This window comes from Musca autumnalis, unplaced genomic scaffold (genome assembly GCF_047663935.1).
Source record: "Musca autumnalis isolate F117 unplaced genomic scaffold, ASM4766393v1 scaffold_4, whole genome shotgun sequence".
NCBI classification, from domain to species: domain Eukaryota; kingdom Metazoa; phylum Arthropoda; class Insecta; order Diptera; family Muscidae; genus Musca; species Musca autumnalis.
Genome location: NW_027411977.1, coordinates 226,600,502 through 226,855,501, shown reverse-complemented (window position 1 = coordinate 226,855,501; position 255,000 = coordinate 226,600,502). Strand labels below are relative to the sequence as shown.

Below are 255,000 nucleotides of genomic sequence, written 5' to 3'. Positions count from 1 at the left end.
CTTCGTAGAGAAGAATTAGCGAAAAAGAAATACTGAAAATTAAAAAATAATGAAGCTGTTAGAAAACTAAGGCGTACATCATGCTCGGCAAGCAGTGTGAAATATGGGGAGTTCAGTTGGACTTCAAGGAAATTTTAAAGAACACGAAACGTGAATTTTGTAACTAAATTTTCTGAGTTGAACTGAGGCCACAAAACGTCGATATTTTTAAATAAATTTTCTGTGCTGACCTGAGGCCACAAAATGTGGACTTTTTAAATAATTTTTCTGGGCTGACAGCAGGCCACAAAACGTGGATTTTTAAATAATTTTTCTGAGCAAAATCAAAGCTCACGAAACGTGAATTTCTAAATAAATTTTCTCAACTGACCTACGGCCACAAATTTCACAAATTTTCTGAGCCTACCTGAGGACGAAAAAGGTGGCCTTTTTAAATAAATTTTCCGAGCTGAACTGAGGCCACGAAATGTGCATTTTCTAAATATACTTCTTCAGGCCACAAAACGTGGATTTTTTAAATTTATTTCTTGAGGTGACCTCAGGCCACAAAACGTGGTTTTTTATTTAGTTTCTGAGTTTTTTTTATATATGGAGTTCAATAGTAAACCTAAGGACACCGAAATTAGATCAACATATTTAAAATTTGGATTTCTAAATAATAAAAAAAAAATAAATTAAAGGAGTGCTGTACAGATGAATTTAGATTTACTAAAGTGATTTCGCAGGTCAAAAAATGGTTATTTCTTAAAAAAATTGTTAATGATTGGTCAATTGAAAAAAATGAGGATTTTTAGCTGCACATGCCTTTGTGTAGGCAAACGACCTAATGAAGCCTTCTCTACTTGACAGAAGACTTCATGCAGACTTTACTACTACGAGTACTACTTTACTTCTGAAGCCTTTTTCTTTTTGTCTCCTTCCAGAGATATTTCCCTATTGCATAGGAGACTCTTGAAGCCTTATTTGCTACACTTAAGTCTAGTGAAGCCCTCTCTACAATACAGAAGACCTACTATGGCGTTCAGAAGTTTCATACGGAGGACTTCTGGAGCCTTTTTACTACAGAGATGACCCCTGCAGCCTTCAGAGATTTCCATCGAGAGGTCTTCTTTACAAAACAAACAAATCATGAAGTACTTTTTTACTAAACAGAAGACTCCTGAATCCTTTGTACTAAACAGGAGACCTTATTCGGCCTTCAGAGTTCTTCTTTGAAGGATTTTCTTTAGTAAACAGAAAACTTCTGAAGCCTTCTTTACCAGACATTGGACTCCTGACACCGTTTTACTAGACAGAAGACCTCATGTGACCTTCAGATCTTCTAAAAAAGACCGCCAAGTCATCTACCTCATAAAATTTCAGGTCAGCTCATAATATTTATTTTAAAAAAATCTTCATTTTTGGTCATGTCACGAAATTTAAAAAAAAAATCGATTTTTTCAGATCAGAAAATTTATTTAAAAAATCAAGTATCGTGGCCCCAGGTCAACTCAAAAAATTTATTTAAAAAATTCACTTCTTGTGGCCTTAGGTCAGCTTATTTATAAAATCCACGTTTTGTGGCCTAAGGTTAACACAGAAAATTTATTTATAAAATCCACGTTTTGTGGCCTAAGGTTAACACAGAAAATTTATTTAAAAAATCCACGTTTTGTGGCTTTAGGTCAACTCAGAAAATTTATTTAAAAAATCCACGTTTTGTGGCTTTAGGTCAGCTCAAAAAATTTATTTAAAAAAACCACGTTTTGTGGCTTTAGGTCAGCTCAGAAAATTTATTTAAAAAATCCACGTTTTGTGGCCTAAGGTTAGCACAGAAAATTTATTTAAAAAATCCACGTTTTGTGGCCTAAGGTTAGCACAGAAAATTTATTTAAAAAATCAACGTTTTGTGGCCTCAGGTCAGCTCAGAAAATCTATTTAAAAATCTACGTTTAGTGGCCTCAGGTCAGCTCAGAAAATCTATTTAAAAATCCACGTTTAGTGGCCTCAGGTCAGCTCAGAAAATTTATTTAAAAAATCGACGTTTTGTGGCCTAAGGTTAGCACAGAAAATTTATTTAAAAAATCGACGTTTAGTGGCCTCAGGTCAGCTCAGAAAATCTATTTAAAAATCTACGTTTAGTGGCCTCAGGTCAGCTCAGAAAATCTATTTAAAAATCCACGTTTAGTGGCCTCAGGTCAGCACAGAAAATTTATTTAAAAAATCGACGTTTAGTGGCCTCAGGTCAGCTCAGAAAATCTATTTAAAAATCTACGTTTAGTGGCCTCAGGTCAGCTCAGAAAATCTATTTAAAAATCCACGTTTAGTGGCCTCAGGTCAGCTCAGAAAATCTATTTTAAAATCCACGTTTTGTGGCCTCAAAGTTCCTCAGAAAAATTATTTAAAAATCCACGTTTTGTGACCTCAAAGTTCCTCAGAAAAATTATTTAAAAATCCACGTTTTATGGCCTCAAAGTTCCTCAGAAAATTTGTTTAAAAATCCACGTTTTGTGGCCTCAAAGTTCCTCAGAAAAATTATTTAAAAATCCACGTTTTGTGGCTTTAGGTCATCTCAAGAAATTTGTTTAAAAATCCACGTTTTGTGGCTTTAGGTCATCTCAAGAAATTTGTTTAAAAATCCACGTTTTGTGGCTTTAGGTCATCTCAAGAAATTTGTTTAAAAAATCCACGCTTTGTGGCTTTAGGTCATCTCAAGAAATTTGTTTAAAAATCCACGTTTTGTGGCTTTAGGTCATCTCAAGAAATTTGTTTAAAAAATCCACGCTTTGTGGCTTTAGGTCATCTCAAGAAATTTGTTTAAAAAATCCACGCTTTGTGGCTTTAGGTCATCTCAAGAAATTTGTTTAAACAATCCACGCTTTGTGGCTTTAGGTCATCTCAAGAAATTTGTTTAAAAAATCCACGCTTTGTGGCTTTAGGTCATCTCAAGAAATTTGTTTAAACAATCCACGCTTTGTGGCTTTAGGTCATCTCAAGAAATTTGTTTAAAAAATCCACGCTTTGTGGCTTTAGGTCATCTCAAGAAATTTGTTTAAACAATCCACGCTTTGTGGCTTTAGGTCATCTCAAGAAATTTGTTTAAAAAATCCACGCTTTGTGGCTTTAGGTCATCTCAAGAAATTTGTTTAAACAATCCACGCTTTGTGGCTTTAGGTCATCTCAAGAAATTTGTTTAAAAAATCCACGCTTTGTGGCTTTAGGTCATCTCAAGAAATTTGTTTAAAAAATCCACGCTTTGTGGCTTTAGGTCATCTCAAGAAATTTGTTTAAAAAATCCACGCTTTGTGGCTTTAGGTCATCTCAAGAAATTTGTTTAAACAATCCACGCTTTGTGGCTTTAGGTCATCTCAAGAAATTTGTTTAAAAAATCCACGCTTTGTGGCTTTAGGTCATCTCAAGAAATTTGTTTAAAAAATCCACGCTTTGAGGCTTTAGGTCAGCTCAGAAAATTTATTTAAAAAATCCACGCTTTGAGGCTTTAGGTCAGCTCAAGAAATTTGTTTAAAAAATCCACGCTTTGTGGCTTTAGGTCATCTCAAGAAATTTGTTTAAAAAATCCACGCTTTGTGGCATTAGTTAAGCTCAGAAAATTTATTTAAAAAATCCATGGTTTGTGCCCTCAAAGTTCCTCAGAATAATTTATTCAAAAAGTCCACGTTGTGTGACCCCAAAGTTCTTCAGAAAATTTATTTAAAAAATCCACATTTTGTAGCCTCAAAGTTCTTCAGAAAATTTGTTTATAAAATACACGTTTTGTTGCCTCAGTATTTCTCAGAAAATTTATTTAAAAAATCCACGTTTTGTGGTCTCAAAGTTCCTTCGACTTTTCTGTGACCTCAAAATTCCTCAAAAAATGTTTTAAAAATTTAGATTTTGAAAAATTCTTTAAGTTAATTCAATTTAATTCTCCCTCTTTACTCTTAAAAGTCCATTGACCTCGTTTAGCCAAATTGTGTTATTTTTTTGTTCTATTTCAGAAAATCCAATTTCAATGCTGATTTAAAAATTATCATAAATTGATTGATTTCACATTTTATGGCGTTTAGCAACGACAGGTAAATGGATACCCAGACTCCCATTAATCATCACACCTCTGAATGAATTGATTTTATTGTTTTTGTTTTCGATTTGGGGAAAGAAAATACTCAAATTTATGAATAGCCTGACAGCTGGAGACAGAGTTAAAGAAGTTTTCAAATAACAATAACATTTGAATATCTGGTGTTGTTGTAGGTGGGTGGGTCTTTTCCAAATACAAATTTAGAACAATAACATTTATTGTATTGACAAAAATCATAAATTTTGTGCTTTAATTTGAATACCAATAATATTAAATATCAATTAAGGAATATTAATTAGGAATCAATGATAGCAAATGCGGATTTAAATTTTAATTTTAAGAGGAATCGAAATTGTTATTTTTTTCTTGGAGGTAATAGAGGCCAGTGAAATTATGACGAAATTATCTCATTTGCAGCAACTATTTTAATGCCGTTTTAGTACCAATAAACTAATCAATTTTATGTTTAAAAAATTTCCTCACAGCTCAGATTTACAACACCGAGGTAATTATGGCCAATGAAGTTATTTGTTTTCTAACACTTGCGCATCATTTAACGAAATTACACCGCGAAAAATAAATAGAAATAATAAATCTTTATTTTCTACTCATCAACTAACCGACCTGCAAATACTCGAGAAGATAATAAAAAAAGCCACACAACAACACAAATCATTCAAAAGCCATAACTTTTAAATTGGATTTCTATACAACCCGCCAACCAACCAATCCATCCATTCAGCCATTCATTCATCCATTGATCCATCAATGCAGGCGTTTCAATTTAAGTGGTGATGAAGTTAATTTTCCCCCCATTAGCTGCCAACATTCTGACATTAGAGACCCACACACACACACACGCGGAGAGATGTAGAGTTTGCCACTCATGAGACTCTCGAACTTGATAATGAAGCGATAATTGTAAAATCAATAAACTTTGATGGCATGAAATAATCGTCAGCATTTGGAAACGAGGGAAAAGTACATTTTCACTCCCACCACAGTTTTGGATTTTTTTGCCATATTTATTTTTGTTGCCTACAATTGACGCAACTTGTTTGCCTAAGCAATTAACGAGGGGAGTTCGTTATTTTTCTGTGTTTTTCTCTGATCATTTGTAAAATTACAAAAGCGCTCAAAAAGAAGAAGAAGAGTGTTACAATTTCCCACAATGAAAAAATTTCGAAAAACAAAGTACAACTAGAAATTACCAAATATCAAGTGTTTGGCTGATTGAAATTGAAAATCGAACCGGAAAGGGAAATGATTATGATAATTGTAATGGTAATGAGAGATATTATTGTGTGTTGTTGGTCCAAGGCTACAACACATTACAACAACAACATCACGAGCAATGTGACTATCATGGAAATTGAAAGTAAGTGGCGTAATGGCTTAAAACAGGAGGAGGAATAATTGACTCTAAGATGCCAGGGATGGAAAATTCAAAATTTTGGGGGTTCAAAGTTCAATATTCATACATTGTATAATATTATTTTTGCCAATCATTTATTCATCCCCAAACAAGCCACAATTGCAAATAGTAAACACACATTTTTGTTCTGTTATCATATAAAAGCAAAAAAAACAATATTTTCTTGCTTGACAATTTTTACACAAACACACAAAATTGGAAAATAAACGTGAGGTGTGTTCGCCCGATTACAAAAATAAATAAAGGTATTTATTTATTAATCTTTTACCGTCTCCTTTTGGGGACAAATAAATATTGTTTTAAAATAAATGGGTAATATTTCGATGTATGATATAGGTATTTTGAAAAGTCTTCACGAAAAATAAGGAAACGTAGAGGAAATATTTTTCCAAATAAACAATCAAACAATTTTTTTCATGGTCTGATTTTTTTAAATATTTTTTTTAATGGATTTTGATTTTTAAATTTTTTCAATAATTATGGATTTTTTAAAAAATATTTTTTCAATAATCATTATTTTTTTAATATTTTTCAATAATCATGGATTTTAAAAATTTTTTTTTTTCAATAATCATGGATTTTTTAAAAAATATTTTTTCAATAATTCGTGGATTTTTTATATGTATTTTTTTTTGCAGTTAACGTGGCTTTTTGCAACAATATTTTTTCCAATTATCCTGGATTTTTTAAAAATATTTTTTTCAACGTGGATTTAAAAAAAATCCAATTAACCTGCATTTTTTAAAAATATTTTTTCCAGTTAACGTGGATTTTTTAAAAATTAATTTTTCAATTGTCGTGGGTATTTTAAACATATTTCTCCCAATTAATTTGAATTTTTTTAAAACTATTTTTCCAATTAAAGTGGATTTTTTTCAAAATATTTTTTTCAATTAACGTGGATTTTCAAAAAAAAAAAAAATCCTATTAACGTGAATTTTTTAAAAAAATATTTGTTCCAATTAACATAGATCTAAAACAAAATTAATTAACGTGGATTGTTTTTAAAAATGTTTTTTTTTTTCAATTAGGATGTATTTTTTTAAATATTTTTTTTTTAATTTTTTTAATAAATTTCTTGAAGTGACGTGAGAGGGGATTTTTAAATAAATTTCCTTAGCAACTTCGAAGCCAATAAAAATGTAAATGTCCATATCTTGTATAAAATTATATTTTATAATATTTTGTGCCAATAATTTAACCATCCCCAAACAAGCTATAATTGCGAATTGTAAACACAAATGCTTGTTTTATTATCATTTAAAAACAAAAAAAAATATTTACTGGGACCAAATTCTTTTATACAAACAAATACACAAAATTGGAAAATAAACGTGAGGTGTCTTCGACCGATTACAAAAATAAATAAAGCTATTTTTTACCGTCTTTTTTTGGGGACAACTAAATATTGTTTTTTAATTAATGCGTAATATTTTGAAGTATGTGAAAAGTATTCGTAAAAGCCTTCACGAAAAATAGGGAAATGTTCATGGAATTTATTTTTTTTTTTCATGGAGATTGATTTTTTAAATTTTTTTAACAGTCGCATATTTGTTAATTTTTTTTTTTTTTTTCAATAATCATGGATTTTTTAAATCTTGATTTTTCCAATAATCGTGGACTTTTTAAATAATATTTTTTTTTCAATAATCTTTGATTTTTTTAATGTTTTTCAAAAACTGTGGATTTTTTAAAAGTATTTCTTCAATAATCGTGGGTTCTTTAAAAAAATATTTTTTCAATAATCAGAACCCACGATCTCAATAATCGTAGATTTTTTAAAAAATATTTTTCAATAATAGCGAATTTGTTTTAAAAATTATTTTTTTTAAATAATTTTGAATTTTTTAAAAATAATTTTTTAATAGTCGTATATTTTTTAAAAATTATTTTTTCAATAACCGCGTATATTTTAAAAATTATTTTTTATCGCGAATTTTTTAAAAATAATTTTTTCAATAAACGTGGATTTTACACAAAAAAATATTTTTCAATTATCGTGGGTTTTTCAAAAAATATTTTTTAAAAAATCAACGATTTTTTAAAAAATCCAAGACTATTGCAAAAATATTTTTTCAATAATCCTAGATTTTTTATAAAATACTTTGTTTATAAACGTGGATTTTTTTAAAAAATATTTGTTCAGTAATAGTGGATTTTTAAAAATTATTTTTTCAATATTCGCGGATTTTTTAAAAATTATTTTTTTTTAAATCGCGGATTTTTAAAAATTATTTTTTTTAATAATCGTAAATTGATTAAAAATTATTTTTCCAATAATCGTGGGTTTTTAAAAATAAGTTTTTCTATAATCGCAGAATTTTTAAAAATTATTTTTTCAATAATCGCGGATTTTTTAAATATTTTTTTTTTAATAATCGTAGATTTTTTAAAAAATATTTTTTTCAATAACCGTGGAATTATTTAAAAAAATATTTTTTGCGGTTTTTTTAAAACTTATTTTTTTAAAAATCGCGGATTTCTTAAAAATTATTTTTTAATAATCGTAGATGTTTTAAGAAAATTTTTTTTTCAATAATCGTGGATTTTTTTAAAATTATTTTTTTAATAATCACGGATTTTTTTTAAATTATTTTTTCAATAATAGTGTATGTTTTAAAAATTATTTTTTTTAAATATCGCGGATTTTTCAAAATTATTTTTTTAATAATTTTTAAACAAAAAATATCTTTTCAATAATCGTGGATTTTTTAAAAATTATTTTTTCAATATTTATGCTTTTTTTTAAGTTATTTTCCAATAATCATGGATTTTTTAAAAATTATTTTTTCCAATAATCGTGGGTTTTTTAGAAATAAGTTTTTCAATATTTTTTCAATAATTACGGATTTTTTAATAATATTTTTTCTATAATCGCGGATTTTTTAAACTTTATTTTTTTCAATAATCTTGGATTTTTTAAAATGACTTTTTTCAATTATTGTGGTTTTTAAAAATTATTTTTTGAAAAATTAATAGTAATCGTGTATTTTATTTTTTTAAATAATGGTGGATTTTTTAGAAAATATTTTTATAATAATCGTGGATTTGTTAAAAAATTGTTTTATAATAATCGTGGAATTTAAAAAAAAATATTTTATAATAATCGTGGATATTTTAAAACATTATTTTATTATAATCGTGAATTTTTTAAACATTATTTTATAATAATCATGAATTTTTTTTAAACATTTTTTTATAACAATTATGAATTTTTTTAAATATTATTTGATATAATCGTGTTTTTTGTAAATATATTTTTTCAATATTTAAATATAAATGAAATATTTTTTAAAAAGTCGAGGATTTTTTAAAAAACATTTTCAATAATCGTTGATTTTTTAAAGAATATTTATTCAATTATCGTAAATTTTTTAAAGAATATTATTGCAATAACCATGTAATTTTTAAAAATATTTTTTCAATAAACTTGACATTTTTGAAATATTTTTAGGGTTCAACTGATGAACGTGGATTTTTTATAAAATATATTTAGGGTTTAGCATACCAGTGTGGACTTTTTAAAAATATTTTTAGTGTCTACCAGACCAAATTCGATTTTTTTTAATTTTTTAGGGTCTACAAGACCAACGGGGATTTTTAAAAAAATATTTTTAAGTTCTAACAGACCAGCGTGGACTTTTTAAAAATATTTTTCAGCTGTATTAGATGGACGTGGGCTTTTTTAAAAATATTTTTAGGCTCTATCAGATGCACGTGTATTTTTTAAAAAATATTTTTAGGATCTCACAGATGCACGTGGACTTTTTAAAAATATTTTTAGGTTCTAACAGACCAGTGTGGACTTTTTAAAAATGTTTTTAACTTCTAAGTGATGGACGTAGATTTTTTAAAAATATTTTTAGCCTCTAAGTGATGGAAGAGGATTTTTATACCCTCCAAAAGCGTGAATTTTTAAAACATATTTTTCAAAAGTCCTTCCAAAAGCGTGGATTTTTAAAACATATTTTTCAAAAGTCCTTCCAAAAGCGCGGATTTTTAAAACATATTTTTTCAAAAGCACATCCAAGGAGGGAGTTTTTAAAAATTATTTTTATACCCACAGCATTTATGCTAACGAGGGTATATACACTTTCATACGGGCAAAATGTGCCTCATCGAAATAATGGTTTTAGACCCCAAGTATGTTTGGACGAAATGTGTTTCAGACAATTTGGAGTCGATTGAGCAATGTCCATCCGTCTGTCTGTCTGTCCGTCTGGCTGGCTGGTGTGCACCATAACTCTCGAAAATTTGGCTTTCGCAATATTTTGTCCAAACTTAGTTTAATTTCGAAGATGGGTTATATCGGTCCACTCCTTCCAGTACCTCCCCCACAAAAGTTCGGAAATGTTGGGAAAATTTGTGCGCACGATAACTTTTGAAGGAAATAACCGATTTGGTCCATACTTTGCACATCGTAAAATTTTTACTAGACTTAGATGATGTTCCAATATGGACTCAATCGGTCCACTCCACACAAAAATTTCGGATAAGTTCAGTTTAGGACCTGCTCTCTAATCGCTTTGATTTTTGTTGTAGCAACTTGTATTCACTGCCCCCATACGACGGTACAACTTTCATCCGGGGCAAGTCCATACTTCCTGAGAAAATAGCCTGAAAGTTGCAAAAAACCCTAATGACACCGTATGTAACGATTCTGCCGATTCGGTCCAAAATTTGGCCTTAGTAATATTTGGTCCAAATACAGTTTAAGTTCGAAGATTAGCCATATCGGTCCACTCCTTCAGGTTCCTCCACCACAAAAGTTCAAAAATGATCGGAAAAATTGTTCGTAAGTAACTCTGGAAGGGAGTGGCCGATTTGGTCCATACTTTACACATCCTTATATATCTAGCAGATATAGATCAGGTTCAAATATGGACTATATTTGTACCACTCCATCCGGTACCTCCCACACAAAATTTCGGATAACTTCACTTGAAGACCTGCGATTGAATCACTTTGATTTTTGTTGAAGCAACTTGCTTTCGCTGCCTCAATTACGATGGTAAAAGTTTTTTCAGGGGCAAGTCCATACTTCTTGAGAAAACAGCCGAAGGGTGTGGCACCATATGTAGTGGCTGGAGATCCACTTTCATAATGGTCTATGTCTATTCATTCCTTTAAGTATATCCTCCGCAAAACTTCTGATCTTTAATCCTAATCAACATTTTTGTCGCTTCATACGCCCAATATTTTTTACAACCCCCTAAATACATACGTTTTTTTGGGAAAAAAATGTTTCAATATACCCAGGCTGAGGGTATATCTCTGTCGGCAAAGCCGACTGATACTTTTTTACTTGTTTTCTAGCAGACCAAAGTAAATTTTTGAGAAATATTTTTTTAACGACCAATGAATGTTTCTTTCCTATCTACCCCTCCTTTTTCATATTTTTTTTTTCTTGTTTGAAATTGGCGTGTGCCTAGCTTGTTAGGTGAGATGAAAAATTACGCATTTCCCTGTGTGATATGGACAGTTATCTGTCCATAAAATTTCAGCACGCCAAGATTTAGCTCCTAAGCTGGTAATTTTTCACGCATGACCCAGAAAGTTATATGGGCAAAAAAAAAAAAATTGCAAACTAAAGTAACGAATGCAAACCAAAAGTGAGACATCAGCTATTTATAAAAAGATGACAGCTGTAATAAGCGTGCTCATTATGAAACCAAACCAACCAACCCCTCAATTAACTCAAAACTGGAAGGCACGCGATTTTAAGAAAATAAATAATTTTTATTGCTTTGTTTAAAAAGTGGGTTATTATTTTAATTATTACTTTTATTTTTGCAAAAAAAAAAAAAAAAACATTTTGGGAATTTTTGTTTACAAATAAAGTTGTCAAGGCTTGTCACTTGTCGTGTTTTTGGCCACGAATTATCATTATTTTCTAATCTGACAGTTCTGAGAATTTAGCATGGTGTTACCATAACTTTTTTTTTGTTTTGTTTGGAGGGTGGGTGAAATGATTTGACAAAAGATTGTTTTTTTCGCTTTGCATGATTTTTTTTTCTTTCATTTCAATCAAAACATTGTTGAAAAGGGCTGGCTGGCTATCTTTACGGAATCTATGGCAGAAAACAACAAACAAAACAAAATTGAAATGAAATACCTGGCTGCCTACCACACACTTCAAGCAGACCAATTATCAAAATGTCCAAACTATTGACAAAGCAAAAACAAAAACACAACTTAAAAGCAATGGCAATAATAATGAAGAGGTAAGTACCTACAACAACAACCGACAAAATTGTTGTTAACCACAAAATTAGAGGAGGTAAAAAATTTTAATTGTTGTTATGTCCCGATAACGAAAAAGTGAAATAGTCAAACTGGCAACAACAAGAAAAACAACAACACCATGCAGTACAGCAATAATTACAACATAGAGCTCAATTTCAAAACAAAGTTGGATGGCAGAGCAAAAAATAAAAAAAACAGCAACTACGACAGGTAACCCCCAAACTCAAACAAACACACACCTTTCAGCCCTGCGTCCAGGCATACGCCAGACAAGAATAAAAAACTAACAGCAACAACAACCTCAAATTGTGTGTTCTTATCAAAATGCCAGTTTTGTTTGTTGTGGAAAAAAGCAGTAAGTAAAAAAGGAAAGAATGGAGAAAAAGAGGCAAAAGAGGCAAAAGAAGGGGAAGAAGAAGAGGAATAGCACGCATATATCAAATGAAACCAATAAACCTACGTTACTATTATTATGAAATACTCCAGAAAAAAAACATTTATTGAATGAAGGGCATTCGAGAAAGGGGGCCACAACATAATGCACCAACAGCAACGAAGTAGAGGGAGGAGAATTAAAATTCATTCAAACCTGTCTATTTCAAGTGGAAACCATTTTTCCTTTCAGCTTACAAACAAATGTCATTCAAACACGAACACCATCAAGTCATAAATCGGAAACTCAGACCCTCCCACGCATACTTTCGTTTTTTTTCCTTTTTTTGGAAGGGAAAATTTATGTTGAAGGTCATAAAACCACAGAAAGTGTGGCATTCAAAGGAGTAGATTGGCCTAGAAAACAGAAGAAATGCAGTGGAGGCATAAGGAGGTTAAGGAAGGGCACTACACCTTATATTTTAAAACAAAAAAATATTTTAAAAAATCCACGTTTATTGTAAAAAATATTTTTTATAATAAACGTGGATTTTTTAAAGTTTTAAAGTTTTTTATAAGTGTGGATTTAAAAATCATTTTTTCTAATAAATGTGGATTTTTTAAAAATATTTTTCTAATAAACGTGGACAACAAAGTGGATTTTTTCAAGGTCAATTTTTTCCAAAAAATTTAAAAAAAAATTAACAAATAATTTGTTATCCAAAAAAAACTTTGGTTTTTAACAAATATCTTTTCCTATAAATGCGGACCAAATATTCATTAAAAAAGTGATTTTTTTAACAGATATTAAAAAGAACGTTAATGTTTAACAATTTTTTTTAACAAAAACGTGGATTTTTTAAAAATTTTTTTTTCCGCAAAACGTGGATTTTTAAAAATTTTTTTTTCCGCAAAACGTGGATTTTTTAAAAAATATTTTTCAGCAAAACGAGGATTTTTTTAAAAAATTTTATTCCGCAAAACGTGGATTTTTTAAAAAATATTTTTCCGCAAAACGTGGATTTTTTAAAAAATAATTTTCCGCAAAACGTGGATTTATTTAAAAAATATTTTTCCGCAAAACGTGGATTTTTATTTAAAAAATATTTTTCCGCAAAACGTGGATTTTTTAAAAAATATTTTTCCGCAAAACGTTGATTTTTTAAAAAATATTTTTCCGCAAAACGTGGATTTTTAAAAAATATTTTTCCGCAAAACGTGGATTTTTTAAAAAATATTTTTCCGCAAAACGTGGATTTTTTAAAAAATATTTTTCCGCAAAACGTGGATTTTTTAAAAAATATTTTTCCGCAAAACGTGGATTTTTTAAAAAATATTTTTCCGCAAAACGTGGATTTTTTAAAAAATATTTTTCCGCAAAACGTGGATTTTTTAAAAAATATTTTTCCGCAAAACGTGGATTTTTTAAAAAATATTTGTCCGCAAAACGTGGATTTTTTAAAAAATATTTTTCCGCAAAACGTGGATTTTTTAAAAAATATTTTTCCGCAAAACGTGGATTGTTTAAAAAATATTTTTCCGCAAAACGTGGATTTTTTAAAAAATATTTTTCCGCAAAACGTGGATTTTTTAAAAAATATTTTTCCGCAAAACGTGGATTTTTTAAAAAATATTTTTCCGCAAAACGTGGATTTTTTAAAAAATATTTTTCCGCAAAACGTGGATTTTTTAAAAAATATTTTTCCGCAAAACGTGGATTTTTTAAAAAATATTTTTCCGCAAAACGTGGATTTTTTAAAAAATATTTTTCCGCAAAACGTGGATTTTTTAAAAAATATTTTTCCGCAAAACGTGGATTTTTTAAAAAATATTTTTCCGCAAAACGTGGATTTTTTAAAAAATATTTTTCCGCAAAACAAGGATTTTTTAAAAAATATTTTTCCGCAAAACAAGGATTTTTTAAAAAATATTTTTCCGCAAAACAAGGATTTTTTAAAAAATATTTTTCCGCAAAACAAGGATTTTTTAAAAAATATTTTTCCGCAAAACAAGGATTTTTTAAAAAATATTTTTCCGCAAAACAAGGATTTTTTAAAAAATATTTTTCCGCAAAACAAGGATTTTTTAAAAAATATTTTTCCGCAAAACGTGGATTTTTATTTAAAAAATATTTTTCCGCAAAACGTGGATTTTTTAAAAAATATTTTTCCGCAAAACGTGGATTTTTATTTAAAAAATATTTTTCCGCAAAACGTGGATTTTTTAAAAAATATTTTTCCGCAAAACGTGGATTTTTATTTAAAAAATATTTTTCCGCAAAACGTGGATTTTTATTTAAAAAATATTGTTCCGCAAAACGTGGATTTTTTAAAAAATATTGTTCCGCAAAACGTGGATTTTTTAAAAAATATTTTTCCGCAAAACGTGGATTTTTATTTAAAAAATATTTTTCCGCAAAACGTGGATTTTTTAAAAAATATTTTTCCGCAAAACGTGGATTTTTTAAAAAATATTTTTCCGCAAAACGTGGATTTTTTTAAAAAATATTTTTCCGCAAAACGTGGATTTTTTTAAAAAATATTTTTCCGCAAAACGTGGATTTTTTAAAAAATATTTTTCCGCAAAACGTAAACTTTTTAAATAAAATTTTCTGAGTTGACCTGAAGCCACAAAATGTGGATTCTGAATAAATTTTTTGAGGTGACCTGAGGCCAATTAAATAAATTCTTGAGACCTCTTCTGAAAGAAATGGTGCTGCTATAGACCCATTCTGAAGCAAAGGGTGCTTCTGTAGACACTTTCTGAAGCAAATGGTGCTCCTATAGACACTTTGTGAAAGAAATGATGCTTCTGAAGACCCTTTCTGAAAGAAAGCGTGCTTTTCTAGACCCGTTCTGAAAGTAAGGGTGCTTCTATAGATCATTTTTGAATGTATGGAAACTTCCATATACCCTTTCTGAATGGAAGATTGCCCTCAAATACACTTTTTCAAAGATACTTTCTGAAAGTAATAGTGCTTCTATAGAACCTTCCTGAAAGAAAGAGCGTTCCTTAAAAGGTTTATTACCGTTTATAGCTTAGTATAACAGTTTAAAACCCCAATATTCCTTTAAGGGTGCTTCTTATGACCCTTTCTGAAGGTATGGGTGCTTCAAAAAAATTTATTACCGTTAATAGCTTAGTAAAACAGTATGAAAACCCAATGTATCTTTAATAGTACTTCGATTAGGGTCATTAAAGATAGCTCCTAAATTTTAAATATATTTTCCAGTTGTATAACAGTTTTATATAACTGGTATACTAATAAATTTTCATTGTATGACAGTTAAAATAACAAAAGTGCTTATAAGTTAGTCATACGAAAGCTATATTCTCCCTTCGTATAACAGTTTTAGAACTGTTTTCTCTCTAAAATGGTTTATTACCGTTTATAGTTTAGTATAACAGTTTAAATATCCAATATTTGATTAATAGAACCAAAAATTTCTTTAATACTACTTCGGTTAGGGTCATGAATTACAGCACCTACATTTTAAATATTTTGCCCAATTGTATAACAGTTTTATATAACTGTTATACTAATAAATATTTATTGTATGACAGTTAAGGGTGCTTCTATAGACCCTTTCTGAAAGTAAGGGTGCTTCTAAAAAATGTATTACCGTTTATAGGTTAGTAAAACAGCATAAAAAGCCAATATTTCTTTAATAGTACTTCGGTTAGGGTCATTAATGACAGCTCCTAAATTTTAAATATATTTTCCAGCTGTATAACAGTTTTATATAACTGTTATACTAATAAATATTCATTGTATGACAGTTAAAATAACAAACGTGCTTATAAGTTAGTCACACGTAAGCTATATTCTCACTTCGTATAACAGTTTTAGAACTATTTTCTCTCTAAAATGGTTTATTACTGTTTATAGCTCAGTATAACAGTTTAAATATCGAATATTTGATTAATAGAACTTCAGTTAGGGGCCATTTAAGACAGTTCAAAAATTTGAAATGTTTTATCCAGTTGTATAACAGTTTTATATAACTGTTATACAGAAAAATATACATTGTACAACAGTTAAAATAACAGAAAGGTGTAGGAAATCTACATAGGAATACTATATTATCACCTTGTATAACAGTTTTACTAAAATACGCCCTGTAAAATGATTTCTAATAGATTTTAGCTTAGTATAACAGTTTAAATACCCATTGTTCCACTAATAGAACTTCTTTAGTGGTAATTTAAAAGTGTGTTGATATTTTAAATATTTGACCATGTTGTATAACAGTTTACAATAACTGTTATACTAATAAATTAACACTATCTGACAAGTAAAACTAGGTCTATCTATACCTATCTTATCTAAATGATCTGCTAAGGAATTTTTACTTGGATTCTCAGGTCGGAATATTTCCGATTTTGAAATTTTTTCTTCCAAATCATAAATTATCTTTTTTTATCGCAAAAAGCATAGTTTAGGTGAAGCTATCAACCCCTTTATATACGTCAAGCGGCACATCAACGGGTATCTGTGGTACCAGTAGCCCATAAATCCGCTCTTCATAGCCCATTTTAACTTTATAGCCTATATTAAATTTTCTACCCATAGTTGGGAATTTACCATTCAACATTCCTCCTCTCTTTTTCATGTTACTTTGAAGGGTGTCATATGATCTATGTTGACCTATGCTAAATGTTGTAAAAACACGAATTGTTTACCATGCTTCTGTTGTCATGGGTTGCTACGATGGTCGTATGTATGTTTATTTGTTCTGTAATGGAGACACACACGTGACTTACAAATTGCCACCGGCACAAATAATATGTTGTCTAAACATGCTCGTCACCCAGTGGGCTATTTAAAAACAAGCAGGGAAGCAGGCAGGCTGTCCACCCACAAGGTGGCATGCTAGACGGTAGTAGTGGGTGGTATTGGCAATTTGGTGTTAGAACACGGAACAACGCTCCATACTTGGACAGGGAACACACTTTATTTTGGACAGCACCCTCCCAGAAATAGTCGATTAATATCTTCCGAAAACAATTAAAATCAATTACAAAAAATAGTTTTTACTTTTTTGGGGCTCTTCGATAGCGGTGGATGGGGGAGTAATTAATTAAAATTAAATGTTGTAATTGTTTGTGTAATATGAAAAATAAAATATTATACTTACATTCAATTGCGACACTACTGGGGTGCAGGAAAATTTATTTGTTTAAAAATTGAAAGTTTTTAATCTTTTATAAACACTTTTTGTAATTTATCATTTATAAATTTAAACATTTAAATTAATTTGTAGTTTTTAATTATTTGTACAATTTGTTTGTTATTCTTATTAATTTGGTAGTAAAATTTTTTTAATAAGCACTTTTGCAAGATTTTCTTTTTAATAATATTCTAAAAAAAAAATAATTTGTTTTTACATTTTCAAAATTTATTAATAATATGTGTTAAAAATGTTTTGAAATATTTTTATATAAAAATATTTTAATATATTTTTATAAAAAAAAATATTTTAATATTTTTAATAATTTTTATAAAAAAATATTTTTAATAATTTTTATAAAAAAATATTTTTAATAATTTTTATAAAAAAATATTTTTAATAATTTTTATAAAAAAATATTTTTAATAATTTTTTCTAAATTTTTTTTCAAAAAAAAATAATATATTTGTTCATTTAAAACAATATTTTTATAATGCTTGTATTAAACAAATGTTATATAATACATACTTCATAAAATTAATACTTTTAACGGTCTAGAAAATGTTTAGAAAATAATTATAATACATTTTTATAAAAAATATGTACTGTATTATGTATTATATTACAATTATTTATTACATGTTAAAAATTAAAATATATTTATTTTTTTATTAATTTATTTTATTATTTATTATTTTCATATAAAATGTATATATAAAAATATGTTTTGAAACATTTTCTAAAATGTTAAAAATAATTGAAAATATTTATGTTATGAAGTATGTATTATATAATACTTGTTTTATAACAAGTAATTTTAAATATATTTGTAAAATGTACAAAAATATTAAAAGTATTTTTTATAAAAAATATTAAAAAATATTTTTATGAAAAATATATTAAAATATTTGTAAGTATAATTAAAATGCGAAAATAATATGTTTTATTATTATGGTATGATACCCTACACCACTGACCAAGCTGAGTTTGACAACCCTTTGACAATACCAATGTGAATTATTGGTAGATCTTGTCTGGTTGGCAGTTCCCAATGTCCTTTGGGATATAACCAAAAATTTTTTTTAAAATTATTTTTAAAAAATACCACGAGCTTTCTGGACCCTTAAAAATTATTTTTTAAAAAATTCACAAGCTTCCTAAATCCTCAAAATTATTTTTAAAATAAACTACGAGCTTCGTAGACACTCAAAATTAATTTTTAAAAATATCCACGAGCTTTGTAGACACTCAAAATTAATTTTTAAAAATATCCACGAGCTTTGTAGACACTCAAAATTAATTTTTAAAAATATCTACGAGCTTTGTAGACGCTCAAAATTATTCTTTATTTTCAAAATTATTTTTTAAAAAAATCCACAAGCCTCTTAGACCCTCAAAATTATTTCTAAAAAATCCACAAGCTTCTTAGACCCTCAAAATTATTTTTAAAAAAGCCACGAGCTTCGTAGACCCTCAAAATTGTTTTTTAAAAATCCACGAGCTTGGTAGACGCTAGAAATTGATTTTTAAAAAAATCCAAGAGCTTTGTGCACCTTCAAAATCAATTTTAAAAAAATCTAAGAGCTTTGTAGACCCCAAAAATTAATTTTTAAAAAATACAAGAAATTAAATTAACCCTCGAAATTTATTTCTAAAAAAACCGCGAGTTTTGTAGGCCCGCAAAATCAATTTTTAAAAAATCCACGACCCTCAAAATTAATTTAAAAAAAAATCCGCGTGTGTTGCAGACTCTCAAAATTACTTTTTAAAAAATCCACAAGCTTTGCAGACCCTCAAATTTAATTTTTAAAAAGTCCACGAGATTTGTGGACCCACGAAATTAATTTTTAAAAAATCCACGAGCTCTGTAGACCCTCGAAATTAATTTTTAAAAAAATCCGCAAGTGCTGTAGACTCTCAAAATTACTTTTTAAAAAATCCACGAGATTTGTAGTGCCTCAAAGATATTTTTTTAAAAGTCCACGAGCACCTCAAACCCTCAAAAATATTTTTGAAAATGTTCACCAGCTCCGGAAACCCTCAAAAACATTTTTAAAAAGTCCGCGAGCTCTGGAGATCCCCAAAATTATTTTTTAAAAAATCATCGAGTTTCGCAGACCCTCAAAATTAAATGCTAAAAAATCCACGAGCTTGGTAGGTGATCAAAATAGTTTTCTAAAAAATCCAGCAGCTTGGTAGGTGCTCCAAATAATTTTTTAAAAAATCCCGAGCTTCGTAGTTGCTCAAAATATTTTTTTTTTAAAAATGCACGAGCTTCGTAGTTGCTCAAAATATTTTTTTTAAAAAATGCACGAGCTTCGTAGTTGCTCAAAATATTTTTTTTAAAAAATCCACGAGCTTCATAGGTTCTGAAAATATTTTTTTTTAAAAATCCACGAGCTTCGTAGTTGCTCAAAATATTTTTTTTAAAAAATCCACGAGCTTCATAGGTTCTGAAAATATTTTTTTTTAAAAATCCACGAGCTTTGTAGGTGCTCAAAATAATTTTTTAAAAAAATCCACGAGCTTTGTAGGTGCTCAAAATAATTTTTTAAAAAATCCACGAGCTTTGTTGGTGCTCAAAATAATTTTTTAAAAAATCTATGAGCTTTGTAGGTGCTCCAAATAATTTTTTAAAAAATCCACGAGCTTTGTGGGTGCTCAAAATAATTTAAAAAAATATCCAGGAGCTTTGTAGGTGCTCAAAATAATTTTTTAAAAAATCCACAAGTTTTGTAAGTGCTCAAAATAAATTTAAAAAATGCACGAGATTTGTAGATGGTAAACATTTAATTTTAAAAAATCCACAAGCTTCGTATATGTTAAAAATAAATTTTTAAAAAATCCACGAGCTTCGCAAACCCTAAAAATTAAATGTTAAAAATTCCATGAGCTTTATATACACTCAATTAATTATTTTAAATATCCACGATCTTAGGTGCTCAAAATTTAATATCCACGAGCTGTCTAGAACCTCAAACTGAAATTTTAGAAAATCCACGAGCTTTGCAGGTGCTCAAAATAATTTTTTGAAAAATCCACGAGCTTTGTAGGTGCTCAAAATAATTTTTTGAAAAATCCACGAGCTTTGTAGGTGCTCAAAATAATTTTTTGAAAAATCCACGAGCTTTGTAGGTGCTCAAAATAATTTTTTGAAAAATCCACGAGCTTTGTAGGTGCTCAAAATAATTTTTTTTAAAAATCCACGAGCTTTGTAGGTGCTCAAAATAATTTTTTAAAAAATTCAAGAGCTTTGTAGGTGCTCAAAATAGTTTTTTTTAAAAAATCCACGAGCTTTGTAGGTTTTCAAAATTATTTTTTAAAAAATCCACGAGCTTTGTAGGTTTTCAAAATTATTTTTTAAAAAAATCCACGAGCTTGGTAGGTGCTCAAAATATTTTTTTAAAAAATCCACGAGCTTGGTAGGTGCTCAAAGTAATTTTTTAAAAAACCACGAGCTTGGTAGGTGCTCAAAGTAATTTTTTAAAAAATCCACGAGCTTGGTAGGTGCTCAAAGTAATTTTTTAAAAAATCCACGAGCTTGGTAGGTGCTCAAAGTAATTTTTTAAAAAATCCACAAGCTTTGTAGGTGCTCAAAATAATTTTTTAAAAAATCCACGAGCTTTGTAGGTGCTCAAAATAATTTTTTAAAAAATCCACGAGCTTGGTAGGTGCTCAAAATAATTTTTAAAAAATCCACGAGCTTTGTCGATTATAAAAAATAATTTTTATAAAATCCACTAGCTTTGTAGATTGTAAAAAATAATTTTTAAAAAATCCACGAGCTTTGTAGATTGTAAAAAATAATTTTTAAAAAATCCACGAGCTTGGTAGGTGCTCAAAATAATTTTTAAAAAATCCACGAGCTTGGTAGGTGCTCAAAATAATTTTTAAAAAATCCACGAACTTCGTAGTTACTCAAAATAATTTTTTAAAAAAATCCACGAGCTTCGTGTGTGCTCAAAATATTTTTTTTAAAAAGTCCAAGGGCTTCGTAGTTGCTTAAGATAATTATTTAAAAAAATCCACGAGCTTCGTGTGTGCTCAAAATATTTTTTTTAAAAAGTCCAAGGGCTTCGTAGTTGGTTAAGATAATTATTTAAAGAATCCACGGGCATCGTAGGTGCTCAAAATAATTTTTAAAGAATCCACCGGCTTCGTAGGTGCTCAAGATAATTTTTTATAAAATCCACGAGCTTGGTAGGTGTTCAAAATAATTTTTTAAAAAGTCCAAGAGCTTCGTAGTGTCTTAAAATAATTATTTAAAAAGTCCACGAGCTTCGTAGCTTCTCAAAATACATTTTTTAAAAATCCACGAGCTTCGTAGGTGGTAAAAATTAATTTTTAAAAAATCCCCGATCAGCGTAAATTGTAAAAATTAATTTTTAAGAAATCCACGACCTTTGCAGACGGTACAAAATAATTTTTAAAAATTCTCGAGCTCCGTAGACCTTCAAAGTATTTTTTTAAAAAATCCCTGAGGTTCGTAGACCATCAAAATTAATTTTTAAAAAACCCACGAGGTTCGTAAATAACAAAAGTTTAAAGTATAAAAGTCCTTGAGCTTCATAGAACCTCAAAATTTATTTAAAAAATATCCACGAGGTCGTGGATCCTCAAAATATTTTGTATACCCTCAGCATTTATCCTAACGAGGGTATATACAATTTCATACGGGCAAAATGTGCCTCATCGAAATAATGGTTTTAGACCGCAAGTATGTTTGGACGAAATGTGTTTCAGACAATTTGGATTCGATTTACCAATGTCCGTCCGTCTGTCTGGCTGGTGCGCACGATAACTCTCGAACAGATGAACCGATTTGGTCCAAAATTAGGCTTTCGCAACATTTTGTCCAAACTTACTTTAAGTTCGAAGATGGGTTATATCGGTCCACTCCTTCCGGTACCTCCCCCACAAAAAATCGAAAATGTTCGGAAAATTGTGCGCACGCTAACTCTTGAAGGGAGTAACCGATTTGGTCCATACTTTGCACATCGTGAAATTTTTACCAGACTTAGATGAGGTTTCAATATGGACTCAATCGGTCCACTCCTTCGGGTACATTCCGCACAAAATTTCTGATGTGTTCAGATTAGGACCTGCTCTCGAATCGCTTCGACTTTTGTTGCAACAACTTGCATTACCTGCCCTCCATACGACGGTACAAATTTCATCAGGGGCAAGTCCATACTTCCTGGGAAAATAGCCTGAAAGATGCAAAAAGCCCCTATGACACCGTGTGTTGTTGTTGGAGCGCAAGATAACACTTGAATGGATATGCCGATTCGGTCCAAAATTTGGCCTTCGTAATACTTTATCCAAACATAGTTTAAATTTGAAGATAAGCCATATCGGTCCACTCCTTCAGGTACCTCCCCCACAAAAGTTCAAAAATGTTCGGAAAAGTTGTGCGCACGATAACTCTTGAAGGGAGTGACCGATGTAATCCATACCTTGCACATCTTAATATATCTACCAGATATAGATCAGGTTCGAATATGGACTATATTTGTCTACTCCTTCTGGTACATCTTACACAAAATTTCGGATAAGTTCACTTTAAGACCTGCTCTCAAATCACTTTGATTTTTGTTGAAGAGATTTGCATTCGCTACCTGCATTACGACGGTAAAAGTTTTTTCAGGGGCAAGTCCATATTTCTTGGGAAAACAGACCGAAAGGTGTAAAAAAACCCCTATGTCACTATATGTGGCGGTCGGAGAGCACGATTAGGTCTTCGTCATATTATATCCAAACTTAGCATCTTGGGGCAATACCGGTCCACAACTTCCGGTACTTCTCCCCAATATGTAAAAAATGCCACTAGAATGCTATGAAGATATCACTTAAATTTGGTCCAAGCTTTGGATCTCCTTATATTTTGTCAAAATTTAGTTTATCTTCTAAAATGGCCCATATCGGTCCTCTCTAAGGGTACCTCACCCACAAAAGTTCAACATTTGTGTCTTAGTGCAGTTAGTTCCTAATCCAGATTTTTGTCGGCAAGTTCAAATGCCCAAAAAGGGCCACAAGACCTTAAATACATTCGATCCGTCCATAGGTGAAAGTTTCACTTCGCATTGGATGAGGGTATGTATCTGTCGGCAAAGCCGACTGACACTTTTTTACTTGTTTAAAAAAAGTCACTAAATTTGTAGACCCTCATAAATATTTTCCAAAATTTCTACGAGCCCAAAAATATTTTTTAAATAATCCATAAGCTTCGTAGACCCTCAAAATTATTTTTTAATGTTTTTTAGAATTTTTTGCATAACTTACGGGTGTGGTGGTGTAGGGTATCACATAGACGGCGCTGTAGTCTAATGTTTTAGGTTTTTATTATTTTATATTATTTTTTGTTTGTTTTTTATTTAATTTTATTTCATTAATTTTTTATTTATATATATTTTTTATTTTTTTATTTATTTTTTGTTAATTCACACAAAATTTCGTTTTTATAATTATAAAAACTAACTTTACTTTTTTCAATATATTTTCCAAATTTTTAGTATTTCACCACTTGTTGTTTTTTTTCCAAAATTTTGCACGATTTTTCGGTATTTTTAAAATATTACTTTTTAAATAATAGTAATGGTAATTTTTATCGATTTTATTCCACACCAACATTCATTACTATTTTTTTATTCTTTTTTTGGGAATATTATTTTCACAATATATTTTTTGGTTGGTTTGTTTGTTTTCACACAAAAACAACAATTCCGATAACAAGACAATAACACATTTATCGTGTGTTTGTGTGTTCACCGAACGGAACGAAGAAAACACAAATGCGGGAATTTTCACAACGAAAAAAAGGAAAAAATTTGAATGAAAATGCCGGTCTTATTATGTTCGCGTTTCATTACTGACTGACTGATGATGGCTGGCTGGTCGATTTGCAAGCAAGTGGCAGCCAGCGCAATGATATTCACCGACAGCCCCAACAAAGTGAATTTGTTTTTGTTGTTGGTTGTTGTAGTTTTTGTTGCGTTTATTATGCGAGTGAACACACTATTATATGAAGAACCCAACTATTTTGCTGGTGCTCCTCAAATTGATAGTCAACAGCACACACACACAATAACGGATGAGCATAAGAGAGTGAGCGAGAGAATGTGGAGCATTATACATTATCAAAATTGGGGAGCCCCACTACCACACGAAAAACCTATTGGGGAGAATCTCAAGAAAAAGAGTATGGGAGAATGAAAACACCTTTAAGAGCTTCTTGCCAAGAGTGGGCAAGTTTTATTCATGTTTTTATTTTGGCAAGAAACTCACTATGAAAATAAGAGCCGTCTATGTTGTGGAGAGGAAGAGTGTTATAATGTGTGCAATAATTGATAATATATGGATTTTGGTGGAAATAGGCATTTGTTTGATTTGTTTTACCAAGGTTTTGTTTTGGACATGATTTTCGTTGGTTGGCATTTCTAACTTCATTTGCCAAACAACAAATCAAATTTCGAAGAATTTCAAACATTTCATTACTGCATTATCTTCGTTGTTGGCAGGGGAAAGGGGTATTATGGATGGCTCATTTTAAGAGATATGAATCATATTTTTTTTATTTGGTTTCTTTTCTTTATTCATTTTGGACGTGTTTGTGTGAGGTGTTAAGTAAATAATTGTTTAAGACAGAAAAGATAATTGGATCATGGGTTACCCACATGAATGAAGAAAAGTAAATGATTTTTTTGGAGTATTTGGTAAACATGTTGGTTTATTTGGTTTTTGTTTGAGGGGGGTTTTTAAGAGAAACGAGAGAGAACACGAGCGTTTGATCTCTGTTTTATTTACCGGTAAATTCATACACATTCCTTAAATTCTATTGTATACGAAGGCTGCAATGGAAGTTCAAGGAAAAAACTATGAATGAGGTTGACATATTTTTAGGGTATTTCAGAGGCTGAAATTAATTGAAAGAATCTTTTTCTAAGTAAAATTTAAGCTACGAAAAACTATGAAAACAATCCGATTTTTTAAATAATATATATGTAGATGCATTATTCAAATTACATTTTTTTCAGTGCTTGGATTTTTTAAGTAATATTTTTCTTATATGGGAGCTCTTAATGAATATTTTCTTTCAATTGGTTTTTTTTAAAAAATAATATTTCTAAACATTTTGTTAGAACATAATTAAAAAAAATATTTTGCTAACATGCACGAGCTTCGTAGACCATCAAAATTAATTTTTAAAAAATCCAGGGGCTTTGTATTTGCTCATAATATTTTTTTAAAAAATTCACGAGCTTCGTAGACCCTAAAAATTTATTTTTAAGAAACTGCACGACCTTCGTAGACCCTCAAACTTAATTTTTAAAAAATATTGACCTTCGTAGACTCTCAAAATTAAGTTTTATAAAAATCCAGGGGCTTCGTATTTGCTCATAATATTTTTTTAAAAAATCTTCGAAGCTCGGTGCTCAAAATAATTTGTGAAAATGTGAACGAGCTTCGAAGGCCAAAATTATTTTTTAAGAAAACTAGCGAGCTTCTTAGACCCAAAAATTAATTTTCAAAATAATTTAAGAAAAAATTCACGAGTTTCATAGACCCTGAAAAATAATTTTTAAAAAATCCACGAGTTTGCAGATCCTCGAAATTAATTTTCAAAAAATCCACGAGTTTGCAGATCCTCAAAATTAATTTTGAAAAATTAATTTTCAAAAAATCAACGAGTTTGCAGATCCTCAAAATTAATTTTTAAAAAATCCACAATCTTGGCAGACCTTCAAAATTGATTTTTAAGAAATCCACGACCTTCAAAATTATTTTTTTTAAATCCACGAGCTTTGTAGACCCTAAAAATTAATTTTTAAAAAATCCACGCTCTCCGTAAAAACTCAGAAATATTTTGTAAACAATCCACGCGCTCCGTAAACCCTCAGAAATATTTTGTAAAAAATTCACGCGTCCGTAAACCCTCAGAAACATTTTGTAAAAAATGCACGCGCTCCATTAACCCTCAGAATTTTTTTTAAAAATCCACGAGCTTTGCAGACTCTAAAAAATAACTTTTAAAAAATCCCCGCGAGACGTAGTCCCTAAAAATTATTTTTTTTAAAAATATAAGAGCTTCGTATACCTTAAAAATATATTTTTTTTAAATCCACGAGCTTCGTAGAGACTCAAAATTAATTTTTAAAAAAATCACCAGCTTCGAAGACTCTAAAAATTTATTTTTAAAAAAAATCCACGACCCCAGGTTACCCTCAACATTTTTTTTTTTTAAATCCACGAGTTTCGTAGGCCCTAAAAATTAATTTTTAAATAAATCCACTACCTTCTTAGACTCTCAAAATCAATTTGTAAATATACCCGCTCTCCGTAAACCCTATAAAATATTTTGTATACCCTAAAAATTAATGTTTAAAAGTCCACGAGCTTCATAGACCCTCAAAATTAATTTGTAAATATCCACGCTCTCCGTAAACACTCAGAATTATTTTGTGAAAAATTCAAGCGTTCTGTAAACCCACGGAAATATTTTGCAAAAAATCCACGCTCTCCGTAAACCCTCAGAAATATTTCCGTAAACCCTCAGAAATATTTTGTAAAAAATTCACGAGCTCCGTAAACCCTCAGAAATATTTCCGTAAACCCTCAGAAATTTCAGAAAATTCACGAGCTTCGTATGCCAAAAAAATTATTTTTTAAAAAATCCAAGAGCTTCGTAGACCCTAAAAATTATTTTTTAAAAAATCCAAGAGCTTCGTATATCCTAACAATTATTTTTTTAAAAAAATCCACGAGTTTTGTAGACCTTAAAAATTAATTTTAAAAAAATCCGCGAGCTTCGTAGGGCCTAAAAATTAATTTTTAAAAATCCAAGAGATTTGTAGACCTTCATAATTGATTTTTAAAAAATCCACGAGCTTCTTAGATCCTTAAAAATTTATTTGTAAATATCCACTCGCTCCGCAGACCCTCAGAAATATTTTGTAAAAAATCCATGCACTTCGCAGCTCTTAGAAATAATTTGTAAAAACTCCAGCGCTGTGTAAACCCTCAGAAATATTTTGTAAAAATTCAAAATTAATTAAAGGGAAGACTATAGTTTCAGATCTCGCCAGTGAAGTTGCTCGAGTTTATTTGAGCGGGCAATAGACACTTGGGTATAAAAAGTTTCTTGTTGAAAAACAAGGAAACTGATGAAGATCTTTGGCGAGATCTGAAACTATAGTCTTCCCTGCCTTACCCCTTGGTAAACATCGCCAATTTTACCCACTAATAAATTAAAGTTGTTTTAATAAAATATTAAAACAACGACTATAGGATTAAGCCTGACTATTTTGAAAAACCAAATAATAATTTTTTTAAAATATTTTTAGAAAGTAATAAAAAAATATTTCTTTTGCAAACATTTTCAGAGCCTGGAATTTACGAATATTTATTATTTAATTTTCGGAGTGTGGATTTAAATTTTTTTTTTCAAAAATGTTCCAACCTTGGGTTAAAGAAAGACTAAACAATATTTTCAAAACGTAGAAATTAAGAAAAAATATTTTTATTTAAATTTTCTTAGAATGGAGTTAGATAGAAATTTTTTCTAAAATTTTTAGAGCATAGATTTTCTAAAAAATGTTTGCCCAAAAAGCTTTTGGGAATTAAAAAAAAAACATTTTTTTAGCGATTTTCAAAGCGAAGATTTTTTTAATTTGTTATCAAAGTTTTTCATAGCATGAAGTTTTTTAAATATTTTGTCATAGATTTTCAGAGCATGGAATTTTTTAAATGAGTTTTCAAGAATTTTCAGTGTGTGTTTAAAAAAATATATTTTTTCAAAATTTTTCAGAATGTGGATTTAAAAGAAACAAAATCTAAGATTTCAGATAGTAAATATTTAAAAAAAAATCAAAAATTTTTAGGATAAATTAAAAAAAACGACCCTGAAGTGGCCTTAAACTGGGTTATTGACCAAAAGTGATAAACTTGGGCGAAGGAGGTACCTGATGGCAATGAATCTAATTTTGGGAGTATTTTCTTTTGATAGTTATCGTGTCCATCAGAAATTTTAGTTGGGCACGGTTGGGTATTAGATTAGAGCTTTTGAACCATTATGTCAAAAAACATGGACATGGACTCGAAAATATGATTTTATTCGTTTTTTTGTTATGATCAGTATCAACTTACTTACTTACTTAGCTGGCCATTACAGAACATTTGTTCCATAGACCGAACTAAGAAAAGATCTCCAATTCTCTCGGTTTAGTGCTTCGCTTTGCGGAATACCGCGCCTTGTCATCTCTTCATCCACTTGCTTACGGAGGTGCCGAGGTAGACGAAGTCTTTTACTACCTCAAAATTATAGGAACCAACTTCAACAGTTGGTCCGATCTCAATGGGCGCATTGCGCGTCGACACCATCAACTTGTCTTCTCGCCATTTACCGCCAGACCCACTTTAGCAGATTCTCCTTCGACTTTCATAAAGGTATCGGTTACTTCTTTTACTGATCGTTCAATGATGTCTATATCATCAGCATAAGCAAGTAACATGTGGCTATTGGTGTAGATTGTGCCCCTTCTTTTGACGTTTGCCTCTCGTATAACCTTTTCTAGCATGATGTTAAAAAGATCACTCGAAAGGTTGTCTCCTTGTCTAAAACCTTGTTTGGTACAAAACTCTTCGGAGAGGTTCTTTCCTGTTTTAACTGAAGATCTTGTGTCAGTTAGAGTCATTTTACAAAGCCGAATGATCTTTGCGGGGATACCAAGTTCAGACATTGCTTGGAATACCTTTGAACGTAGCGCGCTGTCGAAAGCTACTTTATAATCGGCAAAAGGTTGGATGGTGTCGATCTGCATCTCTTGGGTCCTCTCCGGGATTTGCCACAGGGTAAATATCTGGTCAATCGTGGACTTGCCAGGTCTAAAGCCGCTTTGGTATGGTCCAATTATTTCGTTGACCATGGGTTTTTGTCGTTCGCACAATATCCCTGACACTATCCTGTAGGCGATAATAAGAAGACTTATGCCTCTATAGTTGGAGCATAAAGTCTTATCTCCTTTCTTATGGACGGGACACAGGATGCTCAGGTTCCAATCGTCGGGTACTCGTTCTTCCTGCCAGATGGTGCAAACTAGCTTATGAATACACCTTATCAGCGTGTCGCCTCCGGTTTTGAACAGCTCGTCTGGTAAGCTATCGGCTCCTGCTGCCTTATTATTCTTCAGCCGATTTATTGCTGTCTTTACCTTATCTTGGCTGGGCGGTATACATTCAATACCATTTTCTGGGATTGAGTCTGTGGTATCTTCGTCGTCTTCACTGCTATTGGATACCAATAGTTTAGACAAATGTTCTGTCCATATCCTGAGACACTATCTGTATCAGTTACCAAATTACCTTGCTGGTCTCTACAGAAGGATTTGCCTGTACCAAAGCCATCTGTTTGATGCTTGACTCTTTGGTAGAATTTTCGGACTTCATTCTGGTTTCTGTACAACCCTTTTTTCTATCTCCCTCTTTTTCCTGCGGAAAAGACGTTTCCCCTCTCTTCTTTTCTCCCGATATCTCTCTCGTGCGCTACGCGTTGCTACGGATTGTAAAGTACCCCTATATGCCGCATTTTTATCTTCGGTAGCAGCACGACACTGTTGGCCATATCATGGATTCCTTGGTGGAAGTCTCTGGTATCCAAGTACTGATTTTGCGGCTGTTTGCATGGAGTGGGCAATGTTTGCCATTGTCCTGATATATTATCGGGACGAGGAGTGCTTTGATTAAGCAGTTGGGCTAGTTGAGTGGAATATGCTGTGGCTATCTTTTGTGATTGCAGATTACCGATATCCAACATCCGTGTTGTGTCTGTTCGCACTTTGTTTGCTACGTTTAATCTGGTACGTACCTTTGCTGCAACAAGGTAGTGGTCCGAGACTATGTTTGCACCTCAGAACGATCTTACATCCAACACGCTTGATGCATGTCTTCCATCTATCACAACGTGATTAATTTGATTTCTTGTTCTTTGATCTGGCAATAGCCAGGTGCCCTTATGAATATCGAGATGCTTAAATTTGGTACTGCTAACTACCATGTTTCTTGCAGCTGCACAGTCTATCAGTCTCATACCATTGTCAGATGTTTCACTGTGGAGACTGAATTTCCCGACTGTTGGGCCAAAGATATTCTCTTTTCCAATTTTGACATTAAAATCGCCTAGTATAATTTTAATGTCATGGGCATGGCAACGGTCATAAGTCTCTTCTAAGCGCTCGTAAAATATATCTTTGGTCTGTTCGCCCTTGTCTTCAGTGGGAGCATGAAGGCAAATAAAGCTGATGTTGAAGAATTTTGCTTTTAATCGAATTGCAGTGAGTCTTTCATTCACTGGGGTGAAGCTGGAGACCAGATGTTTTATCCTCCGACCAACTACAAATCCTCAACCAAACTCATGCTTTGTGTCATGGCGGCTATAATACAGAGCGTCACCTTTAGGTGTTGTTGTGACGCCATCCCGTTCCATCGTATTTCCTGTATGGCAGTAATGTCGGCCTTGTACTTTTCAAGTACATCTGCCAATGCGTAAACTCCACATTCTCTATAAAGAGTGCGAACATTCCAGGTGCAGATTCGCAGATCATGGTCGTTAAAACGTTTGCGGGGTTCGTCAACTTTAGAAGGGTTTGTTTTTCTTTTCTTTTGTTTTTTCATAGTAGACTGTTTTTTTCTATTTTCGTATCTTCCATCCCCTACGTCGTTAAAAAATCGACGTTCTGAAAATCTTTAAAAAATATTCGTTAAAAAATCTACGTTCTGAAAATCTTTAAAAAATACTTGTTAAAAAATCCACTTTCTGGATTTTTTAAATCCACGCTCTGAAAATCTTTGCAAAAATATTCTTTAAAAAATCCACGTTCTGAAAATCTTTAAAAAATACTTGTTAAAAAATCCACTTTCTGGATTTTTTAAATCCACGCTCTGAAAATCTTTGCAAAAATATTCTTTAAAAAATCCACGCTCTGAAAATCTTTGCAAAAATATTCTTTAAAAAACCCACGTTCTGAAAATCTTTAAAAAATCCATGTTCTGAATATCTTAAAAATGTTCTTTAAAAAATCTTCGTTCTGAAATCTTTAAAAAAAAATTCTTTAAAAAATCCACGTTTTGAAAATCTTTGCAAAAATGTTCATAAAAAATCCACGTTCTGAAAATTGTTAAAAAATATTCTTTAAAAAATCAACGTTCTGGAAATCTTTAAAAAATCCACGTTCTGAAAATTGTGAAAAAATGTTCTTTAAAAAATCCGCGTTCTGAAAATCTTTAAAATATTCTTAAAAAAATCCACGCTCTGAAAATCTTTAAAAAATATTCTTAAAAAAATCGACGCTCTGAAAATCTTTAAAAAATATTCTTAAAAAAATCCACGCTCTGAAAATATTTGCAAAAATATTCTTTAAAAAACCCACGTTCTGAATATCTTAAAAATGTTCTTTAAAAAAATCTACGTTCTGAATATCTTCAAAATGTTCTTTAAAAAATCGTCGTTCTGAAAATCTTTAAAAAATCCACTCTCTGAAAATCTTTGCAAAAATATTCTTTAAAAAATCCACGCTCTGAAAATCTTTGCAAAAATATTCTTTAAAAAATCCACGCTCTGAAAATCTTTAGAAAATATTCTTTAAAAAATCCACGCTCTGAAAATCTACGCTCTGAAAATCTTTAGAAAATATTCTTTAAAATATCCACGCTCTGAAAATCTTTAGAAAATATTCTTTAAAAAGTCCACACTCTGAAAATCCTTAGAAAATATTCTTTAAAAAATCCACGCTCTGAAAATCTTTAGAAAATAATCTTTAAAAAATCCACGCTCTGAAAATCTTTGCAAAAATATTCTTTAAAAAATCCACGCTCTGAAAATCTTTGCAAAAATATTCTTTAAAAAATCCACGCTCTGAAAATCTTTGCAAAAATATTCTTTAAAAAATCCACGCTCTGAAAATCTTTGCAAAAATATTCTTTAAAAAATCCACGCTCTGAAAATCTTTGCAAAAATATTCTTTAAAAAATCCACGCTCTGAAAATCTTTGCAAAAATATTCTTTAAAAAATCCACGCTCTGAAAATCTTTGCAAAAATATTCTTTAAAAAATCCACGCTCTGAAAATCTTTGCAAAAATATTCTTTAAAAAATCCACGTTCTGAAAATTGTTAAAAAATATTCTTTAAAAAATCCACGATCCGAAAATCTTTAGAAAGTATTCTTTAAAAATCCACGCTCTGAAAATCTTTAGAAAATATTCTTTAAAAAGTCCACGCTCTGAAAATCTTTAGAAAATATTCTTTAAAAAATCCACGCTCTAAAAATCTTTGCAAAAATATTCTTTAAAAAATCCACGTTCTGGAATTCTTTAGAAAATATCCTTTAAAAAAATCCACGCTCTAAAAATCTTTGCAAAAATATTCTTTAAAAAATCCACATTCTGAAAATCTTTGTAAAAATATCAACTCCACTTGCTCCCTGAATGTCTTTAAAAATCAACGTTCTAAGAATCGTTAAAAAACATTTTTCAAAATTCTTTGAAAAAATCCACGCTCTGAAAATCTTTGCAAAAATATTCTTTAAAAAATCCACATTCTGAAAACCTTTGTAAAAATATCAACTCCACTTGCTCCCTGAATGTCTTTAAAAATCAACGTTCTAAGAATCGTTAAAAACATTTTTCAAAATTCTTTGAAAAAATCCACGCTCTGAAAATCTTTGCAAAAATATTCTTTAAAAAATCCACGCTCTGAAAATCTTTGCAAAAATATTCTTTAAAAAATCCACGCTCTGAAAATCTTTGCAAAAATATTCTTTAAAAAATCCACGCTCTGAAAATCTTTGCAAAAATATTCTTTAAAAAATCCACGTTCTGAAAATTGTTAAAAAATATTCTTTAAAAAATCCACGCTCTGAAAATCTTTGCAAAAATATTCTTTAAAAAATCCACGCTCTGAAAATCTTTGCAAAAATATTCTTTAAAAAATCCACGCTCTGAAAATCTTTGCAAAAATATTCTTTAAAAAATCCACGCTCTGAAAATCTTTGCAAAAATATTCTTTAAAAAATCCACGCTCTGAAAATCTTTGCAAAAATATTCTTTAAAAAATCCACATTCTGAAAACCTTTGTAAAAATATCAACTCCACTTGCTCCCTGAATGTCTTTAAAAATCAACGTTCTAAGAATCGTTAAAAACATTTTTCAAAATTCTTTGAAAAAATCCACGCTCTGAAAATCTTTGCAAAAATATTCTTTAAAAAATCCACATTCTGAAAACCTTTGTAAAAATATCAACTCCACTTGCTCCCTGAATGTCTTTAAAAATCAACGTTCTAAGAATCGTTAAAAACATTTTTCAAAATTCTTTGAAAAAATCCACGCTCTGAAAATCTTTGCAAAAATATTCTTTAAAAAATCCACGCTCTGAAAATCTTTGCAAAAATATTCTTTAAAAAATCCACGCTCTGAAAATCTTTGCAAAAATATTCTTTAAAAAATCCACGCTCCGAAAATCTTTGCAAAAATATTCTTTAAAAAATCCACGTTCTGAAAATTGTTAAAAAATATTCTTTAAAAAATCCACGCTCTGAAAATCTTTGCAAAAATATTCTTTAAAAAATCCACGCTCTGAAAATCTTTGCAAAAATATTCTTTAAAAAATCCACGCTCTGAAAATCTTTGCAAAAATATTCTTTAAAAAATCCACGCTCTGAAAATCTTTGCAAAAATATTCTTTAAAAAATCCACGCTCTGAAAATCTTTGCAAAAATATTCTTTAAAAAATCCACGCTCTGAAAATCTTTGCAAAAATATTCTTTAAAAAATCCACATTCTGAAAACCTTTGTAAAAATATCAACTCCACTTGCTCCCTGAATGTCTTTAAAAATCAACGTTCTAAGAATCGTTAAAAACATTTTTCAAAATTCTTTGAAAAAATCCACGCTCTGAAAATCTTTGCAAAAATATTCTTTAAAAAATCCACGCTCTGAAAATCTTTGCAAAAATATTCTTTAAAAAATCCACGCTCTGAAAATCTTTGCAAAAATATTCTTTAAAAAATCCACGCTCTGAAAATCTTTGCAAAAATATTCTTTAAAAAATCCACGCTCTGAAAATCTTTGCAAAAATATTCTTTAAAAAATCCACGCTCTGAAAATCTTTGCAAAAATATTCTTTAAAAAATCCACGTTCTGAAAATTGTTAAAAAATATTCTTTAAAAAATCCACGCTCTGAAAATCTTTGCAAAAATATTCTTTAAAAAATCCACGCTCTGAAAATCTTTGCAAAAATATTCTTTAAAAAATCCACGCTCTGAAAATCTTTGCAAAAATATTCTTTAAAAAATCCACGCTCTGAAAATCTTTGCAAAAATATTCTTTAAAAAATCCACGCTCTGAAAATCTTTGCAAAAATATTCTTTAAAAAATCCACGCTCTGAAAATCTTTGCAAAAATATTCTTTAAAAAATCCACGCTCTGAAAATCTTTGCAAAAATATTCTTTAAAAAATCCACGCTCTGAAAATCTTTGCAAAAATATTCTTTAAAAAATCCACGCTCTGAAAATCTTTGCAAAAATATTCTTAAAAAATCCACGCTCTGAAAATTTTTGCAAAAATATTCTTTAAAAAATCCATGCTCTGAAAATCTTTGCAAAAATATTCTTAAAAAAATCCACGTTCTGAAAATCTTTAATAAATATTCTTAAAAAAAATACACGCACTGAAAATTTTTGCAAAAATATTCTTAAAAAAAATACACGCACTGAAAATTTTTGCAAAAATATTCTTAAAAAAATCCACGCTCTGAAAATCTTTAGAAAACATTCTTTAAAAAATCCACGCTCTGAAAATCTTTGCAAAATATTCTTTAAAAAATCCACGCTCTGAAAATCTTTAGAAAATATTCTTTGAAAAATCCACACTCTGAAAATTTTTAGAAAATATTCTTTAAAAAATCCACGCTCTGAAAATCTTTAGAAAATATTCTTTAAAAAATTCACGCTCTGAAAATCTTTAAAAAATCCACGCTCTGAAAATCTTTAGAAAATATTCTTTAAAAAATTCACGCTCTGAAAATCTTTAAAAAATCCACGCTCTGAAAATCTTTAGAAAATATTCTTTAAAAAATTCACGCTCTGAAAATCTTTAAAAAATCCACGCTCTGAAAATCTTTAGAAAATATTCTTTAAAAAATCCACGCTCTGAAAATCTTTAGAAAATATTCTTTAAAAAATCCACGCTCTGAAAATCTTTAGAAAATATTCTTTAAAAAATCCACGTTCTGAAAAATTTTGCAAAAATATTCATAAAAAAATCCACGTTCTGAAAATCTATGCAAAAAAACCTTTAAAAAATCCACGTTCTTAAAATTGTTAAAAAATATATTTTTAAAAATTTCACATTCTGAAATTCTTTAAAAAAATATTTTTTAAAAATTTCACATTCTGAAAATCTTTCAAAAAAATATTCTTTAAAAACCTAGTTTCTGAAAATCTTTAAAAATATCTTTAAAAAATCCAGTTCCTGGAAATCTTAAAAAAAATTTTGTAAAAAAATCCAGTTCGTGGAAATCTTTAAATAATATTCTTAAAAAAATCCATGTTCTGAAAATCTTTGAAGAAAATATTCTTTAAAAATCCACGTTTTGTTATTTTTTTTTTTTTAAATGTCATTTACCGCATTGTGGTAAACATTTTTATTTAAAAAATTAATTTTTTGTGAATAAATATTCCAAAAAATCCAAGTTTTGTAAAAAAATATTTAAAAAAAAATTAAAAAGTATTTTTCAAAAATTCACGTTGTTGAGGAAAATATTCTTTAAATTTCTGTTCACACCCCTCGTAATTTTTTCTTTTCATAGGTGACGCACTGTCTGAAAAATATTGTTAATATTATGTTTTGTTTCAAAAAATAAATTCCTTTGTACTTAACTCTTGCTTTCATTCAATTTTATTGTTTGCATTGTCTGCTCTCTCAAAGTCTAAAGAGTATAAAAATAAAGAGTGTATGAGAGAGAGAAAATAATTTTTTTTTTTTTTCTTGAATAAACTCAGGACACGAGCAATGGTTATAACAGAAATTTTCATACATCCGTTGTGTTATTGTTGTTGCTTTGCCGTGTAGAACAAACCAAGACACGAAGAATTTTGTTTACTGAGCATCGGTATTTTTTTGTATGGAACAATTACAACAAGAGATAAATAGTGTCCCGTTGTACAGGAGTAATGGCTATGACTTCGTTTATTACTGTTGTTGTCACTGTTGTGTAAACAACATGCGAAGAGCATCGTTTATTGAATATCGGTAAAGAGTGTTAGTGGATCTCTCTGTGCTTTAATTAGAAATATGTTGTTGCCTCTGTAATCAATCAAAACTAAACAGGCAATAGTTGCGAATTTTTCATTGCATGATAAATGAGGGAATATTTTCTCTTACTCTTTGCCTCTCTTATTTCACATATTGATCTCTGTAAAATTAATCAAAACAAACACCTTTTGTTAGGGGAATTTGTTTGTTTGTTTGGCCACTTTGTAATCAGCTGTTAAACTGAGTAAATTAAAAAAAACATAACATAATGCGGAAAATAATGTGAATTTATGTCATTGATAATAATGGGGAAAAATAAAAAAAGAACATAAAAAGAAAAACATGAATATTTCCTCTATTAGTCATACGCCACAGAGGTGGAAACTCATTTTTGTGTTTTATGATAATTTTTTTTTTTTTTTTGCAAAAGAATTTCTCGTGTTTTTTTTTTCATTTCCAATAAACGCAGTAACGAAGAAGCCATGGCATTTCAAAGATGACCTAATAATTGCCCTTGAAATAGAATGCTTGTTGGCATTTGCACTGAAAAGGGGGAAAGGCTGGCGGGTTGAATTATCTCCCTGGTATCTTGGTAAGGCGGTAAATTGGTAAGTAGGGGAAAAACTATCTTCTTTGGTATGGCAGATAAAAATCATCGTGCAGCGGAAAAATTCAAGTAACACAAAAAGCGCCTGGAGGTCATCGCATGTCTCCCCCAAAAAACGAACTATGACTCTATTTCAAATAGAAAAAATATTAGCAAAGGTCACTTTGTTTTTGGCCCACCTTTTTCTTAGTTTTTTTTTCTTTATTTTATTGGCAGGCATTTGTCGTTTTCTTTTTGCTTTTTCATTTAAAAGATTTATGCACTATCATGCAAATTAGGGTTAAATCATCAACCGGAATAAGTTTTGATTTCCGTTATAGATTTCGAACACGAAATTTAAATATAAAAATAAATTATAAAAAAATTGGAAATAAAATGTAGGCCATAGAAATGTTTTAAAGAAACGAGAAGTAGATGCAGGAGTCACCTCTATTATGGCCAATTATGAAATGGAAAAATATTATTTAGTGTCCTCCACTAAGCAAGGAATTTTGGTATGGGCATAATGAAGAAGGAAGAAAGATGTAAGGGTTTTTATCCTGCTGTAAACATTGGTACTCAAAATTATTTTGTTATTGGTGGGGGTAAGGGAACACAGATAAAACTTAAGAGAGAATGTGAGTAGTTTGTTGTCTATTTAGCGCAGCCATGTACGCGTCTTTACGAAAAAGTTAACTACAACTCCCTTTCCCATACAAAAACCCAAAATAGCATTCTCTTCTTGTGCACCATTGATTTAGCGGATAAAGTAGAGCGTTAGGTAGTGAGCACGCTGTAAATAACTTTTGAGATTAATAAGAGTTTCTAATATTTTCGAGTCTTAGGAGGAAAAAACAAAATTTTAAAGAGAGTTCGAATTTTTAAGTGCTGTAAGAGCATTGAAATTTTATAACTGAATCGTAAAAAATAATGAATTTTTAAGAGATTTTATAAACATTAAGAGAATAAATAATACGTGATCAACTTGAGAGAAGAAAAGCTTTTTATGCTCGGTTTAGTTGGTAAGAGAACTCCCAATCTCCGTTAAAGTTTAAATAGGCTTTTTAATAAAAAAAACTTTTACACCATTTCGGGTGGAAATGAAACAAAACTGAAAAATTTGGTAAGGAATTAACCACCAAGTAAAGCATGCTATGGGGCGTCACCAAAAAATTAAAAAAAATACGAATATTTTTCCAATAGATGTGGATTTTTTTAAACAATATTTTTTACAACAACGTGGATTTTTTAAATACATTTTCTCAACTGACCTGAGGCCACAAAACGTGGATTTTTTAAATAAATTTTCTCATCCGACCTGAGGCCACAAAACGTGGATTTTTTAAATAAATTTTCTCATCCGACCTGAGGCCACAAAACGTGGATTTTTTAAATAAATTTTCTCAGCTGACCTAAGGCCACAAAACGTGGATTTTTTAAATAAATTTTCTCAGCTGAACTAAGGCCACAAAACATGAATTTTTTAAATAAATTTTCTCAGCTGACCTAAGGCCACAAAACGTGGATTTTTTAAATAAATTTTCTCAGCTGACCTAAGGCCACAAAACGTGGATTTTTTAAATAAATTTTCTCAGCTGACCTAAGGCCACAAAACGTGGATTTTTTAAATAAATTTTCTCAGCTGACCTAAGGCCACAAAACGTGGATTTTTTAAATAAATTTTCTCATCCGACCTGAGGCCACAAAACGTGGATTTTTTAAATAAATTTTTTCAGCTGACCTAAGGCCACAAAACGTGGATTTTTTAAATAAATTTTCTCAGCTGACCTAAGGCCACAAAACGTGGATTTTTTAAATAAATTTTCTCAGCTGACCTAAGGCCACAAAACGTGGATTTTTTAAATAAATTTTCTCATCCGACCTGAGGCCACAAAACGTGGATTTTTTAAATAAATTTTCTCAGCTGACCTAAGGCCACAAAACGTGGATTTTTTAAATAAATTTTCTCAGCTGACCTAAGGCCACAAAACGTGGATTTTTTAAATAAATTTTCTCAGCTGACCTAAGGCCACAAAACGTGGATTTTTTAAATAAATTTTCTCAGCTGACCTAAGGCCACAAAACGTGGATTTTTTAAATAAATTTTTTGAGCTGACCTAAGGCCACAAAACGTGGATTTTTTAAATAAATTTTTTGAGCTGACCTAAGGCCACAAAACGTGGATTTTTTAAATTAATTTTCTCAACTGACCTGAGGCCACAAAACGTGGATTTTTTAAATAAATTTTCTCAACTGACCTGAGGCCACAAAACGTGGATTTTTTAAATAATTTTTCTCAACTGACCTGAGGCCACAAAACGTGGATTTTTTAAATAAATTTTCTCAACTGACCTGAGGCCACAAAACTTGGATTTTTTAAATAAATTTTCTCAGCTGATCTAAGGCCACAAAACGTGGATTTTTTAAATAAATTTTCTCAGCTGATCTAAGGCCACAAAACGTGGATTTTTTAAATAAGTTTTCTGAGCTGGTCTGAGGCCACAAAACGTGGATTTTTTAAATAAATTTTCTCAACTGACCTTCAGCCACAAAACGTGGATTTTTTTAAATAAATTTTCTCAACTGACCTTCAGCCACAAAACGTGGATTTTTTAAATAAATTTTCTCAACTGACCTGAGGCCACAAAACGTGGATTTTTTAAATAATTTTTCTCAACTGACCTGAGGCCACAAAACGTGGATTTTTTAAATAAATTTTCTCAACTGACCTGAGGCCACAAAACGTGGATTTTTTAAATAAATTTTCTCAACTGACCTGAGGCCACAAAACGTGGATTTTTTAAATAAATTTTCTCAACTGACCTGAGGCCACAAAACGTGGATTTTTAAATAAATTTTCTCAACTGACCTGAGGCCACAAAACGTGGATTTTTTAAATAAATTTTCTCAACTGACCTGAGGCCACAAAACGTGGATTTTTTAAATAAATTTTCTCAGCTGACCTAAGGCCACAAAACGTGGATTTTTTAAATAAATTTTCTCAACTGATCTAAGGCGACAAAACGTGGATTTCTTAAAATAACTTTCACAGTGCTGGACAAACTTAATCGATATTCTGTGCAACGTTTGGAACCCCTACAGTCCTCTGACGAGATGATGATCACGTGTTACCACACACCATCACCGACAGCTATTTAGTAGAAAGCTGATGTCAATTAGAAACACCATCAAGAGTGTGGTCTACTGCAGCAAGCAGAAAACTATCCCAAGTCTCCTACGGTGTAATCCGGAAAATCATAATATTCGGAATGCAAACACTAATGTTACATAAGAATATTTTAAAGAACATTTTCCCTATCTCAAAGTTTAGCGTGGATTTTTTGCGAATTGCCATGTTTTTAAGTATTTTTAATACTGTACTATAGCGCGTATGACTGTTGTCAACACTTATACGTCACCTGACCCACCGTGGATTTTTAAAAATGTTTCTTAGGGCACCTGGAAAATCTTGTGAATTTTTAAAAATATTTTTAAGGGCACCTGTAAAGGGTCGTGGATTTCTCAACATATTATTAGGGCACCTAGAAAGGCTCGTGGATTTTATAAAATTATTTTAGGGCACCTAGAAAGGCTCGTGGATTTTATAAAATTATTTTAGGGCACCTACAAAGGCTCGTGGATTTTATAAAATTATTTTAGGGCACCTAGAAAGGCTCGTGGATTTTATAAAATTATTTTAGGGCACCTAGAAAGGCTCGTGGATTTTATAAAATTATTTTAGGGCACCTAGAAAGGCTCGTGGATTTTATAAAATTATTTTAGGGCACCTAGAAAGGCTCGTGGATTTTATAAAATTATTTTAGGGCACCTAGAAAGGCTCGTGGATTTTATAAAATTATTTTAGGGCACCTAGAAAGGCTCGTGGATTTTATAAAATTATTTTAGGGCACCTAGAAAGGCTCGTGGATTTTATAAAATTATTTTAGGGCACCTAGAAAGGCTCGTGGATTTTATAAAATTATTTTAGGGCACCTAGAAAGGCTCGTGGATTTTATAAAATTATTTTAGGGCACCTAGAAAGGCTCGTGGATTTTATAAAATTATTTTAGGGCACCTAGAAAGGCTCGTGGATTTTATAAAATTATTTTAGGGCACCTAGAAAGGCTCGTGGATTTTATAAAATTATTTTAGGGCACCTACAAAGGCTCGTGGATTTTATAAAATTATTTTAGGGCACCTAGAAAGGCTCGTGGATTTTATAAAATTATTTTAGGGCACCTAGAAAGGCTCGTGGATTTTATAAAATTATTTTAGGGCACCTAGAAAGGCTCGTGGATTTTATAAAATTATTTTAGGGCACCTAGAAAGGCTCGTGGATTTTATAAAATTATTTTAGGGCACCTAGAAAGGCTCGTGGATTTTATAAAATTATTTTAGGGCACCTAGAAAGGCTCGTGGATTTTATAAAATTATTTTAGGGCACCTAGAAAGGCTCGTGGATTTTATAAAATTATTTTAGGGCACCTACAAAGGCTCGTGGATTTTATAAAATTATTTTAGGGCACCTAGAAAGGCTCGTGGATTTTATAAAATTATTTTAGGGCACCTAGAAAGGCTCGTGGATTTTATAAAATTATTTTAGGGCACCTAGAAAGGCTCGTGGATTTTATAAAATTATTTTAGGGCACCTAGAAAGGCTCGTGGATTTTATAAAATTATTTTAGGGCACCTAGAAAGGCTCGTGGATTTTATAAAATTATTTTAGGGCACCTAGCAAGTCTCGTGGATTTTATAAAATTATTTTAGGGCACCTAGAAAGGCACGTGGATTTTATAAAATTATTTTAGGGCACCTAGAAAGGCTCGTGGATTTTATAAAATTATTTTAGGGCACCTAGAAAGGCTCGTGGATTTTATAAAATTATTTTAGGGCACCTAGAAAGGCTCGTGGATTTTATAAAATTATTTTAGGGCACCTAGAAAGGCTCGTGGATTTTATAAAATTATTTTAGGGCACCTAGAAAGGCTCGTGGATTTTATAAAATTATTTTAGGGCACCTAGAAAGGCTCGTGGATTTTATAAAATTATTTTAGGGCACCTAGAAAGGCTCGTGGATTTTATAAAATTATTTTAGGGCACCTAGAAAGGCTCGTGGATTTTATAAAATTATTTTAGGGCACCTAGAAAGGCTCGTGGATTTTATAAAATTATTTTAGGGCACCTAGAAAGGCTCGTGGATTTTATAAAATTATTTTAGGGCACCTAGAAAGGCTCGTGGATTTTATAAAATTATTTCAGGGCACCTAGAAAGGCTCGTGGATTTTTAAAGCACCTAGAAAGACTCGTGGATTTTTAAAGCACCTAGAAAGACTCGTGGATTTTTAAAGCACCTAGAAAGACTCGTGGATTTTTAAAGCACCTAGAAAGACTCGTGGATTTTTAAAGCACCTAGAAAGACTCGTGGATTTTTAAAGCACCTAGAAAGACTCGTGGATTTTTAAAGCACCTAGAAAGACTCGTGGATTTTTAAAAATATTTTTAAGGCCCATCGAAAGGCTAGTGTATTTTTAAAATATTTTTAGGCCATCCAGAAAGGCCCGTGGATTTTTTAAAATTATTTTAAGCGCACTTGGAAGTCTGGTGGATTTTTAAAAATTATTTTAAGGGCACTTGGGAAGTCTGGTAGATTTTTAAAAATTATTTTAATGTGTTACACAATGAGATTTATAAAACATGTCCCCATAACGAAAATAAGCGTGGATTTAGGATGAATTTCAAGGTTTTTAAGTACTTTTTATATTGTTCTACGGTGTGTATGACTGTTGTCAACACTTATACGTCACCTGGCCCAACGTGCTGGACAAACCTAGAGTACTTTAAAAAATTTTTAATATTATCATAATTTTTACCGAATTTTTTTTAATCATAACTTCTAGTTGGAAGTTTTTAAACCAATTACTTACCAATGGTAATGCTTTATAGGCTTTGACCACATCTTGGGCATAATTGCTTGAAACAGAAAATACGTGAAAGTCCTTACGGCGGATGCCAGAACAATTCATTCAGCCCAATCTTTCTGATTTTTTATTATTTGAAATTTCGAATTCAAAATTGATTTTACAGCCCACAATATTGTTCAATACAACAGCGATATCTGTTTTTAAATTAATTTTTGGTATAAATCGAGCTATTCTGATATTGCTGAATGAGGAATTTCATAATAATATGCAGTATTCTGCGAAAGATGCACGAAACGAAAAGCATGCAAAAAGAAATTGATAAATTTACGGAAAACAACATTTTAACATAACAAATATTTACCTTTTTCATTGGACACTGCTGAGGAAGGCGAGGGTTTTGTTTCCTTAATTCTTCCATAAAAAGATCTACTATGTAAATTGGTCGACGTCGGCCATTACGTAAGAATAAACAACCATCCATGCTGACATTTAGCTTTGGCCATTGTTTGGATTTTTTTACCGCACTTGTCGTGATAATCAAATGATATGTTTCAATATCTTCGATAAATTCAAAGCCACCAGATAATGTTTGATTGATAATATCAACGGTTGACCATTTAAAAATCTTTGGGTTGATATCTGAACGGTGAGAGATAACATTTATGCCTTGACTTTGCTGCAACAAGAGAAACTGATGTAAGAAATAATGTCCTAAACTTTGAAAACAACCTACCACAAATTGGCGAAGCCACAAAAATTGTATTAATAATAAAAATAAATTCATTACGTGAATACTAAACTTCATTGTTACAAGTCACTTTGAACACTGATTTGAAATTTTGGTATTTTAATGCCAAACATTCTAATTAGCTGCGCATTATAAAGTCATTATGGATTTGAAAATAATTAGGTTTTGTTTTGGAAAATAATTATGTATAAATAAGTTTCTGACAATAAATGCAATATAGTTTTATAATTGCTTGGGCTAAACATCCATGCAATCACTTCCAATTAATCTCAAACAATACTTCAATTTTTTTCCATGTTATATGAGGCGTATGAATGTTGTCACCATTCATACGACCCGGAAGGACTAAAATAGGCTTATTCAGTAGGCATAACACTTTTGATTATGGTTACTTGAGGAATATTTGGATATAAAATTATTTAATTTATTAAACAGAAGGTTGACAAAATATTTTTGGAAAAAATATTTTTTTTAAGCGTGGATTTAATAAAAATATTTTTTCAAGCGTGGATTTAATAAAAATATTTTTTTCAAGCGTGGATTTCATAAAAATGTTTTTTTCAAGCGTGGATTTAATAAAAATATTTTTTCAAGCGTGGATTTAACAAAAATATTTTTTCAAGCGTGGATTTAATAAAAATATTTTTTTCAAGCGTGGATTTAATAAAAATATTTTTTTCAAGCGTGGATTTAATAAAAATATTTTTTTCAAGCGTGGATTTAATAAAAATATTTTTTTCAAGCGTGGATTTAATAAAAATATTTTTTTCAAGCGTGGATTTAATAAAAATATTTTTTTCAAGCGTGGATTTAATAAAAATATTTTTTTCAAGCGTGGATTAAATAAAAATATTTTTTCAAGCGTGGATTTAATAAAAATATTTTTTTCAAGCGTGGATTTAATAAAAATATTTTTTGCAAGCATGGATTTAATAAAAATATTTTTTTCAAGCGTGGATTTAATAAAAATATTTTTTGCCAGCATGGATTTAATAAAAATATTTTTTTCAAGCGTGGATTTAATAAAAATATTTTTTTCAAGCGTGGATTTAATAAAAATATTTTTTTCAAGCGTGGATTTAATAAAAATATTTTTTTCAAGCGTGGATTTAATAAAAATATTTTTTTCAAGCGTGGATTTAATAAAAATATTTAATAAAAATATTTTTTTCAAGCGTGGATTTAATAAAAATATTTTTTCAAGCGTGGATTTAATAAAATTATTTTTTTCAAGCGTGGATTTAATAAAAATATTTTTTTCAAGCGTGGATTTAATAAAAATATTATTTTCAAGCGTGGATTTAATAAACATATTTTTTTCAAGCGTGGATTTAATTAAAATATTTTTTTCAAGCGTGGATTTAATAAACATATTTTTTTCAAGCGTGGATTTAATAAAAATATTTTTTTCAAGCGTGGATTTAATAAAAATATTTTTTTCAAGCGTGGATTTAATAAAAATATTTTTTTCAAGCGTGGATTTAATAAAAATATTTTTTTCAAGCGTGGATTTAATAAAAATATTTTTTTTCAAGCGTGGATTTAATAAAAATATTTTTTTCAAGCGTGGATTTAATAAAAATATTTTTTTCAAGCATGGATTTAATAAAAATATTTTTTTCAAGCGTGGATTTAATAAAAATATTTTTTTCAAGCGTGGATTTAATAAAAATATTTTTTCAAGCGTGGATTTAATAAAAATATTTTTTCCAAGCGTGGATTTAATAAAAATATTTTTTTCAAGCGTGGATTTAATAAAAATATTTTTTTCAAGCGTGGATTTAATAAAAATATTTTTTTTCAAGCGTGGATTTAATAAAAATATTTTTTCAAGCGTGGATTTAATAAAAATATTTTTTTCAAGCGTGGATTTAATAAAAATATTTTTTTCAAGCGTGGATTTAATAAAAATATTTTTTTCAAGCGTGGATTTAATAAAAATATTTTTTTCAAGCGTGGATTTAATAAAAATATTTTTTTCAAGCGTGGATTTAATAAAAATATTTTTTTCAAGCGTGGATTTAATAAAAATATTTTTTTCAAGCGTGGATTTAATAAAAATATTTTTTTCAAGCGTGGATTTAATAAAAATATTTTTTTCAAGCGTGGATTTAATAAAAATATTTTTTTCAAGCGTGGATTTAATAAAAATATTTTTTTCAAGCGTGGATTTAATAAAAATATTTTTTTCAAGCGTGGATTTAATAAAAATATTTTTTTCAAGCGTGGATTTAATAAAAATATTTTTTTCAAGCGTGGATTTAATAAAAATATTTTTTTCAAGCGTGGATTTAATAAAAATATTTTTTTCAAGCGTGGATTTAATAAAAATATTTTTTTTCAGGCGTGTATTTAATAAAAATATTTTTTTCAAGCGTGGATATAATAAAAATATTTTTTTTTCAGGCGTGTATTTAATAAAAACATTTTTTTCAAGCGTGAATTAAATAGAAATATTTTTTTAAGCGTGGATTTAATAAAAATATTTTTTTAAGCGTAGGTCTGAAGCTATGTAGATCTCTTTTGGAATAGAAATGTAAATTATGAGAGCAAATTAAATGCTCACTCACTGTCCATCCGGGCGTATGCATTATGACAACATTCATACGCACCATATAACATGAAAAATATTTAAATATTTGCTTAGATGGATTTCAGGGGAGTGCTTAGAAACAACATACCCAAAATTGCTCTTCTTAATAATTAAAAAACTCTATTGCATAAATTGCCGGAAACCTAATTATACCTATTTATTTTCCAAATCGAACTTAATTGTTTTAAAATTATTAATGGATTTATAATGCCCTGTATTTCACAATGCTTGGCATCAAAAATTCGAATCAGTAGTCAAAGCGATTTGTAACCATGAATTTTAGTAATCATCAAGTGAATTTCTTGTTTGCATTAATCCATTTTTTGTGGCTCCGCCATGTTGTGGTTGGTTAGTTTCAACAATTTTTGAAAAAAATTTCTCACGTCATTCTCTGTCTATTTGCAGCAAAGCCAAGGGATAAAGGTAATCTCTTTTCATGACGAAGTCAACTATAAGATTTTCAAATGGTCAACCACCAATGTTATCAATCAAACAGTAACTGGTGGCTTTGAATATAAAGTAGATGTTGAAAAATTTGATATGATTGTTACGTCCATTTTGGTAAAAAAATCCAAACAAGAGAAATTGTTAAATATAACCGTGAATGGCTGCTTATTATTAGGTAATGAGGGACATCCACAGAATTATATAGTGGATTTTTTTATGAGTGAAGTAACGAAACTAAATCCTCGCTTACCAAAAAGGTGTCCAATAAAAAAGGTAAATATGTATTTGCGATTTTATTAATTACCTTTTTACACTTTTTCTTTTTCTTTTCCTTTTCGTTTATCTTTTTTGGAACAAGAAATATTATTATGCAAATTTCTCATTTAACAGTATTAAAATCACTCGATTTATACCAAAAATGCATTTAAAAAATATGATCACTTTGGTATTAAACAATATTGTCAGCTATAAAGCTTATCTTGAAATAGAAATTGCAAATAATGTCAAATCGTAACGACGAATCATCTATTCCAACCAAACTTCCTTATATAAAACCAATAAAACATTTCAATTAGTAAGAACCGATGATGAAAATATATTTTACGAAATTCGGCTTTGTTATATTGGCTTTAAAATGGGTCAAAGTATTCTCTTAAAACCTATAAAAAGTTATAATTAGAAATAATTAAATTAATGATGGAATAAAATACTTTATAAAAAATTCCGCACTTAAAGCTTTCTCAATGGGATCCAAAATAAGTTTGTCAAGCATTGTGGGTTAGGTGACGTATAAGTATCGCCAATAATTATACGCTCCATGGAACATATGGGGAAAATCTTTAAAAATATGGCAAGTATTTAAAAATCACGAATATTTTTAGGCCACCTACAAAGGCTCGTGGATTTTTAAAAATATTTTTAGGCCACCTACAAAGGCTCGTGGATTTTTAAAAATATTTTTAGGCCACCTACAAAGGCTCGTGGATTTTTAAAAATATTTTTAGGCCACCTACAAAGGCTCGTGGATTTTTAAAAATATTTTTAGGCCACCTACAAAGGCTCGTGGATTTTTAAAAATATTTTTAGGCCACCTACAAAGGCTCGTGGATTTTTAAAAATATTTTTAGGCCACCTACAAAGGCTCGTGGATTTTTAAAAATATTTTTAGGCCACCTACAAAGGCTCGTGGATTTTTAAAAATATTTTTAGGCCACCTACAAAGGCTCGTGGATTTTTAAAAATATTTTTAGGCCACCTACAAAGGCTCGTGGATTTTTAAAAATATTTTTAGGCCACCTACAAAGGCTCGTGGATTTTTAAAAATATTTTTAGGCCACCTACAAAGGCTCGTGGATTTTTAAAAATATTTTTAGGCCACCTACAAAGGCTCGTGGATTTTTAAAAATATTTTTAGGCCACCTACAAAGGCTCGTGGATTTTTAAAAATATTTTTAGGCCACCTACAAAGGCTCGTGGATTTTTAAAAATATTTTTAGGCCACCTACAAAGGCTCGTGGATTTTTAAAAATATTTTTAGGCCACCTACAAAGGCTCGTGGATTTTTAAAAATATTTTTAGGCCACCTACAAAGGCTCGTGGATTTTTAAAAATATTTTTAGGCCACCTACAAAGGCTCGTGGATTTTTAAAAATATTTTTAGGCCACCTACAAAGGCTCGTGGATTTTTAAAAATATTTTTAGGCCACCTACAAAGGCTCGTGGATTTTTAAAAATATTTTTAGGCCACCTACAAAGGCTCGTGGATTTTTAAAAATATTTTTAGGCCACCTACAAAGGCTCGTGGATTTTTAAAAAATTTTTTAGGCCATTTGGAAATGCTCGTGGATTTTTAAAAATATTTTTAGGCCACCTACAAAGGCTTGTGGATTTTTAAAAATATTTTTAGGTCACCTACAAAGGCTCGTGGATTTTTAAAAATATTTTTAGGCCACCTACAAAGGCTCGTGGATTTTTAAAAATATTTTTAGGCCACCTACAAAGGCTCGTGGACTTTTAAAAATATTTCTAGGCCACCAACAAAGGCTTGTGGATTTTTAAAAATATTTTTAGGCCACCTACAAAGGCTCGTGGATTTTTAAAAATATTTTTAGGCCACCTACAAAGGCTCGTGGATTTTTAAAAATATTTTTAGGCCACCTACAAAGGCTCGTGGATTTTTAAAAATATTTTTAGGCCACCTACAAAGGCTCGTGGATTTTTAAAAATATTTTTAGGCCACCTACAAAGGCCCGATGGGTTTTTAAACATTTTTTTAGGCCACCTACAAAGGCCCGATGGGTTTTTAAACATTTTTTTAGGCCACCTACAAAGGCTCGTGGATTTTTAAAAATTTTTTTAGACCACCTAAAAAGGCTCGTGAATTTTTAAAAATATTTTTAGGCCACCTACAAAGGCTCGTGGATTTTTAAAAATATTTTTAGGCCACCTACAAAGGCCCGATGGGTTTTTAAAAATATTTTTAGGCCACCTACAAAGTCCCGATGGATTTTTAAAAATATTTTTAGGCCACCTACAAAGGCTCGTGGATTTTTAAAAATATTTTTAGGCCACATACAAAGGCTCGTGGATTTTTAAAAATATTTTTAGGCCAACTACAAAGGCTCGTGGATTTTTAAAAATATTTTTAGGCCAACTACAAAGGCTCGTGGATTTTTAAAAATATTTTTAGGCCACATACAAAGGCTCGTGGATTTTTAAAAATATTTTTAGGCCAACTACAAAGGCTCGTGGATTTTTAAAAATATTTTTAGGCCAACTACAAAGGCTCGTGGATTTTTAAAAATATTTTTAGGCCACATACAAAGGCTCGTGGATTTTTAAAAATATTTTTAGGCCAACTACAAAGGCTCGTGGATTTTTAAAAATATTTTTAGGCCAACTACAAAGGCTCGTGGATTTTTAAAAATATTTTTAGGCCACATACAAAGGCTTGCGGATTTTTAAAAATATTTTTAGGCCGCCTACAAAGGCTTGTGGATTTTTAAAAATATTTTTAGGCCACCTACAAAAGCTCGTGGATTTTTAAAAATATATAAAGGCACCTAGAAAGGCTCGTGGATTTTTAAAAATATTTTTAGGGCACCTACAAAGGCTTGCGGATTTTTAAAAATATTTTTAGGCCACCTACAAAGGCTCGTGGATTTTTAAAAATATTTTTAGGCCACATACAAAGGCTCGTGGATTTTTAAAAATATTTTTAGGCCACCTACAAAGGCTCGTGGATTTTTAAAAATATTTTTAGGCCACCTACAAAGGCTCGTGGATTTTTAAAAATATTTTTGGGCCAACTACAAGGGCTCGTAGATTTTTAAAAATATTTTTAGGCCACCTACAAAGGCTCGTGGATTTTTAAAAATATTTTTGGGCCACCTACAAAAGCTCGTGGATTTTTAAAAATATATAAAGGCACCTAGAAAGGCTCGTGGATTTTTAAAAATATTTTTAGGCCACCTACAAAGGCTTGCGGATTTTTAAAAATATTTTTAGGCCACCTACAAAGGCTCGTGGATTTTTAAAAATATTTTTAGGCCACATACAAAGGCTTGCGGATTTTTAAAAATATTTTTAGGCCACCTACAAAGGCTCGTGGATTTTTAAAACTATTTTTAGGCCAACTACAAAGGCTCGTGGATTTTTAAAAATATTTTTAGGCCACCTACAAAGGCTCGTGGATTTTTAAAACTATTTTTAGGCCAACTACAAGGGCTCGTGGATTTTTAAAAATATTTTTAGGCCACCTACAAAGGCTCGTGGATTTTTAAAAATATTTTTGGGCCAACTACAAGGGCTCGTGGATTTTTAAAAATATTTTTAGGCCACCTACAAAGGCTCGTGGATTTTTAAAAATATTTTTAGGCCACCTATGAAGGCTCGTGGATTTTTAAAAATATTTTTGGGCCACATACAAAGGCTCGTGGATTTTTAAAAATATTTTTATGCAAAGCACCTAGAAAGGTTCGTGGATTTGCATCATCGGTTCCTACAACTTTTTTGTTTAATAGGCTTTGGTCACTCCTTTCGCTTATATGTGTCCTTATAGTGAAAGTTAAAAAAAGTTCAGCCCAATTTTTTATGATTTTTTATTATTTGAAATTTCTAATTCCAAATACGCTTTATAGCTAACAATATTGTTGAATACAAAAGTGAGAATATTTTTTAAAGTCATTTTCGGTATAAATCGCGCTACTTTAATATTGCTGCATGGAAAATTCTCAAAATAATATTCAATATTCTACAAAAGGAAAAAAAAACGAAGAAGAATACAAAAATCAAATTGATAAATTTGCAAATGATTACCTTTTTCAAGAAATCAAATATTTACCTTTTTCATTGGACACCGTTGTGGTAACCTGGGATTTTGTTTTTTTATGGCATCAATAAAAATATCCACTATATAAAGTGGTCGACGTCGGCCACTGCCTAGGAATATGCAACCATCCATGGTGACATTAAACATTGGCCATTGTTTGGAATTTTTCACCGTACTTGATGTGACTATCAAGTGATATTTTTCAACATCTTCTGTAAATTCAAAGCCACCCAATAATGTTTGATTGACAATGTCCACCGTTGTCCATTTGACAAACTCTGATTTGACTTCTCCACGATAAGAGATAACGTTTATCCCTTGACTTTGCTGCAAATACAGACAATGGAGTTAGAAAACCTGTCTCTAAATGTTCCAACCAACCAACCACAAATTTGCGAAGCCACAAAAATTGCATCAAAAATAAAAAGAAATTCATTTTGTTGGATACTAAACTTCACGCTTACACGCCACTTTAAATATTGTTGCCAAAAATTTGGTAGTTAGATGCAAAGCATAACGAAACGCTTCGAATTATAAATCCATTGATTATTTAAAGATGATTAGGTTCGGTTTTGGAAAGTAAGCAGATATAATTAGGTTTCTATACAGTTCAATAATTACTTGGGAAATATAATTGCCGGTATATTGTTTTTTAAGCAGTGATGAAAATATTTTTTAAAAAATCCAAGTTATGACAAATTATTTATTGTTTGTTTTGTTTATTGTTGAAAATTCAATCTCATTTGATTGCTTGAGTGGAGTATTCCCCCATTGGCTCAACTTCATTTATTACCCTCTATTACAGAGAGTAATGTTTTTCAAAACGAACTGACAGTGTTGCAAAATTTTGATGATCGCAACATGTCAGCACGTATCAACTAAGAATTCGTTGAATTCTGTGAGTTGAAAATAGCATTCGACGAATTCTTAGTTGATACGTTCTGACATGTTGCAGAATATTTTGATTTTGGTGTTTCTTTGGAAAAGCCGAAAAGTGAGTGTGATTCTCATTCATATGGGAATACTAGACACTTAAAGAGTTCGGTTTTTCGCTAAAAAGACATCATTTCAAAAACTGAGAAGCCAATTGATAATTCCCTTCGCCGGGATGAAATCATGATATTGGTAGCGGTCAGTAAAATTTTGCAACACTGTCAGAAAAAATATTTTTTAAAAAATCCAAGTCTTGAAATAATATTTTTTAAAAAATCCACGTCTTGAAAGAATATTTTTTTAAAAATCCACGTCTTGAAAAAATGTTTTTTAAAAAATCCACGTCTTGAAAAAATATTTTTTAAAAAATCCACGTCTTGAAAAAATATTTTTTAAAAAATCCACGTCTTGAAAAAATATTTTTTAAAAAATCCACGTCTTGAAAAAATATTTTTTAAAAAATCCGCGTCTTGAAAAAATATTTTTTAAAAAATCCACGTCTTGAAAAAATATTTTTTAAAAAATCCACGTCTTGAAAAAATATTTTTTAAAAAATCCACGTCTTGAAAAAATATTTTTTAAAAAATCCACATCTTGAAAAAAATATTTTTTAAAAATCTACGTCTTGAAAAATTACTTTTTAAAAAATCTATGTCTTAAAAAAATTGTTTTTAAAAAATCCACATCTTGAAAAAGTATTTCTTAAAATATCGACCATTTGAAAACACATTTTTTTTAAAAAAATCCCCGTTTGGAAAAAATATTTTCTTAAAAATCCACGTCTTGAAAAAAGTTTTAAAAATCCACGTCTTGAAGAATAATTGTTTCTTTGTCTTTTTTAAAGAAAACATGCTTTGAAAAAATAGTTTTTAAAAAATCCACGTCTTGAAAAAATAGTTTTTAAAAAATCCACGTCTTGAAAAAATAGTTTTTAAAAAATCCACGTCTTGAAAAAATAGTTTTTAAAAAATCCACGTCTTGAAAAATATTTTTTAAAAAATCCACGTCTTGAAAAAATATTTTTTAAAAAATCCACGTCTTGAAAAAATATTTTTTAAAAAATCCACGTCTTGAAAAAATATTTTTTAAAAAATCCACGTCTTGAAAAAATATTTTTTAAAAAATCCACGTCTTGAAAAAATCCACGTCTTGAAAAAATATTTTTTAAAAAATCCACGTCTTGAAAAAATATTTTTTAAAAAATCCACGTCTTGAAAAAATATTTTTTAAAAAATCCACGTCTTGAAAAAATATTTTTTAAAAAATCCACGTCTTGAAAAAAATATTTTTTAAAAAATCCACGTCTTGAAAAAATATTTTTTAAAAAATCCACGTCTTGAACAAATATTTTTTAAAAAATCCACGTCTTGAAAAAATCCACGTCTTGAAAAAATATTTTTTAAAAAATCCACGTCTTGAAAAAATATTTTTTAAAAAATCCACGTCTTGAAAAAATATTTTTTAAAAAATCCACGTCTTGAAAAAATATTTTTTAAAAAATCCACGTCTTGAAAAAAATATTTTTTAAAAAATCCACGTCTTGAAAAAATATTTTTTAAAAAATCCACGTCTTGAACAAATATTTTTTAAAAAATCCACGTCTTGAACAAATATTTTTCAAAAAATCCACGTCTTGAACAAATATTTTTTAAAAAATCCACGTCTTGAACAAATATTTTTTTAAAAAATCCACGTCTTGAAAAAATATTTTTTAAAAAATTCACGTCTTGAAAAAATATTATTTAAAAAATTCAAGTCTTGAAAAAATATTTTTTAAAAAATCCACGTCTTGAAAAAATATTTTTTTAAAAAATCCACGCTTCAAAAAATATTTTTTAAAAAAATCCACGCTTCAAGAAATATTTTTTAAAAATTCATGCTTCAAAAGATATCTTTTAAAAATTCACACATCAAAAATATTTGTTAAAAATCCACGCCTTAAAAATAATTTTTAAAAATCCACGCTTCAAATTTTTTTCAAAATCCACGCTTCAAAAAATATTTTTTCAGAATCCACGCTTCAAAAAATATTTTTTCAGAATCCACGCTTCAAGAAATATTTTTTAAAAATCTACGCTTCATAAAATATTTTTTTAAAAATCCACGCTTCAATTTTTTTAATCCACGCTTCAAAAGATATAAGATAACCGTATTAAAAAAAATATATTTACAAATCTACACACCAAAAAACATTTTTTAAATCAACTCTTCAGAAATATTTTTGTATCTAATCAATCCACGCTTATAAAAATATAAAAACATATTTTAAAGTCTACACATTAAAATGTTTTTTACGGTAATCTCTGCAAAAATCGACGCATTGTAAATTGTATTAAAAAATATTTCTACAAACCCCTCTTTGAACAAAATTTTTTAAATCAACCCTTTAAAAATATTTCTTTAATCCAATAAATCCACCCTTCAAAAAATATTAAAACAATATTTAAAAACTGACACACCAAAAAATGTTTTTAAGGCAAAATCTTTAAAAGTCAATAAATTTAAAAAAATTATTTTTACAACCGCTCTTCGAAAAATAATTTCTAAATCAACTCTTTAAATATTTTTTTTGAATCCCAAGAATATTTTTTTATTTTCTTTTTATTCTTCCCCGTGTTGTTCCCTTTTGTGAAATAAAACTCTTTATTTTTTATTTTCATATTTAGCATTTTTATTGAATTTTATTGTTTTGTTTTAATTTTTTTCTTCTTTCTTATACGCTTACAGTAATATTATTTACCAACTTATATTAAATATATATTCCTTGTATTTAATAATAGATATAATATTATATATGAGTTTTCTTTTGTATAGATATTGTTTGGATTTGATGTTTTTGTCTAACATAAAACACGCCCTGCTAAAGAGAAACTTTACCATGTTCTTAAAAGAAACGAATACGTTAGGCCCTTGGAGATTCACACAAGGCTCTCCTTGTGTGAATAGATGTATGCCAACGTCTCTCTAGCAAAATGTGTTTTAAAATTACCCATCAGTTCTATTGCAAAAAGTTTTCTTTACTCTAACCATGGGGAATTTTTACTTTTCTGGATAATATTTACATTATTTCGTTTTCTTTTTATCAGCAACATTTAAATGAGTTTCAATTGTGTTCATTTCCTATATATGGCAATGTTTGTCTATATTATTTTTTGTATATATATTTTATGTTAGAAGAAATGTCCAATATATATGTATATAAATAGTTTCATATATGTATATAAATATTTAGATTTTTTGGAAATTATATACTAATTATTTTCTTATACATAGACAATGTATATATGGCTTGTTGTCAAGTAGCTGCTTAAATTATTACCAAAAATTGGATATTATTGTTTAAATTATAATAAATACAGGGTGTCCCAAAAATCAGGTGATAATTCTCATTTCATTTCAGAGAGCCGAATATTCTCGCCACATTCCAGGTAGTAGAAAAACAGAACTGCAAGAAAACTTCATTGAACCCGTGATATATCACAGGTTTCTATAGATTAAAAATCCTTTAGAGGATTTCTAAAGACAATAGACCTTCAAAATGTCTTCTAAAAAGACTTAGATAAATTTAAAACATTAAACAGCATTGTAGAATTTTGAATAGCTGGTCACCGGTTTAACAGGCTTACTTTAGATAAAATACCCACCGCATGCCTTATATAAGTTGTCGTAAGATATATAGGACTTCCTTATATGCAGGAAGACCTGTCACCGATCTTCTATAGAGGAAAACTTTCACACACACTTTCTATAGATAGAAATTTTACATGAATGATATGTCGCTATATATGATCTATACTATATGATCTGGGAACGAGGTGTGCATTCCTTTGTACCATGGCACGGCACAGAATCCGGACATTCTATGTGCAGATAGTTATCTTTCCTCATGTTTTATCTCTCTCCCCATTGGCCGCGTATAACTATTGTCGTTAATCATACGCCTCTCATGCTCATACGTATAATTGTTGCCGTTACTTCTACTTTACATAACCTAATTGTCCAATCGACGTACAAAAATCTACGAGCTTCGTAGAGCCTAAAAATATTTTTTAGAAATCTTCGAGGACCGTGGACCCTAAAAAATATTTTTAAATAAAATCTACAAGGTGCATAGACCCAAAAACCATCTTTTTAAAAATCTGCAAGGTTTGTAGACCCTAAAAACTGTTTTTTCTATAATTTTACGAGGTTCGTAGACCATAAACATTGTTTTTTAAAAAATTTACTATCATCGTAGAAACTTATTTTTTTAATTCACGAGTTTCGCAGACCCAAATAATTATTTTTAAAAAAAAATTTGAGAGCTTCGTAGTCGCTAAACATATTTTTTTACGAATTCGCGAGCTTTTTAGACCCTCAAAATAATTTTTGAGAAAATCTACGAGCTACGAAGGCTCCTCGAGCCTCGTAGACCTTCAAAATAATTTTGGAATATATATGTATACGAGCACCGAAGGCTCCACTAGCTTCGTAGACCTTCAAAATAATTTTTGGGAAAATCTACGAGCATCGAAGGCTCCACGAGCTTCATAGACCTTCAAAATAAATTTTTAAAAAATCAACGAGACTTGCAGACGATCAAAGTTACTTTTTAAAAATCCACGACCTTCGTAGAGCCTCTAAAATATTTTCTAAAAAATAAACGAGCTTCGCAGATGATCAAAATTATTTTTTAAAAAATCCACGAGCTTCGCAGATGATCAAAATTATTTTTTAAAAAATCCACGAGCTTGGCAGACGATCAAAATTATTTTTTAAAATATCCACGAGCTTTGTAGAGCCTCAAAAATATTTTTTAAAAAATCCACGAGCTTTGTAGAGCCTCAAAAATATTTTTTAAAAAATCCACGAGCTTTGTAGAGCCTCAAAAATATTTTTTAAAAAATCCACGAGCTTTGTAGAGCCTCAAAAATATTTTTTAAAAAATCCACGAGCTTTGTAGAGCCTCAAAAATATTTTTTAAAAAATCCACGAGCTTTGTAGAGCCTCAAAAGTATTTTTTAAAAAATCACGAGCTTTGTAGAGCCTCAAAAATATTTTTTTAAAAAATCCACGAGCTTCGTAGACCTTCAAAATTATTTTTTAAAAATCCACGAGCTACGTAGACCTTCAAAATTATTTTTTAAAAAATCCACGAGCTTCGTAGACCTTCAAAATTATTTTTAAAAAATCCACGAGCTTCGTAGACCTTCAAAATTATTTTTTAAAAAATCCACGAGCTTCGTAGACCTTCAAAATTATTTTTTAAAAAATCCACGAGCTTCGCAGATGATCAAAATTATTTTTAAAAAAATCCACGAGCTTCGCAGATGATCAAAATTACTTTTTAAAAAATCCACGAGCTTCGCAGACTATCAAAATTATTTTTTAAAAAATCCACGAGCTTCGCAGATGATCAAAATTATTTTTTAAAAAATCCACGAGCTTCGCAGACGATAAAAATTATTTTTTAAAAAATCCACGAGCTTCGCAGACTATCAAAATTATTTTTAAAAAAATGCACGAGCTTTGTAAACGGTCAAAATTAATTTTTAAAAAATCCACGAGATCAAAATTATTTTTTAAAAAATCCACGAGCTTCGCAGGCGATCAAAATTATTTTTTAAAAAATCCACGAGCTTCGCAGACGATCAAACTTATTTTTTAAAAAATCCACGAGATTCCTAGACCTTCAAAATTACTTTTTAAAAAATCCACGAGCTTCCTAGACCTTCAAAATTACTTTTTAAAAAATCCACGAGCTTCCTAGACCTTCAAAATTATTTTTTTAAAAATCCACGAGCTTCCTAGACCTTAAAAATTACTTTTTAAAAAATCCACGAGCTTCCTACACGTTCAAAATTACTTTCTAAAAAATCCACGAGCTTCCTAGACCTTCAAAATTACTTTTTAAAAAATCCACGATCTTCCTAGACCTTCAAAATTACTTTTTAAAAAATCCACGAGCTTCCTAAACCTTCAGAAGTACTTTTTAAAAAATCCACGAGCTTCATAGACCTTCAAAATTACATTTGAAAAAAATCCAAGGCTTCCTAGACCTTCAAAATTACTTTTTAAAAAATCCACGATCTTCCTAGACCTTCAAAATTACTTTTTAAAAAATCCACGAGCTTCCTAAACCTTCAGAAGTACTTTTTAAAAAATCCACGAGCTTCATAGACCTTCAAAATTACATTTGAAAAAAATCCAAGGCTTCCTAGACCTTCAAAATTACTTTTTAAAAAATCCACGAGCTTCGCAGACGATCAAAATTATTTTTTAAAAAATCCACGAGCTTCGCAGACGATCAAAATTACTTTTTAAAAAATCCACGAGCTTCCTAGACCTTCAAAATTACTTTTTAAAAAATCCACGTGCAACCTAGACCTTCAAAATTACTTTTTAAAAAATCCACGAGCTTCCTAGACCTTCAAAATTACTTTTTAAAAAATCCACGAGCTTCCTAGACCTTCAAAATTAATTTTTAAAAAATCCACGTGCATCCTAGACCTTCAAAATTACTTTTTAAAAAATCCACGAGCTTCCTAGACCTTCAAAATTACTTTTTAAAAAATCCACGAGCTTCGCAGACTTTATTATTTTTTAAAAAAGCCTTGAGTTTATCAGACGATCAAAATTATTTTTTAAAAATCCACAAAGTTCGAAGAGCCTTAAAAATATTTTCTTAAAAATCCACTGGCTTCGTAGAGGCTCAAAAATATTTTTTAAAAAATCCACGAGCTTTGTAGTAGTTCAAAAATATGTTTTAAAAAGTCCATGTGCTTCGTAGAGCCACAAGAATATTTTTTAAAAAATCCACTAGCTTTGTAGTAGTTCAAAAATATTTTTTTTTAAATTCCACGGGCTTCGAACAGCCTCAAGAATATTTTTTAAAAAATCCAAGAGCCTCGTAGAGCCTCAAAAAAAATTGTTAAATAATCCCTTAGCTTCGTAGGCCCTCAAAATTATTTTTAAAAAATCCTCGAGCTTCGTAGAGGCTTTTTTAAAAAGTCCATGAGCTTCGCAGAGCCTTAAACATATTTTTTATAAAATACACAAGCTTCGTAGAGCCTCAAAAATATTTTTTAAAAAAATCCACGAGCTTCGTAGAGCATCAAAAATATTTTTTAAAAAATCCACGAGCTTCGTAGAGCCTCAAAAATATTTTTTAAAAAATCCACGAGCTTTGTAGAGCCTCAAAAATATTTTTTAAAAAATCCACGAGCTTTGTAGAGCTCAAAAATATTTTTTAAAAAATCCACGAGCTTTGTAGAGCTCAAAAAAAAATTTAAAAAATCCCCGAGCTTTGTAGAGCTCAAAAATATTTTTTAAAAAATCCACGAGCTTTGTAGAGCTCAAAAATATTTTTTAAAAAATCCACGAGCTTTGTAGAGCTCAAAAATATTTTTTTAAAAAATCCACGAGCTTTGTAGAGCTCAAAAATATTTTTTTAAAAAATCCACGAGCTTTGTAGAGCTCAAAAATATTTTTTAAAAAATCCACGAGCTTTGTAGAGCTCAAAAATATTTTTTAAAGAATCCACGAGCTTCGCAGACGATCAAAATTATTTTTTAAAAAATCCACGAGCTTCGCAGACGATCAAAATAATTTTTTAAAAAATCCGCGAGCTTCGCAGACGATCAAAATAATTTTTTAAAAAATCCACAAGCTTCGCAGACGATCAAAATAATTTTTTAAAAAATCCACAAGCTTCGCAGACGATCAAAATTATTTTTTAAAAAATCCGCGAGCTTCGCAGACGATCAAAATTATTTTTTAAAAAATCCACGAGCTTCGCAGACGATCAAAATTATTTTTTAAAAAATCCACGAGCTTCGCAGACGATCAAAATAATTTTTTAAAAAATCCGCGAGCTTCGCAGACGATCAAAATAATTTTTTAAAAAATCCACAAGCTTCGCAGACGATCAAAATTATTTTTTAAAAAATCCGCGAGCTTCGCAGACGATCAAAATTATTTTTTAAAAAATCCACGAGCTTCGCAGACGATCAAAATTATTTTTTAAAAAATCCACGAACTTTGAAGACCTTAAAACTTATTTTTTAAAAAGCTTAGATTTTATCAGACAATCAAAATTATTTTTTAAAAAATCCACGAGCTTCGCAGACGATCAAAATTATTTTTTAAAAAATCCACGAGCTTCGCAGACGATCAAAATTATTTTTTAAAAAATCCACGAGCTTCGCAGACGATCAAAATTATTTTTTAAAAAATCCACGAGCTTCGCAGACGATCAAATGTTGATCGAAGAAAAAATATAAAATAAATATATCTCTATCCAATCAACGTAAACTATTTTCGTCAGTCATACGCATCCATACTATGACTGCATTTGGTAGCGTATAACTGTTGCCGTTACTTATACGTCCAAGTAAACTTTGAATGAAATTTGCGTTTTCTGTAGCAGTAAGGTGATACTTATAATTTTATATATAATACTGAGATTAATGAGAACTTTATTTCACATACTCTGAGACAAATTGAACGCTTGAAGGTCTAAGAGCTTTATTTATTAAAAAAATACCAACGATTATTGCAAGGCGAGTCATATTAACCACTGGTCCTGATTGGCGACCATATATCATCTTATTGCCTACTTAATTTCGGAAGCCCATCACAGACTACCTTTCTAAAACACTTAGACGGACATATTTTTTAACTGAAATTATTGAGACACTCTGTACAGCTTAAGGTTTATTATTTAAAAATATTGAAAATCAACAAGTATAGTATTAACTTAAAAAAACACTTGGGTATGCAAGCAGATTTTTTTTTGAGTTTTGAATTCGCGGGAAAGCCAAGAGCTTTTTGTTTTTTTGTTGTTGTTGATTTAATTAGGTGGCTTAGCTTTAAAGCTTTCCACATAATTCGCACATGTCATGTTTATTGCAAAAACTATTATTGGTTCTATTAATTTGCTATTTGTATATGTTTTTGGGCGTTTTTTTTTTTTTATTAAACAGCTTATTACTATTGTCTCGAATTTTTCATCTTCTTTTTTCAGTTATACATGTCTTTAAATACAGTTCCATGGTTTGGGTTATTGACTTTTTTATTTCTTTTTCTAACTTTCAATAAAAATACAAAAAACAATCAAAACATAGCCTGTCAAACAACACAAGCTTTTTATGGCATAAATATTTAACATATTTTGATATTTGTCATTTTTTTAATTTTATTTGTAAATATATTACTAATTTTTTATATATAAATTAAATATATATAAATAATTGTATACATGTTATTTATTTGATTTTAGTTTTAATATTTTTTTCAACATTTATATCTTTACAATATTATTTCTCGTTTTAATAATAATTTATTTCAACTTTTTTATAAAAAGCTTTATAGGTTTTTTTCTGTTTCGAAGTTTTTCCTCAGGGGATATTTTTTGTGTGTTTTTAAGCTTTTTTCAAAACACTTTATCCTTTATTATTTTAACACTAATACATCAATATTTGGTTTGTTATTTACTAAGCTTTTTTATATTTCCTTTTTTAAGTTTCTTTTTTTATACAATACATTTATACAAAATGGAAAAGTTGTTATTGGTTGTTGTTGCTATTGTAGTTTAAAGTTCCTATTTTGCTAACCTTTGTTTAAATACATTCATGTTTCATTGTAGGAGTTTTTTTCTGTTGTTGTTCTTGTTGCTATATATTTTTGTAAGGGTGGTCATTTATTGTTGCTTATTTGTTGGTTTCATTGGGTGAGAGCTTTTGAGCAAAAGCTTTGAAGAAACTTCAAGCATTAGTCTAAGTCATTATCGCTGAAAAGAAAAAGAAAAAAAAGATAGCATGATAAGTAAGTAAGTGTGATATAATTAGAGAATTAAATAATAAAAAAAATATTTTATTGTTTCAAAGATTTTATAAGAATATTTTTTTCCAACACAGCGGATTTTTTAAGAATATTTTTAACAAAAACGTCGATTTTAATATTTGGGTATTTTTTAAAGAATTTTTTATCCAAACAACGTGGATTTTTTAAAAAATATTTTTTTAATAAAACGGGGATTTTTTAAAAACCATTTTTTAATAAAACGTGGATTTTTTTAAAAATATTTTTTTAATAAAACGTAGATTTTTTTAAAAATATTTTTTAATAAAACGTGGTTTTTTTAAAAAATATTTTTTAATAAAACGTGGATTTTTTTAAAAATATTTTTTAATAAAACGTGGATTTTTTAAAAAAATATTTTTTAATAAAACGTGGATTTTTTAAAAAAATATTTTTTAATAAAACGTGGATTTTTTAAAAAAATATGTTTTTAATAAAACGTGGATTTTTTAAAAAATATTTTTTAATAAAACGTGGATTTTTTAAAAAATATTTTTTAATAAAACGTGGATTTTTTAAAAAATATTTTTTAATAAAACGTGGATTTTTTAAAAAATATTTTTTAATAAAACGTGGATTTTTTAAAAAATATTTTTTAATAAAACGTGGATTTTTTAAAAAATATTTTTAATAAAACGTGGATTTTTTAAAAAATATTTTTTAATAAAACGTGGATTTTTTTAAAAATATTTTTAATAAAACGTGGATTTTTTAAAAAATATTTTTTATTAAAACGTGGATTTTTTAAAAAATATTTTTTATTAAAACGTGGATTTTTTAACAAATATTTTTTAATAAAACGTGGATTTTTTAAAAACCATTTTTTTAGTAAAACGTGAATTTTTTAAAAAATATTTTTTAATAAAACGCGGATTTTTTAAAAAATATTTTTTAATAAAACGTGGATTTTTTAAAATTTTTTTTTTAATAATACGTGGATTTTTTAAAAAATATTTTTTAATAAAACGTGGATTTTTTAAAAAATATTTTTAATAAAACGTGGATTTTTTAAAAAATATTTTTTAATAAAACGTGGATTTTTTAAAAACCATTTTTTTAGTAAAACGTGAATTTTTTAAAAAAACATTTTTTTAATAAAACGTGGATTTTTTAAAAAATAATTTTTAATAAAACGTGGATTTTTTAAAAAATATTTTTTAATAAAATGTGGATTTTTAAAAATATTTTTTAAAAAAACGTGGATTATTTAAAAAATATTTTTTAAAAAAACGTGGATTATTTAAAAAATATTTTTTAATAAAACGTGGATTTTTTAAAAAATATTTTTTAATAAAACGTGGATTTTTTAAAAAATATTTTTTAATAAAACGTGGATTTTTTAAAAAATATTTTTTAATAAAACGTGGATTTTTTAAAAAATATTTTTTAATAAAACGGGATTTTTTAAAAAATATTTTTTAATAAAACGTGGATTTTTTAAAAATTTTTTTTTAATAAAACGTGGATTTTTTAAAAAATATTTTTTTATAAAACGTGGATTTTTTAAAAAATATTTTTTAATAAAACGTGGATTTTTTAAAAAATATTTTTTAATAAAACGTGGATTTTTTTGAAGAATATTTTTTAATAAAACGGGGATTTTTTTTGAAGAATATTTTTTAATAAAACGTGGATTTATTAAAGAATATTTTTTTAATAAAACGTGGATTTTTTAAAGAATATTTTTTAATAAAACGTGGATTTTTTAAAGAATATTTTTTAATAAAACGTGAATTTTTTAAAAAATATTTTTTTATAAAACTTGAATTTTTTAAAAAATGGTTTTTAATAAAACGTGGATTTTTTAAAAAATATTTTTTAATAAAACGTGAATTTTTAAAAAAATATGTTTTAATAAAAAGTGGATTTTTTAAAAAATATTTTTTAATAAAAATGGATTTTTAAAAAATATTTTTTTAAAAAGGTGGATTTTTTAAAAAATATTTTTTAATAAAACGTGGATTTTTTAAAAATATTTTTTAATAAAACTTGGATTTTTTAAAAAATATTTTTTAATAAATCGTGGATTTTTTAAAAAATATTTTTTTAATAAAACGTGGATTTTTTAAAAAATATTTTTTAATAAAACGTGGATTTTTTAAAAAATATTTTTTAATAAAACGTGGATTTTTTAAAAAATATTTTTAAATTAAACGGGGATTTTTTAAAAAAATATTCTTTAATAAAACGTGGATTTTTTAAAAAATATTTTTAAATAAAACGTGGATTTTTAAACAAAAATATTTTTTAATAAAACGTGGATTTTTTAAAAAATATTATTTAATAAAACGTGGATTTTTTAAAAAATATTTTTTAATAAAACGTGGATTTGTTAAAAAATATTTTTTAATAAAACGTGGATTTTTTAAAAAATATTTTTTAATAAAACGTGAATTTTTTAAAAAATATTTCTTAATAAAACGTGGATTTTTTAAAAAATATTTTTTAATAAAACGTGGATTTTTTTAAAAAATATTTTTTAATAAAGCGTGGATTTTTTAAAAAATATTTTTTAATAAAACGTGGATTTTTTAAAAAATATTTTTAAATAAAACGTGGATTTAAAAAATATTTTTTAATAAAACGTGGATTTAAAAAATATTTTTTAATAAAACGTGAATTTTTTAAAATATATTTCTTAATAAAACGTGGATTTTTTAAAAAATATTTTTTAATAAAACGTGGATTTTTTTAAAAAATATTTTTTAATAAAGCGTGGATTTTTTAAAAAATATTTTTTAATAAAACGTGGATTTTTTAAAAAATATTTTTTAATAAAACTTGGATTTAAAAAATATTTTTTAATAAAACGTGGATTTAAAAAATATTTTTTAATAAAACGTGGATTTAAAAAAAAAATTAATACAACGTGGATTTTTTAAATATTTTTTAATAAAGCGGAGATTTTAAAAAAAAAATATTTTTTTATTAAAACGTTAATTTTTTAAAAAATATTTTTTAATTAAACAAAATTAATATATTTTTTTAATATTTATAAAATTTGTTTTTTTTTTTAATTTTAATAAAATTTGGTAAAAAAAATAATAAAATTTGGATTTTTTTTAAATTTTTTTTTAAATCTGGATTTTGTGAAATGTTTTTAAAAAAATTGGATTTTTAAAATATTTATCAAAAAACGTGGATTTTTAATAAAACGTAAATTTTGAACAAAACGAGTATTTTTTAATGTATTTTTTCAAAGAGACCTTAGACCACAAAACGTGGATTTTTAAAGGAGTTTTCCTAGGAGACATTAGTCCATAAAACGTGGATTTTTTAAAGAATTTTTCCTAGGAGACTTTAGACCACAAAACGTGGATTTTTTTAGAATTTTTCCTAGGAGACCTTAGACCACAAAACGTGGATTTTTTAAAGAATTTTTCCTAGGAGACCTTAGACCACAAAACGTGGATTTTTTAAAGAATTTTTCCTAGGAGACCTTAGACCACAAAACGTGGATTTTTTAAAGAATTTTTCCTAGGAGACCTTAGACCACAAAAGGTGCATTTTTGAAATAATATTTTTTAATTAATTATTTTTTTTTCCAAGAAAATATTCCAAGAATTTCAAAATTTGTTGTTTAATCCGCTCCAATGATTTCATAATCGATTGGATGAAATCATTTTTGGAATTTTATTGAGGTCATTAATTAGGAATTCACACGTCAATTTACAAACACACACACACACAGCAACACAATCTCGAAAATTAAGAAAATATGTGCAATCAAATTTCAGGGCAATTTTAATTAATCACCATCAACCGAATCATTTGTCCTCGTGGCTTTTGGATGGTTTCTGGAATATGGCCAAAAATGAATTTTAGTTTGCCTATGGCGACGTAGGGGAGGAAGTGGCAAACATGGCAAATTTCTTAAGAAAATTAATTAAAATTATAACCTTGGGTTTTTTCTTGATATTTGCAGCCATTTAGGGCTTTAAGCCTTTTACATATTAATGGCCAAATAAGCATAAGAAGATGGATGAAGAAGGCAAAAAAGAAAACGTGTGCATAAGAAGCAATGGGCCTTCAGGGCTCGAGGAAAAGGAGTGCAGTATATTTCTAATTAGATGAATCTTTTTCAAATTTACAACCATTAATGGGACTCAGGAGAAAATGGAACTTGGGGAAAAGAAACAAAAAAAAAAAAAAAATAAATAAAGAAGCTAAGAAAACATTCACTAAATGGCATTATGTAAAATAAATATTTGTTTATTTCATCATTACGAAAGGATATTGGGCCAGGCTATTTAATGCTCGTGATATTTATGGGGCCATAAAATAGTCCTTTGACAAATAACAAGAAAAACGAATGAAAAAAAAACCTACGCACACAAAGGGGCAATTAAATTACATTTAACGTAAGGAACTCTATGGCTCTCCACCATAGAAAAAATATAAACCATAAAGGGAAACCATAGTCCTTAGTTGCACAATACATCTGGTCTGGCATATCTTCTACTCATCTTGACCTTCTCCCTCTTTCTCTCTCTCTGTCTGCAATGATTAATTTGATTGCCACTAAATGTTAAGTTAAGAAAGTCCTAGAAATAAATGTAAGGCAAAAAAAAATCAGAAAGAAACGAAGAAAATAAATTCAAATCAAGAGGTTGCTTTTGCCTTTGCTTTCATTTCAATTCTCTTGTTTCTGCTGGCGTTCTGCATAATTAATTTGTTGGAAAATTATTACTTGACGAGACCATAAAGAATATCATGTTAAATGGACATTAGATAGAGGAGAAGGACTGCACATAAAAAGTGGTAATTAAATGTTGTGTAATCGTCATGATTTGCATAGTTAGAGACTTAAGTTTATCAGGTTTAAGGCAAGGGAAATTAACAGGAGAGGTTTTCAATGAAAACTATACTATGGTATTAAAAAAACTTAGTAAAAGCGTGGAATGCAAAGCCCTAGAAGCGTGGAATGCAAAGCCCTATAAGCGTGGAATTCAGAAGACTTGACTCGTGGCGTTTTTAAAGAATATTTTTTAATGAACTGAAAGACCGTGAAAGTGGTCTTTAAAGGCCTTAAATGGTGATTTTTTTGAAAAAATATATTTTAGGAAACAGAAGACCTAATACTTTACGTTAATCGGATTTCTCACATATATGCTTCATACACTTTGATGTTAATAAAACCGGTATACGATGTATATTGGTCCATAAAGATACTGTTTTTTATTGCAATTATGTAAAAGAAACTCACTAAAGCGCGACAGTCCTGTCTGAGCACAGCTCCAGCTTTACATAGCCCATATTTTTCACAGCTATGATGCTAGTAAAACTGTTATATGAGTTGTTTTGGTGCAGAAACATATAGAGGACGAAGCCCAACGTAACTATTCGGTGACCAAACAGGAATGCTTAGCAGCAATGCCAAGTGTTAAAAAATTCTTAGAATACACGTTGACCAAAAAATATTAAAAAAACAATGCCCAAACAAATATATAAAAAAATGTACGATGCCCAAAAATATTTAAACAATTCACGTTGCCTAAAAATATTTAAAAAAATTCACTTTACCCAAACAATATTAAAAAAAATAATAAATGTTTTCTAAAAAAATATTTAAAAAATCCACGTTGCTAACAAATATTAAAAAATCACTTTAGAAAAAAGATTTTTAAATACAAAAATCCAGGTTGTCTCAAAAATATTTGTTAAAAAATCCATGTTGCCTAAAAATATTTAAAGAATCCACTTTGCTCAAAAATATTAAAGAAGATCACTTAGCCAAAAACATTTTATTTAAAAAATATGCCTAAAAATATCAAATAGAGAATCCACGTTGTCTAAAAAATATTTAAAAAAATTCTGGTTGTCTAAAATTATTTTTAAAAAAATCCACGTTGTCTAAAAAATATTTTTAAAAAAACCACGTTGTTTAAAAAATATTTAAAAAAAATTCTGGTTGTCTAAAAGTATTTTTTTAAAAAATCAACGTTGGCTAAAAAATATCTTTAAAAAATCCACGTTACCTACAAATATCTTAAAAATATCCACGCTGCCTACAAATAAAAAAATCACGTTGTGTAAAAATATTTAAAAAATCCACGTTGGTACAAAATATTAAAAAAGATAACTAAGACACAAAAATATTTTTTAAAAAATATGCCTAAAAATATCAAATAAAAAATCAACGTTGTCTTAAAAATATTTTTAAAAATGCCTACAAATATCCAATAAAAAATCCACGTTTTCTGAAAAATATTAACAAAAATACGTTGCCTAACAAATATTTTTTTAAGAAAAATCGAAGTTGTGTAAAAAAATAATTTTTAAAAAATCCACGTTTTCTAAACAATATCTTTAAAAAATCCACGTTGTCTAACAACTATCCTTAAAAAGTGCACGTTACATACAAAGATCTTTAAAAAATCCACGTTGCCAAAAAACAATTTTTAACAAAATCCACGTTGCCTAGAAAATATTAAAAAAATAAAAAATCCACGTTACATTGATAAAATATATTGTTCTAAATCAAAGTTTCATTGAATTTGTTTTTAAAATCAAATTTTTATTGCAAGCAAAATTTTATTGCAAAAAAGCCAGAAAATATTTAAAAAAAAAACAAATTAAAGAATTTTTTTCTCCAAATCCTTGTTACCCAAAAAAAAAAAATAAATAAATAAATAAAAAATCTAATTTGCCAAGTTGCATAATTTTTTTTAAATCCGCGTTGCCTAAAAATATTTTTAAAAAATACACGTTGTCTAAAAAATATTAAAAAAGCCCGGTTGTCTAAAAACTATTTTTTTAAGAAAACCCACGTTGCCTAAAAATATTTAAAAAATCCACGTTGCTACAAAATATTAAAAATATTTTTAAAAAATATGCCTAAAAATATCAAATAAAAAATCCACGTTGTCTAAAAAATATTTAAAACAAAACTACGTTGTCTAAAAAATATTTAAAAAATATCCTGGTTGTCTACAAATATTTTTTAAAAAATCAACGTTGGCTAAAAAATATCTTTAAAAAATCCACGTTATGTTCAAATATCTTTAAAAAATACACGTTATGTACAAATATCTTCCAAATATCCACGCTGCCTACAAATAAATTAAATATTTAAAAATATTTAAAAAATCCACGTTGCTACAAAATGTTAAGAAAGGATCACTTAGACAAAAAAAAATATTTTTAAAAAATATTCCTAAAAATGCCAAATAAAAAATCAACGTTGTCTAAAAAATCCACGTTATCTGAAAAATATTAAATAAACACGTTGTCTAACAAATATTTTTTAAGAAAAATCCAAGTTGTAAAAAAAAATTACTTTTTTAACAAATTCACGTTTTCTAAAAAATATCTTAAAAAATCAAAGTTGTCTAACAAATATCCTTAAAAAGTCCACGTTACCTACTTATATCTTTAAAAATCCACGTTGCCAAAAAACAATTTTTAACAATAATCCACGTTGTCAAAAAAATCCAAGTTGCCTAGATAATAATAAAAAAATTAAATCGACGTTTTATTGAATTTGTTTCTAACATCACATTTTTATTGGAAACAAATCCAACAAAATTTTTAAAGAAAAACACGTTAAAAAAAATCAAAAATCTACATTGGCTAAAAATATTTTTTAAAAAATTCCAAGTTGCTAAAAGTATTAAAAAATCCACTTTGCCTTAAAATATTTTTAAAAATCCATGTTACTTAAAAATGTTTTTAAAAAATCCACGTTGCCTAAAAATATTAAAAAAAATATATTTTTTGAAAAATCAAAAAAATTTTGCAAAATCCTCATTGCATAGAAATATTAAAAAAATTAACGTTAGAAGTATTAGAAAAAATGCACGTTGCCTGGAAATATTAAAAAATTCAGGTTGTCCAAAACAGTTTTCAAAAAACCAACGTTCCCCAAAATTATTATTAAAAAAATAGACGTTGCCTAAAAATATTTTTTTTAAGAAATCCAGGTTGCCAAAAATTTTTTCAAAACAAATTTACGTTGCCTAAATTTATTTAAAAAATCCAATAAAACTTAGTCAACGTGGATTTTTAAATGTTTATAAGCAGCGTGGATTTTTTTTAATATTTTTAGGCAACGTGGATTTTTTAAAAATATTTATAGGCAACGTGGATTTCTTTAAAAATATGTTTTAGGCAACGTGAATTTTGTTAAAAATATTTTTAGGCAACGTGGATTTTTTTAAAAAAGTTTTTTTGGGCAACGTGGATTTTTTGAAAAATATATTGAAGACAACGTGGATTTTTTGAAAAATATATTCAAGACAATATGGATTTTTTGAAAAATATATTCAAGACAACGTGGATTTTTTAAAAAATATATTCAAGACAACGTGGATTTTTTGAAAAATATATTCAAGACAACGTGGATTTTTTGAAAAATATATTCAAGACAACGTGGATTTTTTATTTGATATATGTAGGCAATTTTTTTAAATATTTTTTAGGCAACGGAGATTTTTTTTAAATATATCTTAGGCAACGTGGATTTTTTAATATTTTTAGGCAGCTTGGTTTTTTTAATATTTTTAGGCAGCATGGATTTCTTTAATATTTTTAGGCAGCATAGATTTTTTTAATATTTCTAGGAAACGTGAATTTGTTAAAAAAAAATTGTTAAAAAAAATTTAAGAAACGTGGATTTTTTACAAAAAATTTAAGCAAAATGGATTAAAAAAATGTATATAAGCAACATGGTAAATTGTATTTTTTTTTTGTAACGTGGATTTCAAATAAATTGTGTAAGGTGGACTTATTCTAAGTATTTTCTGGCTTTTTTCAAATATGTTTTTAATAAAAAATTTGTTTAAAAAATTCAATAAAACGTTGATCCATGTTGCCTAGAAAATATTTAAAAAAAATCTGCATTGCCTAGAAAATATCTTTAAAAATCGACGTTGCCTAGCAAATATTTTTAAAATATCCACGTAGTCTAAAAAACGTCGATTTTTTAAAAATAGTTTCTAGACAACGTGGATTTTATTTAATAATAGTTTCTAGGCTACATCAATTTGTTTAAAAATATTTTCGACGTGTTTTTTTTTTAATATTTTCTAGGAAACGTCGATTTTTTAAAAATATTTTTTAGACAACGTGGATTTTTTAAAAATATTTTCTAGACAACGTGGATTTTTTAAAAATATTTTCTAGACAACGTGGATTTTTTAAAAATATTTTCTAGACAACGTGGATTTTTTAAAAATATTTTCTAGACAACGTGGATTTTTTAAAAATATTTTCTAGACAACGTGGATTTTTTTTTGTTAAATATTTTCGAGGTAGCGTGGAATTTTTAAAAATATATATATATATTTTTTTTTTGTTAAATAAATTCTAAGCACCTTGGATTTTTTAAAAATATTTTTATTTTTTAAAAATAGTTTTTAAACAACGTAGATTTTTTTTTTAAATATTTTCTAGGCAACATGGATTTTTTTAAAAATATTTAGTAGGCATTTTTTTGTTAAATATATTCTAACCATCTTGGATTTTTTAAAAATATTTTTTAGACAACGTGGATTTGTTTAAAAATATTTTTATGGAACGTGGATTTTTTAAAAATATTTTTAGGGAACGTGGATTTTTTAAAAATATTTTTAGGGAACGTCGTCGTAGATTTTTTAAAAATAATTTTTATGCAACCGGGATTTTTTAAAAAATATTTTCTAGGCAACGTCGATTTTCTAGACAGCGTCGATTTTTTTTTTCAATTATTTTCTAGGCAACTTGGATTTTTTTAAATATTTTCTAGGTAATGTCGATTTTTTAAAAATAATTTTTGGGCAACATGGATTTTTAAAAATACTTTCTAGGCAAAGTAGATAGTTAAAAAATATTTTCTAGTCAACGTGGGTTTTTTAAAAATATTTTCTAGGCAACGTGATTTTTTTTAAATATTTTCTAGGCAACGTGAATGTTTTTAAAAATATTTTCTACAAAAATATAGCAAACCCACGTTACCTAAAAATATTTTAGAAAACTACACTGCCTAAAAATATCTTTAAACCCCCTAGTTTTCTAGAAAATAGTTTTAAGAATCCAAGTTGCCTAAAAATACTTTAAAAAATATTCTTAATAATGTTTTAATGATGCTTAATAATGTTTTTAAAAACATACACAATGCCTAAATATATTTTAAAAATCCACGTTGCCTTAAAAATATGCATGTGTAATTGAAAAAAAAAATAAATCGCAACGTTTTACTGATTTTTTAATTAACGTTGCATTGAATTTTTTTCAAATCAACGATTCATTGAAAACAGTTTCAAAAAACAGGTTTTGTTGAAAAATGTTCCACGTTTGTTAAAAAAATTTAAAAAATAAATCCTTTTTTTTAATCCTTGTTAACAATATTTTTAAAAAATGCACGTTGACTAAATAAGTTTGTATTAAATTTTCGTTACCAATTTATTTATTTTTTTTTAAATCCAAGTTGCTAAAGTATAAACAAAAAATTCTCAACGTTGCACAAAACATTTTTAAAAATCCAAGTGGCCGTTTTGTTGAAAACAAATTTCCAAAAAACCACGTTGCCTTAAAAAAATTAGAAAATCCCAGTTGCCTACATTTTTTAATAGTCCTCGTTGCCTAAAAAAACACGTTGCCTGAACAATATTTTGAAAAATCCGCATTGCTTGAAATTTTTTTCAAAAAAACAACCTTCCCTAAAAAATATTTTTGAAAAATCCACACTGCCTAGAAAATACTTAAATTTAAAAAAAATCAACGCTTCATAAAATTTTTGAATCAAATTTTTATTCAAAACATATTTATAAAATATCCACGTTGCCTTATGAATTTTTTTAAGAAAATCCACGTTGCCTTATGAAATTAAAAAAAAAAATCCACGTTAGCTAAGCATTCTTTAAATCCACGTTCCTAAAAAATATGTAAAAACATATCCGCGTCGCCTTTTGTAAATCTACGTTGCCTGTAAAATTAAGATCCATTCGAGAGTTATCGTACCCTCCAACCAGTCTGATAGACAGACAGGGCTTAATCGAACCAAAATTTCCTGAAACAGATGAACAAGGTGAACATACATAATATACATATTTTATTAAAGATCATTTCATATTAATTAAAGATATCTAGTTCTAGGAGCATTTAGAAGGCTTCTTTAAAGAGAGTTCTTTTCGTCTTCCTTCAATCACTACTTTAATAATATTTTGCAGCATTTTGTATGTATTATTTCGCAAAATGTGCCAAATATGACACTTTTCGGGTTTTAATAGTTCATATTAGCTTTCAGCTTCCACAGAACTTCGTTACTTTTTATTCGATCTGTCCATCGTGTTTATAATACTCATATCTGAAGTGATTCGAGTCTTTTATGGAATCCTGTTTGTAAAGTCCAAGTTTCATCATCATACAGAAGAACAGAATATAAAAAAATACGTTTCAAGGTTTCTGTACTACAAGTTATTATTTGTTTCATGGTCATAACAATATTCCTAATAGGTTTTTAAAAAACCATAGATTATCCTTCCAAAATGAAATTCTTCAAATGAATCCACATTTGCTCATCATTTACCACTAACTTTTATACTGTTAAATATTTCCCGGTAAAAAATTTATTTAGCAAGTAACACCACCACACCCTGTGGACATTTGGCGAACAAATTTCTGCAACATTTGCACAATTTATTCTTGGCCACGTGACATATTTATATAACAGCAATACAATTTAGCCCACTAGCCCCTAAACTGCTAGCTTTTTGGCATGTACTCGCATGTCCTCTTGAAACAAGGATATACGCTGGCATTACAACACTTTTGCCATTGCAAAGCTAATAAATAAAACTTGTAAAGTCATTGTAGAAAGTATAGTCAGCCCGCTTAGTCGTAGTCGCTGCTGAATAAGTGACTCAGCTGGCATCCTAATGTGTTGCTAATACATATTGCAACACTTGTTGGTGTCATGGCTGTCATGTCAAGTAACAAATCTAGCGAATAACAAGAAAAGGAATACCTGAAATTTTTGGTACTCCATTGAGTTCTAGGAAGTGGAAGCGGAGTTGAGAAATTTCGCTTTTTTGGGTGTTGAATAAAATATTAAAAAATATTTTGCTGCAGTTTTTCTTGTTTTTTTTTTTTTTTTTTTTTTTTTTTTGTGAAAAAGTCGCGTCCCGAATTTTGGTGTTCAGCTTTTTTGCAATATGTGTTCCAAAAACAAAATAATTGAAAGAAATTTGCCAAAAAGCAACGGTTGGAGAATTTTGGCCGAATAGTGGGAAAATAATATAAGTTAACAAAGTATCCATATGGACAAGGAACTAAGAAAAGAAGTAGAGAACGGGTTCTAAAAAATCGTGTAGCCTTTGTTGGGTCCCCTGTAAAAATATTCCTTAAAATTCAAAGGCCTTTGTTCGGGCCTTTGCGAAAATATTTTTAAAAATTCAGGGGTCTTTGTAGGGTCCTCTGTGAAAATATACTTAAATATTCAGGAGCCCTTGTAGGAGCAAAAAATATTTTTAAAAATCCACGAGCCTTTGTTGGTGCTCAAAAATATTTTTAAAAATCACGAGCCTTTGTTGGTTGCCAAAAAATATTTTTAAAAATCCACGAGCCTTTGTTGGTGGCCAAATAATATTTTTAAAAATCCACGAGCCTTTGTTGGTGGCCAAAAAATATTTTTAAAAATCCACGAGCCTTTGTTGGTGGCCAAAAAATATTTTTAAAAATCCACGAGCCTTTGTTGGTGGCCAAAAAATATTTTTAAAAATCCACGAGCCTTTGTTGGTGGCCAAAAAATATTTTTAAAAATCCACGAGACTTTGTTGGTGGCCAAAAAATATTTTTAAAAATCCACGAGACTTTGTTGGTGGCCAAAAAATATTTTTAAAAATCCACGAGCCTTTGTTGGTCCCCAAAAAATATTTTTAAAAATTCACGAGCCTTTGTTGGTGCCCAAAAAATATTTTTAAAAATCAACAATCCTTTGTTGGTGCCCAAAAAATATTTTTAAAAATCAACAATCCTTTGTTGGTGCCCAAAAAATATTTTTAAAAATCCACGAGCCTTTGTTGGTGGCCAAAAAATATTTTTAAAAATCCACGAGCCTTTGTTGGTGGCCAAAAAATATTTTTAAAAATCCACGAGCCTTTGTTGGTGGCCAAAAAATATTTTTAAAAATCCACGAGCCTTTGTTGGTGGCCAAACAATATTTTTAAAAATCCACGAGCCTTTGTTGTTGGCCAAAAAATATTTTTAAAAATCCACGAGCCTTTGTTGGTGCCCAAAAAATATTTTTAAAAGTCCACGAGCCTTTGTTGGTGCCCAAAAAATATTTTTAAAAATCCACGAGCCTTTGTTGGTGGCCAAAAAATATTTTTAAAAATCCACGAGCCTTTGTTGGTGGCCAAAAAATATTTTTAAAAATCCACGAGCCTTTGTTGGTGGCCAAAAAATATTTTTAAAAATCCACGAGCCTTTGTTGGTGGCCAAAAAATATTTTTAAAAATCCACGAGCCTTTGTTGGTGGCCAAAAAATATTTTTAAAAATCCACGAGCCTTTGTTGGTGGCCAAAAAATATTTTTAAAAATCCACGAGCCTTTGTTGGTGGCCAAACAATATTTTTAAAAATCCACGAGCCTTTGTTGGTGGCCAAAAAATATTTGTTAAAAATCCAAGAGCCTTTGTTGGTCGCCAAAAATATTTTTAAAAATCCACGAGCCTTTGTTGGTGGCCAAAAATATTTTTAAAAATCCACGAGCCTTTGTTGGTGGCCAAAAAATATTTTTAAAAATCCACGAGCCTTTGTTGGTGGCCAAAAAATATTTTTAAAAATCCACGAGCCTTTGTTGGTGGCCAAAAAATATTTTTAAAAATCCACGAGCCTTTGTTGGTGTCCAAAAAATATTTTTAAAAATCCACGAGCCTTTGTTGGTGGCCAAAAAATATTTTTAAAAATCCACGAGCCTTTGTTGGTGGCCAACAAATATTTTTAAAAATCCACGAGCCTTTGTTGGTGGCCAAAAAATATTTTTAAAAATCCACGAGCCTTTGTTGGTGGCCAACAAATATTTTTAAAAATCCACGAGCCTTTGTTGGTGGCCAACAAATATTTTTAAAAATCCACGAGCCTTTGTTGGAGCCAAAAAAAATATTTTTAAAAATCCACAAGCCTCTGTTGGTGCCCAAAAAGTATTTGTTAAAAATCCACGAGCCTTTGTTGGTGCCCAAAAAATATTTGTTAAAAATCCAAGAGCCTTTGTTGGTGCCCAAAAAAAATTTGTTAAAAATCCACGAGCCTTTGTCGGTGCCCAAAAAATATTTGTTAAAAATCCACGAGCCTTTGTTGGTGCCCAAAAAATAGTTTTAAAAATCCACGAGCCTTTGTTGGTGCCCAAAAAATAATTTTAAAAATCCATGAGCCTTTGTAGTTGGCCCAAAAAATATTTTTAAAAATCCACGAGCCTTTGTTGGTGGCCAAAAAATATTTTTAAAAATCCACGAGCCTTTGTTGGTGGCCAAAAAATATTTGTTAAAAATCCACGAGCCTTTGTTGGTGCCCAAAAAAATAGTTTTAAAAATCCACGAGCCTTTGTTTGTGCCCAAAAAATATTTTTAAAAATCCATGAGCCTTTGTTGGTGCCCAAAAAATATTTTTAAAAATCCACGAGCCTTTGTTGGTGCCCAAAAAATATTTTTAAAAATCCAAGAGCCTTTGTTGGTGCCCAAAAAATAATTTTAAAAATCCATGAGCCTTTGTTGGTGCCCAAAAAATATTTTTAAAAATCCATGAGCCTTTGTTGGTGCCCAAAAAATATTTTTAAAAATCCACGAGCCTTTGTTGGTGCCCAAAAAATATTTTTAAAAATCCACGAGCCTTTGTTGGTGCCCAAAAAATATTTTTAAAAATCCACGAGCCTTTTTGGTGCCCAAAAATATTTTTAAAAATCCACGAGCCTTTGTTGGTGCCCAAAAAATATTTTTAAAAATCCACGAGCCTTTGTTGGTGGCCAAAAAATATTTTTAAAAATCCACGAGCCTTTGTTGGTGGCCAACAAATATTTTTAAAAATCCACGAGCCTTTGTTGGTGGCCAACAAATATTTTTAAAAATCCACGAGCCTTTGTTGGAGCCAAAAAAAATATTTTTAAAAATCCACAAGCCTCTGTTGGTGCCCAAAAAGTATTTGTTAAAAATCCACGAGCCTTTGTTGGTGCCCAAAAAATATTTGTTAAAAATCCAAGAGCCTTTGTTGGTGCCCAAAAAAAATTTGTTAAAAATCCACGAGCCTTTGTCGGTGCCCAAAAAATATTTGTTAAAAATCCACGAGCCTTTGTTGGTGCCCAAAAAATAGTTTTAAAAATCCACGAGCCTTTGTTGGTGCCCAAAAAATAATTTTAAAAATCCATGAGCCTTTGTAGTTGGCCCAAAAAATATTTTTAAAAATCCACGAGCCTTTGTTGATGCCCAAAAAATATTTTTAAAAATCCACGAGCCTTTGTCGGTGCCCAAAAAATATTTGTTAAAAATCCACGAGCCTTGTAAGGTGCCCAAAAATTAGTTTTAAAAATCCACGAGCCTTGTAAGGTGCCCAAAAATTAATTTTAAAAATCCACGAGCCTTGTAAGGTGCCCAAAAATTAATTTTAAAAATCCACGAGCCTTGTAAGGTGCCCAAAAATTAATTTTAAAAATCCACGAGCCTTGTAAGGTGCCCAAAAATTAATTTTAAAAATCCACGAGCCTTGTAAGGTGCCCAAAAATTAATTTTAAAAATCCACGAGCCTTGTAAGGTGCCCAAAAATTAGTTTTAAAAATCCACGAGCCTTGTAAGGTGCCCAAAAATTAATTTTAAAAATCCACGAGCCTTTGTTGGTGCCCAAAAAATATTTTTAAAAATCCACGAGCCTTGTAAGGTGCCCAAAAAATAATTTTAAAAATCCACGAGCCTTTGTTGGTGCCCAAAAAATAATTTTAAAAATCCACGAGCCTTTGTTGGTGTCCAAAAAATATTTTTAAAAATCCACGAGCCTTTGTTGGTGCCCAAAAAATATTTTTAAAAATCCACGAGCCTTTGTTGGTGCCCAAAAAATATTTTTAAAAATCCACGAGCCTTTGTTGGTGCCCAAAAAATATTTTTAAAAATCCACGAGCCTTTGTTGGTGCCCAAAAAATATTTTTAAAAATCCACGAGCCTTTGTTGGTGCCCAAAAAATATTTTTAAAAATCCACGAGCCTTTGTTGGTGTCCAAAAAATATTTTTAAAAATCCACGAGCCTTTGTTGGTGCCCAAAAAATATTTTTAAAAATCCACGAGCCTTTGTAGTTTGCCAAAAAATATTTTTAAAAATCCACGAGCCTTTGTAGTTTGCCTAAAAATATTTTTAAAAATCCACGAGCCTTTGTAGTTTGCCTAAAAATATTTTTCAAAATCCACGAGCCTTTGTTGGTAGCCAAAAAATATTTTTAAAAATCCACGAGCCTTTGTTGGTGGCCAAAAAATATTTTTAAAAATCCACGAGCCTTTGTTGGTGCCCAAGAAATATTTTTAAAAATCTACGAGCCTTTGTTGGTGCCCAAAAATTAGTTTTAAAAATCCACGAGCCTTTGTTGGTGCCCAAAGATTAGTTTTAAAAATCCACGAGCCTATGTTGGTGCCCAAAAATTAGTTTTAAAAATCCACGAGCCTTTGTTTGTGCCCAAAAAATATTTTTAAAAATCCATGAGAATTTGTTGGTGCCCAAAAAATATTTTTAAAAATCCAAGAGCCTTTGTTGGTGCCCAAAAAATAATTTTAAAAATCCATGAGAATTTGTTGGTGCCCAAAAAATATTTTTAAAAATCCAAGAGCCTTTGTTGGTGCCCAAAAAATAATTTTAAAAATCCATGAGCCTTTGTTGGTGCCCAAAAAATATTTTTAAAAATCCATGAGCCTTTGTTGGTGCCCAAAAAATATTTTTAAAAATCCACGAGCCTTTGTTGGTGCCCAAAAAATATTTTTAAAAATCCACGAGCCTTTGTTGGTGCCCAAAAAATATTTTTAAAAATCCACGAGCCTTTGTTGGTGCCCAAAAATATTTTTAAAAATCCACGAGCCTTTGTTGGTGCCCAAAAAATATTTTTAAAAATCCACGAGCCTTTGTTGGTGGCCAAAAAATATTTTTAAAAATCCACGAGCCTTTGTTGGTGGCCAAAAAATATTTTTAAAAATCCACGAGCCTTTGTTGGTGCCCATAAAATATTTTTAAAAATCCACGAGCCTTTGTTGGTGCCCAAAAAATATTTTTAAAAATCCACGAGCCTTGTAAGGTGCCCAAAAATTAGTTTTAAAAATCCACGAGCCTTGTAAGGTGCCCAAAAATTAGTTTTAAAAATCCACGAGCCTTTGTTGGTGCCCAAAAAATATTTTTAAAAATCCACGAGCCTTTGTTGGTGCCCAAAAAATATTTTTAAAAATCCACGAGCCTTGTAAGGTGCCCAAAAAATAATTTTAAAAATCCACGAGCCTTTGTTGGTGCCCAAAAAATAATTTTAAAAATCCACGAGCCTTTGTTGGTGCCCAAAAAATAATTTTAAAAATCCACGAGCCTTTGTTGGTGCCCAAAAAATATTTTTAAAAATCCACGAGCCTTTGTTCGTGCCCAAAAAAATATTTTTAAAAATCCACGAGCCTTTGTTGGTGGCCAAAAAATATTTTTAAAAATCCACGAGCCTTTGTTGGTGCCCAAAAAATATTTTTAAAAATCTACGAGCGTGGATTTTTTAAATAATATTTATTTAGGAAACAGAGAGGCTTCTTCAAAAAAATACATTTTTAGTAGCACAGCTAGTAACCTGTTCTCAGTGGCCACTTTTCCACTTTATTGTAAGCATTTTATAATCTAAATATTTCTGTATGTAGAACTACAACATATGTACGTATATGTAAAACATTTGTGTAATTGCATTTTATGTACCTGGTGTGATGTCTAATGGATTTTAGACGAGCTACTACATTTCTACCTATGTAATATTTTCATGTTCCAGTAAATTTTGCTGTACAATAAAAACCAAATTATGTAGGTCATAAGAGGTTGGCTTAATAATTTTCAACATTTACAAATTCATGGGAATTCTTAAGAGTGGGGAAAATTCATTTTCAATTTAGTTTATTAATTTTAATAATATTTTAATCGCACAATTTATTGGAGAGTCTAGTAATTAAAACTTGAAAAAATCAGTGCCGCATGAATAAATGTTTGCCCAATTTGCCTTAATAAGGTCCTGCATTAGACTTATCTTCCGAATGAGAAGCCTTTTTGTTACGACTGGCTTATCTACATTGCGGTTGTTTTAAGAAGGATTTTTTTAAATGAATAGAATGTTTGGAATACAAGGCCTTTTGTGACGATCTCCCTATTTTTTTTCCTCAGTAATTTCTTTAATAAATCAGCTTGATAAAATTGTTTTAGCCTTGTAAATATATTTTCTTGGAATTTTATAATTTGTTTTTTTTTTGCAATCATAACAAAAATATCAATCACCAGCACTTGAGTGCATTTCAATTTGCCAAAACAGAAAAAAAAACTCGAACAAAACAAGGGCATTTAAAGTGCGCCCACATTTTCAAATTAAAAACGACATGCCGGAAGAATGGCAACAGCCACCCACCCACCGAACAGATGTTCGGACGTCACCGAAATGCAAAACTACTGTTTTGCTGGCATTCGTTTTGAAGGTAAAATTATTGAAATGCATCTGCATGAGGTCATGTGGGAGGTGAATAGAATTAATGTGTAAAATAAAAAAAAATAAAAATAATAACAAATAATAATTAAAAAATAAATGGAGGAGGCCCAAGGATTTTTAGAATACAATTAACTGTATATTTTCTGGTAACACTTTCCGAAGGGCTATCAGAGCTATAAGCGACATGACTCGAGATAATTTTTGGAAAGATTTTGCGAACCAGATTTGCGGACAAATATTTCCAGATTGTGTTAGTAACCTTTTTTAGAACTTTCACTATGAGGATTTATTTGTTATTAGAAGGTATAACTTTCACTATGAGGATTTATTTCATTTTAGAAGCTATATTTTAGAATTAATTCAAACATATGGTTCTTTTGCCCTTGTATTTAACATTCTTTTATCCATTTCAATACACCCAAAAATAATTGTCCACATTACACACATTTTTCTCTTCGCCCACATTAAGTGGTTTTAAAAAAATTAAATAACTTACGGGCAAGGACATCGCAAACCACAACGAAATGTGTATCGACAACGACGCTGCAATTTTGGTATTTTAAAATGGGAAGGACATTTAGATTTGGTTTCTGTTTTGCTGCCATGTGATATGGGCCATTATCATCAACCATTAATGCTTCAATTAAGAGTGGTGGTAAACAAAATGAGTAAACCAAAAAAAAAAAAAAAAAATTTAAAAAAAACTGTAAATGATTTTAGAAGAGAAAGGGGGATATGCAAGTAGGTTGTTAAACAGCGAGGAAGAAACGGGTTAAATTTAAAAAGGGAATAAAATTTAAGTGTTTTACACAGGCTCTATCTAGGATTCTAAGGAATATTTTCACAGAGGATTTTAGAGAGGCTTCTGGATTGTTAAGAATATTTTCGGAGAGGCTCCTGGCGTAGGGGATGAATGATACCAAGGAACGGTCTTGACCGACTTTAACATGGCAAAGCCCAGGACATATCTTGGTCCCTCATTCATCTCAAGTGGACACTGACCTCCCCGTGGTGTCACCTGGGGAGCTGCCTTTAACGCCCGCTAAAGGTAGTGAGCCAACATGTGCCACGCGTTCACCCATAAGAACGATAAAAACTTGGGTTGGGCGTTGGGCTAGTAACTCACCCCGTCAAAACAGCTTACTATGAAAAAAAAAACAAAGAAAAAGAAGAAAAACAAACCCCTCTAAAGTTGACGACCCCCGTAACCGTATTAAGGACCATGATCTGCGAATCTGCACCTGGAATGTCAGGACTCTTTACAGATTAGGTGCAGTTTACGCATTGGCGGATGTACTTGACAAGTACAATGCTGATATTATCGCCTTACAGGAAGTGCGATGGAATCGGGCAGACGTAAAGGTCATAAACGATTACGCAATGTATTATAGCTGCCATGAAACGAAGCATGAGCTAGGTGTTGGATTTATGGTAAACCGGAGGCTTAAAAATCTTGTATCCAGTTTTACTCCGGTTGATGAGAGAATTGCCACAATCCGAATACAAGCAAAGTTTTTTAACACCAGTCTCATCTGCGCCCATGCTCCGACCGAAGAGAAAGACGAACAGACCAAGTATATATTCTACGAGCGCCTAGGGAGAGTATATGACCGCTGCCTTGGCCACGACATTAAGATTGTTCTAGGAGATTTTAATGCTAAAATTAGAAGGGAAAATATATTCGGTCCCACGGTCGGCAAATTCAGTTTTCATGAGGTAACATCCGACAACGGAATGAGGCTGATTGATTTTGCAGCGGCAAAGAACATGGTAATGAGCAGCACCAGATTCCCACACCTCGACATACACAAGGCTACGTGGATATCCCCGGATGGGAAAACAAAAAATCAGATTGGTCATGTTGTGATAGATGGAAGACACTCGTCCAGTGTGTTAGATGTCCGATCGATTCGAGGTGCGAACATCGATTCGGACCATTTCCTTGTAGCAGCCAAGGTACGCACTCGTCTTAATGTTGCGGCAAAACTGCGATCTAACACAGGACGGAAGTTGGATGTCGAGAAGCTGCAAACACAACAGACAGCACAAGCCTACTCCGCTCAACTGACTCGCATGCTGGAAAACAGCACTCCTTGTCCCGATAATGTAGAAGCACGTTGGCAAAGAATAGCCCACTCCCTTCAGACTGCCGCAAAAACCATACTTGGGTACCAAAAAGCTCCACCTAAAAATCAGGAGTGTCGTAAAGCTACAGAAGAAAAGAACGCGGCATATAGAGCAACACTGCATTCAGTGAAAGAACTTATCGGGAGAAGAGGAGAGAGGAAAAGCGTATTTTCAGGAGAAAAAAGAAGGAGCAAGAAAAACGTGAGCGTGAGAAACTCGAGATATTCAGGAGTCAGAATAAAGTCCGGAGTGTAAAACACTAGACTGAAGAATATGGTGCAGGCACATTCTCCTGCAAAATGACCAAGGGAATCTGGTAACTGATACAGATAGCGTACTGAGGATCTGGAAGTAGCATTTTATGAAGCTTTTGGTATCGAATATGGATGGCGATGAAGATACCCCAGAACCAATTGTAAATGACAATGTTGAATGTCTACCACCTAGCCAAAGTGAGGTTACGACAGCCATTAATCGGCTGAAAAACAATAAGGCAGCAGGAGCTGATGGACTTCCCGCCGAATTGTTTAAGACCGGTGGCGAAATGCTGGTAAGGAGTATGAATCAGCTAATTTGCGAAATTTGGCAGGAAGAAAGCATACCCAACGATTGGAACCTCAGCCTACTATGTCCCGTACATAAGAAAGGAGACAAAACGGTTTGTGCAAATTACCAAGGGAGAAGTCTCCTTCCCATAGCATATAAAGTGTTGTCGAGCATACTGTGTGATCGGTTAAAACCCATGGTCAATGAAATAATCGGGTCATACCAATGCGGTTTTAGACCTGGTAAGTCGACAATTGACAAAATCTTCACACTGCGCCAAATATTGGAGAAGACCCACAAAAGACAGATCGACACATACCACCTATTCGTCGACTATAAGGCCGCGTTCGACAGCCCAATTAGAGCAAAGGTGTTTCAAGCCATGTCTGAGTTTGGCATCCCTGCAAAACTAATTCGACTATGCAGGATGACATTGGCTGACACAAGATCAACGGTTAAAATAGGAAAGAACCTCTCCGAGCCTTTCAACACAAAACGAGGTTTCAGACAAGGTGACAGTCTATCGTGTGACCTATTTAGTATCCTACTGGAACAGGTCACGATATACAATAAAGATGTAATATTGCTTGCATACGCTGATGACATAGACATAATAGGTAGATCAGCGCGAGCCGTAACAGCCACCTTTGCAAAAATTTAAAAAGAGTCTGCTAAAGTGGGTCTGGCAGTCAACGGCGATCAGACGAAGTTTATGCTATCAACACGCAAGTCGTCCAGTAGACTCGGACCAACTGTGGATGTTGATAATTATAAATTTGAGATAGTAAATGACTTTATCTACCTCGGCACCGCCATACATAAAACCAACAATATAAGCCTTGAAATAAAGAGAAGAATAATATTGCCAACAGATGCTACTTTGGTCTAAATAAACAGTTTAAAAGCAAAACCACCTCTCGTCAAACAAAACTTACACTTTACCGGACACTGATACTACCCGTTCTTTTGTATGGATCTGAAGCATGGGTACTTGCGAAAATTCTTCGAAAGATTTATGGACCAATATGCGTTGAAGGTGAATACCGACGTCGCACAGTGTTGCCTCGTGGACAAAAATAAAAAATTGTGATGTTTACTTTTACATATGTTCATGATTTTTTCTTACAGTACAGTATACCAGCCGACCGACATCGATATAGTAAAACGTATCGAACTACAACGATTGCGTTGGTTTGGCCATGTCAGCAGAATGGATAAAGATGCCCCCGCCATAAAGGCATTTGAATACGAGCCACTCGACAGTATACGCCCCAAGGGAAGGTCAAAACTCCGATGGAAAGACCAAGTTGAAGAAGATATCACAAAACATGGCGTCCAAAATTGGAGAAGTAAGGCAAAAGATCGGTGCGTTTGTAAATCTATTCTTAGTTCGGCTTATGGAACAAGACGTTCTATTTAGTATAAAAGCCATCTAAGTAAGTAAGTCCTGGATTTTTAAGAATATTTTCACAGAGCGTCCTACAATGGCTACTGTATCTTTCAAAGAGGCTCCTGAAGTTGCAAGAATATTTCAAAGAGACTCTTGGTATTTAAGGAATATTTTCACAGAGTCTGCTACAAAGTCTTCTTAATTTTTGAGAATATTTAACAGAGGCTCCTTTGAAGGCTTCTGGATTTTTAAGAATTTTTTCACAGAGGTTCCTTTAAAGGCTCTAAGGTTTCTGAGAATATTTTCACAGAGACTTCTAGAAGGCTCCTGGGTTTTTAGAATATTTTCACAGAGGCTCCTACAAAGGCTACTGAATTTTTAGAAATAATTTAAGACATGCTACTGAATTTTTAAGCATATTTTAACAGATGCTACTGGATTTTTAAGAATGTTTTCCCAGAGACTCCTGCAAAAGCTACTGGATTTTTAAGAATATTTTAACAGAGCTTACTGGATTTTTAAGAAAGTTTTCACAAAGGGTCCTGCAAAGGCTCCTGGATTTTTAAGAATATTTTCACAGAGGCTAGTATAAAGGCACTTGGATTTTTAAGAATATTTTCAGAGAGGCTCCTACAAAGACTACTAGATTTTTAAGAATATTTTAACAGAGGCTACTGGATTTTTTAAGAATATTTTCAAGAAGGCTCCTGGATTTTTAAAAATATTTTCGTAGACGCTTTAACAAAGGCACCTGGATTTTTAGGAATAATTTCACAGAGGCTACTGGATTTTTTCAAATATTTTTATAGAGGCTTCTACAAAGGCACCTGGATTTTTAGGAATAATTTCAAAGAGGCTCCTGGATTTTTAAGAATATTTTCACAGAGGCTCCTGGATTTTTTAAAATATTTTTGTAGAGGCTTCTACAAAAGCACAGTGATTTTTAAGAATAATTTCACAGAGGCTCCTGGATTTTTAAAAATATTTTTATAGAGGCTTCTACAAAGGAACCTGGATTTTTAAGAATATTTTCAAGAAGGCTCCTGCCTTTTTAAAAATATTTTTATAGAGGCTTCTACAAAGGCATCTGGATTTTTATGAATATTTTCAAAGAGGCCCCTTGATTTTTTAAAAATATTTTCATAGAGGCTTCTACAAAGGCACCTGGATTTTTAAGACAATTTTCAAGAAGACTCCTCGATTTTTGAAATTATTTCCGTAGAGGCTTCTACAAAGGCACATGGATTTTTAGGAATAATTTCACAGAGGCTCCTGGATTTTTAAAAATATTTTTATAGAGGCTTCTACAAACGAACTTGGATTTTTAAGAATATTTTCAAGAAGGCTCCTGCCTTTTTAAAAATATTTTTATAGAGGCATCTACAAAGGCACCTGGAATATCTTTAAAGAGGCTTCTGGATTTTTAAAAATATTGTCATAGAGGCTTCTACAAATGCACCTGGATTTTTAAGAAAATTTTCACAGAGGCTTCTGGATTTTTAAAAATATTTCCGTAGAGGCTTCTACAAAGGCACATGGATTTTTACGAATATTTTCACAGAGGCTCCTGGATTTTTTAAAATATTTTTGTTGAGGCTTCGTCAAAGGCACCTGGATTTTTAAGAATATTTTCACAGAAGCTCCTGGATTTTTCTAAAATATTTTTAAAGAGGCTTCTACAAAGGCACCTGGATTTTTATGAACATTTTCAAAGAGGCCCCTTCATTTTTTAAAAATATTTTCATAGAGGCTTCTACAAAGGCTCCTGGGTTTTTAAGAATATTTTCAAGAAGGCTCCTGAATTTTTAAAAATGTCTTCGTAGAGGCTTCTACAAAGGCACATGGATTTTAGGAATAATTTCACAGAGGCTCCTGGATTTTTTAAAATATTTTAATAGAGGCTTCGTCAAAGGCACCTGGATTTTAAAGAATATTTTCAAAGAGGCTCCTTGATTTTAAAAATATTTTTATTTTTATATTCAAGAATATTTTCACAGGGTCCCCTACAAAGGCTCCTGGATTTTTAAGGCCAATTAGACAGGTGCTCCTACGAAGGCTACAGGATTATTAAGAATAATTTCACAGAGGCTCGGAACATTTTAAGAATATTCTTATAGAGGCTCCGATACTTTGTAAAAATACTCACGGTGCTCTTGAGCCAACTTTAAATAAAAGGAGCTTACACTTTGTTGTAGCAGGGAAATTCTCTATGATATTTTTTAAGGTTTTACCATTTTTTATATATAGAAGTTGAAATTAGGACAATTCACTGACTGTATTGTCTCCTAATAAAACAATGTCATGAAAGCAATTTCCCAACTTAGCTTATAAAACTAAAAAAATTGTACAACCTAGGCAAAATGACGTCAGCCAGTCTTGTATAGAGTTTTCACAGCCATAAGATTTTCTCAGGTCCCATATTGATAAGACTTGCATTTTTCAAGCAAAATCGAGACACCGTAAAAACAAAACCTAAAAATGTAACCCGAGCTTCTTTATCCCAAAAAATGGTACAACCTGGCAACAAATCATAAAGGTCATTCCTCTAGAGAATTTTTTCAGCTACAACATTTTCTTTAGCTCCATTTCGATAGGACTTGCGGTTTCCAAGCAAAATCGATAAAACCTAAAATAAACCTAAAGATGTGAACTTTGACCGCGATTTATTTAAAAATCCCCATATCGATTTTTTTTTTGTTTTTGGATTTTTTTCATCAATGAACATTGCTGTTTCAGAATCCGCACGAACTTCTCAGGTATAAACGGTTTTTATTTAAAGTTAGTTAAGACGCACCGTACATGACATTGTTGTATAAGGGGGCGATACAGTCAGTGCATTGTCCCAACGTTTTCTATATCGCAAAAATGGTAAAACCTACGAAAATATCATAAAGGTCAATCTTGTAGAGAATTTTCAAAGCTAAAATATTTTTCCAAATCGCATTTCGATAGGACTTGCGGTTTCCGAGTAAAATCGTGAGAACGTAAAAAATCCTAAAATAGGGAAGTTTGACCGCGATTTATTTAAAAAGCGCTGCGGCGATTTTTTGTTTTTGTGATTTTTCTCATCTATGAACATTCTAGTTTCAAAATCCGCAAAAACTTCCCAGGTGTAAGCTCCTTTCATTTAAAGTTGTTTCAAGAGCACCGTGAGAATTTTTACAAAATATCGGAGTCTCTGTGAGAATATTCTTAAAATTTTCCTAGCTTCTGCGAAATTATTCTTAAAAATCCTGTAGCCTTCGTAGGAGCACCTGTCTAATTAGCCTTAAAATCCTGAAGCCTTTGTGGGGGGCCCTGTGAAAATATTCTTTGAAAACGAGGAGCCTCTTTGAAAATATTCTTGAAATTTCAGAAGCCTCTTTGAAAGATCCATTAGCTCCTTTCATTTAAAGTTGGTTCAAGAGCACCGTGTACATTCATAGAGACAGCAAAGGTTGCTAAAGCTTTAAGAATACTTGCCCAGAGTAATTTTAAAAATCCTTGGGAATTTTTAGGAATGTTTTCCAGAATATTTCCGCAGACAATCCTCGGTTTTCTGGAATATATTGTAAAAAGTTAGTATTTGAAGAATATTAAAAAATCGACTGCGATTTGTTCGAGCCTCTTTGAAAATCTTTATTAAAATCTAGAGGCCTTCGTAGTAGTTTCATAGTATTTGTTCGAGCCTCTGTGAAAAAATGCGTCGAACCCCACAATCCCTTGATAAAGTTTTACGGAGCATTTTACTTCTCATCGCTGATGCTAAAACCCTTTTTCTAAAAAAACATTTGACTCAATTTCATTTTATTAAAAAATCAAAAAGCGCATTAACCCTTAAAAGGACAAAGTATTCAATTATAAAACATTTTCTTTTTGCTGCCAGACATAAACAAAAATAGTCGCCGTTCAATATCAAGACTCAAGAGGTCAATGAAATGCATTTGGGACTTATCTTTTCAATAACCTTGAAAATTATATTGAAAAAAAAAAATGAATAAAAAAGGATTCCTTAAAGAGCAACAAACAAAAATTAAATTATATCCCATGTCAATATGCTACAACATTTTCATTGTAGCCTAAAAGTATGCCTTTGCTTTGCTTTTCACACAGCAAGAGACCTTCTTAATAATGCATTTCAATTTTGTACAATTTTAATTGATTTAGACAGAGGAAAAAAGCAAATGTTTAACAATATCATCATGTCTCGTTCATGTGTATAAATATTTAATAAAACGAAGAAAAGAACGAAGACAATTTTCACAACATTTTAGACAGAAATGAATTAATTATTAAAGCAAAAAGGAAAAGTGCTAGCAAAGCAAGTAAACACCTGCAAAATAGTTGAGCAAGTCAGTAATCAGGTCAATCAATGAACGTAAATGGTTCTGGAATTATTATTTTATTTCTTTCATTTTTGTTTTAATTCATTTTAATTTTTCAAATTACAAAGCGCACTTAGTGATGACACATGGGAATCAAAATTTAAAAATAAATATTATTTCAATTGCATAGTTTAGGGCTTTACGGTTGGCATACACATATGTAAATGGCAATAACATATGTGTGTGTATGTTTAGTTTTTTTTTCTTTTTTGGAAAATTCCAAATTTATATGGCTTAGAGGAGATTAAAATTTTATATTTAACTCTCCAAATGGCATGACGTGAACACATACACACACACGTAGTTAGACATATGCCTGTACGTGTTTTAAATACACATATTGCATTAAATAAAAGTCCATTGCATACTTTTGGGAATGAGGCTTTTGTAACAATACAAACATTAGTATTCAGTGATTTGAAATAAATTGAAGCTTAGTGGGATTATTAACATTTGTTTTATTGAAGTTGTAGTTGTTGCTGTTACTCTTTTTGAATTTCCATTGTAATGCAAGGGATTATGTTTGAAAATTGTAATGCATGATTTTAGGCATATGTTGGAATACGTGGCTATTTATAGGAGATGAAATGATTTTTTTTTTCATTGGTATGAAAAAAATTGGTAATTTTTTAGAACTTGAAAAAATTCAAGAAACTTTGAAAATTCTCCTAAAACTCCAGGAGCCTTTGAAGGAAATATTTAAAAATATATTTTCAAAATCCATAAAAATTTTTTTAAGAATTCCCAAGGATTTGTGAAAGTATTCTTAAATATCCAGGAGCCTCTTTGAAAATATTCTTAAAAATCCAGTAGCGTTTGTAGGAACCCCTGTGAAACTATTCTTAAAAATCTTTTAGCCTTTGTAGGAGCCTCTGTGAAAATATTCTTAGAAATCCAGTAGCCTTTGTAAGAACCTCTTTGAAAATATTCCTAAAAATCAAGGAGTCACTTTGAAAATATTCTTAGAAATCCAGTAGCCTTTGTAGAAGCCTCTGTGAAAATATCTTAAAAATCCAGTAGCCTCTGTTAAAATATTCTTAAAAATCTAGTAGCTTTTGTAGGAGCCTCTATGAAAATATTCTTAAAAATCTAGGAGCCCCTGTTAAAATATTCTTAAAAATCCAGTAGCCTTGTAGGAGACTCTATGAAAATATTCTTAAAAATCCAGTAACTTTTGTGAAAATATTCTTAAAAATCCTTTGGCCTTTGTAGGAGCCTTTGTGAAAATAGTCTTAAAAATCCAGGAGCCTCTGTAAAAATATTCTTAAAAATCCTTTGGCCTTTGTAGGAGCCTCTGTGAAAATATTCTTAAAAATCCAGGAGCCGCTGTAAAAATATTCCTAAAAATCATTTGGCCTTTGTAGGAGCCTCTGTGAAAATATTCTTAAAAATCCGGGAGCCTCTGTGAAAATATTCTTAAAAATCATTTGGCCTTTGTAGGAGCCTCTGTGAAAATATTCTTAAAAATCATTTGGCCTTTGTAGGAGCCTATGTGAAAATATTCTTAAAAATCCAGGAGCCTCTGTAAAAATATTCTTAAAAATCATTTGGCCTTTGTAGGAGCCTCTGTGAAAATATTCTTAAAAATCCAGGAGCCTCTGTTAAAATATTCTTAAAAATCATTTGGCCTTTGTAGGAGCCTCTGTGAAAATATTCTTAAAAATCCAGGAGCCTCTGTAAAAATATACTTAAAAATCCTTTGGCCTTTGTAGGAGCCTCTGTGAAAATATTCTTAAAAAATCCGGGAGCCTCTGTGAAAATATTCTTAAAAATCATTTGGCCTTTGTAGGAGCCTCTGTGAAAATATTCTTAAAAATCCGGGAGCCTCTGTGAACATATTCTTAAAAATCATTTGGCCTTTGTAGGAGCCTCTGTGAAAATATTCTTAAAAATCATTTGGCCTTTGTAGGAGCCTCTGTGAAAATATTCTTAAAAATCAAGGAGCCTCTGTGAAAATATTCTTAAAAATCTTTTGGCCTTTGTTCGAGCCTCTGTGAAAATATTCTTAAAAATCAAGGAGCCTCTGTGAAAATATTCTTAAAAATCCAGGAGCCTCTGTAAAAATATTCTTAAAAATCATTTGGCCTTTGCAGGAGCCTCTGTGAAAATATTCTTAAAAATCCGGGAGCCTCTGTGAAAATATTCTTAAAAATCATTTGGCCTTTGTAGGAGCCTCTGTGAAAATATTCTTAAAAATCCAGGAGCCTCTGTAAAAATATTCTTAAAAATCCTTTGGCCTTTGTAGGAGCCTCTGTGAAAATATTCTTAAAAATCCGGGAGCCTCTGTGAAAATATTCTTAAAAATCATTTGGCCTTTGTAGGAGCCTCTGTGAAAATATTCTTAAAAATCCAGGAGCCTCTGTAAAAATATACTTAAAAATCCTTTGGCCTTTGTAGGAGCCTCTGTGAAAATATTCTTAAAGATCATTTGGTCTGTGTAGGAGCCTCTGTGAAAATATTCTTAAAAATCCGGGAGCCTCTGTGAAAATATTCTTAAAAATCATTTGGCCTTTGTAGGAGCCTCTGTTAAAATATTCTTAAAAATCCAGGAGCCTCTGTAAAAATATTCTTAAAAATCCAGTAGCCTTTGTAGGAGCCTCTGTAGAAATATTCTTAAAAATCCAGTAGCCTTTGTAGGAGCCTCTGTGAAAATATTCTTAAAAATCCAGTAGCCTTTGTAGGAGCCTCTGTAAAAATATTCTTAAAAATCCTTTGGCCTTTGTAGGAGCCTCTGTGAAAATATTCTTAAAAATCCAGGAGCCTCTTTAAAAATATTCTTAAAAATCCTTTGGCCTTTGTAGGAGCCTCTGTGAAATTATTCTTAAAAATCCGGGAGCCTCTGTGAAAATATTCTTAAAAATCATTTGGCGTTTGTAGGAGCCTCTGTGAAAATATTCTTAAAAATCCAGTAGCCTTTGTAGGAGACTCTATAAAAATATGCTTAAAAATCTAGTAGCCTTTGTAAGGACCTCTGTGAAATTATTCTTCAAAATCCAGGAGTCTTTTTAGCAGCCTCTGTAAAAATATTCTTACAAAATCCAGGAGCCTCTGTGGAAATATTCTTAAAATTCCAGTAGCCTTTGTAGGAGCCTCTGTAGAAATATTCTTAAAAATCCTTTGGCCTTTGTAGGAGCCTCTGTGAAAATATTATTAAAAATCAAGGAGCCTCTGTGAAAATATTCTTAAAAATCCTTTGGCCTTTGTAGGAGCCTCTGTGAAATTATTCTTAAAAATCCGGGAGCCTCTGTGAAAATATTTTTAAAAATACAGGATCCTCTGTGGAAATATCCTTAAAATTCCAGTAGCTTTTGTAGGAGCCTCTGTGAAAATATTCTTAAAAATCTAGGAGCTTCTGAGAAAATATTCCCAAAAATCCAGTAGCCTCTGCGAAGATATTCTTAAAAATCTAGAAGCCTTTGCAAGGACCTCTGTGAAATTATTCTTCAAAACCCAGGAGTCTTTTAAGCAGCCTCTGTGAAAATATTCTTAAAAATCCTTTGGCCTTTGTAGGAGCCTCTGTGAAAATATTCTTAAAAATCCTTTGGCCTTTGTAGGAGCCTCTGAGAAAATATTCTTAAAAGTCCAGTAGCCTCTGTAAAAATATTCTTAAAAATCTAGTAGCCTTTGTAAGGACCTCTGTGAAATTATTCTTCAAAATCCAGGAGTCTTTTAAGAAGCCTCCGTAAAAATATTCTTAAAAAACAAGGAGTCCATGTAAAAATATTCTTACAAAATCCAGGAGCCTCTGTGAAAATATTCGTAAAAATGCTTTGGCCGTTGTAGGAGCCTCTGTGAAAATATTCTTAAAAATCCTTTGGCCTTTGTAGGAGCCTCTGTGAAAATATTCTTAAAAATCCTTTGGCCTTTGTAGGAGCCTCTGTGAAAATATTCGTAAAAATCCTTTGGCATTTGTAGGAGCCTCTGTGAAAATATTCTTAAAAATCATTTGGCCTTTGTAGGAGCCTCTGTGAAAATATTCTTAAAAATCCAGGAGCCTCTGTAAAAATATACTTAAAAATCCTTTGGCCTTTGTAGGAGCCTCTGTGAAAATATTCTTAAAGATCATTTGGTCTGTGTAGGAGCCTCTGTGAAAATATTCTTAAAAATCCGGGAGCCTCTGTGAAAATATTCTTAAAAATCATTTGGCCTTTGTAGGAGCCTCTGTGAAAATATTCTTAAAAATCCAGGAGCCTCTGTAAAAATATTCTTAAAAATCCAGTAGCCTTTGTAGGAGCCTCTGTAGAAATATTCTTAAAAATCCAGTAGCCTTTGTAGGAGCCTCTGTGAAAATATTCTTAAAAATCCAGTAGCCTTTGTAGGAGCCTCTGTAAAAATATTCTTAAAAATCCTTTGGCCTTTGTAGGAGCCTCTGTGAAAATATTCTTAAAAATCATTTGGCCTTTGTAGGAGCCTCTGTGAAAATATTCTTAAAAATCCAGGAGCCTCTTTAAAAATATTCTTAAAAATCCTTTGGCCTTTGTAGGAGCCTTTGTGAAAATATTCTTAAAAATCCGGGAGCCTCTGTGAAAATATTCTTAAAAATCCTTTGGCCTTTGTAGGAGCCTCTGTGAAAATATTCTTAAAAATCCTTTGGCCTTTGTAGGAGCCTCTGTGAAAATATTCTTAAAAATCCAGGAGCCTCTGTAAAAATATTCTTAAAAATCCTTTGGCCTTTGTAGGAGCCTCTGTGAAAATATTCTTAAAAATCATTTGGCCTTTGTAGGAGCCTCTGTGAAAATATTCTTAAAAATCCAGGAGCCTCTGTAAAAATATTCTTAAAAATCCTTTGGCCTTCGTAGGAGCCTCTGTGAAAATATTCTTATAAATCATTTGGCCTTTGTAGGAGCCTCTGTGAAAATATTCTTAAAAATCCAGGAGCCTCCGTAAAAATATTCTTAAAAATCCTTTGGCCTTTGTAGGAGCCTCTGTGAAAATATTCTTAAAAATCCGGGAGCCTCTGTGAAAATATTCTTAAAAATCATTTGGCCTTTGTAGGAGCCTCTGTAAAAATATTCTTAAAAATCCTTTGGCCTTTGTAGGAGCCTCTGTGAAAACATTCTTAAAAATCCGAGAGCCTCTGTGAAAATATTCTTAAAAATCATTTGGCCTTTGTAGGAGCCTCTGTGAAAATATTCTTAAAAATCCAGGAGCCTCTGTAAAAATATTCTTAAAAATCCTTTGGCCTTCGTAGGAGCCTCTGTGAAAATATTCTTAAAAATCATTTGGCCTTTGTAGGAGCCTCTGTGAAAATATTCTTAAAAATCCAGGAGCCTCCGTAAAAATATGCTTAAAAATCCTTTGGCCTTTGTAGGAGCCTCTGTGAAAATATTCTTAAAAATCATTTGGCCTTTGTAGGAGCCTCTGTGAAAATATTCTTAAAAATCCAGGAGCCTCTGTAAAAATATTCTTAAAAATCCTTTGGCCTTTGTAGGAGCCTCTGTGAAAATATTCTTAAAAATCATTTGGCCTTTGTAGGAGCCTCTGTGAAAATATTCTTAAAAATCCAGGAGCCTCTGTAAAAATATTCTTAAAAATCCTTTGGCCTTTGTAGGAGCCTCTGTGAAAATATTCTTAAAAATCATTTGGCCTTTGTAGGAGCCTCTGTGAAAATATTCTTAAAAATCCAGGAGCCTCTGTAAAAATATTCTTAAAAATCCTTTGGCCTTCGTAGGAGCCTCTGTGAAAATATTCTTAAAAATCATTTGGCCTTTGTAGGAGCCTCTGTGAAAATATTCTTAAAAATCCAGGAGCCTCTGTAAAAATATTCTTAAAAATCCTTTGGCCTTTGTAGGAGCCTCTGTGAAAATATTCTTAAAAATCCGGGAGCCTCTGTGAAAATATTCTTAAAAATCATTTGGCCTTTGTAGGAGCCTCTGTGAAAACATTCTTAAAAATCCGAGAGCCTCTGTGAAAATATTCTTAAAAATCATTTGGCCTTTGTAGGAGCCTCTGTGAAAATATTCTTAAAAATCCAGGAGCCTCTGTAAAAATATTCTTAAAAATCATTTGGCCTTTGTAGGAGCCTCTGTGAAAACATTCTTAAAAACCCGAGAGCCTCTGTGAAAATATTCTTAAAAATCATTTGGCCTTTGTAGGAGCCTCTGTGAAAATATTCTTAAAAATCATTTGGCCCTTGTAGGAGCCTCTGTGAAAATATTCTTAAAAATCCAGGAGCTTCTGTAAAAATATTCTTAAAAATCCTTTGGCCTTTGTAGGAGCCTCTGTGAAAATATTCTTAAAAATCCGGGAGCCTCTGTGAAAATATTCTTAAAAATCATTTGGCCTTTGTAGGAGCCTCTGTGAAAATATTCTTAAAAATCCAGGAGCCTCTGTAAAAATATTCTTAAAAATCCTTTGGCCTTTGTAGGAGCCTCTGTGAAAATATTCTTAAAAATCCGGGAGCCTCTGTGAAAATATTCTTAAAAATCATTTCGCCTTTGTAGGAGCCTCTGTGAAAATATTCTTTAAAATCATTTGGACTTTGTAGGAGCCTCTGTGAAAATATTCTTAAAAATCCAGGAGCCTCTGTAAAAATATTCTTAAAAATCCTTTGGCCTTTGTAGGAGCCTCTGTGAAAATATTCTTAAAAATCCGGGAGCCTCTGTGAAAATATTCTTAAAAATCATTTGGCCTTTGTAGGAGCCTCTGTAAAAATATTCTTAAAAATCCAGGAGCCTCTGTAAAAATATTCTTAAAAATTCTTTGGCCTTTGTAGGAGCCTCTGTGAAAATAATCTTAAAAATCATTTGGCCTTTGTAGGAGCCTCTGTGAAAATATTCTTAAAAATCCAGGAGCCTCTGTAAAAATATTCTTAAAAATCCTTTGGCCTTTGTAGGAGCCTCTGTGAAAATATTCTTAAAAATCCGGTAGCCTCTGTGAAAATATTCTTAAAAATCCAGGAGCCTCTGTAAAAATATTCTTAAAAATCCTTTGGCCTTTGTAGGAGCCTCTGTGAAAATATTCTTAAAAATCCGGGAGCCTCTGTGAAAATATTCTTAAAAATCATTTGGCCTTTGTAGGAGCCTCTGTAAAAATATTCTTAAAAATCCAGGAGCCTCTGTAAAAATATTCTTAAAAATCCTTTGGCCTTTGTAGGAGCCTCTGTGAAAATATTCTTAAAAATCCGGTAGCCTCTGTGAAAATATTCTTAAAAATCCAGGAGCCTCTGTAAAAATATTCTTAAAAATCCTTTGGCCTTTGTAGGAGCCTCTGTGAAAATATTCTTAAAAATCCGGTAGCCTCTGTGAAAATATTCTTAAAAATCCAGGAGCCTCTGTAAAAATATTCTTAAAAATCCTTTGGCCTTTGTAGGAGCCTCTGTGAAAATATTCTTAAAAATCCGGGAGCCTCTGTGAAAATATTCTTAAAAATCATTTGGCCTTTGTAGGAGCCTCTGTAAAAATATTCTTAAAAATCCAGGAGCCTCTGTAAAAATATTCTTAAAAATCCTTTGGCCTTTGTAGGAGCCTCTGTGAAAATATTCTGAAAAATCCGGTAGCCTCTGTGAAAATATTCTTAAAAATCCAGGAGCCTCTGTAAAAATATTCTTAAAAATCCTTTGGCCTTTGTAGGAGCCTCTGTGAAAATATTCTTAAAAATCCGGGAGCCTCTGTGAAAATATTCTTAAAAATCATTTGGCCTTTGTAGGAGCCTCTGTAAAAATATTCTTAAAAATCCAGGAGCCTCTGTAAAAATATTCTTAAAAATTCTTTGGCCTTTGTAGGAGCCTCTGTGAAAATATTCTTGAAAATACGATAGCCTCTGTGAAAATATTCTTAAAAATCATTTGGCCTTTGTAGGAGCCTCTGTGAAAATATTCTTAAAAATCCAGGAACCTCTGTAAAAATATTCTTAAAAATCCTTTGGCCTTTGTAGGAGCCTCTGTGAAAATATTCTTAAAAATCCGGGAGCCTCTGTGAAAATATTCTTAAAAATCATTTGGCCTTTGTAGGAGCCTCTGTAAAAATATTCTTAAAAATCCAGGAGCCTCTGTAAAAATATTCTTAAAAATTCTTTGGCCTTTGTAGGAGCCTCTGTGAAAATATTCTTAAAAATACGAGAGCCTCTGTGAAAATATTCTTAAAAATCATTTGGCCTTTGTAGGAGCCTCTGTGAAAATATTATTAAAAATCCAGGAGCCTCTGTAAAAATATTCTTAAAAATCCTTTGGCCTTTGTAGGAGCCTCTGTGAAAATATTCTTAAAAATCCGGTAGCCTCTGTGAAAATATTCTTAAAAATCCAGGAGCCTCTGTAAAAATATTCTTAAAAATCCTTTGGCCTTTGTAGGAGCCTCTGTGAAAATATTCTTAAAAATCAATTCGCCTTTGTAGGAGCCTCTGTGAAAATATTCTTAAAAATCATTTGGCCTTTGTAGGAGCCTCTGTGAAAATATTCTTAAAAATCCAGGAGCCTCTGTAAAAATATTCTTAAAAATCCTTTGGCCTTTGTAGGAGCCTCTGTGAAAATATTCTTAAAAATCCGGTAGCCTCTGTGAAAATATTCTTAAAAATCCAGGAGCCTCTGTAAAAATATTCTTAAAAATCCTTTGGCCTTTGTAGGAGCCTCTGTGAAAATATTCTTAAAAATCCGGGAGCCTCTGTGAAAATATTCTTAAAAATCATTTCGCCTTTGTAGGAGCCTCTGTGAAAATATTCCTAAAAATCATTTGGACTTTGTAGGAGCCTCTGTGAAAATATTCTTAAAAATCCAGGAGCCTCTGTAAAAATATTCTTAAAAATCCTTTGGCCTTTGTAGGAGCCTCTGTGAAAATATTCTTAAAAATCCGGGAGCCTCTGTGAAAATATTCTTAAAAATCATTTGGCCTTTGTAGGAGCCTCTGCGAAAATATTCTTAAAAATCATTTGGCCTTTGTAGGAGCCTCTGTGAAAATATTCTTAAAAATCCTTTGGCCTTTGTAGTGTAACGCCCAAAAGTCCCTACACTTGTTTTTGGGGTTCATTACAACTATTATTTGTTTATTCAATATTGTACTTATGTATCCATGAATATTAATGTGTTTATTTTATGCTTTGTAATTAATTTTCATATATTTACCTTTAATGGATGAAGTAAACTTTATTTTCTTTATATTTGAAATAATAAATTATTTAAATTATCATTTAAATATTAACGGTCAAACAGGCCACCTAGTGAGGATATTAAACATCAACACATATATGCACCCCTGGCGGCTAAGAATGAGACTAAAGCGACAATTAATAGTACCACTGACAGAACAACGTACTGTAAACATTGCCTGTGGGAAAGCAGTGAGTGGATGGAGTGAGCGGCCGTTCTGCTATAAAAGGAGCTGTTGTTCACACATTCTGGGCAGTCGTCTGTTGATGGCTGATGAGTGAGGTTGATTGGGAAGAAGAAAAGGTGCGCAACTTTGGTTGGTCTGAGCCTTAGTAAGCTGAACAATAAGCCGTAACTCGTTGTGGTGACTGGACCGTGCGCAGGGCCAAGTGGGGGCTGTAGCAATACACCCTATTCTTCGGGCTGCGTTGACGCCTGACTGACCGCAGGGCCAAGTGGGGGCTGTAGTAATACACCCTATTCTTCGGGCTGCGCTGACGCCGACTGAACGCAGGGCCAAGTGGGGGCTGTAGCAATACACCCTATTCTTCGGGCTGCGTTGACGCCTGACTGACCGCAGGGCCAAGTGGGGGCTGTAGCAATACACCCTATTCTTCGGGCTGCGTTGACGCCTGACTGACCGCAGGGCCAAGTGGGGGTTGTAGCAATACACCCTATTCTTCGGGCTGCGCTGACGCCGACTGAACGCAGGGCCAAGTGGGGCTGTAGCAATACACCCTATTCTTCGGGCTGCGTTAACGCCTGACTGACCGCAGGGCCAAGTGGGGGCTGTAGCAATACACCCTATTCTTCGGGCTGCGTTGACGCCTGACTGACCGCAGGGCCAAGTGGGGGCTGTAGCAATACACCCTATTCTTCGGGCTGCGCCGACGCCGACTGACCGCAGGGCCAAGTGGGGGCTGTAGCAATACACCCTATTCTTCGGGCTGCGCCGACGCCGACTGACCGCAGGGCCAAGTGGGGGCTGTAGCAATACACCCTATTCTTCGGGCTGCGCCGACGCCGACTGACCGCAGGGCCAAGTGGGGGCTGTAGCAATACACCCTATTCTTAGGGCTGCGCCGACGTCGACTTATCGTACATTGACCGGGTCAGCATAGCGTCACCACGTGTCATCGTTGTGAGCTTCGGGCAGCTGCTGTGTCGAAGCTGCCGTCATCATAGCGTATCATCAGCGGGCAGTTGTTGTGCCAAATCTGCCACCATCATAGCGCTTCACCATCGGGCAGTTGGTCAAAGCTGCCGCCATCATCTTTATCGTGCCGCTACTGTCCAAGTGGCCAATATCACCATTAGTCGTCATCCGCATCGGGCCGCCGCGGTACCAAAGCCGCCGCCAGTAACAATCTACGCCATCCACATCGGGTCGCCGCTGTGGCCAAGCCGCTGCCAATACAACTCGCCGTCATCCAACCTAACTCATCGTGCCGCTGTTGCTGCATCTCGTTACTAACTTCAACAACAGATCCGCTGCTGAATTTGCAATGCTCCCGTATTAACGATAAGCTGTTTTTTGTGTTATTGTTGCCGTGCAGTCAAAGTGTTCAGTGTAGTGTAGTGATAGTGTTTAAGTAAATAAAGACATTTATAACGATTTATTAAACAAAATATATCAGTGTGAGTTTCTCTCCCTTACGTCCAATATCTGAAATAAATTCTTGTGACGACCCTGGCCCCGCTGAACCTACCCCAGCTTCAAAGTGAGATAACACGTCGTCACAGTAGGAGCCTCTGTGAAGATATTCTTAAAAATCCTTTGGCCTTTGTAGGAGCCTCTGTGAAAATATTCTTAAAAATCCTTGGGCCTTTGTAGGAGCCTCTGTGAAAATATTCTTAAAAATCCTTTGGCCTTTGTAGGAGCCTCTGTGAAAATATTCTTAAAAATCCTTTGGCCTTTGTAGGAGCCTCTGTGAAAATATTCTTAAAAATCCTTTGGCCTTTGTAGGAGCCTCTGTGAAAATATTCTTAAAAATCCTTGGGCCTTTGTAGGAGCCTCTGTGCAAATATTCTTGAAAATCCTTTGGCCTTTGTTGGAGCCTCTGTGAAAATATTCTTAAAAATCCTTTGGCCTTTGTAGGAGCCTCTGTGAAAATATTCTTAAAAATCCAGGAGCCTCTGTGAAAATATTTTTAAAAATGTAGGAGCCTCTGTGAAAATATTCTTAAAAATCCAGAAGCTTCTATAAAAATATTCTTAAAACTCCAGGAGCCTCTGTGAAAATATTCTTAAAAAGCCAGCGGTCTTTGTAGAAGCCTCTATGAAAATATTCTCAAAATTCAAGTAGCCTCTTTGAAAATATTCTTAAAAATCCTTTGGCCTTTGTAGGAGCCTCTGTGAAAGTATTCTTAAAAATCCGGGAGCCTCTGTGAAAATATTCTTAAAAATCATTTGGCCTTTGTAGGAGCCTCTGTGAAAATATTCTTAAAAATCCAGGAGCCTCTGTAAAAATATTCTTAAAAATTCTTTGTCCTTTGTAGGAGCCTCTGTGAAAATATTCTTAAAAATCCGGGAGCCTCTGTGAAAATATTCTTAAAAATCATTTGGCCTTTGTAGGAGCCTCTGTGAAAATATTCTTAAAAATCATTTGGCCTTTGTAGGAACCTCTGTGAAAATATTCTTAAAAATCCAGGAGCCTCTGTGAAAATATTTTTAAAAATGTAGGAGCCTCGGAGAAAATATTATTAAAAATCCAGAAGCTTCTATAAAAATATTCTTAAAACTCCAGGAGCCTCTGTGAAAATATTCTTAAAAAGCCAGCAGTCTTTGTAGAAGCCTCTATGAAAATATTCTCAAAATTCAAGTAGCCTCTTTGAAAATATTCTTAAAAATCCCGTAGCCTTTGTAGGAGCGTCTGTGAAAATATTCCTGAAAATCCAGTAGTCTGTGTAGGTTGTAGAAGCCTCTGTGAAAATATTCTTTAAAATCCAGGAGCCTGTGAAAATATTTTCAAAAATCCAGGAGCCTTTGTAGGAGCCTCTGTAAAAATATTTTTAAAAACCCATAAGCCTTTGTAGAAGCCTCTGCAAAAATATTCTTAAACATTAAAGAATATTCTTAAGAATCTAAAAGCTTTTGTAGGAGCTTCTGTAAAAATATTTTTTTAAAATCCAGGAGCCTCTGTGAAATTTTTCTTAAAAATCCAGAAGCCTTTGTAGAAGCATCTAACAAAACATACCCACAAATCCAGTAGCCTTTGTAGGAGGCTATGCGAAAATATTCTTAAAAATCTAGAAGCCTTTGAAAGGACCTCTGTGAAATTATTCTTCACAATCCAGGAGTTTTTAGCAGTCTCTGTGAAAATTTTATTAAATAACCAGGAGTATCTGGGAAAATAGTCTTAAAAATCCAAAATTTTTTAAGACTAGCCATAACCTTCAACTTTCCTTCTCTTAATTCGTTTCCCTAACTAATTCCTTAAGAAATTATTCCTTTTTTAAATTATGTGTGAATAATCGATCTCGCCTGTAAATATGCAATAAAATGTAATAGGCCTCATTTCTTCATCCAATAAATATGCCATAATTTCCTTCCCGCAAAACTTAATTTCAATCTAGGCAAACAAAAAATTATTTCAAAAATATTTTAATTTAATTTATTTTGCAGGTCAACACAAAATGCTCTGCGTGACTGAGAGCAATTTCCACAAAGTGAGTTAAAGTTTTGTTAAATAATTTGGTCAAAAGCCCAAAGTATTTGTTGAAAATTTTGTCCATGAACAAAATTCTGGTAGTAATGACATTTGGGGGGGAGACGTTTAAACGGAAGTCTGAGAAAGTGTTAAGTGTGTTTTGTGAAAGTATGAAAAACTTAGATTATATTAAGAAAGTTTTTTTTTGGTTGCTGGTGCTTTTTGTGAGCTAAAATGTATTTTGCCTTTACTTGGGAATGCTAAAACTAATCTGGAAGTTTTCAGCAGGGTATTTGCCACCTTCAAGTAAAGCAATTTCTGAGACTTTTGAGAGGACAGAATGTGTGCATTTAAATAAATACAAAAGGCAAATGGATTTAAAGGAACTCTTGGAGATTTTATTTATTAAAATTGTAGGAGACTTTGTGAAAATATTCCAGGATCCTTTGTAAGAACTTCTGCGAAAATAATCTTAAAAATTTTGAAAAAAAATATTCTTAAAAATTTATGAGCCTTCATCGGACACTCTGTGTAAATTTTCTGCAAACATTGTCAAACTAAATTTACGACATTTTGCTCCTAAATTTTGCCTCAGTGGAATAAGTTCAATTATAAGTTCATCGATAGATTTTTGTACGAATTTTTTTAAAAAATATTTATAAACGAATAAAAATAATTCTCCATAGTATTCTCCACGAGCTTTTGTAGCAGTCTCAATTCTTCAAAATTCACGATCCTTAAGGCAACTATTCTTCAACATACGTGAGACTCTGTAAAATTATTTTTTTAACATCCACGAGCCTCAGCGAAAATATTTTTCAAAATCCCCGAGCCTTTGTAGAAGGCCTTGAGAAAATATTTCTTAACAAGTGTTTCTTACAAATTACGAGACATCTGGCAAAATATTTCAAGAACTCACTAAGTATCTTAATTATCTTTAATAAATAATCTTAAAAATTATTGAGTTCATGAGTGCGTATAACTAATGACAATCATTATACGCACCAAAATGCACTAATGTGAATTTGCCTACTATTTTATGGAAGGTCGAGAGATAATCTTCTGTCTTCTCTAGATGACCAATGATATAATATCCAGGTTGCTTCGATGGAGCCTCGGTGCCAAAATTCTTAAAAATCCAGAAGCCTTTGTGAGAGACTTTGTGATAATATTCTTAAAAATACAGTAACCTTTGTAGAGGTCTCTGTTAAAATATTCTTAAAAATTTAGGAGCCTGGAGTCGTTTGTAGAGGCTTCCATGAAAATATTCCTCAAAATCCAGAAGCCTTTGTAAAAATATTCTTTAAAATCCAGAAGTCTTTGCAGGTTGTACTTTGCAAAAATTGTAAAAAAAATCCAGGAGCACGCTCAGGGGCCTCTGTAAAAATATTCTTAAAAAATCCAGGAGCCTATGTGAAAATATTCTTAAAAAATTCAGGAGCTTTGTGGGAATATCTGTTAACATATTCCTGAAAATCCAGATTCTTTATAGGAGCCTGTGCGAAGATATTCATAAAAATCTAGGAGCCTTTGTTGGAGCCTCTGGGAAAATATTTTTAAAAATCCAGGAGCCTTTGTTAGAACCTATGCGAAATATTTTCAAAAATCCAGGAAACTATGTGGGACCCTCAGAGAAAATATTCCTTAGACTCCAGGAACCTTTATAGGATCCTTTATGAAAATATTCTTAAAAATGCAGAAGACTTTGTATGGGCCTCTGTGAAAAAATTCTTAAAAATCCAGGAGCCTCATTGAAAATATTTTTAAAAATCCAGGAACCTTTGTAGGAGCCTCTGTAAAAATATTCTTAAAAATCCAGGAACCTTTGTAGGAGCCTCTGTGAAAATATTCTTAAAAATCCAGGGGCCTTTGTTGGATGCTCTGTGAAAATATTTTAACAAATCCAGGAACCTTTGTAGGAGCCTCTGTGAAAACATTCTTAAAATCCAAAAAATATTTTCAAAGATGCTGAAAATATTTTTAAAAATCCAGGAACCTATGCGAAAATATTTTTAAAAATCCAGGAGCCTTTATTGGAGCCTCTGTGAAAGTGTTCTTTAAAATCCAGGAGCCTCTGCGAAAATATCCTCAAAAATCAAGGAGCCTTTGTTGGTGACTCTGTGGAAATATTCCTAAGAATCCAGGAACCTTTGTAGGAGCCTCTGTGAAAATATTCTTAAAAATCTAGGAAACTATGTGGGACCCTCAGAAAAAATATTTTTAAAAATCCAGGAGCCTCTATTGGAGCCTCTTTGAAAATATTCTTTAAAATCCAGGAGCCTCTGTGAAAATATTCTTAAAAATCCAGGAACCTTTGTAGAGGCCTCTGTGAAAACATTCTTAAAATCCAAGAGCCTCTTTGAAAATATTTTTAAAAATCTAGGAAATTTTGCGAAAGTATTCTCAAAAATCCAGGAGCCTTTGTTGGAGAGTCTGTGAAAATATTCTTTGTAGGAGCCTCTTTGAAAGTACTTTTAAAATGCAAGAAACTATGTGGGACCCTCTGCGAAAATATTCTTAAAAATCAAGAAGCCAATTCGAAAATATTCTTAAAAATCCAAGAGCCTTTGTAGCCTCTGTGAAAATTCTCCTGAAAATCTAGGACCCTTTGTAGGAGCCTATGCGAAAATATTCATGAAAATCAAGGAGCCTCATTGAAAATATTTTTAAAAATGCAGGAACTTTTGCGAAAATATTCTCAAAAATCCAGGAGTCTCTGTTGGAGACACTGTGTAAATATTTTTAAAAATCCAGAAGCCTTTGTTGAAGCCGCTGTGAAAATATTCTTAAAATTCCAGGAACCTTTGTAGGAGCCTCTGTGGAAATAGTTTTAAAAATCAAGGAAACTATGTGAAACCCTCAGAGAAAATATGTTTAAAAATCCAGGAGCCTTTTTAGGATCCCATGTCAAAATATTCTTATAGATCCAGGAGCCTCTGCGAAAATATTCTTAGAAATTCTGAAGCCTTTGCGGGAGCCTCTGTGAAAATATTCTTGAAAATCCAGAAGCCTTTATAGAAACCTCTGGGAAAGTATTCTTAAAAATTCAGGAGCATTTTTGGCAGCCCCTGGGAGCCTCTGTAAAAATATTTTTAAAAATCCAGAAGACTTTGTAAAAATATTCTTAAAAATCCAGAAGCCTTTGTAGGAGTCACTGACAAAATATTCTTAAAAATTCAAGAGCATCTGTGAAAATATTTTTAGAAATCCAGGAGCCTTTGTAAAAATATTCTTTAAGATCCAGAAGCCTTTGTAGGAGCCTCTGTCAAAATATTTCTAAAAATCAACGAAACTCTGTAGAAATATTATTCAACACAGGTGAGACCTTCAGAAAATATTTCTTATAATCCATGTGCTTCTTAAAACTTACGAAACATCTGGGAAAATATCAAAAAAAAAAAAAAAAAAAAAAAAAATCAGCGAGTCTCTTAATAATATTCGATCTTCTGTAAAAATATTCTTAAACATTCACGAGTGCGTATAACTACTGACAATCATTATACGCTCCAAAATTCACTAATGTAAGTTTTTCACCGTGGTGCAATGGTATACACACCCGCCTTGCACGCTGAAGGTAGTGGGTTCGATTCCCAGGACAGGCAACATCAACAATTTCAACGGTGGCAAAATACCGCTCAGTAATGTTGGCGACATTTTCTGAGTATTTCAGCCATGTAAGACTTCTCTACAAGTGGTTTCTTAAGACACGCCGTTCGGACTCGGCAAAAAAAACAGTAGGTCCCATATCATTGAGCTAATATGAATCAGGGTGCACTCATTGATATAAGAGAAGTCTCCCTTATCCCGTATGGGATGTTTGTGGAACAATTATATATCCATAAGTTTGTCTATCATTGTATGGGAGGTCGATAGATAATCTTCTGTCTAGAATGACGCACATGAGTAGATGACTAATAAGAAATAGGAAGCTTTTTTTAAGCCCCTGCGAAAATAATTTTTAAAAATCCAGGAGCCTTTGTAATACCTCCGTCAAAATATTCTTAAAAATTTCGAAGACTTTGTAAGAGCCTCTGCGAAAAAAATTCTTAGAAATACAGAAGCCTCCGAGGGAGCGTCTGTGAAAATATCTTTAAAATCCAGGAGCCTGTGTAGGAACTTATGCGATAATATTATTAAAAATGCAGATGCCTTTGTAGAAGCTTCTGAGAAAATATTCTTAAAAATCCAGTAGCCTGTGTAGGATCCTCTGTGCAAAATATTCTTAAAAATCCAGCGCCTGATTAGGAGCCTTCGGCAAAATATAAAAAATAAATATAAATAAAAAAAAATTAAAATATAAAAACTTTAAGGCTTTGATAGATTACCTACCTGGTAGAATATCTACCAGATATAACGAGTCCTCAAGATATTTAACTACATTTATATATAGAGGTCCATCTAAGGATCTTCTATAATTAGGGAAATTTCCTCAAGACTTTGGAGAAAAGCGTACATAAGATTTCGGATTTTTAGGTATATGGCCAATTTAATATAGTTGTGCTTCTTGGCGTATAACTACCGACAGCATTTATACGCACCTAAAACACATTTTTGTACTTTTGAAGGATCATTTGATCATTAAATAGCATTTTTTAAAATATTCAAGCCTTATGGTCCATTAAAAAGAGTATAATTAAATATCCAAAACTTGTGCTATAAAAGATCTATTAAAAATTTTAGCTCTAGAAAGACGCCCATGAGTAGAATATTATAACGAAATATTCCACGTGATTTAACTACAAACAATTCTACATATTTACGGACTCTTAAAGACTATACATGGAAGTTCGTCTAAAGATATTATTTTATTAGACAATTTTCCTCCAGACTTCGAAATTTTGAGAAAAATGCTTATAAGGCTTCTAATTTTAATTCACAAGATGTATTTAATATAGTTGTGCTTTAGGGCGTATAACTGCCGACAACACTTATACGCACCATAATAATACAATAGTGAGGCCTTTTTCTAGGTATATTGGACCATTAAAAATATTTTTTTAAGTTTTCAGGCCATGTGGTACATTAAACATTTGTGGCTAGACAGAAATTATTCATCAAAATTTCCGGGCATAGCGCCATTAAAAACAAGTAAAAAAGTGTCAGTCGGCTTTGCCGACAGATATATACCCTCAGCCAATGTGAAGCGAAACTTTCACCTCCGGACAGATCGAATTTAAGGTCTTTTCAGAATTTTGTGGCCCTTTTCGGACATCTGAACTTGCCGACAAAAGTGTGGTAATCCTTGGTACCTTGGGCGGTACCGTTCCATGGGGGTTATATCGAAACGTGAACCAATACCGACAATTCTCTGTAAAAATATTTCGCAAGACCTGGCAAGACTAAATACCAAATATCAGCTACATTGGTTGTTTAATGTGGCTAAAACCTTGAAAATACCGAAAATCGCGCGATACCGTTCTATTGGACCTATGTACATAATTTTTATCAGAAAAGTTTTTTGGTCCATTTGGAACCCTCAATGCAAAATTTCGGCGTATTTGCGCGTGAAACATTTGTAAAATTTTCAAAATTCCGAAAATCGGGAGGTACCGTAATATGGGGCCTATATCAAAACGTGGACCTATGTCCACAATTTTTATCCGAAAAGTTTTTTGTAAAGTGAAAACCCCGCATCTCGAAATTCAACCAATTTGGTTGATAAGTTTAGCTAAAATATTCAAAATACCGAAACATTAAGAAGTACCTTTACATGGGGACTATCCCAAAACGTGGACCGACCTTTCCAATTTTTTGCTCCCGACATTGTCAGTGAACTATAAGTATTTATACCAAAATGCATCTGCCAACTCCAACTCCTTTTATATTTGGCCACCGTTTATTTGAACTCGCGACATAGTGTAGCGTTTTTTTTTTTTTGAGATTATACGCCATTATCTCGGGAACTATGGACTTGCCCTCGAAAAAAATTACAATGACGTAACGGGGGCCGCACGAACGTCCTGTTACAAGAAATTTCATAACGATTCGTGGGGTGTCACTAAACTGCACTTATCTCAAATTTTGTGTGGGAGGTACCTGAAGGAGTGGACCGATATAATCCCTATTCGAACTTGATGTATGTCTAGAGGTAGTATTACCATATGCAAAGTTTGGTTGGATTCGGTTACTCCCTTCCAGAGTTATCGTGCGCACAAGTTTTGCGACAATTTTTGAACATTTGTGGGGGAGGTACCTGAAGGAGTGGACCTATATGGCCCATCTTCGAACTTAAATCAAATATGGACAAAATATTTCGATACCCAAAATTTGAACCGAATCGATTGATCCGTTCGAGAGTTATCGTGCGCACCAGCCAGCCAGACAGACAGACGGACAGACAGACAGACGGACGGACATTGCTAGATCGACTCAAAATTGTCTGAAACGGATATCGTACAAACATACTTGGGTTCTTAAACCATTATTTCGATGAGGCACATTTTTGGACGTATCAAAGTGTATGTACCCTTCTAGCCTAAAGGCTGAGGGTATAAATATTCGTTGTAATTAAAAAATATTAATTTATTTGAAAACAAGTAAAAAAGTATCAGTCGGCTTTGCCGACAGAGATATACCCTCAGCCTGTGTATATTGAAACAATTTTTTCCAAAAAACGCATGTATTTAGGGAGTTTTAAAAATTTTGGGCGTTTGAACTGACAAAAATGTTGATTAGGATTTAATATCAAAAGTTTTGCGGAGGAGATACTAAAAAGAATGGATCTCCAGCCACTATATATGGTACCATAGGGGTTTTTTAGAACTTCAGGGATGTTTGCTCAAGAAGTATGAACTTGCCCCTGAAACAACTTTTACCATCGCAATTGAGGCAGCGAATGCAAGTTGCTTCAACAAAAATCAAAGTGATTCGAAAGCAGGTCTTAAAGTGAACATGTATCCGAAATTTTGAGTGGGAGGTACCGGATGGAGTGGACAAATATAATCCATATTTGAACCTGATCTATATCTGGTAGATATATTAGGATGTGTAAAGTATGGACCAATTCGGCCACTCTCTTCAAGAGTTATCGTACGCACAATTTTTCCGAACATTTTTGAACTTTTGTGGGGGAGGTACCTGAAGGAGTGGACCGATATGGTTTATCTTCGAACTTAAACTATGTTTGGACAAAATATTACTAAGGCCAAACTTAGGACCGAATCGGCAGACCTGTTCGAGAGTTATTTTGCCCTCCAACCTCCTCACACGGTGTCATAGGGGTTTTTTGCAACTTTCAGGCTATTTTCTCAGGAAGTATGGACTTGCCCCTGATGAAACTTATACCGTCGTATGGAGGGCAGTGAATACAAGTTGCTAAAGCAAAAATCAAAGCGATTCGAGAGATGTTCCTAAACTGAACTTTTCCAAAATTTTGTGTGGGAGGTACCCGACGGTACCTGATCTAAGTCTGGTACACGCTCCACAATGGGCAAAGTATGGACCAAATCGGTTACACCCTTCAAGAGTTATAGTGCGTACAAATTTTCCGAACATTTTCGAACTTTTGTGGGGGAGGTACCGGAAGGAGTGGACCGATATAGCTCATCTTCGAACTTAAACTAAGTCTGGACAAAATATTACGAAAGCCAAAATTTGAACCGAATCGGTTCATCCCTTCGAGAGTTATCGTGCGCTCCAGCCAGACAGACAGACAGACAGACAGACGGACGGACATTGCTCAATCCTCTCCAAATTGTCTGAAACACATTTCGTCCAAACATACTTGGGGTCTAAAACCATTATTTCGATGAGGCACATTTTGCCCGTATGAAAGTGTATATACCCTTCATAGCCTAAAGGCTGAGGGTATAATGATGTCTATTAGGGCGAAGATCATTTTTAAATACTAATTTTTAATTAATTTCTCGAATTTGCGGCTTTCCTTTTTCACTTGCATCATTGGTCATTAAGCTCGATTACAACGAGAAATTAATTAAAAATTAATATTAAAAATGATCTTAATTTATTTGAAAATTTTGCCTTTTGGGGCGAAAATAATTTGTAATACTAATTTATATTTAATTTCACGAATCTTCGGATTTCCCTTTTCACATGCATCATTGGTAATTAAGCTAGATTCCAACGAGAAATTAATTAAAACATATTAATATTAACAAGTAAAGAAGTATCAGTCGGCTTTGCCGACAGAGATATACCCTCAGCCTGTGTAAATTGGAACTCTTTTTTCACAAAAAACAAAAATGTTGATTAGGATTAAAGTTCAAAAATTTTGCGGAAAAGGTACTTAAAATAAGGGACCAACATAGACCATGGAGGTGCCATAGGGGGTTTTCACACCCTACGGGCTGTTTTCTCAAGAAGTATGGACTCGTAATTGAGGCAGCGAATGTAGGTTGATTCAACAAAAATCAAAGTGATTCAATAGCAGGTCTTAAAGTGAACTTATCCAAAATTTTGTGTGGGAGGTACGGGATGGAGTGGACCAATATAGTCCATATTCGAACCTGATCTATATCTGGTAGACATTATGAGAATGTGTAAAGTATGGACCAAATCGGTCACTCCCATCAAGAGTTATCGTGCGCACAATTTTTCCGAATATTTTTGAACTTTTGTGGGGTAGGTACCTGAAGGAGTGGACCGATATGGCTTATTCTACGAACTTAAACTAAGTTTGGAAACAATATTACGAAGGCCAAATTTTGGCCGGAAATGGCATTCCCGTTCGAAAATTATCTTGCGCTTCCACCCATACACATGGTGTCATAGGGTTTGTTTTTCAACTTTCAGGCTATTTTTTCAGGAAGTATGGACTTGCCCCTGAGGAAACTTGTACCTTCGTATAGGGGACAGTGAATACAAGATGTTACAACAAAAACCATGGCGATTCGAGAGCAGGTCCTAAACTGAACTTTTCCGAAATTTTGTGTGGGAGGTACTCGAAGGAGTTTACCGATTGAGTCCATATTGGAACCTAATCTAAGGCTGGTAGAAATTTCACGATGTGCAAAATATGGATCACATCGGTTACTCCCTTCAAGAGTTATCGTGCCCACAAATTTTCCGAACATTTTGGAACTTTTGTGGGGGAGGTACCGGAAGGAGTGGACCGATATAGCTCATCTTCGAACTTAAACTAAGTTTGGACAAAATATTACGAAAGCCAAAATTTTAACCGAATCGGTTCAACCGTTCGAGAGTTATCGTGCGCACCAGCCAGCCAGACAGACAGACGGACGGACGGACATTGCTAAATCAACTCCAAATTGTCTGAAACACATTTCGTCCAAACATACTTGGGGTCTAAAACCATTATTTCGATGAGGCACATTTTGTCCGTATGAAAGTGTATATACCCTTTCTAGCCTAAAGGCTGAGGGTATACAAATTCGGGAGGCTTAGTGAAAATATTCTTAAAAATCCAGGAGCTTTGTGGGAGCCTCTCTGTGAACATATTCCTGAAAATCCAGGACCCTATGCAAAAATATTCACGAAAATATTCTTAAAAATCCATGAACCTTCGTAGGAGCCTCTGTAAAAATATTCTTAAAAATCAAGGAAACTATGTAAAGCTTTCAGAGAAAATATTTTTAAAAATCCAGGGGCCTTTGTTGGAGAATCTGTGAATATAATTTAAAAAATCCAGGAACCTGTGTAGGAGCCTCTGTGAAAATATTCTTAAAAATCCAGGAAACTATATGGGACCCTTGGCAAAAATATTCTTAAAAATCAAGGAGCATATTCGAAGATATTCTTAAAAATCTGAGAGCCTTTGTTGTAGCCTCTGTGAAAATATTCTTAAAAATTCAGGAGACTTTGCGGGGGCCTCTGTGCAAATATTCTTAAAAAATAGAGGACCCTCTGTGAAAATATTCTTAAAACTACAGAAGCTATGTGGGAGCCTCTGTAAACATATTCCTGAAATATAGGACCACTTGTAGGAGCCTATGTGAAAATATTTTTAAAAATCCAGGAGCCTTTGTAAGAATATTCTTCAAAATCCAGGAACCTATGTGAAAATATTCTTTAAGATCCAGAAGACTGTGTGAAAATATTCTTAGAAATCCAGAAGCCTTTGTTGGTGCCACTGTGGAAATATTCTTAAAATTCCAGGAACCTTTGAAGGAGCCTCTGTGAAAATAGTTTTAACCATCAAGGAAACTATGTGAAACCCTCAGAGAAAATATTTTTAAAAATCCAGGAGCCTTTCTACGATCCTATATGAAAATATTCTTTAAAATCCATCTGTGAAAATATTCTTAAAAATCCAGGAGCCTTTGCGAGAGCCTCTGTGAAAATATTCTTGAAAATCCACAAGCCTTTATAGAAACCTATGGGAAAATATTCTTAAAAATTCAGGAGCATCTGTGAAAATATTCTTTAAAAGCCTTTGTAAAAATATTCTTAAGAGTCTAGAAGCCTTTTTATGAACCTCTGTGAAAATATTTCTAAAAATCATCGAAACTCTGTAGAAATATTCTCCAACATACTTGAGACTCTGTTAAAATATATTCTAACAAACACGGGCTTTAGTGAAAATCCTTTTTAAAATCCACGAGCATTTGTAAAGAGCCTTGAGAAAATATTTTTTAAAATCAATGTGCTTCCTAACACTTACGAAACATCTAGGGAAATATTCCAAAAAAATCAACGAGTCTCTTAACCATCTTCGAGCCCTGTTAAAAAAATCTTAAACACTCACGAGTGCGTATAACTACTGACAATCATTATACGCTCCAAAATTGACTAGCGTAAGTTGGTCTATCATTGTATGGAAGGTCGATAGATAATCTGCTGTCTAGAATGACACCCATGAGTAGATGACTAATGAGAATTAGCAACCTGTGGGAAAATACTCTATAAAATCCACGAACCTTTGTTGGAGCATCTGTTAAAAACTTCTTAAAAATCCAATAGCCTCTGTGAAAATAATTTTTAAAAATCCAGGAGCCTTTGTATTTTTCAAAATCTCGAAGTCTTTGTAAGAGCCTCTGCGAAAAAATTCTTAGAAATACAGAAGGCTCCGAGGGAGCGAATGTGAAAATATCTCAGAAATCCAGGAGCCTTTGTAGAAACTTATGCGAAACTATTCTTTAAAATCCAGTTGCCTTTGTAGAAGCCTCGGAGAAAAAAATCGTAAAAATCTAAAAGCGTTTATAGGAACCTCTGAGAAAATATTCTTAAAAAATCCAGGAGGCTTTGTGGGAGCCTCTGTGAAAATATTCTTAAAAATCCAGTGGCGTTTGTAGAAGCCTCTGTGAAAATATTCTTAAGACTTCTGGATTATCTTTGAAAATCCTTAAAATCGCGTAGCCTTTGTAGGAGCCTATGTAAAAATATTCTTAAAAATCCAGTAACCTCGGTTAAATTATTCTTAAAAACCCAGTAGCCTTTATAGAAAGCTTCGTGAAAATATTTTTAAAAATCCTGTAGCCTCTGTTAAAATATTCTTAAAAACACAGTAGCCAGTAGACTTTGTAGGACAGTCTGCTAAAATATTCTTAAAAATCCAGTAGCCTCTTTAAAAATATTTTTAAAAATCCAGTAGTCTTTTTAGGAGCCTCTGTGAAAATATTCTTAAAAGTCCAGGAGTTTGTGTAGGATCCTCTGTGAAAAATGTTCTTTAAAATTCAGCGCCTGTTTAGGATCCTCATTCAAAATATAAATAAAAAATTGAAATATAAAAACTTTAAGGCTTTGGTAGAATACCTACCAGATATAAAGAGCCCTCAAGATATATAACTACACTTATTTAAAGATCTTCTATAATTAGAGAAATTATCTCAATACTTTGGAGAAAAATGCACATAAGATTTCGGATTTTTAGGTATATTACCCATTTCGTATAGTTGTGCTTCATGGCGTATAACTACCGACAGCATTTATACGCACCTAAAACAAATTTGTGTACTTTTGAAGGATCATTTTATCATTAAATAGCATTCTTTAAAATACTCAACCCTTGTGGCCTAATCAAAAGTGTATAATTAAATATTCAAACATTGTGCTATAGAAGACCTATACAAAATTTTAGCTCTAGAAAGAAGCCCATGAGTAGAATACTATACATAAATATTCCACGTGATTTAACTATAAACAATTCTATAGCTTTACGGACTCTTAAAGATTTTACATGTCTAAAGATATTAATTTATTAGACAACTTTTCTCCAGACTTCTAAATTTTGAGAAAAATGTTCATGAGGCTTCTAATTTTAATTCACAGGATGTATTTAATATAGTTGTGCTTTAGGGCGTATAACTGCCGACAATACTTATACGCACCATAAGAACACAATATTGAGGCTTTTTTGAAGGCCTATTGGGCCATGCGGTACATCAAACAAATGTGGCTCAACAGAAATTATTCATCAAAATTCCCGGGCATATCGCCATTAAAAAGTATTCGTTGTAATAAAAAAACAATATTAACAAATATTAATTTATTTGAAAAGTTTGCCTTTTAGGGCGAAGATCATTTTTATATATTAATTTTTAATTTCTCGAATCTTCGGCTTTCCTTTTCCACTTGCATCATTGGTAATTAAGCTAGATTCCAACGAGAAGTTAATTAAAAAGTAATATTAAATATGAATGTTCAAATAAATAAAAATCAGATGAACCAGGCTGAGGTTTGGACCCACGAAAAAAGATGTTGTCACGGCGTGTTAGCGTTCCGAGCCAAACTCATTACTTTCAAACGGAGGGCGAAGCGGGCAAATATCCATTGTTGTTGTAAAAAACAAAAGGTGCGTTTGAAAGAAGAAAAATTCGATGACCGAGAAGCCGCTCCACAGCCGATATGTCTGAAGAGCCTCTGCCAAAGGCGAAATGTGCATATCACATAGTGGTGGTTGTGTGGGTTCGAATCTTCGGTTTTCCTTTTTCGCTTGCATCATTTTTCATTAAGCTCGATTTCAATTCAATTCAATTTTATTCAACGAGAAATTAATTAAAAAATATTAAAATTAAGTTTACAAAATATTTTTGAAATTACCAGGTTTTGTGGCCCTAAGAAAATATTTTTTCTTTGAAATATCCAAGTTAATAAAAAATATTCTTTGACATTTTAGAATCTTGTGAACCATCAAAAAATATTCTTTGAAATGAAATATCGAGGCCTTATGGCCCATGAAAAAATTTTCTTCGAGATAGCCATGCCTGTGGCCCACTAAACATATTCCATGAAAAAAATATTCTTTGAAATGTCAGAACGATTAAAAAATTATTCGTTGAAATTTCCAAGTCTCGTGACTTGTAAAAAAATATTCTTTGAGATATCCAGGCCTTTGGCCCACTGAACATATTCCATAAAAAATATTCTTTAAAATTTCAGAACCATTAAAAAATTATTCGTTGAAATTTCCAAGTCTCGTGGCTTGTAAAAAAATATTCTTTGAAATTTCCAGGACGTGTGGCCCATAAAAAATATTATTTTCAAAAATTCCCAAGCCTGTGGCCTATAAGAAATATTGGTAGAAATTTCCAGGTCCTGTGCCCCATTAAAAAATATTCTTTGAAAATTCCATGCATTGTTGCCCATAAAAAATATTGTTTTACATTTCTTGGTCCTTTGGCCTATTAAACAAGTTTTATTTGAAATTTCTACACCTTGGGAGAATCCCAAAAGAATATTCATTAAATTTCCTTTACCCTCTAAGAAAACATATTATCGTGTATTGTAGCGTATGATTACTGACGTTAGTTATACGCGCTCATGTACACCCATATTATATAAGAAATTGCGTTATTTTCTAATTAAAAATTTAATGAAGTGAGCTTTGAAATTAATTTGGGAGGGAATGTTCCCCCGCACCAATCAACTGTCATTGAAGTACAAATAAAATGCCCTAATTTATTCAATTTCCTTTTTCCGTACAAATTCCTTTCAAGTCAAATTTCTTGGGCTAGGAAAAATGCGCAACATTTTTCAATAAAAACCGATTCAACCAAAAAGTGTAAGTAAATTAATTCATGACCTTTAGAATTTGCCAACGAGTCTATTATTTTGAACGTAGTAGTCATTGCCTGTTTCCCACAGATTTTCTTGTTATTATTTGAACTCAACAACAGTCCTTGAGATAAAGCAAATTTATGCACTACTTTTGTTTCATTGCGTTTGCTTCAACTTGGTTTTAAGAGTTCGCACTTCAAGGTCTAGTAGAAGAACTGGAAGAATGAAAGTAGAACAAGAACGAAACACCGGTTTCTAAGTCCACTTGTATTACAAATAACTTACACTTTCTTCTTGTACTACGTTTTGATCTTCTGTTTCTTCTACTTCTTTAGTTTTCTGCGTGTGTTTTTCATTTTTGTATGGTCTTCAATTTGCATAACAAATGAAAGAAATAAGTATTTTGACCTTGTCACAATAGCCGTGAATGGAATGAAGAAGACGTACATGCACACACACTCGAACATGTTCCTCATGAGAGTGTGTGCAGACTCTCTACTTGCCATCCATCCATCCGTTTGGGGTTTTCTTTTTTCAAATGGTCAAGAAACTGAAGCGAGCGAGTCATACAACCCACCAGGCAAGGCAGACAGAACGCGCCAACCTACAACACATAATCAAATAGTCTAAAGGGATATACTCGGCACAGCCAGCGCATATTATAAAAATGCCTTTGGGGTGTAAATGTCTGCTAGCTGCCGGCAGGGGGATTGCCGTAATTTAAGTTACCAGGTTTTCGTATTTTTTCTTTTTTTCTCCCGTTGTTGCAAAAGAGTAAAACCACATCAGTTTATATATGGCCTGTGGCTTTTTTCTCGGCATTATCTACTTGTTCGCCTTATTTGCCACACATTTGCCATAGACAAATTGAGATTATGTAAATAGATCTTAAAGCTAAATCACACAAAAACTTGAAACTTGGAGTGTTTACACGTACAAGTGTGAATAGCTGAAAAAGAAGAAGAAAAACAACAGCATTTGTATGAAAGAGTTTGTTTTTCCATCTATTTCTTTAACCTTGGCCACAGAGGTGAACTATTTCTTGACATCTTTAGAGAAAATAACAAGAGTTCACAAGTTTTTTTCTTCTAAACAATAGAGGCAATATAGGTTAAGTAGTAAGTGACACCTTGAGGAATGCTTTAGTACATTAAGACAGATAATGGGAGAGAGAGAGAGATTTTGACGTAAGCAAAGAAGAAATCTGTCCAAAAAAATAACTAAAAATAAAAAACTTAAGGTTGACTGGACTATTTTCAATGCTGTATTTAATGAAAGTCAAACAGGTTGCGTATAACTACTGACAATAATCATACGCACCAATACTCTGATATAATTCTTGGAAATGTTGTCACCTTGGTCCAATAAAAAATATAAAATGTTTATATCCGCTTCTTATGACCCTTTAAAAAATATTGTTTAAAATTTACACTCATTGTGGCTCTTTGGAAAAAATATTTTTTAACATTTACACAGCTTGCGACCCTTTAAAAATATATTTTTTTAATTTACACTCCTTGCCTTCGAAAAAATATTTTTTTTAATTAACACGACTTGTGGCCCTTCGAAAAAAATATATAAAATTTTTCTTTGAAATATCCAAGTTCCTAAAAACATTCTATAAAGATTTAGAATATTGTGGACCATCAAAAAATATTCTTTGAAATGAAATACCGAGGACTTGTGGCCCATTAAAAAATATTTTTTGAGATATCCAGGCTTGTGGCCCACTAAACATATTCTGTAAAATTCCAAAGCCATGAGGCCCTGAAAAAATATACTTTGAAATCTCAAAACCATAAAAAATTATTCTTTGAAATTTCCAAGTCGTGGCTTGTTAAAAAATATTCTTTGAAATTTCCAGGCCGTGTGGCCCATTAAAAATATTATTTTAAAAAATTCCAGAACCTGTGGCCTGTTAGAAATATTTGTAGAAATTTCCAAGTCGTGTGCCCATTAAAAAACTATTCATTGAAATTTCCATGTTTTGTTGCCCATAAAAAATATATTTTTTTATATTTCTAGGTCAAACAGGGTGCGTATAACTACTGACAATAATCATACGCACCAATACAATGTTCTTATTCATTTTAATGTCGTCATCTTTGTCTAATAAAAAATATAAAATGTTTATATCCGCTTCTTATGACCCTTTAAAAAAATATTGTTTAAAATTTACACTCATTGTGGGTCTTTGAAAAAAATATTTTTTAAAATTTACACAGCTTGCGACCCTTTAAAAATATATTTTTTTAATTTACACTCCTTGCAGCCCTTCGAAAAAATATTTTTTTTTTTAAATTAACACGACTTGTGGCCATTCGAAAAAAAAAAATATATTTTTTTTAAATTTACACTCCTTGTGGCTATTTGAAAAAATAGTATTTGTAATTTACACCTTGTGGCCCTTTGGCAAAATATTTTTTAAAATTTACACCCCATGTGGCCCTCAGAAGAAATATTTTTTAAAATATACACTCGTTGTTATCCGTTGAAGAAAAAAATATTTTTTTAAAATTCAGACACCGTGCGGCTCTTTGAAAAAAATATTTTTTTTAAATTTACACTCCTTGTGACTCTTTGAAAAGAATATTTTTTTTAATTACACTCCTGTTGCCCTAAGAAAAAATATTTTTTAAAATTTACACTCCTTGTGACCCTTTGAAAAAATATTTTTCAAAATTTACACTCCTTGTTACCCTTTGAAAAAATATTTTTATAACATCCTCGCTTTGAGGTCCTTGGAAAAAATATTCTTCAAACTATCCACACCTTGTGGCCAATGAATAAAAAATATTCTTTAAAATATTCACGCCTTGTGGCCTATGAATAAAAAATATTCTTTAAAATATCCACGCCTTGTGGCCTATGAATAAAAAATATTCTTTAAAATATCCACGCCTTGTGGCCTATGAATAAAAAATATTCCTTAAAATATCCACGCCTTGTGGCCTATGAATAAAAAATATTCTTTAAAATATCCACGCCTTGTGGCCTATGAATAAAAAATATTCTTTAAAATATCCACGCCTTGTGGCCTATGAATAAAAAATATTCTTTAAAATATCCACGCCTTGTGGCCTATGAATAAAAAATATTCTTTAAAATATCCACGCCTTGTGGCCTATGAATAAAAAATATTCTTTAAAATATCCACGCCTTGTGGCCTATGAATAAAAAATATTCTTTAAAATATCCACGCCTTGTGGCCTATGAATAAAAAATATTCTTTAAAATATCCACGCCTTGTGGCCTATGAATAAAAAATATTCTTTAAAATATCCACGCCTTGTGGCCTATGAATAAAAAATATTCTTTAAAATATCCACGCCTTGTGGCCTATGAATAAAAAATATTCTTTAAAATATCCACGCCTTGTGGCCTATGAATAAAAAATATTCTTTAAAATATTCACGCCTTGTGGCCTATGAATAAAAAATATTCTTTAAAATATCCACGCCTTGTGGCCTATGAATAAAAAATATTCTTTAAAATATCCACGCCTTGTGGCCTATGAATAAAAAATATTCTTTAAAATATCCACGCCTTGTGGCCTATGAATAAAAAATATTCTTTAAAATATCCACGCCTTGTGGCCTATGAATAAAAAATATTCTTTAAAATATCCACGCCTTGTGGCCTATGAATAAAAAATATTCTTTAAAATATCCACGCCTTGTGGCCTATGAATAAAAAATATTCTTTAAAATATCCACGCCTTGTGGCCTATGAATAAAAAATATTCTTTAAAATATCCACGCCTTGTGGCCTATGAATAAAAAATATTCTTTAAAATATCCACGCCTTGTGGCCTATGAATAAAAAATATTCTTTAAAATATCCACGCCTTGTGGCCTATGAATAAAAAATATTCTTTAAAATATCCACGCCTTGTGGCCTATGAATAAAAAATATTCTTTAAAATATCCACGCCTTGTGGCCTATGAATAAAAAATATTCTTTAAAATATCCACGCCTTGTGGCCTATGAATAAAAAAATATTGTTTAAAATATCCACGCCTTGTGGCCTATGAATAAAAAATATTGTTTAAAATATCCACGCCTTGTGGCCTATGAATAAAAAATATTGTTTAAAATATCCACGCCTTGTGGCCTATGAATAAAAAATATTGTTTAAAATATCCACGCCTTGTGGCCTATGAATAAAAAATATTGTTTAAAATATCCACGCCTTGTGGCCTATGAATAAAAAATATTGTTTAAAATATCCACGCCTTGTGGCCTATGAATAAAAAAATATTGTTTAAAATATCCACGCCTTGTGGCCTATGAATAAAAAATATTGTTTAAAATATCCACGCCTTGTGGCCTATGAATAAAAAATATTGTTTAAAATATCCACGCCTTGTGGCCTATGAATAAAAAATATTGTTTTAGATATCCACGCCTTGTGGCCTATGAATAAAAAATATTGTTTAAAATATCCACGCCTTGTGGCCTATGAATAAAAAATATTCTTTAAAATATCCACGCCTTGTGGCCTATGAATAAAAAATATTCTTTAAAATATCCACGCCTTGTGGCCTATGAATAAAAAATATTCTTTAAAATATCCACGCCTTGTGGCCTATGAATAAAAAATATTCTTTAAAATATCCACGCCTTGTGGCCTATGAATAAAAAATATTCTTTAAAATATCCACGCCTTGTGGCCTATGAATAAAAAATATTCTTTAAAATATCCACGCCTTGTGGCCTATGAATAAAAAATATTCTTTAAAATATCCACGCTTTGTGGTCCTTTGAAAAAATATTTTTTATAACAACCACGCTTTGTGGTCCTTGGAAAAATATTATTTATAATATCCGGGCTGTGTGTCTTTTGAAAAAATATTTTTCATAATATCCACAATTTGTCGGCCACTGAAAAAATATTCTTTAATATATCCACGCTTTGTGGTCCTATCAAAAAAAATATTTTTTATAATATCCACGCTTTGAGGTCCTTGGACTTATGACTGCGCATAAGTATTGTCATATCCTATACGCCTACTACCGCCAACAATTAATTTCTAGCTTTGATTGATACTCATACGAGCATATCTTCGGCTTTGGTTTATTTTTTATGTATGTTTGTATGTATGTATGTGTGTATATATGCAAATATACCTTTTTTCTATCCACTTGAATTATTTCATTCCATTTTCTTAAATATTTTATAAAATTGAGAAATTTAAGAAAATCCCAAATAAATTTCTTTTGATCTCCTGTCATCGTTTAACATCACTTTATCTACAAAATTTGATTATAAATTTATAAAATGTCATGTTGTGATTACGGAGCCTCAGCCTTAAGCTTTGAGAAAAATTGTTATTTTAATACACCTACCTAGTTAGACAGAAGCATGCAGACAGGATAATAATGACTACATCAATCTTACAAAAAGGAAAGTTAAAAGTAAAGATTGTTTTTTCTTCTGAATGATATAACCTTTAAAGCGCCCACACACACACAGAATGACGAGACAAAGATTTAAAGAGGAAAGGCCCTTAGTGTGGCTTGGGAAAAAAGTGTGAGATAATTTTTATGGAGTGTTACTTAACAAGCAATAAAAAAAAAAATAAAATAATTGAAGAAAACTACGTTAGAAAATAGATGCTTTAAATGAGATAAAACTTTAAATTTAAAGACATCTCATCTCATTCTATAAAGATAAAAAGAATTAAATTTATTTTGTTATATAAAGGTCACATGGGTGTATAAGTAACGACAATTATTATACGCTCCTGCATTAGGTCATATAGAAAGGAGTGAAGCTTGATCTTCTCGTAGCTCTTAAGGCGAATACTTTGGATTTGGCTGCATATACGTACTGCCATAAATCAAACGTCACCCATTCCCAGAATGGTATTGGTTGCGTATAATTGTTGTTGTTACTTATACGCCCAAGCACACTGTGAATTAAATCCCAGGTTTCCTTATCAATTTGATTACCATGCTCTTACCAAATTATCTTCATAATTATAGTTATTAACACTGACAATAATAATAACTTTATTTCAATATATTCAAATATTATTTAACATACCACACATGCCATATAATTTGTTATTTATATAACATAAAATATTTACTCAGTACATTTAGTACTTATGATATGAGAATTCATAACAATTATCACAGTTATTAGATAATCCTTTTGCCAACTTAATATCCTATCATTTATAATTTAATAATATAGATATTTCATTTATTCATAGCATAATGTGTGTATATGGCCTAGATATTTTTGGGCGTAATTTCTGTCATTTCTCTTTAGCCCACATTTAGGTGTCATGGCAAAAATGAAATTTCTCATTAGGCCATAATGATGTGTTATTTCGGAATGTAATAAAAATTCCAATACAATTTTCGTAACTAATTTGTTAAATAACTGTCACTTGGCACAAAACATGCTTGGAGCAAATAAATAAAATCTAACACATAAATCTATACAGTGACATAATGACTAACACACACAGACAGACGGACATACAATCTCTATATTTGTCTTAGAGCAAAGACAAGTTGAGTTAAGGCAGGTTCTTTCTAGGATATGTGACATTAAATAAATATACGAAATCTATTTGTAAATATGTGTATATTTCGGGTGTGTGTGTGAGTGTTGTAGCCTTGTCACCGGATATCTGATAATCACACAAAATCTAATGTCTAACAAGGAAATTCGTAAACAACCTAACATGGTGAAGACGCAACGAAGCATCATGGCAAAGTAGATATTGAACACCAAAAGAAATATAAATATTTTAAGGATGCCATGTATGTCTTTTCTTTCAACTTCCATTCTGTTTCGCATTTTTCTTCTTCTATTGCCAACGACAATTAAATAAAAATCCATCCAACAGGAAACGGAAATAAGTCGTGAGAAAACAGACGTAAACAACAACTACAATAACAAAAATAATAACAAAAAGTAGAAGACTCTATAAACAATTGTAACATCAGTAAGTTACAATCCACTTACAAAGAGGATATATGTAGTTAATGGTAATAAAATAACAAGGAAAACAACTTTATCATGAAGAAAGACAAAAGAAAGTTCTTTAATTTTCAAAGAAAAATTTAATGAGGTGGGGGAAATTTTTTCCAAATCAATTTACACAGGAATATTTATTGTTTCCAGTGATTAAATAAATAATGAAGAACTGTTAGGAGGCTGAGAGGGGAATCATGAACTACAACATTATTCAGGTTTATATCCAAGCATCTGGGAGCGTATGACTAGTGTCACAACTTATACGCCTTATACGAAATAAGGGAACTCAGTTCTGCGTTTTTCTAGAGACAAAAAATCCGGGTCTTCTCTAAAATAGAATACCATTGTTGGGGACTTTTTTAGAATAGAAGACCATTGTAGGTGTCTTTTATACAATAGAAGACCACCGTGCTTTTAAGAGACTCAAAAATATTTTTTGAAAAACCCACGAGCTTTTAAGAGACTCAAAAATATTTTTTGAAAAACCCACGAGCTTTTAAGAGACTCAAAAATATTTTTTGAAAAACCCACGAGCTTTTAAGAGACTCAAAAATATTTTTTGAAAAACCCACGAGCTTTTAAGAGACTCAAAAATATTTTTTGAAAAACCCACGAGCTTTTAAGAGACTCAAAAATATTTTTTGAAAAACCCACGAGCTTTTAAGAGACTCAAAAATATTTTTTGAAAAACCCACGAGCTTTTAAGAGACTCAATAATATTTTTTTGAAAAACCCACGAGCTTTTAAGAGACTTAAAAATATTTTTTGAAAAACCCACGAGCTTTTAAGAGACTCAAAAATATTTTTTGAAAAACCCACGAGCTTTTAAGAGACTCAAAAATATTTTTTGAAAAACCCACGAGCTTTTAAGAGACTCAAAAATATTTTTTGAAAAACCCACGAGCTTTTAAGAGACTCAAAAATATTTTTTGAAAAACCCACGAGCTTTTAAGGGACTCAAAAATATTTTTTGAAAAACCCACGAGCTTTCAAGAGACTCAAAAATATTTTTTGAAAAACCCACGAGCTTTTAAGAGACTCAAAAAAATTTTTTGAAAAACCCACGAGCTTTTAAGAGACTCAAAAATATTTTTTGAAAAACCCACGAGCTTTTAAGAGACTCAAACATATTTTTTGAAAAACTCACGAGCTTTTAAGAGCATCAACGTAAATTTTTAAAAAATCCACGAGCTTTAAGATCTTCATAATAAATTTTTAAAAAATACACGAGCTTTAAGATCTTCAAAATAAATTTTTAAAAAATACACGAGCTTTAAGATCTTCAAAATAAATTTTTAAAAAATCCACGAGCCTTTAAGAGCTTCAAAATAAATTTTTAAAAAATCCACGAGCTTTAAGAGCTTCAAGATAAATTTTTAAAAAATCCACGAGCTTGGTAGGTTCTCAAAAATATTTTTTAAAAAATCCACGAGCTTGGTAGGTTCTCAAAAATATTTTTTAAAAAATCCACGAGCTTGGTAAGTTCTCAAAAATATTTTTTAAAAAATCCACGAGCTTGGTAGGTTCTCAAAAATATTTTTTAAAAAATCCACGAGCTTGGTAGGTTCTCAAAAATATTTTTTAAAAAATCCACGTGCTTGGTAGGTTCTCAAAAATATTTTTTAAAAAATCCACGAGCTTGGTAGGTTCTCAAAAATATTTTTTAAAAAATCCACGTGCTTCGTAGGTTCTCAAAAATATTTTTTTAAAAAATCCACGAGCTTGGTAGGTTCTCAAAAATATTTTTTAAAAAATCCACGAGCTTGGTAGGTTCTCAAAAATATTTTTTAAAAAATCCACGAGCTTGGTAGGTTCTCAAAAATATTTTTTAAAAAATCCACGTGCTTGGTAGGTTCTCAAAAATATTTTTTTAAAAAATCCACGAGCTTGGTAGTCTCTCAAAAATAATTTTTAAAAAATCCACGAGCTTGGTAGTCTCTCAAAAATAATTTTTAAAAAATCCACGAGCTTGGTAGTCTCTCAAAAATAATTTTTAAAAAATCTACGAGCTTGGTAGTCTCTCAAAAATATTTTTTAAAAAATCCACGAGCTTGGTAGTCTCTCAAAAATAATTTTTAAAAAATCCACGAGCTTGGTAGTCTCTCAAAAATAATTTTTAAAAAATCCACGAGCTTGGTAGTTTCTCAAAAATAATTTTTAAAAAATCCACGAGCTTGGTAGTCTCTCAAAAATAAATTTTAAAAAATCAATGAGCTTGGTAGGTTCTCAAAAATATTTTTTAAAAAATCCACGAGCTTGGTAGGTTCTCAAAAATATTTTTTAAAAAATCCACGAGCTTGGTAGTTTCTCAAAAATATTTTTTAAAAAATCCACGAGCTTGTTAGGTTCTCAAAAATATTTTTTAAAAAATCCAAGAGCTTGTGAGGTTCTCAAAATAATTTTTAAAAAATTCACGAGCTTGTTAGGTTCTCAAAAATAATTTTTAAAAAATTCACGAGCTTGTTAGGTTCTCAAAAATATTTTTTTAAAAAATCCACGAGCTTGCTAGATTCTCAAAAATATTTTTTAAAAAATCCACGAGCTTGCTAGATTCTCAAAAATATTTTTTAAAAAATCCACGAGCTTGTTAGGTTCTCAAAAATATTTTTTAAAAAATCCACGTGCTTGGTAGATTCTCAAAAATATTTTTTAAAAAATCCACGAGCTTGGTAGGTTCTCAAAAATATTTTTTAAAAAATCCACGAGCTTGGTAGGTTCTCAAAAATATTTTTTAAAAAATCCACGTGCTTGGTAGGTTCTCAAAAATATTTTTTTAAAAAATCCACGAGCTTGGTAGGTTCTCAAAAATATTTTTTAAAAAATCCACGAGCTTGGTAGGTTCTCAAAAATATTTTTTAAAAAATCCACGAGCTTGGTAGGTTCTCAAAAATATTTTTTAAAAAATCCACGAGCTTGGTAGGTTCTCAAAAATATTTTTTAAAAAATCCACTAGCTTGGTAGGTTCTCAAAAATATTTTTTAAAAAATCCACGAGCTTTGTAGTCCCTCAAGAATAACTTTTAAAACATCTACGAGCTTGGTAGACATTCAAAAATAGTTATTAAAATTCCACAAGCTTGGTAGGCCCACAAAAATATTTTTTAAAAAATCCACGAGCTTATTAGACCCTTAAAAATAATTTTTAAAAAATCCACGAGCGTGGTAGACCCTTAAAAATAATTTTTAAAAAATCCACGAGCTTGGTAGACCCTTAAATTAATTTTTAAAACATCCACGAGCTTGGTAGACCCTTAAAAATAATTTTTAAAACATCCACGAGCTTGGTAGACCCTTATAAATAATTTTTAAAAAATCCACGAGCTTGGTAGACCCTTAAAAATAATTTTTAAAAAAGCCACGAGCTTGGTAGACCCTCAAAAATATTTTTTAAAAAATCCATGAGCTTGGTAGACCCTCATAAACATTTTATTTTAAATTCCACGGTTCTAAAAATGAGGTTTTAAAATGCAGGAATACAAATTATGAGAAATTGAACAATTCTTAAGTGACTTGGAAATAAATATTTCTAAAAACAAATGTACTTTGTGATAACATTAAATCTAAGAGAGGTCGCCTTCGAAATTAAAATCCTAAAAATTAGATTCTTTTACTTTTTTCTCTTCTTCGGATTCATAAACCCCAAACCCTCCTCAATTTCTTAGGTTTCCATTAACTTTCGCACATTCCCCCCAATGGACGTAAATTGGCCATATATGTCTAGTTTCCAATGCTCTTTACAGAGTTGAAATAAGTTAAGAAATCTCGAAGTTATTGCTGTTAAAGTAAAACAACTCTTTTATTAAAAATACTCATACGCACTAATGGCCGGAACTGAAATATTCAATTTATCGCCAATGGGGCAACAATTTGAAGGGTGTTAATCTTTGAAATGAAAATAAAATAAATTTGATATACCATTTTACAAATTTTTAACTGGAAAGTAGGTTATTAGAGCATTACAAAAGGGTTTTTTATGTTTCCTGATAAAGTACCTTAAGAAAATATTTTATATAACCGGTACACATGGCGTATACCTTATGACACCACTAATGCCCTCCATTGTACCACAGCTACTACTCAACTTTTATTTTTTTCTTATAAATAATAGAATATCTTTTGTTTATACTCACTCTTTTGTTCGAAATTTCTTCCTTCTTCTTGTCTTTTTGTGTGAAAACAAATTCGGTGCTATTGTATAATCCTCATCGAAATCCAATTCCGTTTTTATGAGACTCACTAAATTAACTTGGCAGTCCTGGAAAGAAAACCAAAAGAAAAGTGGATTTAATTTTAAATTTCAAATTACAACTCAAATTATCTTCTAATTAAAGAACAAAAGGAAGGTATTGATTTTAAAATACCAGGAAGGAACGCAAAACTCACAGCTGCTTATAGAAATCCTCTTTAGAGAATTGGCCAGATATGTCTTCCTACAAATTGCTTGAACTTCTCTACTTTCGAATGGTAAACGCATGCTGAAGACATTGATTAAATGTTTGAAGTTAACTTTGGTGATGTCTGGTGACGAAGGTAACCAAGTCAATGGTTAGTTTGTTGGTATGGTTTCTGACGACTAGAGGGGAGATAGACGGAAATCTCTTTTTTGTGTGCACTCAATGCAACAAAGATCAATGACGTCCATTTAACAAATGTAATGCGGTACAAATAAATGAAATGAATTGCATGATGACACTACACAAATGACATTGAGCAGTTAGTTCTGAAAAGCGAGAGGAAATACGACGTTAGGAGAATGTAAGTTAAGATGAGCTGACAAAGATATTTCTCAAGGATATTTACCCAAACACATAAAATAGTGTTGGTGATAAATGTCACCATAGCAACACGTAACCGAAATACCAGAGGAGAAAACTGCTCTGTAATTTTCAGACATACACAACCACATTCACAACACAACACATTAAGAAACCACATACATGTCGCTTTAGGTGCATCTTGTATCTATATATTTAAATGTCCTGACATACCACAATGGATTTCCTTTCAAAATGAATGTGTACGTTACTTGTACATGAAGATTTGAATTTTCCATAGGATATTTTGCTTGCTCAGCAGTTTGTAAATTTAAGGATAAGGATAATGAGAGTTGCAATTAATTGCAAGGAAGTGTGTGTGAAAGGATGAAGGTCTGCACAATGTGTGTATGCAATTTTATTAGTGCTCAACTTCTCAGGCTCGTATCTGCCAAACCATTGAATGTAAAGTATTTTTTTTAAATAAAGTTTGGTGTAAAAAATTGTATGCCTGAAAAATGATATCTTCTTAAAAATGTCGACATAAAGAGATTAGTTTACTTATTGCCGGAAATCTTGGCTTTAATTTCCAATAAATAAATTGTTCATATCTTTTAAATTACAAAAGTTATGAGGAATTTTCTGAAAATACCCATAATTATTAACAATCATACGCATGGCTGTACCAAAAATAGAAAATGCATTTCAGGAAAACTATGCAGAATTTCTCATTTTAAAGGTAGTAGAAGGTCAGCTGAGGGGCAAAATGTTACAAAAATACAGGCTTCTAGGAAACTTGGACCTTCTAAGGAATATTTTTAAGGCTTCTAGAAAACGTGGACCTTCTAAGGAATATTGTTTCGAATCCTCTGGAAAACGTGCATTTTTTGAAGAATATTTTTTTCGAATCTTAGACAAAGCGTAGATTGTTCAAAGAATATTTTTTTGAACCATAGACAAAACAAGGATTTTTTAAAGAATATTTTTCGAGCCTTAAAGAAAACGTGGATTTTTTTAAGAATATTTTTCCAAGCCTCAGAGAAAACGTGAATTCTTTTGAAGAATATTTTTCCAAGCCTCAGAAAAAACGTGGATTTTTTAAAGAATATTTTTCCAAGCCTCAGAAAAAACGTGGATTTTTTAAAGAATATTTTTCCAAGCCCCAGAAAAAACGTGGATTTTTTAAAGAATATTTTTCGAGCCTTAAACAAAACGTGGATTTTTTAAAGAATATTTTTCGAGCCTTAAACAAAACGTGGATTTTTTAAAAAATATTTTTCGAGCCTTACACAAAACGTGGATTTTTTTAAAAAATATTTTTTCGAGCCTTACACGAAACGCGGATTTTTTAAAAAATATTTTTTCGAGCCTTACATAAAACATGGATTTTTTAAAAAAATATTTTTTCGAGCCTTACACAAAACGTGGATTTTTTAAAGAATATTTTTCCAAGCCTCAAAGAAAACGTGGATTTTTTAAAGAATATTTTTCCAAGCCTCAAAGAAAACGTGGATTTTTTAATGAATATTTTTCCAAGCCTTAGAGAAAACGTGGATTTTTTAAAGAATATTTTTCCAAGCCTTAGAGAAAACGTGGATTTTTTAAAGAATATTTTTCCAAGCCTTAGAGAAAACGTGGATTTTTTAAAGAATATTTTTCCAATCCTTAGAGAAAACGTGGATTTTTTAAAGAATATTTTTCCAAGCCTTAGAGAAAACGTGGATTTTTTAAAAAATATTTTTTCCAGCCTTAGACAAAACGTGGATTTTTTAAAAAAATATTTTTCTCCAGCCTTAGACAAAAAGTGGATTTTTTAAAGAATATTTTTCCAAGCCTTAGAGAAAACGTGGATTTTTTAAAGAATATTTTTCCAAGCCTTAGAGAAAACGTGGATTTTTTAAAGAATATTTTTCCAAGCCTTAGAGAAAACGTGGATTTTTTAAAGAATATTTTTCCAAGCCTTAGAGAAAACGTGGATTTTTTAAAGAATATTTTTCCAAGCCTTAGAGAAAACGTGGATTTTTTAAAGAATATTTTTCCAAGCCTTAGAGAAAACGTGGATTTTTTAAAGAATATTTTTCCAAGCCTTAGAGAAAACGTGGATTTTTTAAAGAATATTTTTCCAAGCCTTAGAGAAAACGTGGATTTTTTAAAGAATATTTTTCCAAGCCTTAGAGAAAACGTGGATTTTTTAAAGAATATTTTTCCAAGCCTTAGAGAAAACGTGGATTTTTTAAAGAATATTTTTCCAAGCCTTAGAGAAAACGTGGATTTTTTAAAGAATATTTTTCCAAGCCTTAGAGAAAACGTGGATTTTTTAAAGAATATTTTTCCAAGCCTTAGAGAAAACGTGGATTTTTTAAAGAATATTTTTCCAAGCCTTAGAGAAAACGTGGATTTTTTAAAGAATATTTTTCCAAGCCTTAGAGAAAACGTGGATTTTTTAAAGAATATTTTTCCAAGCCTTAGAGAAAACGTGGATTTTTTAAAGAATATTTTTCCAAGCCTTAGAGAAAACGTGGATTTTTTAAAGAATATTTTTCCAAGCCTTAGAGAAAACGTGGATTTTTTAAAGAATATTTTTCCAAGCCTTAGAGAAAACGTGGATTTTTTATACCCTCAGCCTTTAGGCTAAAGAGGGTATTTACACTTTGATACGACCAAAAATGTGCCTCATCGAAATAATGGTTTTAGACCCCAAGTATGTTTGTACGATATCCGTTTCAGACAATTTTGAGTAGATCTAGCAATGTCCGTCCGTCTGTCTGTCTGTCCGTCTGTCTGTCTGGCTGGCTGGTGCGCACGATAACTCTCGAACGGATCAATCGATTCGGTTCAAATTTTGGGTATCGAAATATTTTGTCCAGATTCTATTTAAGTTCGAAGATGGGACATATAGGTCCACTCCTTCAGGTACCTCCCCCACAAATGTTCAAAAATTGTGCGCACGATAACTCTTGTAGGAAATAACCGATTTGGTCCATACTTTGATCATCGTGTAATTTCTACCAATCTTAGGTGAGGTTCCAATATGGACTCAATCGGTCCACACCTTCGGGTACCTCCCACATTAAATTTCGGAAAAGTTCAGTTTAGGACCTGGTCTCGAATCGCTTTGATTTTTGTTTACGCAAGTTGTATTCGCTGTCCTCTTTACGACGCTGTAAGTTTCATTAGGGGCAAATCCACACTTCCTGAGAAAATAGCCTGAAAGTTACAAAAAAAACCCTATGACACCGTGTGTAGTGGTTGGAGTGCAAGATAACTCTAGAACGGATCTGCTAATTCGTTCCAAAATTTGGCTTTCGTAATATTTTGTCCAAACTTAGTTCAAGTTCAAAGATGAATTATATCGGTCCACTCCTTCCGGTACCTCACCCACAAAAGTTCGAAAATGTTCGGAAAATTTGTGCGTACGATAATTCTTGAAGGGAGTAACCGATTTGGTCCATACTTTGCACATTATGAAATTTCTACCAGACTTAGATGAGGTTACAATATGGACTCAATCGGTAAACTCCTTCGAGTACCTCCCACACAAAATTTCGGAAAAGTTCAGTTTAGGACCTGCTCTCGAATCGCCTTGGTTTTTGTTGTAACATCTTGTATTCACTGTCCCTTATACGACGGTACAAGTTTCATCAGGGGCAACTCCATACTTCCTGAGAAAATAGCCTGAAAGTTGAAAAAGGCCCCTATGACCGTATGTAGAGGTTGGAGCGCAAGATAACTCTCGAACGGATCTGCCGATTCAGTCCAAAATTTTGCCTTTTGTCCAAACATAGTTTAAATTCGAAGATAAGCCATATCGGTCCACTCCTTCAGGTACCTCCCCCACAAAAGTTCAAAAATGTTCGGAAAAATTGTGCGCACGATAACTCTTAAAGGGAGTGACCGATGTAATCCATACTTTGCACATCCTAATATATCTACCAGACATAGATCAGGTTCGAATATGGACTATATTTGTCTACTCCTTCTAGTACCTCTCACACAAAATTTCGGATAAGTTCACTTTAAGACCTGCTCTCGAATCACTTTGATTTTTGTTGAAGCGATTTGCATTCGCTACCTCCATTACGACGGTAAAGTTTTTTTCAGGGCAAAACCATATTTCTTGCGAAAACAGCCCGAAAGGTTTAAAAAACCCCTATGTCACCATATATGGCGGTCGGAGAGCACGATAACTCTCGAACTGTTCAACCGGTTTGGTCCAACATTTGGCCTTCGTCATATTATATCCAAACTTAGTTTCATGGGGCAATACCGGTCCACAACTTCCGGTACTTCTCCCCAATATTTAAAATGATAGGACGATAACACTTGAATGGGCAACCAATTTGGTCTAAACTTTGGATCTCCAAATATTTTGTCAAAATTTAGTTTAACTACTAAAATGGCCCATATCGTGCCTCCATAAGGGTACCTCCCCGACAAAGGTTCAAGATTTGTGTCTTAGTGCAGTTAATTCCAAATCCACATTTTTGTCGGCAAATTCAAATGTCCAAAAAGGGCCACAAAATTTTGAAGAGACCTTAAATACATTCGATCTGTCCGAAGGTGAAAATTTCACTTCACATTGGCTGAGGGTATATATCGGTCGACAAAGCCGACTGACACTTTTTTACTTGTTAAAGAATATTTTTCCAAGCCTTAGAGAAAACGTGGATTTTTTAAAGAATATTTTTCCAAGCCTTAGAGAAAACGTGGATTTTTTAAAGAATATTTTTCCAAGCCTTAGAGAAAACGTGGATTTTTTAAAGAATATTTTTCCAAGCCTTAGAGAAAACGTGGATTTTTTAAAGAATATTTTTCCAAGCCTTAGAGAAAACGTGGATTTTTTAAAGAATATTTTTCCAAGCCTTAGAGAAAACGTGGATTTTTTAAAGAATATTTTTCCAAGCCTTAGAGAAAACGTGGATTTTTTAAAGAATATTTTTCCAAGCCTTAGAGAAAACGTGGATTTTTTAAAGAATATTTTTCCAAGCCTTAGAGAAAACGTGGATTTTTTAAAGAATATTTTTCCAAGCCTTAGAGAAAACGTGGATTTTTTAAAGAATATTTTTCCAAGCCTTAGAGAAAACGTGGATTTTTTAAAGAATATTTTTCCAAGCCTTAGAGAAAACGTGGATTTTTTAAAGAATATTTTTCCAAGCCTTAGAGAAAACGTGGATTTTTTAAAGAATATTTTTCCAAGCCTTAGAGAAAACGTGGATTTTTTAAAGAATATTTTTCCAAGCCTTAGAGAAAACGTGGATTTTTTAAAGAATATTTTTCCAAGCCTTAGAGAAAACGTGGATTTTTTAAAGAATATTTTTCCAAGCCTTAGAGAAAACGTGGATTTTTTAAAGAATATTTTTCCAAGCCTTAGAGAAAACGTGGATTTTTTAAAGAATATTTTTCCAAGCCTTAGAGAAAACGTGGATTTTTTAAAGAATATTTTTCCAAGCCTTAGAGAAAACGTGGATTTTTTAAAGAATATTTTTCCAAGCCTTAGAGAAAACGTGGATTTGTTAAAGAATATTTTTACAAGCCTTAGAGAAAACGTGGATTTCTTAAAGAATATTTTTCCAAGCCTTAGAGAAAACGTGGATTTTTTAAAGAATATTTTTCCAAGCCTTAGAGAAAACGTGGATTTTTTAAAGAATATTTTTTTCGAGTCTTAGACAAAACCTGAATTTTTTAAAGAATATTTTTTTCAAGCCTTAGAGAAAACGTGGATTTTTTATAGAATATTTTTTTCGAGTCTTAGACAAAACCTGAATTTTTTTAAAGAATATTTTTTCGAGCTTTAGACAAAACGTGGATTTTTAAAGAATATTTTTTTCGAGAGTATTTGTTTTACTCACCTCCAGCGTTTTGAAATGCCATCGTATAATTCTTGACCCCGAACCGGTGTTGACTTGATTTCGACACACCTTCAGCGTTGGCCAACAATGACAGCGCTTGTCGATGATTTCACATCCTTTCTTAATTCGTATCCTCTCTGATTTTGTACAATTTTGATGATGCAGATGGTTGTGATATGATGTTATTGTTGAGGTGCTGGAAAATGCTAAATCTGTAAAGAAAGGAAGAAAAACATATTTGCATTAAACATTTCGAACATTAAGGAAATTATTCTAAATTTTCTAAAAAGAGATGTGGCGTATACGTGGCGACATAAATTATACGCACCCGGAGATCAAATATGGAATATTTACATAGAAAGCATGAACTTTTAAAGAAAATTTGTTCGAGGCTTCTAGGAAGCGTGGATATTTAAAAAATTTATTTTCGTGGCTTGTAGGAAGCGTGGACTTTTAAGGAATTTTTTTCGAGAATTCTAGGAAGCGTGGATATTTAAAGATTTTTTTCTAAGCTTCTTAGTAGCGTTGATTTTTAAAGACAAAATTTTCGAGGCTTCTTGAACTTTTAAAGGCATTTTTCGAAGCTTTTAGGTAGCGTGGACTTTTAAAGAATTTTGTCTAGGCTTCTAGGAATCGTGGACTTTCAAAGAACATTTTTAGAAGCTTCTAGGAAGCGTTGATTTTTAAAAGTTTTTTTCTTAGGCTACTAGGAAGCTTGGACTTTTGATGAAACATTTTTGGAGGCTTCTAGGAAGCCTGGACTTTTAAAGAAAATATTTGCGAGGATCCAAGAAAGTGTGATTTTTTAAAGAAAAATTGTTTGAAGCATTTTAATAAAATTTTTTCTAGGCTTCTAGGAAGCGTGAAATCTCAAAGAAAAAATTTCTAGGCTTCTAGGAAGCGTGAACTTTCAAAGCAAATGTTTTCCCGGCTGCTTAGTGTGTCGTATAAGTGGTGTCCTCACGTATACGCTCTGTTGTACTTAATGACGAATAGTTAAATATTGTTTTAGTCAAGGATGAATAACACTGTGAACACAAATTTTGGGGCAGAGATAACACCTTTTGGAGATGAAAGCCCTTGGTGAGTATATTAAGAATCCCAAAATCGATTAATTGTCAATGAGAGCCGTACATAAAATGTTCTGAGCGACATTTTTGCAAAACATTTCGAAACTGAAAAACGTCAACTTGTGATACTTTTATAGCGGTTCTTAAAATAAAGGACGAAAATGACATTGAAGGAAGCGAGTTAAAAGGTCGAAGTGCTCTACGAAATTAATCCTCGTTCGATTCGACTGAAGACATGTCACCTCAAAAATAAGCTAAAGCAACAGTGAACAAAGATATAACGCTAAATCCTGACGGCTTACAGGGTCTCTTGCAAAAACTTAATTACGCCATAACGCAAAGTTCAACTGTTTGATCTGTCCTTCGGGGTTCTTAATATACTCATCAAGGCCTTTCTTTCCCAAGAGGAATTTTCCGAGCCCCAGACTTCACCTCCATTTTATTGCACAGAGTACCTAAACATTATTTCATAATTTTGAAAAACGAACCTTCAAATATGGAACTTTCAACAACGGTAAGTGTTTTTGTAACTCCCTAAATAATGTCCTGCAGACATTATTCATTTATTTCATTACACACAAAAACTATTGAAATTCATTGTTTTGTATTTTTACTGCACATAATTATTTATTTTCTTATGATTATTACTTCAAACACATATACAAAGTAAATATGCGTCAACAATAAGGACGCCAACAAAAACGCCACAAAAACCCAACAAATAGAAAATTGCTTACATAGTTTAATTAGTGCAGACAACAAGAAAAACAGAGAACAAATTATATTTGTGTCAGCATTATTAAATAATGGTGACGGTATGATTATAATAAGACATTAATTAAATATGCGGAACGTGACAAATTAGAGTTATGGCAAAAACCACAAAAGACAACAATATTATTACTTGTGGTGGATATAAATAATTGGAATCAAAAGTTGCTAAAATTTAAGGGAGGAATGAAAGCCGGCGGAAAATATTAACGTACAATTAAATTCATGGGAATAACTAGAATTTTCTCAGGTTTCCAATAATTTCTGAATTTTTTTGTCAAAGGATAACAATTGGCCCCATATCTCTAGTTTCATATGCACTTTACAGATCTGAATTTGGTTGAGAACTTTTGAAGTTATAACCGCTTAAGTAAAACAACTCTTCTATTAAAAATAATCATACGCACTAATGGTCGGAATTTAAAAATTTTATCGGCAATGGAGCTACAATTTGGATAAGGATAAAAATTTAAAATTAAAATAAATCTAATAATCAAATATAATAATTATCAAATTTGATGCCGAGATGGAATTTAAAGGTGTTATTAAGAGCTTTACAAAAGTGGAGGTTACTTTAAAACAGTTGGGAAGAGAACAGAACATTTTTCGAAGTTTTTAAAAACAAAGAGTTTTTAAGGGACATATTTTGAGGCTTGTAATAAACGTGGATTTTTATAGAACATCTTTCAATTCATCCACAAAATCGTGTATTTTAAAAATAAATATATTTTTTTAGACCTTTAGAAAATGTGTACATTTAAAGAGATTTTTAAGTAATTTTATGTTAATTATTGCAACTTGTGGACATATAAAATCTAAAAAAAGAAACAAAAAAAAACATTTTCGAAGTAGAAATTGATTTCAACAATTATCTCCAGTACGGGTCCATAAGTACTAAGCCACTCAAAATTCAAGGAAATGGCATTCAATTTTATGTTTTCATTAATTTTCAAATTTTCCTTACAATCTGTTATATTTGGCTAGTTTCAATTACTTAAATTTAAAGGGGTTTCCTTTAACTCAAGTATTTCTCTTACAAAATGTACCAATTGGCCAAATATGTCTAGTTTCCGGTGCAGTTTACAGATCTTAAATCGGTTGAGAACTCTTAAAGTTATAGCCGTTTAAGTAAAATAACTATTCTATTAAAAATTCTTATACGCACTAATGTACTAAATTTAAAAATTTGATTTACCGTCAATAGAGCAACAATTCGGAATAATTAAGGTTTTAAAATGAAGAAACATTAAATTTAATATACAATTTTAACAATGGCGGTACTGTGAAGGTTTTTAAAGGGGGTTATTAAGAGTTTTGCTACAGTTTTGGAACCAATTTTGATGAGGGTCTAAAAGTTCTTAAGAAATGATGCCGCTGTTATCATAAAGAACGAGCACATACTAACAAAAACTTGCCGTCATCATGAGGTCTTCTGTATTTCATATATTTCCTCAGAAAGTCTTCTGTCATCTATCACAAGACTTCATGAGGTCTAATGTAGTCTGTAGATCACCTAAAGTGGTATTTTGTCGTTCACAGAAAACTTCAATAGCGGTTGTGAAGTTCTTAGGAGGCCCCAACAGGTCATAGAAGTTTTCGAGAGACCCTCTGAGGGCCAAAAAACGTAGTCAATGGACTTTATTTTGTCCACTGAAGGCACCAATTGCTGTTCAGGTGTCCATTGAACACGGCAAGACCTCATGGTATCTACTGATGTCCACAAATGAAGAGCTCGAGATGTCTTCGATTCTCCAAAGAATACCTCAATAAGCTTTCTGTTGCTCAGAGAAGACTTTAAGAAGCCATATGTTGCCCATAGAAGAACGCGACTGAACTCAAGAAGCTTCTGCCGTTCATAGAAGTCCTCTAGAGGTATTCTACCGTCTAAAGAGGACTTCAAAATATCTTCATCAAGTTGTTCTGGATCCCATGGAATACCACAAGGCCTCATAATATCTTCTGATGTCCACAGAAGAAGACCTCGAGAGGTCTTCGGTTGTTAATAGAAGACTTCAAGTGTTTTCCTGGTGCCAAGACAAGAACCTAAGAGGCTTTCTGTTGCAAATAAAAGACATCGAGTGATCTCCTGTTGCTTAGAGAAATTCCGAAGAGGCCTTCTGTTGTCCATAGAAGACCTGGAGTGATATTATTTTGCACGGAGAAGACAGAGGTTCTCTGTCCCCAATGAAGACCACTCGAGGTTTTTTGTTGTCCATTGAAGATCTCAGGAGGTCTTTCTTTGTCCTTCTTGCGGCCATAGAAGACCCCGAGTGGCCTTCTGTTGCCTATAGAAGACACTGAGTGGCCTTCTGTTGTCCATAGAAGACCTCGAGTGATGTCCTGTTGCACAGAGCAGACTTCCGTTGTGTATTGAAAACCTCAAGAAACTTCTGTTGTTCATAGAAATACTCAAGAGGTAATCTGTCGTCTATATAAGACCTCGAAAGATCTTCTGTCGTCCATAGTAGACTTTAAGAAGTCTTCTGCTGTCCAGAAAAGTTTTACAGAGATCCTCTGTCAACAATGACGACCACACTTTTTTTTGTTGTCCATTGAAGGCTTCGAGAGGTCTTCGGTTGTCCAAACTAAATTGCAAGAGGCTCCCTGTTGCCCAGAGAAGATTTTAAGAGGCCATATGTTGTCCACAATAGACCTCGAGTCGTCTTCTGTTGCCTAGAGAAGACCGTAAGTGACCTCTTGTTGTCAATATAAGACCTCGACTGATTTTCTGTTGCACAGAGATTACTTCTGGTGTGCATTGATATCCTCAAGAAGCTCCTGTTGTTCATATATAAGTCCTTAAGATGTCTTCTGTCATTTAAAGAAGATCTCAAAAGGTCTTCTGTTGTCCATAGAAGACTCGAGTGATATTCTGTTGAACGAAGAAAACTTGTGTTATGCACTAAAAACTCAAGAAGCTTCTCTTGCTCATAGAAGTCCTCAAGAAGTCATCTGTACTACATAGACGACTTTAAAAGGTTTTGCTACCTCCATAGTAAACTTCACACAGGCTTCTTTTCTCTAGAAAAGTTTTACAGAGGCCATCTGTCACCAACGAAGACCACACGAGGTCTTTTGTTGTCCATTGAAGACCTCAGGAGGCTCTTCATTGTCCATTGAAGATCCAAGGAGGTACTCCATTGTCCATAGAAGACCTAGCGGTCTTCTGTTGTCCAGATCAGACCTCAGCAAGAGTACTGTTGTCCGTTGTGGACGTCATCTGTCGACTTTAGAAGAACTCATGAGGTCTTCCGTGGTCAAGAAGTCTTCTGTTGTCTAGAAAAGTTTTACTGAGGTTCCCTTTCGCCAACGAAGACCACACGAGATCTTTTGATGTAAATTGAAGACCTCTAGAGGACTTCTGTTGTCCATAGAAGCCTTCAAGAACACTCACGGTGCTCTTGAAACAATTTTAAATGGAAGGTGCTTACACCTTGGAAGTTTTTACGGATTCTGAAACTACAATGTTCATAGATGAGAAAAATCAAAAAGCAAAAAAAATCGCCGGAGCGCTTTTTAAATAAATCGTGATTTAAGTTGAAATTTTTAGGGGTTGTTCAGGTTTTCACGATTTTTCTTAGAAACCGCAAGTCGTATCAAAATGGCGCTAAAGAAAATGTTGTAGCTATGAAAATTCTCTACAAGATTGAGCTTTATGGTATTCTCGTCGTTTTTACCCTTTTTGAGGTATAGAAGTTCAAATTGGGACAATTCAAATTCAATTCAATTCTGTATCGCCCCCTTATAAAACAATGTCACGACTGCAAATTCACAACTTAAACTTATATATCTAAAACATGGTACAACTTAGGATAAATTATTAAAGCCAGTCTTGTACAGAATTTTCACAGCTTTAAGATTTTCTAAGGTCCCATATCGATAAGACTTACGGTATTCAAGCAAAATCGCGAAACCCTAACAAAAAAACCTAAAAATGTAAACTGAGCTTCTTTATCTCAAAAATGGTACAGGCTTGGAACAAATAATACACGTCAATCCTCTAGAGAATTTTCACAGCTACAACATTTTCTTTAGCTCCATTTCGATTGGACTTGCGGTTTCCAAGCAAAATCGTGAAACCCTAAAAAACACCTAAAAATTTGAATTTTGACCGCGATTTATTTAAAAATCCCTACAGCGATTTTTTCTTGTTTTTGGATTTTTCTCATCTATGAACATTGCTGTTTAAGAATTCACAAAAACTTCCCCTGTGTAAGCGGTTTTCATCAAAAGTTAGTTAAGGCGCACCCTTTATGACATTGTTTTATAAGGGGGCGATACAGTCAGTGCATTGTCCCAATTTGAACTTCTATATCTCAAAAATGGTAAAAACTACGAAAATATCATAAAGGTCGATCTTGTAGAGAATTTTCATAGCTACAACATTTTCTTTAGTCTCATTTCGATAGGACTTGCGGTTTTTAACCAAAATCGTGAAAACCTAAACAACCCATAAAAATGTCAACTTAAATCGCGATTTATTTAAAAAGCGCTCCGGCGATTTTTTTAGTTTTTTGATTTTTCTCATCTATAAACATTGTAGTATCAGAATCCCCAAAAACTTCCGAGGTGTAAGCACCTTCCATTTAAAATTGTTTCAAGAGCACCGTGCACTTCTGTCTTCCATGGAAGACGACAAGATATCATATGTTGCTAGGGTATATCTCTAAAAGCTTTCTCTTGTCCATAGAAGGCCACGAGAGTTTTACTGTTGTCCATAAAAGATGTTTGGAGGTCTTCCGTTATCCAGAGAAGACCTCAAGAGTTTTTCTGGTGTCCAGAGATTTTCCGTTATCTCTTGAGGACCTCAAGAGACTTTATGTCCAGATAAAACCTTAACAAGCTTTCTGTTGAGCAATGGAGACTTCCAGAGGTCTTCTGTTAACCAGAGGAAACCTTAAAAGTTTTTCCGTTGTCAAAAAAAAAAAAAAAAATAGAAGAAGTATACCAATTGGCGAAAAATGTCTAGTTTCCGATGCACTTTACATATCTTAAATCGGTTGAGAACTCTTGAAGTTATAGACGTTTAAGTAAAATAACTATTCGATTAAAAATACTTATACGCACCAATGCACTAAATCGAAAAATTTTATTTATCGTCAATGGAGCAACAATTCGGAATATTTTAGATTTTAAAATGAAAAAACAGTAAATTTTATATAAAATTTTAATTAAAGGCCGTACTGTGAAGGAGTTTAAAGTGGGTTTTTAAGAGTTTTGCTGAACTAGAGGCTACTATATGATGGTTGGAACCAATTTTGATGGCGGTCTAAAAGTTCTTAAGAAATGATGTTGCTGTTATCATAAAGAACGATCACATACAATGAAAAACTTTCCGAGGTCTTCTGTGTTTCATATAATTCTTCAGAAACTGCTCTGTAATCCATCAGAAGGCCTAATGAGGTCTAATGTAGTCTGTTGATCACCTAAAGTGGTAGTTTGTCGCTCTCAAAAATCTTCAATAGCACTTGTGGTGTTCATAGAAGGCCCCAACAGATCATAGAAGTTTTCGGAGGTCGTCTGTGTGATAAAAACGTAGCCAAGGGACTTTGTTTTGTCCACTGAAGGAAACAATTGCTGTTCTGGTGTCCATTGAACACGGCAAGTCCTAATGGTATCTTCTGATGTCCAGAAAAGGAGAATTCGTCAGTTATTCGGTTGTCCAAACAATACCTCAAGAAGCTTTCTGTTGCCCATGAAAGATTTTAAAAGGCCACATGTTGCCCATAGAAGACCGCGAGTAAATTTCTGTAGCCCCAAAAAATATTTCTGTTGTGCATTTTAAACTTCAAGACGCTTCTGTCAATCATAGAAGTCCTCTAGAAGTCTTCTGCAGTCTATAAAAGACTTCAAAATATCTTCTCCATGGAATACCGCAAGGCCTCATGACATCTTCTGATGGCCACATAAGAAGACCACGAGAGGTCTTCGGTTGTCCATAGAAGACTTCAAGTGGTTTCCTGGTGCCTAGACAAGAACCAGAGGCTTTCTGTTGTACATGAAAGACATCGAGTGATCTTCTGTTGCTTAGGGAAGACTCTAAGAGGCCTTCTGTTGTCCATAGATCTTCTGTTGCATGGAAACTACACAGGTCTTCTGTCACCAATGAAGACCACACGAGATCTTTTGTTGTCCATTGAAGATCTCAGGAGGTCCATTGAAGATATCAACAGGTCTTCTGGTGTCCAGGGAAGGCTTCTAGAGGCCATAGAAGGCCACGAGTGGCTATCTGTTGCCTATAGGACACCTTCTATTGTCCATAAAAGGCTTTGAATGATCTTTTGTGCACATAGAAAACTTCTGTTGTGCATTGAAAACCTCAAGAAGCTTATTTTGTTCATAAAAGTCCTCAAGAGGTATTCTGTCGTCTACAGAAGACCTCAAAAAGTCTTCTGTCGTCCGTAGTAAACTTTAAGAAGTCTTCTGCTGAAAAGTTTTACATTGAAGACTTTGACATGTCTTCAGTTGTCCAAAGAAGACCTCAAGAGGCTCCCCCTTGCCCAGAGAAGATTTTAAGAGGCCATATCTTGTCCATTGTAGACCTCGAGTGGTCTTCTGTTCCCGAGAGAAGACTTTAAGAGGCCTCTTGTTGTCAATAGAAGACCTCCACTGATTTTCTGTTGCACAGAATGGTGTGCATAGAAATCCTCAAGAAGCTCCTGTTGTTCATGTAAGCCCTCAAGATGTCTTCTGTCGTTTAAAGAAGATCTCACAAGGTCTTCTGTAGTCCATAGCAGACTCGAGTGATATTCTGTTGAACGAAGAAAACTAGTGTTATGCACTAAAAACTCAAGAAGCTTCTATTGCTCATAGAAGTCCTCAAGAAGTCATCTGTACTACATAGAAGACTTTAAAAGGTTTTTCTACCTCCATAGTAAACTTCACACAGGCTTCTTTTCTCTAGAAAAGTTTTACAGAGGCCATCTGTCACCAACGAAGACCACACGAGGTCTTTTGTTGTCCATTGAAGACCTCAGGAGGTCTTTCATTGATCATTGAAGATCTCATTGTCCATAGAAGGCCTAGCGGTCTTCCGTTGTCCAGATAAGTCCTCAGCAAGAGTACCGTTGTAAGTTGCGGACGTCATCTATCGACTTTAGAAGATTTCATGTTGTCTAGAAAAGTTTACCTGTCACCAATGAAGATCCTTTGTGGTCCATTGAAGACCTCTACAGGTCTTCTGTTGTCCATAGAAGCCTTCAAGAGCAGTTCTGTGGTCCATGAAAGACGACAAGATATCATCTGTTGCTATATATGTTGGGTATATCTCTAAAAGCTTTCTCTTGTCCATAGAAGGTCCAGAGAGGTCTACTGTTGTCCACAAAAGATTTCTGAAGGCCTTCCGTTATCCATAGAAGACCTCAAGAGTTTTTCTGTTGTCCACAGATCTTTCGTCGTCTATAGAGGACCTTAAGAGACTTTATGTCCAGATAACACCTTAACAAGCTTTCTGTTGAGCACTGAAGACTTCCAGAGGTCTTCTGTTAACCAGAGGAAACCTTAAAGTTTTTCCGTTGTCAAGAAGAACCATAAGACACCCTCCTTTTCCAGGAAAGATTTCAAGAAGCTCTATGTCGTCCGGGGAAGATTTCAAGAAACCTACTGTTGCCCACAGAAAACCTTAAGAGGCTTAAGTTTGACCAAAGAATATCAGCAGAGGTTTTCTTCTGTCCATAAGAGATCCCAAAATGTCTTCCGTTGTCCACCTTACCTTAAATGGTCTCATATTCTTCATAGAAGACTTCAAGGGATCTTATGTTGTCCGGCGAAGAATTCAAGTGGTTTTATGTCGACTACAGCAAACATCTATGACTTGAATGGTTCTCTATAGTCTAGAGAAGACTTCAAGAGGTTTCATGTTGTCCAGAGAAACCCCTAACAGGCCTTCTGTTGAGCATTCTAGACTTAAAGATGTCTTCTGTAACCTAGAGGAGACTTCGAAAGTTTTTCTGTTCTTAAAAAAACTTCAAGTCGTCTCCGGAAATATAATAGAATAGAAGACTTTTTTTCTGCTGTCCACGGGAGACCTCAATATTTCCTCTGATGTCCAGAGAGGACCTCATGGGATTTTATAGTGTTCATAGAAGACCTCAAGAAGTCTTCTGTTGTCTGGAGAAGAACACAAGAGGCTCCTATCATCTGAAGGGTCTTCTGTCGTCTGTAGAGGACCTCAAACAACTTCATGTTGTCCAGAGAAAACTTTAAGAGCCCTTCCGTTGTGCATTGAAGACTTCAACAGTCCTTCTTGTGTCCAAAGATGTGCTGAGGGGTCTTCTGTAATCTATAGCAGACCTTAAGAGACTTCGTATTCTCCAGAGATATCTTTAAGAGGTCTTCCGTTGGACATTAAAGACTTCAGGAAATTTTCTGTTGCCCAGAGTAAATCGGGATATTTTTTCTATTGTCAATAAAACCACCAAGACGCCTTATGTCCCCCAAGAGGTCTTCCGTTACCTAGGAAAGACTCCACGAGGCTTTATGTCGTAGGGAGAAGGCATCAAGAGGTCTAGTGTTGTCCATGGAAAACCTCACGATGCTTTCGGTTGTCCAAAGAAGACTTTAAGATGTGTTCTGTAGTCCGGAGAGGAATTCAAGACGTTTTATGTCGACTACAGCAGATTGCTAAGATCGGAAGGGTCTTCTGTCATCTATAGAAGACCTCAGGAGACTTTATTTTGTCCAAAGAAAACGGTAAGACATTTTTCGTTGAGCCTTGAAGACTTCAAGCGGTCTTCTGTTACCCAGAGTAGACCTGCACAATTTTTCTCTTGTCAATAAAAACATCAAGACCCGTTATGTTTTCTCTTCAAGACCTCAAGAGGTTTTCTGTTACGTAGGGAAGACTTCACGATCATTGATGTTATCCTGAGAAGACCTCTAGTGGACTAATATTGTCCAACGAAAACCTCAAGAGGCTTAAAGTTGTGCAAAGAAGATCTCAAGAGGTTTTCTGCTGTCCATAGGAGACCTCAAGAGGTCTTCTGTTGTCCAGACAAAAGCTCATGTGGTCTCATGTTTTCCATACAGCAGCTGTTTTATTGTCCATTGAAGACCTCAAGAGTCTTCATACAATACCGCAAGAGGTCTTCGGCTGTCTAGAAAAGACAAGAGGCTTTCTCTTGTTCATTGAAAACCTCAAGAAGTCTTCTGTTGCCCAAAGAAGATCTCAAGAGTTATCTGTTCTCCATAGAACATCTTAAGAGTATTCTGTTGTCCAAAGAATAAATCAAGAGGTCTTCGGTTGTCCAGAGAAGATCTTAAAAGTCCTTCTTATGTCCATTGAGGACCTCAAGAGGACTTCTGTTTTGGACGGAAGACCTGAAGATGGTTTATGTCGCTGCCTGCTCTTTTCCATTAAAAATTTCAATAGGTCTAATGTTGTTCATAAAGGCCTCGACACATAAGAAGCATGGCATTCTTGCTTAAGTCACATCTGGTAAATTACTAAAGTCCATGTTCGACCTAATTCAAATGTGATTCTGAAATCTTTTTATTAGGTCGAACTTGGTTTTTAGTCTTTTATCAGATATGACTTCAGCAAGAATGCCATGCTTTTTATGTGCCGAGGCCTTAAGAGACTTCATGAGGGTTTCTGGACTTCATAGAAGACCTCTAGTGGTCTTATTTCGCCTTAAGGCGACTTCAAGAAGCCCTTTATTGTTCCGAGAAGACCCCTTTAGTATTTCTGTTGCCTAGAAAAGAACTCAAGAGGTTACTCAAGAGGTATTTTCATCTTAGGATCTATAGAAAACCTCGAGAGGTCTCCCCTTGTTCACAGAAGCCACCAGGAGGTCTTCTGTTGTCCACAGGAGTCATTATGAGGTCTCATGTTTCCTCTGCATGACCTAGAAATGTAATATGATGCCCATAGAAGATCTCGAGAAGTTTTATGTCGCCCACAGATGGCTTCGATAGGTCTTCTATTATCCGCAAATTCATCAAAAGGGATTTTTTTCATCCAAGGAAGACCTCGCTAGGCCTGCGTTGGCTATTGAAGGCCTTGCAGGCAGCCTCAAGAGGTATTTATTGGCCAAATCAGACATCAGAGAAGACCTTCTGTTTTTCCATTGAGGTCTTCAAAAGGTCTTTCATTTTTATTTCTTTAATTCAGGTATCTGCATTCCCTTGATCTCGAATAAGCAAATAGAGTGTCTCTCTTCACTCACACAATTCAACCCATTGAAAAACCATGCACTCACACTATGACATGCCTAAAATAGGCAATAGAAAAATATGGTGCCGGTACAGGATGTAATTCCTTTATCAAAATAATTAAAATAAATCATACGCCCCTAAAGAACATTCAGCGTACATATGGCATAATTACAGCCTAAAAGTATACACCATTTATAAAACAAAAATTCCATTAACTATTTCTAATTACATTTCAAAGCCAATAATTATAAAGCAATTATGTGCAACTTTTGCTTAACGAAAATGCCTGAAAATAGGCACCCTTAAATTATGCCTCCCCCGCCAAATATGCCTCAAAGCCAAATGCAGCCAAGCATTTAATTTGTGCTTTGTTAATTTCCTAATGCCTCCCTTCGAATTTTTACAACAAATTAGTTAATTCCGTTTTGCATTTCCCGTTTGCAATCATTTATAATTTTACCATGATATTTTAGTTAATTACTTGTTTAGCCTTGGGTTCCATTTGCTTGAGGTGCAAAGAAGTTTTTTTTGGCAGAACTAAAAAAGCGAAGCTAATTTTCCTTGTTTCCAAATTAATTGTTATATTTTTTGGTTAGCCAAAGGTTTCCCTACTGCGTATTATTTTTGGTTCTCTTGTGTTGAAAAAAAAACTTTGGGGGAAAATCGTTCGTTTGTGGTGCCATGCTTTTACAACTTCCATACTCGTAAGAGGTTCCCCTAGGGTGTATACGTGTTATGAATTAATTAATAACACTTATACACCATGGTGATGAGGAGGCTGTCAGAAAAGTGTTTTGTTCCACCTAAATAAAAAAGGGTTAGATGCTGCCTTATCTTGTTTAATTCCACTTTTTGCCAGCTCAGGCTCATTAAATTCTACTCAGGTTTATATGTTACACCTTTAACCTGTCCGATTCTTTAAGCCAATACGAAATTTTCCAAAGAAGTTTGAGGAATGGTAAAGAACATACTTCACACTTTTCCCTAAAATAAGCCATGGCATGCATGGAAAACTCACATTTTTCCATGGCCTAAGGGCCCTCAACACAAGAAACCGTACAACCAATCTCGTTGTGTTTCCTTTTAATTCTCACTCCCGTATATTTGTTGGCACTTTAGCCAGGCGTGAGGGTTTCCATGGCAAGAATAAAAGAAAAAATTTTATTATCTGGTAGTTCTCCCTCACTACCCCTTCCAAACGCCTTTTCAAACTGTGTTTGAGCATCCTGTTATCTGACAGCTATAACAATTTGTTTGGTATTGTTTGAATGGATGATCATGCTCGGAGTAGAACGGTGTTGGAATATGGCATAAAAATAAGCATAAATTAGTATTCAGGATATGACAGGAAAACAAAGCGAATAATAGACATAGAAGAATCAAATTAACTAAATATAGTTAGGGTTATTGACATGAACAAACATGGAATGTAATATTCATGATAATATAAAGAAGGTAGGTGTGAGAGGGCGGCTTCTCTCAATTTCCTATTTTTCTATTTTCTTGTTGAGTCAGGATGATAATAAGGTTAGATTATTGCTTATATTTATTGTATGGTTGTTCACTTGAATGAAACAATGAAATGAAATTTTTGGTTGCTTAAAGATTAAGAGGTTCTCGCATCAATGTGTTGAAAGCGATAACAAGAAACACATAAGGGAAATTATTTTTTAATTCGAATACCTTAACGTCGTAATATACTCTTTAGGATATTGTGTGCTTTAAAATATTTAAAAAATTGTCCTGATTGTCCAATATTGACACCTTAATACGATGTTCTAAAAATTTATCTCAGCATAAAGCATTTGGAAAATGCATTAATTCTGATCTGAAATAACTTAAAAACTGCTTTTCTGTGACAATGGTGCGTATACATAGCGGCAATACTAATACGCCCCACTTATACAAGAGAAAATTTATTATTTAAATATAACTTTTGACTGTTCTTTAGTACACAAAAATTTTTAAAACCTCTTAAGGGCTTCAAGGGACAACAGAAGACCCCCTGAAAGCTTCTACAGATGACACCAGATTTTTCTGAGGCCTTCTAAAGACAACAAGGGCCTCCAGAGAGCTTCTACAAATGAAACTAAAATTGTCTAAGGCCTTATGCAGAAGATAAAAGTTATTTGTCTTCCTTAAAGCTTTAACTAACCCGAAAATATAACAGTTAAGAAAAATAAGCTTCAAAGGGATCTCCTGAGAGCTTCTACAGATGACACTAAAATTTTCGGAGGCTTTTTGCAGAAGAAAAAATACTTATTAGCCTTCCTAAAAGCTTTAACTAACCCGAAAATAAAACAATTAATTTGGAAACAAAGAAAAATAAGCTTCCCTTTTTAGTTATGCCAAACGAAATTTCCGCGGCCCGGCACCAAATGGGATCCTTAGGCTAAGCAAGTAGTTAACTAAAATATCATGGACAAATTATAAATGATTGTAAACGGAAAAAACAAAACGAAATTAACTACTTTCTTGTAAAAGTCTGCGGGGGAGAGTGGTGTTGGAAATTAACAAAGCATAAATTAAATGCATGGCTGCTTTTGGCTTTGAGGTATTTTGGGTAGGAAGGAGTTGAGGCTATTTTAGGTATTATCATTATCATTAGTATTAGGCATGACTTCCACATAATTGCTTTATAATTATTGGCTTTGAAATGTAATTAGAAATATGTAATGGAAGTACATATTGTTTTAGAAATGGTGCGTATTTTTAGGCTGTCATTATGTATCATGTGAGTGGAATGTTCCTGATTGGTGTATGATTTATTTTTATTATTTGGAAGCAGAATTTAAAGAAATCAAAATTAGATCGTGGTATTTTATGAACAATTGAATACATAAGGCCTCTTAAGGTCTGCTCTGCACATCATAAAGCTTCCCGATGTCTTGTCTGGACAATAAAGTATCTCTTTAGGTTGTTTATAGAAAACAGAAAGCATCGAGAGGTCTTTAATAGACAACCGGGGTCTATTGAGGTCTTTATTGATAACAAAAGCCCTCCTGAAGACTTTTGTGGGTAATGCAAGGCATTCTATGAGCCCTTCTATGGAAAACAGATGACTTTTGGAAGGCTTCTATGAACAACAGGAAATCTCTCGAGGTTTTCTATAGACAAGAGACGATCCTAAGATAACAAATACCTCTCGAATATTTCAATCGACAACAGAAGACTTCTTGAGGTCTTGTTTTGGCAACAGAAAGATTTTAGAGGTCTTTCCCGAACACAGAAGACCTCTTGAGGTCTTTTACAGGCCAGAAGACATCTCGAGGTCTTTTCTGAATAACATAAAACCGCTTAATGTATTCTGTGGACAGCACATATCTTCTTAAAATCTTCTGTGGATAACATTACGCCTCTTTAGGTGTGCTGTAGACAATAGAAGACCTCTCGAGATCTTCAATGGGAAAGATAGGACATCTTAGAGTATTTTCTGGACAACAGAGCACTCTTGAAGTCTTCTATGAATAACGAAAGATTCTTGAGGTCTTCTCTGTTCACCACAACAGTTCCTGAGGTTGTCGCTGGACAACATAAGGCCACTGAAGACCTCTCGAGGTCTTCTGTTAATAACATTAAACCTCTTATGGTCTTCTTTGGACAACATAAAGCTTCTTAAGGTCTTCTGTAGACAACGTAACCCCTCCTGAATTCTTCTGTGGACAACCAAAAGCCACTAAAGTTCTTCTATGGAAGCGTCTTGAAGTCTTCAGTGGGAAAGAGAGTGCCTCTTGTTGTCTTTTCTGGACAAGAGAAGACACTTGAGGGTTTTTATGAACAACGGTAGACTCTTGAGGACTTCTATGGACACCACAACAGTTACTGAGGTCGTCGATGGACAACATAAGGCCACTAGAGACCTCTCGAGGTCTTCTGTGAATAACATTAAACCTCTTATGGTGTTCGGTGGACAACATAAAGTTTCTTAAGGTCTTCTGTGAACAACGTAAAGCCTCCTGAGTTCTTCTGTGGACAACAGAAAGCCAATTGAGGTCTAATATGGACAACATAAAGCCTCTTGAAGTCTTCCGGCAAATGAACACCTTTTGAGATCTTTTTAAGGCGAAAGAATACCTCTAGATGTCTTCTATGGAAGCCACAAAACCTTTCGCGGTCTTCTATAAACAGCATAAGACCTCCTGAGGTCTTTCGAGAGCCTCAATGGACAAAGGGAGGTCGCTCAAGCTCTTCCATGGACAACAGAAGACATATTGAGGTCATCTGTTGTCAGTAGCAGACCTTTTGAGATCTCGTATGCAGAATAAAAGAGATCTTAATGTCGTCTATATAATCACAGAAGATATCTTTGGGTCTGTTTTGGCCAACTGAAAATATCCTGTGTACAATAAAAGATTCTTGAGGTCTTCTGAGATCTTCAGACCTCTCGAGGTCTTCTGTGGACAATGTAAAGCCTCCTGAGTTCTTCTGTGGACAACTGCAAGACACTGTGGACAACATAATGCCTCTTGAAGTCTTCAGTGGGAAAAAGAGAGCCTCTTTAAGTCTTATCTGGACAACAGAATACTCTTGAGGTTTTCTATGAAGAACGGTATACTCGTGACGTCTTCTCTGTACACCACAACAGTTCTCGATGTCGTCGCTGTTGGCGAGTTGAAGTCATCTATAGACAACAAAAGACTCTTGAAGTCTACCGTGGTGAACATAAGGTCTCCAGAGATCTTTAGACATCAGAGGACAATGTGACGTCTTCTATTGAAGAGAACTCTTGGAATCTTCTGTGGACACCAAAAGACTATAAGATTTTTTCTGTACAACAGAGGACAGCTTGATGACTTCTATGGGCAGCATAAGACCTCTTGGGATCTTCTATGGACAACAGAAGACCTCTCTGGATTTTCTATGGACAACAGAAGGCTCTTGAGGTCTTCGATAGGAATCGGAAGACTTATGGAAGTTCCCTAAAGGCATCGGAAGACTTACTGACGTCTTTTAGAGCCGACTGAAGAGCTCTTGATATCTTCTCTTGACAACAGACGACTTCTATGGACGAGAGAAGACCTCTGGTGATTTTCCAGGGACAACAGAAGGTTTGGATTTTCTATGGACAACAGAAGTCTCTTGAGGTCTTCGATAGGAAACAGAAGAAATAGGAAGACTGATTAAAGTCTTCTAGAGACGACAGAAGAGCTCTTGAGATCTTCTATTGACAACAGACGACTTGACGACTTCTGTGGACGAAAGAAGACATCTCGTGATTTTCCACGGACAACAGAAGACCTCTCGAGGTCATCTATGGAAAACAGAAGACTCTTGAGGTCTTCCGTTGTGAACATAAGGTCTCCTGAAGTCTTCTCTAGACATCAGAGGACAATGTGACGTCTTCTGTTGTTGTCTGGAGAACCCTTGGGATCTTCTTTGAACAACAAAATACCATTCGAGGTCTTCTATGAACAAGAAAAGAGAGAACCACAGAAGACAGTTTGATGACTTCTATGGCGGCAGAAGACCTCTTGGGATCTTCTATGGACAACAGAAGAACACTCGGGATTTTCTATGGGCAAAAGAAGACGTTAGAGGTCTTTCCTGAACACAGAAGACCTCTCGAGGTCTTTTGCAGGCAAGAAGACATATCGAGGTCTTTTTTGAATAACATAAAACCTCCTATGGTCTTCTGAGGACAACATACATCTTCTTACGATCGTCTGCGGACAACGCAAAGCCTCCTTAGGTCTTCTGTAGGCAATAGAAGACCTCTTGAAATCTTCAGTGGGAAAGACAGGGCATCTTGAACAACAGAAAACTCTTGAGGTCTTTCGTGGTGAACATAAAGTCTCGTGAGATATATTGAAGACAGGAGAACTCATGGGATCTTCTGTGTACAACAAAAGACCTTTCGAGATCTTCTATTGACAAGAAAAGACTATGTGATCTTTTCTGAACACAGGGGACAGCTTGATGACTTCTATGGGCTGCAGAAGACCCCTTGCGATCTACTATGGACAATAGAAGAACTCTCGAGGTCTTCTTTGGATTTTATATGGACAACAGAAGGCTCTTGGGATCTTCTATAGGAAACAGAAGACTTCTGGGTGCCCTCTAAAGGCATCGGAAGTCTTGTTAAGACAACAGAAGAGCTCTTGAGGTGTTCTCTGCAAAGCAGACAACAATGGACAACTGAATTCATCTTATATTTTCTCGGGACATCAAAAGACCTCCTTAGGATTCTATCTTCAACATAAGAAGTTTCGAGTTTTCTATGGACCTCTGAAGACCTCGTCTATGAACACCAGAACGCCTCTTGGGATCAATAGCCTACCAGAACGACACGAGACCTGTTTATAACAATAATATTTTTTTATTCTACACCGTGTGACAATGTGCGTATACATGTTGACAACACTAACACGCCCCATTTCCAATGCTAAAAAATCGTCATGTTAACGAAATTGTTTTTATTATTCTATTCTTTAATTTAATTTTCTATTCCATATTTTTAACATCATTTCTTGAACTTGATATAAATCTCTGTTTGTGGCTCCTCGCATTCCATCTTCATTTGAAAGATGCATAAAATATTCAAACTTTCCTCCTTCAAGGCCATATTTAAGAAATGATGATTGCCATTTTTCCTTTTAGATGCTTTTAGAAGCATCATAAATTCCGTTTAATAACATTTAACATAACGAAGTCATTCACAGAGCATTTCTTATGAATAAATTCGGCAAAACATATATTCAGCATGGCTGATATGCAATGCGCATAGCAGAATTAAATTAAATGCAAATCTGTATTTTTATTTCATGGGAATTTGAAAAGTTGGTGAAATGCTTTTTTTTCGTTTTTCAATTAAACTTGAGATCGAATGGTGATGGTGGTGAAGGAGCTTGTTGTCTTGTAGGAGAAAAAGGAAGCTATATTTGAGGTCTGCAATTATTCGAGAACATTCCATAACATTTAATTAATTCAAATGCATTGTGGGAGATAATTGAAAAAATTTTGAATTTAAATATTTAATGTGAATAGAACAATTATGAAAACACGATTTAACAAAATTCTTAGAACTTTTTAAGAAAATAATTCAAAAAATAGTAATTCCTCCCCAAAAAGTTTAAATCAAACCCTTAATGCTCCTCTGCCTATCTTCTAAGAACAAATTCTTCTAAATCAATTGCTCTTTTAAATTTCTTCAATGTTGAAAATTAAAAACAAATTCTTATCTCTTCTTTCGAAATGGTCTTCTAAACGTTCTTTTATATCTGCACTTTATACTTTCTATTAAAAAATACTCAATTTGTTTTCTTTCTTTTTTATTCCATGTAATCTAAGTCCATTTTATCTGCTTCTTTATTTTATGACCAGGATCATAAACAAAATGTTTTTCTTTTGCTTTTCTTTCATTGGAAAAAACAAGGAAGAAACAAATAATGGCAAATAGTTGAATACTTAAATCTAGGAAAAGCTGCCTGAGAAAACAATGAAGCCTTTTTTTGTATGGAGAACTCACTTGCGAGAAGTGAGCAATTTGCAAACAATACAATTGCAGGATAAAAAAGCGAATAGACAATAATAACGAACAAGGCTGATAAGTGGAAACAATAATGAAGGGCTGAAGAATGGATTAAAATTAAGTTTTGTTTACGAGATTCGTTTCCATTTTTTTTTTATTTTTTCTCTGAATTATTCTTACAGAAAAGATAAAATAACAATGAAGAATATGTGACGTATAATTCATGGCAGTATTCATACGGACCCATGGCCGCATGAATATTTTTTTTTAGTTTATAAGGTCTTCTGTCTGAAGAATATTTTTTCCAACAACGTGGATTTTTTAACGAATATTTTTCCAGCAATGGAATTTTAAAGGAATATATTTTTCTAAAACGTGGATTTTTTAAAGATTTTTTTTTCATAAGCATGGATTTTTTAAAGAATTTTTTTAAAATCGTGTATATTTTAAAGTTTTTTTTTTTCAAGCGCAGATATTTTTAAAGAATTTTTTCATAAGCGTAGATATTTTTAAAGATTTTTTCTGAGCGTGGATATTTTTAAAGAATTTTTGTGGCCGTTAGTGGACAACAGAAGAGCTTTTCAGGTCAATCCGGGACGACAGGAAACTTCTGGAGTTCTCCTATAAACTAGAGAAAAACTCTTGAACACATATGACCTCTTGCACAATAGAAGCCCTCGTTAGGTCTCCTATATACTACAGATGACCATTTGAGGTCTTCTATGTACAACAATAGACTTCGTATGGTCTTCTCTAAATACGAGAACACCTCTTGAATTCTTTCCTGAACAGCAGAAGACACTCAAGACCTCTAAGGGTCATCAAAACACCTCTTGAGGTCCAAAATAGGACCTCTTGATAACGCCTATTGACCTCTTGAAGACTTCTATGAACAACTGAAGACATCTTGATGTCTCCTATGAACAACAGAGTCGACTGAAGTCTTCAATTTACACCAGACTCTCTCCTAGAGAAACATATTGAGATCTTCTACTCATGTCAGAAGACCTCTTGAAAACTTCTTGAGATCTACTATATATAACAGAAAGCCTCTTCAAATCTTGAGAGGCTTGAGGCCTTTCATGGATATCAGAAGACCTCTTATGGACAATAGAACACTTCTAGGGGTCTTTTATAGACAGAAGAAGGCGCTGGAGTCCTTCCATGAGCTACAGAATACCTCTAGACACCAGAACACCTATTGACCACAGACCATAGGTGACCTCTTGATGTCTTTTGTCTATAACAGAAGAAATCATGTAATCTCTTATGGACAGCAGAGAATTCTCGCGACTTTTTTTCGGACACCAAAACAACTTTTGATTTCTTCTCTCGACAACAGAAAACCTCTTTATGCCTTTCTTTAGACAAAAGAAGACTTCTGGAGAAGACTTTTGCATGTCTTCCATAAACAATATAAACCTCTTGATGTCCACCACATACAATAAATGATCTCTGGAGTTGTTCTATGGACAACAGAAGATCTCTTGACGTCATTCTTTAGACAAGAGAAGACTTCTGGAGGTCTTTTTCCAACAACAGAAAATGGGCCATGGACACTTCAAGTTGTTTATTGGACAAGGGAAGACCTCATGAGATCTACTATGAACTACAGAAGCCCTCTTGAGGTCTTTTTTTAGACAACAGAAAAATTCTTGAGGCTGTTTTTTGGATGACAGAAAATTTCGTGATGTATTCCACAGACAATAGAAGACCTGTGGACAACAGGAATCCTCTTGAAGTCGTCTATGGACACAGAAGATCTCTTGAGGTCTTCTTCGGACAACCGAAGACTTTTGGAGGTCTTTTTGCAACAACAGAAATTCTGCCATAGACAACTCAAGTTGTTTATTGGACATCAGGAGACCTCTTGAGATCTACTATGGACTACAGAAGCCCTCTTGAGGTTTTTTAGGCAAACAAAAAAACTTCTTGAGGTTTTTTAGACAAAAAAAACTTCTTGAGGCTTTTTTAGATAACAGAAAATTTCGTGCAGTATTCCACAGACAATAGAAGACCTTTGGACAACAGGAGACCTCTTGAAGTATTCTATGGACAACAGAAGACATCTTGAGGTCTTCTTTAGACAACAGAAAGTTGTTGAGGTCTTCCATAGACAATAGAAACCACTTGTTTCATTCTATGGGAAAAAGAAGACCTCTTGAGGTCTTCTTTAGACAACAGAAAGCTTCTTGAGGTCCTTTGAGGACCTTGAGGCTTTTTTAGATAACAGAAAATTTCGTGCAGTATTCCACAGACAATAGAAGACCTTTGGACAACAGGAGACTTCTTGAAGTATTCTATGGACAACAGAAGACATCTTGAGGTCTTCTTTAGACAACAGAAAGTTGTTGAGGTCTTCCATAGACAATAGAAACCACTTGTTTCATTCTATGGGAAAAAGAAGACCTCTTGAGGTCTTCTTTAGACAACAGAAAGCTTCTTGAGGTCCTTTGAGACACCAGAAGACTTCTTGAGGACTTCCACTGACAACGAAAGCCTTCTTGAGGTCTTCCATAGGCAATAAAAGACCTCTTGAGGTGTTCTATGGACAACAGAAGACTAACAACTTTCTTCTGGGGACAACGTTACAACAGAAGACATCTTGAGGTTTTCTTTAGACAACAGAAGGTTCTTCAGGTCTTCCATAGACAAAAGAAACTACTTGTTTCGTTCTATGTAAAACAGAAGACCTCTTGAGGTCTTCTTTAGACAACAGAAAGCTTCTTGAGGTCTTTTTAGACAACAGAAAACTTCTTGAGGTCATTTTAGACAACAGAAGACTTCTAGAGGACTTTCACAGACAACGAAAGGCTTCTTGAGGTCTTCCATAAGCAATAGAAAACCCTTTGAGGTGTTCTATGGACAACAGAAGACTTACTACTTTCTTCAGGGGACAACGTTACAACAGAAGGCATCTTGAGGCCTTCTTTAGACAACAGAAAGTTGTTCAGGTCTTCCATAGGCAATAGAAACCACTAGTTTTGTTCTATGGAAAACAGAAGACCTATTGAGGTCTTCTTTAGACAACAGAAGGCTTCTTGAGGTCATTTTAGACAACAGAAGACTTCTAGATGACTTCCACAGACAACAAAAGGCTTCTTGAGGTCTTCCATAGCAATAAAAGACCTTTTGAGGTGTTTTATGGACAACAGAAGACTTACTACTTTCTTCGGGGGACAACGTTACAGCAGAAGACATCTTGAGGTCTTCTTTAGACAACAGAAGGTTATTCAGGTATTCCATAGACAAAAGAAACCACATGTTTCGTTCTATGGAAAACAGAAGACATCTTGAGGTCTTCTTTAGACAACAGAAAGCTTCTTGAGGTTTTTTTTGACAACAGAAAACTTCTTCAGGTTCTTTTGGACAACATAAGGCTTCTTAAGGTCTTCCACAGACAACGAAAGGCTTCTTGAGGTCTTCCATAGGCAATAAAAGACCTCTTAAGGTGTTATATGGACAACACAAGACTTCTTAATTTCTTCGTGGGACAACGTTACAACAGAAGACATCTTGAGGTCTTCTTTAGACAACAGAAAGTTGTTCAGGTCTTCCATATACAATAGAAACCACTTGTTTCGTTCTATGGAAAACAGAAGACCGCTTGGGGTCTTCTTTAGACAACAGAAAGCTTCTTGAGGTCCTTTTAGACAACAGAAGACTTTTTGAGGTCTTTTTTAGACAACAGAAAACTGCTTGAGGTTCTTTTAGACAATAGAAGACTTCTTGAGGTCTTCCACAGACAACGAAAGGCTTCTTGGGGTCTTTCATAGGCAATAAAAAGTCTCTTGAGGAGTTCTATGGACAACAGAAGACTTCTTAATTTCTTCAACGTTAGACCTTGAGTTTTCCTTTAAACGACAGAGTCATATTTGTGACAGCAGATCCCTTGAGACATTCAGTAGACCACAGATGACCTCTTGAGTTCTTCTATGAGGTCCTTTTGACAACGGAAAAACTTCTTGAGGTCTTCCACAGACAACGAAAGGCCTCTTGATGTCTTCCATAGGCAATAAAAGACCTCTTGCAGTCTTCTATGGACAACAGAAAACCTCTTGAGACTTTCTTTAGACAAAAGAAGGTTCTTCAGGTCTTCCTTAGACAATAGAAACCACTTGTTTTGTTCTATGGAAAACAGAAGACCTCTGGAGATCTTTTTAGGCAACAGAAGACCTCTTGAGGTCTTCTTTAGACAACAGAAAGCTTCTTGAGGTCGTTTTAGACAACAGTAGACTTCTTGAGGGCTTCCACAGACAACAAAATGCCTCCTTAGATCTTCCATAGGCAATAAAAGTCCTCTTGAGGTGTTCTATGGATATCAGACCCTGAGTTTTGCTATAGACGACAACGGAAATCTTGAAGTCATTTTTGTGACAGCAGACCTCTTGAGATATTCAGTAGACCACAGATAAGCTCTTGAGTTCTTCTATGTGCACAATTAGGCCTCTTTAAGTCTTTTCCGGAGAACGGATTGCCTCTTAAGGTCTTCTATGGTCAACAGAAGACCTCTAGACGGTAGAAGACATCTTGTGATTTTCTGTGGTCAAGTAAGGCCTCACGAGGTTTTGTATTGACATCAGGAGTCCCCTTGGCGTTGGACCACAGGATGTCTGCTGGAAATAGAAAACTTTCTGTAAACTATAGAAGCCTTTTTATACTGCCGGTGGCCTTGGGAATTCTGCAGAACTCCTAAAAAATTGTTTCCCAACATTTTTCCAAAAGAGTTTTTCTAGACTTCTTGCGGTCTTCCACAGACAACGAAAGGCTTCTTGAGATCTTCCACAGGGAATAAAAGACCTCTTGAGGTGTTCTATGGCAACAGAAGGCTTCTCAATTTCTTCGGGGACAAAGTTAGACCTTTTCCTGTAGACGACAGAGGAAATCTTGAAGTCAAATTTGTGACAGCAGACCTCTTGAAATATTCAGTAGACCACAGATGATCTCTTGAGTTCTTCTATGAGCACGATCATGCCTCTTTAAGTCTTTGCCGGAGAACGGATTGCCTCTTAAGACCTTCTATGGCCAACAGAAGACCTCTAGACGGTAGAAGACATCTTGTGAATTTCTGTAGTCAAGTAAGGCCTCAGGAGGTTTTCTATGGACAACAGGAGTCGGCTTGAAGTTGGACAACAGGATGTCTGTTGGCAACAGAAGACTTTCTGTAAACTATATAAACCTTTTTTACTATCGGTGGCCTTGGAAATTCTGCAGAACTTCTAAACTTTTTTTCCTAACATCTTTCTAAAAGATTTTATGTAGACTTGAACTTTTTTAAATTTTTCCAAGATTATTTAGGTTGTTCTTTTTTGTCCAATCGTAGATTTTGTTTTATTCTCATCGGACCTCATTTGGATCTCAAGAATGTTTTGACGAAATCGTTTCCGACAACTTGGAGCTCTGTCTGCCAGTCACACTGATGCGAAGATTTTCCATAGAAAATATGTCGATTACAGGTCTAGATTTTTTATGGAACATTTTACACCGGATCCCCCAGATCATGGTTTTCTATAGAAAACTTGTTACTCACTTCTCATAGGACCAGACTTTTATTCCCGATTTTTATACCAGATGTTTTGTTTTCAGTTTTCCAAGACCAGCTTTTCTGTAGAACAGCGACCAAACCACTGTTGTTGTAAAGTTCTGCGATAGAAAGAGCGTAGTCAACCTGTTATTTAAAATTTTCATTCTTCATTTTGCTTTTTAGTTTTATAGATTTTTGTCGGTTACTGAAAACGTGATAGAGAATCGCACTATTGAGGACCAAGAAACTTTTCTTCCTCAGTTCTTAAATTTTAAATTTAGGATCAATAAAAATAATGAAAAATGTGGCGTATACGTTCTGACAACAGTAATACGCAACCTCTTTTCCTTTGAAATTATCTATTTTATTTAATTTTCTAGTTCGGCATATTTTTGAATTTTTATTTTAAATTTGTTTGGGAAAAACTGATTTAATAGGCTAAAATATAAATTCTACAATATATACATGCCGAATGAAAAAGACTTTGTGAAGAAAAAAATTAAAGAAAATGTGGCGCATACTTTCTGACAGCACTAATATGCACCCTTATTTCATTTAAAGGCAAAAAAATAAATTATTGCGTGTGCGTTATTGAATAAAATTTAGGTTTAGCTTTAATGACATATTTTATCTAATTTTCAAAAATTCCCATATACCTCTTAAAATTTTTTGTTTTTTATATTTAATGTAAAAATTTGTCCTCAGTTTTTTGAGAGTAGATTTTCTAGAGAGTATGTTTGTCCTCAGTTTTCTGGGGTATCAGATTTACTATTGAAAATTTTGATCTATTTTCTTTGAGGACGATGGGTTTCTTTAAACAAATATAGGATCCTTAGTGCCAAAAGGAACCAATTTTTTTATCGAAAATAGTTTGTTTTCCAATTGAGGGAGAAGAACATAGTTGAGTTAAGGTGGCGTATACTATCTGACAAAACTAACACGCAACCTATGTTCCTTAAAATCGTTTATTTATTTTTTTTTTTTATTTTCAGTTTCAGCATATTGCTGCCATTTTCTACTTTTATTTATTTTTTAATTTATAGTGCCTAGGCCATTATTTGTTCTATTGTCTTCTTTACAAAACTATTGAATTGCAGAAATAAAAAAGGATTTCCTTCAAATTACGGTCACAAAATACATTTTCTGTCGAACGTTCTTTACATTGAAAATTGCTCACATAAAAATAAAGCACCATTACTTTTGCAAGGCCACCTAAATTTTATATTCGTCAATAAATCCGAAAGGTGTTCCTACTTTTTTATTTACTTAGGGTCCCTATTATCCCCATAAAGCAGTTAAATTCATTTCAATTCAATTGCATTGCCCATTAACCCTTTTTTAACAACTAATTAAAGTTTCAAGTTAAGAGCATTACGGCCCTTACCCCAAACGGTGTCGACAACTACGCTGTGAATATCCCTGGCGGACAACAAAAAGGTTGGCTGTCATTATACCAATTTGATGACAGCAACATTTGACAGCCCTAGTAACACGAAAACTTAATTTTTCTCTATTCAAATAACATTTGAAAAGCCCATTATAGGGAGCAGAGGAAATTAATCTCAGTAAAGTTGGGAGTGTGTAAAGTCAGCAAAGGATTTGTCTACTTCGCACTTATGTTTTTAAATAATTGACAATTTTTTCCCAAAACAATTTCCCAGCTAAAACTCTGCTACCAATGAGCAGGACATATTCAATCCAAAAAAAGGATATTTGCTAATGCCGATTTGTAGATAACCATTACACATATGGTAATGGAAGGGTAATCGTTAAGGGATTCAAGCAGTTTAAGGTTTTTGTGTTTTACATCTCCTCCTCCTCCCCTCCCCATAAATAGATTACGTTTTGCCATTTAATCCATTCTATATTTGTTGTCAATGGTGATATGTATGTCTTTCAAGGGATCATTTCAATATTTGTCCTTATAAAAAATATGTCCTAGGGCATAGTTTAACTTAAAACCTTTTCAAAAATCCCATTGCCTTTAATAGGTCTATCGTAACAGGTTTTTTGCTAACAAAATGTATGTGTGTCTTTATTTTTATATGTAAATAATTTTAAAGGAGTAATTTAATAAAGCTTAAGGGAATCGGAATTGCACATTTTCTACACAACCCAAAAAATATGCTTGAATAAACAAAATTTAAGTCAAATACGAGGGAGGTAATAAAAAGGCGGTATCAGTGGCGTATAACTAATGACAACAATTATACGACATAAAGTACGTTTGGCATATTCAAGTAAAGAAATGTCTCCTCAGTAGCCTGAGGAAATTTTTTCCATAGAGAACTGAGTGCACATTCGAGTGAGGAATAGCAAAATGTGTCCTCAGTAGCCTAAGGAATATTTTTCTATAGAAAACTGTGTCCTTAGCAGCCTGAGGAATATTTTTTTGTAGAAAAATGTGTCCTCAGTAGCCTGAGGAATATTTTTCTGTAGAAAAATGTGTCCTCAGTAGCCTGAGGAATATTTTTATATAGAAAAAGTGTCCTCAGTAGCCTGAGGAATATTTTCTATAGGAAAATTTGTCCTCTGTAACCTGAGGAATATTTTTCTATAGAAATATATGCCCTCAGTAGACTGAGGAATATTTTTCTATAGAAAAATGTGTCCTCAGTAGCCTGAGGAATATTTTTCTATAGAAAAATGTGTCCTCAGTAGCCTGAGGAATATTTTTCTATAGAAAAATGTGTCCTCAGTAGCCTGAGGAATATTTTTCTATAAAAAAATGTGTCCTCAGTAGCCTGAGGAATATTTTTCTATAGAAAAATGTGTCCTCAGTAGCCTGAGGAATATTTTTATATAGAAAAAGTGTCCTCAGTAGCCTGAGGAATATTTTTCTATAGAAAAATGTGTCCTCAGTAGCCTGAGGAAAATTTTTTTCTAGCCTGAGGAATATTCAGTAGCCTGAGGAATATTTTTCTATAGAAAAATGTGTCCTCATTAGCCTGAGAAATATTTTTTTTTGAAAAATGTCTCCTCAGTAGCCTGAGGAATATTTTACTATAGAAAAATGTGTCCTCAGTAGCCTGAGGAATATTTTTCTATAGAAAAATGTGTCCTCAGTAGCCTGAAGAATATTTTTCTATAGAAAAATGTGTCCTCACTAGCCTGAAGAATATTTTTCTATAGAAAAATGTGTCCTCACTAGCCTGAAGAATATTTTTCTATAGAAAAATGTGTCCTCACTAGCCTGAGGAAAATTTTTTTCTAGCCTGAGGAATATTCAGTAGCCTGAGGAATATTTTTCTATAGAAAAATGTGTCCTCATTAGCCTGAGAAATATTTTTTTTTGAAAAATGTCTCCTCAGTAGCCTGAGGAATATTTTACTATAGAAAAATGTGTCCTCAGTAGCCTGAGGAATATTTTTCTATAGAAAAATGTGTCCTCAGTAGCCTGAAGAATATTTTTCTATAGAAAAATGTGTCCTCACTAGCCTGAAGAATATTTTTCTATAGAAAAATGTGTCCTCACTAGCCTGAAGAATATTTTTCTATAGAAAAATGTGTCCTCACTAGCCTGAAGAATATTTTTCTATAGAAAAATGTGTCCTCAGTAGCCTGAGGAATATTTGGAAAAATGTCTCCTCAGTAGCCTGAGGAATATTTTTCTATAGAAAAATATGTCCTCAGTAGCTTGAGGAATATTCTTTCAAAGAATAATGTGTCATCAGTTGTCTAAGGAATATTTTTCTATAGAAAAATATGTCCTCAGTAGCTTGAGGAATATTCTTTCAAAGAAAAATATGTCCTCAGCAGCCTGAAGAATATTTTTCTATAGAAAAATGTGTCCTCAATAGCCTGAGGAATATTTTTCTATAGAAAAATGTCTCCTCAGTAGCTTGAGGAATATTTTTCTATAGAAAAATGCCTTCTCAGTAACCTGAGGAATATTTTTCTATAGAAAAATGTCTCCTCAGTAGCCTGAGGAATATTTTTCTATAGAAAAATGTCTTCTCAGTAGCCTGAGGAATATTTTTCTATATAAAAATGTCTCCTCAGTAGCCTGAGAAATATTTTTCTATAGAAAAATGTCTCCTCCGTAGCCTGAGGAATATTTTTCTATAGAAAAATGTCTCCTCCGTAGCCTGAGAAATATTTTTCTATAGAAAAATGTCTCCTCAGGAGCTTGAGGAATATTTTTCTATAGAAAAATGTCTCCTCAGGAGCCGGAGGAATATTTTTCTATAGAAAAATGTCTCCTCAGGAGCCTGAGGAATATTTTTCTATAGAAAAATGTCTCCTCAGGAGCCTGAGGAATATTTTTCTATAGAAAAATGTCTCCTCAGGAGCCTGAGGAATATTTTTCTATAGAAAAATGTCTCCTCAGGAGCCTGAGGAATATTTTTCTATAGAAAAGTGTATCCTCAGTGGCCTGAGGAATATTTTTCTATAGAAAAATGTGGTCTGACGAATATTTATCTATAGAAAAATGTGTCCTCATTAACCTGAGGAATATTTTTTTATAGATAAATGTCTCCTCAGTAGTCTAAGGAATATTTTTCTATAGAAAATTTTCTCCTCAGTAGCCTGAGGAATATTTTTCTATAGAAAAATGTCTCCTCAGTAGCCTGAGAAATATTTTTCTATTGAAAAATGTCTCCTCAGGAGCCCCAGGAATATTTTTCTTTAGAAAAAGGTCTCCTCAGTAGAATGAAGAATATTTTTCTATAGAAAAATTTCTCCTCAGTAGCCTGAGGAATATTTTTCTATAGAAAAATTTCTCCTCAGTAGCCTGAGGAATATTTTTTCTATAGAAAAATTTGTCCTCAGTAGCCTCAGGAAAAATAGAAAAATTTCTCCTCAGTAGCCTGAGGAATATTTTTCTATAGAAAAATTTCTCCTCAGTAGCCTAGAGAATATTTTTCTATAGAAAAATTTCTCCTCAGTAGCCTGAGGAATATTTTTCTATAGAAAAATTTCTCCTCAGTAGCCTGAGGAATATTTTTTTCTTCAGAAAAATGTCTCCTCAGTAGCCTGAGGAATTTTTTTCTATAGAAAAATGTCTCCTCAGTAGCCTGAGGAATATTTTTCTATAGAAAAATGTCTCCTCATTAGCCTGAGGAATATTTTTCTATAGAAAAATGTCTCCTCAGTAGCCTGAGGAATATTTTTCTATAGAAAAATTTCTCCTCAGTAACCCGAGGGATAATTTTTATAGAAAAATGTCTCCTCAGTCACGTGAGGAATATTTTTCTATAGAAAAATGTCTCCTCAGTAGCCTGAGGAATATTTTTCTATTGAAAAATGTCTCCTCAGTAGCCTGAGAAATATTTTTCTATAGAAGAATGTCTCCTCAGTAGCCTGAGGAATATTTTTCTATAGAAAAATGTCTCCTCATTAGCCTGAGGAATATTTTTCTATAGAAAAATGTCTCCTCAGTAGCCTAAGGAATATTTTTCTATAGAAAAATGTCTCCTCAGTAGCCTGAGGAATGTTTTTCTATAGAAAAATGTCTTCTCAGTAGCCTGAGGAATGTTTTTCTATAGAAAAATGTCTTCTCAGTAGCCTGAGGAATGTTTTTCTATAGAAAAATGTCTTCTCAGTAGCCTGAGGAATAGTTTTCTATAGAAAAATGTCTCCTCAATTAGCCTGATGTGGAATTTTCTATAGAAAATTTTCCATCAGGTCCCATGAGGTGGAATTTTCTATAGAAAATTTTCCATCAGGTCCCATGAGGTGGAATTTTCTATATAAAAAAATTTTCCATCAGGTCCCCTGAGGTGGAATTTTCTATAGAAAATGTTCCATCAGGTCCCCTGAGGTGGAATTTTCTATAGAAAATTTTCCATCAGGTCCCCTGAGGTGGAATTTTCTATAGAAAATGTTCCGCCAGTTGTCCTGAGGTGGAATTTTCTATAGAAAATTTTCCGTCAGTTGCCCTGAGGTGGAATTTTCTATAGAAAATTTTCCGTCAGTTGCCCTGAGGTGGAATTTTCTATCCCTTGAGGTGGAATTTTCTATTTAAAAGTTTTCCTCAGCTCCCCTGAGTTGGAATTTTCTATAGAAAATTTTTCCTCAGCTCCCCTGAGGTGGAATTTTCTATAGGAAAAAATTTGTCCTCAGGGGACCTGATGTTTTTCCATTCGCCTTTAAACATTTTTATTTCGACCCCTCGTCATTAGCCATTGACCCTTTCCTTTATTGAGAAAAAAATTTGTTTTACCCAACAAAACATCTGCTGACTTGTTGTGTTTTTTATGTCTATTGCCTGTTGTTGGTGGTTGCTTCCACCCTCTTCTCCAATTCCAATTGGTTTAACAAAACAAAGTTACTGTTGCCTTAGATTGCCCTTATGAAAGTTAGAAAAAAAAATGCTAACCAAAGCGGAAAAGGAAACAAAATTCAAAAGCCTACATATGTTTGATGTATGGACCCTTTACAAAAACCACACACACACCCTCTGCAGATAGACCCTTAAACAAAGATGCTAGTTGTAGTTCGGTTTTGGAAGCATAGAAAAACAGCCAAAGTATTTACATTTGGGTTCAATGTAGGAACAGGTTTTGTAAGGCTGTATGGAAGAAGTTTGTTTGCTGGCAGATGCATGTGTGTGGTTAAAATATATCAAGGAGGTATAAACAGTATTGGGATTGAATAAGTTGGTTAAGGATTTTAAAGAATTTTGACAAGAAACTTCAGTGTGTAATGCATACTGTTATTTATTTATTTATTTATATAATTTATCTTATATAAATATAAGATAAATTTTGGAGAATAGCATTAGCAGCTTAGGCCATCAGCTAGCATACTGTTAGGCACGAAAGGTTTGCATATGTTCAGCGAAGTTTTTTTTTAATTTAATGAGGAAGTTTTGCAAACGGGTTTAGGTATGGTATAGATGCTAGTGTCTCAAGGATTTAGATCCTCTCCTTAATAAAGCCTATAGTTCCGAGGTGGCTTAAGGCCTTCTGTAATATTTTTTGAATATTATCACCATTAAAATTATTTTAAAATTATGTATTGTTGGGTTAAGCCTGCGGCTTGGCCCCTGTGATAAGATGGAGGTCCCTTTCCCTGTTTAGTGTGAGCGAGGTTCCCCTAGCCCTTCCCCCTAGAATATACATCTGTCTTTGATATTGTTGTTGTGGTCTGCAATTGATTACCATGATTATTAGCTTAAAGACTTCCTTAGGTCTTATGTGTGGTGCATACTTTTAGGCACTCAGCTGTCATAATATCCACAACCTTTTACTGTTCACCACTTTGGAGATACCAATGTGTTAACTTAAGGCCTATTGAAATAAAAAAGAAATGAAAAACCTGGAAAAAAGCACACAACATCTATGCGTTTATGTATTTTATTATTAAATATATACACATATACATACATACATATGTATATATTTATGTGTTTTTTGCCAAGTTAGCACTAACGAACCGGCCCAGCCTGGCCTGGCATGCCTATAACTAAGGTGTTGTTTTTTGTTTGAAAATCAGTTTTTGTGTTTCTGTTATGTTGTAACTTTCTCCATTTCCTCGTTGTCGAATTGAAAAGAGACCTTTAAAAATTTGTTGTTGTTGTTTTTGTTGTTATAGCCACCACAATTTGTTGTGGCTACGAAAGGGATTTTTTGTTGAACATATGTTTTTGTGTGTGTCTCTCTCTCCCCGGGTTATGTTTTGTTGTCCGCCTGTAGATGCGTGTTTTTGGGTGAGTAGGTCTGTTGAAAAGTTTTGCTAACCTCAGTAGCCACATGAGGGTATTTAATTTTATATGTTTTTTTCGGAAAGTATTATTAAATCAGAATTTTGTAAGGATTTGTTTCCTGCTGCTTTAGGTGAAGTGTAGGATTTAGGCTGAAGGCTAGAATTTTATTTATAAAATTTAATAAAGACGAATTTATGATGAGTTTGTGAGAAGAAAAAGATCGCTCTTCAGAGGCAACAAGGAGGAATTACAGCAAATCGCATAATAAGAAAGATATTTCACACAACGATGTCCAAAACATCAGGTTATTTTGTAACATAAACCAACATTGAGAATAAAGTCATGCGTGGAGCATACTTTTAGGCAAATCATAATATATAACATTATGAAGGTTTAAATTTCACAGATTTGGGAATATTTTTTATTTAAAAAAATTTTAAAAATCGTTCCAGCACCAGTTTATGGTGAAGTTATCTTATCACTTACCAAGAAGTGAGGATTAACTGAAGTTTGATGCATACTTTTAGGAAAATCATAATATGTAACATTATTAAGGATTTACTATTCAAAATTTGGAACACTATGCTTTGAAAACCCTTTAGGAAAAATTAACAAAACATCCATTCTAACACCATCAAATCTCTTTTCATTATTTTTTGTTTCATTATTTGCGATAATTTTCTTTCTCTCCACCACCCAACAATATAATTCAAAACAAATTTATTTTTCATTATCATTTTATGCAAAACTTGTTTTCCAACTATTTACCCTATAGGGGTCATTGTCATAAATATCACCCAGTCAATGGCAAGAGGTCATACCAATTCCAGCGATTTGTTTTTCTTTGTTCGCCTTTGTTTATCCTTTATGGTTCGACATGGCTGTCTTTAGTGCAAAAAAAAAAACAAACAAACAACTTTTAAAACAAACTACAATTTTATGCAAAAGTTAAATGAATCATAATATTTAAATTGAATTTTTGGGTGTCAGGACTTGACGCAACATTTTCTATAAAAAATTGTGCCTCAGGGGACCTGACGCAACATTTTCTATAGAAAATTGTGCCTCAGGGGACCTGACGCAACATTTTCTATAGAAAATTGTGCCTCAGGGGACCAGCCACAAGATTTTCTATAGAAAATCCTGCCTCAGGGGACCTGACGCAAGATTTTCTATAGAAAATTCTGCCTCAGGGGACCTGACACAAGATTTTCTATAGAAAATTGTGCCTCAGGGGACCTGACGCAAAAATTTTCTATAGAAAATTGTGCCTCAGGGGACCTGACGCAAAAATTTTCTATAGAAAATTGTGCCTCAGGGGACCTGACGCAAAAATTTTCTATAGAAAATTGTGCCTCAGGGGACCTGACGCAAAAATTTTCTATAGAAAATTGTGCCTCAGGGGACCTGACGCAAAAATTTTCTATAGAAAATCCTGCCTCAGGGGACCTGACACAAGATTTTCTATAGAAAATCCTGCCTCAGGGGACCTGACACAAGATTTTCTATAGAAAATCCTGCCTCAGGGGACCTGACACAAGATTTTCTATAGAAAATCCTGCCTCAGGGGACCTGACACAAGATTTTCTATAGAAAATCCTGCCTCAGGGGACCTGACACAAGATTTTCTATAGAAAATCCTGCCTCAGGGGACCTGACACAAGATTTTCTATAGAAAATCCTGCCTCAGGGGACCTGACACAAGATTTTCTATAGAAAATCCTGCCTCAGGGGACCTGACACAAGATTTTCTATAGAAAATCCTGCATCAGGGGACCTGACGCAACATTTTCTATAAAAAATTGTGCCTCAGGGGACCTGATGCAACATTTTCTATAGAAAATTGTGCTTCAGGGGAGCTGACGCAACATTTTCTATAGAAAATTGTGCCTCAGGGGACCTGACACAAGATTTTCTATAGAAAATCCTGCCTCAGGGGACCTGACACAAGATTTTCTATAGAAAATCTTGCCTCAGGGGACCTGACGCAACATTTTCTATAGGAAATCTTGCCTCAGGGGACCTGACGCAACATTTTCTATAGAAAATCCTGCCTCAGGGGACCTGATACAAGATTTTCTATAGAAAATCCTGCCTCAGGGGACCTGACACAAGATTTTCTATAGAAAATCCTGCCTCAGGGGACCTGACACAAGATTTTCTATAGAAACTCCTGCCTCAGGGGACCTGACACAAGATTTTCTATAGAAAATCCTGCCTCAGGGGACCTGACACAAAATTTTCTATAGAAAATCCTGCCTCAGGGGACATGACACAAGATTTTCTATAGAAAATCCTGCCTCAAGGGACCTGACACAAGATTTTCTATAGAAAATCCTGCCTCAAGGGACCTGACACAAGATTTTCTATAGAAAATCCTGCCTCAAGGGACCTGACACAAGATTTTCTATAGAAAATCCTGCCTCAGGGGACCTGACGCTAGATTTTCTATAGAAAATCCTGCCTCAGGGGACCTGACACAAGATTTTCTATAGAAAATCCTGCCTCAGGGGACCTGACACAAGATAGAAAATTTTTTCCTCAGGTTCTCTGAGGACAAGATTTTCTATAGAAAATTTTTTCCTCAGGTTCTCTGAGGACAAGATTTTCTATAGAAAATTTTTTCCTCAGGTTCTCTGAGGACAAGATTTTCTATAGAAAATTTTTTCCTCAGGTTCTCTGAGGACAAGATTTTCTATAGAAAATTTTTTCCTTAGGTTCTCTGAGGACAAGATTTTCTATAGAAAATTTTTTCCTCAGGTTCTCTGAGGACAAGATTTTCTATAGAAAATTTTTTCTTCAGGTTCTCTGAGGACAAGATTTTCTATAGAAAATTTTTTCCTCAGGTTCTCTGAGAACAAGATTTTGTATAGAAAATTTTTTCCTCAGGTTCTTTGAGGACAAGATTTTTTATAGAAAATTTTTTCCTCAGGTTCTCTGAGGACAAGATTTTCTATAGAAAATTTTTTCCTTAGGTTCTCTGAGGACAAGATTTTCTATAGAAAATTTTTTCCTCAGGTTCTCTGAGGACAAGATTTTCTATAGAAAAATTTTCCTCAGGTTCTCTGAGGACAAGATTTTCATAGGAAATTTTTCCTCAGGTCCCCTGAGGCAAGATTTTCTATAGAAAAATTTTCCTCAGGTTCTCTGAGGACAAGATTTTCTTTACAAAATTTTTTCCTCAGGTTCTCTGAGGACAAGATTTTCTATAGAAAATTGTTTCCTCAGGTTCTTTGAGGACAAGATTTTTTATAGAAAATTGTTCCTCAGGTTCTCTGAGGACAAGATTTTCTTTACAACATTTTTTCCTAAGGTTCTCTGAGGACAAGATTTTCTTTACAAAATTTTTTCCTCAGGTTCTCTGAGGACAAGATTTTCTATAGAAAATTTTTCCTCAGGTCCCCCGAGGTATGATTTTCTATAGAAAATTTTTCCTCAGGTCCCCCGAGGTATGATTTTCTATAGAAAATTTTTCCTCAGGTCCCCCGAGGTATGATTTTCTACAGAAAATTTTTCCTCAGGTCCCCCGAGGTATGATTTTCTATAGAAAATTTTTCCTCAGGTCGCCTGAGGTATGATTTTCTATAGAAATTTTTTCCTCAGCTTCCCTGAGGTATGATTTTCTATAGAAAATTTTTCCTCAGGTCCCCTGAGGTATGATTTTCTATAGAAAATTTTTCCTCAGATCCACTGAGGCAAGATTTTCTATAGAAAATTTTTCCTCATGTCCACTGAGGCAAGATATTCTATAGAAAATTTTTCCTCAGCTCCCCTGTGGCAAGATGTTTTTTAGAAAATTTTTCCTCAGCTCCCCTGAGGCAAGATCTTCTATAGAAAATTTTTCCTCAGCTCCTCTGAGGTATGATTTTCTATAGAAAATTTTTCCTCAGCTCCCCTGAGGTATGATTTTCTATAGAAAATTTTTCCTCAGCTCCCCTGAGGTATGATTTTCTATAGAAAATTTTTCCTCAGCTCCCCTGAGGTATGATTTTCTATAGAAAATTTTTCCTCAGCTCCCCTGAGGTATGATTTTCTATAGAAAATTTTTCCTCAGATCCCCTGAGGTATGATTTTCTATAGAAAAATTTTCCTCAGGTCCCCTGAGGTATGATTTTCTATAGAAAATTTTTCCTCAGGTCCCCTGAGGTATGATTTTCTATAGAAAAATTTTCCTCAGGTCCCCTGAGGTATGATTTTCTATAGGATTTTTTTTTTCTATTGAAAATTGTCACCTTAGGTCTGCTGCGAAATCTCTCTCCTTTTACCTAATATTCAGTCATCTTTAAGCAGCATTGACACACATTCATACCCTTAACTTTGAATATTTTTCTAAACATAACATTATCCACTCACACATTCACACACACACGTACGAATCATAAAATCTCTATGTATTAGGATTTATTAGCTTATTCATTTGGCTGTTTGTTGTTGTTTTTGTTTTAGCAGCTTATTTGCTATGATGATATTTACTAAGTATGTACTTTGTCGTCGTCGCTGTTTATTGTTGTTGCTGCTGCTTAACTAGCGAAGAAAAGTGCTGAAAGCAAAATTATAGGATTAACATTGTGTTGAGTAAATGTTGAGCTGTGCTGTGACTAAATGTCCTTCAATATGGTAAAACTTTTCTGTTGTTGTTGTTATTGTTTGCATGGCTTATTGCCTTGAACTCGTTGATGTAGTTCAAATTACAAAAGTTGGGGTAATTTGAAGTGAAGAGGAAAAAAATATGTTGCAAAACTTCTGATAATAAAACAAAAACAAATACATGTGATAAATGAGTTTGTTTAGATGGTCGGTCTAGCCATTATAACCACAAACTGTTGTCCTTTATGGCATTGAAAGAGCTGTTAATTTTTTGTAAGTAATATTGACACTTTTCTAATGAGCTGGACTTCACTCAATCCCTCGGCCTTATTTCTAACCACAGTTAGATGTCATTGAAACCACCAGTATGTGAATAAAGAGAGGTCATTGTGTGCCATGTTTATGCAACATGGCTTCGTAGCCTGAAAGTAATGCTTGTATTAACTTGAACCCTTTTTGTTTACCAGCCTTTGGCATTTGACATAACAATTTCCATTTTCAAAAGTTTCTTTCTTTTCCACTTTACTTTGTCTGTAGCAGTTGTAAATCATTCGGATTCTTTTATGGCAATCTCATGTTTTTGTGCTTTGTTTGCAGTTGTGTTTCCTATTCTATTGTACTTTTCTGCTTAGTCAAACGGAAATCACAAAGTTCTTTTGCTTCTGCAGATAATAGAAATTGTATACTTTTTAAATGCAGTTTGAGTTGTTTGAGGAAATGGAAAGGGTGAATCGAAGGAAACAGAAAACTATCTTATTCATGGAAAATTCTCCCAACTATCCTTAAGCAAAATCATTTATAAAAAATATTATTAAGAAAATAATTACTCTAAAAAATGTCTAAAGAAACCCAGTTCCATAATCTCAAAAATTACCTGAAGATAATACGAGTGGATTTTTAAAGATTTTTTACTACGACCCAAAGAGGACAATAAGCGTGGATTTTAAAGATTTTTTACTACGTCCCAAAGAGGACAATAGACGTGGATTTTTAAAGATTTTTTACTACGACCCAAAGAGGACAATAGACGTGGATTTTTAAAGATTTTTTACTACGACCCAAAGAGGACAATAGACGTGGATTTTTAAAGATTTTTTACTACGACCCAAAGAGGACAATAGACGTGGATTTTTAAAGATTTTTTACTACGACCCAAAGAGGACAATAGACGTGGATTTTTAAAGATTTTTTACTACGACCCAAAGAGGACAATAGGCGTGGATTTTTAAAGATTTTTTACTACGACCCAAAGAGGACAATAGGCGTGGATTTTTAAAGATTTTTTACTACGACCCAAAGAGGACAATAGGCGTGGATTTTTAAAGATTTTTTACCACGACCCAAAGGGAACAATACGCGTGGATTTTTAACGATTTTTTACTACGACTGAAAGAGGACAATAGGCGTGGATTTTTAAAGATTTTTTACTACGACCCAAAGAGGACAATAGGCGTGGATTTTTAAAGATTTTTTACTACGACCCAAAGAGGACAATAGGCGTGGATTTTTAAAGATTTTTTACTACGACCCAAAGAGGACAATAGGCGTGGATTTTTAAAGATTTGTTACTACGACTCAAAGAGGACAATAGGCGTGGATTTTTAAAGATTTGTTACTACGACCCAAAGAGGACAATAGGCGTGGATTTTTAAAGATTTTTTACTACGACCCAAAGAGGACAATAGGCGTGGATTTTTAAAGATTTTTTACTACGACCCAAAGAGGACAATAGGCGTGGATTTTTAAAGATTTTTTACTACGACCCAAAGAGGACAATAGGCGTGGATTTTTAAAGATTTTTTACTACGACCCAAAGAGGACAATAGGCGTGGATTTTTAAAGATTTTTACTACAACCCAAAGAGGACAATAGGCGTGGATTTTTAAAGATTTTTTACTACGACCCAAAGAGGACAATAGGCGTGGATTTTTATAGATTTTTTCTACGACCCAAAGAGGACAATAGGCGTGGATTTTTAAAGATTTTTTACTACGACCCAAAGAGGACAATAGGCGTGGATTTTTATAGATTTTTTCTACGACCCAAAGAGGACAATAGGCGTGGATTTTTTAAGATTTTTTACTACGACCCAAAGAGGACAATAGGCGTGGATTTTTAAAGATTTTTTACTACGACCCAAAGAGGACAATAGGCGTGGATTTTTAAAGATTTTTTACTACGACCCAAAGAGGACAATAGGCGTGGATTTTTAAAGATTTTTTACTACGACCCAAAGAGGACAATAGGCGTGGATTTTTAAAGATTTTTTACTACGACTCAAAGAGGACAATAGGCGTGGATTTTTAAAGATTTTTTACTACGACCCAAAGAGGACAATAGGCGTGGATTTTTAAAGATTTTTTACTACGACTCAAAGAGGACAATAGGCGTGGATTTTTAAAGATTTTTTACTACGACCCAAAGAGGACAATAGGCGTGGATTTTTAAAGATTTTTTACTACGACCCAAAGAGGACAATAGGCGTGGATTTTTAAAGATTTTTTACTACGACCCAAAGAGGACAATAGGCGTGGATTTTTAAAGATTTTTTACTACGACCCAAAGAGGACAATAGGCGTGGATTTTTAAAGATTTTTTACTACAACCCAAAGAGGACAATAGGCGTGGATTTTTAAAGATTTTTTACTACGACCCAAAGAGGACAATAGGCGTGGATTTTTATAGATTTTTTCTACGACCCAAAGAGGACAATAGGCGTGGATTTTTTAAGATATTTTACTACAACCCAAAGAGGACAATAGGCGTGGATTTTTAAAGATTTTTTACTACGACCCAAAGAGGACAATAGGCGTGGATTTTTATAGATTTTTTCTACGACCCAAAGAGGACAATAGGCGTGGATTTTTTAAGATTTTTTACTACGACTCAAAGAGGACAATAGGCGTGGATTTTTAAAGATTTTTTACTACGACTCAAAGAGGACAATAGGCGTGGATTTTTAAAGATTTTTTACTACGACTCAAAGAGGACAATAGGCGTGGATTTTTAAAGATTTTTTACTACGACCCAAAGAGGACAATAGGCGTGGATTTTTAAAGATTTTTTACTACGACTCAAAGAGGACAATAGGCGTGGATTTTTAAAGATTTTTTACTACGACTCAAAGAGGACAATAGGCGTGGATTTTTAAAGATTTTTTACTACGACTCAAAGAGGACAATAGGCGTGGATTTTTAAAGATTTTTTTACCACGACTCAAAGAGGACAATAGGCGTGGATTTTTAAAGATTTTTTTACCACGAACCAAAGAGGACAATAGGCGTGGATTTTTAAAGATTTTTTACTACGACTCAAAGAGGACAATAGGCGTGGATTTTTAAAGATTTTTTACTACGACTCAAAGAGGACAATAGGCGTGGATTTTTAAAGATTTTTTACCACGACCCAAAGAGGACAATAGGCGTGGATTTTTATAGATTTTTTCTACGACCCAAAGAGGGCAATAGGCATGGATTTTTAAAGATTTTTTACTACGACCCAAAGACGACAATAGGCGTGGATTTTTAAAGATTTTTTACTACGACCCAAAGAGGACAATAGGCGTGGATTTTTAAAGATTTTTTACTACGACCCAAAGAGGACAATAGGCGTGGATTTTTAAAGATTTTTTACTACGACTCAAAGAGGACAATAGGCGTGGATTTTTAAAGATTTTTTACTACGACCCAAAGAGGACAATAGGCGTGGATTTTTAAAGATTTTTTACTACGACTCAAAGAGGACAATAGGCGTGGATTTTTAAAGATTTTTTACTACGACCCAAAGAGGACAATAGGCGTGGATTTTTAAAGATTTTTTACTACGACTCAAAGAGGACAATAGGCGTGGATTTTTAAAGATTTTTTACTACGACCCAAAGAGGACAATAGGCGTGGATTTTTAAAGATTTTTTACTACGACCCAAAGAGGACAATAGGCGTGGATTTTTAAAGATTTTTTACTACAACCCAAAGAGGACAATAGGCGTGGATTTTTATAGATTTTTTCTACGACCCAAAGAGGACAATAGGCGTGGATTTTTTAAGATATTTTACTACAACCCAAAGAGGACAATAGGCGTGGATTTTTAAAGATTTTTTACTACTACCCAAAGAGGACAATAGGCGTGGATTTTTAAAGATTTTTTACTACGACTCAAAGAGGACAATAGGCGTGGATTTTTAAAGATTTTTTACTACGACCCAAAGAGGACAATAGGCGTGGATTTTTATAGATTTTTTCTACGACCCAAAGAGGACAATAGGCGTGGATTTTTTAAGATTTTTTACTACGACTCAAAGAGGACAATAGGCGTGGATTTTTAAAGATTTTTTACTACGACTCAAAGAGGACAATAGGCGTGGATTTTTAAAGATTTTTTACTACGACTCAAAGAGGACAATAGGCGTGGATTTTTAAAGATTTTTTACTACGACCCAAAGAGGACAATAGGCGTGGATTTTTAAAGATTTTTTACTACGACTCAAAGAGGACAATAGGCGTGGATTTTTAAAGATTTTTTACTACGACTCAAAGAGGACAATAGGCGTGGATTTTTAAAGATTTTTTACTACGACTCAAAGAGGACAATAGGCGTGGATTTTTAAAGATTTTTTACTACGACTCAAAGAGGACAATAGGCGTGGATTTTTAAAGATTTTTTTACCACGACCCAAAGAGGACAATAGGCGTGGATTTTTAAAGATTTTTTACTACGACTCAAAGAGGACAATAGGCGTGGATTTTTAAAGATTTTTTACTACGACTCAAAGAGGACAATAGGCGTGGATTTTTAAAGATTTTTTACCACGACCCAAAGAGGACAATAGGCGTGGATTTTTATAGATTTTTTCTACGACCCAAAGAGGGCAATAGGCATGGATTTTTAAAGATTTTTTACTACGATCCAAAGAGGACAATAGGCGTGGATTTTTAAAGATTTTTTACTACGACCCAAAGAGGACAATAGGCGTGGATTTTTAAAGATTTTTTACTACGACCCAAAGAGGACAATAGGCGTGGATTTTTAAAGATTTTTTACTACGACTCAAAGAGGACAATAGGCGTGGATTTTTAAAGATTTTTTACTACGACCCAAAGAGGACAATAGGCGTGGATTTTTAAAGATTTTTTACTACGACCCAAAGAGGACAATAGGCGTGGATTTTTAAAGATTTTTTACTACGACTCAAAGAGGACAATAGGCGTGGATTTTTAAAGATTTTTTACTACGACCCAAAGAGGACAATAGGCGTGGATTTTTAAAGATTTTTTACTACGACCCAAAGAGGACAATAGGCGTGGATTTTTAAAGATTTTTTACTACAACCCAAAGAGGACAATAGGCGTGGATTTTTAAAGATTTTTTACTACGACCCAAAGAGGACAATAGGCGTGGATTTTTATAGATTTTTTCTACGACCCAAAGAGGACAATAGGCGTGGATTTTTAAAGATTTTTTACTACGACCCAAAGAGGACAATAGGCGTGGATTTTTAAAGATTTTTTACTACGACTCAAAGAGGACAATAGGCGTGGATTTTTAAAGATTTTTTACTACGACTCAAAGAGGACAATAGGCGTGGATTTTTAAATATTTTTTACTACGACTCAAAGAGGACAATAGGCGTGGATTTTTAAAGATTTTTTACCACGACCCAAAGAGGACAATAGGCGTGGATTTTTAAAGATTTTTTACTACGACTCAAAGAGGACAATAGGCGTGGATTTTTAAAGATTTTTTACTACGACTCAAAGAGGACAATAGGCGTGGATTTTTAAAGATTTTTTACCACGACCCAAAGAGGACAATAGGCGTGGATTTTTATAGATTTTTTCTACGACCCAAAGAGGACAATAGGCGTGGATTTTTATAGATTTTTTCTACGACCCAAAGAGGACAATAGGCGTGGATTTTTAAAGATTTTTTACTACGACCCAAAGAGGACAATAGGCGTGGATTTTTAAAGATTTTTTACTACGACCCAAAGAGGACAATAGGCGTGGATTTTTAAAGATTTTTTCTACGACCCAAAGAGGACAATAGGCGTGGATTTTTTAAGATTTTTTACTACGACCCAAAGAGGACAATAGGCGTGGATTTTTAAAGATTTTTTCTACGACCCAAAGAGGACAATAGGCGTGGATTTTTAAAGATTTTTTCTACGACCCAAAGAGGACAATAGGCGTGGATTTTTTAAGATTTTTTACTACGACCCAAAGAGGACAATAGGCGTGGATTTTTAAAGATTTTTTACTACGACCCAAAGAGGACAATAGGCGTGGATTTTTATAGATTTTTTCTACGACCCAAAGAGGACAATAGGCGTGGATTTTTAAAGATTTTTTTTACGACCCAAAGAGGACAATAGGCGTGGATTTTTATAGATTTTTTCTACGACCCAAAGAGGACAATAGGCGTGGATTTTTTAAGATTTTTTACTACGACCCAAAGAGGACAATAGGCGTGGATTTTTAAAGATTTTTTACTACGACCCAAAGAGGACAATAGGCGTGGATTTTTAAAGATTTTTTCTACGACCCAAAGAGGACAATAGGCGTGGATTTTTAAAGATTTTTTACTACGACCCAAAGAGGATAATAGGCGTGGATTTTTAAATATTTTTTACTACGACCCAAAGAGGACAATAAGCGTGGATTTTTAAAGATTTTTTACTACGACCCAAAGAGGACAATAGGCGTAAATTTTTAAAGATTTTTTGCTACGACCCAAAGAGGACAGTAGGATGGATTTTTAAAGATTTTTTACTACGACCCAAAGAGGACAATAGGCGTGGATTTTTAAATATTTTTTACTACGACCCAAAGAGGACAATAGGAGTGGATTTTTAAAGATTTTTTGCTACGACCCAAAGAGGACAATAGGCGTGGATTTTTAAAGATATTTTACTACGACCCAAACAGGAAATTGGCGTGGATTTTTAAAGATTTTTTACTACGACCCAAAGAGGACAATAGGCGTGGATTTTTAAAGATTTTTTACTACAACCCAAAGAGGACAATAGGCGTGGATTTTTAAAGATTTTTTACTACAAACCAAAGAGGACAATAGGCGTGGATTTTTAAAGATTTTTTACTACGACCCAAAGAGGACAATAGGCGTGGATTTTTAAAGATTTTTTACTACAAACCAAAGAGGACAATAGGCGTGGATTTTTAAAGATTTTTTACTACGACCCAAAGAGGATAATAGGCGTGGATTTTTAAAGATTTTTTACTACGACCCAAAGAGGACAATAAGCGTGGATTTTTAAAGATTTTTTACTACGACCCAAAGAGGACAATAAGCGTGGATTTTTAAAGATTTTTTACTACAACCCAAAGAGGACAATAGGCGTGGATTTTTAAAGATTTTTTACTACAACCCAAAGAGGACAATAGGCGTGGATTTTTAAAGATTTTTTACTACAACCCAAAGAGGACAATAGGCGTGGATTTTTAAATATTTTTTACTACGACCCAAAGAGGACAATAGGCGTGGATTTTTAAATATTTTTTACTACGACCCAAAGAGGATAATAGGCGTGGATTTTTAAATATTTTTTACTACGACCCAAAGAGGACAATAAGCGTGGATTTTTAAAGATTTTTTACTACAACCCAAAGAGGACAATAGGCGTGGATTTTTAAATATTTTTTACTACGACCCAAAGAGGACAACAGGCGTGGATTTTTAAAGATTTTTTACTACAACCCAAAGAGGACAATAGGCGTGGATTTTTAAATATTTTTTACTACGACCCAAAGAGGACAATAGGCGTGGATTTTTAAAGATTTTTTACTACAAACCAAAGAGGACAATAGGCGTGGATTTTTAAAGATTTTTTACTACGACCCAAAGAGGATAATAGGCGTGGATTTTTAAAGATTTTTTACTACGACCCAAAGAGGATAATAGGCGTGGATTTTTAAATATTTTTTACTACGACCCAAAGAGGACAATAAGCGTGGATTTTTAAATATTTTTTACTACGACCCAAAGAGGACAATAGGCGTGGATTTTTAAAGATTTTTTGCTACGACCCAAAGAGGACAGTAGGATGGATTTTTAAAGATTTTTTACTACGGCCCAAAGAGGACAATAGGCGTGGATTTTTAAAGATTTTTTACTACAACCCAAAGAGGACAATAGGCGTGGATTTTTAAAGATTTTTTACTACGACCCAAAGAGGATAATAGGCGTGGATTTTTAAATATTTTTTACTACGACCCAAAGAGGACAATAAGCGTGGATTTTTAAAGATTTTTTACTACGACCCAAAGAGGACAATAGGCGTGGATTTTTAACGATTTTTTACTACGACCCAAAGAGGACAATAGGCGTGGATTTTTAACGACTTTTACTACGACCCAAAGAGGACAATAGGCGTGGATTTTTAACGATTTTTTACTATGACCCAAAGAGGACAATAGGCGTGGATTTTTAACGATTTTTTACTACGACCCAAAGAGGGCAATAGGCGTGGATTTTTAACGATTTTTTACTATGACCCAAAGAGGACAATAGGCGTGGATTTTTAACGATTTTTTACTACGACCCAAAGAGGGCAATAGGCGTGGATTTTTAACGATTTTTTACTATGACCCAAAGAGGACAATAGGCGTGGATTTTTAACGATTTTTTACTATGACCCAAAGAGGACAATAGGCGTGGATTTTTAACGATTTTTACTACGACCCAAAGAGGACAATAGGCGTGGATTTTTAACGATTTTTTACTACGACCCAAAGAGGGCAATAGGCGTGGATTTTTAACGATTTTTTACTATGACCCAAAGAGGACAATAGGCGTGGATTTTTAACGATTTTTTACTACGACCCAAAGAGGGCAATAGGCGTGGATTTTTAACGATTTTTTACTATGACCCAAAGAGGACAATAGGCGTGGATTTTTAACGATTTTTTACTACGACCCAAAGAGGGCAATAGGCGTGGATTTTTAACGATTTTTTACTATGACCCAAAGAGGACAATAGGCGTGGATTTTTAACGATTTTTTACTATGACCCAAAGAGGACAATAGGCGTGGATTTTTAACGATTTTTACTACGACCCAAAGAGGACAATAGGCGTGGATTTTTAACGATTTTTTACTACGACCCAAAGAGGACAATAGGCGTGGATTTTTAACGATTTTTTACTACGACCCAAAGAGGACAATAGGCGTGGATTTTTAACGATTTTTTACTACGACCCAAAGAGGACAATAGGCGTGGATTTTTAACGATTTTTTACTACGACCCAAAGAGGACAATAGATTTTTTACTACGACCCAAAGAGGACAATAGGCGTGGATTTTCAAAGATTTTTTACTACGACCCAAAGAGGACAATAGGCGTGGATTTTTAAAGATTTTTTACTACGACCCAAAGAGGACAATAGGCGTGGATTTTTAAAGATTTTTTACTACGACCCAAAGAGGACAATAGGCGTGGATTTTTAAAGATTTTTTACTACGACCCAAAGAGGACAATAGGCGTGGATTTTTAAAGATTTTTTACTACGACCCAAAGAGGACAATAGGCGTGGATTTTTAAAGATTTTTATACTACGACCCAAAGAGGACAATAGGCGTGGATTTTTAAAGATTTTTTACTACGACCCAAAGAGGACAATAGGCGTGGATTTTTAAAGATTTTTTACTACGACCCAAAGAGGACAATAGGCGTGGATTTTTAAAGATTTTTATACTACGACCCAAAGAGGACAATAGGCGTGGATTTTTAAAGATTTTTTACTACGACCCAAAGAGGACAATAGGCGTGGATTTTTAAAGATTTTTTACTACGACCCAAAGAGGACAATAGGCGTGGATTTTTAAAGATTTTTATACTACGACCCAAAGAGGACAATAGGCGTGGATTTTTAAAGATTTTTATACTACGACCCAAAGAGGACAATAGGCGTGGATTTTTAAAGATTTTTTACTACGACCCAAAGAGGACAATAGGCGTGGATTTTTAAAGATTTTTATACTACGACCCAAAGAGGACAATAGGCGTGGATTTTTAAAGATTTTTATACTACGACCCAAAGAGGACAATAGGCGTGGATTTTTAAAGATTTTTATACTACGACCCAAAGAGGACAATAGGCGTGGATTTTTAAAGATTTTTATACTACGACCCAAAGAGGACAATAGGCGTGGATTTTTAAAGATTTTTTACTACGACCCAAAGAGGACAATAGGCGTGGATTTTTAAAGATTTTTACTACGACCCAAAGAGGACAATAGGCGTGGATTTTTAAAGATATTTTACTACGACCCAAACAGGAAATTGGCGTGGATTTTTAAAGATTTTTTACTACGACCCAAAGAGGACAATAGGCGTGGATTTTTAAAGATATTTTACTACGACCCAAACAGGAAATTGGCGTGGATTTTTAAAGATTTTTTACTACAACCCAAAGAGGACAATAGGCGTGGATTTTTAAAGATATTTTACTACGACCCAAACAGGAAATTGGCGTGGATTTTTAAAGATTTTTTACTACGACCCAAATAATTTATCGCATTTACAAATCCATCAGCCGCTAATCCGTAAAATGTTCGCCACGCCATTTATCTGTGTCAATTTGTCGCTTCATAGATATGTACTTTCAAGTTTTGTTTGTCACAAATATATTTTATTCATATCAACATTAATGTAAATGTGTGTGTAGTTTTGCTGAAGTTGTAGTCAACTGAAATCACATTCTTGGTCATAAAATGAAATAAAAGAAATGGGACCTGGTGAAGTGAGTTCCAATGAGGAAAAAGGCGATGCGTACGAAAGTGGAGTGATAGAAATTAGAGAATTAAATTGGGCGGTATGGCTGCTGAGAAATTTTAAAAAGTACACGCCTGGATATTAGATGAGCTTTGAATTTTTTTTTCAAAAAATCCAAGCCTAGAAGTCAGATAACTATTGGAAAAAAATTCTTTGAAAAAAAAACAAGCCTGGAAGTCAGATGACCTTTGAAAAAATTGTTTAAAAACCTTGAAGAAATTCTTTAAAAAATCCACGCCTGTATGTCAGATGACCCTTGAAAAAACTTCTTTAAAAATCCAAGCCTGGAAATCAGATGACCCTTGAAAAATTTCTTTAAAAAAAACCACGGATTTCAGAAGACTCTTTAAAAATACACGCGTGGATATCAAATGAACTATGAAAAAAAACTTAATAAATCCACGCCAGGATATCAGACGAAAAATATTTTAAGATATCGTCGTCTGAATATCAGATGCCCCTTTAAAAACAACGCCTGGATGAGTTTTGGGAAAAAAAACTTTAAAAACTCCACGCCTGAATATCAGATGAACCTTGAAAAATTATGCGACTGGACATCAGATGACCTTTCAAAAAATCCACGCCTAGACCATTGAAAAATCATTAAAAATCCAAGCCTGTATTCCGGATTAACAAATCAGGTGTTACTAAACAAAATATAATTTAAAAAAATCAGGCTCGGATGTCCTCGAAAGAAATTTTTTGAGTAATAATCCTCTAGTATACTATCCTTGAAGAAATATTCTTTAAAAAATTCAAGCCTGGTGGTCAGATGACCCTTGAAAAAAATGTTTAAAAAAATAACGATTTGAAGTCAAAGGGTCCTTGAAAAATTCCTACATTCATTTAGGTGACCCTTGAAAAATTTTTAGATCGTTACTTACTGTGTGTGCGCGCACAATTTTAAGAATTATTAATTTTAGTTTGAAAATCAATCAAGTGTGAGATCGATTTGAATGTGTAAATAATTTCCGTACCATTGATTAATGGATGGTTGTGAACACGTGGAGCGTAAGATTAATATTGATTTTAATTTCACCATCGGTACCCATTAAATAGTTACACGTTCACTTAAATAGAAGAACAAAAATTGATGTGCAATTGATTTGAAAGAAAAAGTTTAAATTGTGCGTATAAGCGAAACACAAGTATATAATCTTAGGCTGTATAATAGGGCATATAATTGATAGAGCCTATGATTGATTTAAAGAGATTAAGCAAGTCGTTCAAAAATTTCAAGTGTAGGATTCTATTTGATGTAATTTTTAAAATAATTACAAGCTTTTAAAATAATTTAAAAACATAAAGAATTTATTTTAATGAAATTAACCATTGATGTTCAGTACGTTACGTATTTCCAACGAATTATATATACATAAATAATCTTATTATCAAGCCATTGCAATATTTCTCTCATTCAAAATATTTTACCCTTTTGCAACACTGTAACTACCAACATAAATTCATATCCCGCGTCCATTACACACCAACAAAAAGTCCCCGAAGACAAGACAAAAACAAAACTACCAACACACAACAAAAGTTCATAAAATATTCACACAGCACAAATTCTATTGTGTTAATCCAAATGTTAGTCCGAGAAGTGGGAGAAGTTCTTGCTAGTAGAAATCGTAACTTAAGGACAACAAGTTTTTCCTTACCCAAACACATATATTCTTCATTCATTGGCTTACCGGATAACAACAAGAACAAATATACCCCAAATCTTGCTGACTAGAACTCACTTCATAATAGTCACGGTTACTAGAAAGTCAGTTGGGGCTATTTACAGGACTAAGTAACTTGGCACAGAATAAGTGTATGATATGATTTTTTTTCACTTATCATTGTATTGTTTCCATACACATGTGTGAGAGTGTGGGTGTGGAAGGAGGCAAAAAGGTGTCACTAACAGCAAGAGGGGCAGTTGAAAAGAAAAATATTTAATTTTTTATGAGCCACAATTTAGAAGAATAGGAGAAAAGTTCGTTGACAGCTTGTAGGTCAATGAATAAACTAGGAAAGCGAGGGAGTTTTTGTTGTTATTACATAATTTTGTAAAGTTAATTGTTAACAATAGTGTTACTATTTCCGTTAGCATTTGAATAAGTGCCGCATTGTCAAGGAAGTTATGAAAAATTGCAGGCAAATATAAGACGATAACTCTGAAGAATTTAACTTTAAAAAATATTTAAAAATATGCACGCCTTATATTATCCTGTAAAAAATATTTAAAAATATGCACGCCTTGTATTATCCTGTAAAAAATATTTAAAATTATGCACGCCTTGTTCTATCCTTGAAAAAAATATTTAGATATATACACGCCTTGTGTCATCCTTGGAAAAAATATTTAGATATATACACGCCTTGTGCCATCCTTAAAAAAAATGTTTAGATACATACACGCCTTGTGGACTCCTTAAAAAATTATTCAAAAATATCCACGCCTTGTGTTGTTCTTGAAAAAAATATTTAAAAATACCCACGCCTTGTGTTATCCTTCGAAAAATATTTAGAAATATCCACGCCTTGTGTTGTTCTTGAAAAAAATATTTAAAAATACCCACGCCTTGTGTTATCCTTCGAAAAATATTTAGAAATATCCACGCCTTGTGTTGTTCTTGAAAAAAATATTTAAAAATACCCACGCCTTGTGTTATCCTTCGAAAAATATTTAGAAATATCCACGCCTTGTGTTGTTCTTGAAAAAAATATTTAAAAATACCCACGCCTTGTGTTATCCTTCGAAAAATATTTAGAAATATCCACGCCTTGTGTTGTTCTTGAAAAAAATATTTAAAAATACCCACGCCTTGTGTTATCCTTCGAAAAATATTTAGAAATATCCACGCCTTGTGTTGTCCTTGGAAAAATTATTTAAAAATATCCACGCCTTGTGTTGTCCTTGGAAAAATTATTTGAAAATATCCACGCCTTGTGTTGTCCTTGGAAAAATTATTTAAAAATATCCACGCCTTGTGTTGTCCTTGGAAAAATTATTTAAAAATATCCACGCCTTGTGTTGTCCTTGGAAAAATTATTTGAAAATATCCACGCCTTGTGTTGTCCTTGGAAAAAATTATTTAAAAATATCCACGCCTTGTGTTGTCCTTGGAAAAAATTATTTAAAAATATCCACGCCTTGTGTTGTCCTTGGAAAAAATTATTTAAAAATATCCACGCCTTGTGTTGTCCTTGGAAAAAATTATTTAAAAATATCCACGCCTTGTGTTGTCCTTGGAAAAAATTATTTAAAAATATCCACGCCTTGTGTTGTCCTTGGAAAAAATTATTTAAAAATATCCACGCCTTGTGTTGTCCTTGGAAAAAATTATTTAAAAATATCCACGCCTTGTGTTGTCCTTGGAAAAAATTATTTAAAAATATCCACGCCTTGTGTTGTCCTTGGAAAAAATTATTTAAAAATATCCACGCCTTGTGTTGATCTTGGAAAAAATTATTTAAAAATATCCACGCCTTGTGTTGTCCTTGGAAAAAATTATTTAAAAATATCCACGCCTTGTGTTGTCCTTGGAAAAAATTATTTAGAAATATTCACGCCTTGTGTTGTCCTTGGAAAAAATTATTTAGAAATATTCACGCCTTGTGTTGTCCTTGGAAAAAATTATTTAAAAATATCCACGCCTTGTGTTGTCCTTGGAAAAAATTATTTAAAAATATCCACGCCTTGTGTTGTCCTTGGAAAAAATTATTTAAAAATATCCACGCCTTGTGTTGTTCTTGGAAAAAATTATTTAAAAATATCCACGCCTTGTGTTGTCCTTGGAAAAAATTATTTAAAAATATCCACGCCTTGTGTTGTCCTTGGAAAAAATTATTTAGAAATATTCACGCCTTGTGTTGTCCTTGGAAAAAATTATTTAGAAATATTCACGCCTTGTGTTGTCCTTGGAAAAAATTATTTAAAAATATCCACGCCTTGTGTTGTTCTTGGAAAAAATTATTTAAAAATATCCACGCCTTGTGTTGTCCTTGGAAAAAATTATTTAGAAATATTCACGCCTTGTGTTGTCCTTGGAAAAAATTATTTAAAAATATCCACGCCTTGTGTTGTTCTTGGAAAAAATTATTTAGAAATATTCACGCCTTGTGTTGTCCTTGGAAAAAATATTTAAAAATATCCACGCCTTGTGTTGTCCTTGGAAAAAATATTTAAAAATATCCACGCCTTGTGTTGTCCTTGGAAAAAATATTTAAAAATATCCACGCCTTGTGTTGTCCTTGGAAAAAATATTTAAAAATATCCACGCCTTGTGTTGTCCTTGGAAAAAATATTTAAAAATATCCACGCCTTGTGTTGTCATTGGAAAAAATTATTTAAATAGATCCATGCCTTCTATTGTCCTTGGAAAAAATTATTTTAAATATTCACGCCTTGTGTTGTCCTTGAAAAAATTATTTTAAATATTCACGCCTTGTGTTGTCCTTGAAAAAATTATTTTAAATATTCACGCCTTGTGTTGTCCTTGAAAAAATTATTTTAAATATTCACGCCTTGTGTTGTCCTTGAAAAAATTATTTTAAATATTCACGCCTTGTGTTGTCCTTGAAAAAATTATTTTAAATATTCACGCCTTGTGTTGTCCTTGAAAAAATTATTTTAAATATTCACGCCTTGTGTTGTCCTTGAAAAAATTATTTAAAAATATCCACGCCTTGTGTTGTCCTTGGAAAAAATTATTTAAAAATATCGACGCCTTGTGTTGTCCTTGGAAAAAATTATTTAAAAATATCCACGCCTTGTGTTGTCCTTGGAAAAAATTATTTAAAAATATCCACGCCTTGTGTTGTTCTTGGAAAAAATTATTTAGAAATATTCACGCCTTGTGTTGTCCTTGGAAAAAATATTTAAAAATATCCACGCCTTGTGTTGTCCTTGGAAAAAATATTTAAAAATATCCACGCCTTGTGTTGTCCTTGGAAAAAATATTTAAAAATATCCACGCCTTGTGTTGTCCTTGGAAAAAATATTTAAAAATATCCACGCCTTGTGTTGTCCTTGGAAAAAATATTTAAAAATATCCACGCCTTGTGTTGTCCTTGGAAAAAATATTTAAAAATATCCACGCCTTGTGTTGTCCTTGGAAAAAATATTTAAAAATATCCACGCCTTGTGTTGTCATTGGAAAAAATTATTTAAATAGATCCATGCCTTCTATTGTCCTTGGAAAAAATTATTTTAAATATTCACGCCTTGTGTTGTCATTGGAAAAAATTATTTAAATAGATCCATGCCTTCTATTGTCCTTGGAAAAAATTATTTTAAATATTCACGCCTTGTGTTGTCCTTGAAAAAATTATTTTAAATATTCACGCCTTGTGTTGTCCTTGAAAAAATTATTTAAAAATATCCACGCCTTGTGTTGTCCTTGGAAAAAATTATTTAAAAATATCCACGCCTTGTGTTGTCCTTGGAAAAAATTATTTAAAAATATCCACGCCTTGTGTTGTCCTTGGAAAAAATTATTTAAAAATATCCACGCCTTGTGTTGTCCTTGGAAAAAATTATTTAAAAATATCCACGCCTTGTGTTGTCCTTGGAAAAAATTATTTAAAAATATCCACGCCTTGTGTTGTCCTTGGAAAAAATTATTTAAAAATATCCACGCCTTGTGTTGTCCTTGGAAAAAATTATTTAAAAATATCCACGCCTTGTGTTGTCCTTGGAAAAAATTATTTAAAAATATCCACGCCTTGTGTTGTCCTTGGAAAAAATTATTTAAAAATATCCACGCCTTGTGTTGTCCTTGGAAAAAATTATTTAAAAATATCCACGCCTTGTGTTGTCCTTGGAAAAAATTATTTAAAAATATCCACGCCTTGTGTTGTCCTTGGAAAAAATTATTTAAAAATATCCACGCCTTGTGTTGTCCTTGGAAAAAATTATTTAAAAATATCCACGCCTTGTGTTGTCCTTGGAAAAATTATTTAAAAATATCCACGCCTTGTGTTGTCCTTGGAAAAAATTATTTAAAAATATCCACGCCTTGTGTTGTCCTTGGAAAAAATTATTTAAAAATATCCACGCCTTGTGTTGTCCTTGGAAAAAATTATTTAAAAATATCCACACCTTGTGTTGTCCTTGGAAAAAATTATTTAAAAATATCCACGCCTTGTGTTGTCCTTGGAAAAAATTATTTAAAAATATCCACGCCTTGTGTTGTCCTTGGAAAAAATTATTTAAAAATATCCACGTGTTGTCCTTGGAAAAAATTATTTAAAAATATCCACGTGTTGTCCTTGGAAAAAATTATTTAAAAATATCCACGTGTTGTCCTTGGAAAAAAATATTTAAAAATATCCACGTGTTGTTCTTAAAAAATTATTTAAAAATATCCACGTGTTGTCCTTAAAAAATTATTTAAAAATATCCACGTGTTGTCCTTGGAAAAAAATATTTAAAAATATCCACGTGTTGTTCTTAAAAAATTATTTAAAAATATCCACGTGTTGTCCTTAAAAAATTATTTAAAAATATCCACGTGTTGTCCTTAAAAAATTATTTAAAAATATCCACGTGTTGTCCTTAAACAATTATTTAAAAATATCCACGTGTTGTCCTTAAAAATTTATTTAAAAATATCCACGTGTTGTCCTTAAAAAATTATTTAGAAATATCCACGTGTTGTCCTTGGAAAAATATTTAAAATATATCCATGCCTTGTGTTGTCCTTGAAAAAATATATTTAAAAATATCCACGTGTTGTCCTTAAAAAATTATATAAAAATATCCACGTGTTGTCCTTAAAAAATTATTTAAAAATATCCACGTGTTGTCCTTAAAAAATTATTTAAAAATATCCACGTGTTGTCCTTAAAAATTTATTTAAAAATATCCACGTGTTGTCCTTAAAAAATTATTTAAAAATATCCACGTGTTGTCCTTGGAAAAATATTTAAAATATATCCACGCCTTGTGTTGTCCTTGAAAAAATATATTTAAAAATATCCACGCCTTGTGTTATCCATGAAAAAAATATTGAAAACTATCCACACCTTGTGTTGTCCTTGGAAAAATATTTAAAATATCCACGCCTTGTGTTTCCTTGGAATAATATTTGAAATATCACCGCCTTATGTTGTTCTTGAAAAATTATTAAAAAATGTCCACGCCTTCTGTTGTCCTTGAAAAGAATATTTAAAAAACATGCCTTGTGCTGTCCTTAAAAAGAATATTTAAAAATATACCCGCCTTGTGTTGTCCTTTAAAAAAAAAATATATATATATATATTTGAAAACATCCACGCCTTCTAGATATTTAAATATCTAGTCCGTCCAAAAAGACAAACAAACTTGCTCTTTAAAATTATATTTTTTATTCACGTACCACTTTGACGTATAATTAATATTTATTAATTTCTTAGGTTGGCGTATGATGAACATTGAACTCCACCAATAATTATACGACGCAGTGTCCCTCTTAGAAAAAGTTCATTGTCTGTAGCTAACTGCAAATAATTTTCCAAGATAATGACACTTTTTACACATCTTATCCTCGCCTTAGTGCCTTGTATTGCCTGCATATTAATTTCAAATTTTAATTAAGCAAATTTACAGCTAAGATCTGTCCTCATAAAAATGAAAAACCCACTTCAGAGAGAAATGAAAAACCACTTCATTCATAAATGGCTCACTTAATGTTTATCTTTTAGCCCGGTGGTGGGCAAGCCAATGGCAGATGGGGGAAGGGTGGAATTGGTCATTCTTATTCTTACCAACCAAGTAAAGACATCGGTTCAGTTTATCTTGGTGTGTTTGAGTTGTTAAGATTTATTAAAGGGTCTCCTTGTCTTGTAATTATTTTGTTGTGTGTGTGTTGGTGGCGTTGCTCGTCATCAAGCGTGTTTTATGTAATGAAAAAGAAGGGTTTATGGCACGTAATTCACATAAAGTTTATGTCTATCACTTTTAGCAAGAGAGAGAAACTGCTGCAATAAATAAATATTTGTTTATGAGGATAGAGGTAAATCAGATGGGGTTTCTTCTATGGTGCGTTGGCCAGGGTTTTTGAGGAGGATGATGGTTCTTCTAAGGAGCTTAGATAAGGCTTGTTGAGAATAAAGCTAAAAGACATTGGTTCTCCGTAGAAAGATGGAAGAGAAAGGGAGATAGATATAAGCGTTTAATAAAAAAACTTTGAACGTGACACAAAAATCCCAAAAACTGCCTGGCCATTTTTTTAAATATTTTTATTAAAATAAAAATTTTGAACATGTCCAGACAGTATCTCAAAAATAATTCTTTAAAATCATATCTTTGAGCGTTCCCAAGATTTTATCATAACTTTACTTTGTTATTTTTTTACTCGGTTTACATTGCAGCCCCCTTTTTGTCACTCACATTACCATGTAATATCGTTGACCTTTTGACATTACTTCTGCTGCAACCACAGTAACCACACTCTGCTTTTTTATTCTAATCAAATGTTCTGTAGATGACACCATTTAACAAGCAGAAAAAAGTACTTACAACAGAACAAAAACTTGGTAATAATATCTTCATTTATGAGCATGTCTATATGGGAACGAACCCTCATGTAAAGCATCATTTAAGTAGCATCAAACCCATACAATCACATCCCATCATCATCATCATCGCAAGTGCCAATGGCACTTTCCTAACAACAATTGGAAATGTCATTTCAAAAAGAATGGAATTCTAAAGCCATAGAGACAAAATCAAAAACCCAGAAAAACTTTTATGACAATTGGTCAGCCATAAAGAATGAAATGATAAAGCAAGCAAGAAGGAGAAAAAAGTTGAAAATGATTTTTTGTCCCCTTATGTGCGACGCAACAACTATCGGCAACAGTTCGTAAGAAGTCTTCTGTGTGTTGTGGGTTAACATTTGTAAAAAAAGTTTTAAAAAAGTCCATATAAAAAACTATAAAATTGAAATTTGATCAACTTATGATAAAGTTGACACTATCAATAAAGAAGTCATTGCATTGTCATTGGTAACACATACACACAAAAGAAGCAAAATGAGCTTGGAGCAGGCAACACAACGCTTCAATAGTAAGATAAGCGTTTTCCATAAATGAAACAGTTATGTTGGTTTTGATGCAGTAAAAAAGATAAAATGATTCTTCACACAAAAATGGCATACAAGTAAGTGAGAGAACATTTAAAGTAAATGGAGGCGTATACATTATATGATTAAATAGAAAAACTCATACGACACATGGCACAAAAATTAATATTAGTTATACGCATCATTATACCAACAGAAGAAAATAATAATAATTCTCTACAAAAAGAGATATTTTGCCAACAATTTAGATTCTTGTTATTATATTATGACTGAAAAAAATTATTTTTAAATTAAGCACGCCTTGTGTTGCCTTTAGAAAAATTATTAAAAATTAACCACGCCTTGTGTTGCCTTTAGAAAAATTATTTAAAATTAACCACGCCTTGTGTTGCCTTAAGAAAAATTATTTAAAATTAACCACGCCTTGTGTTGCCTTTAGAAAAATTATTTAAAATTAACCACGCCTTATGTTGCCTTTAGAAAAATTATTTAAAATTAACCACGCCTTGTGTTGCCTTTAGAAAAATTATTTAAAATTAACCACGTCTTGTGTTGCATTTAGAAAAATTATTTAAAATTAACCACGCCTTGTGTTGCCTTTAGAAAAATTATTTAAAATTAACCACGCCTTGTGTTGCCTTTAGAAAAATTATTTAAAATTAGCCACGCCTTATGTTGCCTTTAGAAAAATTATTTAAAATTAGCCACGCCTTATGTTGCCTTTAGAAAAATTATTTAAAATTAACCACGCTTTGTGTTGCCTTTAGAAAAATTATTTAAAATTAACCACGCCTTGCGTGGCCTTTAGAAAAATTATTTAAAATTAACCACGCCTTGTGCTGCCTTTAGAAAAATTATTTAAAATTAACCACGTCTTGCGTGGCCTTTAGAAAAATTATTTAAAATTAACCACGCCTTGTGCTGCCTTTAGAAAAATTATTTAAAATTAACCACGCCTTGCGTTGCCATTAGAAAAATTATTTAAAATTAACCACGCCTTGCGTGGCCTTTAGAAAAATTATTTAAAATTAACCACGCCTTGCGTGGCCTTTAGAAAAATTATTTAAAATTAACCACGCCTTGCGTGGCCTTTAGAAAAATTATTTAAAATTAACCACGCCTTGCGTGGCCTTTAGAAAAATTATTTAAAATTAACCACGCCTTGCGTGGCCTTTAGAAAAATTATTTAAAATTAACCACTCCTTGCGTGGCCTTTAGAAAAATTATTTAAAATTAACCACGCCTTGCGTGGCCTTTAGAAAAATTATTTAAAATTAACCACGCCTTGCGTGGCCTTTAGAAAAATTATTTAAAATTAACCACGCCTTGCGTGGCCTTTAGAAAAATTATTTAAAATTAACCACGCCTTGCGTGGCCTTTAGAAAAATTATTTAAAATTAACCACGCCTTGCGTGGCCTTTAGAAAAATTATTTAAAATTAACCACGCCTTGCGTGGCCTTTAGAAAAAATTTTTAAAATTAACCACGCCTTGTGTTGCCTTTAGAAAAATTATTTAAAATTAACCACGCCTTGTGTTGCCTTTAGAAAAATTATTTAAAGTTAACCACGCCTTGTGTTGCCTTTAGAAAAATTATTTAAAATTAAACACGCCCTGTGTTGCCTTTAGAAAAATTATTTAAAATTGACCACGCCTTGTGTTGCCTTTAGAAAAATTATTTAAAATTAACCACGCCTTGTGTTGCCTTTAGAAAAATTATTTAAAATTAAACACGCCCTGTGTTGCCTTTAGAAAAATTATTTAAAATTAACCACGCCATGTGTTGTCTTTAGAAAATTAAGCACGCCTTGTGTTGCCTTTAGAAAAATTATTTAAAATTAACCACGCCTTGTGTTGCCTTTAGAAAAATTATTTAAAATTAACCACGAATGGTGTTGCCTTTAGAAAAATTATTTAAAATTAACCACGCCTTGTGTTGCCTTTAGAAAAATTATTTAAAATTAACCACGCCTTGTGTTGCCTTTAGAAAAATTATTTAAAATTAACCACGCCTTGTGTTGCCTTTAGAAAAATTATGTAAAATTAACCACGCCTTGTGATGCCTTTAGAAAAATTATTTAAAATTAACCACGCCTTGTGTTGCCTTTAGAAAAATTATTTAAAATTAACCACGCCTTGTGTTGCCTTTAGAAAAATTATTTAAAATTAACCACGCCTTGTGTTGCCTTTAGAAAAATTATTTAAAATTAACCACGCCTTGTGTTGCCTTTAGAAAAATTATGTAAAATTAACCACGCCTTGTGATGCCTTTAGAAAAATTATTTAAAATTAACCACGCCTTGTGTTGCCTTTAGAAAAATTATTTAAAATTAACCACGCCTTGTGTTGCCTTTAGAAAAATTATTTAAAATTAACCACGAATGGTGTTGCCTTTAGAAAAATTATTTAAAATTAACCACGCCTTGTGTTGCCTTTAGAAAAATTATTTAAAATTAACCACGCCTTGTGTTGCCTTTAGAAAAATTATTTAAAATTAACCACGCCTTGTGTTGCCTTTAGAAAAATTATTTAAAATTAACCACGCCTTGTGTTGCCTTTAGAAAAATTATGTAAAATTAACCACGCCTTGTGATGCCTTTAGAAAAATTATTTAAAATTAACCACGCCTTGTGTTGCCTTTAGAAAAATTATTTAAAATTAACCACGCCTTTAGAAAAATTATTTAAAATTAACCACGCCTTTAGAAAAATTATTTAAAATTAACCACGCCTTGTGTTGCCTTTAGAAAAATTATTTCAAATTAACCACGCCTTGTGTTGCCTTCAGAAAAATTATTTAAAATTAACCACGCCTTTAGAAAAATTATTTAAAATTAACCACGCCTTTAGAAAAATTATTTAAAATTAACCACGCCTTTAGAAAAATTATTTAAAATTAACCACGCCTTGTGTTGCCTTTAGAAAAATTATTTAAAATTAACCACGCCTTTAGAAAAATTATTTAAAATTAACCACGCCTTGTGTTGCCTTTAGAAAAATTATTTAAAATTAACCACGCCTTTAGAAAAATTATTTAAAATTAACCACGCCTTGTGTTGCCTTTAGAAAAATTATTTAAAATTAACCACGCCTTTAGAAAAATTATTTAAAATTAACCACGCCTTTAGAAAAATTATTTAAAATTAACCACGCCTTGTGTTGCCTTTAGAAAAATTATTTAAAATTAACCACGCCTTTAGAAAAATTATTTAAAATTAACCACGCCTTTAGAAAAATTATTTAAAATTAACCACGCCTTTAGAAAGATTATTTAAAATTAACCACGCCTTTAGAAAAATTATTTAAAATTAACCGCGCCTTTAGAAAAATTATTTAAAATTAACCACGCCTTTAGAAAAATTATTTAAAATTAATCACGCTTTTAGAAAAATTATTTAAAATTAACCACGCCTTTAGAAAAATTATTTAAAATTAACCACGCCTTTAGAAAAATTATTTAAAATTAACCACGCCTTTAGAAAAATTATTTAAAATTAACCACGCCTTTAGAAAAATTATTTAAAATTAACCACGCCTTTAGAAAAATTATTTAAAATTAACCACGCCTTTAGAAAAATTATTTAAAATTAACCACGCCTTTAGAAAAATTATTTAAAATTAACCACGCCTTTAGAATAATTATTTAAAATTAACCACGCCTTTAGAAAAACTATTTAAAATTAACCACGCCTTTAGAAAAATTATTTAAAATTAACCACGCCTTTAGAAAAATTATTTAAAATTAACCACGCCTTTAGAAAAATTATTTAAAATTAACCACGCCTTTAGAAAAATTATTTAAAATTAACCACGCCTTTAGAATAATTATTTAAAATTAACCACGCCTTTAGAAAAATTATTTAAAATTAACCACGCCTTTAGAAAAATTATTTAAAATTAACCACGCCTTTAGAAAAATTATTTAAAATTAACCACGCCTTTAGAAAAATTATTTAAAATTAACCACGCCTTTAGAAAAATTATTTAAAATTAACCACGCCTTTAGAAAAATTATTTAAAATTAACCACGCCTTTAGAAAAATTATTTAAAATTAACCTCGCCTTTAGAAAAATTATTTAAAATTAACCACGCCTTTAGAAAAACTATTTAAAATTAACCACGCCTTTAGAAAAATTATTTAAAATTAACCACGCCTTTAGAAAAATTATTTAAAATTAACCACGCCTTTAGAAAAATTATTTAAAATTAACCACGCCTTTAGAAAAATTATTTAAAATTAACCACGCCTTTAGAAAAATTATTTAAAATTAACCACGCCTTTAGAAAAATTATTTAAAATTAACCACGCCTTTAGAAAAATTATTTAAAATTAACCACGCCTTTAGAAAAATTATTTAAAATTAACCACGCCTTTAGAAAAATTATTTAAAATTAACCACGCCTTTAGAAAAATTATTTAAAATTAACCACGCCTTTAGAAAAATTATTTAAAATTAACCACGCCTTTAGAAAAATTATTTAAAATTAACCACGCCTTTAGAAAAATTATTTAAAATTAACCTCGCCTTTAGAAAAATTATTTAAAATTAACCACGCCTTTAGAAAAATTATTTAAAATTAACCACGCCTTTAGAAAAATTATTTAAAATTAACCTCGCCTTTAGAAAAATTATTTAAAATTAACCACGCCTTTAGAAAAATTATTTAAAATTAACCACGCCTTTAGAAAAATTATTTAAAATTAACCACGCCTTTAGAAAAATTATTTAAAATTAACCACGCCTTTAGAAAAATTATTTAAAATTAACCACGCCTTTAGAAAAATTATTTAAAACTAACCACGCCTCTAGAAAAATTATTTAAAATTAACCACGCCTTTAGAAAAATTATTTAAAATTAACCACGCCTTTAGAAAAATTATTTAAAATTAACCACGCCTTTAGAAAAATTATTTAAAATTAACCACGCCTTTAGAAAAATTATTTAAAATTAACCACGCCTTTAGAAAAATTATTTAAAATTAACCACGCCTTTAGAAAAATTATTTAAAATTAACCACGCCTTTAGAAAAATTATTTAAAATTAACCACGCCTTTAGAAAAATTATTTAAAATTAACCACGCCTTTAGAAAAATTATTTAAAATTAACCACGCCTTTAGAAAAATTATTTAAAATTAACCACGCCTTTAGAAAAATTATTTAAAATTAACCACGCCTTTAGAAAAATTATTTAAAATTAACCACGCCTTTAGAAAAATTACTTAAAATTAACCACGCCTTTAGAAAAATTATTTAAAATTAACCACGCCTTTAGAAAAATTATTTAAAATTAACCACGCCTTTAGAAAAAATATTTAAAATTAACCACGCCTTTAGAAAAATTATTTAAAATTAACCACGCCTTTAGAAAAAATATTTAAAATTAACCACGCCTTTAGAAAAAATATTTAAAATTAACCACGCCTTTAGAAAAATTATATAAAATTAACCACGCCTTTAGAAAAATTATTTAAAATTAACCACGCCTTTAGAAAAATTATTTAAAATTAACCACGCCTTTAGAAAAATTATTTAAAATTAACCACGCCTTTAGAAAAATTATTTAAAATTAACCACGCCTTTAGAAAAATTATTTAAAATTAACCACGCCTTTAGAAAAATTATTTAAAATTAACCACGCCTTTAGAAAAATTATTTAAAATTAACCACGCCTTTAGAAAAATTATTTAAAATTAACCACGCCTTTAGAAAAATTATTTAAAATTAACCACGCCTTTAGAAAAATTATTTAAAATTAACCACGCCTTTAGAAAAATTATTTAAAATTAACCACGCCTTTAGAAAAATTATTTAAAATTAACCACGCCTTTAGAATAATTATTTAAAATTAACCACGCCTTTAGAAAAACTATTTAAAATTAACCACGCCTTTAGAAAAATTATTTAAAATTAACCACGCCTTTAGAAAAATTATTTAAAATTAACCACGCCTTTAGAAAAATTATTTAAAATTAACCACGCCTTTAGAAAAATTATTTAAAATTAACCACGCCTTTAGAATAATTATTTAAAATTAACCACGCCTTTAGAAAAATTATTTAAAATTAACCACGCCTTTAGAAAAATTATTTAAAATTAACCACGCCTTTAGAAAAATTATTTAAAATTAACCACGCCTTTAGAAAAATTATTTAAAATTAACCACGCCTTTAGAAAAATTATTTAAAATTAACCACGCCTTTAGAAAAATTATTTAAAATTAACCACGCCTTTAGAAAAATTATTTAAAATTAACCTCGCCTTTAGAAAAATTATTTAAAATTAACCACGCCTTTAGAAAAACTATTTAAAATTAACCACGCCTTTAGAAAAATTATTTAAAATTAACCACGCCTTTAGAAAAATTATTTAAAATTAACCACGCCTTTAGAAAAATTATTTAAAATTAACCACGCCTTTAGAAAAATTATTTAAAATTAACCACGCCTTTAGAAAAATTATTTAAAATTAACCACGCCTTTAGAAAAATTATTTAAAATTAACCACGCCTTTAGAAAAATTATTTAAAATTATCCACGCCTTTAGAAAAATTATTTAAAATTAACCACGCCTTTAGAAAAATTATTTAAAATTAACCACGCCTTTAGAAAAATTATTTAAAATTAACCACGCCTTTAGAAAAATTATTTAAAATTAACCTCGCCTTTAGAAAAATTATTTAAAATTAACCACGCCTTTAGAAAAATTATTTAAAATTAACCACGCCTTTAGAAAAATTATTTAAAATTAACCTCGCCTTTAGAAAAATTATTTAAAATTAACCACGCCTTTAGAAAAATTATTTAAAATTAACCACGCCTTTAGAAAAATTATTTAAAATTAACCACGCCTTTAGAAAAATTATTTAAAATTAACCACGCCTTTAGAAAAATTATTTAAAATTAACCACGCCTTTATAAAAATTATTTAAAATTAACCACGCCTTTAGAAAAATTATTTAAAATTAACCACGCCTTTAGAAAAATTATTTAAAATTAACCACGCCTTTAGAAAAATTATTTAAAACTAACCACGTCTCTAGAAAAATTATTTAAAATTAACCACGCCTTTAGAAAAATTATTTAAAATTAACCACGCCTTTAGAAAAATTAACCACGCCTTTAGAAAAATTATTTAAAATTAACCACGCCTTTAGAAAAATTATTTAAAATTAACCACGCCTTTAGAAAAATTATTTAAAATTAACCACGCCTTTAGAAAAATTATTTAAAATTAACCACGCCTTTAGAAAAATTATTTAAAATTAACCACGCCTTTAGAAAAATTATTTAAAATTAACCACGCCTTTAGAAAAATTATTTAAAATTAACCACGCCTTTAGAAAAATTATTTAAAATTAACCACGCCTTTAGAAAAATTATTTAAAATTAACCACGCCTTTAGAAAAATTATTTAAAATTAACCACGCCTTTAGAAAAATTATTTAAAATTAACCACGCCTTTAGAAAAATTATTTAAAATTAACCACGCCTTTAGAAAAATTATTTAAAATTAACCACGCCTTTAGAAAAATTATTTAAAATTAACCACGCCTTTAGAAAAATTACTTAAAATTAACCACGCCTTTAGAAAAAATATTTAAAATTAACCACGCCTTTAGAAAAATTATTTAAAATTAACCACGCCTTTAGAAAAAATATTTAAAATTAACCACGCCTTTAGAAAAAATATTTAAAATTAACCACGCCTTTAGAAAAATTATATAAAATTAACCACGCCTTTAGAAAAATTATTTAAAATTAACCACGCCTTTAGAAAAATTATTTAAAATTAACCACGCCTTTAGAAAAATTATTTAAAATTAACCACGCCTTTAGAAAAATTATTTAAAATTAACCACGCCTTTAGAAAAATTATTTAAAATTAACCACGCCTTTAGAAAAATTATTTAAAATTAACCACGCCTTTAGAAAAATTATTTAAAATTAACCACGCCTTTAGAAAAATTATTTAAAATTAACCACGCCTTAGAAAAATTATTTAAAATTAACCACGCCTTTAGAAAAATTATTTAAAATTAACCACGCCTTTAGAAAAATTACTTAAAATTAACCACGCCTCGTGCTGCCTTTAGAAAAATTAATTAAAATTGACCATTCCTTGTGTTGTCTTTAGAAAAATTATTTAAAATTAACCGCGCCATATATTGCTTTCAGAAAAAAATATTTAAAATTATCCGCGCCTTGTGTTGCGTTTAGAAAAATTATTAAAATTTAACCACGCCTTGTGTTACCTTTAGAAAAATTATTTAAAATGAACCACGGCTTGTGTTGTATTTGAAAAAAAAATATTTAAAATTAACTACGCCTTATCTGGTCCCTGAAAATATCTATATATATAAAAATGGTGTAAAAAATGTATAGTAATTCATAAAATGAGAACGGCTAGGCCGATTTCTGTAAAATTTTTTGTCAGTTATTCGTATTTGCGAGAAGAAGGTTTTTACGTAAGAAAATTTTGGAAAGTATCTCTGGAAAAGTCGGAAAATTGGAAAAATCGAAAATTGAGTTTTTGTATGAAATGTTATTCCTTAATAGCGAGACGAAGTTCGCCGGGTCCGCTAGTTATTTTATATTAATCTTGCCTTATTTGGTTTCCTGAAAAAGTTATTACACAATTCTTTTCAAAACTTTGTTAGAAATCTATATATGACAATTAACCCTCTTAATAAGGGACCTTACCATTTTGCAAAAATAGTCATTTACGCTCATTTTTTATGACTTTCAATTGTTATTTCTTTATATTTTATGCCCTTTTCCCCCTGCCGAAAGTGTTTATTGTTTCGTTTACAGTGCAAAAATTTACATAAAACATAAATTGTATAGTCTCTCCGTTCTCCGATAATCATCTGCGTATGTCAATTTTCCAAAACGTGTCTCAGAAAATCCTTTATCTTCAGCAGAAAAAATATTCATCAATTTTGGCAAACGATTGGACAAATTTTAGCAAAAAATACTGCGTATGACTATTTTAGCGCATTTTTATGATAGGCCATAAAAACGATGAAAACATACAAAACGCCTACAAATAGGCAACGCATCGCCAAAATTATGACAATAACACAAAAAGACAAAGACATTTAGCCCTATGGTTATGATAGCACCAGCTATAAATAGCAGACAACAGAAGCTTCAAGCCTTCACCCACCACCAAAAAGAAAGAAAGTCACTAAAAGGCAACAAAAAATAAAATGACAAAATGAAATGCTCATCCCCCCCGAAAACTATGCCCTACCATATTTGATATGTTTGGGTTAAAAAACATTGATGCAGAACGTCTATAAAAAACGAAACAAACACATTATGGGGTAATGCATATGTCAATGGTAATTTCGGAAACAGAATTATTGCCAGAAGCATTTTTGGCAATGGCAGCTGGTATGACGAAATCCATGTTGAGGGAGGGTAGGCGGCGTGTGAGTGGCGGACAAAAAAGGGTTATATCATGACCCAAGGCATTTTTGTGGCAATCACAAAACCACATTTCAAAAACATATTTCAACTACACATAAATACTTATGAATATATAGAAAGTACATACATACATATGGTTGTATGGCTTTGGGGAATATACAGATAATAGGCTGGAGCGTGGTAAATTTTATATAATTTTTCCAAGGACCACACACGGCGTGTTTAATTTTAAATAATTTTTCAAGGACCACACAAGGCGTGGTTAATTTTAAATAATTTTTTCAAGGACCACACAAGGCGTGGTAAATTTTAAATAATTTTTTCAAGGGCCACACAAGGCGTGGTTAATTTTAAATAATTTTTTCAAGGACCACACAAGGCGTGGCTAATTCTAAATAATTTTTTCAAGGACCACACAAGGCGTGGTTGATTTTAAATAATTTTTTCAAGGACCACACAAGGCGTGGTTAATTTTAAATAATTTTTTCAAGGACCACACAAGGAGTGGTTAATTTTAAATAATTTTTTCAAGGACCACACAAGGCGTGGTTAATTTTAAATAATTTTTTCAAGGACCACACAAGGCGTGGTTAATTTTAAATAATTTTTTCAAGGACCTCACAAGGCGTGGTTAATTTTAAATAATTTTTTTAAGAACCACACAAGGCGTGGTTAATTTTAAATAATTTTTTAGGAACCACACAAGGTGTGGTTAATTTTAAATAATTTTTTTAGGAACCACACAAGGTGTGGTTAATTTTAAATAATTTTTTTAGGAACCACACAAGGCGTGGTTAATTTTAAATAATTTTTTTAAGGACCAAACAAGGCGTGGTTAATTTTAAATTATTTTTTTAGGAACCACACAAGGCGTAGTTAATTTTAAATTATTTTTTTAGGAACCACACAAGGCGTGGTTAATTTTAAATAATTTTTTCAAGGACCACACAAGGCGTGGTTCATTTTAAATAATTTTTTCAAGGACCACACAAGGCGTGGTTCATTTTAAATAATTTTTTCAAGGACCACACAAGGCGTGGTTAATTTTAAATAATTTTTTCAAGGACCACACAAGGCGTGGTTAATTTTAAATAATTTTTTCAAGGACCACACAAGGCGTGGTTAATTTTAAATAATTTTTTCAAGGACCACACAAGGCGTGGTTAATTTTAAATAATTTTTTCAAGGACCACACAAGGCGTGGTTAATTTTAAATAATTTTTTCAAGGACCACACAAGGCGTGGTTAATTTTAAATAATTTTTTTAGGGACCACACAAGGCGTGGTTAGTTTTAAATAATTTTTTCAAGGACCACACAAGGCGTGGTTAATTTTAAATAATTTTTTTAGGGACCACACAAGGCGTGGTTAGTTTTAAATAATTTTTTTAGGAACCACACAAGGCGTGGTTAATTTTAAATAATTTTTTAGGAAAAAAATCAAAGACCCATTATATTGTTTCGAAATCCACCCTATTATTCCATCATTTTGATGATATCAAATTTTATTTTCCATGATATGTGTAAAAGCTCTCATTTAACGGATACATGCCAAGTTTTTTTGTCTCCCAGCTACTATCAAGATGGAAATTGTTTTTTTTTTTTTCAACGCATAGAGCCAAGGGGCAACATGAGGGGAGAAAATAAAATGAAAGAAAATAGGCAAAAAAAATGGTAGGGTTAATGGCCCTTGAAAAGGATGGAAATTTGACATTTAAATTGTCATAATTCCATTCAAATGATAAGTCTATGTTGTCTATGTTTTGTGGTATTGGGTCTGAGGGTGCCACAATTTAAGCCACAACTTCCGTTGTTTCCGTTTCAGACAAATTTCTGACTTAACACTTTACATTTTCTACAAAACGTTTTGTTCTAGCTGATTTTTGTTCTTGTTTTTTGCGGACGTGATAAAGATATTGCTGCAAATTATACGCGCCGACTGTATGAAGCATGTCACATATCTGCTGTTGCGATTTGGCGTATTTATTTATTTTTGTCAACGACTGGCATATCATGTTCTTCCAAGAATAGGGGGAAGAAATGCCAAAGCAAATTTTTGCAAGATTTTTTAGCAAATATTTGTCAAATCTTATCTCAGATGTCATGTAAAATAAACATTATTTTAAATTATACCATGAAAATGTATGAGATTATTCTTTATTACTGCTGGCAAAATTTTATTTTTGCATTTAAAATTTAAGATTTTTCAACCAATATAATTTTTTAAAAATTTGAAATTTTTCGAAAATCTTTTTAGACTTACCCATACACACTCCTAGCGCATTGGCTGTTGGTAATTTTGCCACACATTTCAACGGTGGTTCACAGCGTCCTGAAAAATCGCCCGGACCGCCACATACCTCACCAACTGTTTTGGCGCAGATTGGACAGCAGCTGTAAGAAAAATAATAAAAAAATAATTGTCAGTAAATAATTTTTTTAAAGTGTTTCAAAGGCCATTAGGCGTGGATTTTTTAATGAATTTTTCTGGGTCCTTTAAAGGCCTTTAGGCGTGGATTTTTTAATGAATTTTTCCAGGACTTTTAAAGGCCTTTAGGCGTGGATTTTTTAATGAATTTTTCCAGGACTTTTAAAGGCCTTTAAGCGTTGATTTTTTAATGAATTTTTCCAGGACTTTTAAAGGCCTTTAGGCGTGGATTTTTTAATGAATTTTTCCAGGATTTTTAAAGGCCTTTAGGCGTGGATTTTTTAATGAATTTTTCCAGGACTTTTAAAGGCCTTTAGGCGTGGATTTTTTAATGAGGACTTTTAAAGGCCTTTAGGCGTGGATTTTTTAATGATTTTTTCTACGCTTTTAAATGCCTTTATCCGTGGATTTTTTAATAAATTTTTCTACGACTTTTAAAGGCCTTTAGGCGTGGATTTTTTAATGAATTTTTCTACGACTTTTAAAGGCCTTTAGGCGTGGATTTTTTAATGAATTTTTCTACGCTTTTAAATGCCTTTATCCGTGGATTTTTTAATAAATTTTTCTACGACTTTTAAAGGCCTTTACGCGTGGATTTTTTAATGAATTTTTCTACGACTTTTAAAGGCCTTTAGGCGTTGATTTTTTAATGAATTTTTCAAAGACCTTTAAAGGCCATTAGGCGTGGATTTTTTAATGAATTTTTCAAAGACCTTTAAAGGCCATTAGGCGTGGATTTTTTAATGAATTTTTCAAAGACCTTTAAAGGCCATTAGGCGTGGATTTTTTAATGAATTTTTCTGGGTCCTTTAAAGGCCTTTAGGCGTGGATTTTTTAATGAATTTTTCTGGGTCCTTTAAAGGCCTTTAGGCGTGGATTTTTTAATGAATTTTTCTGGGTCCTTTAAAGGCCTTTAGGCGTGGATTTTTTAATGAATTTTTCTGGGTCCTTTAAAGGCCTTTAGGCGTGGATTTTTTAATGAATTTTTCTGGGTCCTTTAAAGGCCTTTAGGCGTGGATTTTTTAATGAATTTTTCTGGGTCCTTTAAAGGCCTTTAGGCGTGGATTTTTTAATGAATTTTTCTGGGTCCTTTAAAGGCCTTTAGGCGTGGATTTTTTAATGAATTTTTCTGGGTCCTTTAAAGGCCTTTAGGCGTGGATTTTTTAATGAATTTTTCTGGGTCCTTTAAAGGCCTTTAGGCGTGGATTTTTTAATGAATTTTTCTGGGTCCTTTAAAGGCCTTTAGGCGTGAATTTTTTAATGAATTTTTCCAGGACTTTTAAAGGCCTTTAGGCGTGGATTTATTAATGAATTTTTCCAGGACTTTTAAAGGCCTTTAGGCGTGGATTTTTTAATGAATTTTTCCAGGACTTTTAAAGGCCTTTAGGCGTGGATTTTTTAATGAGGACTTTTAAAGGCCTTTAGGCGTGGATTTTTTAATGAATTTTTCTACGCTTTTAAATGCCTTTATCCGTGGATTTTTTAATAAATTTTTCTACGACTTTTAAAGGCCTTTAGGCGTGGATTTTTTAATGAATTTTTCTACGACTTTTAAAGGCCTTTAGGCGTGGATTTTTTAATGAATTTTTCTACGCTTTTAAATGCCTTTATCCGTGGATTTTTTAATAAATTTTTCTACGACTTTTAAAGGCCTTTACGCGTGGATTTTTTAATGAATTTTTCTACGACTTTTAAAGGCCTTTAGGCGTTGATTTTTTAATGAATTTTTCAAAGACCTTTAAAGGCCATTAGGCGTGGATTTTTTAATGAATTTTTCAAAGACCTTTAAAGGCCATTAGGCGTGGATTTTTTAATGAATTTTTCAAAGACCTTTAAAGGCCATTAGGCGTGGATTTTTTAATGAATTTTTCTGGGTCCTTTAAAGGCCTTTAGGCGTGGATTTTTTAATGAATTTTTCTGGGTCCTTTAAAGGCCTTTAGGCGTGGATTTTTTAATGAATTTTTCTGGGTCCTTTAAAGGCCTTTAGGCGTGGATTTTTTAATGAATTTTTCTGGGTCCTTTAAAGGCCTTTAGGCGTGGATTTTTTAATGAATTTTTCTGGGTCCTTTAAAGGCCTTTAGGCGTGGATTTTTTAATGAATTTTTCTGGGTCCTTTAAAGGCCTTTAGGCGTGGATTTTTTAATGAATTTTTCTGGGTCCTTTAAAGGCCTTTAGGCGTGGATTTTTTAATGAATTTTTCTGGGTCCTTTAAAGGCCTTTAGGCGTGGATTTTTTAATGAATTTTTCTGGGTCCTTTAAAGGCCTTTAGGCGTGGATTTTTTAATGAATTTTTCTGGGTCCTTTAAAGGCCTTTAGGCGTGAATTTTTTAATGAATTTTTCCAGGACTTTTAAAGGCCTTTAGGCGTGGATTTATTAATGAATTTTTCCAGGACTTTTAAAGGCCTTTAGGCGTGGATTTTTTAATGAATTTTTCCAGGACTTTTAAAGGCCTTTAGGCGTGGATTTTTTAATGAATTTTTCCAGGACTTTTAAAGGCCTTTAGGCGTGGATTTTTTAATGAATTTTTCCAGGACTTTTAAAGGCCTTTAGGCGTGGATTTTTTAATGAATTTTTCCAGGACTTTTAAAGGCCTTTAGGCGTGGATTTTTTAATGAATTTTTCCAGGACTTTTAAAGGCCTTTAGGCGTGGATTTTTTAATGAATTTTTCCAGGACTTTTAAAGGCCTTTAGGCGTGGATTTTTTAATGAATTTTTTCCAGGACTTTTAAAGGCCTTTAGGCGTGGATTTTTTAATGAATTTTTTCCAGGACTTTTAAAGGCCTTTAGGCGTGGATTTTTTAATGAATTTTTCCAGGACTTTTAAAGGCCTTTAGGCGTGGATTTTTTAATGAATTTTTCCAGGACTTTTAAAGGCCTTTAGGCGTGGATTTTTTAATGAATTTTTCCAGGACTTTTAAAGGCCTTTAGGCGTAGATTTTTTAATGAATTTTTCCAGGACTTTTAAAGTCCTTTAGGCGTGGATTTTTTAATGAATTTTTCCAGGACTTTTAAAGGCCTTTAGGCGTAGATTTTTTAATGAATTTTTCCAGGACTTTTAAAGGCCTTTAGGCGTGGATTTTTTAATGAATTTTTTCCAGGACTTTTAAAGGCCTTTAGGCGTGGATTTTTTAATGAATTTTTTCCAGGACTTTTAAAGGCCTTTAGGCGTGGATTTTTTAATGAATTTTTCCAGGACTTTTAAAGGCCTTTAGGCGTGGATTTTTTAATGAATTTTTCCAGGACTTTTAAAGGCCTTTAGGCGTGGATTTTTTAATGAATTTTTCCAGGACTTTTAAAGGCCTTTAGGCGTAGATTTTTTAATGAATTTTTCCAGGACTTTTAAAGTCCTTTAGGCGTGGATTTTTTAATGAATTTTTCCAGGACTTTTAAAGGCCTTTAGGCGTAGATTTTTTAATGAATTTTTCCAGGACTTTTAAAGGCCTTTAGGCGTAGATTTTTTAATGAATTTTTCCAGGACTTTTAAAGGCCTTTAGGCGTGGATTTTTTAATGAATTTTTCCAGGACTTTTAAAGGCCTTTAGGCGTGGATTTTTTAATGAATTTTTCCAGGACTTTTAAAGGCCTTTAGGCGTGGATTTTTTAATGAATTTTTCCAGGACTTTTAAAGGCCTTTAGGCGTGGATTTTTTAATGAATTTTTCCAGGACTTTTAAAGGCCTTTAGGCGTGGATTTCTTAATGAATTTTTCCAGGACTTTTAAAGGCCTTTAGGCGTGGATTTCTTAATGAATTTTTCTGGCAATTTTAAAGGCCCTTAGGCGTGGATTTCTTAATGAATTTTTCCAGGACTTTTAAAGGCCTTTAGGCGTGGATTTCTTAATGAATTTTTCTGGCAATTTTAAAGGCCCTTAGGCGTGGATTTTTTAACGACCTCTTCTGGCACTTTTAAAGGCCTTTAGGCGTGGATTTTTTAATGAATTTTTCTGGGTCCTTTAAAGGCCTTTAGGCGTGGATTTTTTAATGAATTTTTCTGGGTCCTTTAAAGGCCTTTAGGCGTGGATTTTTTAATGAATTTTTCCAGGACTTTTAAAGGCCTTTAGGCGTGGATTTTTTAATGAATTTTTCTGGCAATTTTAAAGGCCCTTAGGCGTGGATTTTTTAACGACCTCTTCTGGCACTTTTAAAGGCCTTTAGGCGTGGATTTTTTAATGAATTTTTCTGGGTCCTTTAAAGGCCTTTAGGCGTGGATTTTTTAATGAATTTTTCCAGGACTTTTAAAGGCCTTTAGGCGTGGATTTTTTAATGAATTTTTCTGGCAATTTTAAAGGCCCTTAGGCGTGGATTTTTTAACGACCTCTTCTGGCACTTTTAAAGGCCTTTAGGCGTGGATTTTTTAATGAATTTTTCTGGGTCCTTTAAAGGCCTTTAGGCGTGGATTTTTTAATGAATTTTTCCAGGACTTTTAAAGGCCTTTAGGCGTGGATTTTTTAATGAATTTTTCCAGGACGTTTAAAGGCCTTTAGGCGTGGATTTTTTAATGAATTTTTCCAGGACTTTTAAAGGCCTTTAGGCGTGGATTTTTTAATGAATTTTTCCAGGAATTTTAAAGGCTTTTAGGCGTGGATTTTTTAATGAATTTTTCCAGGACTTTTAAAGGCCTTTAGGCGTGGATTTTTTAATGAATTTTTCCAGGACTTTTAAAGGCCTTTAGGCGTGGATTTTTTAATAAATTTTTCCAGGACTTTTAAAGGCCTTTAGGCGTGGATTTTTTAATGAATTTTTCTGGGTGCTTTAAAGGCCTTTAGGCGTGGATTTTTTAATGAATTTTTCTGGGTGCTTTAAAGGCCTTTAGGCGTGGATTTTTTAATTAATTTTTCTGGGTGCTTTAAAGGCCTTTAGGCGTGGATTTTTTAATGAATTTTTCTGGGTCCTTTAAAGGCCTTTAGGCGTGGATTTTTAAATGAATTTTTCTGGGTCCTTTAAAGGCCTTTAGGCGTGGATTTTTTAATGAATTTTTCTGGGTCCTTTAAAGGCCTTTAGGCGTGGATTTTTTAATGAATTTTTCTGGGTCCTTTAAAGGCCTTTAGGCGTGGATTTTTTAATGAATTTTTTCTGGGTCCTTTAAAGGCCTTTAGGCGTGGATTTTTTAATGAATTTTTCTGGGCGTGGATTTTTTAATGAATTTTTCTGGGTCCTTTAAAGGCCTTTAGGCGTGGATTTTTTAATGAAATTTTCTGGGTCCTTTAAAGGCCTTTAGGCGTGGATTTTTTAATGAATTTTTCTGGGTCCTTTAAAGGCCTTTAGGCGTGGATTTTTTAATGAATTTTTCTGGGTCCTTTAAAGGCCTTTAGGCGTGGATTTTTTAATGAATTTTTCTGGGTCCTTTAAAGGCCTTTAGGCGTGGATTTTTTAATGAATTTTTCTGGGTCCTTTAAGGCCTTTAGGCGTGGATTTTTTAATGAATTTTTCTGGGTCCTTTAAAGGCCTTTAGGCGTGGATTTTTTAATGAATTTTTCTGGGTCCATTAAAGGCCTTTAGGCGTGGATTTTTTAATGAATTTTTCTGGGTCCTTTAAAGGCCTTTAGGCGTGGATTTTTTAATGAATTTTTCTGGGTCCTTTAAAGTCCTTTAGGCTTGGATTTTTTAATGAATTTTTCCAGGACTTTTAAAGGCCTTTAGGCGTGGATTTTTTAATGAATTTTTCCAGGACTTTTAAAGGCCTTTAGGCGTGGATTTTTTAATGAATTTTTCCAGGACTTTTAAAGGCCTTTAGGCGTAGATTTTTTAATGAATTTTTCCAGGACTTTTAAAGTCCTTTAGGCGTGGATTTTTTAATGAATTTTTCCAGGACTTTTAAAGGCCTTTAGGCGTAGATTTTTTAATGAATTTTTCCAGGACTTTTAAAGGCCTTTAGGCGTAGATTTTTTAATGAATTTTTCCAGGACTTTTAAAGGCCTTTAGGCGTGGATTTTTTAATGAATTTTTCCAGGACTTTTAAAGGCCTTTAGGCGTGGATTTTTTAATGAATTTTTCCAGGACTTTTAAAGGCCTTTAGGCGTGGATTTTTTAATGAATTTTTCCAGGACTTTTAAAGGCCTTTAGGCGTGGATTTTTTAATGAATTTTTCCAGGACTTTTAAAGGCCTTTAGGCGTGGATTTCTTAATGAATTTTTCCAGGACTTTTAAAGGCCTTTAGGCGTGGATTTCTTAATGAATTTTTCTGGCAATTTTAAAGGCCCTTAGGCGTGGATTTCTTAATGAATTTTTCTGGCAATTTTAAAGGCCCTTAGGCGTGGATTTCTTAATGAATTTTTCCAGGACTTTTAAAGGCCTTTAGGCGTGGATTTCTTAATGAATTTTTCTGGCAATTTTAAAGGCCCTTAGGCGTGGATTTTTTAACGACCTCTTCTGGCACTTTTAAAGGCCTTTAGGCGTGGATTTTTTAATGAATTTTTTCTGGGTCCTTTAAAGGCCTTTAGGCGTGGATTTTTTAATGAATTTTTCTGGGTCCTTTAAAGGCCTTTAGGCGTGGATTTTTTAATGAATTTTTCTGGGTCCTTTAAAGGCCTTTAGGCGTGGATTTTTTAATGAATTTTTCCAGGACTTTTAAAGGCCTTTAGGCGTGGATTTTTTAATGAATTTTTCTGGCAATTTTAAAGGCCCTTAGGCGTGGATTTTTTAACGACCTCTTCTGGCACTTTTAAAGGCCTTTAGGCGTGGATTTTTTAATGAATTTTTCTGGGTCCTTTAAAGGCCTTTAGGCGTGGATTTTTTAATGAATTTTTCCAGGACTTTTAAAGGCCTTTAGGCGTGGATTTTTTAATGAATTTTTCCAGGACGTTTAAAGGCCTTTAGGCGTGGATTTTTTAATGAATTTTTCCAGGACTTTTAAAGGCCTTTAGGCGTGGATTTTTTAATGAATTTTTCCAGGAATTTTAAAGGCTTTTAGGCGTGGATTTTTTAATGAATTTTTCCAGGACTTTTAAAGGCCTTTAGGCGTGGATTTTTTAATGAATTTTTCCAGGACTTTTAAAGGCCTTTAGGCGTGGATTTTTTAATGAATTTTTCTGGGTGCTTTAAAGGCCTTTAGGCGTGGATTTTTTAATGAATTTTTCTGGGTGCTTTAAAGGCCTTTAGGCGTGGATTTTTTAATTAATTTTTCTGGGTGCTTTAAAGGCCTTTAGGCGTGGATTTTTTAATGAATTTTTCTGGGTCCTTTAAAGGCCTTTAGGCGTGGATTTTTAAATGAATTTTTCTGGGTCCTTTAAAGGCCTTTAGGCGTGGATTTTTTAATGAATTTTTCTGGGTCCTTTAAAGGCCTTTAGGCGTGGATTTTTTAATGAATTTTTCTGGGTCCTTTAAAGGCCTTTAGGCGTGGATTTTTTAATGAATTTTTTCTGGGTCCTTTAAAGGCCTTTAGGCGTGGATTTTTTAATGAATTTTTCTGGGCGTGGATTTTTTAATGAATTTTTCTGGGTCCTTTAAAGGCCTTTAGGCGTGGATTTTTTAATGAAATTTTCTGGGTCCTTTAAAGGCCTTTAGGCGTGGATTTTTTAATGAATTTTTCTGGGTCCTTTAAAGGCCTTTAGGCGTGGATTTTTTAATGAATTTTTCTGGGTCCTTTAAAGGCCTTTAGGCGTGGATTTTTTAATGAATTTTTCTGGGTCCTTTAAAGGCCTTTAGGCGTGGATTTTTTAATGAATTTTTCTGGGTCCTTTAAGGCCTTTAGGCGTGGATTTTTTAATGAATTTTTCTGGGTCCTTTAAAGGCCTTTAGGCGTGGATTTTTTAATGAATTTTTCTGGGTCCATTAAAGGCCTTTAGGCGTGGATTTTTTAATGAATTTTTCTGGGTCCTTTAAAGGCCTTTAGGCGTGGATTTTTTAATGAATTTTTCTGGGTCCTTTAAAGTCCTTTAGGCTTGGATTTTTTAATGAATTTTTCTGGGTCCTTTAAAGGCCTTTAGGCGTGGATTTTTTAATGAATTTTTCTGGGTCCTTTAAAGGCCTTTAGGCGTGGATTTTTTAATGAATTTTTCTGGGTCCTTTAAAGGCCTTTAGGCGTGGATTTTTTAATGAATTTTTCTGGGTCCTTTAAAGGCCTTTAGGCGTGGATTTTTTAATGAATTTTTCTGGGTCCTTTAAAGGCCTTTAGGCGTGGATTTTTTAATGAATTTTTCTGGGTCCTTTAAAGGCCTTTAGGCGTGGATTTTTTAATGAATTTTTCTGGGTCCTTTAAAGGCCTTTAGGCGTGGATTTTTTAATGAATTTTTCTGGGTCCTTTAAAGGCCTTTAGGCGTGGATTTTTTAATGAATTTTTCTGGGTCCTTTAAAGGCCTTTAGGCGTGGATTTTTAATGAATTTTTCTGGGTCCTTTAAAGGCCTTTAGGCGTGAATTTTTTAATGAATTTTTCCAGGACTTTTAAAGGCCTTTAGGCGTGGATTTATTAATGAATTTTTCCAGGACTTTTAAAGGCCTTTAGGCGTGGATTTATTAATGAATTTTTCCAGGACTTTTAAAGGCCTTTAGGCGTGGATTTTTTAATGAATTTTTCCAGGACTTTTAAAGGCCTTTAGGCGTGGATTTTTTAATGAATTTTTCCAGGACTTTTAAAGGCCTTTAGGCGTGGATTTTTTAATGAATTTTTCCAGGACTTTTAAAGGCCTTTAGGCGTGGATTTTTTAATGAATTTTTCCAGGACTTTTAAAGGCCTTTAGGCGTGGATTTTTTAATGAATTTTTCCAGGACTTTTAAAGGCCTTTAGGCGTGGATTTTTTAATGAATTTTTCTGGGTCCTTTAAAGGCCTTTAGGCGTGGATTTTTTAATGAATTTTTCTGGGTCCTTTAAAGGCCTTTAGGCGTGGATTTTTTAATGAATTTTTCTGGGTCCTTTAAAGGCCTTTAGGCGTGGATTTTTTAATGAATTTTTCTGGGTCCTTTAAGGCCTTTAGGCGTGGATTTTTTAATGAATTTTTCTGGGTCCTTTAAAGGCCTTTAGGCGTGGATTTTTTAATGAATTTTTCTGGGTCCATTAAAGGCCTTTAGGCGTGGATTTTTTAATGAATTTTTCTGGGTCCTTTAAAGGCCTTTAGGCGTGGATTTTTTAATGAATTTTTCTGGGTCCTTTAAAGTCCTTTAGGCTTGGATTTTTTAATGAATTTTTCTGGGTCCTTTAAAGGCCTTTAGGCGTGGATTTTTTAATGAATTTTTCTGGGTCCTTTAAAGGCCTTTAGGCGTGGATTTTTTATTGAATCTTTGTAGGATTTTTTTCTCTTCTACTTACTTGCATGGATCCAAAACGATCAGCCCCTTCCCAGGACAATCCAGTGAACTGATAACATCACATTCCTTGGGATTGCAGTAACATTTCAAACCATTGACCACCCGGGAACCAGCTGCCACCACCACCAGCAGATAGCAGCATAAATATATTAGGTAGGTTCGTAGATTTAAAAAACAAAATTCTGTTTTTGAGCTCATTCTGGTTTTTTGGTGATTTTGAGCAAATGCAAACTTATGGTTGCACCCGTATATGTTTATAAATATCTATACGTGTGTGTGTTTGAGGGTTCTGCAGTATTCAACACTGCAGTTATTGAGCTTTATGACACCATAGAGCAATGAGCAAACTCCAAATGAAAATGAAATTGAAGTTAAAATAAATACAACGAATCGTTACTCCTCTTTAAAGGGGTGAAGGAGAAAGGGAGAGGAAGAAAGGTAAATTGGACTACTGCTGGCAAAACTTAAAACAAAACAGAAAAAAAGTATTTTGTGTTTTGCAATTGTCTGTTGTTATAAAGTTTTATCTTAAGCAAAATTTATGTCTCTGTAGCAATTGAAGCAACTGTGGTGGCTGCAGGTGCATTTCCTGGCAAATGGAAGAATGCATTTTCAAGTTGAGCTCGCCGAGCGGGCCAGCTGTATGGTAGGGGGAGGTGTGGAACAATAGTTATGTGCGTCGTATGATTTCGTTTATTGCTGGCATTTCAAATGTGGAACATTATTTTGCTGTTCAGATATTCCTTGCTCTCCTTGCAATTTTGATAATGGCCGTGGCGATGCCGTTGCTGCTGCTGTTCTGAAAAAGATATCAAAAAGAAAGAGAAAACACACAAAAAAAGAGTTAGTAAAAACTTATTGTTTTTGTTTTTTGTTTAAGCTGCAAACAGATTTTTATGGCAAAACTTCGTTTTTTGTTTGGCCAAGAATGCAATAAGAAAGGCAAACTGTTCAAAAGAAGTCATTCCTAGTGGGGAGTTGAGTTCGTTTTTCTTTGGTTTGAATTTTTTCTCTTCGTTTCTTTTTTCCTCTGATGTGGATTCCAACAGAGTTTGAGACTTTTATGATATGGTTAGACTTACTGCAATGCAGTGAGATTTTCCATTCAACTTTGAATAATAAATAAGTTTTAAGAATTGTAAAAAGAAGTGTCGTGTATGTGAAAGTGGTGTTTTATTTTTTTTTTTTTATTTTGAGGCTCACATATTAAGGTTATTATGGAAATTTAATAGTTTTGAAAAAAAGAGTATTTTTTAAGGCAAGGTGTCATGAATCATCGATAAAGTTTGTGATACAGAAAAAATAACTAAAAAATTACAATATCATAAAATTTGGAAAAAGGGTAAGGGAGATGAAGGCATCGCACGGGTGGATTTTTTAGTAAATTTTTAAAAGACATTTAACAACCATCAGGCTGGAATTTTTTAATGATTTTTTCAAAGAATTTTAGAGGCCATAAGGTGAATTTTTTATTGAATTTTTCAAAGAACCTTAGAGGCCATAAGGCGTGGATTTTTTAATGATTTTTTCAAAGAATATTGACTCCATAAGGCGTGGATTTTTCAAAGAATTTTTGACCCCATAAGGCGTGGATTTTTCAAAGAATTTTTGACCCCATAAGGCGTGGATTTTTCAAAGAATTTTTGACCCCATAAGGCGTGGATTTTTCAAAGAATTTTTGACCCCATAAGGCGTGGATTTTTCAAAGAATTTTTGACCCCATAAGGCGTGGATTTTTCAAAGAATTTTTGACCCCATAAGGCGTGGATTTTTCAAAGAATTTTTGACCCAATAAGGCGTGGATTTTTTAATGAATTTTTGACCCCATAAGGCGTGGATTTTTCAAAGAATTTTTGACCCAATAAGGCGTGGATTTTTTAATGAATTTTTGACCCCATAAGGCGTGGATTTTTCAAAGAATTTTTCAATGAATTTTTGACCCCATAAGGCGTGGATTTTTCAAAGAATTTTTCAAAGAATTTTTGACCCCATAAGGCGTGGATTTTTTAATGAATTTTTGACCCCATAAGGCGTGGATTTTTCAAAGAATTTTTGACCCCATAAGGAGTGGATTTTTCAAAGAATTTTTCAAAGAATTTTTGACCCCATAAGGCGTCGATTTTTCAAAGAATTTTTGACCCCATAAGGCGTCGATTTTTCAAAGAATTTTTGACCCCATAAGGCGAGGATTTTTCAATGAATTTTTCAAAAAATTTTTGACCCCATAAGGCGTGGATTTTTCAATGATTTTTTCAAAGAATTTTTGACCCCATAAGGCGTCGATTTTTTAATGAATTTTTGACCCCATAAGGCGTGGATTTTTTAATGAATTTTTGACCCCACAAGGCGTCGATTTTTAATGAATTTTTGACCCCATAAGGCGTAGATTTTTTAATGAATTTTTGACCCCATAAGGCGTGGATTTTTTAATGAATTTTTGACCCCATAAGGCGTGGATTTTTTAACGAATTTTTGACCCCATAGGGCGTAAATTTTTTAATGAATTTTTCAATGAATGTTTGACCCCATAAGGCGTGGATTTTTCAATGAATTTTTCAAAGAATTTTTGATTCCATAAGGCGTGCATTTTTCAATGAAATTTTCAAAGAATTTTTGACCTCATAAGGCGTGGATTTTTCAAAGAATTTTTGACCCCATACGGCGTGGATTTTTCAATGAATTTTTCAAAGAATTTTTGACCCCATAAGGCGTGGATTTTTCAATGAATTTTTCAAAGAATTTTTGACCCCATAAGGCGTGGATTTTTCAATGAATTTTTCAAAGAATTTTTGACCCCATAAGGCGTGGATTTTTCAATGAATTTTTCAAAGAATTTTTGACCCCATAAGGCGTGGATTTTTCAATGAATTTTTCAAAGAATTTTTGACCCCATAAGGCGTGGATTTTTCAATGAATTTTTCAAAGAATTTTTGACCCTATAAGGCGTGGATTTTTCAATGAATTTTTCAAAGAATTTTTGACCCCATAAGGCGTGGATTTTTCAATGAATTTTTCAAAGAATTTTTGACCCCATAAGGCGTGGATTTTTCAATGAATTTTTCAAAGAATTTTTGACCCCATAAGGCGTGGATTTTTCAATGAATTTTTCAAAGAATTTTTGACCCCATAAGGCGTGGATTTTTCAATGAATTTTTCAAAGAATTTTTGACCCCATAAGGCGTGGATTTTTCAATGAATTTTTCAAAGAATTTTTGACCCCATAAGGCGTGGATTTTTCAATGAATTTTTGACCCCATAAGGCGTGGATTTTTCAATGAATTTTTCAAAGAATTTTTGACCCCATAAGGCGTGGATTTTTCAATGAATTTTTCAAAGAATTTTTGACCCCATAAGGCGTGGATTTTTCAATGAATTTTTCAAAGAATTTTTGACCCCATAAGGCGTGGATTTTTCAATGAATTTTTCAAAGAATTTTTGACCCCATAAGGCGTGGATTTTTCAATGAATTTTTCAAAGAATTTTTGACCCCATAAGGCGTGGATTTTTCAATGAATTTTTCAAAGAATTTTTGACCCCATAAGGCGTGGATTTTTCAATGAATTTTTGACCCCATAAGGCGTGGATTTTTCAATGAATTTTTCAAAGAATTTTTGACCCCATAAGGCGTGGATTTTTCAATGAATTTTTCAAAGAATTTTTGACCCCATAAGGCGTGGATTTTTCAATGAATTTTTCAAAGAATTTTTGACCCCATAAGGCGTGGATTTTTCAATGAATTTTTCAAAGAATTTTTGACCCCATAAGGCGTGGATTTTTCAATGAATTTTTCAAAGAATTTTTGACCCCATAAGGCGTGGATTTTTCAATGAATTTTATAGTATAGTCCATATTTAAAATCGATCTATATCTGGTATATGTATTAGGATGCATAAAGTAGATGCCCTAAAAATATTTTTTAATATCCACGAGCCTTTCTATTGCCTTAAAAATATTTTTAGAAATCCGCGAGCCTTCCCATGTTCCCTTAAAAATGTTTTTTTAAATACACAAGTGTTTTTAGGTGCTCAAAAAAATTTATAAAAATTCACGAGCCGTTCTAGATGCCCTAAAAATATTTTTAAAAATCACAAGTCTTTCTGGATGCCCTAAAAATATTTTTAAAAATCCAGGAGCCTTTCTGGATGCCTTAAAAATATTTTTAAAAATCCACGAGCCCTTCTGGATGCCCTAAAAATATTTTTAAAAATCCAAGAGCCTTTCTGGATGCCCTGAAAATATTTTTAAAGATCCACGAGCCTTTCAATGTGCCCTAAAATATTAAAAAGACGTGTATTTTCAGTGAAAATTATATATGAAGTTCTCTAAAGAGAGGTTTTTGAGAAACTTTCAGAAAACCCCTCCAAGACCTATTATTTTCAAGGCAACCTCATTGGCCTTGATTGCATTTGTAAAGAATATACATATTTTCAATAAAAAAAAAAAACTATCAAAGAAACTAAAAAAAACTATTTAATTCCCACTCTATTTTGGGGTACATTGACGTATACATTACGACAGTACTTATACGCACACAAATAACTTATTTCAAAACTACTTTATATTCCCGTTTTAGTGATTAAATTACAGCTTAAGAAAACAATAACCTCTCCTTGTCTTTTTCTTCTTCTTTGTTAAGAACACAATCTTTTATAAAGCTATTCATTTTCTTTTCATTTTAAAGATACCAATTAGAAGAAGATGCCTTTCTTGTCCAACCATTCTTTTCTTGCACTTCATTCCGTTTTTTAACGCTCAGCTATAATTAAAGAATATTTTTTGAAGCTGACTGGTTGTGTCTGTAGTCATGTCGTTACGCTTTTTTGTCTTATCTTATCTTCGTTGTAGAAAAAAATCGTCTTTCTATTTCTTTATCTGGGACTAATTTCATGGCTAAGGCAATGTAAAAGGTCCATAAGTCTTGTTGAAAATATCCTTAGCAACACCATATCCTCCAAACGAGAAAAATATTCCTTTGTAAAATTTTTTTGGGTTATTGCTACGTTGCCTTTGTCGTTTATACTTGAAAAGGACTTTTACGTGTAACTACAAAGGCACGTGACACAATTAACTGTTGGATAGACAAAAATAATGATGGCATGCCAAGTCATGTTGTTGTCCATGTTGTCTATTAACGGGAAGGCAGACGGGCACACAGACCAGTTACTTGGCAATGTTTTGTGTTTCCAAATCAGTTTATCCTTGTCTCATTATGCTTTCCCATAGCTTCGTTTTTTCGGTGTTATGGCTACATAAAAAAATGGTTTGCTGAAATATCTGTTCTTTAGTCTATAGTTTGAGGTTTCCCTCTTTGCGTTTGTGTTTTAATTTTTCCTTGCTTACATTTTATTTCTTATTTCTCTCATGTTCTTTATAAGAATTTTTATGTTTTGTTGGCCTTCATGTCTTCCTTTTTGTGTGTAGTTTTATTAAGAACCACAAAACAGGATATGAAGAAGAAATAAAATAAAAATTAAACAACGAAAATACCATAGCAAGAGAATACTAGTCCGTTTCTTTCTTACAGCTTGTTGTCTATGGAATGTCTTGAACGTGAGCATGACCGACAGACCGAGTAAAAAAATGCTTGCCACACATGCCATCCCATGGCCCATAGTTGCTGGTATTTTTCCATATTGAGAGCCATGAATTTAAGTGTTAATCACGTTAATTTGTTAGTTGTCCGAACGTGAGAAATTTCCCCAAAAATGGAAAGTGTGAGGTTTGCGTTTTTGTTCCTCTCTTTTGTAACTTAGATGAACATGAAGACCATAAAAGCGATTTTTTTATATTGTGTCAACTCTGGACATAATAGTCGAGGTCGGGTTCCATGGATAGCACGTTTCATTGTTGTAAAAATAAATTAATATAATTTCGTTTCTTCATTTCGTTTTGTGTTTTTTTATGAATTGTGAAAATAAATAAAAGTCGAGAGATAGAAGATAAAAGGCCGTAAAAATGTATACCATATTGTCATGTAATTTTGTTTCGGGGTTATTGGGTGCGTATAAGTATTGTCACTGCGTATACGACCTGGGTATTCAAGGGGGAGAAGTTGCTTTTGTGCCGCCTACAGAAGGGGTTTTTCTTGGTTTGAAGGCCATAGTCATAGGTAAATATTATAAGGCCTTTATTGTCAATTGGTACGCCTTCTCGGGACGTAAGGTACGTGACTGTTTTTATTCACCCCACAGAAATACTTTCCAAATGATCTTCGTACAGAGCGTTTATTTAAGGATATTCTTTTATCTATTACGATGGCTAATTCGAGGTGAATTCTTACTAGCGGGCCTGCTTGGGTCATTCAGAAGCTTTAAGACCTATTGCAGTATAACTAACGCCATTATGTATACGCCCTATGATAACTTGGTGAAAACATTATCACTGGCTGTCTGCGAAGACTTCCGTTGAGTTTTCTATGGGCATAGAGTACCTTTCAAAATATACAAACGCTGTTTCCCAGTACTTCGTAACTGTAAACCACTTCGTTGGAGAACTCATAACTTTGGTCAAGTCTTTGGGCCTTTTGGCGTATAATTTGTGCCAATATATATACGCCTTGGTGATGCAAATGAAATTTCTCTTTTTGTTGTTCCTATATACGCTCTTTCCTGTATGTATATGGACGTACAGCTGTCTTAGTCGGAGGAGTCATGACCTATGCGTCGTCTTAGAACGCTTTGGCGTATAACTATTGTCAATATGTATACGTCCTATGGAAAATAAATTATATCGGTTATCTACAGAGACGTTTCCGAAGTTTCCGTCGAAATAAGAACACTTTTTAAAGTCTATATTGGCGACTCATATCCTGCGCGAAATTTTAGTAACGTGTTTTCTTTGAAGAAATCATCACCTATACAAAGTTTTAAGTCCTTTGGTCGTATAATTACTGTCAGTATGTATTCGATCTTAAGGACGAAAAGCTTTAGAACATTTGGTCGTATAGCTACTGGGAACCACTGGGAACGAGATGAAAAAAATATAATTGATTGTCTGCGGAGTTTTGCGGAGAATTTCCTAAGCGTATAGAGAACATTTCGAAATATATGAACGCTGCTACCCAGTACCTAATAACTTTAATGGACTTCTTTGGAGAACTCATAACTTTTACCCAGTCATTGGGCCTTTTACCGTATAATTTGTGTCATTATGTATACGCCCTTGGTGATTAAAATGAATTCATTGCCTTTGTTCACGTACAGATTTTTCTTTTATTTATATGGACGATTTATCCTACACGAAGTCTTAATAGAGATGCTGTTTGGAAAATACATAACCTATTTAATAATTTAAAGAATCTGTTGGCGTATAACTATTGTCAAATGTATACGCCCTTTGGTAAACCAATGAAAAATCTGTACTTTATCGTCTACAGAAATTAATTCCTGGTTTTCTACGAAAATAGAGCACATTTTAAAATATATGGAGAATTCTTTCGGTGTGCGAAGTCCATTGTATAACTGAGATTTTTGTAACATTTTTAAATGCTTAAACCAACGGGGACAGTAATATATGGACCTAATGCTAAAACTACCTCTATTCATTTTGTCAGCTGTGGCTCTTCTGTGGCTAGAGGTATAGTTCTATTGCCTAGATGACTAAAACAGGGTGGTTGCTTTACAAACCTTCTTAAGCCCGCTATAAATATTTTTTTAAAAATCCACGCCTAAGGTTGGCCTTTTGAAAAAAAAAATTAAAAATCAACGCCTAAGTTTGGCCTTTTGAAAAAATATTTTTTAAAAATCCACGCCTAAGTTTGGCCTTTTGAAAAAAATATTTTTTAAAAATCCACGGTTAAGTTTGGCCTTTTGAAAAAATATTTTTTTAAAAATCCACGCCTAAGTTTGGCCTTTTGAAAAAATATTTTTTAAAAATCCACGCCTAAGTTTGGCCTTTTGAAAAAAATATTTTTTAAAAATCCACGGTTAAGTTTGGCCTTTTGAAAAAATATTTTTTTAAAAATCCACGCCTAAGTTTGGCCTTTTGAAAAAATATTTTTTAAAAATCCACGCCTAAGGTATGCCTTTTGAAAAAATATTTTTTAAAAATCCACGCCTAAGGTTGGCCTTTTGAAAAAATATTTTTTTAAAAATCCACGCCTAAGTTTGGCCTTTTGAAAAAATATTTTTTAAAAATCCACGCCTAAGACTGGCCTTTTGAAAATTTTTTTTTAAAAATCCACGCCTACCTTAGGCCTATTGAAAAAATATTTTTTTAAAAATCCACGCCTACCTTAGGCCTATTGAAAAAATATTTTTTTAAAAATCCACGCCTACCTTAGGCATATTGAAAAAATATTTTTTAAAATCCACGCCTAAGACTGGCCTTTTGAAAAAATATTTTTTAAAAATCCACGCCTACCTTAGGCCTATTGAAAAAATATTTTTTTAAAAATCCACGCCTAAGGTTGGCCTTTTGAAAAAATATTTTTTAAAAAATCCACGCCTAAGGTTGGCCTTTTGAAAAAATATTTTTTTAAAAATCCACTTCTAAGGTTACCATTTTAGAAAATATTTTTTAAAAATCCACGCCAAAGGTGGGCCTCTTGAAAAAATATTTTTTAAAAATCCACGCCTAAGGTTGGCCTTTTGAAAAAAATATTTTTTAAAAATCCCATGCCTTTGACTGGCCTTTTGAAAAAAAATATTTTTAAAAAATCCACGCCTAAGGTTAGCATTTTGAAAAAATATTTTTTAAAAATCCTCGCCTAAAGTTGACATTTTGAAAAAAATATTTTTTAAAAATCCATGACTAAAGTTGGCATTTTGATAAAATATTTTTTAAAAATCCACGCCTAAGATTGGTTGGTTTGAAAAAATATTTTTTTAAAATCCACACCTAAGGTTGGCCTTTTGAAAAAATATTTTTTAAAAATCTACGCATAAGGTTGGCCTTTTGAAAAAATATTTTTTTATAATCCACGCCTAAGGCTGGCCTTTTGAAAAAATATTTTATAAAAATCCACGCCTAAAATGGGCCTTTTGCAAAAATTTTATAAAAATCCACGCCTAAGGTTGGCCTTTTGAAAAAATATTTTTTAAAAATCCACGCCTAAGGTTGGCCTTTTGAAAAAATATTTTTTAAAAATCCACGCCTAAGGTTGGCCTTTTGAAAAAATATTTTTTAAAAATCCATGACTAAAGTTGGCATTTTGATAAAATATTTTTTAAAAATCCACGCCTAAGATTGGTTGGTTTGAAAAAATATTTTTTTAAAATCCACACCTAAGGTTGGCCTTTTGAAAAAATATTTTTTAAAAATCTACGCATAAGGTTGGCCTTTTGAAAAAATATTTTTTAAAAATCCACGCCTAAGGAAGGCCTTTTGAAGAAATATTTTTTTACAAATCCACGACTAAGGTAGGCCTTTTGAAAAAATATTTTTTAAAAATCTACGCATAAGGTTGGCCTTTTGAAAAAAATATTTTTTAAAAATCCACGCCTAAGGCTGGCCTTTTGAAAAAATATTTTATAAAAATCCACGCCTAAAATGGGCCTTTTGCAAAAATTTTATAAAAATCCACGCCTAAGGTTGGCCTTTTGAAAAAATATTTTTTAAAAATCCACGCCTAAGGTTGGCCTTTTGAAAAAATATTTTTTAAAAATCCACGCCTAAGGTTGGCCTTTTGAAAAAATATTTTTTAAAAATCCACGCCTAAGGTTGGCCTTTTGAAAAAATATTTTTTAAAAATCCACGCCTAAGGTTGGCCTTTTGAAAAAATATTTTTTAAAAATCCACGCCTAAGGTTGGCCTTTTGAAAAAATATTTTTTAAAAATCCACGCCTAAGGTTGGCCTTTTGAAAAAATATTTTTTAAAAATCCACGCCTAAGGTTGGCCTTTTGAAAAAATATTTTTTAAAAATCCACGCCTAAGGTTGGCCTTTTGAAAAAATATTTTTTAAAAATCCACGCCTAAGGTTGGCCTTTTGAAAAAAATATTTTTTAAAAATCCACGCCTAAGGTTGGCCTTTTGAAAAAATATTTTTTAAAAATCCACGCCTAAGGTTGGCCTTTTGAAAAAATATTTTTTAAAAATCCACGCCTAAGGTTGGCCTTTTGAAAAAATATTTTTTAAAAATCCACGCCTAAGGTTGGCCTTTTGAAAAAATATTTTTTAAAAATCCACGCCTAAGGTTGGCCTTTTGAAAAAATATTTTTTAAAAATCCACGCCTAAGGTTGGCCTTTTGAAAAAATATTTTTTAAAAATCCACGCCTAAGGAAGGCCTTTTGAAGAAATATTTTTTTACAAATCCACGACTAAGGTTGGCCTCTTGAAAAAAATATTTTTTAAAAATCCACGCCTAAGGTTGGCCTTTTGAAAAAATATTTTTTAAAAATCCACGCCTAAGGTTGGCCTTTTGAAAAAATATTTTTTAAAAATCCACGCCTAAGGTTGGCCTTTTGAAAAAATATTTTTTAAAAATCCACGCCTAAGGTTGGCCTTTTGAAAAAATATTTTTTAAAAATCCACGCCTAAGGTTGGCCTTTTGAAAAAATATTTTTTAAAAATCCACGCCTAAGGTTGGCCTATTGAAAAAATATTTTTTAAAAATCCACGCCTAAGGTTGGCCTTTTGAAAAAATATTTTTTAAAAATCCACGCCTAAGGTTGGCCTTTTGAAAAAATATTTTTTAAAAATCCACGCCTAAGGTTGGCCTTTTGAAAAAATATTTTTTAAAAATCCACGCCTAAGGTTGGCCTTTTGAAAAAATATTTTTTAAAAATCCACGCCTAAGGTTGGCCTTTTGAAAAAATATTTTTTAAAAATCCACGGCTAAGGTTGGCCTTTTGAAAAAATATTTTTTAAAAATCCACGCCTAAGGTTGGCCTTTTGAAAAAATATTTTTTAAAAATCCACGCCTAAGGTTGGCCTTTTGAAAAAATATTTTTTAAAAATCCACGCCTAAGGTTGGCCTTTTGAAAAAATATTTTTTAAAAATCCACGCCTACGGTTGGCCTTTTGAAAAAATATTTTTTAAAAATCCACGCCTAAGGTTGGCCTTTTGAAAAAATATTTTTTAAAAATCCACGCCTAAGGTAACCCTTTTGAAAAAATATTTTTTAAAAATCCACGCCTAAGGTAACCCTTTTGAAAAAATATTTTTTTAAAAATCCGCGCCTAAGGTTGGCCTTTTGAAAAAATGTTTTTTAAAAATCCGCGCCTAAGGTTGGCCTTTTGAAAAAATGTTTTTTAAAAATCCACGCCTAAGGTTGACCTTTTGAAAAAATATTTTTTAAAAATCCACGCCTAAGGTTGGCCTTTTGAAAAAATATTTTTTAAAAATCCACGCCTAAGGTTGGCCTTTTGAAAAAATATTTTTTAAAAATCCACGCCTAAGTTTGGCCCCTTGAAAAAATATTTTTAAAAATCCACGCCTAAGTTTGGCCTTTTGAAAAAATATTTTTTTAAAATCCACGCCTAAGTTTGGCCTTTTGAAGAAATATTTTTTAAAAATCCACGCCTAAGTTTGGCCTTTTGAAAAAATATTTTTTAAAAATCCACGCCTAAGTTTGGCCTTTTGAAAAAATATTTTTTAAAAATCCACGCCTAAGTTTGGCCTTTTGAAAAAATATTTTTAAAAATCCACGCCTAAGTTTGGCCTTTTGAAAAAATATTTTTTAAAAATCCACGCCTAGGTTTGGCCTTTTGAAAAAATATTTTTTAAAAATCCACGCCTAAGTTTGGCCCCTTGAAAAAATATTTTTAAAAATCCACGCCTAAGTTTGGCCTTTTGAAAAAATATTTTTTAAAAATCCACGCCTAAGTTTGGCCTTTTGAAAAAATATTTTTTAAAAATCCACGCTTAAGTTTGGCCTTTTGAAAAAATATTTTTTAAAAATTCACGCCTAAGTTTGGCCTTTTGAAAAAATATTTTTTAAAAATCCACGCCTAAGTTTGGCCTTTTGAAAAAATATTTTTTAAAAATCCACGCCTAAGGCTGGCCTTTTGAAAAAATATTTTTTAAAAATCCACGCCTAAGTTTGGCCTTTTGAAATATTTTTTGAAAATCCACGCCCAATTTTCAATGATTTTTTCGACAGGCCACAAAATAATCAAGCATGGATTTTAAAGAATATTTTCTCAAGAGGCCACAAAAATTCAAGTTTAAATATTTAATATTTTTTTGAGAGTCCACAATATATTCAAGAATGGATTTTTAAAAAATATGTTTTTTTTTTCGTTTTATAGGATGTGGAAATTGAGGGTAAATTTCCATCAGCAAAGCCGAATGGCAGGTAAGATACTTTCTTTCCTATTCCTTCCCTCTTTAGACAGAATTTTTTCTGTTAAGAGTTTTTAAATAACATTTCTTGCTTTAAGATTGATTCTTCGCACAATTTTTGCCCTATCAAAATTCTAATTTTAGTCATGACGTATAAGTATTGACACTACTTATACGCAGATATGTTCCAAAAAACAATACAATTATTTAAAAATATTTTAAATGGAAGATTTCGCATCATCTTTGTTTTATTGCTGCTATAGATTGTTGGCTATATTGTCTCCTATTTGTTCTTGTTAATTTATGATGTCAATGTTTTTCTCTGAAGTATGATTTCTATGGAAAATTATTACCTTGTCTTTCATAACTACTTCAACAGCTATACATAAAATATTTATATGCTACGCACACACACACCACGTTATATATGTCCAAATATAATATTCATAGACATATTCATTGAAGTGAATGGTACTTAGACTTGACCTTCAACAATATTCCAATGCTGGGTTTTTATGGGTCAAAGTTTTTCTTGGCAAGCAAGAAAAACAAAACAAAAAACGCAAGCAGAAGAACAAGAATGAATTGCAAAAAAACGACAACAATGATGATAACCTTTTTTCCATGGAAAAACAACGATAGTTAGTAGCTAGACATCATGCAATACATGCCAAATGTTGTTGTTGTTGTTTTTATTTCATTACCAAGAAAAAAATTCAATTTGCCAGTGAATCCTTTTGGCAAAGTTTTCGATTGCTGATGTTGTTGTTGTTGTTGTTTCGACAAAGTTGCCTTTAACAATACATAATATTTCATTACAGAAAATTGTGGTCTTAAATTAAATTATTTATGTGTCACATTTGTAACAACATTTTGTCTAGAACTGAAATTCAATAATAAAGTGTTGTTGGTAATGGAAAGTTTTATTTGATTAGACAATTTTGGGTGCTAGAAAATATGTAATGATGGAAAATTGAATTTGCGTCTATCTAAATTGGATTAAAGAGAGAAAAAGTGAAGAACAGCTCACAAATAGACAAGAAATAAATGTAGTTATTCGAGGCGTATTAGTTGTGACAGTATGTATACGTCACATGTTCCCCAGAAGATCATTGTTATTGAACAGGAATTATTGTACTCCTATATTATTTGACTTATTGCTTAGCTTGCTCGCTTTCTTTTTCTTTCATAACTGTAATAAGAGATGAAAAAACCAGTGAAATAACCTCCCATTAAACAATAAACAAATTCAGTAATTTATGGCGTATAAGTGATGTCAATATGTATACGCCAGAATTTTCTTAGGAAGTCATTTAATCACTCTAGAATTATAACATTCCCATATTATTTAATTTATAGCTTGGAAATTTATTTACTTCATTAATTCATTATTTCTGAAATTCTTTGCAAGCTTTTCAATGCATCCCTTCAAATTCAACCCTTTATCTTTTAACTCTAAAAATCCTTTTATGCCAGCAATTTTCAGTGAAATCTTACATTTCATGATTTTCGAGTTTGCTATTATTAAATTTCACTTTAAATAAAATCTCGAAGAAAATACAATTTGGTAAATGAAATAAAATCCTCTCCACTAAGAGAAGTAGGAAGCACATGGCTAAAAGAAATAAATTTCAAATGAGGAAACGGCCTTTGAAATTATGAAATATAATGCCTTGAAAAATTATGCTGAAGGCATTTCAAAGAGGAACAAAAATGTTAGAATTTGGAGCAGCAACAAAAACAATCAGAGGTTTTCGGCTGCCTGCAAAATGGCGTCTACATACGAGGAATATTTTCAATAAAATTTAATTTATTTAATACTATCTCCCAGAAAAGCATGGCAGAATTTTTTATGTTTCTATTTCCTTTTAGCAGCTGAAAATTTCCCAAAACCCAAAACATTAAAAATTTAATAAAGCTTCATTCATGAATTTTGTATTGATTTCATCCAGTCCTAATGACCTCACCTGTGGGTTTTCTTAAAAGTAGTTTCTTTAAATGGCTAGATCTTCGCTGCGTATAAGAGATGACAATATGTATACGCCCCTTCTTCTCAACATATTAACAAGAAATATTAGAGCCTTCGGAGGCCTTCTGAAGGCAACTGAAGGGCTTTGGAGGTAACTGAAAACCTTTGGAAGCTTTCTAAAGCCAACCGAAGACCTATGGAGGTCTTCTATAAACAGCAGAAGACCTTTGGAGGTATTTTATAGACAATAGAAGATCTCTTGATGTTTTCTAGATAACAGAAGACCATTAGAGGTCTCCCATAAACAGCAGAAGATCTTTGGAAGTATTATATAGACAACAGTATATCTCTTGAGATCTTCTAGATAACATCAGACATCATGAGACCTTCCAAAGACAACAGAAGACATTTGGAGGTACCTGAAGAACTTTGGAGGTCTTCTAAAGCCAACAGAAGACCTTTGGATGTCTTCTAAAGAGAACCGAAGACCCTTATGGTCCTTTGGAAGTATTATATAGACAACAGAAGGTCTCTTGAGATCTTCTAGATAACAGTAGACATCTTGAGGTCTTCCAAAGACAACAGAAAACCTTTGGAGGTACCTGAAGATCTTTTGGGGTCTTCTAAAGCCAACAGAAGACTTTGGATGTCTTCTAAAGAGAACCGATGGCCTTTATATGTCTTCTATAGACAGCAGAAGACCTTTGGAAGTATTTTATAGACAACTGAAGATCTGTTGAGGTCTTCTAGATAACAGAAGACCTCTCGGGGTCCTCTAAAGACAACAGAAGAGCTTTTGAAGTATTCTAAAGCCAACAAAAGACTTTTGGATGTGTTCTCAATCCAACAGAAGGCCTTTGGAGGTCTTCTAAAGCCAACAGAAGACCTTTGGATGCCTTCTAAAAAGAACCGAACACCTTTAGATGTCTTCTATAGACAGCGGAAGATCTTTGGAGGTATTGTATAGACAACAGAAGATCTCTTGAGATCTTCAAGATAACACAAGACCTCTTGAGGTCCTCCAAAGAAAACAGAAAACCTTTGGAGGTACCTGAAGACCTTTGGAGGTCTTCTACAACCAACAGAAGACCTTTGGATGTCTTCTAAAGAGAAGCGAAGACGTTTAGAGGTCTTCTATAAATAGCAGAAGACCCTTGGAGGTATTGTTTAGACAACAGAAGATCTCTTGAAGTCTTCTAGATAACAGAAGACGTCTTCAGGTCTTCTAAAGACAACAGAAGAACTTTTGAAGTATTCTAAAACCAACGAAATACCTTTGGATGTCTTCTTAATCCAACAGAAGGCCTTTGGAGGTCTTCTTAAGGCAAACGAAGACCTTTGGAAGTTTTCTAAAGAAAACCGAAGAACTTTAGAGATCTTCCATAAACAGCAGAAGACCTTTGGAGGTATTATATAGACAACAGAAGATTTCTTGAGGTCTTCTAGATAACAGAAGACCTCTTGAAGTCTTCTAAAGACAACAGAAGAACTATTGAAGTATTCTAAAGGCAACAAAAGACCTTGGGATGTCTTCTTAAACCAACGGAAGGCCTTAAGACAACAGAAGACCTTTGAAAGTCTTCTATAGAGAAGAGAAGGCCTTTAGATGTCGTCCACAAACAGCAGAAGACCTTAGGAAGTATTTTTAAGACAACAAAAGATCTCTTGAGATTTTCTAGATAACAGCAGGCATCATCTTCCATAGACAACGGAAGACCTTTGGAGGTACTTGAAGACCTTTGGAGGCCTTCTAAATCCAACAGAAAACCTTTGAATGTCGTCTAAAGAAAACCGAATCTTTAGATGCCTTCTATAAACAGCAGAAACCTTTGGAGGTATTGTATAGGCAACAGAAGATTTCTTGAGGTCTTCTAGATAACAGAAGACATTTTGAGGAGTTCTAAAGACAACAGAAGGCCTTTGGAGGTACCTAAAGACCTTTGGAGTTTTTCTAAAGCCAACAGAAAACCTTTTGAAGTATTCTAAAGGCAACAAAAACCCTTTGGATGTCTTCTTAATCCAACAGAAGGCCTTTGGAGGTCTTCTTAAGACTACAAAAATCTTTGGAAGTCTTCTATAGAAAAACGAAGACCTTTACATGTCTTCCATAAACAGCAGAAGACCTTTGGAAGTATTATATAGACAACAGAAGATCTCTTGAGATCTTCTAGATAACAGCATGCATCTTGAGGTCTTCCAAAGGCAACAAAAGACCTTTGGAGGTCTTCTAAATCCAACAGAAGACCTTTGGATGTCTTTCAAAGTGAACGGAACCTTTAGATGCCTTCTATAAACAGCAGAAGACCTTTGGAGGTATTGTATAGGCAAAAGAAGATTTCTTGAGGCCTTCTAGATAAAAGAATATCTCTTGAAGTCTTCTAAAAACAACAGAAGAACTATTGAAGTATTCTAAAGGCAACAAAAGACCTTGGGATGTCTTCTTAAACCAACGGAAGGCCTTAAGACAACAGAAGACCTTGGAAGTATTCTATAGAGAAGCGAAGGCCTTTAGATGTCGTCCATTAACAGCAGAAGACCTTAGGAAGTATTATAAAGACAACAAAAGATCTCTTGAGATCTTCTAGATAATAGCAGGCATCTTAAGGTCTTCCATAGACAACAGAAGACCTTTGGAGGTACCTGAAGATCTTTGGAGGTATTCTAAATCGAACAGAAAACCTTTGAATGTCTTCTAAAGAAAACCGAATCTTTAGATGCCTTCTATAAACAGCAGAAGACCTTTGGAGGTATTGTATAGGCAACAGAAGATTTCTTGAGGTCTTCTATATAACAGAAGACCTCTTGAAGTCTTCTAAAGACAACAGAAGAACTATTGAAGTATTCTAAAGGCAACAAAGGACCTTGGGATGCCTTCTTAAACCAACGGAAGGCCTTAAGACAGCAGCAAAAGATCTCTTGAGATCTTCTAGATAACAGCAGGCATCTTCAGGTCTTCCATAGACAACAGAAGGCCTTTGGAGGTACCTGAAGACACTAGGAGGTCTTCTAAATCCAACAGAAGACCTTTATATGTTTTCTAAAAAGAGCCGAAGGGCTTTAGAGGTCTTCCTTAAACAGCAGAAGACCTTTGGAGGTATTATATACACGACAGAGTATTTATTGAGGTTTTCAGATAACAGAAGACCTCTTGAGGTCTTCTATAGAGAACAGAAGAACTTTTGAAGTATTCTAAAGGCAACAAAAGACCTTTGGATGTGTTCTTAATCCAACAGAAGGCCTTTGGAGGTCTTCTTAAAACAACAGAAGACCTTTTGCGGTCTTCTATAGAGAAGCGAAGACCTTTAGAGGTCTTACATAAACAGCAAAACCCCTTTGGAAGTATTATATAGACAACAGAAGATCTTTTGAGATATTCTAGATAACAGCAGACATCTTGAGGTCTTCCAAAGAGAACTAAAGACCTTTGGAGGTACCTGAAGAGCTTTGGATATCTTCTAAAGAGAACCGAAGACCTTTAGATGTCTTCTATAAACAGCAGAAGACATTTGGAGGTATTGTATAGACAACAGAATATCTCTTGAGGCCTTCTAGATAACAGAAGACCTTTTGATGTCCTCTAAAGACACCAGAAGACCTTTTGAAATATTCTAAAGGCAACAAAAAACATTTGGATGTCTTCTTAATCCAACAGAAGGCCTTTGGAGGTCTTCTAAAGACAACGGAAGACCTTTGGAAGTCTTTTAAAGAGAACCGAAGACCCCCAAAGTCTTCCATAAACAGCAGAAGACTATTGGAAATATTATATAGACAAGAGAAGAGCTCATGAGATCTTCCAGATAACAGCACGCATATTGAAGTCTGAAGACCTTTGTAGATCTTCTAAAGCCAACAGAAGACCTTTGGATGTCTTCTAATGAAAACCGAAGACTTTTAGATGTCTTCTATAAACAACAGAACACCTTTGGAGGTATTATATACACAATAGAATATCTGTTGAGGTTTTCTAGATAACAGCAGATCTCTTGAGGTCTTCTAAAGACAACAGAAGAACTTTTGAAGTATTCTAAAGGCAACAAAAAACCTTTGAATGTGTTCTTAATCCAACAGAAGGCCTTTGGAGGTCTTCTTAAGACAACAGCAGACCCTTGGAAGTCTTTTAAAAATAACCGAAGACCTTTAGAGGTCTTCCATAAACAGCAAAGACCTTTGGAAGTATTATATAGACAACAGAAGATCTATTGAGATCTTGTAAATAAAAGCAGACATCTTGAGGTCTTCTAAAGCCAACAGAAGACCTTGGGATGTCTTCAACAGAGAACTGAAGGCCTTTACAGGTCTTCCGTAAACAGCAGAAGACCTTTGTAAGTATTATATAGACAACAGAAGATCTCTCGAGGTTTTCTAGATACCAGACGACATCTTGAGGTCTTGTAATGACACCAGAAGACCTTTTGAGGTATTCTAGAGTCAACAGAAGGCCGTTGGAGATCTTCTATAGCCAACAGAAGACCTTTTGAGGTCTTCTATAGCCAACAGAAGACCGTTGTAGGTCTTCAAATGGCAACAGAAGGCCTCTGGAGATTTTCTAAAGACATCCGAAAATCTATACGACACAAGAACACCTGTTTCTGCCTAGGGTTTCTTCATTTCGTTTGATTACATAGGTATTCACATGTATTCGTAAAACAAAGTAAAAATATTTTGTTTTCAGTCCACTAAACTTGGAATTTCACGAAAATGTAGTACCTGAGGATAAATAAAAGGGCTCACTTCGTGTAAACGGAACGGTTAAAGGTAACAATCCTACCTACCTCACAAAAAGACAATGAACGCAATATGGAATATAGTTTCTGGGAAATAGCTGTTTCTTTCTCCAGAAATGTGCAAAAATGACATATTTTCCAAAATTGAGAAAAAATTTTGTCTTTAACAGCACACCACATCCACACCTCCCAAAATGTTGACCTAATTTGTTGGTTTCCGTAGAATCCCATATGGAAATTAATAATCAGTGTCTACAAAAAATTGTGGTTTGGCCAGGAAAATCGAATCATGAACCACTGTGCGCCGGTTTTTATGAAATGACTTTCCAAACAGCGTGGATTTTTGAAGAATAGATTTTTTTGAGATCGTCGCAGCTTAAATGGTGAACTCTAAGAATATATTTTACTCGAAGCCATTACAACTTCAGACGTGAATTTATAAAGAATATCTTCTAAGAAAACATCAAATATTCAAGCGTGGAAGTTTCAAAATATTTTCTAAGAGAACATCAAATATTTAAGCGTCGAATTTTAAGAATATTTTCTGAGGGACCATCAAATTTTAAGAAGAAGTATTTTAAGAGTATTTCTTCAAGCGTGAATATTTTCTATGAGGCCAAACAATATTCAAGCTTGGATTGAAAAAAAAAATTATCTGTGAGGCCACCAAATATTCAGGAGTGGATTAAAAATGTTTTATAAAACATCCAAAAATATTATTTTTTTTTAAATGCTCATGGGCCAATTTTTTTAATTTAAGTTTTTCTTAAAATATTTCTTAGAAATCTACGTGTCAACAAAAATGATTAAAAATCTAAAAAAAAAATAATTTTTTAATTCACTTGGCTTAAAAATTACAAAAATTCCTATTTTTTAAATCACGAGGATTAAAATTTATTTTAACAAAACTCTTAAAATATGTTTTTATAAATTCACGTGTCTAAGCAAATTATAAAAAATTCAAGGTAATTTTTCTTAATTCACGCGGCGTAAAAAAATTACAAAAATCCGAAACTGTTGTTTTTAAATATACGTGGCTTAAAAAAAATTAATTTACTTTCATAAAAAAAATATTTCAAATTAATTCAAATATCGTTTATCGTGGATTTCTAAAGAATAGTTTTTGGGAAGAACATCCCTTGAATATTCTCTTCGCAAGCTTTAGTGTTACTTTATTAATAGGTCACCATAACGTATGACGAACGTCAACACTTATACGCCACAAAGTTCAATTACAATATTTAAACGAGTTTACTGTTGTTGTAAACATTCACATGAAATACAGAAAAACAACTTGCCTTTCCACAAATAACCAACTACCTATAATTTCAATATACTATTCTCAGAATCCAATTTTTCCATTTAAATTTATGATTACTTTCAATTATTGTCAATTTCAATTACCATTTAAAAATTAATAAATTTATTATTGAAAATTGTTTCCTTTCCATTTTAAATATATTTTCTAGCACATGTGTCTATAATTTGCAAATGAATTTTAAATGTCAACAAGAAAAGTGGTTTTTCAAACTATTTTTTCCAGAAGAAAATAATTTTGTTATATTGAACAAAATGCCAGGCATTCACATTGAAATATGAAGAAAGTGTCTCAAAATGTATTTGTGGTGAATTTTCTTGGTGTGACAATGTAAACAACATTGACAAATGGGTTTTTAATGACATCGGGAATTCCACGGAAATGAACTTGCCAGTACATACATTTGTAGTTTGCTTAACTGGGTGAAATGTATGTCAAACATAAAATGCTGTTCTATTTTGGCATGACATGTCACTAAACCTCACACACACACAAACACAGGCAGACAGGATCTATGAAAGGAAGTCGTGTGGTTAAATGATTGTGATTTACTCTTTCTTACAACACTTTACACACTGCTGCCTCCCTAGAGAGGTTGTGTGAAGAACAGAAGCCGCAGAGAAGGAAAAAACTTATTTGTTTAGGTTGATGATGAAGAAAAAAGACGAAAAATAAATCATGATTTTTCATCCACTCTATTAAGAAGAGGATTTAAGTTCCCATTTTTTATTGCTCCTTCATATATCTTTGACTACATATATGAGGGCTTAGTGCTTTATCGTGTCTTGGTTAAGCTTCTATCAGAGCTCATATCTTCACAAATTGCTTTTGGCTTAAGTGACTTTGTTGTTTAAAAGATATTTTGTTTTTGGGAAACACTTTCTTTCTTCTTGATGTTGTGTGTTTTTATCCTTGCCTGCCTAGCAAAGTTTTTCAACAATATATTTTGTTACAAATCATTATTTAAAGCTGTCTTCTTCTTCTTCAACGAAGAATTGGGAGATTGTTGAAATTTGATAATCTGTTTTTTACGATGCCACCTTGAGATGTTATGGCAGACATTAAAATGTAACTGTTATAAAGACATTTTCATTTTGAACAAAATATCTCATGTAATTTTTATAAAATTCATCATAAAAGGACTTTTAAAGCTGTCAGCTTTTAATTATGAATTCTTAGCGAACATCTAGATAAATGACAAGAGAAATTAATTATCTTTAGCCAGGAGATTGTGCGTGCCTGTGTATGTGAATGCTTAGATTACAAACCCATTTAACTGTCTGCTGCATAAGTGAGTCTGCGAATATTATGATTATTAATATGTTGCATATTTAAAAATTAATCTTACTTCAAAATCACTTTAAATGGGTATTATTATAATGAATTTCTTTGAGACAAATCAAATCCCAAGATTTTAAATTTTGTCAAGCGTTCGAATCAAAATAATTTGAATGCAAATGAAATCGTTTAATAGTAAATTTTATTTTAAATTTTTGTATTGTGCAACAGGGGGGCGTATACGTTGTGTTAACAGTCATACGCCCTCTAATAAATTTTTTTTACTAAACGAGATGCAAGGCTGATTGATGACGTATTGATACTCTATTTAGCCAGCTTATTGTCATAAAAACTATTTTTTTAATATATTTTTAGAATATTTTCTAAAAAACTTTTTAAATTTTCTAAAAATATTTTTATGAATATTTTCTTATTTTTAAAGTATATATTTTTTCTAAATATTTTCAAAGCGTGGAGACTTAGAAAATATTTTTTAAATATTTTCTAAAAAAATTTCTAAGCGTGGATATTTGAAAGATATTTTCCAAGTGTGTATTTTTAAAAAAATATTTTTCATTTCATTTATTATTCATACATTACAATGCCAGAAGTCTTTCAGACCAAATTTAGCATTACATAGACTACAAAAATTCAGCATATGTACATGACCAAATATAATTCTTCTAATATTTACTAAGCGTAATTTTTAAAAAAAAAAATATATTTAAGTATTTTCTAAGCGTGGATTAAAAAAAAATTCCAATATATTTCCTATGTGTTTTTTTTTATATATTTACTTACTTACTTACTTACTTAGCTGGCCCATTACAGAACATTTGTTCTATAGGCCGAACTAAGAAGAGATCTCCATTCCTCTCTATTTGTTGCTTTGCTCTCTGGAATACCGCGCCTTTTCATCTCAACATCCACTTGTTTGCGCCATCTATTCCTTGGCCTGCCAATTCTGCGTGCACCGCCATGTGGCATGTATTCATACGCCTTTTTAGCGGGTTCATCATCGCTCATTCTTATGATATGGCCTAGCCAACGCAATCGCTGCATCTCGATACGTTTAACAATATTCATGTCGTTGTATAGCAGATACAGCTCGTGGTTCATGCGACGTCGATATTCACCGTCAACGCAGATTGGTCCGTAGATCTTTCGAAGAATTTTTCTCTCAAACACACCAAGCACTGCCATGTCTGCTTGCGCAAGTACCCAGGCTTCGGAGCCATACATCAGCACGGGTAGTATCAGTGTTTTGTAGAGCGTTATTTTTGTTTGACGAGATGTGGCATTGTTTTTAAACTGCTTACTTAATCCAAAGTAGCATCTGTTGGCCAATACAATTCTTCTTTTTATTTCACAACTGATGTCGTTTGTTGTGTTGACGGAGGTGCCGAGGTAGACGAAGTCTTTTACTACCTCAATATTATAGGAACCAACTTCCACAGTCGGTCCGAGCTCAATGGACGCATTGCGCGTCGACACCATCAACTTGGTCTTCTCACCGTTTACCGCCAGACCCACTTTAGCAGATTCTCCTTCGACCTTTATAAAGGTATCAGTTACTTCTTTTACTGATCGACCCATGATGTCTATATCATCAGCATAAGCAAGTAACATGTGACTATTGGTGTAGATTGTGCCACTTCTTTTGACGTTTGCCTCTCGTATAACCTTTTCTAGCAGGATGTTGAAGAGGTCACACGAAAGGCTGTCTCCTTGTCTGAAACCTCTTTTGGTACCAAACTCTTCGGAGAGGTTCTTTCCTATTTTAACTGAGGACCTCGTGTCAGTTAAAGTCATTTTACAAAGCCGGATGAGCTTTGCGGGAATACCAAATTCAGACATGGCTTGGAATACCTTTGAGCGCAGCGGACTGTCGAAGGCTGCTTTATAATCGACAAAAAGGTGGTAGGTGTCGATCTGCATCTCTTGGGTCTTCTCCAGGATTTGCCGCAGGGTAAATATCTGGTCAATGGTGGACTTGCCAGGTCTAAAGCCGCATTGGTATGGTCCAATAATCTCGTTGACCATTGGCTTTAGTCGTTCGCACAATATCCCTGACACGATCTTGTAGGCAATAGGGAGTAGACTTATGCCCCTATAGTTAGAGCATACAGTCTTATCTCCCTTCTTGTGGACGGGGCACAGGATACTCAGGTTCCAATCGTCGGGTACTGCCAGATGGTGCTAACTAGCTGATGAATACACCTTATCAGCGTGTCGCCTCCGGTTTTGAACAGCTCGGCTGGTAAGCCATCGGCCCCTGCTGCCTTATTATTCTTCAGCCGATTTATTGCTGTCTTTACCTCATCTTGGCTGGGCAGTATACATTCAATACCATCTTCTGGGATTGGGACTGTGGTATCTTCGTCTTCTTCGCTGCTATTGGATACCAACAGATTTGAAAAATGTTCTTTCCATATCCTGAGTATACTATCTGTATCAGTTACCAAATTACCTTGCTGGTCTCTACAGGAGGATGTGCCTGTACCAAAGCCATCAGTTTGATGCTTGACTCTTTGGTAGAATTTTCGGACTTCATTCTGGCTCCTGTACATCTCGATTTTTTCACACTCCCGCTTTTCCATCTCTCTCTTTTTCCTGCGGAAAAGACGTTTCTCCTCTCTCCTTTTCTCCCTGTATCTCTCTCGTGCGCTACGCGTTGCTACGGATTGTAAAGTAGCCTTATATGCCGCATTTTTCTCTTCGGTGGCAGCACGACACTCCTCATCATACCATGGATTCCTTGGTGGAGGTCTCTGGTATCCAAGTATGGATTTTGCGGCTGTTTGCATGGAGTGGGCAATGCTTTGCCATTGCGCTGATATGTTATCGGGATGAGGAGGGCTTTGATTAAGCAATTGGGCTAGTTGAGTGGAATATGCTGTGGCTATCTGTTGTGATTGCAGCTTACCGATGTCTAACTTTCGTGTTGTGTCTGCTCGTACTTTGTTTGCTACGTTTAAGCGGGTGCGTACCTTTGCTGCAACAAGGTAGTGGTCCGAATCAATGTTTGCGCCTCGGAACGATCGTACATCCAACACGCTCGATGAATGTCTTCCATCTATCACAACATGATCAATTTGGTTTCTTGTTTTCTGATCTGGAGACAGCCAGGTGCCCTTATGAATATCGAGATGATTAAATCTGGTACTGCTAACTACCATGTTTTTTGCAGCTGCAAAGTCTATCAGTCTCATACCATTGTCAGATGTTTCACTGTGGAGACTGAATTTCCCGACTGTTGGGCCAAAGATATTCTCCTTTCCAATTTTGGCATTAAAATCGCCTAGAATGATTTTAATGTCATGGGCAGGGCAACGGTCATATGTTTCTTCTAAGCACTCGTAAAATATATCTTTGGTCTGTTCGTCCTTTTCTTCAGTGGGAGCATGAGCGCAAATAAAGCTGATGTTGAAGAATTTAGCTTTTATTCGAATTGCAGCAAGTCTTTCATTCACTGGAGTGAAGCTGGATACAAGATGTTTTAGTCTCCGACTAACTACGAATCCACAACCAAACTCATGCTTTACGTCATGGCAGCTATAATACAGTGCGTCACCTTTAGGTGTTGTTGTGACGCCTTTCCCAATCCATCGTATTTCCTGTATGGCAGTAATATCGGTCTTGTACTTTTCAAGTACGTCTGCCAATGCGAAGACTGCACCTTCTCTATAAAGAGTGCGAACATTCCAGGTGCAGATTCGCAGATCATGGTCCTTAAAACGTTTGCGGGGTTCGTCAACTTTAGAGGGGTTTGTTTTTCTTTTCTTTCGTTTTTTCATAGTAGGCTGTTTTTTCTAGGGGAGGGTTACTAACCCGACGCCCAAACCCAAGTTTTTAACGTTCTTATGGGTGAACGCGCGGCACATGTTAGCTCACTACCTTTAACGGGTGTTAAAGGCAGTTCCCCAGGTGACACCACGGGGAGGTCAGTGTCCACTTGGGATGAAAGAGGGACCAAGATAAATCCTGGGCTTTGCCATGTTAAAACCGGTCAGGACCGTTCCTTGGTATCTTCCATCCCCTACGTATTTATATATTTATATATTTAAAAAAAAATCTGTGTGCTAATTTTTAAGAAAATATTCTTTTAAGAATGTTTTAATAATGTTTGTTGTTTTTAAAGTATATATTTTTTCCAAATATTTCCAAAGCGTGAAGTCTTAAAAAATATTTTTTAAATATTTTTTAAAATATTTTCTAAGCGTGGATATTTTAAAGATATTTTCCATGTGTGTATTTTTAAAAAACATATATTTTTTAATATTTTCTAAGCGTAATTTTTATAAATGTATATTTATGCATTTTCTAAGCGTGGACCTGAAAAAACATTTTCAATATATTTTCTAAGCGTTTTTTTTTTAATAAAAAAAATGTTTTCTTAAAACGTTTCCTAGGCGTGGATTTGTAAAAATATTTTCTAAGCGTGGATTTGTAAAAATATTTTCTAAGCGTGGATTTGTAAAAATATTTTCTAAGCGTGGATTTTTAGAAAATATTTTCTAAGCGTGGATTTTTAGAAAACATTTTCTATAAATAATTTCTGAAAATGTTCTACGCATGGATTTTTAAAAAAAGTATTTTCTATAAATAGCTTCTAAAAATACTATACGCGTAAATTTTTAGAAAATAATTTCTATAAATAACTTTCGAAAATTGTCTACGCTCGGATTTTTAAAAAAATATTTTCTATAACTAGCTTCCAAAAAATTTTTAAGCGTGGATATTTAAAAAATATTCTTTAAAATATTTTTTTAAGACCAACCCATGGAAATTTTCTTAAAAGATATTTTGTTATCCACGTCTAGAAAATATATTTAAAAATTAGAAAATATCTATAAATAATATTGTTTGAAAAATCCACGCCTAGAAAATATTCATTAAAAATATTTTTTAAGAATCCACACTTGGAAAATATCCTAAAAAAATATTTACTCCACTCAAGCAATCGAAAAAAAAACTAAAAAAATATTTTTTAAAAATCCACGCTTCGAAAATATCCTAAAAAAATATTTTTTTAAAAATCCAAGCCTAGAAAATGTTCATAAAAATATATAGAAAATATAGAATAGAAAATAATCATAAAAACATTTCTTAAAAATCCACGCTTAGAAAATATTCATAATTTTTTTTTTCAAAAACCATGCGAAGAAAGTGTTCATAAAAAATATTTTTTTTTAAAAAATCCCGAACTAGAGAGTATTGATTAAAAATATTTTTAAAAAAATACACGACTATAAAATATGCATAAGAAATATATTTTTGTTTTTTAAATCCGAGACTAGAAAATTTTCATAAAAAATTTTTTTTAAAAATCCAAGCCTAGGAAATATTTTAAAATAATATTTTTTTAAAAATCCAAGCCTAGGAAATATTTTAAAATAATATTTTTTTAAAAATCCAAGCCTAGGAAATATTTTAAAAAATATTTTTTAAAAATCCACGCCTATAAAATATTCATAAAACATATTTTTTAAAAATCCACGCATAGAAAATATTCATAAAAATATGTTTTTTAAATTCATGCCTTGAAAATATTCATAAAAATCCAAGCCTAGAAAAATCCATAAAAAATATACTTTCAAAAATCCACGTCTAGAAAATATTCATAAAAATGTTTGTTTTGTTTTAGTTGAAGATTCAATCATATGATTGTCTAAGTCTGGAGTTTCCCCCATTGGCTTAACTTCATCACTTTCCTCTTTGCAGAGAAAAATGTTTACAAAACGCACTGACAGCTTGCAAAATTAACTGATCGCTACCAATATCATGATTTCATCCCGGCGAAGGGAATTATCAATTGGCTTTTCAGTTTTTGAAATGATGAATTTTTAGTGAAAACCTGAACTCTTTAAGCATCGAGTATTCTCATGTTAATGAGAATGATGCTCACTTTTCGGCTTTCCCAAAAAACACCAGAACAAAATATTTGCAAGCTGACAGCACGATTCAACTAAGAAATCATCGATTTCTGTTAAGTTGAAATAACATCAACACAGTTACCTGTGAGTATGTCGTTGGAATTTTATTTACAAAATTCCGTTTTGCGCGAGCCTTCGCTGTTTTGTGTTTTGTGTCAGTGCGTTTTGTAAACATTTTTCTCTGCAAAGAGGAAAGTGATGAAGTTAAGCCAATGGGGGAAACTCCAGACTTAGACAATCATTCATAAAAATGTTTAAAAAAAACACGGCAAGAAATTATTCGTAATTTTTTTTTTTTTAAATCCCGGTCTAGACATTGATTAAATTTTTTAATTTTTTTTTTCAAAATCCACGCCTAGAAAATTTTCATAGAAAATATTTTTTAAAAATCCGAGACTAGAAAATATTCATAAAAAATATTTTTTAAAAATACACGCCTAGAAAATTTTCATAGCAAATATTTTTTAAAAATCCGAGACTAGAAAATATTCATAAAAAATATTTTTTAAAAATCCACGCCTAAAAAATATTCATAAAAAATATTTTTTAAAATTCCACGCCAAGAAAATATTCATAAAAAATACTTTTTAAAAATTCAAGCCTAGAAAATATTTTTTAAAAATCCACGCCAACAAAACATTCATAAAAAATATTTTTTAAAAATCCACGCCAACAAAACATTCATAAAAAATATTTTTAAAAATCCACGCCTAGAAAATATTCATAAATAATCCACGCCTAGAAAATATTCATAAAAAATATTTTTTAAAAATCCATGCTTAAAAAAAATCATAAAAATATTTTTTAAAAATCCACACAAAGAAAATATTCATAAAAAATAATTTTTTACAAATCCACGCCTAGAAAATATTCACAAAAAATAAAAAATGTTTTTTTTAAACTACGTCAAGAAAATATTCATAAAAAATATTTTTTAAAAATCCCGGCCTAGAAAATATTGATTAAAATATTTTTTAAAAATCCAGGCCTAGAAAATATTCATAAGAAATATTTTTTTTTTTTAAATCCGAGACTAGAATATATTCGTAAAAATATTTTCTAAAAATCCACGCTTAGAAAATATTTCTAAAAATGTTTTATTTAAAAAAACCACGCCAAGAAAATATTCATAAAAAATATGTTTTTAAAAGTCACGGTATAGAAAATAATTATTAAAAATATTTTTTTTAAATCCACGCCTAGAAAATATTCATAAGAAATATTTTTTTAAAAATCCGAGACTAGAAAATATTCATAAAAATATTTTTTAAAAATCCAGGCCTAGAGACTATTCATAAGAAATATTTTTTAAAAATTCACGCCTAGAATATATTCACAAGAAATATTTTTTAAAACATCCATGCATGGAATATATTTTTTAAAAATATTTTTTTTAAATCCACGCCCAGAAAATATCCTTAAAAATATTTTTTAAAATCCACGCTCAGAAAATATTCATAAAATATATTTTATAATATTTTTTAAAAATCCACGCATAGAAAATATTCATAAAAAATATTTTTTTTTTTTTGAAAATTCACGCCTATAATATATTCATAACAAATATTTTTTAAAAATCCACGCATAGAAAATATTCAAAAATTATTTTTTAAAAATCCAAGACCAGAAAATACTCATAAAACATATTTATTAAAAATGCACGCTAGAAAAAATTCATAAGAAATATTTTTAAAAAATCCACGCTTAGAAAATATTTTTAAATTTGTTTTTTAAATCCACGCCTAGAAAATATTAATAAAAAATATTTGTTTAAAAATCCCTGCCTAGAAAATATTCATTAGAAATAAATTTAAAAAATCCACGCCTAGAAAAAAATCCAAGCCTAGCAAATATTCATAAAAATATTTTTTTTTAAAATCCACGACCAGAAAATATTCATAAAAAATGTTTTTTTTTCTTCTTCTTTATTTGCACATTCGTTTTCCGAATATTAGCGACCAATACAATTTAATTACATTTTACAAATATACATTATTTGTTTTTATAAATTATTTATCAAATCGGTTAATCCCTCTCAGTCTCTCGCCATGCGTAATAGATTTGTGACATCTCAAATACCAGTCCATTTTTTTAAACCACGCCAAGAAAATATTCATGAAAAATATTTTTTAAAAAATTTTTAATAACCCAAGCCGAGAAATATTCAAAAATTATTTTTGAAAATCCACGCCCAGGAAATATTCATAAAAAATATTTCTTAAAACTCCACGTTTAGAAAAAATGCATAACAAATATTTTTAAAAATCCACGCATAGAAAATATTCATAAAAATATTTTTTAAAATCCACGACCAGAAAATGCTCATAAAAAATATTTTTTAAAAATGCACACCTAGAAAATATTCATAAGAATTATTTTTTAAAAAATCCTCGCTTGGAAAATGTTTTCTTTTATAATAATAGAACATATTTTTTTTAATCCAGGCCTAGAAAATATTCTTTAAAATAATTTTTAAAAATTCACGCCTAGAAAATATTCATAAAAATATTTTTTTTTAAAAATCCAAGCCTAGAAAATATTCATAAAAATATTTTTTAAAAATCTACTACCAAAAAATATTCATAAATTTTTTTTTTTTAAATCTAAGCTTAGAAAATATTTTTTTTTTTAAATCCACGCTTGGAAAATATTTTTATAAAATATTTTTTTTTTAAATTCACGCCCAGAAAATATTCATAAAAAATATTTTTTTAAAAATCCACTCCCAGAAAATATTCATAAATATATTTCTTTTAAAAATCCACGCTTAGAAAATTTTATTAAAAATATTTTTTAGAAATTCCACGCTTGGAAAATATTTTTAAAAATATTTTTTTTAAATCCACGCCTAGAAACTATTCATAATTTTTTTTTAAATCCACTGAATATTTTATATATTCATAAAAATATTAAAAATAAAAAAATATATTTATTAAAAATATTTTTTAAAATCCACGCTTATAAAATATTCATAAAAATATTAAAAATAAAAAAAATATATTTATTAAAAATATTTTTTAAAAATCCACGCTTATAAAATATTCATAAAAATATTAAAAATGAAAAAATATATTTATTACAAATATTTTTTAAAAATCCACGCTTATAAAATATTCATAAAAATATTAAAAATAAAAAATATATTTATTAAAAATATTTTTTAAAAATCCACGCTTATAAAATATTCATAAGAATATTAAAAATAAAAACATATATTTATTAAAAATATTTTTTAAAAATCCACGCCTAGAAAATATTCATAAGAAATATTTTTTTTTTTAAAATCAACGATTGGAAAATATTTTTTAAAAACCCGCGGTTGTAAAATATCTTTTAAAAATATTTTTGAAAATCCATACTTATTCTTAAAAAATATTAGTTTAAATCCACGCCTTGGAAAAATTCTTAAAAAATATTTATTTAAATCTACGCCTTGGAAAAATGCTTAAAAAATATTTGTTTAAATCCACGCCTTGGAAAATTTCTTAAAAAATATTTGTTTAAATCCACGCCTAGAAACTATTACTAAAAATATTTTTTAAAAATTCCACGCCTAGAAAATATTATTAAAAATATGTTATAAAAATTCCACCCCTAGAAAATATTTTTAAAAATATTTTTTAAAAATTCCACGCCTAGAGAATATTCTTAAAAAATATTTTTTAAAAGCCCATGCTTAAAGAAAATTCTTAAAAAATATTTTTTTTTTTTTAAAAAAACCCACGCTTAGAGAATTTTCCTTAACAAATCTTCTTTTTGAAATCCACGTCTAAAAAATATTTTAGAAAAATATTTTTTTTTAAATCCATGCCTTGAAAATATTCTTTAATTTTTTTTTTTAAATTCGCAAAAATGATTTAAAAATCAGAATTTTTGTCCTATAAAATTTTTTAAAAATATTTATTTATAGATCCAAAAATATCCTGAAAAACCTTTATAATAGCAAAAACTTCTTAAATGGTAATCGCTTATTGTGACAGAAAATTCTTTAAAGATTATGATGACCATAATTCTTAAAAAATTATGTTTATGGTTGCCATTTTTTTAAATACATTTTTATTGTGGCTAAAGTATTTATTAAAAAATACCCACATATGATGACTAAAAAAATTTTCGGAAAATTTTGTTGGCTCCAAAATGAGTTTCAAAATCCCCCATAAAAATCGTCATTTTTGGTCCCACACAAATCCTTAAAAAGTCAAAATTTTTGGTCTCCGCGAAAGTTTTTTAAAAATAGCCTTTATAGTCCCCACAAAAGTATTTATAAGCCCCATTTTTGTCCCTAAAAAGTCTTAAAGAAATCCTCATGTTTGGTCCCCAGAAAAATCTTTTCCATTTTTTCGTTCCCAAACAAAATATTTGGTCCCAAAAAACTACGTTAAAAAGTAACCAAATATTCTAAAAATTCAGCAAACCATTCCTTAAAAAATACCCATTTGTGATCCCAAATATTTCTTAAAAAATTTCAAATTTTAGGCCTCAAAAAATTTCTTTAAAAATTTAAATTTTTTATATTGACCAAACAAATTATTTAAAAAATTTACTTTTATGGTGAACAAAAAATTCGTTAAAACCACTATTATGGTGACCAACAAATTCTTAAAAAATCCACTTTTATCGTGACAACAAAATTCTTTAAAAAAATCTACTTTTATGGTGGCCAAAAAATTCTTTAACAAATCCAGGTGACCAAAAATTATTTAAAAAATCCACGGTGGCTAAAAAAATCCACGTCTATGCTGACCAAAAAATAAAAAATTTTTAAAAATGCTCGTCTATGCTGACCAAAAAAAACTTTAAAAAATGCACGTCTATGGTGGCCAAAAAAGTCTTTGAAAAATTTAAGTCTATGGTGGCCAGAAAAAAATTTTTAAAAAATCCATATTTATAATGGTCCTAAAATTCTTTAAAAAATCTATAATTCTTTTTTAAATATTCTATATTATTTTTGTAGAGCATAGCGTATAAGTAGTGTCGTGACTTATACGCCACATAGTTATATACCTGTAAGCAATTTCAATTAGCATTGCTGTTTGAGTTTTCTAAAATCATCATTGCAATTCATTACTTAAACCTGAATAAATATTCTGCAGTTTCAACATATTTGCATAAACTTTAGAAATTAAATCACATCGTTTAGTTTCAATTTACATAGCTAATAACAATATGCAAAAGCTTGAAATCAGGTTAATGTTAATATATTCACAAAAAATATTACTGCCACTTCATTAGAGTGTTAAGCATGCATTTCGAAATCAGCAGTAGAAAAAGATGAAAGAAAGAAATCAATTCAATTCATTTGCATTTTTTCTCTAATTGCCGACAAATGCCAATTTTTCATGGCTCAACTCATTTAGCCAAAGAGTTTTACAGTCATGTAAGCTATGCTTGCATTAATTTTTTTCTTAATGGCTTAAAGGTTTGGCTTTCTTCTTGAAGGCAGTGGGGAATACTAAGTTTCTTCCTATCGCTTGCCTGCCATGACTGCCAGTCTGCTTACCTCAAATTTGTAAATCAAAAACCTTGAAAGTTCTTGTATGTATGTGTAAGCCAAAGAGTAAGCCCGCCAAAAAAAAAATATTATGGTTAGAAACTTTTATCCATGGCAAAAGTTTTATTAGCAGGGCGCAAAGTAATTGCCATACCAGGTAGGTTGCAAGCTGGCTGACTGGTTTTGTCGATAACAAAACCCCAGTATTTTCTGCTGCTTTACACATCATGATATACTTCAAAACATCAGCACAAGTTTCTTCTTGCGGTTATAATAGCTACCTAAGACCAACTTAGCTCTGCCACAGTTGAATGATGATGTGAAACAATAGCTTTTGAAGGCACCGCAAAATATTTCAACATTAAACAAGACTAAAAGAATAAAGTATTAAAGTTATGATTTGTTAGAGTATTTTTTGGCGGTGGTACTTCCTTCCTCCTCTACTCTCTCCCTCTCTCTTCCAAATCCACAATGTGGGCTAATAATGTGTTGCTTTCTACTGCTTTGGCTTGAGTTCATGTTAACATTATCGTAAAGTTTAGTGGCAACATAAAACTTAATCTCTGTAAAAAGATCTAAATAATAACTACAAAACATAAAACAGCCGGAACAAGAACACCATGCCATTCATGGAATGGAATGGGAAACGGAAATACTTTGGCAAGCAACGTAGCAACTATTATGTGGAGTAAAATAATTGAAAGTAGAGCTATAGCTTAATAGGCTTGGTAATTATATGATGAAGTTTTGAAATTTTTGTGATATGGTTGGTTAGCAGAGTGACGGGGGAAGTAATTAAAAGCTTATTTTTACTCACTCTCCCCTAAGCAATAGAAACGATTGCAATAAAAATCGAAAAGCTATTCTTTAAATATGTGGCTTATGAGTGACGACGCCACTCATACGCCACGTGGTACAGCAATAATCAGCAGGAGAACTTTAATTAAAAATTCATTTATTTAAAAATTCAGAAATTTTATTGAAGAGGCCACCATAGACGTCGATTAGATTAAATTAATTTTTAGGCCATCATAAAAGTGGATTTTTTTAAAGAATTTTTTAGCTACAATAAACGTGGATTTTAAAGAATTTTTAGGCCACCATAAACATGGTTTTTTAATTTTTTTGGCCACCATAAACGTGGGTTTTTAAAAGAATTTTTTGGCAGCCATAAACGTGGTTTTTAAAGAATTTTTTGCACCATTAACGTGGTTTTTTAAATATTTTTTTGACCACCATAACGTGGATTTTTTAAAGATTTTTTTGGCAGCCATAAACGTGGATTTTAAAGAATTTTTGGGCACCATTAACGTGGTTTTTTAAATATTTTTTTGGCCACCATAAAAGTGGATTTTTTAAAGAATTTTTTTGGCCACCATAAACGTGGATTTTTTAAAGAATTTTTTTGGCCACCAAAAATTGCGACTTTTAAAGAATTTTTTGGCCACCAAAAATTGCGACTTTTAAAGAATGTTTTGGCCACCAAAAGTTAAAAATTAAAAATTCATTTATTTAAAAATTCAGAAATTTTATTGAAGAGGCCACCATAGACGTCGATTAGATTAAATTAATTTTTAGGCCATCATAAAAGTGGATTTTTTAAAGAATTTTTTAGCTACAATAAACGTGGATTTTAAAGAATTTTTGGGCCACCATAAACATGGTTTTTTTAATTTTTTTGGCCACCATAAACGTGGATTTTTAAAAGAATTTTTTGCAGCCATAAACGTGGTTTTTAAAGAATTTTTGGGCACCATTAACGTGGGTTTTTAAAGATTTTTTTTTGGCCACCATAAACGTGGATTTTTTAAAGAATTTTTTTTTTGGCCACCATAAACGTGGATTTTTTAAAGAATTTTTTTGGCCACCATAATCGTGGATTTTTGAAAGAATTTTTTTGGCCACCATAAACGTGGATTTTTTAAAAATTTTTTTTTGGCCACCATAAACGTGGATTTTTTAAAGAATTTTTTTGGCCACCATAAACGTGGATTTTTTAAAGAATTTTTTTTGGCCACCATAAACGTGGATTTTTTAAAGAATTTTTTTTGGTCACCATAAACGTGGATTTTTTAAAGAATTTTTTTTTGGCCACCATAAACGTGGATTTTTTAAAGAATTTTTTTTGGCCACCATAAACGTGGATTTTTTAAAGAATTTTTTTGGTCACCATAAACGTGGGTTTTTAAAGAATTTTTTTTGGTCACCAAAAATTGCGACTTTTAAAGAATTTTTTTGGCCACCAAAAATTGCGACTTTTAAAGAATTTTTTGGCCACCAAAAGTTGCGACTTTTAAAGAATTTTTTGGCCACCAAAAGTTGCGACTTTTAAAGAATTTTTTGGCCACCAAAAGTTGCGACTTTTAAAGAATTTTTTGGCCACCAAAAATTGCGACTTTTAAAGAATTTTTTGGCCACCAAAAATTGCGACTTTTAAAGAATTTTTTGGCAACCAAAAATTGCGACTTTTAAAAGAATTTTTTGAGTTGAAGAAAATTTCTTTAAAAAATCCACGTTTATTGGCCTCTTTGAGTTGAAGAAAATTTCTTTAAAAAATCCACGTTTATTGGCCTCTTTGAGTTGAAATAAATTTCTTTAAAAAATCCACGTTTATCGGCCTCTTTGAGTTGAAGAAAATTTCTTTAAAAAATCCACGTTTATTGGCCTCTATGAGTTGAAGAAAATTTCTTTAAAAAATCCAGGTTTATTGACCTCTTTAAGTTGAAGAAAATTTCTTAAAAAAATCCACGTTTATTGGCCTCTTTGAGTTGAAGAAAATTTCTTAAAAAATCCAGGTTTATTGACCTCTTTAAGTTGAAGAAAATTTCTTAAAAAAATCCACGTTTATTGGCCTCTTTGAGTTGAAGAAAATTTCTTTAAAAAATCCACGTTTATTGGCCTCTTTGAGTTGAAGAAAATTTCTTTAAAAAATCCACGTTTATTGGCCTCTTTGAGTTGAAGAAAATTTCTTTAAAAAATCCAGGTTTATTGACCTCTTTAAGTTGAAGAAAATTTCTTAAAAAATCCACGTTTATTGGCCTCTTTGAGTTGAAGAAAATTTCTTTAAAAAATTCACGTTTATTGGCCTCTTTGAGTTGAAGAAAATTTCTTAAAAAAATCCAGGTTTATTGACCTCTTTAAGTTGAAGAAAATTTCTTAAAAAAATCCACGTTTATTGGCCTCTTTGAGTTGAAGAAAATTTCTTTAAAAAATCCACGTTTATTGGCCTCTTTGAGTTGAAGAAAATTTCTTTAAAAAATCCACGTTTATTGGCCTCTTTGAGTTGAAGAAAATTTCTTTAAAAAATCCACGTTTATTGGCCTCTTTAAGTTGAAGAAAATTTCTTTAAAAAATCCACGTTTATTGGCCTCTTAGAGTTGAAGAAAATTTCTTTAAAAAATCCACGTTTATTGGCCTCTTTGAGTTGAAGAAAATTTCTTTAAAAAATCCACGTTTATTGGCCTCTTTGAGTTGAAGAAAATTTCTTTAAAAAATCCACGTTTATTGGCCTCTTTGAGTTGAAGAAAATTTCTTTAAAAAATCCACGTTTATTGGCCTCTTTGAGTTGAAGAAAATTTCTTTCAAAAATCCAGGTTTATTGACCTCTTTAAGTTGAAGAAAATTTCTTTAAAAAATCCACGTTTATTGGCCTCTTTGAGTTGAAGAAAATTTCTTTAAAAAAATCCACGTATATTGGCCTCTTTGAGTTGAAGAAAATTTCTTTAAAAAATCCACGTTTATTGGCCTCTTTGAGTTGAAGAAAATTTCTTTAAAAAAATCCACGTTTATTGGCCTCTTTGAGTTGAAGAAAATTTCTTTAAAAAATCCACGTTTATTGACCTTTTTATTTTAAAATTTCAGTAAAATTTTAATACAAATACAAATAGATAACATAAATCCATTTATATATTTTTATTTTTTTGTTAACTCATAAAGTTAGTATTAAAGCTTCCTTCTGCTGTATTCTCTTATCAGCAGCAGTAAAACATAAACAAGAACGCGAAGCAGCAACAAAATCAACACAAATAAGCCCAGAGTATTTTATTTTCGCGAAATATCCATTCATCTATATGTGAGCAGTCAGCCGCCAATGGGTGTTACCAAAACCTCTTAAAATTTATTCACATGGTTGGACATATGGGAGAGTCGGTCATAGAGTAGCAGCAGCAGTAGCAGGAGAAGTAAAACAAAAAATGGTTTTAAGGTATTTAGCTGTTGGCCAAATGCCTGCTAGCCAGCCGTTGATTGCCTGGAGGTGGTAGTCATGATGAATCAGCTGTGTGGTACACTAGTAAACACATGGAAATGATGGGAATGTGTGTGTGTGCTGTTCTACTAAAATACATATACCCGTTTTAGCCTTGTAATACTTTTTTCTATATAATTTTCTAAAGCCCTCACATGGCTCTGGCATTGCTTCAAGTTGGCCAACAATGCATTTGTGTTTGTATGTGTGTGTGCATTTGTTATGAGTACATGTGGGACAATGTAGTTTTGTGTTCTTTTTTTGTGCTTCTATTTAGTTATTTTTGTGATTTTATTTTTCTTTCTTATTTTCCTGTTGTTGCAATTTTTTTTGCTGCAAACAATTTTTCCATTAACATGCTTAAGTTGCTTACTTTTTTACTAGGAATTTGTAGAAAATGGTTTTTTCACAACCACTCAGTAGTTCGTTTCCCTTATTTGTGAATTTATTTTTTTTATCAGCATTTTTGCAATGCCACATGAGGCAGAATTTTATTTCCACAATATGGTTTAATTCTCAGAAAATTCATAGAAGAAATATGTGGTGGTTGGAAAGAGATTTATGATGAATTATTAAATTTATTTGTGTCATTCATATCCTTTTGAAAATACATAACTAAGTATTTATTCATAAAACAGAAACGTTATCCATAAATAGAAGCACATGTGCGTATAAGTAATGACAGAACTAATACACCCACTATACTTATGGCGAATGATGGATGATATCACTTATACGCGCAGTGGAATAAAAATAATTTTTCCTAATTCTTTAATGTGGTCTCTTGCAAAAACCAAAAAGTGTCTTCAATGTGGAAAAGGTCCATAAGAAATGTTCCTGAGCCCATATGGAACGATAAACGTGGATTTTTTAATAAAAATGTTCTTCATATCAAAAAGAACCAAAAACGTGAATTTTTTAAAGATATTTTCATGACCTCCAAGAGGAGCATAAACGCGGAGTTTTTAAAAACATTTTCTTCACATCAAAAAGGCAAATAAAAGTGGATTTTTTAAAGAAATTTTCATCAACCCAAAAAAGCCAATAAACGTGGATTTTTTAAAGAAATGTTCTTCAACTCAAAAAGTCCAATGAAGGTGGTTTTTTTAAAGAAATTTTCTTGAACTCAAGGGGGCCAATAAACGTGGATTTTTTAAAGAAATTTTCTTCAACTCAAAAGACCAATAAACGTGGATTTTTTAAAGAAATTTTCTTCAACTCAAAGAGGCCAATAAACGTGGATTTTTTAAAGAAATTTTCTTCAACTCAAAGAGGCCAATAAACGTGGATTTTTTAAAGAATTTTCTTCAACTCAAAGAGGCCAATAAACGTGGATTTTTTAAAGAAATTTTCTTCAACTCAAAGAGGCCAGTAAACGTGGATTTTTTAAACAAATTTTCTTCAACTCAAAGAGGCCAATAAACATGGATTGTTTAAAGAAATTTTCTTCAACTCAAAGAGGCCAATAAACGTGGATTTTTTAAAGAAATTTTCTTCAACTCAAAGAGGCCAATAAACGTGGATTTTTTAAAGAAATTTTCTTCAACTCAAAGAGGCCAATAAACGTGGATTTTTTAAAGAAATTTTCTTCAACTCAAAGAGGCCAGTAAACGTGGATTTTTTAAAGAAATTTTCTTCAACTCAAAGAGGCCAATAAACATGGATTTTTTAAAGAAATTTTCTTCAACTCAAAGAGGCCAATAAACGTGGATTTTTTAAAGAAATTTTCTTCAACTCAAAGAGGCCAATAAACGTGGATTTTTTAAAGAATTTTCTTCAACTCAAAGAGGCCAGTAAACGTGGATTTTTTAAAGAAATTTTCTTCAACTCAAAGAGGCCAATAAACATGGATTTTTTAAAGAAATTTTCTTCAACTCAAAGAGGCCAATAAACGTGGATTTTTTAAAGAAATTTTCTTCAACTCAAAGAGGCCAATAAACGTGGTTTTTTTAAAGAAATTTTCTTCAACTCAAAGAGGCCAGTAAACGTGGATTTTTTAAAGAAATTTTCTTCAACTCAAAGAGGCCAATAAACATGGATTTTTTAAAGAAATTTTATTCAACTTAAAGAGGCCAATAAACGTGGATTTTTTAAAGAAATTTTCTTCAACTCAAAGAGGCCAATAAACGTGGATTTTTTAAAGAAATTTTCTTCAACTCAAAGAGGCCAATAAACGTGGATTTTTTAAAGAAATTTTCTTCAACTCAAAGAGGCCAGTAAACGTGGATTTTTTAAAGAAATTTTCTTCAACTCAAAGAGGCCAATAAACGTGGATTTTTTAAAGAAATTTTCTTCAACTCAAAGAGGTCAATAAACGTGGATTTTTTAAAGAAATTTTCTTCAACTCAAAGAGGCCAATAAACGTGGATTTTTTAAAGAAATTTTCTTCAACTCAAAGAGGCCAATAAACGTGGATTTTTTAAAGAAATTTTCTTCAACTCAAAGAGTGCAAAAATTTTGATTTTTTAAAGAAATATTCGACAAATCAAATAGGGCAATACACGTGGATTTTTAAAAGAAATTTTCTTCAACTCATAGAGTCCAATAAACGTGGATTTTATAAAGAAATTTTTTTCAACTCAAAGTGGCCAATAAACGTGGATTTTTTAAAGAAATTTTCTTCAACTCAAAGAGGCCAATAAACGTGGATTTTTTAAAGAAATGTGCTTCGCCTCAAATACGCCAATAAACGTGGATTTTTTAAAGAAATTTTCTTCAACTCAAAGAGTCCAAAAATTTTGATTTTTTAAAGAAATTTTCTTCAACTCAAAGAGGCCAATAAACGTGGATTTTTTAAAGAAATTTTCTTCAACTCAAAGAGGCCAATAAACGTGGATTTTTTAAAGAAATTTTCTTCAACTCAAAGAGGCCAATAAACGTGGATTTTTTAAAGAAATTTTCTTCAATTCAAAGAGGCCAATAAACGTGGATTTTTTAAAGAAATTTTCTTCAACTCAAAGAGGCCAATAAACGTGGATTTTTTGAAGAAATTTTCTTCAACTCAAAGAGGCCAATAAACGTGGTTTTTTTTAAAGAATTTTTCTTCAACTCAAAGAGGCCAATAAACGTGGATTTTTTAAAGAAATTTTCTTCAACTCAAAGAGGCCAATAAAAGTGGATTTTTTAAAGAAATTTTCTTCAACTCAAAGAGGCCAATAAACGTGGATTTTTTAAAGAAATTTTCTTCAACTCAAAGAGGCCAATAAACGTGGATTTTTTAAAGAAATTTTCATCAACTCAAAGAGGCCAATAAACGTGGATTTTTTAAAGAAATTTTCTTCAACTCAAAGAGGCCAATAAACGTGGATTTTTTAAAGAAATTTTCATCAACTCAAAAGGGCCAATAAACGTGGATTTTTAAAGAAATTTTCTTCAACTCAAAGAGGCCAATAAACGTGGATTTTATAAAGAAATTTTATTCAACTCAAAGTGGCCAATAAACGTGGATTTTTTAAAGAAATTTTCTTCAACTCAAAGAGGCCAATAAACGTGGATTTTTTAAAGAAATTTTCTTCAACTCAAAGAGGCCAATAAACGTGGATTTTTTAAAGAAATTTTCTTCAACTCAAAGAGGCCAATAAACGTGGATTTTTTAAAGAAATTTTCTTCAACTCAAAGAGGCCAATAAAGGTGGATTTTTTAAAGAAATTTTCTTCAACTCAAAGAGGCCAATAAACGTGGATTTTTTAAAGAAATTTTCTTCAACTCAAAGAGGCCAATAAACGTGGATTTTTTAAAGAAATTTTCTTCAACTCAAAGAGGCCAATAAACGTGGATTTTTTAAAGAAATTTTCTTCAACTCAAAGAGCCCAATAAACGTGGATTTTTTAAAGAAATTTTCTTCAACTCAAAGAGCCCAATAAACGTGGATTTTTTAAAGAAATTTTCTTCAACTCAAAGAGCCAATAAACGTGGATTTTTTAAAGAAATTTTCTTCAACTCAAAGAGCCCAATAAACGTGGATTTTTTAAAGAAATTTTCTTCAACTCAAAGAGCCCAATAAACGTGGATTTTTTAAAGAAATTTTCTTCAACTCAAAGAGGACCATAAACGTGGATTTTTAAAAGAAATTTTCTTCACCTCCAAGAGGACCATAAACGTGGATTTTTAAAAGAAATTTTCTTCACCTCCAAGAGGAAATTTTCTTAATCTCAAACGTGGATATTTTAAAGAAATTTTCTTAACCTCAAACAGAACCATAAACGTGGATTTTTTTAAAGAAATTGTTTGTCCTCAAAGAGGCCAATATACGTGGATTTTTTAAAGAAATTTTCTTCAACTCAAAGAGGCCAATAAACGCAAATATTTAATAGGAAATTACTTCAACTTAAAGAGGCCAATAATGGCGGATTTTCAAAGAAATTTTCTTCACCTTTAAGAGGCCAAAAATGTGGATTTTCAAAGAAATTTTCTTCAACTCGAAGAGGCCACGCCTTTTGATTGCCTTTTGAAAAAATGTTTTTTAAAAATCAACTCCTTTTTTTTAAAAAAATTGATGCCTTGGAAAAAATATTTTTTTTAAAAATCCACGCCTTGGAATGGCCTTTTGAAAAAATATTTTTTTAAAAATCCACGCCTTGGAATGGCCTTTTGAAAAAATATTTTTTTTAAAAATCCACGCCTTGGAATGGCCTTTTGAAAAAATATTTTTTTTTAAAATCCACGCCTTGGTATGGCCTTTTGAAAAAAATATTTTTTAAAAATCCACGCCTTGGTATGGCCTTTTGAAAAAAATATTTTTTAAAAATCCACGCCTTGGTATGGCCTTTTGAAAAAAATATTTTTTAAAAATCCACGCCTTGGTATGGCCTTTTGAAAAAAATATTTTTTAAAAATCCACGCCTTGGTATGGCCTTTTGAAAAAAATATTTTTTAAAAATCCACGCCTTGGTATGGCCTTTTGAAAAAAATATTTTTTAAAAATCCACGCCTTGGTATGGCCTTTTGAAAAAAATATTTTTTAAAAATCCACGCCTTGGTATGGCCTTTTGAAAAAAATATTTTTTAAAAATCCACGCCTTGGTATGGCCTTTTGAAAAAAATATTTTTTAAAAATCCACGCCTTGGTATGGCCTTTTGAAAAAAATATTTTTTAAAAATCCACGAGTTTGAATGGGCTTTAAAAAAATATATATATATATATATATATATATATATATATATATATATATATATATATATATATATATATATATATATATATATATTAAAAGTCCACGCCTATTGAAGGCCTTTGAAAAAATATTTTTTTTTTAAAAATCCACGCCTTTGTATGGCCATTTGAAAAAATATTTTTTTAAAAATCCACGCCTTGGTATGGCCTTTTGAAAAAATATTTTTTTAAAAATCCATATATATATATATATATATATATATATATATATATATATATATATATATATTAAAAGTCCACGCCTATTGAAGGCCTTTGAAAAAATATTTTTTTAAAAATCCACGCTTTTCGATGGGCTTTTGAAAACACATTTTTTTAATTTATATATTTCTTTGAAATATCCATTACTTTGTGGCGTATAAGTATTGCCCAAACACATACGTCCCAATGACCTTATTTTCATACCTTTCTTGTTATATTTTATCAAATTTAATGCAACATTAATTATGAGAAAATATAGTATTATAATTTTATAATACCCTTCCTATAAATTTCTCTTCATTATTAAGTCTCCACCTTGTTCTACCCTCTGACACAATTGTGTCATTCTTCATTTGTATTAATTTTAATTTCCAATAATAAAGAAATACATATATTTTCGACAAGAGAGAAAACCCTGCAATAAAATTTAAATTGTATGTTCATTCATTGCAGCAACAAAAACAAAGTTGTTGAATTCTCTGACAATAACAATTTGAAATAACCAAACAGTAGCATGAAAAATGCTTCAGCAAATTTCATCTGCAATATCTGGAAAATAGGATGCCACCACCATCACCACCACCACCATTTACAACGAAAACATTTTACTGGCATTTTACAAAAATCTGGAAATGGAATAAAATTATAAATAAGTTGTTGCAGCTGCAATGAAATCATTTCGTTGTAGGACAGCCACCAGTACGAAGAGGAGAAGCCACATCAGCACTTCTTTTAGCAACACGTCCAAATCACCTGTAAGAACACCATCATTCTCATCATCAACACTGGCTGATAAGGACACTGGTGGCAGTGGCAGCCAACAAACCTGAACCACCATCAGCAACAACAACAATAGCAACGACAATGAAATTTAACACTTTAATTACATTCAGCAGCAAATGCAGTATTCGCCCCACACCGGTTATGTCGTTGATGGTTCTGCTGTTGCCTTGGGTC

At 32.1% G+C, this 255,000-nt stretch overlaps 2 protein-coding genes across 3 annotated transcripts in view; both read right to left on the bottom strand.

Annotated features, from left to right (window-relative positions):
* Rcd2 (Reduction in Cnn dots 2) overlaps nucleotides 1-24,295 on the bottom strand; it is a 496,295-nt gene extending 472,000 nt beyond the window's left edge. The window contains exons 1-2 of one of the 2 annotated variants that reach the window (XM_073980904.1): nucleotides 23,768-24,295; nucleotides 17,252-17,475 (exon numbers count right to left, since the gene is read on the bottom strand). The gene's annotated coding sequence lies outside the window, so the exon portion shown is untranslated. The remainder of the gene's footprint in view (nucleotides 1-17,251; nucleotides 17,476-23,767) is intronic. The other variant, XM_073980905.1, reaches the window with a different exon arrangement.
* Nucleotides 24,296-61,698: 37,403 nt separating this feature from the next.
* Nucleotides 61,699-212,283, bottom strand: cmpy (crimpy). The gene is made up of 5 exons (XM_073987856.1): nucleotides 211,484-212,283; nucleotides 202,079-202,209; nucleotides 133,308-133,519; nucleotides 126,835-126,959; nucleotides 61,699-61,914 (listed from the first exon to the last, which is right to left on the bottom strand). Exons 1-5 carry the CDS (start codon nucleotides 211,678-211,680, stop codon nucleotides 61,896-61,898), a joined length of 684 nt encoding a protein of 227 aa, XP_073843957.1. The 5' UTR covers nucleotides 211,681-212,283; the 3' UTR covers nucleotides 61,699-61,895.
* Between the last annotated feature and the right edge of the window lie 42,717 nt (nucleotides 212,284-255,000).

What these genes read in the sequence shown, in the direction of transcription:
- cmpy (XM_073987856.1), bottom strand. Translation starts at nt 211,680, where the DNA reads ATGAGCTCAAAAACAGAATTTTGTTTTTTAAATCTACGAACCTACCTA. An exon ending in ATCGTTTTGGATCCATGCAA is followed by an intron (nt 202,210 to 211,483) that starts GTAAGTAGAAGA and finishes TTTTTCTTACAG; the next exon opens with CTGCTGTCCAATCTGCGCCA. An exon ending in GGCATTTCAAAACGCTGGAG is followed by an intron (nt 126,960 to 133,307) that starts GTGAGTAAAACA and finishes TTTTCTTTCCAG; the next exon opens with GACTGCCAAGTTAATTTAGT.